The sequence below is a fragment of the Pseudophryne corroboree genome, chromosome 6 (assembly GCF_028390025.1).
Source record: "Pseudophryne corroboree isolate aPseCor3 chromosome 6, aPseCor3.hap2, whole genome shotgun sequence".
NCBI classification, from domain to species: Eukaryota; Metazoa; Chordata; class Amphibia; order Anura; family Myobatrachidae; genus Pseudophryne; species Pseudophryne corroboree.
The window spans coordinates 433194717-433483074 of record NC_086449.1 but is presented as its reverse complement, the minus strand read 5'-3'; the positions used below and the strand labels follow the sequence as shown (position 1 = coordinate 433483074).

General features: G+C 47.3%; 1 protein-coding gene across 4 annotated transcripts; it reads right to left on the bottom strand.

The window, feature by feature from the left end:
- Window positions 1–48994: 48994 nt before the first annotated feature.
- BCAP29 (B cell receptor associated protein 29) lies at window positions 48995–283658 on the bottom strand. 4 transcript variants are annotated; one of them, XM_063927068.1, is made up of 9 exons: window positions 283557–283658; window positions 239052–239159; window positions 197873–197973; window positions 108265–108415; window positions 93123–93258; window positions 89533–89635; window positions 70210–70310; window positions 51736–51790; window positions 48995–49565 (listed from the first exon to the last, which is right to left on the bottom strand). In XM_063927068.1, exons 2-8 carry the CDS (start codon window positions 239141–239143, stop codon window positions 51755–51757), a joined length of 720 nt encoding a protein of 239 aa, XP_063783138.1. In that variant the 5' UTR covers window positions 239144–239159; window positions 283557–283658; the 3' UTR covers window positions 48995–49565; window positions 51736–51754. The 4 variants fall into 4 exon arrangements, with proteins under 4 accessions (XP_063783138.1, XP_063783136.1, XP_063783137.1 ...); XM_063927066.1 differs by having other exon boundaries at window positions 48995–51790; XM_063927067.1 differs by lacking the exon at window positions 283557–283658 and adding an exon at window positions 283456–283548 and having other exon boundaries at window positions 48995–51790.
- Window positions 283659–288358: the final 4700 nt, after the last annotated feature.

The window sequence follows — 288358 nt, the reverse complement described above, 5'->3', positions numbered from 1 at the left end:
TGTTATTAAGTTGTAGCTCATTGCAACAAGTAGATATGATTAAATGTATGAAAGCTAAAGTCACTCTTATTAGAACAATGGATATTCCAAGCATGTGAGGGACAGGAAACTCAGGCCAGCCCTTTTGATGTCTTCAAGCCTGAACCATGTTTGCATATGAACCGATCAGTGACTCATCATGAATGAGAAAGTTCCCTCCCCTAGACTAGATGTGTGCACTCCCCCAAAACTACATAGTGTACTGCTGAAGAGACACACAAAAGTCTCTGCCCTTTTTCCCCTGGGTCCTGAGCGAGATGGAGTGTTGGTAATATTTTGCTTCTGTTAGCTGGAGTTGAGACACAGATAAAGATGGAGGAATTGGAGCGTAGAAAGCATTGAGCATAATATGGTAATTGTATTGCTGGCCATGTATGTATTTGATTTAGTTTGTATTAACTGCTTACTCAGGCCAGCCCTTTTGATGTCTTCAAGCCTGAACCATGTTTGCATATGAACCGATCAGTGACTCATCATGAATGAGAAAGTTCTCTCCCCTAGACTAGATGTGTGCACTCCCCCAAAACTACATAGTGTACTGCTGAAGAGACACACAAAAGTCTCTGCCCTTTTTCCCCTGGGTCCTGAGCGAGATGGAGTGTTGGTAATATTTTGCTTCTGTTAGCTGGAGTTGAGACACAGATAAAGATGGAGGAATTGGAGCGTAGAAAGCATTGAGCATAATATGGTAATTGTATTGCTGGCCATGTATGTATTTGATTTAGTTTGTATTAACTGCTTACTGTATAAATTGTAACCATGTAACTATATATATATATACTGTACATTGTGATATATTGAATGCATATCCTTTTAATAACAAATATATACATGAATGAGCTTTGGAACTCAGACAATGTATGCGTGTATTGTTTCCTCTTAAGGGATGTTGTATTTTTGCGATGTACAGCGCACTTTTATCGTATATGGTAATAAGATGCGCCTGGCATCCACAGTATATATTAGAGCGGGCATTTTAAATATTTGTTAGAAAGCAATTTGGCATTTACAGTTACTGATCAGTTAATTTACCAAGTCTAGGTTACTTTACAGAACAAGCAAGTAGAAATGATGGGACCAAGCAAATGGTTTCTTTAAAGAAAATCATGTTGACATGTCTGTCTTTTGTTGCAGAGGACTAATTTGCATTATTTAGGAATTAGAGTTTCAATTATCTTTAAAATACCATGGCAGAGTTCTGGTTCTGGTGCTCATAAGAGAAGTTGCTTAGTACCGAAGCTCCGCTGCTGCAAGTGCTGATACCCTGCTTACCACCAGATCCCAGGGGTCCAGACACTAGTAAGTGACCTCCTGCACATGGTGCACAGCTCCCACCTCATATGGAGAGACTCAGAAGCCCCACACTGGCAAGAATCTAAAACCCAATATGGCCATTGCAACTGAAACACAGACAGCCCCAGTAGATGCTGACCTCCAGTTGTCCATCCTGCCAAACCTGACTCAGGCTCCATCTTACTCTGAAGCCCCATCACATATTCTATACTGGTGCAGGCAGTAGAAGACACTATGGCGTCATTATTGTAGGAGCAAGCTGCTCACTTTGCCAAGACTATACGTGAGGTCAAAAACCAGGTAAATCAGCTGGAATAATGCTTAGAGTGCCTTGATAACAGAATGGGGATTAATTTTCAAGATATTAGGAAAGTTCAAATCCTCTTATCTCGCCTCCAGAAGAACATGTATCAAATTTGGAATATACTTGATGAACTCAAGAATAGATCGAGGAGCAATAATCACTGGGTGAGGGGTCTCCGATTCTGTCAATGTTTCAACACTATCAATTTTTGAAAACCACGCTACCTGATCTCCTGAGCATTGGTGACATACAGTATATTCAGATCTAGACGGAGAACAAGTGCATCACACTGTACAGCTACATCACAACAATAAAACTCACCTCACCCCACTTGAAACTGTTAAACGCAATATGCTCAAAAGGGTTGTATTGGGTTCAGCCTGTTTTAATTTAAAAGCTAGGTGGGGTAGTCAATCTTTAAAAGAAACACCTACCGCACACAGGGGGTAATTCAGATCTGATTGCTAGGCAGTGATTTTTGCAGCCCTGCGTTCAGATAGTCGTCGCCTACATGGGGAGTGTGTTTTTGCAGTGCAAGTGTACGAACGCATGTGTAGCAGAGCTGCACAAACTGATTCTGTGCAGTCTCTGCGCAGCCCAGGACTTACTCAGCCGATGCGATCACATCAGCCTGCTCGGGACCGGATTTGATGTCAGACACCCTCCCTTCAAAAGCTCGGACACGCCTGCGTTTTTCCAGACACTCCCTGAAAATGGTCAGTTGACACCCACAAATGCCCTCTTCTTGACAATCTTCTTGCGAACTCCCATATGAATGGTTCCTTCGCACAAACCCGTTGGTGAGCGGCGATCCCCATTGCAGCCTTGCAACGCGCTGGCACAGTGCAGTGCATATGCAGTTCGGATCTGATTGCCCACTGTGCGAAAACGCACAGCAGCGATCAGATCTGAATTACCCCCACAGTACACTCCTAAATCTCCAACCCGGAAGGGTGTTCTGTTATTATAGATGTTACTATCCAACATGAATATTATGTGAAATGTCCATTATGTGATATGCCATGAGTATGGTCTTAATGTGTATCCTAAATTGATTTTTCAACAATTACCAGTGAATTTGTCTTCTCCACCATTATATCTACTAATTGTGAGAGATGATTTTAATTTAATTTCTTCCCCTACTATCGACAGGCAGAATACCAGTAGGTGTAAATAAGTTGCAAACTCCCCCCTCCCCTCCCACCTTTGTAGTGCTTTTTCTGCGCATCAACTAAACCTTTATGACCTTTGGAGAATGCATTATCCTTTGGATCGCGGGTCTACATGTTTGTCAGCTGTGCATGGTCCTCTATCTTAAATAGATTATTTATAAATCTGCATACATTTGCGCACTCATGTATCTACATCTGTCATAGAGCCGATTTGTATCTCGGATCACGTTCTGGTGTGGTTTACTATTTCAAGCACTGTAGATAGAGGCCTGTGTCACCAGTGGCGATTCCCCACCCATTTAGCTATTTCTTTGAAATCCTGGAGTATGTTGGAGTTGACTTGGCATGTGCATCATGCGCAGAAGAATCGACTTTTGTTTCGGCAAGCCTCTTTAGCAGTGATTTGTGGGGAAATAATCTCTTATATCAAGCAACACACTAAAAACATATTGTCCTTATATACTGATGCACAGAAAGCTTTGACTGTTGCCTTTCAGACCTATAAGGCCTCACCCACATGTCACCCTCTTAAGAAATTAGAATTTTCACCTTATAAAGATATTAGAATTTGACACTGTTATATCTCAGATGGGTAAATTACTTATCAGAGGAATTATCGCTTCCATAAGTATGGAAATAGGGGATGTTTACTCACTCATTTACTGAAAGGCACTAACTCTCCCACAATTAGCCAATCCTTGGGAACTGAAGACAGCTCTCGTGTTCACTCTGGGAAGGAGACTATTGAAAAATTAAAAATACAGTGCTCTGAATTATACTGAGTGTCAATCATATCAGATAATGGTGAGGTGTATGCGGGGTGGATCCAGAACAAAATGATAGGGGGTTCTCCTTCAGCGCGCATGCGTCTGGAAAAGTGGGTGTGGCCTCAAAGAGAATCAATATACACAAGCCACACCTTGTTTTCTTCACACTTCCTCACCCACTCCCATTACGCTAGCCTCCTCACCCACTCCCCAGCTCATGCCAATCTTTGCCTCCTTAGTCTTCACGCACTTCTATCAGAAGTCGCATTCAGACTCCTCTGGCTTCCAACAGCCCTTGATGAAGTAGCTCCTGCCACATATCACACTCCAACGTAGGCTTAGATGTCAACCGCGGCATTCTACATTAACAAGACACCTTGAAAAACTCTCAATACTAGCCATTAGACCCAAGCAACTTTTTAATACATTTAAATCACTTCTTGTCTGTCCCTCACCCAACCCAACAGCCACTTGCTTCCTACTTCAAGGACAAGATTGATAGGATCCACAATGAAATGGTATAACTTTTCCTTAACCACTGACCTGCTCAATTCTCTATCTGGATGCATTTTAGTATGAGCCTTTATCATGAGGCCTTACTGTAGATAAATCACATGTCCCTATGTGGACACTGCCATTATGTAGTGTTAGGACTGCTGATATCGGAGAAGCCTTGACACGGCCAGCAGCTAAATATGTCTTTACAAACGCATTGTCAGGTGCCGCGGTCCGCGGCGCCGCTCAGTCTGCTTCCGAGCGACGCTCGGACGCTCACGGCCGCCGCACCTTCCTCCCTGCCCGCCCGGCTCCTAGCATTGTGCTACTGTAGCCGCCGGGTCCCTGGCAATGCTAGGACACCGGGCGTCCTCAGCTGCTGGGTCCATAGCAACGGGGACGCCTTTGGCGGACCGCGTTCCCCGTTGCCAGATAGGATTGATTAGTTGCTCGTGCAGCAGGGCAGCTGCATGGCAACTAGTAATTAGGGTCTGGGGGCTGGTTTTGCTGGCCCTCTTGTCATTGGCCAGCAGGGTCTTTTTATGGGAGCCAGCACACTGCAGCCTCGCCGGTGATAGCTTCCTGTATGCTGTTCCTGCCTTGCAAACGTCTGTTCCTGGTCAGCTGTATCTGGTCGATCCTGCTCCCTGTGCTCCGGAGTTCTGAAGCCGGTCCTGGGAATCCTTCCTGTCCAAATGAACCTGTTGCAGTCATCTGGGGGTTCTCGCTTGTTGGGGTTCTCTCCCGGTTTCGTGAGTAGCGGCTTCTGCCGCGTGTTGCGGCCTAGGCCGCTTAGTCCTTGTGTTAATTTTGTATTGGTGGTTTTTGCGGAGGTTTCCGCTTTTCACTGTCCTCCCCGGAACTCGGCGGTACCGTGTGGGGGAGTGGACAGTGGTATATTTTGTTGTTCTTTTCCTTTGGTGGCGTGCCGCACATATATTTAGTTTTAGGGTAGTTAGTAGCCCCTAGCTTTCTGTTTGCTTTAGTTAGAGGTCCCCTTGTTATTTTCCTGTCTCGGTTCACGTCTTGTCTCACTCTAAGACCTGGAGGCATCGGAGTTGGGCAGACCTAATCCGCCCTTCAAACGCGGCTGCCGTGGGCCCAAGAAACCATAGTCACTCAGGCGTGAACTGACCACACGGGTAAAACAGGTAGGGTGCTAGGGGCTATTCCCGTACCACCCCTTATTTCAGCGTCACGTCCTGGTGCTCTGGACTCACTACGCAACATCTCTCTAGTTCTGAGCATCAGGAACGTAACATTATCACGGCCCAAAAACAAAGAAGAAAATAAGAATTTACTTACCGATAATTCTATTTCTCGTAGTCCGTAGTGGATGATGGGAACTCCGTAAGGACCATGGGGAATAGCGGCTCCGCAGGAGACTGGGCACAAAAGTAAAAGCTTTAGGACTACCTGGTGTGCACTGGCTCCTCCCCCCATGACCCTCCCCCAAGCCTCAGTTAGGATACTGTGCCCGGACGAGCGTACACAATAAGGAAGGATTTTGAATCCCGGGTAAGACTCATACCAGCCACACCAATCACACCGTACAACCTGTGATCTGAACCCAGTTAACAGCATGATAACAGAGGAGCCTCTGAAAAGATGGCTCACAACAATAATAACCCGATTTTTGTAACAATAACTATGTACAAGTATTGCAGACAATCCGCACTTGGGATGGGCGCCCAGCATCCACTACGGACTACGAGAAATAGAATTATCGGTAAGTAAATTCTTATTTTCTCTGACGTCCTAGTGGATGCTGGGAACTCCGTAAGGACCATGGGGATTATACCAAAGCTCCCAAACGGGCGGGAGAGTGCGGATGACTCTGCAGCACCGAATGAGAGAACTCCAGGTCCTCCTCAGCCAGGGTATCAAATTTGTAGAATTTAGCAAACGTGTTTGCCCCTGACCAAGTAGCTGCTCGGCAAAGTTGTAAAGCCGAGACCCCTCGGGCAGCCGCCCAAGATGAGCCCACCTTCCTTGTGGAATGGGCTTTTACAGATTTTGGCTGTGGCAGGCCTGCCACAGAATGTGCAAGCTGAATTGTACTACAAATCCAACGAGCAATAGTCTGCTTAGAAGCAGGAGCACCCAGCTTGTTGGGTGCATACAGGATAAACAGCGAGTCAGATTTTCTGACTCCAGCCGTCCTGGAAACATATATTTCCAGGGCCCTGACTACGTCCAGCAACTTGGAGTCCTCCAAGTCCCTAGTAGCCGCAGGTACCACAATAGGCTGGTTCAAGTGAAACGCTGAAACCACCTTAGGGAGAAATTGAGGACGAGTCCTCAATTCTGCCCTGTCCGTATGAAAAATTAGGTAAGGGCTTTTATAGGATAAAGCCGCCAATTCTGAGACACGCCTGGCTGAAGCCAGGGCCAACAGCATTACCACTTTCCATGTGAGATATTTTAAGTCCACAGTGGTGAGTGGTTCAAACCAATGTGATTTTAGGAACCCCAAAACTACATTGAGATCCCAAGGTGCCACTGGAGGCACAAAAGGAGGCTGTATATGCAGTACCCCCTTGACAAACGTCTGAACTTCAGGAACTGAAGCCAGTTCTTTCTGGAAGAAAATCGACAGGGACGAAATTTGAACCTTAATTGACCCTAATTTTAGGCCCATAGACAGTCCTGTTTGCAGGAAATGCAGGAAACGACCCAGTTGAAATTCCTCTGTAGGGGCCTTCCTGGCCTCGCACCACGCAACATATTTACGCCAAATACGGTGATAATGCTGTACGGTTACATCCTTCCTGGCTTTGATCAGGGTAGGGATGACTTCATCCGGAATGCCTTTTTCCTTCAGGATCCGGCGTTCAACCGCCATGCCGTCAAACGCAGCCGCGGTAAGTCTTGGAACAGACAGGGTCCCTGCTGGAGCAGGTCCCTTCTTAGAGGTAGAGGCCACGGGTCCTCTGTGAGCATCTCTTGAAGTTCCGGGTACCAAGTCCTTCTTGGCCAATCCGGAGCCACGAGTATAGTCCTTACTCCTCTCCTTCTTATGATTCTCAGTACCTTGGGTATGAGAGGCAGAGGAGGGAACACATACACTGACTGGTACACCCACGGTGTTACCAGAGCGTCCACAGCTATTGCCTGAGGGTCCCTTGACCTGGCGCAATACCTGTCTAGTTTTTTGTTGAGGCGGGACGCCATCATGTCCACCTTTGGTTTTTCCCAACGGTTCACAATCATGTGGAAGACTTCTGGGTGAAGTCCCCACTCTCCCGGGTGGAGGTCGTGTCTGCCGAGGAAGTCTGCTTCCCAGTTGTCCACTCCCGGAATGAACACTGCTGACAGTGCTATCACATGATTTTCCGCCCAGCGAAGAATCCTTGCAACTTCTGCCATTGCCCTCCTGCTTCTTGTGCCGCCCTGTCTGCTTACGTGGGCGACTGCCGTGATGTTGTCTGACTGGATCAGCACCGGCTGACCTTGAAGCAGAGGTCTTGCTAGGCTTAGAGCATTGTAGATGGCCCTTAGCTCCAGGATATTTATGTGAAGTGATGTCTCCAGGCTTGACCACAAGCCCTGGAAATTTCTTCCCTGTGTGACTGCTCCCCAGCCTCTCAGGCTGGCATCCGTGGTCACCAGGACCCAGTCCTGAATGCCGAATCTGCGGCCCTCTAGAAGATGAGCACTCTGCAACCACCACAGGAGAGACACCCTTGTCCTTGGTGACAAGATTATCCGCTGATGCATCTGAAGATGCGACCCGGACCATTTGTCTAGCAGATCCCACTGGAAGGTTCTTGCGTGGAATCTGCCGAATGGGATTGCTTCGTAAGAAGCCACCATCTTTCCCAGGACCCTTGTGCATTGATGCACTGAGACTTGGCCTGGTTTTAGGAGATTTCTGACTAGTTCGGATAACTCCCTGGCTTTCTCCTCCGGGAGACACACCTTTTTCTGGACTGTGTCCAGGATCATCCCTAGGAATAGAAGTCGTGTCGTCGGGATCAGCTGCGATTTTGGAATATTGAGAATCCAACCGTGCTGGCGCAGCACTATCTGAGATAGTGCTACTCCGACTTCCAACTGTTCCCTGGATCTTGCCCTTATCAGGAGATCGTCCAAGTAAGGGATAACTAAAACTCCCTTCCTTCGAAGGAGTATCATCATTTCGGCCATTACCTTGGTAAAGACCCGGGGTGCCGTGGACAATCCAAACGGCAGCGTCTGAAACTGATAGTGACAGTTCTGTACCACAAACCTTGGTGAGAAGGGTAAATTGGGACATGTAGGTAAGCATCTTTGATGTCCAGAGACACCATATAGTCCCCTTCTTCCAGGTTTGCAATCACTGCTCTGAGTGACTCCATCTTGAATTTGAACCTTTGTATGTAAGTGTTCAAGGATTTTAGGTTTAAAATTGGTCTCACCGAGCCGTCCGGCTTCGGTACCACAAAAAGTGTGGAATAGTACCCCTTTTCCTGTTGTAGGAGGGGTACCTTGATTATCACCTGCTGGGAATATAGCTTGTGAATGGCTTCCAATACTGCCTCCCTGTCTGAGGGAGACGTCGGTAAAGCAGACTTTAGAAAACGGCGAGGGGGAGACGTCTCGAATTCCAATTTGTACCCCTGAGATACCACCTGAAGGATCCAGGGGTCCACTTGCGAGTGGGCCCACTGCGCACTGAACTTTTTGAGACGGGCCCCCACCGTGCCTGAGTCCGCTTGTAAAGCCCCAGCGTCATGCTGAGGACTTTGCGGAGGCAGGAGAGGGCTTTTGTTCCTGGGAACTGGCTGTTTGTTGCAGCCTTTTTCCTCTCCCTCTGCCACGGGGCAGAAATGAGGCGCCTTTTGCCCGCTTGCCCTTATGGGGCCGAAAGGACTGCGCCTGATAATACGGCGTCTTCTTAGGTTGAGAAGCTACCTGGGGTAAAAATGTGGATTTTCCAGCAGTTGCCGTGGCTACCAGGTCTGATAGACCTACCCCAAATAACTCCTCCCCCTTATAAGGCAATACTTCCATGTGCCTTTTAGAATCCGCATCACCTGACCACTGCCGCGTCCATAAACCTCTTCTTGCAGAAATGGACAGCGCGCTAACTCTTGATGCCAGTCGGCAAATATCCCTCTGTGCATCACGCATATATAGAAATGCATCCTTCAAATGCTCTATAGTCAGTAATATACTGTCCCTATCTAGGGTATCAATATTTTCAGTCAGGGAATCCGACCACGCCAGGCCCGCACTGCACATCCAGGCTGAGGCGATTGCTGGTCGCAGTATAACACCCGTGTGAGTGTATATACATTTTAGGATATTCTCCAGCTTTCTATCGGCAGGTTCCTTTAGGGCGGCCGTATCAGGAGAGGGTAGTGCTACCTGTTTAGACAAGCGTGTGAGCGCTTTATCCACCCTAGGGGGTGTTTCCCAACGTGCCCTATCCTCTGGCGGGAAAGGGTACGATGCCAATAACCTTTTAGGAATTATCAGTTTTTTATCGGGGGAAACCCACGCCTCATCACACACTTCATTTAATTCCTCGGATACAGGAAAAACTACAGGCAGTTTTTTCTCACCAAACATAATACCCTTTTTAGTGGTACTTGTATTATCAGAGATATGCAATACATTTTTCATTGCTTCAATCATGTAACGTGTGGCCCTAGTGGAAGTCACGTTTGTCTCCTCATCATCGACACTGGAGTCAGTATCCGTGTCTGTGTCTGCCATTTGAGGTAACGGGCGTTTTAAAGCCCCTGATGGCGTTTGAGACCCCTGGACAGGCACAAGCTGAGTAGCCGGCTGTCTCATGTCGTCAACTGTCTGTCGTAAAGAGCTGACACTGTCACGCAATTCCTTCCATAAGCTCATCCACTCAGGTGTCGACTCCCTAGGGGGTGACAACTCTATAATAGGCAATTGCTCCGCCTCCATCTCATTTTCCTCCTCAAACATGTCGACACAATCGTACCGACACACCGCACACACACAGGGAATGCTCTGATAGAGGACAGGACCCCACTAGCCCTTTGGGGAGACAGAGGGAGAGTATGCCAGCACACACCAGAGCGCTATATATAGACAGGAATACCACTATAAAATGTGCTTTTCCCTTTATAGCTGCTGTTAGTATTAAAACTGCGCCAAATTAGTGCCCCCCTCTCTTTTTTACCCTTTTCTGTAGTGCAGGACTGCAGGGAAGAGTCAGGGAGACGTCCATCCAGCGGAGCTGTGATGGAAAATGGCGCCCGTGTGCTGAGGAGATAGGCTCCGCCCCCTTCTCGACGGCCTTTTCTCCCGCTTTTTGGTGAGTTCTGGCAGGGGTTAAAATACATCCATATAGCCCTGGGGGTTATATGTGGTGTATTTATGCCAGCCAAGGTGTTTACATTGCTGCTCAGGGCGCCCCCCCCTAGCGCCCTGCACCCTCAGTGACCGAAGTGTGAAGTGTGCCTGAGTAACAATGGCGCACAGCTGCAGTGCTGTGCGCTACCTTGTTGAAGACTGATGTCTTCTGCCGCCGATTTTTCCGGACCTCTTCTTGCTTCTGGCTCTGTAAGGGGGCCGGCGGCGCGGCTCTGGGACCGAGCTCCGAGGCTGGGCCTGTGTTCGGTCCCTCTGGAGCTAATGGTGTCCAGTAGCCTAAGAAGCCCAAGCTGGCTGCAAGCAGGCAGGTTCGCTTCTTCTCCCCTTAGTCCCTCGATGCAGTGAGCCTGTTGCCAGCAGGTCTCACTGAAAATAAAAAACCTAAAACTAAACTTTCACTAAGAAGCTCAGGAGAGCCCCTAGTGTGCACCCTTCTCGGCCGGGCACAAAAATCTAACTGAGGCTTGGGGGAGGGTCATGGGGGGAGGAGCCAGTGCACACCAGGTAGTCCTAAAGCTTTACTTTTGTGCCCAGTCTCCTGCGGAGCTGCTATTCCCCATGGTCCTTACGGAGTTCCCAGCATCCACTAGGACGTCAGAGAAAAAAAAAATATAAAGAGTTATTTGTTTTTTGGTGGGCCTTGAAATTCGGCCTCATGAATCCGGCAGTATTAGGACCGAATCCCAGCCAGCTTTTGGCCAACCAGATTCAGGAACTAACTCAGATGGTTCAGGATCTTACTCTTCGGGTGAGATCGCAGGAAGATCTTTTGCGAGCCTCCCCGAGTATGATTCCAGAACCAAAGATGCACCTTCCTGACCATTTTTCAGGTAACCGAAAGGATTTTTTTAATTTCAAGGAAGCTTGTAAGCTTTATTTTCGTTTAAGGCCCCGATCCTCTGGTACTGAGTCTCAACGGGTCGGGATTGTGATGTCTTTACTACAAGGCGATCATCGGGCTAAAAGCCGATGATGTTGCCTTGCTTTCTGTAGATGCCTTTTTTAAGTCTCTAGGCCTTCTGTACGATGACCCTGATAGAGAAGCGTCGGCTGAGAGCCACCTGCGTGCACTTAAGCAAGGGAAAAATCCAGCAGAGGCGTATTGTACCGAGTTTCGCCGTTGGTCGAACGACTGTGGCTGGAATGACCCGGCCCTGCGCAGTCAGTTTCGCCTCGGTTTGTCTGAAGTTATTAAAGACAGTCTCCTTCAGTACCCCGCTCCAGAGACTTTAGACAAACTCATGGAGCTTGCTATTAAAATTAATCGTCGTCCCGGGAGCGGAGGGCTGAAAGAGGAGCTAGTTTCAGGCCTAGTCCATGTGTGTATACTTTCCCTGAGGACGTTGAGGAGCCCATGCAAATGGGTCTCTCCCGGCTGTCCCCAGAGGAAAGAACCAGAAGGCTAAACTCTGGTTTTTGCTTGTATTGTGGTGGCAAGGGACATATCGCACGTAATTGCCCGAATAAGCAGGGAAACGCTCTGACCAAGTGAATTGTGAGGGGGTTCACTTGGGTCTGCAATTGATCTCCTCTACTGATTCCTTATTAGTTCCTGTAAAAATTTCCTTTGGTAGTCTCAGTTCGTTGGTGTCGGCCTTCGTCGACAGTGGAGCTGTGGGAAATTTCATGGATCTTGGTTGGGCTCAGGCTTTGGGCGTTCCACAGATACCTTTGGATAAACGTATCACCATGCACAGCTTGGATGGTGGTCCGCTTTCTAATGGGGTAATCACTCACCGCACACCTCCAGTACAACTGACAGTGGGGGCCCTACATTTGGAGAAAATCGAATTTTACCTTACCCATTGTCCGGCTGTCCCCGTAGTTTTGGGTCACCCCTGGCTTGCCTTTCATAATCCTACCATAGATTGGCGGTCTGGGGAGATTTCCCGATGGGGTCCCTTTTGTGTTAAGGAATGTATTTCCCGTCCAGTCCGGGTTGCGGCAGTCACCCCAGAACTTATTCCTTTGGAATATCAGGACTTTGCCGATGTTTTCTCCAAGGGTAATGCGGATATTCTGCCTCCTCATCGGTCCTATGACTGCGCTATTGACTTAGTTCCCGGTGCCTCTTTGCCTAAAGGGAGACTATATGCCCTGTCTGGGCCGGAAACTACGGCAATGAATGATTATGTACAGGAGAGCCTAAAAAAAGTCTTCATTAGGCCCCCCGAAATCTCCATTGAGTGCAGGGTTCGTTTTTGTTGAGAAAAAAGATGGGTCGCTCAGACCATGTATTGATTATCGGGCTCTGAATACAATTTCTGTTAAAAACACCTACCCCTTGCCACTGATTTTAGTACTATTTGATCAGCTCCGGACTGCCGTTATCTTTTCCAAGATCGATCTTAGAGGGGCTTACAATCTCATCCGAATAAAATCTGGGGATGAGTGGAAGACGGCTTTCAGCACACAGTCGGGACATTATTATGAATACTTGGTGATGCCTGCTGTATTTCAAGATCTCATTAACGACGTCCTTCGTGACTTTCTAGGAAAGTTCGTAGTCGTTTATTTAGACGACATTTTGATTTACTCTGAGTCTTTTGAACGACATATTACCCATGTGCGATTGGTCCTACAGAAGTTATGGGAAATCATTTATACGCCAAACTGGAGAAATGTGATTTCCACATCACAGAAGTGTCCTTCCTGGGGTACATTATTTCTCCTAAGGGGTTTTTCATGGAACCAAAAAAACTCCAGGCCATCCTAAATTGGGCACAACCCACGAACTTAAAAGCAATTCAGCGCTTTTTAGGGTTTGCAAATTACTATAGGCGTTTTATTCATACCTTCTCAGATTTGGTTGCTCCTATTGTGGCATTGACTAAAAAAGGAGCGGACCCTTCCAATTGGTCGCCTGAAGCCAAGTCTGCCTTCCTGGCCTTAAAGCAGGCCTTTGTCTCAGCTCCAGTACTCAGACACCCTAACCCGGATCTCCCCTTTATTGTCGAGGTAGATGCCTCAGAGGTTGGAGTGGGGGCTATCCTTTCTCAGGAAGACCCGGAGTCTCAGGAATTACACCCATGTGCCTTCATGTCCAGGAAATTCTCCTCCGCAGAATCCAACTATGATGTTGGTAATCGAGAATTGTTGGCAGTTAAATGGGCTTTCGAGGAGTGGAGGCACTGGCTGGAAGGAGCAAGGCATACCATTACGGTGTTTACTGACCACAAGAACCTGCAGTATATTGAGTCAGCTAAACGGCTTAATGCTCGACAGGCACGTTGGGCGCTGTTTTTTACTCGTTTCAGGTTTATTATCACCTTCAGGCCCGGTTCCAAGAATACAAAAGCCGATGCCCTGTCACGTTGTTTTCTTCCGGTTTACAATAACCACCCGGCTACTACCCCCATAGTCCCATCGTCTGTCATCCGGGCTGGCCTCACACAGGATTTATTTACACAGCTAGTCCAGCTTCAGCAGCAGGCTCCCAAATTCACTCCTGCAGATCGTCTCTTCATCCCTGAATTTCTGAGAGGCTCTGTTCTAGCTGAGTTTCATGATAATAAGGTGTCTGGTCATCCGGGTATCACTAAGACCTTGGAGTTAATCTCTCGCTCAGTGTGGTGGCCTAATCTTTCTAAAGATGTAAGGGAATTTGTCCGTTCCTGTCAGGTTTGTGCTCAGTACAAGGTATCTCGATCGTTGCCGGTCGGGCAACTCATGCCTCTAGCCGTTCCTCTCAGGCCATGGTCACATATATCCATGGATTTTGTGGTGGACCTTCCTCTTTCAGCTGGATTTCGAGTCATTTGGGTGGTAGTAGACCGTTTTAGTAAGATGGCCCACTTCATTGCTCTCCCCCGATTACCCTCTGCTCAAGGGTTGGCAGTTTTGTTTCTCCGCCATGTGTTCAGGCTCCATGGTTTACCCAGGGATATTGTCTCTGATCGGGGACCGCAATTCATCGCCCGTTTCTGGAAACGTTTTTGTGCCTCATTAAATATGAAACTCTCTTTAACATCTGGGTACCATTCACAGTCTAATGGACAAACTGAACGTGTTAATCAGTCGTTAAAACAGTATTTACGGCTATATTCGGCCAAACTTCAGAATGATTGGTCTGAATTTCTTCCTTTGGCCGAGTTTGCCTATAATAACTCTTGTCATTCTTCCACCAAGGAGTCCCCATTCTTTTCGGTCTTGGGCTTTCATCCTAGAGCCAATTCTTTTTACCCTCATTTTCCGGTCTCCTCGTTGACCTTAACTTCCCGTCTCAGAATGATTTGGTAAAAGGTGCCCCTTGCCCTTAAGAAGGCTGCCTTCCGAGAAAAAAAAAATTCTGATAGGTTCCGACGCCCATGCACTTTTAAGGTGGGAGCTAAGGTGTGGTTGTCAACCCGCAACATCAAGCTTCGACAACCCTCGGCTAGATTGGGACCCAAATTTATTGGACCGTTCCTTATCGTTAAGAAGGTCAACCCAGTTGCTTTTCGGCTACGCTTGCCTAAATCACTCAAAATTGGCAATACTTTTCACTGTTCCCTTCTGAAGCAGTATTTTTCTTCCAGGAGATTCCCTCGGAAGACTTCCCAGGGTAGACCTCCGGTGGATGTTCAGGGGCAACAAGAGTTCTTGGTGGAGAAGGTTTTAGATTCCAAAGTTTCTCGGGGCCGGCTTTATTTTTTGGTTCACTGGAAAGGCTATGGCCCGGAAGAAAGGTCTTGGGTCCTGGATAACAATTTACATGCCCCTAAACTTAAGAGATTATTCTTTCAGGAATTTCCTCAGAAACCCGGCTTTAGGGGTTCTTTAACCCCTCCTCAAGGGGGGGGTACTGTTAGGTGCCGCGGTCCGCGGCGCCGCTCGGTCTGCTTCCGAGCGACGCTCACGGCCGCTGCACCTTCCTCCCTGCCCGCCCGGCGCCTAGCAACGCCAGGACGCCGTGCGTACTGTAGCCGCCGGGTCCCTGGCAATGCTAGGATGCCGGGCTTCCTCAGCCGCTGGGTCCATAGCAACGGGGACGCCTTTGGCGGACCGCGTTCCCCGTTGCCAGATAGGATTGATTAGTTGCTCATGCAGCAGGGCAGCTGCACGGCAACTAGTAATTAGGGTCTGGGGGCTGGTTTTGCTGGCCCTCCTGTCATTGGCCAGCAGGGTCTTTTTATGGGAGCCAGCACACTGCATCCTCGCCGGTGATAGCTTCCTGTATGCTGTTCCTGCCTTGCAAACGTCTGTTTCTGGTCAGCTGTATCTGGTCGATCCTGCTCCCTGTGCTCCGGAGTTCTGAAGCCGGTCCTGGGAATCCTTCCTGTCCAAGTGAACCTGTTGCAGTCATCTGGGGGTTCTCGCTTGTTGGGGTTCTCTCCCGGTTTCGTGAGTAGCGGCTTCTGCCGCGTGTTGCGGCCTAGGCCGCTTAGTCCTTGTGTTAATTTTGTATTGGTGGTTTTTGCGGAGGTTTCCGCTTTTCACTGTCCTCCCCGGAACTCGGCGGTACCGTGTGGGGGAGTGGACAGTGGTATATTTTGTTGTTCTTTTCCTTTGGTGGCGTGCCGCACATATATTTAGTTTTAGGGTAGTTAGTAGCCCCTAGCTTTCTGTTTGCTTTAGTTAGAGGTCCCCTTGTTATTTTCCTGTCTCGGTTCACGCCTTGTCTCACTCTAAGACCTGGGGGCATCGGAGTTGGGCAGACCTAATCCGCCCTTCAAACGCGGCTGCCGTGGGCCCAAGAAACCATAGTCACTCAGGCGTGAACTGACCACACGGGTAAAACAATGGAGGTAGGGTGCTAGGGGCTATTCCCGTACCACCCCTTATTTCAGCGTCACGTCCTGGTGCTCTGGATTCACTACGCAACATCTCTCTAGTTCTGAGCATCAGGAACGTAACACGCATGTGACCAATTTCTCTGAAATTCTATTACCACATAAGTTCAGATATTGTTACAGGTCATTTTTAGTGTGCTGGGGGGATATCAGGAGGGGCGGGGGGGGGGGGGGAGCACCCCCCCTCTCTGTCTGCTGCTCAATTCTCTACCAGAACCCTCTGGCACCTTCTCTTCATTTGATCCCATACATGAAGATGAAGTATCAACACTCTTCTCATCCTCATAAATAATTAAAGCTCTGTCTCCTGTGCTCATCCCAACTTTAACTACAATTTGTAATCTCTCTCTCTCTACTGGTATCTTTCCATCATTGTTTAAGCATGCAGTGATTACTCCCATTTTGAAAAAACACAATTCTGACCCTAACTCTCTCTGTCCCATCTCTCAGCTCCTATGCCCCTCCAAGCTCCTTGAGAGAATTGCTTTCACCCGCCTCACATACTTTCGTAACACGCACAACTTATTGGACCCACTTCAGTCAGGCTTTTCGTTCCAAACACTCCACAGAGACAGCACTGAATAAAGTAGTGAATGATCTGGCCACTGCTAAGTCTAAAGTCCATTACTCAATTCTTACTTCTAGATCTCACTAATGCTTTTGACACTGTTGACCACTCTCTTCTCATAAACACACACTACAATCCATAGGTCTTCAGGACACAGCCCTTACTTGGTTCTCATCCTATCTATTCGTTCTTTCAGTGTTTGCTTCTCTGATTCCATCTCCTCTTCAGTACCTCTATCAGTTGGAGTACCGCAAGGCTTAGTCTTGGGCTCTCTGCTTTTCTCAATCTATACCTCATCTCTTGGTAAACTAATCAGCTCCGTTGGATTTCAGTATCATTTGTAATTATTTTCCCACAAGCCAAGAGTACTTACCAACCTGATATCTCCATTACTGTTGACAATGCGACTATCCACCCTATCCCACAAGCTCGCTGCCTAGGTGTCATCCTTGACACTGAACTGTCCTTTGTTGCACACATTCAATCATGTTACATGCACCTAAAAAACATATCCAAAATACATTGTTATCTTACAAAAGACACTGCAAAAACTCTTATCCATGCACTCATCATCTCCGACATTGATTATTCCAATAGTCTCCTTACTGGTCTTCCCAAACATAGGCTCCCACCACTACAATCAATTTTAAATGCAGCTGCGAGGCTAATCTTCTTCGCTAGATGTTCATCGTCTGATGATCCGCTCTGTCAGTCCCTCCATTGGTTACCGGTATTTTACTGTGTTAAATATAAAATACTTTTACTTACATACAAGGCTATTAACCAAACTGTACCATCATACATCTCTATACTCATCTCAAAATATCTCCCTACCAGACCTCTCCGCTCTGCACAAGAGCTGCGTGCGTCTCTCATCCACACACATTACTTGTTCTCACTCAAAATTACTCAAAATTAACTCAAAAGTGGTAGGTGGACGTGTTACTTTACATGACAATTTTTGTAGGTGTCTTGTTGATTTAGAGTGCCACGGTTGGCATCTAAGCCTACGCAGAGTATGATGGGTAGCTGGAGCCACTTCACCAACGGCACGCTCTAGAGTCTGGTGCAGATGGGATACAGCAGTCTCAGGTGTGGTAAATGTAGAAATTGGTGAGAGCAGTTGTTGCAGAGAAGTGGAAAGTTGAAAATGTATATTGTTAGTATTTCTGCGGGTTAGAGGAGGCTTGGTTTTAGTGTCAGAGTTTAGAGTAATGGAAGAGATTGATAAGGTGATCAGGTTGTGATCAGAGAGAGGGAAAGGAGTGTTAATGAATTCAGAAACTGAGCAGAGCCTGAATACAAGATCAAGGTAGTGGCCCTCCTAATGAGCAGAGTAGTCAGACCATTTAGTGAGGCCAAGAGATGAGGTTAGAGAGAAGAGTTTGGAGGCATGAACAGATTGTGGACTGTCAAGAGTTATATTGAAATCTCCCATAATGATGGTGGACATGTCAGAGGATAAGAAGTGTGGGAGCCAGGCAGAAAAATCTTCTAGAAATCGTTGTTTGGGTTGCCCAGGAGTGCGGTAGATAGCTGCAACACGCAGAGAGAAGGGGGTGAAAATCCTGATAGAGTGTACTTCAAATTATGTGAATGTGAGTGATGGAACCTGAGGTAGAACTGTGTATGTGAAAAATTGGGACAGTAATATTCCAACCCCACCACCTTTACTATTATCAGGCCTGCAGGTGTGTGTGAAGTGGAGACAACCATGTGATAGTGCTGCAGAGGAGGCTGTGTCTAATTGTGTGAGCCATGTTTCTGATATAGCCAGCAGGTTGAAGTTGTTAGATATGAAGAGGTCATGGATGGATGTTCATTTGTTACAAACAGAGCGTGCATTCAATAAGGCACATTTCAGTGACTTGAAGGGGGATGGGAGACGTGATGTTTATAAGGTTAGATGGATTTCTATGTTGTTTTGAAACAGCTGAGTGTGAGTGGGACAGGTGGTTGGGGCCTGGATTTGGTGATATGTCACCAACTAATAAAAGCAGAAGAGTGATATAAATATTGGTGGATGTTTGTTTTTATTATGGTGGCCGATTGTGGTTGTGAAAGTACTTGTAGAGAAGTAAGTGTAAAGCTCATGGGTGTTTAGAAGAGGGGAGTGGATAATCAGAGCTATGATATGCACAGAAGGGTGAGTTGTAGGGTGAGTGTAGAATGTGTTATTTTTGGTGAGATTTCCATGAATTGAAATAAGAAACTGTAGTTTGGTGAACATGCCGTGGTAGTTTGTGAGTTAATTTTGGGTTAAGTGGTGTAGGAATAAGTTGTTTAAATGTAAAGTAGGATAGGAAACAGACAGTTGTAGTTAATGGAGTGCAATCTATGGAGGGAAATGTTACCAGTGGAGTACCCCAGGGATCTGTACTTGGTCCAGTTCTCTTTAATATCTTTGTTGGTGACATTGCAGATGGTATTGAAGGGAAGGTATGCCTTTTTGCAGATGATACAAAGATATGCAACAGGGTAGACACACCGGGAGGGGTAAAACAAATGATTGATGACCTAGGTAGGCTTGAGAAATGGTCAAGAACGTGGCAACTACAGTTTAATGCTAAAAAATGCAAAATCATGCACTTGGGTCTCAAAAACTCAAAGGCTAAATATAGTATCAAGGGTACTATAATGAAAAAGGGATTTAGGAGTCACTATTTCAAGTGACTTGAAGGCAGGAAAGCAATGCAACAAAGCAATGAGAAAGGCAAGTCAGATGCTTGGTTGCATAGGGAGAGGAATCAGTAGTAGGAAAAAAGAAGTGATAATGCCACTGTATAGGTCTTTGGTGCGGCCCCATCTGGAATACTGTGTCCAGTTCTGGAGACCATATCTCCAGAAGGATATAAATACATTAGAGTGTACAAAGAAGGGCAACTAAAATGGTGCATGGCCTACATCACAAAACGTACCCGGAAAGGCTAAAAGATCTTAACATGTATAGTTTGGAGGAGAGAAGGGAAAGGGGGGACATGATAGAAACGTTCAAATATATCAAGGGTCTTAACAAAGTTCAGGAGGGAAACATTCTTCAAAGGAAGAGAAATACTCGAGGACATACACTGAAACTGGAGGGGGGAGGTTCAGGGGAAATTTAAGGAAAAATTACTTCACAGAAAGGGTAGTGGATAAGTGGAATAGTCTCCCATCAGAGGTGGTAGAGGCTAAGACTGTAGAGCAATTTAAACATGCTTGGGGTAGGCATATGAATATCCTTACAAAGAATTAAGGTTCAAAAAGGGTTGAGATTACCTAAAGGATAAAAAAAAAGTGGCAGACTAGATGGGCCAAGTGGTTCTTATCTGCCGTCAAATTCTATGTTTCTATGTTTAAAGTTACCTTTCCTTGATGTTGCTCAATGTTTGTTCAACTGTTTTTTTTAACTGTTCAGATAGCACACTTTGTTAATTCCACGCTAGCTGAACCCCCATGCTAGCTGCCTGCTTGACTGAATCTAAAGAAATACTGTGTCTGATTAAAATACAGGCCTACCTCAAAACATTTGGTCACCTGATTGAAATGCTAATTGATGAAAGAACATAGGGGCAGATGTATTAACCTGTAGAAGGCATAAGGAAGTGATAAACCAGTGTTAAGTGCAAGGTGATAATGCACCAGCCAATCAGCTCCTGTTAATTTACATATGGGAGCTGATTGGCTGGTGTGTTTATCACCTTGTATTTATCACTGGTTTATCACTTCCTTATGCCTTCTCCAGGTTAATACATCTGCCCCAAAGATTGTACTGGGTGGGTAAACAGGCAATAGCCTACTCTAAACTAATCCACAATAAATTCCATCATATACATAGGTAATGACAAGAAACACATTATATCACAGACATTCAAACAGATGAGAAGCATAATGCGCCCTACACATTAGGCGATGTGCCGCCGAGGTGCCCGACGGCCGATACGGCCGACCCGGAGGCGGGGGGGGCAGTGACGGGGGGAGTGAAGTTTCTTCACTCCCCCCGTCACCCGGCTCCATAGACGTGCAGGCAAATATGGACGATCTCGTCCATATTGGCCTGCATGCACAGCCGACATGTCACCAGCGATGAACGAGCGCGGGGCCGCGCATCGTTCATCGCTGGTGACTCCACACTGCACGATATGAACGTTATCTCGTTCATTAATGAATGAGATCGTTCATATCGTGCAGTAATATCGGCATGTGTGTAGGGCCCATAAGACTGATGTAGTTTGCAAGCAGCATGTGGGTTAATCTGAGACTTTTAGTGCAATAGAAATTATTTCACATACATTCAAATATAGTGGAAGACTTGGATAAAGAGTTTTACACTATGGGGTATATGCAATTGCGGTCGAATTGCCGCAAATGTCGAAAAACGGGGCATTTTCGACACAAAAAAAAAAAATCGACAATGCAATACAGTACTTTTCGACAAAAAAACGGCCGTTTCAGATTCGACCTTTTGAAATTCGACAGTTGTCAAATTCGACATGTCTGCAATGGTAAAAATGCAGCTTTTCGACAAAAGTATATTCAATTGAAGAATGTCGATTCGACAACAGTGCTTTTCGACAGTCATTTTTCGTCAATTTCAGTCCGCCTCATTTTGGTGGCGGAATCTAATAAAAAAATTTAAAAACATGTTTTTTTGTGTTTTTTTTTGTTGCTAATAGCATATCTATTTATATTAGAAGGGATTATCTACTTGGTTTGTCTATTGGGAGCCACATGTATTATTTATATATTTTTTAAAAGAATATTTTTTTTTTACTGACTAAAATAATATGGAGAGATCAGAGCATGTTTTTCAGTGGGAAGAGGTGGGAATGGGTTAAAAATCAAGAAAAAAAATGCGTGGGGTCCCCCCTCCTAAGCATAACCAGCCTCGGGCTCTTTGAGCCGGTCCTGGTTGTAAAAATCCGGGGGGAAAATTGACAGGGGATCCCCCGTATTTTTACAACCAGCACCGGGCTCTGCGTACGGTCCTGGTGCAAAAAATACGGGGGACAAAAGACGTAGGGGTTCCCCGTATTTTTAACACCAGCACCGGGCTCCACTAGCTGGAGAGATAATGCCACAGCCGGGGGACACTTTTATACCGGTCCATGCGGCCGTGGCATTAAATCCTCAATTAGTCACCCCTGGCCGGGGTACCCTGGAGGAGTGGGGACCACTTAAATCAAGGGTTCCCCCCCTCCAGCCACCAAAGGCCAGGGGTGAAGCCCGAGGCTGCCCCCCCCCCATCCAAGGGCTGCGGATGGGGGGCTGATAGCCTTCTGTCAAATAAAATAATATTGTCATATCACCGCCGCGACCGCCGGGCTTGTCCCTCCGAGGCTGCTGGCTGCCCGGGCGGTCGTCCCCGCTGGCGGCCTCTGCCTTCCGGCGCTCCGTCCGGCGCCCGTAGCGAGGACATCGCGGGTGCGCCCGACGCTCACTGGGGACGGGTGACGTCATCAGCGCCTCTCCAATCGGGTGCTGGCGGGAAGTACAAATTCAGACGCCGGGCAGAGCTCCGGCGCCTGAGTATCATCGCTACTACTGCTGTACCTGTGATCTCCAGCACCTCCGTGCCTCAGCATTTCCGTGCCTCAGCATTTCCGTGCCTCAGCACCTCCGTGCCTCAGCACCTCCGTGTCTCAGTATCTCTGTGCCTCCAGCACCTCCGTGCCTCAGCACCTCCGTGCCTCCAGCACCTCCGTGCCTCAGCACCTCTGTGCCTCCAAGCACCTCTGTGCCTCCAAGCACCTCAGCGTCTCTAAGCGCCTCAGCGCCTTCAAAACACCACAGTACCTCTTGCATTTCAGTGCCTCTAGCACCTCAGTGCCTCTAGCACCACAACACCGATCACAGCAAGCTTTTGGTACTCTCCACCAATTCATCAGCACCTTTACAAGTCTTGTCTTTCAGGAGTCCTTCAAGTGCCCACCCGTACCTTTTGCCTACCGTCCGAATCCTGCATGAGGAAGACCTACATCCGGCCTTCTCTTTTGCGACCCAGTAGTGGTTCCTCTTCCCGGTCACCGGAAGAAACCCCGAGTCCACAACACTTCCAAACCAGGTCAGTGATAGTATACTCAGGCCCCATGGACCCGGGGGATCGGAACACAGAGTCGAGCGCCATCCAAAGTTTGGCTTCCCGAGTTCAGACTCAAGAGGCGACACAGGGCCAGGTGATGCAATATCTCCAGGAATTGTCGGGCCGATTGGATCAAATTCAAGCATCCCTAGCTTCTGTAATTCCGGTTCCAGTTCCCGTAACTGCTCCAGTTGCTGTTTCCAGTAATGCTCAATCTCCGGCTGGTACCAGGTCTCGTCATCAGCTGCCTACTCCTTCCCGCTATAATGGAAACCCAAGGAATTGCCGTGGTTTTATAAATCAGTGCGAGGTGCACTTCGAGCTTCTCTCTCACAATTTCCCTACGGATCGCTCTAAAGTAGCGTATATCATTTCCCTGCTTGAAGGATCAGCGTTGGATTGGGTGTCTCCGTTATGGGAACGATCTGATCCCGTGGTTTCCAACTACACCAACTTCATCACGTCCTTTCGAAGAATCTTTGACGAGCCTGGCAGGATGACTACTGCTTCTTCCGACTTGCTCCGTGTTCGTCAGGGCTCCCGCCCCGTGGGTCAGTACGTGGTTCATTTCCAGACCATTGCCTCTGAACTTCGCTGGAATAATGACGCTCTGAGGGCTGTCTTCTGGAACGGTCTTTCCGACCGTCTGAAAGATGAGTTGGTTACTAGGGATCTGCCTGATCCGTTAGAAGAGTTGATCTCTCTTTGCGTCAAGGTGGATCTTCGGATGCAGGAGCGTGGAAGAGAACGTAGCCGTTCAGATCGTCCCAGGTTCCGGCATTCTACTCCTAGACCGGCGGCTGTGCCCAGCTCGGACGAACCCATGCAAGTTAACCGATCCCGACTGTCTCCGGAGGAACGACAGCGTCGTCGTGAGGGTAAACTCTGCCTTTACTGTGGAGCCGCAGATCATTTCCTCAAGTTTTTTAAATCCCGTCCGGGAAACGGCAGGCCTAGCTTGTTCCGGAGGAGTCAAGTTGGGGGTCATGACTAAATCTTCTCCTATTTTGGATTGTTTGCTTCCTGTGTCTTTAATCACCAATTCAGTTTCCAAGTCTTGCGAGGCCCTGTTGGATTCCGGAGCTGCGGGGAATTTCGTTTCTTCCTCCTGTGTCCAAAGCATGGATTTAAAGGTACGGCCTATCGAGCTGCCTATTTCGTTGACAGCTATCAACGGTACTAGAATTTCCAAGGGTCTCATAACGTGGCGCACAGAGCCAGTTAAGCTGCAGGTCGGGGCTCTACATCAAGAATGTCTGAAACTCTTGGTGATTCCGGAAATGCATCACGATCTGGTCCTTGGAATGCCTTGGCTCAAAATTCATAATCCCCACATTGACTGGAAGTCTTCTCAAATTCTGTCTTGGAGTCCTTTTTGTCATGCTAACTGTCTCACTCCCGTTTGTCCGCTCCGTGTCTCTTCTAAGTCGGATGAAGAGCATATTCCGAAGGCATATCAAGGGTTCAAGGATGTGTTTTCGGAACAGGCGGCTGATCAGTTACCACCTCATAGGCCTTGGGACTGCCCTATTGACCTTATCCCAGGGAAGATGCCGCCCCGTGGCTGCACATATCCTTTGTCACTTCCCGAGACTCAAGCTATGTCGGACTATATTAAGTCCAATCTGCTCAAGGGATTCATTCGCCCCTCTTCCTCCCCTGCTGGAGCGGGCTTCTTTTTCGTGAAGAAGAAGGACGGGGGGTTGAGACCATGTATCGACTACCGCGGTTTAAACGATATCACCATCAAGAATAAATACCACTTGCCACTAATCACAGAATTATTTGATAGGGTTCGTGGCGCCCGCGTTTTCTCCAAACTCGACTTGAGGGGAGCTTATAATCTTATACGCATCGGAGAAGGGGATGAATGGAAGACCGCCTTCAATACCCGGGATGGGCATTACGAATACCTGGTGATGCCGTTTGGCCTTAGTAATGCTCCTGCTGTCTTCCAGGGATTCGTCAACGAAATCTTCCGAGACATGTTATATCAAAGTGTTGTGGTATATTTAGACGACATACTGATTTTTCCAAAGATCTTGTTGAACACAGGACTCAAGTCAAAGAAGTGCTCCACCGTTTACGAGAGAATCATCTCTATGCTAAGTTCTCCAAATGTACCTTTGAAGTAACATCAATTCCGTTCCTCGGTTATATCATCTCGGGGACGGAGCTTCGCATGGATCCAGAGAAGCTCTCTGCCATTCGTGACTGGACTCAGCCTCTCTCTTTAAAAGCAATACAAAGATTCCTGGGCTTTGCGAATTACTACAGGAAATTCGTTAGGGGTTTCTCCACCATTGCTGCGCCCATTACTGCCTTGACGAGAAAGGGCTCTAATCCAAGTTTGTGGCCTTCCGAAGCCATTGAGGCTTTTTCCCACTTGAAGTCAGCTTTCATGTCTGCTCCAGTTCTCCAACAACCAAATTTCGATGAACCTTTCTTCCTAGAAGTTGACGCATCTTCGGTCGGAGTTGGGGCCGTTCTCTCTCAGTACTTCTCAGATAAGAAATTACATCCGTGTGGCTTCCACTCTCGTAAATTCTCTCCGGCCGAACGAAATTACACTATTGGAGACCAGGAACTTTTGGCAATTAAATCTGCCTTGGAAGAGTGGAGATATCTCTTAGAAGGGGCCAAACATGTGATTACCATTTACACGGATCACAAAAATTTGTTGTATATCAAATCTGCACAATGCTGAATCCTCGCCAAGCGAGATGGGCACTTTTCTTTACTCGATTTTCTTTTGTTATTAAGTACCGGGCCGGGACTCTCAATATTTAAGCGGATGCGCTGTCCCGTTCACAAATTTCCACAGACGAGGATGATTCCTTCGAGCGGAGTTTAATTCTAAATCCAATTTCTGTCTCTGCTGCTTCAACTACTCCAGCTCCTTCTCCTGGAAGAATGTCCGTACCAGCTAGATTCCAGTCGAGAATACTACAGTGGGCCCATATCTCCAAGTTTTCCGGTCATTCCGGCGCCCAGAAGATGTACAAATTTCTGCAAAGATCTTACTGGTGGGACACCATGAGGAAGGATGTACAGGATTACGTTAATTCTTGTCCACAGTGTACACAACATAAATCTCTTCGTCTGCCTCCAGCTGGGTTGCTTCGTCCTCTGCCCATTCCTATGAAACCCTGGACTCACATTTCCATGGACTTCATCACTGACTTGCCCTGTTCCAAAGGTTGCAACAACGTCTGGGTGATCGTCGACCGTTTCTCGAAGATGGCGCACTTCGTTCCATTGACTGGTCTGCCGACAGCTCCTAAACTAGCTCTACTATTCATCCACGAACATTTCCGGTTACATGGGTTACCTCAGGTAATAGTCTCTGATCGAGGGGTACAGTTCACAGCAAGGTTTTGGAAAGCCCTCTGCTCGGCCTTACAGATTAAACTTAAGTTTTCATCCGCTTATCATCCCCAAACGAATGGACAAACGGAACGAGTCAATCAAGATCTAGAGACTTTCCTTCGCCTTTATCTCTCCCCTTCACAGGACAACTGGGTGGAGTTGTTACCTTGGGCGGAGTTTGCCCATAACCATTAATTTCATTCTTCCACTGGTGAGTCTCCGTTCTTCGTCAACTATGGGTTCCATCCACGAGTTCCGGAGTTACCAAGTCTTCCGACAGAAGAGGTTCCAGCTGTAACGTCCACTCTACTACACTTCAGACAAATTTGGTGTAGGATTCATGCTAGTCTTCAAAAGGTTTCTGTCCGATACAAGTTCTTCGCTGATAAGAAACGACGAGCCGCTCCTCAATACAAGGTTGGTGATAGGGTATGGCTGTCCACACGTAATCTCCGGTTGAAGGTACCCACTATGAAGTTTGCTCCAAGATTCATCGGTCCTTACCCTGTGCTACAAGTCCTGAATCCTGTGGTCTGTAAGTTGGGTTTACCTTCTCACCTACGTATTCCAAATGCTTTCCATGTTTCTCTTCTTCGTCCTCTCGTCCTTAATCGTTTTCATTCAAAGTCCTCTAGCCCCACCTCAGTGGAAGCTGAAACAGGAACAGACTTTGAGATCAAAACAATTCTAGACTCTCGTTACCTTCACAAGAATCTGCAATATCTGGTGGAATGGAAAGGGTACGGTCCTGAGGAGAGAAGTTGGATAAAGGCTTCTGAGGTTTCGGTTCCTCGACTAATCCGGATTTTCCATTCTAGACATCCTACGAAACCAGGAAAGTGTCCAGGGGCCACTCCTAGAGGAGGGGGTACTGTCATATCACCGCCGCGGCCGCCGGGCTTGTCCCTCCGAGGCTGCTGGCTGCCCGGGCGGTCGTCCCCGCTGGCAACCTCTGCCTTCCGGCGCTCCGTCCGGCGCCCGTAGCGAGGACGTCGCGGGTGCGCCCCGACGCTCACTGGGGACGGGTGACGTCATCAGCGCCTCTCCAATCGGGTGCTGGCGGGAAGTACAAATTCAGACGCCGGGCAGAGCTCCGGCGCCTGAGTATCATCGCTACTACTGCTGTACCTGTGATCTCCAGCACCTCCGTGCCTCAGCATTTCCGTGCTTCAGCATCTCCGTGCCTCAGCACCTCCGTGCCTCAGCATCTCCATGCCTCAGCACCTCCGTGCCTCAGTATCTCCGTGCCTCCAGCACCTCCATGCCTCAGTATCTCTGTGCCTCCAGCACCTCCGTGCCTCAGCATCTCCGTGCCTCAGCATCTCCGTGCCTCCAGCACCTCCAGCACCTCCGTGCCTCAGCACCTCTGTGCCTCCAAGCACCTCAGCGTCTCTAAGCGCCTCAGCGCCTTCAAAACACCTCAGTACCTCTTGCATTTCAGTCCCTTTAGCACCTCAGTGCCTCTAGCACCACAACACCGCTCACAGCAAGCTTTTGGTACTCTCCACCAATTCATCAGCACCTTTACAAGTCTTGTCTTTCAGGAGTCCTTCAAGTGCCCACCCATACCTTCTGCCTACCGTCCGAATCCTGCATGAGGAAGACCTACATCCGGACTTCTCTTCTGCGACCCAGTAGTGGTACCTCTTCCTGGTCACCGGAAGAAACCCCGAGTCCACAACACTTCCAAACCAGGTCAGTGATAAATATTGTTTTTTGTAGCAGAACTACAAGTACCAGCATGCGGGGGGGGGAAACAGGTTCGCTGGTACCTGTAGTTCTACTGCAAAAAAAATACCCAAATAAAAACAGTACACGCAAACCGTGAAAGTAAAACTTTATTACATACATGCACGCCGACACACACATACTTACCTATGTTCACACGCCGACTCTGTCCACTTCTCCATGTAGAATCCATGGGGTACCTGAAAATAAAATTATACTCACAAAAATCCTGTGTAGCATCTGTCCTCTTCTCCTTGTAATCCACGTACTTGGCAAAAAGAGGATTTTGGTACTTACCGATAAATCCATTTCTCTGAATCCTCTAGGGGACACTGGAGCATCCTTATACAGTAGGGGTGTGAAGCTTGCAACCGGAGGTGTGGCACAATCTAAAATTAGCATTGTCTGCACAGCCGGCTCCTCCCCCTTCACATCCCTCCTCCCTCAGTTTGGAAAATTTGACTGAGAGAACAGGACATGATACTATAGCACCTGGCGAGGAACCGAACCGTACATCAGAGCAAACAGCCCCCAAGAAACTCTTACCGAAACAAACTAATGCTGTTTGCACGAACCGTTTGAACAAGAACTTTGAACACCGCAGGGTGACAGCACTGAGGCGGGCGTCCAGTGTCCCCTAGAGGATTCAGAAAAATGGATTTATCGGTAAGTACCAAAATCCTCTTTTCTCTTTCATCCACTAGGGGACACTGGAGCATCCTTATACAGTAGGGGACGTCCCAAAGTTATCCCCCAGGGAGGGAGTGCTGTCGGTGGCCTGCAAAAGTAAACGTCCGAACTTAAGAGTTTCCGGACGCAAAGTTATCAAACATGCAATATTGTGAACGTGTGGGCTGAAGACCACGCCGCCACTCTGCAAAGCTGAGTAGTGGAAACACCACGGGTAGCCGTTCATGAGGCACCCACTGATCGGGTGGTATGAGCACCCGCCTGAACCGGAACCTGTGTGCTACAGGAAATAGAAGCTTGCCGAATGGCAAGTCTAAACCGTGTAGACAAAGACCGTAGAGATGTTGGTCAACTCTTCTTTGGCCCATCATAAAGAACAAAACAAATGGTCCGACTTTCTGAAAGGACGATGTAACCTGCACGTATACCTCTAAAAGCTCGGACAACATCAAAGGACACGTCCCCATCTGCGAGACCCTAGGAAGATGGGACCACGATTGGCTGGTTTACGTGAACCCCTGAAACAACCTTAGGAAGGAAATCCGCTCCTATACGGAATCCCGCCCTAACCTAATGAAAAAGGAAAAGGGGACTTATACACGATAAGGCTCCCAAATCAGAAACCCGCCTGGCCGAAGCCAAGGCCAGCAATAATGTGACCTTCCAAGAGAGATATATCAGGTCCATTCTTGTTAACGGCTGAAAATTTGGAGATCTCAAAAATTCCAACACCAAATTTAAGTCCCATGGCGCAACGAGAGGATGAAAAAGGGGAGTTGTATCCTCAGAACCCCCAGTAAAAAGGTTTGAACCTCCGGCAAGAAAGCCAACCGCCGTTGAAATATGGAGAGAGCCGAATTTGAACCGTCAGAACGCCCAGTCTCAGTCCTACGTCTAGACTAGCCTGAAGGAAAGGTAGAAGTCTGACTAAGTGGAAGTTCGTCGAATTCCACCCACGTTCTTGACTCCAAATTATGTAGCAGTGCAAGGCTGTGACCGGCTTCCCAATGACAAGCCTCTTAGGAATGGCCGTTCTTGGTATACTTCCGTGGCTTAAAATTCGGAGTTCAATAGCCACGCCGCTAAACGCAGCCTGTGCAGGTCTGGTGTTGGAACGGTCCCTGAGATAACTGGTTCTCTTTCTGAGGTAACCGCCGGGGATCGTTTGTAGTAACCCTTGCAGGTCTGGGTAACACCTCCTGCGGGGCCAATCTGGTGCGATTAGAATCGCCCACACACGTTCCCGTTTCACGCCTTGCAGAAATCTGGGTATGAGTGGGAAAGGTGGTAAAATGTGTCTTGTAACACCAAGAAAGTGTTAATGCGTCCACTCCTTCTGCTGCTGGATCTCTTGTCCTGGACACCTATCTGGGCAGCTGATGGTTTTGCCGAGGCACCAGCAGGTCGACTTGAGGTAGACCCCATCTCCTCACCACCATGTCGAAAATCCGTGGATGTAGGCACCACTCTCCCGGATGCATGTCCAGATGATTTAGACAATCTGCTTCCCAGTTTTCCACACCAGGAATGAACACTGCCGAAAGGATGATGCTTCGTTCGTCTGCCCACAACAAGATCTTTGTGGCTTCCTGTAACGCCATCCTGCTCTTTGATCCTCCTTGATGGATTATGTAAGCTGACGTCGTGACATTGTCCGACTGTATCGTTAAGTGTTGACCCATGTCTAGGTCTTCGGTTAAGAGAAGCGCGTTGTAAACCGCTCTCAGCTCGAGAATGTTCATGGCGTCCACCTGAAACTGATGTCCCTCCAGGACAGCCCCCCCGTTTCTGAGACTGGCAGCCATTGTTAGGATTCTCCAATCCCAAATGCCGAATCCCTTGTCTGATGCGAGATACCTGCGCGACGACGACCAATTTAAGGAGGGTCCTATGCGCGGTGAAAGTCAAAATACTTCGATGTAAAAGCCAGTGTGACCCTGCTCCCTGAGCCCTGAGGTTCATCTGGAATGGTCGGGAATGAAGTCTGCCGTACTGGAGAGTTTCGAAGGACGCCACCATCCTCACGAGAAGGTGCCCCCAGAAGTGTACAGAAACAGTTTGTGACCTCAGCACCTGAGCCACCAATCTCTGTAGGTCCTTGACCTTATTCTCTTGTAGGAATACTCAATTGTGCCGTGCCCACAATGAAACCAAGGAATTGAATCCATTGAATTGACCTGAGGTTGGATTTCTGGAAATTCACAATCCACCATTGTGAAATGTGAAATACATGAGATGTCTTAACATTCTCGATCAACTGTTCCCGAGAGGATGCTCAGATTAGTAGATCATCTATCTCAATTCTGCAACCCTGGTTGCCATGATCTTCGTAAAGATTAGTGGTCGATGATTGGCCGAACGACAAGGCCGTGAAGTGGCATTGATCCTTCACCTGTGCGAACCTTAAGGAAGCCTGGTGAGGCGCCCAGATCGGGATATGTAGATATGCATTCTGTTCATGTATATCACGAATACGCCTTGTTCTAAGCCTGCAATGACCGACTGGATTGATTCCAACTGGAAGCTATAGACCCTTAGCAACCGGTCTAAAACCTTTAAATTGAGTATCGTCCTGCCTGTCCCATCTGGCTTTGTCACGACTAAAAGATCGGAATAGAAACCCATTCCTCTGAGAGGTGGGAACCGGAATAATGACCTCTGACTGTAGCAATTTTATTTTATTTTTTTCATTGCTGTCAGCAGTGCTTTTTCCTGAGGGCACTGCACCCCTGGGAGATTAAGTAGTTTATCCAAAGCTTTGGTGAAGCTTTGGCCCAGATGTTTTGAAAACTTTCCAGACGTGCGCCCACCAAGGGAGACCCCAGGAGGACTGGGGGGCCGTCACGCCACGGTTTTGTCAGCAGTCTGATCCTGCTCTCTGCCCCCACGTACCTGTGTACTGAAAACTCTTCTTCGGGCTCGAAAAGACTGATCTAAATGAATCACACGCTGGTCCCGAATAACCTCTCCTAACCTGTGGAGCGGCTCCGTATAAGGAGTAGGTAGAAGGGTGGACTTCCCTGCTGTATCGAAATCCACTTGTCCAACTCTGAACCAAAAAGCATCTCACCCCCAAAGGGGCTGGATTCTACCGCCTGCTTGGTGTCAGAGTCTCCGTGCCATTCTCTGAGCCATAAAATCCGTCTAGCCAATATGGCCGATGCGGAGATGCGCAAAGTTATTTTTCTAAGATCCTTTGAGGTTTGACATAAGTATGAAGCAAATTCTCGAATGCTCCTCCCCATGTTCCGCCAGTTGGATAATCTCTTCCAAGCTATTTTCTCAATAGTCTGTATAATACGCCCAGACCAAGTTCCCATGGCCTTGTTGATCCAAGCACAGACGATCGCAGGTCTCTGTGCTGCACCTGTTGCTACGAAAATTTACTTTAAAGGATGCCTCAGATTTAAAGTCGTTACATTAGGAATTGGTAAAATTGTCCTCTCCGACAACCGTCCTAGGAACGAATCCACTACAGGTGGAGTCTCCCACTTATCCATTACACCCTTAGGTAGGGGATAAGTTACTTGAAACCCCTTTCGGAAATTGAAAGCATGTGTCAGATTGTTTCCAAGCCTCCTCCATTTGAGATTTGAGGGATGTAGGAATGAGAAAACTGCAGAATGCGGCTTTTGGGATTCAAACAATTCGAATTCTACTGGCTCCTTTACTTTTTCTACTTTAAAGTTTAGGATCTTCGTTACCGCTTCAATTAAAGAATCAAGACCCGAGACTGCCGTGTCTTCTCTGGAAAATCGGCGTCTAGGTCAGATTCAATGAACTCACCTAATAGGAAGAGATCTTTTAACTGCCCTGCGCACATTTGTTTCTGCTTGTGCGGGCGGCGTTAACCTGATGAGAAAACTTCCATCGTCTTTGAGAATCCCGCAGCCTATTTGCTGCTTGCGTGATTCCGCCATCTCCTTGGAGATTCTATTTGTAAGGTTGTGATCTTAGCCACAGCATTGCTCCCAGGTGGAGCGTCCTTGTCTTAGCAGGAGTCGCCCACCCCGTAGCTGCCAACCCGCGTGCCTTTCCTGTTACTTTTCGTACAGACAGAACAGGCCTTGGAGGCTTGGTTGGTGCTTTAGACATGCTGTCTAAACGCCTTACTAGGTAAATACGCAGCGCTTTCCCCCTTTAAACTAGGAAGAGAAAGACTGTGAGAAATAACGGAAGCAACGGTTCCATTACACCTTTAGGTTTCGGATTTGGCTGGAATTACCGTATGTATATATATATATACCTGTATTATATAAAAGGATCAGGACAAAATAAATAAATAAAGTTTTAATAAAGAACTAAATAAATTGAAACACCAGCCGTCTTGCCCCACTCGCACACCCAACTGTAATTCAGTTGTTATGTTGGGGTTGACGTTCAATCGCTTCCTCATATATTTCTTCAGGATCCTTGTCATGGAAGTCCTTTGAAAATATAAATATAAAAAGTGAATGATGAAAATACAGGAGATCCCTTTTAGCATCTCCCTATATAATGTTCAACAGCAGAGGGAGCCTGAATTAATGTAAGGTCCCACCCCCTGAGCTAATTGGCTGCCTTCTTTAGGGAGGGAGTAACTCCCCCCTGTAACTAACCTTACGCCAAAACTGAATTTCTAAAATGGCCGCCATTCAAATTATGAGGTAACATCCATATGTGTACCCAGTACCTTATAGATATTAGGGGGCCGCTATTAAATAAACCCTTTATTGCTGCTCTGCTGTCAGCCTCCTCCATTTTAACAAAGTCGGTTGTTTGTGAGGCGCTGCGTGTAGTGGATCCGCCCCCGCAGCGCGTGTAACCTAGAAGCGCCCGACACTCGCTGCCCCCGTCTACGCGTAGCGGTGCTTTCCCCGCCGTCCTCCGGAGCGCAGCTCTATGTGTAAATGAGCTGTGCGCTCCGGCTGGCCTGCCCTCTGTTCTGAAATGGCTCCGGGCAGCGCATCTGCTAGTTAAACGGGAGCTATGTGCGGCGCTTCTGATCTCCCCACAGTTTAACAGGGGAGGCCAGTGTTCACTGTCAGGGCACCTTTACTAACACTTAAGGAGGGTTTTTAGGCTGAGGGATCGTGAGGTTAAGGGATCTCATATACGACCAGTACTTACAGATGCTGATCTCCTGTAGAGAGATGCAAGGGATCTTGTCTCACACAATCATCTTGGCTTTGTCCCCTATTTCATTAGTGGACGCAGCACTAATCTTAAACCTGAACTTTGTCCCCCTTTTATTAGGGGGACGCAGCTTTTTCATCTGGTAAAGCCTGCACCCCCTTTCATCTAGGTGGGATCGGGCATTTACCATCTTTTCCTCTAGAAACCTGCACCCTCCCTTTAGTTAGGAGGGATTGGGCCAGTCATAAATGACTAAATAAAATAAAATAAGATTTTACTCACCGGTAAATCTATTTCTCGTAGTCCGTAGTGGATGCTGGGACTCCGTAAGGACCATGGGGATTAGCGGCTCCGCAGGAGACTGGGCACAACTAAAGAAAGCTTTAGGACTACCTGGTGTGCACTGGCTCCTCCCACTAAGACCCTCCTCCAGACCTCAGTTAGGATACTGTGCCCGGAAGAGCTGACACAAATAGGAAGGATTTTGAATCCCGGGTAAGACTCATACCAGCCACACCAATCACACCGTATAACTCGTGATACTATACCCAGTTAACAGTATGAAATATAACTGAGCCTCTCAACAGATGGCTCAACAATAACCCTTTAGTTAGGCAATAACCATAAACAAGTATTGCAGACAATCCGCACTTGGGATGGGCGCCCAGCATCCACTACGGACTACGAGAAATAGATTTACCGGTGAGTAAAATCTTATTTTCTCTGACGTCCTAAGTGGATGCTGGGACTCCGTAAGGACCATGGGGATTATACCAAAGCTCCCAAACGGGCGGTAGAGTGCGGATGACTCTGCAGCACCGAATGAGCAAACTCTAGGTCCTCCTCAGCCAGGGTATCAAACTTGTAGACTGTTGCAAAAATGTTTGAACCCGACCAAGTAACAGCTCGGCAAAGTTGTAAAGCCGAGACCCCTCGGGCAGCCGCCCAAGAAGAGCCCACTTTCCTTGTGGAATGGGCTTTTACAGATTTAGGGTGCGGCAGTCCAGCCGCAGCAAGTGCAAGTTGAATCGTGCTACAGATCCAGCGAGCAATAGTCTGCTTAGAAGCAGGAGCACCCAGCTTGTTGGGTGCATACAGGATAAATAGCGAGTCAGTTTTCCTGACTCCAGCCGTCCTGGAAACATATACTTTTCAGGGCCCTGACTACGTCCAGTAACTTGGAATCCTCCAAGTCCCAAGTAGCCGCAGGCACCACAATAGGTTGGTTCACATGAAAAACTGATACCACCTTAGGAAGGAATTGGGAGCGAGTCCTCAATTCCGCCTTATCCATATAAAATACAGATAAGGGCTTTTGTATGACAAAGCCGCCAATTCTGAAACACGCCTGGCCGACGCCACGGCCCACAGCATGACCACTTTCCACGTGAGGTATTGTAGCTCCACGGATTTAAGTGGCTCAACCCAATGCGACTTCAGGAAATCCAACACCACGTTGAGATCCCACGGTGCCACTTGAGGCACAAACGGGGGCTGACTATGCAGCACTCCCTTAACAAAAGTCCGAACTTCAGGCAGTGAAGCCAGTTCTATTTTGGAAGAAAATCGATAGAGCCGAAATCTGGACCTTCATGGAACCCAATTTTAGGCCCATAGTCACCTCTGACTGTAGGCAGTGCAGAAATCGACCTAGCTGAAATTTCTCCTTTGGGGCCTTCCTGGCCTCACAGCACGCAACATATTTCCACCATATGCGGTGATAATGGTTTGCGTTCACTTCTTTCTTAGCTTTAAATAGCGTAGGGATAACTTATTTATTTATTATTTATTTATTAACAGTTTCTTATATAGCGCAGCATATTCCGTTGCGCTTTACAATTAGAACAACAGTAATAGAACAAAACTGGGTAAAAACAGACAGACAGAGGTAGGAAGGCCCTGCTCGCAAGCTTACAATCTATAGGGAAATAGGCATAGATACACAAGGATAGATGCTACCTATTGCATAATGGTCCACCAGATTTCTAGGTTCTTAATGGGTTGTATGATGATACCCCACAAAGTTATCCAAGTGTCAGGAGGGTGTGAGACTAAAGAAAGACAAGATATGTGATGTTATGAATATTCTACAGAGGATGTAATTAGATAGGGAAGCACTGAAGGTTATGTGGGTGGGTCTGGAATTTGATAGGCTTGTCTGAAGAGGTGAGTGAGTCTTACTGTGCGTGGGAGGGCATTCCACAGAGTGGGTGAAGCCCGGATAAAGTCCTGTAATTTTGAGTGTGAACAAGTAATGCGTGTGGATGAGAGACGTAGATCTTGTGCAGAGCGGAGAGGGCGGGTAGGGAGATATTTTGAGATGAGTGAAGAGATGTATGTTGGTGCAGTTTGGTTAATAGCCTTGTATGTGAGTAAAAGTATTTTATATTTAATACGGTAGAATACCGGTAACCAATGGAGGGACTGACAGAGCGGATCTGCAGACGATGAACGTCTGGCAAGGAAGATTAGCCTTGCAGCTGCATTCAAGATGGATTGTAGTGGTGAGAGCCTATGTTTGGGAAGACCGGTCAGGAGACTATTACAATAATCAATGCGGGAGATAATGAGAGCATGGATTAGAGTTTTTGCTGTGTCTTGTGTAAGATAAGGGCGTATTTTGGATATGTTTCTTAGATGTATGTAACATGATCTTGAGACAGATTGAATGTGGGTAACAAAGGACAGTTCAGAGTCAAGAATGACACCTAGGCAGCGAGCTTGTGGGGTAGGGGTGATTGCAGAGTTCTCAACAGTGATAGAGATATCAGGTTGGAAACTACTATTGGCCGGTGGAAATATAATTAATTCTGTTTTGGAAATATTAAGTTTGAGGTGGCGTGATGTCATCCAAGATGAAATGGCAGAAAGGCATTCAGTGACACGGCCCAATACAGATAGTGACAAATCAGGGGAGGATAGGTAGATTTGAGTATCATCCGCATACAGATGGTACTGAAATCCGAAAGAGTTGATTAGTTTGCCAAGAGATGTGGTATAGATAGAGAAAAGCAGAGGACCTAGGACTGAGCCTTGCGGTACTCCAACTGAGAGAGGTAGCGAAGGAGAGGTGGAATCAGAGAAACGAACACTGAAGGAGCGATTAGATAGGTAGGATGAGAACCAAGAAAGGGCTGTGTCCTGAATACCTAGGGATTGTAGTGTTTGTATGAGAAGAGAGTGGTCAACAGTGTCAAAAGCAGCAGAGAGATCATGGAGAATAAGTAGAGAGTAATGTCCTTTAGATTTAGCAGTGACCAAATCATTCACTACCTTAGTCAGTGCCGTCTCTGTGGAGTGTTGGGCACGAAATCCTGACTGAAGTGGGTCCAGTAGGCTGTGTGAGTTAAGAAAGTGTGTGAGGCGAGTGTAGGCAAGTCTCTCCAGTAGCTTGGAGGGGCATGGGAGCTGAGAGATGGGACGGTAGTTAGAGAGAGAGTTCGGGTCAGAGTTTTGTTTTTTCAGAATGGGAGTAATCACTGCATGCTTGTATAGAGAAGGAAAGATACCAGTAGACAGGGAGAGATTACAGATTTTCGTTAAGGTTGGGATGAGCACAGTAGACAGGGCTTTACTAATTTGTGAGGGTATAGAGTCAAGGGGAGAGGTATTAAGAGTAGGCAGATGAAAAGAGTGCAGATACTTCATCTTCATTTGTAGGATCAAAGGAAGAGAAGGTGTTAGAGGGTTCAGGCAGGGAATTGAGCAGGTCACTTGCTGTGGAAGAGCATACCATTTCATTTCGGATCTTGTCAATCTTGTCCTTGAAATAGGAAGCAAGATCTTGCGCACTGACAGTGGCTGGTGGGTTAGGTGAGGGAGGGACAAGAAGTGATTTAAATGTATTAAAAAGTCGCTTGGGATTAGAGGCTTGAGCAGAGATGAGAGATTGAAAATATGTCTGTTTGGCAGTGTCCAGAGCAGTAAGAGTGGTAGGTGGTCTTATATGTGAGAAAGTCACTTAAACTTCTCACATATAACTTCCTCCGGAATGCCCTTTTCCTTCAGGATCCGGCGTTCAACCGCCATGCCGTCAAACGCAGCCGCGGTACGTCTTGGAACAGACAGGCCCCCTGCTGCAGCAGGTCCTGTCTGAGCGGCAGAGGCCATGGGTCCTCTGAGATCATTTCTTGGAGTTCTGGTTACCAAGCTCTTCTTGGCCAACCCGGAACAATGAGTATAGTTCTTACTCCTCTCCTTCTTATTATTCTTATTACCCTGGGTAAGAGAGGCAGAGAAGGGAACACATACACCGACTGGTACACCCACGGTGTTACCAGAGCGTCCACAGCTATCGCCTGAGGGTCCCTTGACCTGGCGCAATATCTTTGTAGCTTTTTGTTGAGGCGGGACGCCATCATGTCCACCTGTGGCCTTTCCCAATGGTGTACAATCATTTGGAAAACTTCTGGATGAAGTCCCCACTCTCCCGGGTGGAGGTCGTGTCTTCTGAGAAAGTCTGCTTCTCAGTTGTCCACTCCGGGAATGAACACTGCTGACAGTGCTAACACATGATTTTCCGCCCATCGGAGAATCCTTGTGGCTTCTGCCATCGCCATCCTGCTTCTTGTGCCGCCCTGTCGGTTTACATGAGCGACCGCCGTGATGTTGTCTGACTGGATCAGCACCGGCCGGTGTTGAAGCAGGGGTCTAGCCTGACTTAGGGCATTGTAAATGGCCCTTAGTTCCAGAATATTTATGTGTAGGGAAGTCTCCTGACTTTTCCATAGCCTTGGAAGTTTCTTCCCTGTGTGACTGCCCCCCAGCCTCGAAGGCTGGCATCCGTGGTCACCAGGACCCAGTGCTGTATGCCGAATCTGCGGCCCCCTAGAAGATGAGCACTCTGCAGCCACCACAACAGCGACACCCTGGCCCTTGGAGACAAGGTTATCCGCCGATGCATCTGAAGATGCGACCCGGACCACTTGTCCAACAGATCCCACTGGAAAATCCTTGCATGGGACCTGGCGAATGGAATTTCTTCGTAAGAAGCTACCATCCTTCCCAGGGCTCGCGTGCATTGATGCACCGACACCTGTATACGTATTAGGAGGTCTCTGTCTAGAGACGACAACTCCTTGGACTTCTCCTCCGGGAGAAACCCTTTTTATCCTGTTCTGTGTCCAGAACCATACCCAGGAACAGTAGACGCGTCGTAGGAACCAGCTGCGACTTTGGAATATTCAGAATCCAGCCGTGCTGTTGTAGCACTTCCCGAGATAGTGCTACTCCGCCGAACAACTGCTCCCTGGACCTCGCCTTTATAAGGAGATCGTCCAAGTACGGGATAATTATTTCGGCCATTACCTTGGTAAATACCTCGGTGCCGGGGACAGACCAACGGCAACGTCTGGAATTGGTAATGACAATCCTGTACCACAATTTTGAGGTACTCCTGGTGAAGAGGGTAAATAGGGACATGCAGGTAAGCATCCTTGATGTCCAGTGATACCATGAAATTCTCCAGGCTTGCAATAATCGCCCTGAGCGATTCCATTTTGAACTTGAACCTTCGTATATACCTGTTCAAGGCTTTCAATTTTAGAATGGATCTCACCGAACCATCTGGTTTCGGTACCACAACATTTTGGAATAGTAACCCCGGCCTTGTTGAAGGAGGGGTGCCTTGATTTCACCTGCTGGAAGTACAGCTTGTGAATTGCCGCCAGTACTACCTTTCTCCGAGGGCAGCAGGCAAGGCTGATGTGAGGTAACGGCGAGGGGGTGTCGCCTCGAACTCCAGCCTGTATCCCTGTGATACTATTTGCAGAACCTAGGGATCCACCTGTGGGCAAGCCCACTGGTCCCTGAGGTTCCCGAGACGCGCCCCTACCGCACCTGTCTCCACCTGTGGAGCCCCAACGTCATGCGGTGGACTCAGAGGAAGTGGGGGAAGATTTTTGATCCTGGGAACTGACTGCTGGTGCAGCTTTTTCCTTCTTCCCTTGTCTCTGTGCAGAAAGGAAGCGCCTTTGACCCGCTTGCTTTTCTGAAGCCGAAAGGGCTGTACCTGAAAATACAGTGCTTTCTTAGGCTGTGGGGAAACCTGAGGTAAAAAATTTTCTTCCCAGCTGTTGCTGTGGATACGAGGTCCCAGAGACCATCCCCAAACAATTCCTCACCCTTATAAGGCAGAATCTCCATGTGCCTTTTATAGGCAGCATCACCTGTCCACTGCCAGGTTTCTAATACCCTCCTGGCAGAATGGACATTGCATTAATTCTGGATGCCAGCCGGCAAATATCCCTCTGTGCATCCTTTATATCTAAGACGACGTCTTTAATATGCTCTATGTTAGCAAACTATTATCCCTGTCTGAGAGTATTAATATTATCTGACTGGGTATCAAACCACGCTGCAGCAGCACTATTTATGCTGAGGCAATTGCAGGTCTCAGTATATAACCTGAGTGTGTATATACAGACTTCAGGATAGCCTCCTGCTTTTTATCAGCAGGCTCCTTCAAGGTGGCCGTATCCTAAGACGGCAGTGCCACCTTTTTTGACAAACGTGTGAGCGCCTTATCCACCCTAAGGGATATCTCCCAACGTGACCTATCCTCTGGCGGGAAAGGGTACGCCATCAGTAACTTTTTAGAAATTACCAGTTTCTTATCGGGGGAACCCACGCTACTTTACACACTTCATTCATTCATCTGATGGGGGAACAAAACACTGGCTGCTTTTTCTCCCCAAAAATAATACCCCTTTTATGTGGTACTTGGGTTCATGTCAGAAATGCGTAACACATTTATCATTGCCGAGATCATGTAACGGATGTTCCTAGTGGATTGTGTATATGTCTCAACCTCAACGACACTGGAGTCAGACTCCGTGTCGACATCTGTGTCTGCCATCTGAGGTAACAGGCGCTTTTTTGAGCCCCTGATAGCCTATGAGACGCCTGGGCAGGCGTGGGCTGAGAAGCCGGCTGTCCCACAGCTGTTTTACGTCATCCAGCCTTCTATGTAAGAAGTTGACATTGTCGGTTAATACCTTCCACCTATCCATCCACTCTGGTGTCGGCCCCACAGTGGGCGACATCCCATTTATCGGCCTCTGCTCCACCTCCACGTAACCTTCCTCATCCCACATGTCGACACAGCCGTACCGACACACAGCACACACACACAGGGAATGCTCTGACTGAGGACAGGACCCCACAAAGTCCTTTGGGGAGACAGAGAGAGAGTATGCAGCACACACCAGAGCGCTATATAATGCAGGGATTAACACTATAACTGAGTGATTTTTCCCCCAATAGCTGCTTGTATAAACAATATTGCGCCTTAATTTAGTGCCCCCCCTCTCTTTTTAACCCTTTGAGCCTGAAAACTACAGGGGAGAGCCTGGGGAGCTGTCTTCCAGCTGCACTGTGAAGAGAAAATGGCGCCAGTGTGCTGAGGGAGATAGCTCCGCCCCTTTTTCGCAGACTTTTCTCCCGCTTTTTTTATGGATTCTGGCAGGGGTATTTATCACATATATAGCCTCTGGGGCTATATATTGTGATGATTTTGCCAGGCAAGGTGTTTATATTGCTGCTCAGGGCGCCCCCCCCCCCAGCGCCCTGCACCCATCAGTGACTGGAGTGTGAGGTGTGCATGAGGAGCAATGGCGCACAGCTGCAGTGCTGTGCGCTACCTTGGTGAAGACTGAAGTCTTCTGCCGCCGATTTTCCGGAACACTTCTTGCTTCTGGCTCTGTAAGATGGCCGGCGGCGCGGCTCCGGGACCGAACATCAATGGCCGGTTCCATGCGGTCGATCCCTCTGGAGCTAATGGTGTCCAGTAGCCTAAGAAGCCCAAGCTACCACCAGTTAGGTAGGTTCGCTTCTTCTCCCCTTAGTCCCTCGCTGCAGTGAGTCTGTTGCCAGCAGATCTCACTGTAAAATAAAAAACCTAAAATATACTTTCTTTCTAGGAGCTCAGGAGAGCCCCTAGTGTGCATCCAGCTCAGCCGGGCACAAGAATCTAACTGAGGTCTGGAGGAGGGTCTTAGTGGGAGGAGCCAGTGCACACCAGGTAGTCCTAAAGCTTTCTTTAGTTGTGCCCAGTCTCCTGCGGAGCCGCTAATCCCCATGGTCCTTACGGAGTCCCAGCATCCACTTAGGACGTCAGAGAAATAAATAATTAAATACATAAATAAATCTTTATGGAGCAGGTGCTCCCTTCTGTGCTTGTACCTCCTTGGCACAATTTTCCAAACTGAGGGAGGAGGGATGTGAAGGGGGAGGAGCCGGCTGTGCAGACAATGCTAATTTTAGATTGTGCCACACCTCCGGTTGCAAGCTTCACACCCCTACTGTATAAGGATGCTCCAGTGTCCCCTAGTGGATGAAAGAGAAATAATAAATCGCAATAACCGGACCACGCACTGAAAGGGGTCCCATGTTTACACATGGGACCCCTTTCCCCGAATGTCGGGACCCCACGTGACTCCTGTCACAGAGGGCCCTTCAGCCAATCAGGGAGCGCCACGTCGTGGCACTCTCCTGATTGGCTGTGCGCGTCTGAACCGTCAGACGGCGCATAGCACTATGCCGCTCCATTATCTTCAATGGTGGGAACTTTGCGGTCAGCGGTGAGGTTACTCGCGGTCAGCGGCTGACCGCGAGTAACCTCACCGCTCACCGCAAAGTTCCCACCATTGAAGATAATGGAGCGGCATGTGCCGTCTGACAGTTCAGACGCGCACAGCCAATCGGGAGAGTGCCACAACGTGGCGCTCCCTGATTGGCTGAAGGGACCCTCTGTGACAGGAGTCATGTGGGGTCCCGACATTCGGGGAAAGGGGTCCCATGTGTAAACATGGGACCCCTTTCAGTGCGTGGTCCGGTTTTTGCATTTTATTATTTTGCCAAGTACGTGGATTACAAGGAGAAGAGGACAGATGCTACACAGGGCCGTTTCCCCCCGCATGCTGGTACTTGTGGTTCTCCAAGTACCAGCTTGCGGGGAGGCTTGCTGGGACTTGTAGTTCTGCTACAAAAAACAATATTCTTTTGTTTGACACAAGGCTATCAGCCCCCCATCCGCAACCCTTGGATGGGGGGGGGCAGCCTCGGGCTTCACCCCTGGACCTTGGGTGGCTGGAGGGGGGGACCCCTTGATTTAAGTGGTCCCCACTCCTCCAGGGTACCCCGGCCAGGGTTGACTAGTTAGTGATTTAATGCCAGGGCCGCAGGGACCGATATAAAAGTGTCCCCCGGCTGTGGCATTATCTCTCTGACTAGTGGAGCCCGGTGCTGGTGTTAAAAATACGGGGGACCCCTGCGCTTTTTGTCCCCCGTATTTTTTGCACCAGGACCGGCTCAAAGAGCCAGAGGCTGGTTATGCTTAGGAGGGGGGACCCCACGCAATTTATTTCTGGGTTTTTTAAACACTTTTGTGCCGTCCAAAAAGTCGAATCCAGGACGCACACTATCCGTCAATTGGTCCGTTTTTTGACAGCGGGACTGTCGAATCCGTTTTTTATTGAATATGTCGAATTTGGGTCCCGGCGGCAGGGTGTCTGACTGTCGAATTGTGTCGAATTAAAAAACGGTTGAATTCCGGAATTGCATATACCCCTATATTTCTTGGATATATAAAATAATTAACTTTTTTATCCTTATAATATGCACTCACAATCCTATATAAGACCCATCCCAAAAAAAAATTCTCACTACACAAATTTAAGGGATATAAAAGACACATATATTTTTGCACAATTGCATTACACATTATTATAATGAACACAGTATATTTATTACTATAACCTCATATGGTATATATACCTATTTCACATAGGTGATACATAGTCATAAATATATATACAGGTTGAGTATCCCTTATCCAAAATGCTTGGGACCAGACGTATTTTGGTTATCGGATTTTTCCGTATTTTGGAATAATCGCATACCATAATGAGAAATCATAGTGATGGGACATAAATCTAAGCACAGAATGCATTTATGTTACATATACACCTTATATACACAGCCTGAAGGCAATTTTAGCCAATATTTTTTATAACTTTGTGCATTAAACAAAGTGTGTGTACATACACACAATTCATTTATGTGTCATATACACCTTATACACACAGCCTGAAGGTCATTTAATACATTTAATACAATATTTTTAATAATTTTGTGTATTAAACAAAGTTTGTGTACACTGAGCCATCAAAAAACAAAGTTTTCACTATCTCACTCTCATTCAAAAAAGTCCGTATTTCGAAATATTTGGATATGGGATACTCAACCTGTATAGGATATAGACACTTTCTTCCACTTTATTTTACAAGGGAAGGAAATATGGGGCTTACACTTTTTTCATTTAAAACACACTTATCTCTATTTCTCCCTAATAATAGTGTAATATACATGTATCATCTACAAATGCCCCCTGAAAATAATCTTCTTTGAAAATTGTGTACATTGGTCTACATTACAATTAAGAGCTGTACTGCAATGTTTGTATTCAGTTTTTGTATGTGTGGATGTTTATGTTATTTTAAAACAATAAAAATTACTCCATTAAAGAAAAGGAGAGGCAGTGTATGATGCCAGGCAGAGACAGAGGAAGAAGGTGACAGGTGAGGCAGTAAATGACCAGGAGAGGGTGACAGGAAGAGCCAGTGGGTGACACCAGGGAGAGGCAGCGGGTGATGCCAGGGAGAGGGTGACAGGCAGTGGGGGTGAGAGGGAGAGAGTGAAAGGGAGAGGCAGTGAGGGACACCAGGGAGAGGCAGCGGGTGATGCCAGGGAGAGGGTGACAGGCAGTGGGGGTGAGAGGGAGAGAGTGAAAGGGAGAGGCAGTGAGGGACACCAGGGAGAGGCAGCGGGTGATGCCAGGGAGAAGGTGACAGGCAGTGGGGGTGAGAGGGAGAGAGTGAAAGGGAGAGGCAGTGAGTGACACCAGTGATGCCTGGATATTAATAAAAGCAGCACATTTTTGTTTTTAATGTTTTTGTTAAAAAATAAATCAAGACAGAGTCAATTTTAGCATGTGTGTTTGCAAAAAAAAAAAGTCCACCCTCTCCAGCACAATTTTCCAACTTACAAATCAAAATAAGTTTGACACCATATGTACTGCTATCTACAGTATATAACTACATGTGATGTGACAAACCAGTTTGTGTATCTATAGAGGTGTTTAACAGTACCTAGATGGAAGAATTTAGATTTGCATTGTCCAAAGGGGAGTGTAACTACTTATAAAGCATCGTGATAGATGTAGGCTCAGCGGTGCTAGTATGACTACTATTCACACTGTGAAATGTGAAAAGTGTATGACCCCCTCTCCTCCCTAAATACCTTCAGGATCCTGCAAGAGCTTGGGGCACAGTTGGGGCTGTGGCGCTCTTCACATGCCTGGAGATTTTAAGTGTAGGGGCAGCAGTGGGCATTGTTGCATTGGAGGGTGTTGCTTCATTATAATAAAAAATATTCTAAATGACAGGAGGGGTAAGTGTCCCCCACCCCCGTGAATCTGCCACTGCAAGTATGTATCAAATATCGCATACAGGGACAGAGCTTGCTAGAAAGCTCTGTTCTTGCGAATCCTTTCCTCACGCTTCTTGGGGGAGGGGTTTGCAAAAAATACCCTAAGAGTATGACCACGCATGTGCACCAGCAAACTCCCCCCGCCTCCCATGCTAAAGCTAACACTCATCTCATGCTGCTACAGCCATGGATTGGCTCCTTCTCTGTGTGTCCCCAGTCAGCTGATGCTGTGAAACACCCAGCCGGCATTAGTACTGTAAAGTGAGATCCCAGTCGAGCTGACTGCAGACACACATAGGAGGTAGACAGACAATGATCCGGGGCTACAGCAGCATGCTGGTGAGTTTTATTTTATTATTTCCTTTAACTTTTTTTTCTTCAGTGATCACCCTGTGGCCTATTTAGAAACACGTGGCTGATCACAGGTGCCGTCTGAGCTCAGGTTTCACTGCCAGTAGGTAGAGAATGCTAAGTTGGAGTAGGCGAAACGGGGGAAGCCCTAATAATGCCACCTGAAGATCCACAATACAATGGCATCTGGGCCATGCTGGATCTACCAGTATGATCGTGCCGCCATTTTCCATGGAGGAGGGACAAAATGTGCACATAATATACAATGTAAAGTGTGGCAAATTCAACCCAACAAACACCATTTTTTAAGGGTTATTGAAAGAAAAGGCAAAGCAATAACTCAGACAGTGAAGAGATGTGAAAACATGCAGCAGCACTAGCATAAGTCGCATACAATGCAGAGTAATCAATTTAGCTGCAAAAACCACTGATATCAACTACCCTTCTCTGTGGAATAGACTGGTAGGATGCAGCGGTTTGTACAACCTGCTATGTGAGATTCAGTCCACCGCTCCTGGAGACCTGCAGAGCTCAGAGATGGCTGCCCAGCGTCTCTATGTAGAGTAGGAGAAGGGAGGAGCAGCCCAGAGCGGGAAGACTGCTGTGGAATGGTGCCCTGGGCTGGAGGGGCCTCTGGGGATTCGCTGACCTCCTGTGTGCTGAAAGTCACCACCAGTTCTACTGGCCTGCACTTATCCCAAGTGCCAGTATACATTATAGCCCTAGTGGTTAAGTCCTGCCGCAGGAACACTCAATGGTCCAGGAGCACCTGAGCGCCGCTGACCCTCTCCCTAGACCAGCAGTAAATGGACTGCGCTATACGTGGTTCCCGCAAACGGGAACCTGCCTTACAAGTCCCCCGTGCTTTTACCGTTCCAGTCCTGAGTGCCCCTGTGTCTCTGCTAGTGAAGGTGATTGCCAGGTTACCGGCTGAAATCACACACTCAATCGTGGTGTTGCAGCCTGGTGGGGGTGTCCTGTGGGACTGCCAGGCACTGATTGCTCAAAGAAAAAAGTCTAAATCATCAAAAAATTTAAAAGCTTGGGCTGCAGTGTGTTCAGTGTGACCAGCTCCTGCTGGCACTGAAATAAAACTTAAGTGGCTGAGCACGGAGGCGGGGTATGTGGGGAGAGGAGCCCAGTGCATCCTGGGAGGCTCACAAAGCATTATTGTGCGGTGCCAGTCCTGGTCTCCATCAGCTATACCCAAAGTTAACCCTGTGGAGACCATGGAGCCTGAAGAAGAAACACAGTTTTCACATTTTAGTAAAAATAATAGTGCTAAATATGCACGTATGGGTGGTACCCAGTTGAAAGCTTCCATATAAATTTAATATCTATGTCTGCGCTGTGCTGAATTAAATGCACATGTGAAACTACCCTTTCTAGCTTTTTATGATAAACCATAAGTATGTCTGCCACAAGTTTAGTGATCTGTGTTTCTATAAACTGCCCTTTATTGTTGATTCTGATTATTGAATTAGTACTTCCTTTTTGAGATCATAGATCCATTTAACTTATATGTGCATGTATGTAAGTGTTGCTTTCCCCTTATGGGGGTTGCGCTATTAACACGATTTATTTTACAATAGAAGTTTGATTACTTGATTATTTTGCAACCATTACTGATTAGTCTATGATATATTATTTCATGTAAATTGCATTTGGTCTTAATAAGGGATTTCTAAATATAACTTTTACAGTTGTTTATACACTACGGTTATGGCTCTATATCCAGCAGAGAGCATGATGCCAAAGCAACTCTGAGCTGCTAACCGCAAGCAGCACAAAAGAAAACACCTTCTCCAGAATCAGAAGAGGTTAGGAGGTTCAGTTAAGATAAACGGTGACATAGGGGTATATTCAACTAGGGTTGAAAACTGCCGTCTGTCGAAAAGACGGCAGTTTTCGACTTTTTACGGTCGAATAGTGATTCGACCTATTCAATCACATCAGTTTTTATTCGACAAGTCGTGGAATTCGACTTGTCGAATAGTACGTGAATCGGCGGTATAGCTGCCGATTCACGTGCTTTCACGTACTGAGTCAAACAGGGCCAAATTCTACAGGATTTAGCCCCGTTTCTGACCATCTCAGTCCGACATAAAAAAATGTCGGACTGAGATGTGGGACCTAGAGGAGCAGAGTGGGGGGAAAGCCGCGGACAGCAGCGGCCATACAGGGGAGAGCAGCGCTACAGCACAGCGCTGCAGCAGGATGTCTCACAGCCGCGCCGCTCACAGGCAGCGTCCACCCGGCTCCAGCAAGTGAGGTCGCGCTTGCTGGTGCTGGGTGGACAATGCCGTGAGATCTGGCGTCTGTGAGACAACCTCCTGCAGCACTACTGTAGCGCTGCTCTCCTCCGTCTGCCCGCGGCTGTCCCTGCTGGTCTGCCCACGGCTCCCCCCCTCTCCTCCTCTGGGTCCCTCATCTCAGTTCGACTTTTTAAAGGTCGAATTGAGATGGGATTGAATAGGGGTTGTCGAAATGCATGTCGGAATGGATCCAACCCTAATTGAATATACCCCTTAATCATGGTTGCCAGCAGCTGACTGTCTCCAGAATTCTACAATTACTACTTTGTCTTTCATGTCTCCATCTCCAACAGTCTCCTTCCATGCGCACTACACCATAAGTAGCTGCAACAGAAATTCCTGTTGTCATAGCATGCTATATGCTATTGTTGGCTGATAATGCTGCCTTACAGTGGTCAGATGCATTTTCCCCACCAGCAGCTATAGTTGTTATACCTTATGTATGTAGCGTTCCTCACACCTCTTACAGTAGCTCTTACATTTTTGGGCAGGACTATCTTCACCTTCTACTTCAAGTAATTGTATGGGGTTTTTTTCCCATTTGTATTATGTTCCCTCAATATATAGCACTGTATGATGTTGATAAAGGATAATCATTTTTGGACAAAGATTTTCCTTAACTTGCACTAATACGTTATAAACACACCACACTAACATGTTTTGACCATGATATAATTTGTGGTTTGCTTCTACTTAGATGGCTTGTTTAGTATTTTCAATACAAATACTTGTACTGTTTACTAACTGTTCTACTGCTTTGACTTGTGTTCATTTTTGTCACTGTGGTACAGACCCTTGACCAGTCTTCTTCTTGGTACTTCACTTATGGTATGATGGGTTTTAACAGGGTTGTTGACCAAGAGACTTTATTTCTTGACAAAGATCCTATATTGGGACAAAAACTGAAAATCTATGTATAAATGTGTGCACATGTGTTCCCAATTAGTACTTTATTTGTATAATTTATGGACTATTACTGTGTTAAACAAGCCTTTTAAAAAAAGGTATTCAGGATGGAATGCGTGTTGACCACATGGAGAGAATGTCATCACACTTGCACCATAGCAAAATAAGGTTTATTAGAATTTTGATATTTATTAAAAAAAAAATACATTCTTTTGGCAAGTGCATAAGCAAACAGAACTTTAATCAGTGAAACATTGTAAATGAGAAGCTTTGTGTATTTTATTACATACATTAACTCATACATATGCTAAATACACACTTTTGTAAACGTCTTCAATGAAACAAGTACTGAAAACCCTCTTTATTGGACAGTCACAATTACTTTTGTATAATGCTAAACAGGTAAAAATGGCACAATTCCCTTCCCCCCTTATATGAACCATTACAAAAAAATATTTTTACCCAAAAGCAAACTACATTTGTAATTATTTTATGTACAAGTCTTTACTAAAAGTTTTTGCAGTTCATATGGGTAATTATGTATTGTACATCACAGCCCACATTTGCTAAACTGAAATGTGTAAAATAAACTGCAATTATTTCCATCATGTTCATGTCTCAAGCAAACTACAAGTCAGTTAATTGAACCAATGCACCTGAAAGAATTCCTCCACACAGCTCTCTCCATACCATATATATCTTGGCACCGATGTGACCCCAAAAATAATATAATGGTGTAATCTATCCATTCATGCATCTGGTCTGCTTTTAATGTATCCATAATCTCCAATATATCTGAAATTCAATTTAAAGCACACAGCATAAGTCAGAAATTCACACCAATCTATGGATTTTGCTAACAAAAAAATTCTTTATATATCAAAGGACTGGTAGATTCTTTATCAGTTTTGTGTTACAGAAAGGAACATTTATTACAAGATTCAGTAGCAGTATTTTTGTACAATATTTTTTGGTACCAAGCATTTCCCCATTTAATGTTCTAAAATGTATAGAACAATTAAAAAGATCAATTACATAAATTAGTGTTTATTAGATAATAACAATAAAATAGAAGGTTTCTGTTACACAAACACTGCTACGTTATATGAACGGTGCCAGCAGCATTCATAGATCGGATTAGCACTAGCGTAAGAGAATTTCACTGTTTAAATGAACTGCAGTTTTACTGGAGATAGAAGCAGACCTAACCTTTGTCACGTGGATAATATCATGAGCATGCAAATTAGAGATGTGCGGGTTCGGATTTACCCGGTTTTCAAAATGGCATTTTATTGGCTCTCGGATGTCACGTGTTTTGGTTAGCCAATAAGAAAAATCCGGATAATCCGAACTAGTGTTAATTCTGGCGTTAAGAACCAAGTAAATCCGGACCTGCACATCTCTAATGCAAATACCATAACATAGGAGGAAGTGGAAACCTGAAGTTAGTTGGTCAGATACTGTATTTCATCATCAAATGCAGTTGTTTTACGCCAAACTGTGCCACAATTGCAATGTGTGCACAAACTGGAAGAGGCTGGATGGAAAATACAGACACAAATGGCTGAATGAAATCATGTTCAAGAAGAAAACCTTGTGCCCTTATGGTCTATTTATCCTACAGTTTTGCCAAATGGTGGGGTCACTTTTATACTGTTTAGTAGATAGAATTATTTATTAGAACAGGTAGGAGAGAAGTTATAGATTATTATTATTATATGCTGGTATTGTAGTTACCCTTATTTTTAAAGGGAGCTACTTCAATGAACTGAACATAAGTATTGCTATATTTTTATTAAACAGAGATATGCTGGAAAAAATAAAATAACTTTTGTCATGAGAACACCAATTCAACTTAAACATGCAAACCCTCATTTTGAAAACCTAAGTATATTGGTAAACCACATAAATATATTTTCACAGTATATATAGTTATGTATTTTGAATATAGAGGAGACAGTTTTAACAAAGTTGTCACAGGACATGTATTCAATAGTACCTAAGTAATGTCAGTTTATTTTGATGAAGACAAAAGTGGGACTAATTCCACTCAAAAGTAAAAACAAGGCTCTGGGTGAAATTAGCCAGTCCAAAATAAAATGGCAAATCTTACTTATACCCCTTTCACACCGCCAATGCCAGATCCCACCCGGGAATTGGAAACGAGTACTTCCCGGGTGGGATCCAGCATTGGATGCTGCTGCTGGCTTCCCCGACCCGGCAATATGCCGGGCGGGTTGCCATAGCAGCGGGGGGCGGAGCCGGCAGCGGGGGCGGCACTGGGAGATGAGATCATCTCCGCACCGCCTCTCCCTGTTGTAGTAAACGGGTCCCGGGTCGACCCGGTATTCAACCCGGGTATAACGCTGCTTTATTCCCAGGTTGAATTTCCGGGTCAGGCGACCCAGGATTTCAGACATGGTGCTTTCATACCGCACGCTTACCAGTGTCGACCCAGCAATATGTGCGGTGTGAAAGGGGTATAACAGGTCCTCTTCAGATGGGCGTTTCTATTAGTCAAGACTCTCTCTCATAAGGTTTGCATTCACACAAATTGGGACGGTAACGTAGGAATAGGCTTTGACAAACCAAACAAGGCCCGACCGTGCATGAATGACAACTTGCTGCTTAGGCTAAAGGGAGTATAAGCGGAACATCTCGGTTGTCGTTTACAGGTAACAATTACAACTACATTTTTAGATTTTGGCAAATTTAGCCTATGTGATGTTTATTCAGATCCCCAACGTATATGACTAACTTATTCAATAGTCAGTGAATATGGTGTATGAAAACCTGATCTATATTTTCAGTGCTAAAATATTATATATTAACATGAGACAGCAATCACACAGTTTACAATGCATACAGACCACTGCAGAGAAAAAATACTATAACACACTGTTTTCAGCAAACTTCCCTTAGCAAAATTAAAGCAAAATTGTAGAACAACAATTCACAACCTTACAGTCACATGGGTAGATCATTTACTGGTCTTTATCATGTTGTCCTTCTGCGATGTTCTATATAAACAAAGAACAGAATGGGAGTTAGTAAAATAACTGATATACAAAGACCAAACAAAAAAACTAAAATAAAATGGCACAAAATGTTTCTGTTAGAAGTAACAAAAGCACAACCCAATTTTAATTCAATTAACAGATCAGCAAAAAGTAGCGTGACACAAATTTGCACAGTATTTTTTTATGAGCAATCTGCCATTTGTTTGTCCTACCCAGTTGCACATTTCGAAACTACAGTATATTCTGTCCTGCACATATTACACATATCATGGATGTAATTAGTTCGGTAATATCATGGATGTAATTAGTTCGGCAATTTCGGAGCTATCGAATTTACCCCCCTGAGTATTCAATTGCGGGCCGTTTTCGCCCATTTTGAAGGCATTTTCGCCAATGCCTTTTCACTTCTTTTTTTTTTAGTGACAGGCATTGGCGAAAAATGCCTCAAAATCATTGAAAATGGGCCGCGTTTTTGCCAGCGCAGGTCCACGTTTTTCCCTTCTGCCGAATGTTTCGACTAGGCGGAAAAAAACCCAGACCCTGCTACTGCACAAGGCGAATCCCCATTCGCCCTAAAAAAATAGCTAAAAGTGCAGTTTTTTTTCTTAGGCACTAATTGAATACCCCTCCCCCCCCCTTAATGTTTTATGCTTGTTCTGCAGCTGCTGTTCCTCACTTTCCCAAGCGATCAGTGTGTTTAGATTATAACATACATCACCGCATACGCCACTGCACCAGGAAACCGCCCAGAGGCCAGGAGTGAATCATGTAAAGCTGGATCCAGAGTAAGAAATATTTATCCGCAGTGTGTCATATGTCCTTAACCCCTAGCATGGTGTGGTTGGATTTTGTAATGAATAATGTAGTGGATAGTATTTTTATTTCAATGGACAAGGCAGCAAAGAATGCATTAGAACTGCAACAAAAAGGGCTTGAATGCCAGTGATGAGCGCTGAAGTAAATGGCTCAGGAGGTACTGGCTAGCACCAGAGCCAGATATATACACGCAATATATGAGCCAAAGGGTACATCTGGGCATTATACACAGGTGCAGCAGTATAAACTCCTGGAAGTTTGGTGAATTTTGATCAGAGATGTGCGGAAATGATAGGCAGGTGAGGCACTGCCTCACCTGCCATAGACTTTTTTTACTCCAGAGTTTTGGCTATAAAAAATATTAGAATAATACAAAGAAGATATTTCAAACTAATTCTTTGTATTTTTCATATACTTTATACAGTCAAAACTCTGACACTAACGTTAGTACAGAGGTTCTCAAACTCGGTCCTCGGGAGCCCACACAGTGCATGTTTTCCAGGTAACCCAGCAGGTGCACAGGTGTATTAATTACTTACTGACACATTTTAAAAGGTCCACAGGTGGAGCTAATTATTTCACTTGCGAATTCTGTGAGGAGACCTGCAAAACATGCACTGTGTGGGCCCCCGAGGACCGAGTTTGAGAACCTCTGCGTTAGTATGACAGAAAAGGCTCTGCCTCACCTCACCACATGTCACTTGAATGCATGGCAAATAAACTGAATTTTAAACAAAGAGTATAGAGGGACCTGACATAAAGCAAACCACTGTTGGTTTAAAGTATAAAGAGTATAGGAAATGTCATACAAAGGGATATATTCAAAGCATCTGATAATCAGGAATAATATACAAAAAAGTAACTAAACGACAGAGTGAAAGATATAAATCCTCACAGCTACATAAGGTGCGAAAAAAAGAATCTCACTCAATGGACAGTCAAGAAATCTACAATGATGTATTCGGACTTAAATTAAGGAGTATGAAAGCAGAAGATCACTAAGTAATGTAGATGACCCCTGAAGTTGAGGGATTTAAAAATTGAACTGCATGGTTTTAATTATTACATCAAATGAGTATTTGAAGTTACTGTGGAAATTACTTTATTAAAAAAAATAAGATTTTACTTACCAGTAAATCTATTTCTCGTAGTCCGTAGTGGATGCTGGGGACTCCGTAAGGACCATGGGGAAAAGACGGGCTCCGCAGGAGACATGGGCACTTTAAGAAAGAATTTAGATTCTGGTGTGCTCTGGCTCCTCCCTCTATGTCCCTCCTCCAGACCTCAGTTAGAGAAACTGTGCCCGGAAGAGCTGACAGTACAAGGAAAGGATTTTGGTAATCCAGGGCAAGACACATACCAGCCACACCAATCACACCGTATAACTTGTGACAAACTTACCCAGTCAACAGTATGAACAACAACAGAGCATCAGTTCAACCCTGATGCAACTATAACATAACCCTTATTGCAGCAATAACTATATACAAGTATTGCAGAAGAAGTCCGCACTTGGGACGGGCGCCCAGCATCCACTACGGACTACGAGAAATAGATTTACCGGTAAGTAAAATCTTATTTTCTCTAACGTCCTAGTGGATGCTGGGGACTCCGTAAGGACCATGGGGATTATACCAAAGCTCCCAAACGGGCGGGAGAGTGCGGATGACTCTGCAGCACCGACTGAGCAAACACAAGGTCCTCCTCAGCCAGGGTATCAAACTTATAGAACTTTGCAAAAGTGTTTGAACCTGACCAAGTAGCCGCTCGGCACAGCTGTAATGCCGAGACCCCTCGGGCAGCCGCCCAAAAAGAGCCCACCTTCCTAGTGGAATGGGCCTGAACTGATTTTGGCAGCGGCAATCCAGCCGCAGAATAAGCCTGCTGAATCGTGTTACAGATCCAGCGAGCAATAGTTTGCTTTGAAGCAGGAGCACCAAGCTTGTTGGAAGCATACAGGATAAACAAAGACTCTGTTTTCCTGACCCTAGCCGTTCTGGCTACATAAACCTTCAAAGCCCTGACCACATCAAGCAACTCGGAATCCTCCAAGTCCGTAGTAGCCACAGGCACCACAATAGGTTGGTTTATATGAAAAGATGAAACCACTTTCGGCAGGAATTGTGGACGGGTCCTCAATTCTACTCTATCCACATGGAAAACCAGATAGGGGCTTTTATGTGACAAAGCCGCCAATTCTGACACACGCCTAGCCGAAGCCAAGGCTAGTAGCATGACCACCTTCCACGTGAGATATTTCAATTCCACCGTTCTGAGTGGTTCAAACCAGTGGGATTTCAGGAAACTCAACACCACGTTAAGATCCCAAGGTGCCACTGGAGGCACAAAAGGGGGCTGAATATGCAGCACTCCCTTTACAAACATCTGAACTTCAGGTAGAGAAGCCAGCTCTTTTTGAAAGAAAATAGATAGGGCCGAAATCTGGACCTTAATGGAACCCAATTTTAGGCCCAAAGTCACTCCTGACTGTAGGAAGTGAAGGAAACGGCCCAGTTGGAATTCCTCCGTAGGGGCATTCCTGGCCTCACACCAAGCAACATATTTTCACCATATATACGGTGATAATGTTGAGCTGTCACGTCCTTCCTAGCCATTATCAGCGTAGGAATGACCTCATCCGGAATGCCTTTCTCTGCTAGGATCCGGCGTTCAACCGCCATGCCGTCAAACGCAGCCGCGGTAAGTCTTGGAACAGACAGGGCCCCTGTTGCAACAAGTCCTGTCTTAGAGGCAGAGGCCACGGGTCCTCTGTGAGCATTTCTTGCAGATCTGGATACCAAGTTCTTCTTGGCCAATCCGGAACAATGAGAATTGTTCTCACTCCTCTTTTTCTTATGATTCTCAGCACCTTGGGTATGAGAGGAAGAGGAGGAAATACATAGACCGACTGGAACACCCACGGTGTCACCAGTGCATCCACAGCTATCGCCTGAGGGTCTCTTGACCTGGCGCAATACCTCTGTCCATTGCCACCCTGCTCCTTGTGCCGCCTTGTCGGTTTACATGAGCCACAGCGGTGATGTTGTCTGACTGAATCAGAACCGGTTGGTCGTGAAGCAGGGTCTCCGCTTGACGTAGGGCATTGTATATGGCCCTTAGTTCCAGGATGTTGATGTGAAGGCAAGTCTCCTGACTTGACCACAGACCTTGGAAATTTCTTCCCTGTGTGACTGCTCCCCACCCTCGGAGGCTTGCATCCGTGGTCACCAGGACCCAGCCCTGAATGCCGAATCTGCGGCCCTCGAGAAGGTGAGCACTCTGCAGCCACCACAGGAGAGACACCCTGGCCCTGGGGGATAGGGTGATTAATCGATGCATCTGAAGATGTGATCCGGACCATTTGTCCAGTAAGTCCCATTGAAAGGTCCTCGCATGGAACCTGCCGAAAGGAATGGCCTCGTATGATGCCACCATCTTTCCCAGTACTCGAGTGCAGTGATGCACCGACACCTGTTTTGGTTTTAATAGGTTTCTGACCAGTGTCATGAGTTCCTGAGCTTTCTCTATCGGGAGATAAACTCTTTTCTGGTCTGTGTCCAGAATCATGCCCAGGAAAGGCAGACGAGTCGTAGGAATCAACTGCGACTTTGGAATATTTAGAATCCAGCCGTGTTGCCGTAACACTTCCAGAGAACGTGCTACGCTGATCAGCAACTTCTCTCTTGACCTCGCTTTTATGAGGAGATCATCCAAGTATGGGATAATTGTGACCCCTTGCTTCCGCAGGAGTACCATCATTTCCGCCATTACCTTGGTAAATATTCTCGGAGCCGTGGAGAGACCAAACGGCAACGTCTGAAATTGGTAATGACAATCCTGTACTACAAATCTGAGGTACGCCTGATGAGGTGGATAAATGGGGACATGAAGGTATGCATCCTTTATGTCCAGAGACACCATAAAATCCCCCCCCTTCCAGGCTTGCGATTACCGCTCTCAGCGATTCCATCTTGAACCGAAACCTTTTCAGGTACATGTTCAGGGATTTTAAATTCAATATGGGTCTGACCGAACCGTCCGGTTTCGGTACTACAAACATGGTCGAATAATAACCCTTTCCTTGTTGAAGGAGGGGAACCTTGACCAACACCTGTTGAAGATACAATTTGTGAATTGCAGTTAACACTATTTCCCTCTCGAGGGTGGAAACTGGCAGGGCCAATTTTAGGTATCGGTGAGGGGGCATCTCTTCGAATTCCAGCTTGTATCCCTGAGACACAATATCTATTGCCCAGGGATCCAACTGGGAGTGAACCCACTTGTGGCTGAAATTTCGGAGACGCGCCCCCACAGGGCCTAGCTCCGCCTGTGGAGCCCCAGCGTCATGCGGTGGATTTTTTGGAAGCCGGGGAGGACTTCTGTTCCTGGGAACTAGCTGTGTTGTGCAGCTTCTTTCCTCTGCCCCTGGCAAGAAAGGACGCACCTCGGACTTTCTTGCTTTTCTGTGATCGAAAGGACTGCATTTGGTAATACGGTGCTTTCTTAGGCTGTGAGGAAACATATGGCAAAAAATTTGACTTTCCAGCAGTAGCTGTGGAGACCAGGTCCGAGAGACCCTCCCCAAACAATTCCTCACCCTTGTAAGGTAAAACCTCCATGCGCCTTTTTGAGTCGGCATCACCTGTCCATTGCCGAGTCCACAGGACCCTTCTGGCAGAAATCGACATAGCATTTATTCTAGAACCCAGTAGACTAATGTCTCTTTGAGCATCTCTCATATATAGGACAGCGTCTTTTATATGCCCCAGGGTCATTAATATAGTATCCTTGTCTAAGGTATCAAGTTCCTTAGACAAGGTGTCCGTCCATGCTGCTACAGCACTACACACCCAGGCCGACGCGATCGCTGGCCTTAGTAAGGTACCTGAATGTGTATAAATGGACTTCAGGGTACCCTCCTGCTTTCTATCCGCAGCATCTTTGAGGGTAGCCGTAACCTGTGACGGCAGGGCTACCTTCTTGGATAAGCGTGTTAAAGCTTTGTCCACCCTAGGGGAGGATTCCCAGCGTAGCCTGTCCGTTGGCGGGAAAGGATACGCCATAAGAATCCGTTTGGAAATCTGCAGATTTTTATCTGGAGATTCCCAAGCCTTTTCACATAACTCATTTAGCTCGTGTGAAGGGGGAAAGGTCACCACCTGCCTCTTTTCCTCATACATATGAACCCTCTTGTCAGGGACTGGGGTTTCCTCTGTGATGTGCAACACATCCTTAATTGCTATAATCATATAACGGATGGATTTAGCCAATTTTGGCTGTAACTTTGCATCATCGTAATCGACACTTGAATCAGAATCCATGTCGGTATCTGTGTCAACAATTTGGGATAGTGGGCGCTTCTGAGACCCTGACGGCCTCTGCGACATAGAATCAGGCACGGGCTGAGACCCTGACTGTCCTGAGGCTTCAGCTTTTTCCAACCTTTTATGCAAGGAATTAACATTATCATTTAAAACCTTCCACATATCCATCCAATCAGGTGTCGACGCAGTCGGCGGAGACACCACATTCATTTGCTCCCGCTCTGCTTCCACATAGCCTTCCTCGTCAAACATGTCGACACAAGCGTACCGACACACCACACACACAGGGAATGCCCTTTTTGAAGACAGTTCCCCCACAAGGCCCTTTGGAGAGACAGAGAGAGAGTATGCCAGCACACACCCCAGCGCTATAAACCCAGGAATAACACAGTAACTTAATGTTAACCCAGTAGCTGCTGTTATATTGATTTTCGCGCCTAATTATGTGCCCCCCCTCTCTTTTTACCCTCTTCTACCGTATATCTGCAGGGGAGAGCCTGGGGAGCTTCCTCTCAGCAGAGCTGTGGAGAAAAAATGGCGCTGGTGAGTGCTGAGGAAGAAGCCCCGCCCCCTCGACGGCGGGCTTCTGTCCCTCTTAAATATGTATTTTCTTGGCGGGGGCTCATACATATATACAGTGTCCAACTGTATATATGTTCACTTTTGCCAAAAAGAGGATCCAAATGCTGCCCAGGGCGCCCCCCCCCCCTGCGCCCTGTACCCTTACAGTGACCGGAGTATGTGAGGTGTGTGGGAGCAATGGCGCACAGCTGCAGTGCTGTGCGTTACCTCAGTGAAGACCGGAGTCTTCTGCCGCCGATTTTGAAGTCTTCTTGCTTCTCATACTCACCCGGCTTCTGTCTTCCGGCTCTGCGAGGGGGACGGCGGCGCGGCTCTGTGATCGGACGACGAGGGTGAGATCCTGTGTACGATCCCTCTGGAGCTAATGGTGTCCAGTAGCCTAAGAAGCAGGACCTAGCTTCAGAGAGTAGGGCTGCTTCTCTCCCCTCTGTCCCACGATGCAGGTAGTCTGTTGCCAGCAGAGCTCCCTGAAAATAAAAAACCTAACAAAATACTTTCTCACAGCAAGCTCAGGAGAGCTCACTGAAAAGCACCCAGCTCGTCCGGGCACAGATTCAAACTGAGGTCTGGAGGAGGGACATAGAGGGAGGAGCCAGATCACACCAGAATCTAAATTCTTTCTTAAAGTGCCCATGTCTCCTGCGGAGCCCGTCTATTCCCCATGGTCCTTACGAAGTCCCCAGCATCCACTAGGACGTTAGAGAAAAAGGTCTTTCTAGAGAAAATTAAAGTTGATGTGAAATTCAAAGAGAAAACACAGAAATTACATTGAAATGTATTACAAAATGGCGGACCAGGACTGCTTAACCGTGAAAGTCTACAGAAAAGCCAAGATGACTAGCAATCTACTAAACACAACTTTGGCCCAGAAGTACCATGAAAAAAATTATTTTACTCTAAGGCGCCGAGATTTAAAAAAGTTTGGGAACCACTGGGCTGCACTAATTGATCCAGAAATTAACAAAGGTTGGACACTTTATAAAAACCAAAAACAATTAATAATCCAGCGATGCACACTGTACAATATCTGCTCATACTGTATACGGAGGATATCTTTGCAGATCTGTTGGAGGAGACCGCTTTACAAAATTACATTTAAAAAAGCTTCTTTGTAAATGGGGATTGAAGATACATCAAAGAAATACTATACAACAAACACACATACAAATGTCTATTTCAGTATAACCAGCTTGTCTTTGGGACAGCTTTATCTCAGCATCTCTAACAATTTGGCAAAGGGTCATGGATCATGTGTTAATGTTACAGGGAACACCTGCGACTCAATATTATTATTGCAGGAAAAGATGATGAGACTTATTTAAACAATTTTGAATATGGATGGGAGCCAACTAAGCTAAATGTGGGTTGTTTAATGAACACAATTCGTACTGGGGACACAAAATTGACAAAAAGGTCCTCACAGATCCAATGATAAAACTGAAGCAGTAGTCAAGCCAACAATCCGTGCCCTGCTGAGATTTTATCCAGGCTTAGTGAATTATTACCAGATATGTCTGCCTCAAATATCATTGGTGTTAACACTCATTGGATGCACTCTTACATTTATGGAAATGGTCTACAAAATGTGCAAAAAAAATTCAAAAGACAATAAAGCTGATCACAACCCATATGTCCCATCTCTACCTATTTAAGGTGAGGCATGACCTTAAATAATAGAGGTAGTCTTCCACATACTATGCCAGAATGCACTCGGAGACCAATTGCATCCATAACCACTTACCTGAAGATATTTCCCCCACAAAACCGCTCAGAAATTGGCGGGTCTTTTTTATCACGGAATAAAGTTTTAAAGGTATTTTGAATAAATTGATTTAAATATTTTATTACATACATATATACACACACATTTTATATATATATATATATATATATACACAGGTTGAGTATCCCATATCCAAATATTCCGAAATACGGAATATTCCGAAATACGGACTTTTTTGCGTGAGAGTGAGATAGTGAAACCTTTGTTTTCTGATGGCTCAATGTACACAAACTTTGTTTAATACACACAGTTATTAAAAATATTGTATTAAATGACCTTCAGGCTGTGTATATAAGGTGTATATGAAACATAAATGAATTGTGTGAATGTAGACACACTTTGTTTAATGCACAAAGTTCTAAAAAATATTGGCTAAAATTACCATCAGGCTGTGTGTATAAGGTGTATATGTAACATAAATGCATTCTGTGCTTAGATTAAGGTCCCATCACCATGATAACTCATTATGGTATGCAATTATTCCAAAATACGGAAAAATCCGATATCCAAAATACCTCTGGTCCCAAGCATTGTGGATAAGGGATACTCAACCTGTATATATAATAAGAATTTACTTACCGATAATTCTATTTCTCGTAGTCCGTAGTGGATGCTGGGAACTCCGTAAGGACCATGGGGAATAGAGGCTCCGCAGGAGACTGGGCACAAAAGTAAAAGCTTTAGGACTACCTGGTGTGCACTGGCTCCTCCCCCTATGACCCTCCTCCAAGCCTCAGTTAGGATACTGTGCCCGGACGAGCGTACACAATAAGGAAGGATATTGAATCCCGGGTAAGACTCATACCAGCCACACCAATCACACCGTACAACCTGTGATCTGAACCCAGTTAACAGCATGATAACAGAGGAGCCTCTGAAAAGATGGCTCACAACAATAATAACCCGATTTTTGTAACAATAACTATGTACAAGTATTGCAGACAATCCGCACTTGGGATGGGCGCCCAGCATCCACTACGGACTACGAGAAATAGAATTATCGGTAAGTAAATTCTTATTTTCTCTGACGTCCTAGTGGATGCTGGGAACTCCGTAAGGACCATGGGGATTATACCAAAGCTCCCAAACGGGCGGGAGAGTGCGGATGACTCTGCAGCACCGAATGAGAGAACTCCAGGTCCTCCTCAGCCAGGGTATCAAATTTGTAGAATTTAGCAAACGTGTTTGCCCCTGACCAAGTAGCTGCTCGGCAAAGTTGTAAAGCCGAGACCCCTCGGGCAGCCGCCCAAGATGAGCCCACTTTCCTTGTGGAATGGGCTTTTACAGATTTTGGCTGTGGCAGGCCTGCCACAGAATGTGCAAGCTGAATTGTACTACAAATCCAACGAGCAATAGTCTGCTTAGAAGCAGGAGCACCCAGCTTGTTGGGTGCATACAGGATAAACAGCGAGTCAGATTTTCTGACTCCAGCCGTCCTGGAAACATATATTTTCAGGGCCCTGACTACGTCCAGCAACTTGGAGTCCTCCAAGTCCCTAGTAGCCGCAGGCACCACAATAGGCTGGTTCAAGTGAAATGCTGAAACCACCTTAGGGAGAAATTGAGGACGAGTCCTCAATTCTGCCCTGTCCGTATGAAAAATTAGGTAAGGGCTTTTATAGGATAAAGCCGCCAATTCTGAGACACGCCTGGCTGAAGCCAGGGCTAACAGCATTACCACCTTCCATGTGAGATATTTTAAGTCCACAGTGGAAAGTGGTTCAAACCAATGTGATTTTAGGAATCCCAAAACTACATTGAGATCCCAAGGTGCCACTGGAGGCACAAAAGGAGGTTGTATATGCAGTACCCCCTTGACAAACGTCTGTACTTCAGGAACTGAAGCCAGTTCTTTTTGGAAGAAAATCGACAGGGCCGAAATTTGAACCTTAATGGACCCTAATTTTAGGCCCATAGACAGTCCTGTTTGCAGGAAATGCAGGAAACGACCCAGTTGAAATTCCTCTGTAGGGGCCTTCCTGGCCTCGCACCACGCAACATATTTACGCCAAATACGGTGATAATGTTGTACGGTTACATCCTTCCTGGCTTTGATCAGGGTAGGGATGACTTCATCCGGAATGCCTTTTTCCTTCAGGATCCGGCGTTCAACCGCCATGCCGTCAAACGCAGCCGCGGTAAGTCTTGGAACAGACAGGGTCCCTGCTGGAGCAGGTCCTTTCTTAGAGGTAGAGGCCACGGGTCCTCTGTGAGCATCTCTTGAAGTTCCGGGTACCAAGTCCTTCTTGGCCAATCCGGAGCCACGAGTATAGTCCTTACTCCTCTCCTTCTTATGATCCTCAGTACCTTGGGTATGAGAGGCAGAGGAGGGAACACATACACTGACTGGTACACCCATGGTGTTACCAGAGCGTCCACAGCTATTGCCTGAGGGTCCCTCGACCTGGCGCAATACCTGTCTAGTTTTTTGTTGAGGCGGGACGCCATCATGTCCACCTTTGGTTTTTCCCAACGGTTCACAATCATGTGGAAGACTTCTGGGTGAAGTCCCCACTCCCCCGGGTGGAGGTCGTGTCTGCTGAGGAAGTCTGCTTCCCAGTTGTCCACTCCCGGAATGAACACTGCTGACAGTGCTATCACATGATTTTCTGCCCAGCGAAGAATCCTTGCAACTTCTGTCATTGCCCTCCTGCTTCTTGTGCCGCCCTGTCTGTTTACGTGGGCGACTGCCGTGATGTTGTCCGACTGGATCAGCACCGGCTGACCTTGAAGCAGAGGTCTTGCTAGGCTCAGAGCATAGTAGATGGCTCTTAGCTCCAGGATATTTATGTGAAGTGATGTCTCCAGGCTTGACCACAAGCCCTGGAAATTTCTTCCCTGTGTGACTGCTCCCCAGCCTCTCAGGCTGGCATCCGTGGTCACCAGGACCCAGTCCTGAATGCCGAATCTGCGGCCCTCTAGAAGATGAGCACTCTGCAACCACCACAGGAGAGACACTCTTGTCCTTGGAGACAAGATTATCCGCTGATGCATCTGAAGATGCGACCCGGACCATTTGTCTAGCAGATCCCACTGGAAGGTTCTTGCGTGGAATCTGCCGAATGGGATTGCTTCGTAAGAAGCCACCATTTTTCCCAGAACCCTTGTGCATTGATGCACTGAGACTTGGCCTGGTTTTAGGAGCTTTCTGACTAGTTCGGATAACTCCCTGGCTTTCTCCTCCGGGAGAAACACCTTTTTCTGGACTGTGTCCAGGATCATCTCTAGGAATAGAAGTCGTGTCGTCGGGATCAGCTGCGATTTTGGAATATTGAGAATCCAACCGTGCTGGCGCAGCACTATCTGAGATAGTGCTACCCCGACTTCCAACTGTTCCCTGGATCTTGCCCTTATCAGTAGATCGTCCAAGTAAGGGATAACTAAAACTCCCTTCCTTCGAAGGAGTATCATCATTTCGGCCATTACCTTGGTAAAGACCAGGGGTGCCGTGGACAATCCAAACGGCAGCGTCTGAAACTGATAGTGACAGTTCTGTACCACAAACCTGAGGTACCCTTGGTGAGAAGGGTAAATTGGGACGTGTAGGTAAGCATCTTTGATGTCCAGAGACACCATATAGTCCCCTTCTTCCAGGTTTGCAATCACTGCTCTGAGTGACTCCATCTTGAATTTGAACCTTTGTATGTAAGTGTTCAAGGATTTCAGGTTTAAAATTGGTCTCACCGAGCCGTCCGGCTTTGGTACCACAAATAGTGTGGAATAGTACCCCTTTCCCTGTTGTAGGAGGGGTACCTTGATTATCACCTGCTGGGAATACAGCTTGTGAATGGCTTCCAATACTGCCTCCCTGTCTGAGGGAGACGTCGGTAAAGCAGACTTTAGAAAACGGCGAGGGGGAGACGTCTCGAATTCCAATTTGTACCCCTGAGATACCACCTGAAGGATCCAGGGGTCCACTTGCGAGTGGGCCCACTGCGCACTGAACTTCTTGAGACGGGCCCCCACCGTGCCTGAGTCCGCTTGTAAAGCCCCAGCGTCATGCTGAGGACTTTGCAGAGGCGGGAGAGGGCTTTTGTTCCTGGGAACTGGCTGTTTGTTGCAGCCTTTTTCCTCTCCCTCTGCCACGGGGCAGAAATGAGGCGCCTTTTGCCCGCTTGCCCTTATGGGGCCGAAAGGACTGCGCCTGATAGTATGGCGTCTTCTTAGGTTGAGAAGCTACCTGGGGTAAAAATGTGGATTTTCCAGCAGTTGCCGTGGCTACCAGGTCTGATAGACCTACCCCAAATAACTCCTCCCCCTTATAAGGCAATACTTCCATGTGCCTTTTAGAATCCGCATCACCTGACCACTGCCGCGTCCATAAACCTCTTCTTGCAGAAATGGACAGCGCGCTAACTCTTGATGCCAGTCGGCAAATATCCCTCTGTGCATCACGCATATATAGAAATGCATCCTTCAAATGCTCTATAGTCAATAATATACTGTCCCTATCAAGGGTATCAATATTTTCAGTCAGGGAATCCGACCACGCCAGGCCCGCACTGCACATCCAGGCTGAGGCTATTGCTGGTCGCAGTATAACACCCGTGTGAGAGTATATACATTTTAGGATATTCTCCAGCTTTCTATCGGCAGGTTCCTTTAGGGCGGCCGTATCAGGAGAGGGTATCGCTACCTGTTTAGACAAGCGTGTGAGCGCTTTATCCACCCTTGGGGGTGTTTCCCAACGTGCCCTATCCTCTGGCGGGAAAGGGTACGATGCCAATAACCTTTTAGGAATTATCAGTTTTTTATCGGGGGAAACCCACGCCTCATCACACACTTCATTTAATTCCTCGGATACAGGAAAAACTACAGGCAGTTTTTTCTCACCAAACATAATACCCTTCTTAGTGGTACAGGTTGAGTATCCCTTATCCAAAATGCTTGGGACCAGAGGTATTTTGGATATCGGATTTTTCCGTATTTTGGAATAATTGCATACCATAATGAGTTATCATGGTGATGGGACCTTAATCTAAGCACAGAATGCATTTATGTTACATATACACCTTATACACACAGCCTGATGGTAATTTTAGCCAATATTTTTTAGAACTTTGTGCATTAAACAAAGTGTGTCTACATTCACACAATTCATTTATGTTTCATATACACCTAATGCACACAGCCTGAAGGTCATTTAATACAATATTTTTAATAACTTTGTGTATTAAACAAAGTTTGTGTACATTGAGCCATCAAAAAACAAAGGTTCCACTATCTCACTCAAAAAAGTCCGTATTTCGGAATATTCCGTATTTCGGAATATTTGGATATGGGATACTCAACCTGTACTTGTATTATCAGATATATGCAATACATTTTTTATTGCTTCAATCATGTAACGTGTGGCCCTAGTGGAAGTCACGTTTGTCTCCTCATCATCGACACTGGAGTCAGTATCCGTGTCTGTGTCTGCCATTTGAGGTAACGGGCGTTTTAAAGCCCCTGATGGCGTTTGAGACCCCTGGACAGGCACAAGCTGATTAGCCGGCTGTCTCATGTCGTCAACTGTCTGTCGTAAGGAGCTGACACTGTCACGCAGTTCCTTCCACAAGCTCATCCACTCAGGTGTCGACTCCCTAGGGGGTGACAACTGTATAATAGGCAATTGCTCCGCTTCCATCTCATTTTCCTCCTCAAACATGTCGACACAATCGTACCGACACACCGCACACACACAGGGAATGCTCTGATAGAGGACAGGACCCCACTAGCCCTTTGGGGAGACAGAGGGAGAGTTTGCCAGCACACACCAGAGCGCTATATATATACAGGAATACCACTATCAAGTGTGCTTTTCCTTTATAGCTGCTGTTAATATAAAACTGCGCCAAATTAGTGCCCCCCCCTCTCTTTTTTACCCTTTTCTGTAGTGCAGGACTGCAGGGGAGACTCAGGGAGACGTCCTTCCAGCGGAGCCGAGATGGAAAATGGCGCCCGTGTGCTGAGGAGATAGGCTCCGCCCCCTTCTCTGCGGCCTTTTCTCCCGCTTTTTTGGTAATTCTGGCAGGGGTTAAAATACACCCATATAGCCCTGGGGGTTATATGTGGTGTATTTATGCCAGCCAAGGTGTTTTACATTGCTGCTCAGGGCGCCCCCCCCCCTAGCGCCCTGCACCCTCAGTGACCGGAGTGTGAAGTGTGCCTGAGTAACAATGGCGCACAGCTGCAGTGCTGTGCGCTACCTTGTTGAAGACTGATGTCTTCTGCCGCCGATTTTTCCGGACCTTTTCTTGCTTCTGGCTCTGTAAGGGGGCCGGCGGCGCGGCTCCGGGACCGAGCTCCGAGGCTGGGCCTGTGTTCGGTCCCTCTGGAGCTAATGGTGTCCAGTAGCCTAAGAAGCCCAATCCACTCTGCACGCAGGTGAGTTCGCTTCTTCTCCCCTTAGTCCCTCGATGCAGTGAGCCTGTTACCAGCAGGTCTCACTGAAAATAAAAAATCTAAAACTAAACTTTTCACTAAGAAGCTCAGGAGAGCCCCTAGTATGCACCCTTCTCGGCCGGGCACAAAAATCTAACTGAGGCTTGGAGGAGGGTCATAGGGGGAGGAGCCAGTGCACACCAGGTAGTCCTAAAGCTTTTACTTTTGTGCCCAGTCTCCTGCGGAGCCGCTATTCCCCATGGTCCTTACGGAGTTCCCAGCATCCACTAGGACGTCAGAGAAATATATATATATATATATATATATATATAGTATTCCAAATCAGCCGGCACTCTCAATACAGCTGGTCCCGGTGCCTGGTATTCCTCCAAAACAGCACGGCACTCACAGACGTGTCCCTGTGAGTGCCATGCTATTTTGGAGGAATATATACATACATATATATACACATATATATATATATATATATACACACACACACACACACACTCGCACACATACAGTAGTGGGCAAAATTGGGGAAACCTTTTTGAAACTGCATTTTTTAAGTTGAGCATCTGATAGCACTAATGAATTTTAGAATTATACTAAAAAGCATACATCATTACAACAGAAATGTAATTTAGAACATAATACAATGAACTTTGCAACACAATTCTACATTTTGAAAACAGTTAAACGTACTGAACTGTGGGAAAGTACATTTCTTTGTTTCGCACAATATTCATTAGTACTTTGTTGGGAAGCCTTTTGCTGCAATTACATACCTCCCAATATTGGTGGCCAGTGGGTCGGGACCTTTGGCGTGCCAAAAGCGTGCCCAAGTCAGAAAAGGTATGGAGCCTAGGGATAAGCCTCATGTCACTCATAAGTTTCATATCACTCCCGTTTCCGGCACTGTGGGGGCATGCCCAGCACTCTCAGAGATGCTGAGCTGCCCCCAGGCTCTTTTTGCACTGAGTATAAATGCTGTGCGCATGCACACATTGTCTATTCACCCACTGCTCTGCATAATTTGTGCTCCCACCAACTGCCCCGCGCTCCACACTGCGGGACACTGATGTATTTACTGCTATTTAAAGTGCCATTGATCACACAAATTTGTTGCACACCTTTTGCTGTCATACTGTATATCCCCACAGCAGAACCAAATGTTTCAAAGTAGTGTGCACTAAGGTAGCAAATCTCCAATTCTTCTGCGGACATATTCCATTCCTTCACTACCAAATATGGATATTCTGGTTTCGTCACTCCAGATGACACTGTTCCATTGTTCTTCTGATTCACTAATTTGCTTTTAAGCCCATTCTAATCTTTTCTGTCTTTGTTTGAGATATAAAAGTGACTTCTTACTTGGAATGCTGGCATTTAAAATGAAATATTGAAGTCTGCGTCGAACAGTCCTGGCACTGATGTTTACACCACATTCACGTAAATTATTTTGAATTGCCTCAGACGATTTTTTTCTCTCTCTCAAGCACAGCTTTTTCATTATCAGCATTGTGTTGTGGATCTTTTCTTACCTTTACCAGTTTGGTTTTGAATGGACTGAGGGCCTAATATAGTCGCCACCCAGGGGGAGAGAAAATTCGCCCCGTGCAAGTGTGCGAAAGCATCTGTACGCTGGGCGAAAATTCCTCTCAGTCAGTGGACAGCTGCAAAACCGTTCCCATTCTGTGCAGCTGTGCGTAGCTCAATACTTACTCCCTCCAGTGCAAAGAAATCAGGCTGATCAGGGCCGGAGCTGATGTCACACACCCGCCCTGAAAACGCTTAGGAACACCTGCGTTTTTCCAGATACGCCCAGAAAATGGACAGTTGCCACCTACAAACGTCCTCTTCCTGTCAATAACCTTGCGAACGCCCGTGCGATCAAAATTTTTGCACCATCCTGTCGGTTTGGCGACGCACCTGCGCATTATGGTGCATACGCATGCGCAGTAGTTCGATAATCGCCCGCTGTGCGAAAACACACAGCAGCGATCAGATCTGATTTTGGTCATTAGTCTGTTGATACTTATTCCACAGTTTCGAAGTTCCTCCTTTAGTTATGTTGCCATCTACTTTACTTATAATTTTGTTGTAAGTAACCTTCTTCATGTGAAATAATTATTTTGTATGTCCTTTCTAGGTGACCAGTCAGCTCTTTTTACTTTGCTTGTCATCCTAAATAAGTTACACAGCTTACTGCAGGAAATGACAGTAAAAAAAAAAAAAAAAAAAATCATAAAAATCAGTGACCAACTTAGTGATAATCAAACAACTAAACAAATTGTTTTAACGTCAATTCTGGTAGCAACAAATGTGAGCTTACTCATGCTAGCACCTTATTAGATCCATTTTGTGGCATCGCAACACCTGATTGGCTCTCAGAACAAACACTCCTATTGGTCAGTTTTGAGTTGAAGAAATCCACTCTCTTTACATAACAAAGTCTCCTTACCTTTATTTGGCTATAACTTTTTACGTAATAAAGATAATTCATTGCAGTGAACTGCATTATATTGTGTATAAAATTATCTTTCCAGTGTACATACCTTCATATGATCATTAAAAATAATGCATTTATATGAAATGAAACCCTAAAAACAGACATTTTCCAAAAGGTAGCCACAATTTTCGCCACTACTGTATATCTCTAGGGGGTGTTTCACACCCCTATCCCCTTGTGTCCATAGGCTCCTATTATAAAATAACTTCCCACCCCCATTGGTCTTATATTCTAATAGTACCCCCCAGTTACCCTTAGTAGTAAAAAAAAGTTCCCACTGCTGCAGCTGGTCTCTGTACACTCGAAGATCAGCTAAATTGTTCAGGGAGAAGAACGAAGTTGGCTGGAAGTTAGTGCAAAGAGTCTGCGTTACCAAACGCACAGCTGCAGTCACAGTGGCCACAGTCAGGAGAAACTGCACCTGCCATAGGGCTGTTGCAAGGGTCGATGGTGCTAGTGACGGTCCATTGATGGTGGCATGTACAGAATCACTGGCGGTATTACAGCGTGCAGAGATGCAGAAAGTAGGCGTCTCAGACCTTGCACATTGAGAAGCAGGCTACTACACCAGGGGAAGGCGGATACTAGCATTAACATATTATCGCAACCTCAACTCCAGCCACAGATACAAGAGAGTACACAGCAGCATCCACTTCTGAATTAGGCCCAGAGAGAGATATACATATAGATATGAAGATCACCTCATACAAGTACATTGACAGGAATCATTTTCAAAGACAGCTTGTGTACAGTATGTGGAAGGGGTGTACTATGACTGTCCGGCTTTCAGGATCCCAGCGCCCAGCAAATGCCGGCAGCGGGGCGAGCGCAAAAGAGCCCCTTGCAGGATCGCTACGCACGCCACGCTATTTATTCTCCCTCTAGGGTTGTCGTGGACACATCAAGAGGGAGAATAGTTGTCTGTATCCCGGCGCCGGTATGCTGAGCGCCGGGATCCCGACAGCCGGTATATCGAATGCCACCCATGTGGAAGACTTATGCAACCTAAAACATGGGGAAAAAGTAAGGTACATACCTGTAGTTGCTCATGTTCCTTTAGAAGGCGATCATATTCTCTTGTAAGACCTTCACTCTGCTTCTTCAGAGCAATGACTTCTGCTTGGGATTTGGAAAGTGCTGGAATATAAGCAACAGCAATCAAAGTTTAAAGTACAATAAAATAAAGGTCTTGCAAACTCTGCCCAGACAAAATATAACCTTCCCCATACTATGGGCCTAATTCAGATCTGATTGCAGCAGCAAATTTGTTAGCAAATGGGCAAAACCACGTGCACTGCAGGGGGGGCAGATATAACATGTGCAGAGAGAGTTAGATGCGGGTGGGGTGTGTTCAAACTGAAATCTAAATTGCAGTGTAAAAATAAAGCAGCCAGTATTTACCCTGCACAGAAACATTATAACCCACCCAAATCTAACTCTCTCTGCACATGTTATATCTGCCTCCCCTGCAGTGCACATGGTTTTGCCCATTAGTTAACAAATTTGCTGCTGCGATCAGATCTGAATTAGGCCCTATATCCTTAACACCAATGTTCCTCGCAGTCAAACCCAAGTCAGAGAAAGGGATACTGTAGGAAGAGCATGCAAGCAATTATGTTACTACCCCACAAGAGACAATTTCTCTATTTTACAAGCTGGTCTTCCCTTTGTTGGACATTGTGCATATATACTGTACAAGGAGAAAACTCAACTAGTTTCTAGATCCTTCTCCAGATATCTTAAAACACATTTAATAACAGAATGAAAATGGTACAAATAGTGCAATAATTTAATTAAAAAAGGAAATTAATACCTAAATGAGAAAGTAAGCAATTAATATGGTACACATTATAGGCAAGCACCAGAGGATATTTAACAGCAGCAATAGATTGCGTACTAGCAGCAATGGTAATTCGTTGAAAGATAATAGGTTGTTGCAATGTTTTAGGACACTTCCCAGGTGAATCCAAAACAGTGAGGTCCCCCCCTCCAAGGATTAATTGTCCAGAGAAAATGTGAAAAAAATCACAGTGAGTGGGCAATCGCAAATTAACAATTGACAGTTCGCTGTCACACTACTTGTGGATAATACTCCAATATGTGTGCAGTGATGTAGCAGTCCATAACCACTAAAATCACTGCAAGAATCGTGCCCCAGAAAGCCATGCAAGGAGTGGAACTTATTCCTCCTCACCCCAGCACTATTTGACTTATCTCTGTAAGTGACACATGATCCGCTGGGGCTGGGAAGTAACATCCCTGGGGTGGGGATAGGAGGCAATGCTCCATTAAAATAATTTGACTCAAGGGTTGAGGGAACAGTGAAAACAAGGGTATTGGGGGTTAAGTCAATGGTCTATATTGCCAACAGGGGGGAGTAGTAGGAGGTTTACAGTGGGGAACTATGGAAATGATGGAGTACGAGACACCCTCAGGCATATTTTTTTCCAAAAATATTTCAATTTTTTTTATTTATTTACCTTCATTAAATTAATTAAAAAAAAAAAAAAAAAAAAATCGACAATTTTTTCAGGTCACATCAGTTAAAAAGCATATTGTCAGTTAAGTAGCATTTCAAATATGGCGATAACTCATCACAGGCTTTCTCCTGTCTACATAGTCAATGTATATCAATCATATTTATTGCGGATTGTGACGTGCGGTGGGGTGAGGCAGAGCCTTTCCTGTCATACTTACGTTTGTACCAGAGTTTTGACTATATAAAGTATATGAAAAATACAAAGAACATGTTTGAAATATCTTCTTTGCATTATTCGAATCATTTTTATAGACAAAACTCTGGAGTAAAAAGTCTATGGCAGGTGAGGCAGTGCCTCACCTGTGTATCTTTCCGCACATCTCTGATCAAAACTCACCAAATTTCCAGGAGTTTATACTGCTGCACCTGTGTATAATGCCCACATGTACCCTTTGGCTCATATTTTGTGTGTAAATCTGGCTCTGGTGCTAGCTAGTGCCTATTTAGCCTTTTAGCTCACCGCATGTCCATTTGTGTATGCACAAAGCAAATCATGCATTACTAGGTAAACATTTATAAATAAGAGGGTGCTTGGTAACATTTACAAAACATAAGTGAGGTAGTGGACAAGGTTAGGAAAAGTTGAGGACCACTTTAAAAGTTTCATTGTTGATCATTAAGGATGTATGATTGAAATTTTAAAGATCACTTATGAGATTTGAACATGCCAAGTAAAATGAATCTCTCATTATTAGGACATAAATTAAGTAAATATTTATATATTAAATATATTTTTTTATCATACTTTACATAATAAAACTGGATTTAAAAATAAAAAAAGTATGTTACGGATTGTGTCACTCATTTCAAGGTTAACTTAAAAACCTTGCATAATACAGTACATTCTGACAGACTCTTTAGCTTGTGTACCAGACTTTTAACCTTAACTTTTTTCTATTCATATATTGATGCACACTCCATGTCCTTAAAAACATGATATTGATTGTAACCATGGTTGGGATAAAACTAGGTTAAAATAAAAATAAAAAAATTAGTTCTTGTTTAACCACTTTTTTTTTTTTTTTTTGCTTTAATGTTTTAATGAAAATATACTGCTATATATTAGAAACCTTGATCAACCATTTTAATGCTATCTAACATTAATAATCCAGAGTAATTAGGCTTTTTTATTTATTTTACATCTTTCAATAAAACCATTTTTTTTCCAGAACGTTCCAAAATGCGTCGGCGCCAGCACTTCTTGGGACACAGAAGGCAGTCCGCCTACCAAGACAGTACTTAAGATCTGGGAGCTTTGTGTAGGCTAAGTCCGGACTACTCTGCATCTAATCGTGACCTGCAGCTCCCCTACGAACCTTCCGGTGGGACTCATTCATGTACATTTTCTACTTTGTATTGTCCTATACATCCCCTTGTCGGGACGATATTCACATGCTGTTACCTTGTCCATACAGTTTTGTTACATATGGTATTTTATGACATGCATTTTATTTGTTTATATACAACTATTAATTAAAATTCCTTTTTTTATTTTACTGTGCATACCTCCTTCTGTTAGCAACTGGGTAGCGCCATTCTTTTTACCAATAGACCACATTTGCTTGACAAGTCTTGACTTATTTGCAGTCATATTTATTAGTCCTCATACACATGGTTGTTATTTTGAAGTGGTTAATGCATATTCTTAAAGCCAATTTCATATTGATAGTCAAAAAAATAATGGAAGCGAATAGACCTGTACACAAACATACACTGTTATAGGTGTGTTAGCTCTCAATGTTATTTGCAGTGTTCTATAGCATTATTGCTGAATGGAGTACTTGGGAAATGTATAATATACACGCTGAAGGAAACTTTGATATGAGCAATGAATGCTGTGAAAAAAGGTGAACAAATTACAAGATTTGTTTAATACATTTAACTGGTGCGGTTTACCAATGCCCATGAGATCACGGTGCTTTGATAATGCAATATTTGAAGGACCATTAATCCAGAAAAGAAATCCTAAACTACAAAGAGTAAGTGGATCCACATATTACAAATGACATATTTCTCACTACAAAACTACGAAAAACACAATGTAAAATGTCATTCAATGTTTTAGTTATAAACTCTTTGTTCACAACATGCAATATGAGCCAAAAGTAACTACTGCCTTGTTTTACAAGACAGCGTACATACTGCCTCTGTTTGGACTAAAAACACCAGTATCTCTAATCAAGACGACATGATATCTAGAAGTCTACAAAACAAAAGCACTCCACATTGTTCCAATGTTTTGGCTATATACTCACACCTCATCTAATATCTTTCAAAGGAAAGACTTTTAGCTGAAATAAAACAGTATGATTTCGTCAGTGTATCACAATAAATGTATTGCGTACTAATTATATAAAAGAACAATTTGATTATTTGTCTATTAATTTTCAAATGAGAAGATTAAAAGGCCAATAATAAAACTAAAATAATAAGGCTTAATGTTTGTACATAATATAGTTACAACCAACAGCTAAATACTCTTTTAAAGTGACGGACAGCAGTCTCAGCAGGGTGTGGAGCGGCAGAAAGAGGGGGCGGAGCTGTGGGACGCGACCATGCCAGGGAAAGCCCAGCCGACTGTGAGCACAACTCATACAATCACGCCAGTTAACTGGATGATGAACGCTTACAAGGACTTCCGGTTTCCCCTTAAACCTGGCAGCTCTCTGTGGATAAGGAATGTCGCCAGAGTGTGAACATGCGCAGAAGTCATGTGGGATATTTCAATTACTCACTACCAGACTATCTCTGTATGGTAATAGATTGGCGCTTGAGTAGCCAGTCCATCCTTGGCTTGCAGCAGGAGAATACGGCATAGCCAGTAAAGTAGGAACAGATAACAGCTGCATGGAGCAGGGAAAAAATGAACCAATACTTGCCTACCTATAAACAGGAAAAGACACCACTATATACCATCAAAGGGTTTTATCAACTACTTAAACCTACTGTATCTAGAATGGATTTATACCTATTGTATTGGCTGCCATAGAGTACTGTAGGATAACCTCACTTGAAGCAACGTGATATTTTTCTTTCAGAATAATGTGATCAAGTGTTACAAAAAAATAAGAAAAAATAAAAGATGAGAATCAGACACATGTCAAGACAGGCAAATGGTTACCTGAAATAAAATAATTACTGATGCCAGATAAATGCTATATTTTCTTGTTCCCTGAAATTCTATGTACTGTACGAACAATGTCACAGATGAGACATTGCAATAATGTATTTGTTGCCAAAACTAATTTGCTATTCGAGGTGAGGTATCCATTCAGTCTATTGCCAAAATATTCCCAGAATGAAGCATCACATATTACTAGTAACAGAGATTCAGGCAATGCAAATAATTATGTGTCTCATTTCATTGCAGGTTCAAAAGAGGTAACCTGGGCACTTAAATAACATTAAATGGGCATTCTAAATAGCCTTCTAATCATACAAACAATATCTATCTATTTTTATTAATACTCATGTGGTGACAGATCTTTTTGTAAGCATACATAAAAATAATAATAAAATGCATGGCAATATCTGGTTCTGCTGCGGGATGTTCTGTTCTTAAATAATATCAACATCTCATAAAAGAAGAGTAAAAGCATAAATAAAATGGTAAATAAATTGCAAACTCGTAGTCTTGCATAAAGGGACAGAAGTTCATTAACATGGGAAACACCAGGATAGGGAGCTAACCCATGTCTTCCTCGTAATACATTGTAGTGCATGAACAGAAAATTCCCTAAGAAGTAGCTTTAGATTAATTTCACCTGGAATACAAGAATCTCCTGGGTTCCATGATGCAAACCTGTGCTGTCAAACTGATTAACAAAAGTGATATAAAAATAAAAGTTCTTGATCAAATAAAATAAAAAAAAATAAAAACACACATAGTGGTTTGATCATAATCCAAGCAACAATTTGAACTTTACCACTAAATCAAGCTCCATAACTTTCATTGATTTTGTCTCCTTAAACACTAAAAAAGGTAATAATTCTTTATATGGGTGATTGCAGTTTGTGGAAATGTTTTTATTTATAAAATGTTGTACAGGTCTCTTGATAAACCTCTTAGTGTACAGTTGCCTCCTGTAATTAGTAAATGTGTATGGACCCACTCATGTAATATTTGCCCTGGACGCCAAAATATATAAAGTTGCCTTGAAAAAGCTTGAAAACTGTAAAAAAAACAAAAACAAAATAAAAAATAAAAAAAGAGCGGACTATGAAGGACATACACCCCAAACTGATGGATCTAAAAAGTATGGAAGAGAATTTCAAGGACAGGAAACTGAGCTCCTTTCAACGGGTTAATGGGAAAAACCACAGCAGGTTTTCTAATATAGTATGTTGTTGGCTTTCTTTTTAGAAAGTCTACTCTAAGAGAAATACAACACATTTACAAGCGCAAATGATTAACATATTAGCCAGAAGCAAAATTACTATAGTTCTCAATGTATGAAAGCTTTTGAAATAAAATGGATTGGTTTTCTCTCCCTGATGTTGCTCATGGTCTGCCTTGGCTCCCTGCTCCCTCATCCACTGCTGAGTCCCATCCTTTCCTGGTGGTACCATTTGTGAACTCAACCGATTCTTTCACCTGCACTGTCCTCCGTGACGCCACTAATTGGGAGCATTCCCTTCCCTCCATGGCTCTCTCCCCTTCATTCCGGCTATGGTGTCAGCAAGGGATTACGTAGATCAGCCATCTGATGGACTCCTCTGAAGTCATGAGTTTTGCATCCATTTAAGTCAAATGGGATCTACCAGATAGGGAAGTATGGAAAAATCTCTAGCTAAGCATTTCCTATCGAGTCTGGCCCCTGAGACGCAATCTTACGCCTTTCGAAACCATGTGCCTATGATCCTCCACAACCCATCTTCCATTTATAAATTGCTTATTGACAACCTTTTCTGAACTCGGCTAACATTTACAAGTGACTGAGAGGCAGATTTAAAGGCATTAGTTGAGGCAGATGACTGGCCAGAAATGTATTAAGCAAAACGCTCACTATAAAGTTATAACCGGCTGGTACAGATGCCCAGGGCTCTTGGCATAAATGTATCCGGGGGTCCCCAACACCTCCTGGAAGTGCAATACAACCCTCATCACACCGTTACATACAGTATATAGTGGGGCTGCACTGCCTGTGCCCATTTTGGAATAAGGTGACAGAAACTGCCAGCATTGGGGGTCATTCCGAGTTGATCGCTAGCTGCCGTTGTTCGCAGAGCAGCGATCAGGCTAAAAATCAGCATTTCTGCGCATGCACCGCAATGCGCACGCACAATGTAGGGGTACAAAGTCCTTTGTGGTTTTGCACAGGTTCTAGCGACATTTTCATTCGCACTGGCGGCCACAAGAATATTTACAGGAGAGGGGCGTTTCTGGGTGTCAACTGACTGTTTTCAGGGCGTGCTTAGAAAAATGCAGGTGTGCCAGGGAAAACGCAGGCATGGCTGGGCGATCGCTGGGTGGGTGACGTCAAAAGCCAACCCTCCACCGTTATAATCAACGCACACGAAGAGTAAGTTCAGGGCTGGTCTTGTTTTGCACAAAATGTTTTTGCAGGCGCTCAGCTGCACAGGCGTTCGCACTTCTGCAAAGCAAAAATACACTCCCCAGTGGGAGGTGACAATGCGTTTGCACTGCTGCTAAAAACTGCTGGCGAGCGATCAACTCGGAATGACCACCCTTATCCTATAAGAAGATCTAACATCTTGCCCTTGTTTGTGGCTATGTAACCTTTTACATAGACCCCATGCGATCTATAAGAAATCCCTGCATTGACACATTCTTAGTGGTTAAGTGATGTATGCGACTTGATCAATATATGTCCATGGACAACCTCATCCTGCCATTGAAGAGTGAGCACCAAGATTTTACAATCATTTGGTCCCCATGGCTCCTATTTAAGCAGTTGCTCGCATTTAGGGGGCGGTAAGGGAGTTGTCCATCAGTGTTCACCTACTGTGGGCTTCCGACTACCTATAGCTGTTAGGTACATACTCCTCTGCAAATGTGTTTCCTCCCCTTTTCCCCCTTCCTATCCATCCACTCCCTGTCTGTCTTTGTCCGATGGCGTTTGTTCTACGTGCTGTTTGGTTGAAAACTAAGAAGACCTCTCATTACATAAATTTCTTTAACTCATACATACTGTATATGTATAATCAATATATGTATAATCAATAATATGGCCTAAGTACAGATTATTTTTCTACATCGTTCCCATACTTGTCTAAGCATTTGTTCAATAGTACACCAAGGAATCTATCCTGGTACAAAATAAATCAGTGACAAGCGCCTGAAGCCAGGACATGATGGCTTGCTGAACTTCACCACTGGTGAAGAATCGCCTTCCACACAGGTGCTTCTTCAGTGGTCTAAAGAGATGGAAATCAGTCGATGCAAAGTCAGGGCTGTAGGGGGGGGGATGGTCCAGTACCTCCTAAAAGTAGCACTATAAAAACCCATGCGTGCGGTTGGCTGAGTGCGGCCTGGTGTTACAGTGCAGCAATACGACACCTGCTCGCAGCAAACCAGGTTGTTTTTGACTAATTGCTCTCGGCAACTAGCTCATTGGGTCACAATAGCGGCCAGCATTCACAGTTTCTCCCTTGGTGAGGAAATCAACAAGAAGCACGACCTTGTGGTCCCAAAACACGTTTACCATGACCTTCTTGCGGATGTTGTTTTGAATATCAGTGAAGGTGGGGACAATGAGTATTTCCATGTCATGGGCACTTATTTCATCTCTGGTGTCACATGATGCACCCACGATTCATCGCCTGTAACAATACGCTGCGGGAACTGCACTTCCTCCTCATGGTGCCACGTCAAGTGCCTGAGAGACAATCTCATCCTATTGGTTTTGTGAACTTCTGTGAAATGCTTCGGTAACCAGAGTAAACACATTTTTCTGTACCCCAGTTGCTCATAAACGATATTGTGCACAGTACCCAGTGAGATGTTCAGTTCGGCAGCAATATTACTAACTCAAAAGCATCTGTCCTCCTGAATCAGATCTTCAATGTGGCACAGATTGTAAGTTTGCGAGCAGGGCCTTCCTACCTCTATGACGGTCTGTTATTACCCAGTCTTGCTTTTTCCCTGTTATTTGCAACTGTATTGTTTTATGTTATCACTGTTTACAATTGAAAAGCGCAACGGCATTTGCTGCGCTATATAAGACACTGTTAAGCACATACAGCGGACACGTCAGAGACCTGAGGTTTAGCGAGTTGTCATAGACATCAGACAGCAAGTAAAAGATCTTCGGCAGGATGTAATGGAGTCTGAGATCGCCGGAGGTGCGGGATGCCGGACAATCTCGGACATTTTTTTAAAGGGGCAAACACTTACAAGTCAAAACTGTGCCTGCTAAGTGATTGCCCCTTTAAAAAAAACGCCAGAGACTGGCCGGCATCCAGCACCTCCGGCAATCTCGGACTCCATTACATCCCACCGAAGATCTTTTACTTGTTGTGTGATGTCTATGACAACTCACAGACCCTCAGGTGTGCTTCTTCAGAAGTCATTCATGATGCCAAAGACCACAGCGACATCAATGCAGCTAGAACTGCAATATACTGGATAATGATAGTAACACCTGTAAGCCCACCTCTAACGCGTTTTAGCCCCTAGGCGGAGCCTTTCTCAAATAGTAGGGGAATGCAAGATTATTAAATATTCGTTCAATTAAACTAAATATTTTATATGTAACAAAAGTCATTAGAAGTGCTTATAAAAATATCATGACTACAAACTCTAAAGTCATCAACAATGAGTATATAATGGGGTATACAGAGCTACTAAACTTTCCTTTTACAATACTAATGCTGCTTGCCAAACTCATATTGAATATCAAAGTTAGTATGCCAGCCAATCACTCTGCGCTGACATTTCTAAAATGGTAAAAGACTTAAGTTCACTGATGTAAAACAAGCAGGCGCTAAAAGAGTCTGCGTCAAGGCTGGTATTTTTCCTGCCGATGGGTAACACTCTGCACAAAATAATTTACATAATGTCAGAAGTTTAATCACTTGATTAGAGCAGAATCAAATAAGAGCTTCCTAATTATATGTAGCACTTATTTGCGTCAGCTGTTTTCCTGAAGCCTGCATAGTTAAAACCTGTCTGAGCATGAAATCTGCATGTGTAACACAATTTAGGCAAGACCCTAACACAACAGAAATAATTAGTGTGCGATGACATGCTCCTGGTTCATTCCTATCCCGGAACTACCAGTACCACTATCTCTACCAGTGAACAAGTCCAATAAGAGGTGAAACGGTCCGTTTGGTCAGTTTGGGTGTAGGGTATTGTGCAGCCCACACCCACTGAGGGGGAACCCGGGTCCAGTAAGCGCCCACTTGGGCTCTATATTAAGTTATACTGTGCCCATTTTGTATAGCTACCTTGAATGCAGGAAATTGTTATACTGTTAATACTTTGTTAACTGGCTTATATTCAACTCAACCTGAGGCCAGCACTTCTTGCTCAAATTGAGTTAATTCATTTATACTCTATCCTATTTTGAACCCTGAAAAGGGACTATCTATGTGTAAACAAATCGTTCTTGTAATTTGGTGTTACTGCATAGGAGGACTGCATTAAGGCATTTTTTATCACTGCTTCTCTGATAGGTAGTCATTTTCTGTTTAATTGCAATTGGCTACTGGGTACTTCTGCATAGCATTTGATACTCTTATGTAATAATCTTTTCAAATAACTATAATTACATTGTCTGCTACTACAGTATTATCAAACATATGTAATAATCATACCCTAGTGAAAACAGGTCAAGAACCTTCAGTGCATATCTCTGCTGGTTATAAGACATAACAGCAAATTTGACTGATTTGTCAACTTATTTCTGCAGACTCTTCTGCACGTTCACGAATCTTTATATTCTATACTTATGCTTAAACTTTTCTCTCATCTATTAATGTGCTCTCTCATCCAGATCAAGTTCCATAGGAACTAGAGGCATAAAGACAATTGTCTCTCCTGGACAGCAGAAGCACATTTTCTTGTTTCTTGATATCAGTACTCTCTTATTCAGCAGATTACTGCCACACTCCATAGGATACGCCCAGTCTCATCTGATCTTGGAAGCAATTCAATGGTAGGCCTGGTTAGTAATTGTTTGGGAGACCATCAATAAATACTAGGTGCAGTAAACATACTAGCTGAACAGTAGAAGGAAGTTATCCTTTTATTAATCACTTTTTATTTATTTATTTATACATTCTTTAGTTCCTTCTTAATCTTATACTATTTATAATCTATTCCTGTGGTCTGGCCAAAATTTAGTCAATACCCAGGCCAGTTAACTAAGGACATAGCATTAAATTAGCTGGATTAAAAGAATATCAGACAGCTGTGATTTCTGCCCCTTTCTTATGCCTCAACTATCAGATGGAGTAAACGCCTTATGGTAACACTATTGCCTGACATTAGAGCAGAGGGTGTTCAAACCTATATAGGCAACAATTCATCACATTCTGTACATTTCTCTGCTATTTTCCTGCTCAAACATAGACACTAAATATGATATGCAGTGTAAAGGACCTTTAATAGGGCACCCCCCGGGTGGATTATTAACCACTCTGACGATACACATATGATAGACAGGCTCCCACCCAGTATACTGAATTATTGATTATATTTTCACCAAGGCTTCAAGCAGTCTAATTTTGTATGCACTACAACAAACTTATGTGTGCATTTCTATAACTAAGTATAGTTATTTTATTGTTCCTTAAGTCACATTAATTACAATGATTTGATTAAAAGTTAAGTTTTATCGTCTACTCATTTTTAAGAGAAGAGTGCCCCAGCACAGTCTTTCTTCTTTTCTCCTTTTACAAATGTATACCCTACTGACTCTGGGAGCACCACCGACAGAATAACAACACACAGTGTTAATTATAATCATTGTCGGTACACAGACTAAATTCCTCATCGAGGCGCAGTCTGATATATTTACCTGATGCGGAACAAACCATTTTTTGCATAAATTCTATCCCAGAACTAACAAGCAGTGTTCACATGCAAAGAGCAATTCATAACCAATGAGGACAAACTCTAATAATGTGCAATAACATCAAGAAGATATCTAAAGCATTTATTTCTACATCAGTCTACCTTTTCTATCATATAAGTAAAAGTACAACAAATAATGCAGAGGGTCAATTTGATCAATTTATTTTTGCTTTTAAAAAAGGGTTGTTGTTCGGCTCCCTGTCATTCAGATACATACAGATGTGTCCTCATACAGCTAGCCTAGATACACCATGTGGCGCAAGTAAGCTGCAAGGTCCTGTGTCACTCTGCTAGTGTTGAACTCTTTTAATCAATTTTTTCCCCATGAAAATGTGTCGTAGTCACAATGCGATGTGACTAGGAAGCACCAGGAGACTGTGCTGCTTAATTTGATATGTGACACTTCAGTGGCGCACCCAGGGGGGGTTTCCGAGCACCCAGAAACCCCCCTCCACTTAAAAAAAAAAAAAAAAAAATTTTTTTTTTTTTAAGCTGCATGAGTATTATTAATGGCTGTCTAGCGTCCTCTGCAGCCTGCTGTCTTCCTGATGGCACTTGTAAGGGCAATAAAAGTTTATTTTAATTATAGTACATTTATATATTTCCCTCATGTGCTTATCCATTCTTACTTTAATAATCTTCAACTGCATCAACTCCAGCAGTCTTCGGCCACCTGATACTTATTCCAGTGTCATCTGCTGATGTAACTATGTGTATTTACCCTGTACTTGTCCTATACTGTCATCAACTGTAAGTTGCTGTTTTCCTGTTTGATTATTCATGTACTCTGTAATTGGGCGCTGCGGAACCCTTGTGGCGCCATATAAATAAAGGATAATAATAATAATAATAATAATAATAATAATATATCCATGTGCATACATATATACACATGTATATACATACATACATACATATAAACACACACACACACACACACATATGATATATATATATATACACACGTGTGTGTGTGTGTGTATATATATATATATATATATATATATATATATATATATATATATATATATATATATATATATATATACACTGTATGTGTGTACACACACACATATATATATATATATATATATATATATGCATGTTTAATATGCTATGTATATGTGTATATGTATGTGTGTCTGCATGTATGTATGTATGTGTGTATATATATATATATATATATATATATGTGTGTGTAGATATGTGTGTGTGTGTGTGTATATATATATATATATATATATATATATATATATATATATATATATATATACATACACACACAGGTTGAGTATCCCATATCCAAATATTCCGAAATATGGAATATTCCGAAATACTGGCTTTTTTGAGTGAGATAGTGAAACCTTTGTTTTTTGATGGCTCAATGTACACAAACTTTGTTTAATACACAAGGTTATTAAAAATATTGTATTAAATTACCTTCAGGCTGTGTGTATAAGGTGTATATGAAACATAAATGAATTGTGTGAATGTACACACACTTTGTTTAATGCACAAAGTTATAAAAAGTATTGGCTAAAATTACCTTCAGGCTGGGTGTATAAGGTGTATATGTGACATAAATGCATTCTGTGCTTAGATTTAGGTCCCATCACCATAATATCTCATTATGGTATGCAATTATTCCAAAATACGGAAAAATCCGATATCCAAAATTCCTCTGGTCCCAAGCATTTTGGATAAGGGATACTCAACCTGTATATATATACACACACACACACACACACTAGTTTTACGGACCCAGCATATGCTGGGTCACCTCAGTCCCCACCCCCGTGATTGGCTCCGCCCAGTTCTGGAAACCCCCCCATGCAAATCCTGCGTTTGCCACTGCACTTGTATATCTGTGTGCAACTGAGTCTGTATATAAAGCACAACGGAACTTGGTGTGAAAGTAAGCACTTTGTATACAGATTCAGACTCATTCACACACAGATATACAAGTGACACATATCAAAGTAAGCACCACAGTCTCCTGGTGGTTCCTGAGTTGTGTCACGTTGTGATTAAAAATACATTTTCAGGGGGAAAAGATTGGAAAAAGACAGCTAGCGCTAGCAGAGTCCCAAGGAACACGGCGCACCGAGAGGGGCTGTTTGGTGAGATTGCACATATACGCACAATCTCCCTCTGTCCTTAATACACATTCAATTCATATACAGATTAGCCAACAGGAGATAGCAAAGTTCACGTTTATCTTTAATCTCTCTACTGTAACTTGTTACAGGATTTTTAAACTCAAGTAGGCTATGTAAAAATGTTACTGTAATGTCTTTATGAAAATGTAACAGTCTCTTCGAGGAAGAGGTGTGAACTTCTCAAAGTCAAAAGTTACATTACACAATACACTTGCTTAATGTTACACACCCAGTGACATCCAATGTGGCATCTCAAACAGGCCCAGTCTGCTTTTATCTTACAGTGTTGATTCTTCAGCATTTTAGGCAAGAAGCAACAAATAAGAAGGTCAAGAAAAACAGGTACTAACAACTTCTGAATTTAGACACTATTTCTTACTGTTGTTTCATATTTTACTTTTAAACCTAAGTCTATTTCATTCTATTTAATGGGTTCATACTGATGCTACTGAGATACTGAGTGTCCTACAAAAGTTATCCATAACAGCTCCATATATTTCATTCTATGCTGACCCCACGTAACTAGAATGACCCATTTTAAGTATGGGAGTTAAGGAGAATTGCAAGAACAGGCCTTTGTAATTAACACCAAACAAATACATACTGTACACCCTCTCTTTTAATGCCTGCCATTTTATTTTCAAGCATATACAACATTCAGATAATCACAAAATAAATATACTGGGCCCCACAGAAATAATCAGCAGTATGGTATCTAACAATAGTTAACGATGTAGGGGTAATACAGACACAAAAGGGAGAGGGTACACATAGATTAACTATGTTACTCAGACATTTACACATGCACTATAGACAGCCACAAAGTCTACCCAGAGAAACTCATTCAAAATTGCATGTCCTCACTGAAGGTGCATCAGATACTCTCCATGGACTTAATCCAACTGATCATACAGATAAGATTTGAGGTATGACTTCAGTATTGTACACCAAAAAGCTGGCCATAGGGACCTAAGGGAAGAGGTATCAAATCTTCTATAGATAAAGTGGAGAAGTTGCCTATAGCAACCAATTAGCTTTTACTGTAGCTATCATTTATCTAGCACAGTCTATAAAATGACAGGAGCTAAATGGTTGCTATGGGCAACTTGTCCACGTTATCTCTCTCGAAGATGGATATCTCCCTCATTAATTTAACCCCTTCAGTGGTCACTTTATTTTTACCATGTCACACCTCCCAGGGTGGGTTTTTAAATGAATTACCTGCTCGTTGCCAGAGATTTCATATGCTGGGTGACATGCTCGTTGCCAAGGGTTTCATGTGCTGGGTGTCATGCTCGTTGCCAGGGGTAACACGCGCTGAGTGCCAAGCTTTGTTGCCATGGGTGTCATGCTCTAGGATCCATGCTCTTTCCAAGGGGAATTGGGGTGTATATTGGGGTGTATATTTGCTGGCAGGTGCTAGACCGCAAGCACTGAAAGCCCTCTCCCTCCTCGTACTCCACTCAGGGGGTTGGGGGGGGGGAGGAGTTTTGCGGAATGACGCAGTTGTTCCCCCCGAGAGGAGATTTGAGGGAGGAGGGGGAACAGTGCTGAGCATGTCCTGGAAATCTTCCAGGATAGTCAGTCTCTCCAGTGGACCTGGCCCCGGAGATTTTCTGGCCATGCCACTTAAGGGGTTACAAGTGGCCAATATGTAATAAAATATTGATTAAAGAGATCTGAACTCTATACTAATGAGAATTTGGAAGACTGTAGGCTTAATCCAGGTTTCAAAGATCACTGAGAATGTATCAGATACCATGTACCAGAATGGCATAGCCCACAAGCAAGGTCATCAAAAAAACCTGCAAATTTCAAAGAAGCCTCTTCAGATTGTTAGCTTGCGAGCAGGGCCTTCCTACCTATATGTTTGCTGTTACTACCCAGTTTGTTTTATCACTGTTATTTCCAATTCTACAGTGCAACAGTATATGTTCCACTAAATCGCTATAGGATAAAAAAAAAAAAAAAAAACCCACAAAATCACACACCGTTGGGTACCTACAGGTGTGGGACCTCTTCAAGGTCCCAGTCCCTGCTGATCTGCAGCATCTGTCACCCTTACAGCCATATTCCCAAAGTCCGCTGCCAGCTGCTGTCATTTGGTGGTGTGAAATTTGTTGCCATGATCCTGCCTCCAGGAAGAATAATGGGTAATTCAACACTGGCACACAGCCCCAACCTCTCAGTTCAGTATCCTTGCACCAGGACAGACCATGTAGCAATGTAAGTGGTGCAAATGCTTGCAGGGTAAATGTGTCTGCTTTTGCATGTAGCCCACAAATGCTGGCCAGCTGTATTTTACACTGCAATTTAGATTTGAGTTCAAACACATTCCTCTCAAATCTCTCTGGCCCTCCTTCAGTTCACCATGGTTGTGCCAAGGTGCACAGTTTTATGTGCTTTGCTCCCAACTCTAAATCAGCCCTAAAATGGGCAATCTGAAGGTACTGTTCCCACAGTACATTAGCAAATAGAGGGAAACTACGTGTTTTGAGCTATAACAAATTAAGCATCACAATTAGCAAATCCGGAGATGTGGAAAACTTCTTGACTGCAGCCTTTACAGACCCATTCAGGTACTGGGCATTGCGATAAGGACCTTGGAATGGTTTGTATGAAGTGCCATTGAGACATTAGAAAGTGAGAATCCGGTACAACGGTGTGCCAGGAAAGGGAGTCAACAAGGAACTGGGACCCTGAATTGGCAGAGTCACTTGAATCAAGGTCAGTATGGAGGAGAGAGAATGGTCTCTGGTGTACCCCCAAAAATCATTTATTGCATTTCCCTGGATATACCAGCTTTTTAGGGGACAAGCATAATTTTGTTCATTCATATTTCTAAGAGACAACAGAAGGATCTGTAAATACAGTGATTCATTTTCCTGCTGACTCCCACTTAAGGGTGTGTTATATTTTGATGACCCGTATAGAATGTCGATATGTACAGAAAGTCCATATTCACAATGCTGACACTGACATAACGTTGACATTGGCATCATTTTAGTCTGAGCGTAACCCTAAAATCAGGAGTCGATATTCTGACAATGTCAACATTGTAACTATCTACATTCTGTACATGTGAACATTCTGAATGTTGACTGATTACATACCCTTGAGAAACAGCATTTCAATGTATTTGTTTCCCTACAGCACAAAAGAAATCTAACACAATCATTTCTACTTTCCATGCAGTCATATTGGAGGAGCCCATGCAATTATGATGTGGGAATGCCCGTTGGTATTCTCCTTTTGGGAACAAATATGGAGGGATGTAGGGTCTACAACTCCATCATTACCTGAACTAGACCCGCGTATTTGTATACTAGGTCTGGGTTCAGAACGAACATTTACACATAAGGGGCACAGTTATATAATCAGCCTTACCACGGTGGCCAAAGTTATTATTGCTTGTGAATGGATGTCAAGCAATTGTCCGGAAGTAGTTAAGTGGAGGGCATTGGTAAATGATATGATAGGACACGAAAGAGTTATGTATGCCTCTCGAAATGCCATGGGTAAATTCCATGAGAAATGGGACTGCTGGAGAAACTTGAGGCTGGGAGTAATGCTGGATAACAATATGGGTCTGACTGAAACTTGATTTGGAGAAGTCAAGTATAGATAAATGGTCAATAACATTGGTTTCGGGGGATCGTTGGCGGGGCGGGGGGGATTTTATTTACTTTGATAATTTATTTATTTATTTATTTTCTCGGCTTCTGCTTGATTCCTTCCCCTAATCCATATCTTAGGAGGACATATCACAGTAGAACAGATATAGTGATATACAGGTATAGTGGTGGTATACAGTATGAAATATAAAATATCTTCCTTTATAACTTCCGGTATTATAGTTTTAGCACGGTTTAATGTAATAATTACAGATCACAAAGAGTAATTGTGGTTATAGAGTAACACAAAATATGAAAATGATTTTAGGCAAATGTTTCTAAATGAGTATTAGCTAGTATACACAGGACTTGAACACTGGTTTATATTTATGAAATTATTAAGTTAGTTAGGTGGTATGCACATACGGTATGAGAAGTGCACTAAGGTAACAGTTATCAACATTGTAATGAAGTATATTTCTGAACTAGTATATTATTTCTGTATAAGAAATTAACTAGGGGGGTGGGGAGGAAGTTCTGTGTCTTATATGTTGGGAATAGGAGCGGTAATTGAAGGGAACTGTCTTGATTGGAATCATGATTACAAAAAAAATATTGATTGATTATGTGTGTGTAAAATGTATGTATTGAATAAAAATAAAACATGTAATAAAGACAGACTTAATAATACAATCATTATGTGTGTAGTGCTAAACATATTCACTCTAAACCAAGATTATCAAGATATATATTTTGTCCTCATTTCACATATCGCTAAGTGTGTGGGCTGTTTGATTAATCACAATGAAGCACTGTAAATACTGCATATGATTAAAGCCTAAAGTCTATATTTGCATTATTGTCTTTGTGTACAAATAGGTCAATGATCAGATAGTTTATAAATTAGATTGTTTGATTAAAACAGTTGCATGTTTTGCAGAGCATCTATGATCTGCCCATGTTTGTGTGGGTTTCCTCCCACACTCCAAAAATATTCTGATAGGTTAATTGGCTTCTACAAAAAAATAGAAACCTAGTGTAATATAATACGTTTTAGGGGTGTATTCAATGCAGTATTCAATTCGTGGATTTGGCCGTTCCCAACAATGCCAATCCGACTTTTTCTTAAAGTCAGATTGACATTGTCGGAAACGGGGCTAAAACCTGTTGGATTTGGCCGCGAATCTGACAAAACAGGAGCCGCCGATCCACGTGCTTTCCGACAAGTCGGATTTTCTGACTTGTCGGATAAAGGAGTGTATGATTGAATAGGTCGAATCTGGATTCGACCTTAAACTCCTGTTAATCCGACTTGAATTGAAGAGCAGTGATTCTCAATGATTGTTTGCTTGGGTAACCCCTTGCAGTCCATTTGCATTATTATTAGCCCCAACATTTGCAATGCAATACATTTGGAATTAATAGAATTGATAGATAAAATGTTTATCTCTCCCTGACACAGGTAGTGCAAAATACAAAGGTGCCTGAAACCTCTGGATGATTAACATCAGTTGAGACAAGTTCTTAACATTCATAGATACTTTCACCCAGACTGGCACTTAAACTATAAAAGTGATAACTAATCTTTTTCTCTGCCTCCACATTGATCACTAGTGCTTATTTACTAAGAGGTAAAACAATTAATGCTTTATACTGTATATAGGATTTAGTAATGTACTAATTTTTTACAATACAAAATAAAAGTTATATTTTAAAATTAAATTGTTACACAAGTGTGCCCCCAAAAAAGAGGTTTACTTCTTGCCTTCTCCTGCTTTTTTATAAGGAGAAGGATTCTCTGTTAACACTGTATTTTTAAACCCAGTGGAGCACCACCAAAAATACATTATTGCTAAAGGGAATTACCCATACACAGATATTATATGTTGGTTTTCATGATAAGTGAAGTCATTACTGCCACCATACTATTCTCTGGTGCAGGAACCACACTCCTTCTTTTGGCAACATCATTTATGTAAGTGGTAGTGCAGACAATGTAACTCACCTTCTGACATTCTCTTTAATTCTTCTCTCTCCTTTTCAATGTCCCTTTTCAACTTTGCATTCTCTGTTTTGATTTCATGATTGTCTTTACTTGAATTCAAGACCTGTAAGATGATAGATAGCACATGTACATACAGTATAAGGGGATATCCAATTAGCTACAGTAATTTACCAGGAGATGCGATACAGAAGGTAGACATTATAAAGATAGACAGTCATTAGGTCTACAAAACCATAGGGTCAACAGTCAAAAGGTCGACAGGGTCAAAAGGCAGACACAAAGAGAAATTGTGTTATTTTGTGTTTTTAAACATTTTTAACCAAATTTGTTTAAATGTATCCCCTCGCCACGCTTCGGGCTCGGTTACTAAAGGTAATAGTTTGTCACATGGATGGCAAATGAGGCAAAAGTTGTAAAAGCATGATAAGAACCCTAAAAAACATGTGTCGACCCTGTTGACCTTTTGAACCCGTCTATCTTTTGACTGTCGACCCTATGGTGTCGACTTATTGAAAAGGAGTTAAATTTTAACCAATTCCATTCCAATTTTGATTCATATTGGAAAGAGACAGAATGCCTTACTTAGGGATTTGGCTATTTATGAAAGTTTTCTTCAATCTCAATAACATTTGGAAGGATGGTTTCTGTACAACATCTCATGGAAAGGTAAAGTTTCTGCATATACAAATTTGTCCACACACATTTTAACTGCAGTTACGCCAAATGGCCCCTCTTTTGGTAGATTGCGTAAGAATCTTCTAGCGTTTGGCATCTCTTTTGCCGAAAATGCATCTTAATCGCAATGTGACTAGGATGCACAAGGAGACTGTGCTGATTCGTTTCATATATGACACTGGTATGTCAGTGTGCGAATGAAGACATCTGGATGTAGAGCTCACTCACCTGAGTGAACGCCCTGGCAGCCTTGGAAGTCCGTTCTCCAATTCTGCACTCCAGGAATGACGACCGCTGTCAGAGCCAGAAGGTGACACTCTGTCCAGTAGATAATGTGGCTATCTCTTACATGATGCCACAACTGTGAGGGCCGTGGTAGATTATAAAGGCGATGCTGCTGCATTATGCGACTGAACCTTGACCAGACAACCCTGGAGGTAAGGCTGCGTTAAGCAAAGCACTCTGTACACTGCTCTGAGCTCCAGGGCACTGATGTATAGACAGCTGTTCACCAACCCCCGAACAACTGATGACAAGACACTGCCCCCCACCCCCGAAGACTTGTGACGGTGGTAAGACCCAGTCCTGAATCCAAAAAGGATGGCCCCTGTCCCAGTAGGACCAATGTAGCCACCAGCAGAGGGAGTGAAACTGCTTCAGAGAGAATGATCGTCTGGGCCCTAAGGTGTAGATGGGACTTGTTCCAGCTGGTTAGAATCTCAAGCTGAAAAGGGACTGAAGCTGGGCATACTCCACCATATCATAGGTGGAGACCAGAGAACCCAGGATCTACATGCTGGAGTGGACAGACACCTGACTGTGACTAAAGAGTACATGAATCCTGAAGTGAAGGGTCTGAATCTTATGTGCAGTAAAGATTCCCCATTGAACCTAAAGCTCATAAGTGGTACATATTCTGAAAAGGCGTCAATGTGGAAATGAAGGAATCAATGTCATTCAATATTCATTGGCCAGTTTGGGTGGCTGGAGAGGGGGCATATGTGGAATCCGCAATGGGCCGTGGTTGGAACTGAACCCATGGGCTCACTGCTGTAAAGCAGTAATGCTAAGCATTAAACCACCCGAACTGCCCCTTATGACACTTGACTATGCACCTGTGTAACTTTAGAAGATCTACCATCAGACGGTTGGGGTCCCTCAGGATATCCAGAAACTGGTCTAGAAGAAGGTCATCCTGATAAGGCAGGAAACAGACACATCTGTTGAATGCATGCTGCCCTGTTCTCCATGACCCTCCTGAAGACATGAGAAGCTGGGGACAGCTGACATGGCAATGCCCCAGGCTATAAGCAATGCTCCCAAACTGCAAATCAGAGGAAGTGCTGACTGACTCGGATAGGAATTTGTAAATAGGCATCTTAGATGTGTAGGTATGCCATAAAGTCCCCTGGATCCAGAGCCAGAATGATTGTGAAGAGACTCCATGCTGAACCTGGTAATCCCCCAGTTCCTGTTTAGCTCTTTAGAAGAGGCTGGAATGAGCCGTCCGGTTTCTGACCCAGGAAGAGGCTGGCATAGAAACCTATCTGAGATGAGGGATCCGGAATGATAATCCCTGAGGCTTAAAAAAAGAGAGCGAATGGACTCCCTGAGTGTTCTTGTATATCTTTCCAGAAAACAGAAACCAAACCGTCATGTGGCAGGCATTTCAGCTGTCTGGTGGACCAATTCTGCCACGGTGGGACCTAGAGCCTAGGATGAGAACAGTCTTGTACTGGTATCTAGTCTTACATGGAGTTATCTAGAAAACAGAACAAAGTGGACATTCTGTACTCTCTGGGTTGTACTAGGAAGGAAAGTCATATTGGGCGCTTCTTCAACTCCAGACCAAAGGGGACCTAAAGGAAGCGACTCCAAAGTCTTCTTAGAACTCGTGTCAGCCTGCCAGGAACACAGCCCGAAGACATTACTGGTCACCACAGCTGACGCCGACATCCAAAACTCCAAGACACCTGAATCAATAGCCACCTCTCCGTTTAGGTAGAGACCCAACTTAATGTGCCACCTTAGAGCCAATAACTTCTTTCTGTTGTACCAGAACTGAGGCCTTCCTCTACTGCATCTACCCAGCCGCCATTAGTCTTAGCCAACCAAGCAGATGTGAGGTTTGGGCGTGCAATCGAGCTCGTATTAGCACAGACTGTCTTGGGGAAACTATCCAGCTGTATATTAGCTGGATTCCTAAGGGAAGCAGTATACAGAATAGGGAGGATAGAAGACCTAACGAGATGGGCACTATGAGCAGCAACCATGAGGGAAATCCCACCTGGCCTGATCCGCATTAGGTAGCAGATAAAATTATTGCTTAACCGGGGGTTCTGAGCATGGGGTCTACTCGGAAAGCTTGCTAAAAAGTGCAGATTTACCTGCCTTTAGCAGTGCAAGTGCTTCTACATTCAATGCAATAGGGATTTCTCTACACAGAGAGCCCAACATCTGAGGGAACTGAAAAACTAGCTTTCTGTTCTGAGGAATAAGCCTCAACCCAACCGGACAAGGCATACCGCTGTATCGCCTGAGTCTAGTTGCACAATCTGTGTCAAGCATCTGCAGGAAGGAGCAGACAGCTGCACCAATGCTGACAAAATGAAAGATTGCATCCACAGTGGCATGGATGCCCAGGGCTTAAGGAGGAAGTATGATGGTAACAAAAATAATGGCAATTTCCTCTGAAAAGAGCATAGCAAGTTTGGAATTGCATTGCAAGTGCAATTCTCAGTCCCAGTTCGCTGTGAGAACAGCTTGAAGGACTCAACTCGCACTTCATTGGATTGACCCCTTAGTGACATGTTGTTTAAACTATTCACAGGTATAGAGCTGATGAATGATATTATTATATTTCTGTCCTTTTCTGTAAGGATAAATTGGTGAAAGTCTGTAAGAGTAAAAAATACCTTTTTTAGTTGTTCATTGCCCTCCATATACTTTTTGGCAGCTTCATTTGCACTTTCTACTTGTGTTTTCATAGTATCATAGGATTCCATCTCTGATGCCAGCTGCATTATCAGATATATAACACGCTGCAGAACACTGTGAACCATATGAAGATAACATCATTATTTCAAAAGTATGTCTAACTAATGACTTGGCAAGAGGATTTTTTTGGTATACATATTTGTCCTAAAGTAATTTGATTAGTTTTTATCTTTAAACAAATTCTTTCAGAAATGTAATCTTGTCTAGTCAATGTCATCACATTTCTTTCGGAAATTTCCACATTTGATCCATACACTTATAATAAGCATATCAAGCACTCATTATTACATTCTTTTTATTTTGCTTGACTGCCATTGGCCGGGTTGCTACTTCAGGGCCGATCAATTTCAAAAGACACAGAGCAGTCAAAACCCATATTTTTAGTTTACCTCCTTTTTTTGAGAAACATACTTTTTAAGTTCCAATAATCAGGAATATTTAAAAAAACATGTCTGGTCATATGAATAAGCAGAAATAATTATGTTTTATTAACTCCCTAATGAATCCTACACTGAAATACCTCCTGTTTGTTTCATTCCCTTTGAGAAACGAATGCCTTTCCTCTGTGCTACTCCAAATCCATGTATATAATTTGTGTGAAGGAGTGTTTTGCACAGTCCTTGTAAATTGGTAAATTGCGCATCTGGTGAGGAATAATTAGAATTTACTTACCGATAATTCTATTTCTCGTAGTCCGTAGTGGATGCTGGGAACTCCGTAAGGACCATGGGGAATAGCGGATCCGCAGGAGACTGGGCACAAAAAGTAAAAGCTTTAGACTAGCTGGTGTGCACTGGCTCCTCCCCCTATGACCCTCCTCCAAGCCTCAGTTAAGATACTGTGCCCGGACGAGCGTACATAATAAGGAAGGATCTTGAATCCCGGGTAAGACTCATACCAGCCACACCAATCACACCGTACAACTCGTGATCTGAACCCAGTTAACAGTATGATAACCGTAGGAGCCTCTGAAAAGATGGCTTCCAACAATTAACAACCCGATTTGTTTGTAACAATAACTATATACAAGTATTGCAGACAATCCGCACTTGGGATGGGCGCCCAGCATCCACTACGGACTACGAGAAATAGAATTATCGGTAAGTAAATTCTTATTTTCTCTGACGTCCTAGTGGTTGCTGGGAACTCCGTAAGGACCATGGGGATTATACCAAAGCTCCCAAATGGGCGGGAGAGTGCGGATGACTCTGCAGCACCGAATGAGAGAACTCCAGGTCCTCCTCAGCCAGGGTATCAAATTTGTAGAATTTTACAAACGTGTTTGCCCCTGACCAAGTAGCTGCTCGGCAAAGTTGTAAAGCCGAGACCCCTCGGGCAGCCGCCCAAGATGAGCCCACCTTCCTTGTGGAATGGGCTTTAACAGATTTTGGCTGTGGCAGGCCTGCCACAGAATGTGCAAGTTGAATTGTACTACAAATCCAATGAGCAATCGTCTGCTTAGAAGCAGGAGCACCCAGCTTGTTGGGTGCATACAGTATAAACAGCGAGTCAGATTTTCTGACTCCAGCCGTCCTGGAAACATATATTTTCAGGGCCCTGACTACGTCCAGCAACTTGGAGTCCTCCAAGTCCCTAGTAGCCACAGGTACCACAATAGCTTGATTCATGTGAAACGCTGAAACCACCTTAGGGAGAAATTGAGGACGAGTCCTCAATTCCGCCCTATCCGAATGAAATATCAGGTAAGGGCTTTTATAGGATAAAGCCGCCAATTCTGATACGCGCCTGGCTGAAGCCAGGGCCAACAGCATTACCACTTTCCATGTGAGATATTTCAAATCCACTGTGGCAAGTGGTTCAAACCAATGTGATTTTAGGAACCCTAAAACTACATTGAGATCCCAAGGTGCCACTGGAGGCACAAAAGGAGGCTGTATATGCAGTACCCCTTTAACAAACGTCTGAACTTCAGGCACTGAAGCCAGTTCTTTTTGGAAGAAGATCGACAGGGCCGAAATTTGAACCTTAATGGATCCTAATTTTAGGCCCATAGACAATCCTGCTTGCAGGAAATGTAGGAAACGACCCAGTTGAAATTCCTCCGTAGGGGCCTTCTTGGCCTCACACCACGCAACATATTTTCGCCAAATGCGATGATAATGTTTTGCAGTTACATCCTTCCTGGCCTTGATCAGGTTAGGGATGACTTCATCTGGAATGCCTTTTTCCTTCAGGATCCGGCGTTCAACCGCCATGCCGTCAAACGCAGCCGCGGTAAGTCTTGGAACAGACAAGGTCCCTGCTGGAGCAGGTCCTTCCTTAGAGGTAGAGGCCACGGGTCCTCCGTGAGCATTTCTTGCAGCTCCGGGTACCAAGTTCTTCTTGGCCAATCCGGAGCCACGAGTATCGTTCTTACTCCTCTCCTTCTTATGATTCTCAGTACTTTTGGTATGAGAGGAAGAGGAGGGAACACATATACCGACTGGAAAACCCACGGAGTTACCAGAGCGTCCACCGCTATTGCCTGAGGGTCCCTTGACCTGGCGCAATATCTGTCCAGTTTCTTGTTGAGACGGGACGCCCTCATGTCCACCTTTGGTTTTTCCCAACGGTTTACAATCACTTGGAAGACTTCTGGATGAAGTCCCCACTCCCCCGGGTGGAGGTCGTGTCTGCTGAGGAAGTCTGCTTCCCAGTTGTCCACTCCCGGAATGAACACTGCTGACAGTGCTATCACATGATTTTCCGCCCAGCGGAGAATCCTTGCAGCTTCTGCCATTGCCCTCCTGCTTCTTGTGCCGCCCTGTCTGTTTACGTGGGCGACAGCCGTGATGTTGTCCGACTGGATCAATACCGGTTGACCCTGAAGCAGAGGCCTTGCTTGACTTAGGGCATTGTAAATGGCCCTTAGCTCTAGGATATTTCTTGCATGGAATCTTCCGAATGGAATCGCTTCGTAAGAAGCCACCATTTTTCCCAGGACTCTCGTGCACTGATGCACTGACACTTGTCCTGGTTTTAGGAGGTTCCTGACTAGCTCGGATAACTCCCTGGCCTTCTCCTCCGGGAGAAACACCTTTTTCTGGACTGTGTCCAGAATCATCCCTAGGAACAGTAGACGTGTTGTTGGAATCAGCTGTGATTTTGGGATATTTAGAATCCACCCGTGCTGACGTAGCACTACCTGAGATAGTGCTACTCCGACCTCTAACTGTTCCCTGGACCTTGCCCTTATCAGGAGATCGTCCAAGTAAGGGATAATTAATACGCCTTTTCTTCGAAGAAGAATCATCATTTCGGCCATTACCTTGGTAAAGACCCGTGGTGCCGTGGACAATCCAAACGGCAGCGTCTGAAACTGATAATGACAGTTTTGTATCACAAACCTGAGGTACCCTTGGTGAGAAGGGTAGATTGGGACATGGAGATAAGCATCCTTGATGTCTAGAGATACCATATAGTCCCCTTCTTCCAGGTTCGCTATCACTGCTCTGAGTGACTCCATCTTGAATTTGAACCTTTTTATGTAAGTGTTCAAAGATTTTAGATTTAAAATTGGTCTCACCGAGCCGTCCGGCTTCGGTACCACAAACAGCGTGGAATAATACCCCTTTCCCTGTTGTAGGAGGGGTACCTTGATTATCACCTGCTGGGAATACAGCTTGTGAATAGCTTCCAATACTGCCTCCCTGTCGGAGGGAGACGTTGGTAGAGCAGACTTCAGGAACCGGCGAGGGGGAGACGTCTCAAATTCCAATTTGTACCCCTGTGATACTACCTGCAGGATCCAGGGGTCCACTTGCGAGTGAGCCCACTGCGCGCTGAAATTCTTGAGACGGCCCCCCACCGTGCCCGAGTCTGCTTGCAGAGCCCCAGCGTCATGCTGAGGACTTGGCAGAAGCGGGGGAGGGCTTCTGCTCCTGGGAAGAGGCTGCATGGTGCAGTCTTTTTCCCCTTCCTCTGCCCCGGGGCAGGAATGAGCAGCCTTTTTCCCTCTTGCCCTTATAGGGACGAAAGGACTGGGTTTGAAAAGACGGTGTCTTTTTCTGCTGAGAGGTGACCTGGGGTAAAAAGGTGGATTTTCCAGCCGTTGCCGTGGCCACCAGGTCCGATAGACCGACCCCAAATAACTCCTCCCCTTTATACGGCAATACTTCCATATGTCGTTTGGAATCCGCATCACCTGACCACTGTCGCGTCCATAACGTTCTTCTGGCAGAAATGGACATTGCACTTACTCTAGATGCCAGGGTGCAAATATCCCTCTGTGCATCTCGCATATATAGTAATGCATCCTTTAAATGCTCTATAGTTAATAATATACTGTCCCTATCCAGGGTATCAATATTTTCAGTCAGGGAATACGACCAAGCCACTCCAGCGCTGCACATCCAGGCTGAGGCGATCGCTGGTCGCAGTATAACACCGGTATGTGTGTATATACCTTTTAAGATATTTTCCAGCCTTCTATCAGCTGGTTCCTTGAGAGCGGCCGTATCAGGAGACGGTAACGCCACTTGTTTTGATAAGCGTGTGAGCGCCTTATCTACCCTAGGGGGTGTTTCCCAACGTGCCCTAACCTCTGGCGGGAAAGGGTATAGTGCCAATAATTTATTAGAAATCAGCAGTTTTTTATCGGGGGAAACCCACGCTTTATCACACACCTCATTTAATTCATCTGACTCAGGAAAAACTACTGGTAGTTTTTTCACACCCCACATAATACCCTTTTTTGTGGTACTTGTAGTGTCAGAAATGTTCAATGCCTCCTTCATTGCCGTGATCATGTAACGTGTGGCCCTACTGGACATTACGTTTGTCTCGTCACCGTCGACACTGGATTCAGTATCCGTGTCAGGGTCTGTGTCGACCATCTGAGGTAACGGGCGTTTTAGCGCCCCTGACGGTGTCTGAGACGCCTGAACAGGCACTAATTGATTTGTCGGCTGTCTCATGTCGTCAACAGTTTTTTCCAAAGTGCTGACATTGTCACGTAATTCTTTAATTACTACCATCCAGTCAGGTGTCGACTCCCTAGGGGGTGACATCACTAACACAGGCAATTGCTCTGCTTCCACAATATTTTCCTCCTCATACATGTCGACACAATCGTACCGACACCCAGCACACACACAGGGAATGCTCTGATAGAGGACAGGACCCCACTAGCCCTTTGGGGAGACAGAGGGAGAGTTTGCCAGCACACACCAGAGCGCTATATATATACAGGGATAACCTTATATAAGTGTTGTCACGAACCTCGGGCAGCGGCGACCGCGCTTGTCCCTGCGGGTGGCCTGGTCTGCCCGGCGCCTCTCTTCCCCTGTCAGTCTCCGGCTTCAGCGGCGGGTCGGCGCTGCTCTCCGGCGGCTTCCCGGAAGCAAGGGCGCCGCCATCACAAGCAAGGGCAAGGAGGCGGAGCAGGTCTGACGTCACCTGCCTGCTCCGCCAATCAGGCTAGGGCGGGGAATTTAAAATCAGATACCAGGCAGAGATCCGATGCCTGAGTATCTTCGTTTCTCCTGTGGAAGCTATGATCCAGAGCTCCCTCGTCCCTGCAAGCATCCTGTGCTTCCAAGCATCCTGTCCCTGCAAGCATCCTGTGCTTCCAAGCATCCTGTCCCTGCAAGCATCCTGTGCTTCCAAGCATCCTGTCCCTGCAAGCATCCTGTGCTTCCAAGCATCCTGTCCCTGCAAGCATCCTGTGCTTCCAAGCATCCTGTCCCTGCAAGCATCCTGTGCTTCCAAGCATCCTGTGCCTACAAGCAACCTGTGCTTCCAAGCATCCTGTGCCTACAAGCAACCTGTGCTTCCAAGCATCCTGTGCCTACAAGCACCTCCGTGCCTCCAGTTACCTCCGTGCCTCCAAGCACCTCGTGCCTCCAAGCACCTCCGTGCCTCCAAGCACCTCCGTGCCTCCAAGCACCTCGTGCCTCCAAGCACCTCGTGCCTCCAAGCACCTCCGCGCCTCAAGCACCTCCGTGCCTCCAGTTACCTCCGTGCCTCCAGTTACCTCCGTGCCTCCAGTTACCTCCGTGCCTCCAAGCACCTCCGTGCCTCCAAGCACCTCGTGCCTCCAAGCACCCCGTGCCTCCAAGCACCTCCGCGCCTCAAAGCACCTCCGTGCCTCCAGTTACCTCCGTGTCTCCAAGCACCTCGTGCCTCCAAGCACCTCGTCCCTCCAAACACCTCGGTGTCTCCAAACACCTCCGTGCCTCCAAGCACCTCCGTGCCTCCAAACACCTCCGTGCCTCCAAGGGTCTCCCAGCACTCCCTGTACTCCCAGTACCTCAGTGCCTTCAATACCACAGTGTCTCCAATATCTCAGTACCCCAGCCTTCATTATTTCTACAAGTCTTGTCTTACAGGAGACCTACAAGAATTCCTCTGGGCCTCCCGCCTGCCGTCTTAGTTCTGCATGAGGAAGACCTACATCCGGCCATCTCTACTACGACCCAGTGGCGGTTCCTCTTCCCGGTCATCGGAAGAAGCCCCGAGTCCACAACACTCCCAAACCAGGTCAGTGATAGTATACTCAGGCCTCATGGACTCGGGGGATCGGAACACGGACTCTAGTGCCATCCAGAACCTGGCTTCTCGAGTGCAAAGTCAGGAAGCAGCACAAGGTCAGGTGATGCAGTACCTCCAGCAGTTGTCCGGGCGTCTGGATCAGATTCAGGCGTCTCTGGCCTCAGTAATTCCGGCTCCTGTTCCAGCAGTCGCACCAGTTGCCGTTGCCAGCAATGTTCAACCATCGGCCGGTGTCACTCCACGCCTTCAGTTGCCTACTCCGTCCCGCTATAATGGGAATCCCAAAAATTGTCGTGGTTTCTTGAACCAGTGCGAGGTACATTTCGAGCTACTTGCACACAACTTTCCTACAGACCGGTCCAAGGTAGCATATATTATTTCTCTGTTGGAAGGTTCTGCTTTGGATTGGGTGTCTCCATTATGGGAACGATCTGATCCCATGGTTTCCAACTACACCAACTTCATCTCGTCCTTTCGAAGGATTTTCGACGAGCCCGGCAGAATGACCACTGCTTCTTCCGATTTGCTCCGTGTTCGGCAGGGCGCCCGTTCCGTGGGCCAGTACGTGGTTCATTTCCAGACCATTGCTTCCGAACTACGCTGGAATAATGATGCCCTGAGAGCTGCCTTCTGGAACGGTCTTTCCGACCGGCTGAAAGACGAGCTGGTTACTAGAGATCTGCCGGATCCATTAGAAGATTTGATTTCCCTTTGCGTCAAGGTGGATCTTCGGATGCAGGAGCGTGGAAGAGAACGTAACCGTTCGGATCGTTCCAGGTTCCGGAATCCTACTCCTAGGCCGGTGGCCTCACCTAGCTCAGATGAGCCCATGCAAATTAACCGCTCCCGACTGTCTCCGGAAGAACGACAGCGTCGTCGTGAGGGTAAACTCTGCCTTTACTGTGGAGCCGCAGATCATTTTCTTAAATCTTGTAAAGTCCGTCCGGGAAACGGGCAGACCTAGCTTGTTCCGGAGGAGTCAAGCTGGGAGTTACGACAAAAGCTTCTCCAACTTCGGACTGCTTGCTTCCAGTAACTCTAGTCTCCAATTCAGTCTCCAGGTCTTGTGAAGCCCTATTGGATTCCGGAGCTGCAGGGAACTTCGTTTCTTCCTTCTGTGCCCAAAGTTTGGGTTTAAAGTTACGGCCTATCGAGCGGCCAATTTCACTGACGGCTATCAACGGGACTAGAATTTCCAAAGGTCTCATAATGTGGCGCACGGGGCCAGTTAAGCTGCGGGTCGGGGCTCTACATCAGGAAGATTTGGAACTCTTGGTAATCCCAGAAATGCCCCATGATCTGGTTCTTGGAATGCCTTGGCTGAAAAGTCATAACCCCCACATCGATTGGAAGTCGTCACAAATTCTGTCCTGGAGTTCCTTTTGTCACACTAATTGTCTTACTCCTGTTTGTCCGCTCCGTGTTACCTCCAAAACGGATGAAGAGCACATTCCGGAGGCATATCAAGGGTACAAGGACGTATTTTCGGAACAAGCTGCTGACCTGTTACCACCTCACAGGCCTTGGGACTGCCCTATTGACCTTGTCCCAGGGAAGACGCCACCTCGTGGTCGCACATATCCTCTGTCTCTTCCCGAGACTCAAGCCATGTCGGAGTATATTAAGTCCAATATGCTCAAGGGATTCATTCGCCCCTCTTCCTCCCCTGCTGGTGCAGGCTTCTTTTTCGTGAAGAAAAAGGACGGGGGGTTGAGACCATGCATCGACTACCGCGGCCTAAACGACATTACTATTAAGAATAAATACCCCTTGCCACTAATCACAGAGTTATTTGATAGGGTTCGTGGTGCCCGCATTTTTTCAAAACTCGACTTGAGAGGAGCTTATAATCTTATACGCATCCGAGAGGGGGATGAATGGAAGACTGCCTTTAATACCCGAGATGGGCATTACGAATACTTGGTGATGCCGTTTGGTCTTAGTAATGCTCCCGCGGTTTTCCAGGGATTCGTCAACGAAATCTTTCGTGATATGCTGTATCAGAGCGTTGTGGTATATCTGGACGACATACTGATTTTTTCCAAGAATCTTGTCGAACACAGGACTCAAGTCAAAGAGGTGCTACACCGTTTACAAGAGAATCATCTCTACGCCAAGCTTTCCAAATGTACCTTTGAAGTAACATCTATTCCGTTCCTCGGTTATGTCATCTCGGGGACGGAGCTTCGCATGGATCCGGAAAAGTTGTCGGCCATTCGTGATTGGACTCAGCCTCTTTCCCTGAAAGCAATACAAAGGTTCCTGGGCTTTGCGAACTACTACAGGAAATTCATTAAAGGTTTCTCCACCATTGTTGCACCCATTACTGCCCTGACGAGAAAGGGTTCTAATCCTAGTTTGTGGCCTCCGGAAGCCATTGTAGCTTTTTCTCGCTTAAAGTTAGCTTTCACGACGGCTCCAGTTCTCCAACAACCAAATTTCGAGGAACCCTTCTTCTTAGAAGTTGATGCATCTTCAGTCGGGGTGGGGGCTGTCCTCTCCCAGCATTCCTCTGATAAGAAATTACATCCGTGTGGCTTCCACTCTCGTAAATTCTCTCCAGCCGAACGAAATTACTCTATTGGAGACCAGGAACTCTTGGCAATCAAATCTGCCTTGGAAGAATGGAGATATCTTCTAGAAGGGGCTAAACATGTGTTTACCATCTACACGGATCACAAGAATTTACTGTACATCAAATCCGCACAATGTTTGAATCCTCGCCAGGCGAGATGGGCACTTTTCTTTTCCCGATTCTCGTTCATTATCAAGTACCGTGCCGGGACTCTCAATATTAAAGCAGATGCGCTTTCCCGTTCACAGGTTCCCACAGACGAGGATGAACCTCCGGAGCGGGGTTTAATTCTGAATCCAGTTTCTGTCTCTGCTGCTTTAACTACTCCAGCTCCTCCTCCTGGAAGAATGTCCGTACCAGCTAGATTCCGCCCAGGAATACTACGGTGGGTCCATAACTCCAAGTTTTCCGGTCATCCCGGCGCTCAGAAGATGTACAAGTTTCTGCAAAGGTCTTACTGGTGGAACACCATGAGGAAGGATGTACAAGATTGCGTTAATTCATGTCCCCAATGTACACAACATAAATCTCCTCGTCTGCCTCCTGCAGGGTTACTTCGTCCTCTGCCTATCCCTGTGAGACCCTGGACTCACATTTCCATGGACTTCATCACTGACTTGCCCTGTTCCAAGGGTTGCAACACCGTTTGGGTTATCGTTGACCGTTTTTCGAAGATGGCACACTTTGTGCCCTTGACTGGTCTTCCGACAGCACCGAAACTGGCTCTATTGTTTATCCGAGAACATTTTCGTTTGCATGGGTTGCCACAAGAGATTGTTTCTGACCGTGGAGTACAGTTCACCGCCAGGTTTTGGAAAGCCCTTTGTTCAACTCTACACATTAAACTTAAGTTTTCGTCGGCTTATCATCCCCAAACAAATGGACAAACGGAACGAGTCAATCAAGATCTAGAGACTTTTCTTCGGTTGTATCTCTCTCCTTCACAGGACAACTGGGTGGAGTTGTTGCCTTGGGCGGAGTTTGCCCATAACCATTTGTTTCATTCTTCCACTGGGGAATCACCATTTTTCGTCAACTACGGGTTCCATCCCCGTGTTCCGGAATTTCCAAGCCTTCCGATAATAGAGGTTCCTGCTGTAGCGTCCACTCTACGACACTTTGGACAAATTTGGAGAAAGGTTCATGCTAATCTTAAGCAGGTTTCTGTTCGGTACAAGTTCTTTGCAGATAAGAAACGGCAAGCCGCACCTCAATATAAAGTTGGGGACAGGGTATGGCTGTCCACACGGAATCTCCGGTTGAAGGTGCCCACCATGAAATTCGCTCCAAGGTTCATCGGTCCTTACCCTGTGCTACAAGTCTTAAATCCTGTGGTCTGTAAACTGGGTTTGCCTGCCCATCTTCGCATACCTAACGCCTTCCATGTTTCTCTACTCCGTCCCCTCATACTGAATCGATTCCACTCAGCACTCCCAAGGCCAACGTCCGTAGTGGCAGAAGCTGGAGCGGAGTTTGAAATCAAAGCTATTCTGGACTCTCGTTATCTTCATAAAAAATTACAGTACTTGGTGGACTGGAAGGGTTATGGACCTGAGGAGAGAAGTTGGATTGGGGCTACTGAAGTAACGGCTCCTCGTCTGATTCGGATCTTCCACTCCAGACATCCGACTAAGCCCGGGAAGTGTCCAGGGGCCACTCCTGGAGGAGGGGGTACTGTCACGAACCTCGGGCAGCGGCGACCGCGCTTGTCCCTGCGGGTGGCCTGGTCTGCCCGGCGCCTCTCTTCCCCTGTCAGTCTCCGGCTTCAGCGGCGGGTCGGCGCTGCTCTCCGGCGGCTTCCCGGAAGCAAGGGCGCCGCCATCACAAGCAAGGGCAAGGAGGCGGAGCAGGTCTGACGTCACCTGCCTGCTCCGCCAATCAGGCTAGGGCGGGGAATTTAAAATCAGATACCAGGCAGAGATCCGATGCCTGAGTATCTTCGTTTCTCCTGTGGAAGCTATGATCCAGAGCTCCCTCGTCCCTGCAAGCATCCTGTGCTTCCAAGCATCCTGTCCCTGCAAGCATCCTGTGCTTCCAAGCATCCTGTCCCTGCAAGCATCCTGTGCTTCCAAGCATCCTGTCCCTGCAAGCATCCTGTGCTTCCAAGCATCCTGTCCCTGCAAGCATCCTGTGCTTCCAAGCATCCTGTCCCTGCAAGCATCCTGTGCTTCCAAGCATCCTGTGCCTACAAGCAACCTGTGCTTCCAAGCATCCTGTGCCTACAAGCAACCTGTGCTTCCAAGCATCCTGTGCCTACAAGCACCTCCGTGCCTCCAGTTACCTCCGTGCCTCCAAGCACCTCGTGCCTCCAAGCACCTCCGTGCCTCCAAGCACCTCCGTGCCTCCAAGCACCTCGTGCCTCCAAGCACCTCGTGCCTCCAAGCACCTCCGCGCCTCAAGCACCTCCGTGCCTCCAGTTACCTCCGTGCCTCCAGTTACCTCCGTGCCTCCAGTTACCTCCGTGCCTCCAAGCACCTCCGTGCCTCCAAGCACCTCGTGCCTCCAAGCACCCCGTGCCTCCAAGCACCTCCGCGCCTCAAAGCACCTCCGTGCCTCCAGTTACCTCCGTGTCTCCAAGCACCTCGTGCCTCCAAGCACCTCGTCCCTCCAAACACCTCGGTGTCTCCAAACACCTCCGTGCCTCCAAGCACCTCCGTGCCTCCAAACACCTCCGTGCCTCCAAGGGTCTCCCAGCACTCCCTGTACTCCCAGTACCTCAGTGCCTTCAATACCACAGTGTCTCCAATATCTCAGTACCCCAGCCTTCATTATTTCTACAAGTCTTGTCTTACAGGAGACCTACAAGAATTCCTCTGGGCCTCCCGCCTGCCGTCTTAGTTCTGCATGAGGAAGACCTACATCCGGCCATCTCTACTACGACCCAGTGGCGGTTCCTCTTCCCGGTCATCGGAAGAAGCCCCGAGTCCACAACACTCCCAAACCAGGTCAGTGATAAGTGTTACTCCCTTTATAGCTGCTGTATTATATATTAGCTGCCAATAGTGCCCCCCCTCTCTTGTTTTACCCTGTTTCTGTAGTGTAGTCTGCAGGGGAGAGTCAGGGAGCCGTCCTTCCAGCGGAGCTGTGAAAGAAAATGGCGCTTGTGTGCTGAGGAGAAAGGCTCCGCCCCCTTCACGGCGGCCTTTTCTCCCGCTTTTTTCAGGAAACTGGCAGGGGATAAATGCATCCATATAGCCCAGGAGCTATATGTGATGCATTTTTTTTAGCCATATAAGGTTTTTATATCGTTTTTATTGCGTCTCAGGGCGCTCCCCCCCAGCGCCCTGCACCCTCAGTGACCGGAGTGTGAAGTGTGCTGAGAGCAATGGCGCACAGCTGCAGTGCTGTGCGCTACCTTATTGGAAGACAGGAACGTCTTCTGCCGCCGCTTTCTCCGGACCTCTTCGCTCTTCTGGCTCTGTAAGGGGGCCGGCGGCGCGGCTCCGGGACCCATCCAGGCTGAACCTGTGATCGTCCCTCTGGAGCTAATGTCCAGTAGCCAAGAAGCCCAATCCACTCTGCAGTCAGGTGAGTTCGCTTCTTCTCCCCTTAGTCCCACGATGCAGTGAGCCTGTTGCCAGCAGGACTCACTGAAAATAAAAAACCTATTTAAACTTTTACTTCTAAGCAGCTCAGGAGAGCCACCTAGCTTGCACCCTTCTCGTTCGGGCACAAAAATCTAACTGAGGCTTGGAGGAGGGTCATAGGGGGAGGAGCCAGTGCACACCAGCTAGTCTAAAGCTTTTACTTTTTGTGCCCAGTCTCCTGCGGAGCCGCTATTCCCCATGGTCCTTACGGAGTTCCCAGCATCCACTAGGACGTCAGAGAAAAAATAATACACTTGGACTTAAGACATGCGCTTGTCCAACAGACCTGGTCCAATATGGTAGCACTTGGTAATGGCAGTGCATTTAAAGCAAGAAAAAAAATCCAGCCACTTTCAGGATTGGAATGGAAAATAAACGTTTTTGCCATTTTTCGGTTCAATAGAAGCCTCTTTACATACATTTTATGTATACATTAATTACAAATAGGTGAGCAGTTACAAAATATGAACAGAAATGTCCTCAAATAGTTTTTCAAAATAATTTCACATTGCATGTCAGCACTCTAACACAGGTACTTTAAATTTTGTAAACCATGCCCAAAAGTATAATCACAATATTGCTGTGGTGGAATTTTGTTGAAGCCTTCAATTACTATTCACCTAATATAATCATTAATATGCATGGTGCCTAAAATTTTCCTGCCATCAAATAACTTTTTTATATACATTTTCTATGGACAAATTTTACGAAATTGCGGTTTTGCTGGGGGTTTGAAATCAGCAGCAGTTTTGTCATAAAAATAAAAAAATTCCCCATAAGAGAATTATTATTTTATAGAAACATAGAATTTGACAGCAGAAAAGAACCACTTGGCCCATCTAGTTTGCCCCTTTTGCAACCATATTGTTTCCTCAAACCCTAATTGATACGTATTTCTTTGTAAGATATCCTTAAGTCTATCCCAAGCATGTTTAATTTGCTCTACTGTCTTAGCATCTACCACCTCCGCTAGGAGGCTATTCCACTTGTCCACTACCCTTTCTGTGAAGTAATTTTCCCTCAAATTTCCCCTGAACCTACCTCTTTCCAGTTTCAGTGCATGTCCTCGTGTTCTAATGCTTCTCTTCCTTTGAAGAATGCTTCCCTCCTGTACCTTGTTTTTAAAACCCTTGGTATATCTGAAAGTTTCTATCATGTCCCCATTTTTCCCTTCACTGCTCCAAACTTTACGTATTAAGATCTTTTAGTCTATCTGTGTAAGTTTTGTGAGGTAGGCCATGCACCATATTATCTTCCTCTTTATTCAATCCATAGTGGTTGTCCTCAAAATTAAGTGAAGTACAGTATGGAGGCTATAGTGGTCAGCACTGCTGCCTCACAGCACTGAGGTTCTGGGTTCAATTCCCACCACGACCCTAACTGTGTGGAGTTTGTATATTCACCCCGTGCTTTCATGGGTTCCACTGGGTGCTCCAATTTCCTCCCAAAATCCTCAAACATACTGATAAGGAGGATTCTGAAAAAAAGATGAACTCCAGTGTATACGTGGGTGTACATGTTGGAGGGATCATAGATGGCTGCACTGTGGCAGAGACAAATGTGAATGACTAAATAGTTTCTGTAAAGCACTATATAAATATGTATGCACTATATCATATGTGTGCACTATATAAATAACGTAATAAATAATAATCGGATTCCTCATCTTCTGATGGACCAGCTAGATCAAACAGTATGATTTTGTGAGCAATGTCATCTGTCACCGCCACCTCATTCTTTATAGCGGATTTGGCAGGTTTGCAAAACAGATGCTTAATAAATTTCTATTTGTTTGTTTCCTTAAAATGAAAAACAAAACAAAAAAACCTGTGACAGCAATGTGTTTAGTGGCTTAGCAAATTTGGTAAACCAAAAACTAGCAGTATTGTAACACCGATGCTTAGTAAATTTAGCCCTAGGCCACAAATTTGATCAACTCCATAGTTCTGTAAAAGAACAAGCTGGTTCCTATTACATTTTGCATGGGTGGTCTTCAGTATGCCGAATGTCGTGATCCCGGCGCACAGTATAACGGCGCCGGAATCCCAACATTCGGCATACCGACAGCTATTCTCCCTCGTGGGGGTCCACGACCCCCCTGGAGGGAGAATAAATAGTATGGCGCGCGTAACGCGCCACCGTGCCTGCAGCGTGGCGAGCGCAGCAAGCCCGCAAGGGGCACCTTTGCGCTCGCCACGCTGTCGGTATGCCGGCGGTTGGTCTCCCGGTGCCGGTATGCTGGTCGCCGGGAGCCCGAGCGCCGGCATACCGTACTACACCCATTTTGCATGACTCCGAATTTTTTTTTGTAACTTTGTCCATCCCTTATGTATTAGACTAAGAAAAACAAACAGATAATACTGCAATTATGAAAAATAAGGACAACTATTTAAGATAGACACTTACAGCCACAGAAATAGGGAGAATCCAGAGATATAAAGATTCCGTTGAGATCTAAAAAGTTTCATTTGGATGTGATCATAAGAACTAGGGTGAAGGTTTGCAGATTTATCAATTCCCTGATTTGCAGAATACTTTCTCACTTCCCTTATAGCATCTGTAAAATAAAGAGATACATACTGTAGATGGTATTTGCATCTGAAAAAAGCTGATCATTACACATTCAATGTTTCCAATAAACTCAACCATGAGTGTTTATATTTATGTAAATAGATTTAAAAAGCAGCCCTGCATTAAAGAATAATGGGGCAGATGTATTAACCTGGAGAAGGCATAAGGAAGTGATAAACCAGTGATATGTTCAAGGTGATAAACGCACCAACCAATCAGCTCCAATATGCAAATTGACAGTTAGGAGCTGATTGGCTGGTGCGTTTATCACCTTGTACTTTTCACTGGTTTATCACTTCCTTATGCCTCCCCCAGGTTAATACATCTGCCCCATTGATTGGTGTCAATGTCTAGTGCAGATATAGGCAACATATCATCAATTCAGTGGCTACACAAGCCAAGAAAGACCTGTCAAGCTGGTAAGAGGACATAACCTGCTGAATGCGTAAAAATGCATAGTACAAAACACCAAAACATACTGTATGTTACATACAGTAGAATCAAAAGCATAGGTTTGGGAGGACCACACTTGAGGGTAGAGCTTTTAAGATGAAGGAACACTAAGAATAGTATTTGAGATGAAGGGATTCTGCACACAGATAGAAATACAAATAATGAAACTACAGGAGAAAAACACAGATTAATTAGACTGGAATTAGATGCATAAAGATGCATAATAAATTACCTTTGCTAAATATATTAATCCATGCTTGTGATATCAGTTGGTTCTATTTAAAATCTATTACCCTAGTGTAGCGCTCCATTTTAGATCCCACCCTTGAGATCCCCATTGTTACCTAATAGCAAGAGCATTTAAGGATTTGTCTGAATAACGACTTCAAGTGCATTATTAAATTATGTGCTGAATGCAACACCTGACTGGAGAGATTAACAACAAAAGGAAGAAGAAAGGGTTCGAAATGCCCTATAGTGGTGCACACAATTTTGTATTAAAATATAACTTTTATTATGATGTATAATAAAACCAGCGAATATTAAGAAAAAAATAGAATAGTGTAAATAGAAAGAAAAAAAGATTTATGAAGACAACTGAGTTTGTATTAAAGTCTAATTAAAATGTATTTTGGAAAATTATTGGGTAAATTTACTAAGACTCAGATCTCACCTGTGTTTGACCGAGAGCAAACAAGGGTGATATCGATCAAACACGGGTGCTTTTCTAAAACTAAACTGTGGGAATTTACTATGTTCCTGTGTTTTAGTTAATCATGTTTGCCGACGTGTATGTGGTCGTGCTTGACTGCCATGTTTTCTGGCAGGCGAACACTCCCGTTCATGAAGCCTGCACAAATCAGTGAAACCTGTGCAGTGTTCAAATGGTTAAAAGATAGAGAGAAAAAAATTGTGCAGTCCCCTCCCTTCCCCACCCCTAAGCATAACAAGCCCCCGGCTCTTTGAGTCGGTCCCGGTTCTATAAATACAGGGGGAAAAATACAGAGTTCCCCTGTTTTTAAAGGTCCAGCACTGGGCACTTAGACCAGTCCTGGTTCCAAAAATAGAGGGGGGAAAAAGACATTGGGGTCCCATGTATTATTGAAACCAGCACTGGGCTCCACTAGCCAAGGAGGTAATGCCACATCCGGGGGGACTCGTTTATATTGGTCCCTGCGGCTGTAGCATTATCCCCCCTCCTCCCAACTAGTCAGCCCTGGCCGGGGAACCCTGGGGGCCCATTAAAGCCCCGCATGCTGGTACTTGTGGTTCTACAAGCAACAGTATGCGGGGAAGGCTTGCTGGGACCTGTAGTTCCTCCTGTATAGGACAATATTAAATCTGATTTTTCACTTTAAAGCTATGAACTCAACACTCACAGCCCAGGGGTGCCGAGCATAGCCCCGGGCTTCATCCTTGGCCTTGGGTGCCCTGGAGGGGGTGACCCCTTTAGGGAAGACTAGTTTGGGAGGGGGGGGGGGGGAGGGTTTAATGCTATGGCTGAAGGGACCAATATAAACATGTCCCCTGGCTGTGGCATTATCGCCTTGGCTAATAGAGCCCAATACTGGTCTCAAAAATACGGGGGACCCCTATGTCTCCCCCCCCCCCCTCTATTTTTGGAACAAGGAACAGTCCAAGAGCCCAGGTGCTGGTTCTTTAAATACAGGGGAACCCTACTCACTTATTTTGTAGAACCATGACCAGTTCATAGAGCCCAGGGCTGGTTATGCTTAGGGGGGGAAACCGCATTCCCATTTTTTTTCTATTTTTGTTTACAATTTGAACACATTTTAACACAGAAGCACTGCATAGATCTAACTGATCTGTGCAGGCTTCTCTACCTGGGCTGCTGGGGAGGAATAAAGGAGACTGACCCAGGCATTAAAACAGGGACAAAAACCAAACCTAGCTAGAATTTCCCAGAGATATCCCCATTCAATGGAGTTAAAGACTTTGGCGGAATCAAGAGAAACATCCAAATGAGACAATAGCATATGATAAAACAGAGGCCGAAGATTTTGAGTACTGAACTTTGATCGGGAAGGATGACAGTACAATCATGGAATTAAGGCGGATAGCTAACATGTTAGCCAAAATCTTTATTCCAGTAGTAAATAGGGAAATAGGTCTATAGGATTCTGTGTAAAGGGGGTCGGTTCCAGGTTTAGCACACCAGCATCTAAGAGATAATAGGATTTTGGTTACCTACCAATAAATCCTTTTCTCGTAGTCCGTAGAGGATGCTGGGGTCCATATTAGTACCATGGGGTATAGACGGGTCCACCAGGAGCCATTGGCACTTTAAGAGTTTAATAGTGTGGGCTGGCTCCTCCCTCTATGCCCCTCCTACCAGACTCAGTCTAGAAACTGTGCCCGAGGAGACGACATACTTCGAGAGAAGGAATTACACAGATAGTGGCGAGATTCATACCAGCTCACACAACAAGAGAATCCGGCCAACATGCCGGAACAACTTCAGCAACAGCTGAAACAGTAAATAACGAAGAACTTACCTAGGAACCAGGTAACACTGAACCATAAAACCAATGCAGAGAAAAGGATTTACCGGTAGGTAACCAAAATCCTATTTTCTCTTACGTCCTAGAGGATGCTGGGGTCCATATTAGTACCATGGGGATGTACCAAAGCTCCCAGTACGGGAAGGAGAGCGCGGAGGCTCCTGCAACACTGCTTGACCAAACTTGAGGTCATCAGAGGCCAAAGTATCGAACTTGTAAAACTTGGCAAACGTGTTCGACCCAGACCAAGTAGCTGCTCGGCAGAGTTGTACCGCCGAGACACCCCGGGCAGCCACCCAGGAAGAGCCCACTTTACGAGTAGAGTGGGCCTTTACAGATTTCGGACACGGCAATCCTGCCGTGGAATAAGCATGCTGGATAGTGAACCTGACCCGACGGGAAAATGACTGCTTAGAAGCAGGACATCCAATTTTCTTTGGATCACAGAGGACAAACAGAGAGTCACTTTTCCTATGACGAGCCGTCCTCTTCCCGTAAATCTTCAAAGCCCTCACTACATCCAAGGCCTTTGACGTAATTGAGGAGTCAGTAGCCACTGGCACCACAATAGGTAGGTTGATGTGGAAAGCCGACACAACCTTAGGTAGGAACTGTGGACGAGTCTTAAGTTCCACCCTGTCTTCATGGAAGATCAGATAGGGGCTTTTACAAGATAAAGCCCCCAATTCCGACACATGTCGTGCAGAAGCCAAGGCCAACAAAGTGACCGCCTTCCACGTGAGAAACTTGAGATCAGCCTCCTGTAAAGGCTCAAACTAAGCAGATTGTAGGAACTGCAACACCACATCAAGATCCCATGGAGCCGTAGGCGCCACAAAGGGAGGCTGGATGTGCAGAACCCCTTTCAAAAACGTCTGAACCTCAGGAAGAACAGCCAATTGTTTTTGGAAGAAGATGGACAAAGCAGAGATCTGGACCTTGATGGAGCCCAGTCTCAGTCCCATATCCACCCCTGCTTGCAGGAAAAGGAGAAAACGGCAAGTTGAAACTCCACCGCCGGAAACTTCTTGGCCTCACACCAAGAAACATATTTCTTCCAAATGCGATGGTAATGCTTAGACGTTACCCCCTTCCTGGCCTGTATCAGGGTAGGAATGACCTCACTCGGGATACCCTTCCGAGCTAAGATCTGGCGTTCAACCGCCATGCCGTCAAACGAAGCCGCGGTAAGTCTTGATAAGCAACCGGCCCCTGCAGAAGCAGATCCTCCCGAAGAGGTAACAGCCGTGTATCTTCCAACAGAAGATCCAGCAGATCCACGTACCAAGCCCTCCTTTGCCAGTCCGGAGCAATGAGGATTGCCAGAACCTTTGTTCTTCTCACGAGTTGAAGAAACTTTGGTATCAGAGGAAGTGGAGGGAACACATACACCGACTTGAACACCCAAGGTGTTACCAGTGCGTCCACCGCCACTGCCTGTGGGTCTCTTGACCTGGAACAGTACCTCTGTAGCTTCTTGTTGAGGCGGGAGGCCATCATGTCTATATGAGGAACCCCCACCAACCGGTTACCTCCTCGAACACCTCCGGATGGAGGCCCCACTCCCCTGGATGGAGATTGTGTCTGCTGAGGAAGTCTGTTTCCCAGTTGTTTACGCCCAGAATGAAGATTGCCGACATCGCCACCGTGTGCCTTTCTTCCCAGATGAGGATTTTTGACACCTCCGCCATGGCAGCTCTGCTCTTCGTTCCGCCTTGTCGGTTTATGTAGGCCACTGTGGTCACGTTGTCCGACTGCACCTGAACAGCCAGATCCTGTAGAAGGTGTGCTGCTTGCAGAAGGGCGTTGTAAACGGCCCTGAGTTTCAGGATGTTTATTGGGAGAAGTGACTCTTGATCTTCATCTTCCTTGAAAGGTTTCCCCCAGAGCGACCGCTCCCCAACCTCTTAGACTTGCATCTGTGGTCAACAGGATCCAGTCTTGAATTACGAAACTTCTCCCTTCCAGAAGGTGTGGAAGTTGCAGCCACCAGAGGAGTGAAATCCTGGCTTTTGGAGACAGGCGTATCCTCTTGTGCATGTGTAGGTGAGATCCCGACCACTGGTCCAAGAGGTCCAGTTGAAGAGGTCGAGCATGAAACCTGCCGTACTGCAGAGCCTCATAGGCGGCAACCATCTTCCCCAGAAGGTGTATGCATTGATGAACCGATACCCGGGTAGGTCGTAGGACATCCCGGACCATTGTTTGAATCACCAACGCTTTCTCCGCCAGGAGAAATACCCTCTGCACCTCCGTGTCGAGGATCATTCCCAGGAAAGACAGCCGCCTTGTCAGCTCCAGATGAGACTTCGGAAGGTTCAGGATCCAACCGTGCTTCCTGAGCAGCTGTGTCGTGAGCGCGATGGACTGCAACAACCTCTCCCTGGATGACGCCTTGATCAGGAGATCGTCCAGATATGGAAATATGTTCACCCCCTGTTTGTGGAGGAGAACCATCATCTCCGCCATCACCTTGGTGAAGATCCTTGGTCTGTGGAGAGGCCAAACAGCAGCGCCTGGAACGGATAATGATCATCCATCAGCGCAAACCTGAGACAAGCTTGATGCGGCACCCAAATGGGAATGTGAAGGTAAGCATCCTTGATGTCCAGGGACACCAGGAACTCCCCCTCCGACAGCCCTGAAATGACAGCTCTCAGAGATTCCATCTTGAATTTGAACTCCTTGAGATAAGGGTTCAAAGACTTTAAATTTAGAATAGGCCGTACCGAACCATCCAGTTTCGGTACCACAAAAAGGTTCGAATAATAACCCTTGTTCCTTTGCTGAAGAGGTACCTGAACAATGACCTCTGACACCACCAATTTCCTGATGGCCTCCAGAAGAATTGTCCTGTCCGCCAGCAGCGCTGGTAAGCCTGACTTGAAGAAACGGTGAGGCGGGGAATCTTGAAACTCCAGTCTGTACTTCCTGAACACTATATCCAGGATCCAGGGATCCAGACCCGACGACACCCAGACATGGCTGAACTGCCAGAGTCTCGCCCCCACCTGACCTTCTTCCAGGCCTAGCTGTCCACCGTCATGCGGAGAACTTAAGAGTATCAGAAGCGGGCTTCTGGGTCTGGGAACCTGTGGGAGCGGGCTTCTTTCCTTTGGCACGACCACCTCTGAAGAAGGTGTTCGAAGGCTTATTCTTTCTAGGCCTCGCTGCCCGAAAGGACTGTGACGTGTTAGATGAAAAGGGCTTCTTCGTAGCCGGTGCAGCTGAGGGGCGAAAAGGAGACTTAACCACAGTAGCCGTGGCAATCAACGCATCCAGCGCCTCCCCAAAGAGAGCCTGACCTTTGTACGGAAGGCCTTCCACACACTTCCTGGATTCCGCGTCCGCAGACCAGTTGCGCAGCCAGAGACCTCTGCGAGCCGAGACTGACATGGAGGAGTTCCCCGCAGCTATGGAACCCAGGCACACACACTCAAACACCCCACAAATACACAGGGTATTATGAGGACAGAGTTTCCCCTCCCAAGAATGGCAGAGAGACACAGAGATTGGAGCCAACCCACACACAGCGCTTTTCAGGTAAAGGGAGTCCCTTCCCAGCGCTGACTGTGTCCCTTAATAGGTGACACAGCCTTTAAGCAGCCTCCCCTCCCTTCTACAGCCCCCTGGTACCGTACAGACTGCTGAAGAAAGCTCTGGAGGGACCTGGATCCAGTGAACCGTGACTGCAGGCAGGAAAAATGGCGCTGAGCGCTGCTGGGTCCGCTCTGAGGAGAAGCTCTGTCCCCTTCAATGGCGCTGTCTTCCCGCTCACATGAAGATTATACTGGCCCGGAGGAATTTGCTGACCTGGGTCCGCAGACCCCGACATGCTGAAAAAAACCAGTGTAGGGTCCGGCGCTGGCCCAGGGCGCTCCCTCCCAGCGCCGCACCAAGGTACCGCTGAGCCTTCCAGGAGCACGGGAACAACCGCGCTCCTGACCCTGTAGCCACCCTCTTCACACTGGCCCCCGCTTGCAAGGGGGGACAGTGACTGACTCGCCACACTTCAGCTTCTGAGGGGGTGACGGCTTGCTGCCGGGGCGAGCGTTACCCTGCGGCGGGGCGTGATCATACCCCTCTGGAGCCAACGTCCAGTCAGCGGGAGCAGTGGCTCAAGACCCCGCGGGGCAGACACTGCTCCCCACTCCCCAGTCCCACGCTGCAGAGAGGCTGTCGCCAACAGCCTCCCTGTAAAAAAACCTGAAAAGAAAGAAAAAATTACTCTTTACCAAGAGAACTCTGTAGAGCTCCCCTAGCTGTGACCGGCTCCTCCGGGCACATTTTCTAAACTGAGTCTGGTCGGAGGGGCATAGAGGGAGGAGCCAGCCCCCACTATTAAACTCTTAAAGTGCCAATGGCTCCTGGTGGACCAGTCTATACCCCATGGTACTAATATGGACCACAGCATCCTCTAGGATGTAAGAGAAAAAGAAATGTTTACATTTTTTATACATCTCCACAGGAACCCCATCAACCCCAAGAACATTACAATGTGGAATGGAGGAGATGGCAATATCCATCTCCTCTTCCATAAATGGGGGTATTTAAGAATTATGCAGCCTCATCCGCTAAACAGATTCCAAATAATTACAAAGTTGGGAGATAGAATAAGACACTCCGGTGGAATTAAAGGAGTAGCAATACTGCAGAAAAAATAAGATTTTACTTACCGATAAATCTATTTCTCGGAGTCCGTAGTGGATGCTGGGGTTCCTGAAAGGACCATGGGGAATAGCGGCTCCGCAGGAGACAGGGCACAAAAAGTAAAGCTTTTCCAGATCAGGTGGTGTGCACTGGCTCCTCCCCCTATGACCCTCCTCCAGACTCCAGTTAGGTACTGTGCCCGGACGAGCGTACACAATAAGGGAGGATTTTGAATCCCGGGTAAGACTCATACCAGCCACACCAATCACACCGTACAACTTGTGATCTAAACCCAGTTAACAGTATGATAACAGCGGAGCCTCTGAAAGATGGCTTCCTTCAACAATAACCCGAATTAGTTAACAATAACTATGTACAATTATTGCAGATAATCCGCACTTGGGATGGGCGCCCAGCATCCACTACGGACTCCGAGAAATAGATTTATCGGTAAGTAAAATCTTATTTTCTCTATCGTCCTAGTGGATGCTGGGGTTCCTGAAAGGACCATGGGGATTATACCAAAGCTCCCAAACGGGCGGGAGAGTGCGGATGACTCTGCAGCACCGAATGAGAGAACTCCAGGTCCTCCTTAGCCAGAGTATCAAATTTGTAAAATTTTACAAACGTGTTCTCCCCTGACCACGTAGCTGCTCGGCAAAGTTGTAATGCCGAGACCCCTCGGGCAGCCGCCCAAGATGAGCCCACCTTCCTTGTGGAGTGGGCCTTTACAGATTTAGGCTGTGGCAGGCCTGCCACAGAATGTGCAAGTTGGATTGTGCTACAGATCCAACGAGCAATCGTCTGCTTAGACGCAGGAGCACCCATCTTGTTGGGTGCATACAATATAAACAACGAGTCAGATTTTCTGACTCCAGCTGTCCTTGCAATATATATTTTTAATGCTCTGACAACGTCCAGTAACTTGGAGTCCTCCAAGTCACTTGTAGCCGCAGGCACTACAATAGGCTGGTTCAGATGAAATGCTGACACCACCTTAGGGAGAAAATGCGGACGAGTCCGCAGTTCTGCCCTGTCCGAATGGAAAATCAGATATGGGCTTTTGTAAGATAAAGCTGCCAGTTCTGACACTCTCCTGGCCGAAGCCAGGGCTAGAAGCATGGTCACTTTCCATGTGAGATATTTCAAATCCACCTTCTTTAGTGGTTCAAACCAATGAGATTTTAGAAAGTCCAAAACCACATTGAGATCCCACGGTGCCACTGGAGGCACCACAGGAGGCTGTATATGTAGCACTCCCTTAACAAAGGTCTGGACTTCAGGGACTGAAGCCAATTCTTTTTGAAAGAAAATCGACAGGGCCGAAATTTGAACCTTAATAGATCCCAATTTGAGACCCATAGACAATCCTGATTGCAGGAAATGTAGGAATCGACCCAGTTGAAATTCCTCCGTCGGAGCACTCCGATCTTCGCACCACGCAACATATTTTCGCCAAATTCGGTGATAATGTTGCACGGTTACTTCCTTCCTTGCTTTAATCAAAGTAGGAATGACTTCTTCCGGCATGCCTTTTTCCTTTAGGATCCGGCGTTCAACCGCCATGCCGTCAAACGCAGCCGCGGTAAGTCTTGAAACAGACAGGGACCCTGCTGAAGCAAGTCCCTCCTTAGAGGTAGAGGCCACGGATCTTCCGTGATCATCTCTTGAAGTTCCGGGTACCAAGTCCTTCTTGGCCAATCCGGAACCACTAGTATCGTCCTTACGCCTCTTTGCCGTATAATTCTCAATACTTTTGGTATGAGAGGCAGAGGAGGAAACACATACACCGACTGGTACACCCAAGGCGTTACCAGCGCGTCCACAGCTATTGCCTGCGGATCTCTTGACCTGGCGCAATACCTGTCCAGTTTTTTGTTGAGGCGAGACGCCATCATGTCCACCATTGGTCTTTCCCAACGGGTTACCAGCAAGTGGAAGACTTCTGGATGAAGTCCCCACTCTCCCGGGTGAAGATCGTGTCTGCTGAGGAAGTCTGCTTCCCAGTTGTCCACTCCCGGGATGAACACTGCTGACAGTGCTATCACATGATTCTCTGCCCAGCGAAGAATCCTTGCAGCTTCTGCCATTGCACTCCTGCTTCTTGTGCCGCCCTGTCTGTTCACATGGGCGACTGCCATGATGTTGTCCGACTGGATCAACACCGGTTTTCCCTGAAGCAGAGGTTCTGCCTGGCTTAAAGCATTGTATATTGCTCTTAGTTCCAGAATGTTTATGTGAAGAGACGTTTCCAGGCTCGTCCATACTCCCTGGAAGTTTCTTCCTTGTGTGACTGCTCCCCAGCCTCTCAGGCTGGCGTCCGTGGTCACCAGGATCCAATCCTGTATGCCGAATCTGCGGCCCTCCAATAGATGAGCACTCTGCAACCACCACAGAAGAGACACCCTTGTCCTTGGAGACAGGGTTATCCGCAGGTGCATCTGAAGATGCGACCCTGACCATTTGTCCAACAGATCCCTTTGGAAAATCCTTGCGTGGAATCTGCCGAATGGAATTGCTTCGTAAGAAGCCACCATTTTTCCCAGGACTCTTGTGCATTGATGTACAGACACCTTTCCTGGTTTTAGGAGGTTCCTGACAAGCTCGGATAACTCCTTGGCTTTTTCCTCCGGGAGAAAAACCTTTTTCTGAACCGTGTCCAGAATCATCCCTAGGAACAGCAGACGAGTTGTCGGCATTAACTGGGATTTTGGAATATTCAGAATCCACCCGTGCTGTTTTAGCACTTCTTGCGACAGTGCTAATCCCATCTCTAGCTGTTCTCTGGACCTTGCCCTTATTAGGAGATCGTCCAAGTATGGGATAATTAATATGCCTTTTCTTCGAAGAAGAATCATCATCTCGGCCATTACCTTTGTAAAGACCCGAGGTGCCGTGGACAATCCGAACGGCAGCGTCTGAAACTGATAGTGACAGTTTTGTACAACGAACCTGAGGTACCCCTGGTGTGAGGGGTAAATTGGAACGTGGAGATACGCATCGTTGATGTCCAAGGATACCATAAAGTCCCCCTCTTCCAGGTTCGCTATCACTGCTCTGAGTGACTCCATCTTGAACTTGAACTTCTTTATGTACAGGTTCAAGGACTTCAGATTTAGAATAGGCCTTACCGAGCCATCCGGCTTCGGTACCACAAAAAGAGTGGAATAATACCCCTTCCCTTGTTGTAGAAGAGGTACCTTGACTATCACCTGCTGAGAGTACAGCTTGTGAATGGCTTCCAAAACCGTCTCCCTTTCGGAGGGGGACGTTGGTAAAGCAGACTTCAGGAAACGGCGAGGTGGATCTGTCTCTAATTCCAACCTGTACCCCTGAGATATTATCTGCAGGATCCAGGGATCTACCTGCGAGTGAGCCCACTGCGCGCTGTAATTTTTGAGACGACCACCCACCGTCCCCGAGTCCGCTTGAGAAGCCCCAGCGTCATGCTGAGGCTTTTGTAGAAGCCGGGGAAGGCTTCTGTTCCTGGGAAGGAGCTGCCTGTTGCTGTATCTTCCCTCGACCTCTGCCTCGTGGCAGATATGAATAGCCCTTTGCTCTCTTATTTTTAAAGGAACGAAAGGGCTGCGGTTGAAAAGTCGGTGCCTTTTTCTGTTGGGGAGTGACTTGAGGTAGAAAGGTGGATTTCCCGGCTGTAGCCGTGGCCACCAAATCTGATAGACCGACTCCAAATAACTCCTCCCCTTTATACGGCAAAACTTCCATATGTCGTTTTGAATCCGCATCGCCTGTCCACTGTCGCGTCCATAAAGCTCTTCTGGCCGAAATGGACATAGCACTTACCCGTGATGCCAGTGTGCAGATATCCCTCTGTGCATCACGCATATAAAGAAATGCATCCTTTATTTGTTCTAACGACAGTAAAATATTGTCCCTGTCCAGGGTATCAATATTTTCAATCAGGGACTCTGACCAAACTACCCCAGCACTGCACATCCAGGCAGTCGCTATAGCTGGTCGTAGTATAACACCTGCATGTGTGTATATACTTTTTTGGATATTTTCCATCCTCCTATCTGATGGATCTTTAAGTGCGGCCGTCTCAGGAGAGGGTAACGCCACTTGTTTAGATAAGCGTGTTAGCGCCTTGTCCACCCTAGGAGGTGTTTCCCAGCGCTCCCTAACCTCTGGCGGGAAAGGGTATAATGCCAATAATTTCTTTGAAATTATCAGCTTTTTATCAGGGGCAACCCACGCTTCATTACACACGTCATTTAATTCTTCTGATTCAGGAAAAACTATAGGTAGTTTTTTCACACCCCACATAATACCCTGTTTAGTGGTACCTGTAGTATCAGCTAAATGTAACGCCTCCTTCATTGCCAAAATCATATAACGTGTGGCCCTACTGGAAAATACGGTTGATTCGTCACCGTCACCACTGGAGTCAGTGCCTGTGTCTGGGTCTGTGTCGACCGACTGAGGCAAAGGGCGTTTCACAGCCCCTGACGGTGTTTGAGTCGCCTGGACAGGCACTAATTGATTGTCCGGCCGTCTCATGTCGTCAAACGACTGCTTTAGCGTGTTGACACTATCCCGTAGTTCCATAAATAAAGGCATCCATTCTGGTGTCGACTCCCTAGGGGGTGACATCCTCATATTTGGCAATTGCTCCGCCTCCACACCAATATCGTCCTCATACATGTCGACACACACGTACCGACACACAGCAGACACACAGGGAATGCTCCTAACGAAGACAGGACCCACTAGCCCTTTGGGGAGACAGAGGGAGAGTTTGCCAGCACACACCAAAAGCGCTATATATAACAGGGATAGCCTTATAATAAGTGCTCCCTTATAGCTGCTTTATATATATCAAAATATCGCCATAAATTTGCCCCCCCTCTCTGTTTTACCCTGTTTCTGCAGTGCAGTGCAGGGGAGAGACCTGGGAGCCGTCCTGACCAGCGGAGCTGTGAGAGGAAATGGCGCCGTGTGCTGAGGAGATAGGCCCCGCCCCTTTTCCGGCGGGCTCGTCTCCCGCTATTTAGTGAATCCAGGCAGGGGTTAAATATCTCCATATAGCCTCTGGGGGCTATATGTGAGGTATTTTTAGCCTTTATATAGGTTACATTTGCCTCCCAGGGCGCCCCCCCCCAGCGCCCTGCACCCTCAGTGACTGCGTGTGAAGTGTGCTGAGAGGAAAATGGCGCACAGCTGCAGTGCTGTGCGCTACCTTTAGAAGACTGCAAGAGTCTTCAGCCGCCGATTCTGGACCTCTTCTGACTTCAGCATCTGCAAGGGGGCCGGCGGCGCGGCTCCGGTGACCATCCAGGCTGTACCTGTGATCGTCCCTCTGGAGCTGATGTCCAGTAGCCAAGAAGCCAATCCATCCTGCACGCAGGTGAGTTCACTTCTTCTCCCCTCAGTCCCTCGTTGCAGTGATCCTGTTGCCAGCAGGACTCACTGTAAAATAAAAAACCTAAGCTAAACTTTTTCTAAGCAGCTCTTTAGGAGAGCCACCTAGATTGCACCCTTCTCGGCCGGGCACAAAAATCTAACTGGAGTCTGGAGGAGGGTCATAGGGGGAGGAGCCAGTGCACACCACCTGATCTGGAAAAGCTTTACTTTTTGTGCCCTGTCTCCTGCGGAGCCGCTATTCCCCATGGTCCTTTCAGGAACCCCAGCATCCACTAGGACGATAGAGAAACATTAGCAATATTTCACGTGGAGCAGTACAAAGCCTTAAAGTCCAATATAGCCAAGACCCCTCTAGAACCACCATCCTTTCATGATAGAAAAGTCAAGTAACTCCCCACAACATCTGCCGGAGAAGAATATGTATTTGAAAGGAAAATAACAGTCTACGTTTTGATTTATCAAACAGGTGATACAACCATTCCCGCTAGGCACAAAGCATCATTTCCCAATCCAAAACATCCCTGGAGGCAAGGTATTGAGGCTAAGCATCCCTATCGGAGCATTTGAGGGTAACACGCTTTTTCTTGTTATACAATTTAATATGCGCAACACGTTTACTAAAGGTGCCCCGAAGGAAAGCCTTAAATAAGTGCCACAAAATAAAAACATCAACACAGTATTATCAAAATCAGAAAAGTAGTCTCCAATACAGATACTGTACTCGTAAGGTAAAACCAAAAGGGATTGGGCTTCAAAAAATGTGCACCTTCTCACAGGGAAGAGCCAACAGTTACACAAAACGGAGAGTAGTTGGATACATTTCTAGGAAAGTAATTAATTGCAGAACTTTAAGGGCCATGGGCCTAACATCAGACCTGACGGCAGCAGAAAAATTGTTCTCTCTAACAGGCAAAACCATGTGCACTGCAGAGGAGGCAGATATAACATGTGCAGAGAGAGTTATATTTGGGTGGGGTGTGTATAAACTGAAATCCAAACTGCAGTGTAAAAATAAAGCAGCCAGTATTTACCCTGCACAGAAACAAAATAACCCACCCAAATCTAAATCTCCATGGGAAAATGTGCGAGGAGTGGAAGACTAGCAGAAGACTAAAGGACAACGGACCTGCCAGACATCCGGTCTGCCCAACTCATTTATCAATTTAAAAATTGTAGGGGGGAGTGGAGGGAATGGACTTACCCCAATAATGTGGGTTTGTGTTTAAAATAAGTCACAGTATTCATTTTCTCCTTGACTGAAAACCACATAAGCTAGTGTTACTTTAAAGTCTATTTAGGGCAGGGTGCCAACCACTAAAAAGGGTACCAGAAAAAGGGGTCATAGCTCCTCTGGCCTTGTGAAATGTCTCTTTTGCATTACTAAAGGGGGTATGCCCTTCACTCACAGAGATTCTGGGTTGCCTCCAAGCTCTCCCGGCATTGAGAACAGATGCTCTGTGCATGGCATCTATTCACTAAGTGGTAAGAGTGTTCGTCCTGCATACAGCAGCAGCACAGCGGTAGGAGGAGCACAGTGGTCCCACCGAGGTCAGTGTGTGATCAGCATTGTGTCTCTCCATAAGGGCAGGGCCTAGCGGGAATGCTATAATTAACCACAAAACCATAATACTATAAAATAAAGCATTTTAACCCTGGCCATGCACAATACAATATTGTTGACTATGTAGTACAAGAATGACCTTGAAGCCCAATTACTATGTGATACTACTGAAATTAAAATTGAGCATGTAGTTTTGGTTGAAAACTGAAAAATTAGAGATCATTAACCACACTAAGGTTATTATGCTATTATATTATCTTCAAGACTCCAACTCCAAACATTTGTTTATTAAATTTTAACTGAATGGATTAAATTGCTCTTAAAAAACAATGCCGTTAAAATATATCCCATAAGATTTTCAATTGATTTCTCAGTGTTTAATAAGCCTTATGGATACGCGAGTGGTAGCTTCAATACTTGTTACACACTGGAGGTAAAATAAAATACAGACACAGGCTCCGACATACCACTGTGGCCAGTTGACACACATCATAAAGACTATATAAAAAAAAAAAAAAAATTTCAAGTACAAATATAATTTTTTTTAAAATGCATCTTTATTTCACTTTTATTTAAAACAATTAACTTCAGTTCATATTACTGAATATACAGGTTGAGTATCCCTTATCCAAAATGCTTGGGACCAGAAGTATTTTGGATATTGGATTTTTCCGTATTTTGGAATAATTGCATACCATAATGAGATGTCATGGCGAAGGGACCCAAGTCTAAGCACAGAATGCATTTATTTTTCATATACACCTTATACACACAGCCTGAAGGTAATTTTAGCCAATATTTTTAATAACTTTGTGCATTAAACAAAGTGTGTGTACATTCACACAATTTAGCTATGTTTCATATACACCTTATACACACAGCCTGAAGGTCATTTAATACAATATTTTTTATAACTTAGTGTATTAAACAAAGTTTGTGTACATTGAGCCATCATAAAACAAAGGTTTCACTATCTTACTCTCACTCAAAAAATTCCGTATTTCGGAATATTACGTATTTCGGAATATTTGGATATGGGATACTCAACCTGTATAACATTTAAGTCAACATTATCAATTTGGTATAAAAGAATACAAATCTAACAGTATTTATTATTGTTATTGATCTTTAAGGAACAACAGTGCTACACAGTACCTTGTTGTTGGAAAAATAGGGCATACATTAAACAGGGACTTACAAGGTTGACACAATAAATGTAGACATGAAACAAAGAGCAGGGAGAAATTGAAAAATTGTGTAGTTATGGGTTTAAATAACAAAAGTAATACCATTGTTCTACAAAGTCTCACAGTAAAGCTGGCCATACAACTAAAGATTCATTGTCCAATCTGGCTGTTAGGAACGAAAATCTGGTGAATGACAATTTGCTCCCAAACACTAGAAAACAGATAAAAATGGTCAATCAGACAAATTGGTTAAATCCATTTGATTTAACCAATTTGTCTGAACGATCGTTTTTGTCAGTTTTCCAGCATTTCAGAGCAAGTGGTCATTTGTCATTTGCAATAAATCTTTAGGAGTATGAGCAGCTTAATTGAGGTTCTTACATTGAGAATGGAACATTTTCAAGTTACATATAGCTGCACATGAGTTTATCATGTCAAAGAACATTAGAGTGACACGCATACCTACAAAAAAAAAAAAAGATGTGTTGCCATAATATAGAGGAACTAGTTACAAAGTTTATGAAGGAGAGTTCCCTATGTGCATCTCAATGACACGAAAGAGGTGTGGCAGTTCCAGAAAACCAGCTTCTCTATTATTTTGTAAACAGAAATGTTGCATGTAATGTCAAATAATATCAATATCATGTATCCATTTCCCCAAAGGAGCCACTAAGTAATTACCACTCTGCATCTACACAGATTATTTTCCAAGTTTTAAGATACTGTATAATTTATTATAGACACTAGTACATACAAATTATATGTTAAAACTGCAGAGATCTTTTGAGTTTAACAATACTACTCCAATGTTAATCTTAAGTAATTTCATGTAATAGCCAACATATTCTAACAATCAAAACAATGTGTCCACTGGGGGGCATTATTTAAATATTAGCAGGGGTTCTTAACTTCAACCCTCAAGTTTTCCTAACAGGTCATGGTTTACGGATTTCTGTCTGTGGGAGCAGGTGGGGTAATTTCTGACCCAGAAAAATAGATCAACTCACCTAAGCATGATAAAGAAATCCAGAAAACATGACTTGTTTTTGGTACTTGAGGACTGGGTTGAGCACTGAGGTCATGGGTTCGATTCCCGCCATGGACCTGTGTAGTGTTTGTATACTCTCCCCATGCTTGTAAGATTGGTGCAGAGACTGATGTGAATGGCCAAAATATTATCTGTAAAGCGGGTATGTGTGTGCTATATAAATAACTGATAATAATAATAATAATAATAATAATATAGCATGAGAAACAGGAATCGCGGAACATTATTTTACAAAGCTGCTTACCATGCAGCAATGAAACATAAATCTTGGATGGTAATATCTTTGAACCTACTCACTAAAAAACTGCCATTTTAATTGCTCATGTGACAGATATAAATTGTTGCTTATTGCAGAGATAACATTGTATCAGGTGTGTTTCATCCGATAATCCTTTTCACACCCCCTCCTGCAGCAAAACAATGTCTGGGGATCAGTACGAACAACAACGTTGATAACTTCCCCTTAAAATAACGGTCATATACTATAGATGACACATGAATGAGTAATAAAGCAATTAGGGAGTGTTCAGACCCAGTCAATACTATATGTGTTCAAATACACAGAGACCTCTTTAGGAGTTTAAAAGTACATTTACACTTCTATCTGATACAGATGTAGCCAGGCTCATCATTGCTGCGATGCTTAAGCATGCGTATACACATCGCGGCAACGACTAGCTGTACCTATTCGCACCCGCAACTAGGCAATGCAATGCGTATGCATCGTGGGTGCGAATATGCGCACGCAGATGTGTGCGCGCATCACGGCAACCTAGTCACAACTACGACCAGGCATGTCAAATACAAAATACTTCGTACCTTTTATAACAAACAATCACCATGTACACGATACTCAACCTGTATAACTAATTAGACACGCCCTCAGGATCCAATTTCCTGCTGACATCATCATCCCTAGACTAGCATTCCCATCACCATGGACACCATAAACAATTCATGTTACAAAGAACATCTATAAAACAAGGAATGGAGCAATCATCGTAAAAAGAAGTTCTATTCTAACACATACAGGTGTAGCAATTAAAATGGAAACAATGTTCACATAATATAAATGTAGTTATACAGATCTTCTACAATATATGCAATATTCCAAAACAACCTGTCTATAGGCTTAAGAGAACCCCATATTCAAGATACAGAGCTAAAAAGATAATTAAAAATAACAGCTGAGAGACAAGGTTTCATTTAACCCATAAGGGGTTACCGTATTGAGACGGTTAATCCAGAAGGCTTCTTTCTGCAGCAAGCATTTATTCCTATCACCTCCTCTTTTGTTCTTTGCTATGTGGTCAATCATTTTGTATCGCAGACTTGCCAAACTATGATTGTGTAACTTAAAGAGCTTAGACACAGGATGATCAATTGATCTACCTTCTATGGCTTGCTTAATTGCATTTCTGTGCTGAGCCATTCTTTCTCTGAACAAACATGAAGTCTTCCCTACATGATACAGCCCACAAAGGGCAGCTTTTGTAGTAGACTACAAACCGAGTGGTACAAGTAAGGACGTGCCTGATTTTAAACTTTTGTCCAGACTGTGGGTGCACTACCGTGTCTTCTGTTTCAAGGTAGATACACGTAGTGCATCCCAAACACTTGTAATTACCGGGACGTTTAGTAAGGAAATGTTCACTAGGGTTTTTAGCGAAACCTGAGATCTCTGTGTGAACTACATAATCCCTTATATTACGACCTTATATTAGAATCTTCGTTTTAGACAAGGATTTTAAATCTGGATCATTCTGTATAACTGGCCAGATTCTTTTAGCCTTCTCAACCATATATGCCTGCTACCCGTGGTAAACGAATTCACAAAAGTAAGAGATTGAGTAGCATCCCTAGTCTGTCCTATCATTTTAATTTTAGGCTCCAAAAGTGCTTTGTTCCTAGCCTCAGTTAACAGCTTATTAGAGTAACCTCTTTGTAAAAACTTTTCAGTCATTTTCTGCATCTGCAAAGTCTCATCTGCACCATTACTACATATACGGTGCACTCTAAGGTACTGAGAAAAAGGTAAGCCTCTTTTTAACGGCTCTGGATGGTAACTAGAAGAGAACAACAAATTATTACAATCAGTGGGCTTTTGGTACAACGATGTTTGAATTCCTTTGACTGGGTGTGAACTGGCTCCTCCCTCTATGCCCCTCCCCCAGACCTCAGTTATAGGAACTGTGCCCAGGAGAGACGGACATTTCGAGGAAAGGATTTTTGGTAAACTAAGGGCGAAAAAGATACCAGCCCACAAACATACCGTAAAACTGGAGTAGCATGAAACCAGATAACAGTATGAACTAACAACAGCAACAAGCTGAACATAACTGATACACAAACCACGTGTAACCGAAAATAACCAGTAACAACTCAACTGCAAGGAACAGTCCGCACTGGGATGAGCGCCCAGAATCCTCTACGGACTAGGAGAAAAGGATTTACCGGTAGGTATTAAAATCCTATTTTCTCTTACGTCCTAGAGGATGCTGGGGACTCCAAAAGGACCATGGGGTCTATACCAAAGCTCCAGAGCGGGCGAGAGAGTGCGGTCGACTCTGCAGCACCGACTGAGAAAACATGAGGTCCTCATCAGCCAGGGTATCAAACTTGTAGAACTTAGCAAAAGTGTTTGAACCAGACCACGTAGCTGCTCGGCAAAGTTGAAGTGCCGAGACCCCTCGGGCAGCCGCCCAAGATGAGCCCACTTTCCTGGTAGAATGGGACTTTACCGACTTCGGCAATGGTAGCCCAGCCGAAGAATGAGCTTGCTGAATCGTATTACAAATCCAGCGTGCAATAGTTTGCTTAGAAGCAGGATTTCCAATCTTGTTGGAAGCATACAGGACAAACAGAGCCTCTGTCTTCCTAGTAAGAGCCGTTCTGGCAACGTAAATTTTCAAAGCTCTTACAACATCAAGAAATTTTGGGACCGCCACAGCATCCGTAGCCACCGGCACCACAATAGGTTGGTTAATGTGAAACGAAGAAACCACCTTCAGCAGAAATTGTTGACGAGTCCTCAATTCCGCTGTATCCGAATGGAAGATCAAATATGGGCTCTTGTGAGACAAGGCCGTCAACTCGGACACTCGCCTGGCAGACGCCAGAGCCAAAAGCATGACCACTTTCCAAGTGAGAAACTTTAACTCAACCTTACGCAAAGGTTCAAACCAGTGAGACATAAGAAACTGTAACACCACTTCAAGATCCCACGGCGCCACGGGCGGCACAAATGGAAGATGGATATGCAGCACTCCCTTCACGAAAGTCTGAACCTAAGGAAAGACGGCCAATTCCTTTTGAAAGAAAATAGATAAGGCCGAAATCTGCACTTTGATGGAACCCAATTTCAGGCCTGCATCCACGCCTGCCTGCAAAAAATTGAGGAAACGACCCAAGTGAAACTCGTCCGCAGGAGCTGCTTTGGTTTCACACCACAACACATATTTTCTCCAAATACGGTGATAACGTTTCGCCGTGACCTCCTTCCTAGCCTTGAGGAGAGTGGGGATGACTTCCCCGGGAATACCCTTCCGAGCTAAAATCTGGCGTTCAACTTCCACGCCGTCAAATGCAGCCTCGGTAAGTCCGGAAACAGGCAGGGCCCCTGCAGTAACAGGTCCTCTCTTAGAGGAAGCGGCCAGGGATCTTCCACTAGTAATTCCTGAAGATCTGGATACCAGGACCTCCGTGGCCAATCTGGAACGACGAGTAATGCCTGAACCCTTGTTCGTCTTATGATCCTCAACACCTTTGGAATGAGAGGAAGCGGAGGGAACACATGCACCGACTGAAACACCCACGGAGTTACCAGGGCGTCCACTGCACAGGCTTGGGGGTCCCTCAACCTGGAACAATACTTCGGAAGCTTCTTGTTGAGGCGAGACGCCATCATGTCTATCTGAGGAATTCCCCAACGCCTTGTCACTTCTGCGAATACCTCTTGATGAAGAGCCCACTCTCCTAGATGGAGATCGTGTCTGCTGAGGAAGTCTGCTTCCCAGTTGTCCACGCCCGGGAGGAAGACTGCTGACCGAGCGCTCACGTGCTGTTCCGCCCAGCGGAGAATTCTTGTGGCTTCCGCCATTGCCGCCCTGCTCCTTGTTCCGCCTTGGCGGTTTACGTACGCCACCGCTGGGATGTTGTCCGACTGGATCAGGACAGGGAGACCCTGAAGAAAACTCTTTGCTTGCAGGAGGTCGTTGTAAATGGCTCTTAACTCGAGAACATTTATGTGGAGAGAAGATTCCTGGCTTGACCATTTTCCCTGGAAACTTCTTCCCTGCGCGACTGCGCCCCAGCCTCGGAGACTTGCATCTGTGGTCAGCAGGACCCAGTCCTGGATTCCGAAACGGCGTCCCTCTAGAAGGTGAGAGCCTTGCAGCCACCACAGGAGAGAGATCCTGGCCCTGGAAGATAGACTTATTTTCCGGTGCATGTGTAGGTGAGACCCGGACCATTTGTCCAGCAGGTCCCACTGAAACACCCTGGCATGAAACCTGCCAAACGGAATGGCCTCGTAAGCCGCCACCATCTTCCCTAGCACTCGAGTGCATTGATGAATCGACACTCTTGTCGGTCTCAAAAGCTCCTTGACCATGGTCTGTATTTCTAGAGCTTTGTCCTCTGGGAGAAATAAATACTCTCTAAAGCTTTGTGTCCAGGATCATGCCCAGGAAGGGCAGCCGAGTTGTCGGAATCAACTGAGACTTTGGCAAATTTAAAATCCAACCGTGATGTTGCAGAACCGTCAGGGAGAGTTCCACATTCTTTGACAATTGTTCCTTTGACCTCGACTTTATCAGGAGATCGTCCAAGTACGGGATAATTGTGACCCCTCGCTTGCGAAGAAGTACCATCATTTCTGCCATAACCTTGATGAAAACCCTTGGGGCCGTGGAAAGCCCAAACGGCAACGTCTGAAATTGGTAATGACAATCCTGCACCGCAAATCTCAGGAAGGCCTGATGCGGAGGATATATCGGGACGTGTAAGTAGGCATTCTTTATGTCGACTGACGCCATAAAATCCCCCCCTTCTAGGCTGGAGATCACAGCTCGAAGAGATTCCATCTTGAACTTGAAAGTTTTCAAGTATGGATTGAGGGATTTTAGGTTCAGAATCGGTCTGACCGAACCGTCCGGCTTCGGTACGACAAAGAGGCTCGAATAGAACCCTTCCCCCCACTGGGACGGGGGAACGGGGACAATGACCCTCTGTTGACACAACTTTTGTATCGCAGCAATTACTACTTCTCTTTCTGGAAGAGAAACTGGCAAGGCAGATTTGAAAAAGCGGCGGAAGGGGGGGGGGCATCTCCTGAAACTCCAGCTTGTACCCTTGGGACACTATGTCTAAGACCCAAGGATCCAGGGCTGATTGAAACCAGACCTGACTGAAGATTCGGAGACGGCCCCCCGCCGGCACGGACTCCCGCAGGGGAGCCCCAGCGTCATGCGGTGGACTTGGTAGAGGCGGGGGAGGACTTTTGGTCCTGGGTGCTTGACCCTGTAGGCGACTTCTTTCCCCTTCCTCTACCCTTTGAAGCGAGGAAGGACGAGCCCTTATCTCGCTTGTATTTATTAGGTCGAAAGGACTGCTTCTGCTGATGGGGCCCCATCAGCTCTCTGTTGAGTGGGAACATAAGGAAGAAAAGATGACTTACCCGCAGTAGCGGTAGACACCAGATCAGCCAGGCCGTCACCAAACAAGACACTACCTTTGAAGGGGAGAGCTTCCATATTTTTCTTGGAGTCGGCATCAGCATTCCATTGATGGATCCACAGCGCCCTCCTGGCCGAGACCACCATGGCATTGGCTCTTGATCCCAAGAGGCCAACATCCCTCGCCACATCCTTTAGGTAATCTGCAGCGTCCTTGATATAACCAAGAGTCAAAAGAACATTATCTTTAATCAAGGGTATCCATATCAGAAGCTAAATTATCAGCCCATTTAGCAATAGCACTACTCACCCATACCGACGCCACAGCAGGTCTGAGCAATGCACCAGTATTAACAAAAATGGCCTTCAAAGACGTCTCCAGCTTGCGATCCGCCGGATCCTTGAGAGCAGCCGTGTCAGGGGACGGAAGCGCCACCTTCTTGGACAAACGGGATAAAGCCTTGTCGACATTCGGAGACGACTCCCATTTTTCTCTGTGATCAGAGGGGAAAGGATACGCCATAAAAATTCTCTTGGGAATCTGCCACCTCTTGTCCGGCGACTCCCAAGCTTTTCCACAAAGAGCATTCATTTCATGAGAGGGGGGAAACTTCACCTCAGGTTTTTTCCCTTTAAATAGGCAAATCCTTGTTTCCTGAACAGCAGGTTCGTCTGAGATACGTAAAACATCTTTAATAGCCACAATCATGTACTGAATACTCTTAACTACCCTTGGGTGTAAAGTAGCTTCATTAAAATCGACATCAGAATCAGAGTCCGTGTCGGCATCTGTATCTACCATCTGGGTAAATTAACGCTTTTGTGACCCTGAGGGGGTCTGCACCTGAGCCAAAGCATCCTCCATGGATTTTCTCCATGTTTGCGTCTGAGAATCAGATTTATCAAGCTTCTTAGACAACAAAGCCACATTAGCATTATGTGTACTTAACACAGCAACCCAATCAGCAGTCGGCTGTGCCGACAGAGCCATTTCCAGCTCCTTTTCTGTGCCCCCAGCAACTTCCTCCGGGGAGGAACACTCAGCCTCAGACATGCCGACATGAAGTACCGACACCCCCACACTCACACTGGCCAAATAAAGGGGACAGCCTACAGGGAAGCCTGGAGAGAGAAACAAGAATCAGGGCTAGGAAGCACAATATGCACTTGGGTCAAAAACTGGTTAGATAATAGGGAGCAGCGCGTTGTGGTTAATGGATCTTTTTCAACTTGGACTGAATTGCTAAGTGGTGTGCTGCAAGGCTCAGTATTAGGACCGCTATTGTTCAATATTTTCATTAACGACCTAACAGAAGGTCGAGAGAGCATGGTGTCAATTTTTGCAGATGATACCAAATTGTGTAAAGTTATAAATGCGGAGGGGGATGCTGAGTCGCTTCAGAATGACTTAGTTAAATTAGAAGCTTGGGCAGCGAAATGGAGAATGCGCTTCAATACAGACAAGTGTAAGGTAATGCACTGTGGTAACAAGAACAAAAATAACAGCTACCTACTAAATGGGGTAAAATTAGGGGATTCTGTACTGGAAAAGGACTTAGGTGTCCTCATAGATAGCAAACTAAGCAGTAGTACCCAAAGTAGGACTGCAGCAAAGAAGGCTAATAAGATATTAGCATGCATAAAACGGGGAATTGATGCTAGGGACGAGAGTATTATACTCCCGTTATATAAATCACTTGTGAGGCCACACCTTGAATACTGTGTACAATTCTGGGCACCTTACCACAAAAAGGATATCCTGGAGCTAGAAAAGGTTCAAAGGCGGGCTACCAAACTAATTAAGGGCTGGAATACGAGGAAAGGCTTGCAAGACTAGGCATGTTTACACTGGAAAAGAGGAGATTAAGAGGGGACATGATCAACATTTACAAATATATAAGGGGACAATATACAGATCTTGTGCAGGACCTGTTTTTGGTTAGATCAACACAGAGAACTCGTGGACACTCGCTCAGGTTAGAGGAGAGGAGATTCCACACAATACGGCGTAAAGGCTTTATTACGGTAAGGACGATACGTGTTTGGAATTCCCTGCCTGATGGAGTTGTAATGGCCAACTCAGTCAACACCTTTAAGAATGGGTTAGATAAATTCCTAATGGATAAGGATATCCAGGGTTACGGGGCATAGTCATGCACTGTGGTTATTATAAAAAAGAGGGGTTAATCGGAACGGCAGTCAGTAACTTCAGTCAAAATTTTATACAAAATAATCGTGCATAGGAGACCACAAATAGGTTGAACCCGATGGACAATTGTCTTTTTTCAACCTTAGATACTATGTTACTAAGTTACTATGTTACTAGAGGGAGTACGCCAGCTCACACCCCAGCGCCCATATTCTACACCACTATAATATATGTCAGTAGCGCTGTAATAATAGGAAAAAACACCAAATTATCTGTGCCCCCCCACCCCCGTTTTGCTCCCTTTTACTTGTGAGGAGCTTGGAGGTCCGGGTCAGCGTTCTCTGCAGCGGCTGTGGAGAGAAGAAAATAAGATTTTAAACCTACCGGTAAATCTTTTTCTCGTAGTCCGTAGAGGATGCTGGGGACTCCGTAAGGACCATGGGGATAGACGGGCTCCGCAGGAGACATGGGCACTTTCAGAAAGTCTTTAGACCTGGGTGTGCACTGGCTCCTCCCTCTATGTCCCTCCTCCAGACCTCAGTTAGAGAAACTGTGCCCAGAGGAGACGGACAGTACGAGGAAAGGATTTTGTTAATCCAAGGGCAAGATTCATACCAGCCACACCGTATAACTTGTGATAAACTACCCAGTTTACAGTATGAAACAACATAGCATCAGTTCAGGGCCGATGCAACTATAACATAACCCTTATTGAAGCAATAACTATATACAAGTATTGCAGAAGTAGTCCGCACTTGGGACGGGCGCCCAGCATCCTCTACGGACTACGAGAAAAAGATTTACCGGTAGGTTTAAAATCTTATTTTCTCTAACGTCCTAGAGGATGCTGGGGACTCCGTAAGGACCATGGGGATTATACCAAAGCTCCCAAACGGGTGGGAGAGTGCGGATGACTCTGCAGCACCGATTGAGCAAACATGAGGTCCTCCTCAGCCAGGGTATCAAACTTATAGAATTTTGCAAAGGTGTTTGAACCCGACCAAGTAGCAGCTCGGCACAACTGTAATGCCGAGACCCCTCGGGCAGCCGCCCAAAAAGAGCCCACCTTCCTAGTGAAATGGGACCTAACCGATTTAGGCAACGGCAATCCAGCCGTAGAATGAGCCTGCTGAATGGTGTTACAAATCCAGCGAGCAATAGTCTGCTTTGAAGCAGGAGCGCCAAGCTTGTTGGCTGCATACAGGTCAAACAGTGATTCTGTTTTTCTGACTCTAGCCGTTCTGGCTACGTAAATTTTCAAAGCCCTGACCACATCCAGGGACTTTGAGACCTCCAAGTCACGCGTAGCCACAGGCACCACAATAGGCTGGTTCATATGAAAGGATGATACCACCTTAGGCAGGAATTGAGGACGTGTCCGCAACTCTGCTCTATCGACATGGAAAACCAGATAGGGGCTTTTATGAGACAAAGCCGCCAATTCCGACACTTGCCTAGCCGAAGCCAAGGCTAATAACATGACCACCTTCCAAGTGAGATATTTTAACTCTACCGTTTTAGGTGGTTCAAACCAGTGTGACTTAAGGAAACTTGATCTTCTGTAAGCATTTCCTGCAGATCCGGATACCAGATCCTTCGTGGCCAATCTGGAACAATGAGGATTGTTCTCACTCCTCCTTTTTCTTATTATTCTCAACCCTTGGATATGAGAGGAAGAGGAGGAAATACATAGACTGACTGGAACACCCACGGTGTCACTAGGGCGTCTACCGCTACTGCCTGAGGGTCTCTTGACCAGGTGCAATAACTCTGCAGCTCTTTGTTGAGGCGGGACGCCATCATGTCTATCTGTGGCAGTCCCCACCGAACTGCAATCTGTGCGAAGACTTCCTGATGAAGTCTCCACTCTCCAGGACGAATGTCTGGTGAGGAAGTCTGCTTCCCAGTTGTTCACTTCCGGAATGAACACTGTTGACAGTGCTCTTACATGATTCTCCGCCCAGCGCAGAATTCTGGTGGCTTCCGCCATCGCCACTCTGCTCCTTGTGCCGCCTTGGCGGTTTACATGAGCTACTGCGGTGGCGTTGTCTGACTGGATCAGAAATGGTTGGTCGCGAAGAAAGGTCTCCGCTTGACGTAGGGCGTTGTATATGGCCCTTAGTTCCAATATGTTGATGTGTAGACAAGTCTCTTGACTTGACCAAAAGACCTTGGAAATTTCTTCCCTGTGTGACTGCTCCCCAGCCTCGGAGGCTCGCGTCCGTGGTCACCAGGATCCAGTCCTGAATGCCGAATCTGTGGCCCTCTAGAAGGTGAGCACTCTGCAGCCACCACAGGAGAGATACCCTGGCCCTGGGGGATAGGGTGATCAACTGATGAATCTGTAGATGTGACCCGGACCACTTGTCCAGTAGGTCCCATTTGAAGTCCTCGCATGGAACCTGCCTAAGGGAATGTTTTTTCCAGGACTCGAGTGCAGTGATGCACTGACACCTGTCTTGGTTTCAATAGGTCCCTGACTAGAGTCATGAGTTCCTGGGCCTTCTCTATCTGAAGGTAAACCCATTTCTGGTCTGTATCCAGAATCATACCCAAGAAGGGCAGACGAGTTATAGGAACCAACTGTGACCTCGGGAAATTGAGAATCCAGCCGTGTTGCTGTGACACCTTCAGCGAAAGTGACACGCTGTTGAACAACTGCTCTTTTGATCTCGCCCTTATTAGGAGATCGTCCAAGTATGGGATAACTGTGACTCCTTGCTTGCGTAGGAGCACCATTATTTCTGCCAATTACCCTGAAATTGGTAATGACAATCCTGTACCGCAATTGTCAGGTACGCCTGATGGGGTGGATAAATGGGAACATGAAGGTATGCAGCCTTTATGTCTAGATACACCATCAAATCCCCCCCTTCCAGGCTGGCGATGATCGCTCTGGGCGATTCCACTTTAAATTTGAACCTTTTCCCGTATAGGTTCAGAGATTTTAATTTTAAAATAGGTCTGACCAAACCGTACGGTTTCGGGACTACAGCCAAGGTTGAGCCATATCGCCTTCCTTGTTGCAGGAGGGGAACCTTGAGCACCACCTGTTGGAGATACAATGTGTGAATTGTATTTAATATTATCTCCCTTTCTGGGGGAGAAGCCGGTAGGTCCGATAAGGAAAAACCGGCGAGGAGGCACCTTTCGAATTCCAGCTTGTAACCCTGAGAAACTATTTTTATTGCCCCGGGATCCACCTGTGAGTGAACTCAGATGTGGCTGAAGAGTCAAAGACGTGCTCCCACTGGGACGGACTCCCATAGCGGAGCTCCAGCGTCATGCGGTGGATGTAGTAGAAGCCGGGGAGGACTTCTGTTCCTGGGAACTAGCTGTGCCCTGTGCCCTTACCTCTGGTAAGAAAGGACGCTCCTCGTACTTTCTTGTTATTCTGCGACCGAAAGGACTGCATTTGATAATGTCGTGCTTTCTTAGGCTGTGAGGGAATATAAGGCAAAAGATCAGAATTACCAGCTACAGCTGTGGAGACCAGGTCCAAGAGCCCTTCTCCACACAATTCCTCAGCCTTGTAAGGTAAACCTTCCATATGCCTCTTTTAGTCGGCATCACCTGTCCATTGCATGTTCCCCAGGACACGTCTAGCAGAAATCGACATAGCGTTGACTCTAGAACCCAGTAGACTAATGTCTCTTTGGGCATGTTTTATAATAAGAATTTACTTACCGATAATTCTATTTCTCGTAGTCCGTAGTGGATGCTGGGGACTCCGTCAGGACCATGGGGATTAGCGGCTCCGCAGGAGACAGGGCACAAAAGTAAAAGCTTTAGGATCAGGTGGTGTGCACTGGCTCCTCCCCCTATGACCCTCCTCCAAGCCTCAGTTAGGATACTGTGCCCGGACGAGCGTACACAATAAGGAAGGATTTTGAATCCCGGGTAAGACTCATACCAGCCACACCAATCACACTGTACAACCTGTGATCTGAACCCAGTTAACAGCATGATAACAGCGGAGCATCTGAAAAGATGGCTCACAACAATAATAACCCGATTTTTGTAACAATAACTATGTACAAGTATTGCAGACAATCCGCACTTGGGATGGGCGCCCAGCATCCACTACGGACTACGAGAAATAGAATTATCGGTAAGTAAATTCTTATTTTCTCTGACGTCCTAAGTGGATGCTGGGGACTCCGTCAGGACCATGGGGATTATACCAAAGCTCCCAAACGGGCGGGAGAGTGCGGATGACTCTGCAGCACCGAATGAGAGAACTCCAGGTCCTCCTCAGTCAGGGTGTGCCCCTGACCAAGTATCAGCTCGGCAAAGTTGTAAAGCCGAGACCCCTCGGGCAGCCGCCCAAGATGAGCCCACCTTCCTTGTGGAATGGGCATTTACATATTTTGGCTGTGGCAGGCCTGCCACAGAATGTGCAAGCTGAATTGTACTACACATCCAACTAGCAATCGTCTGCTTAGAAGCAAGAGCACCCAGTTTTTTGGGTGCATACAGGATAACAGCAAGTCAGTTTTCCTGACTCCAGCCGTCCTGGAAACTATATTTTCAGGGCCCTGACAACATCTAGCAACTTGGAGTCCTCCAAGTCCCTAGTAGCCGCAGGTACCACAATAAGCTGGTTCGGGTGAAACACTGACACCACCTTAGGGAGAAACTGGGGATGAGTCCGCAGCTCTGCCCTGTCCGAATGGACAATCAGATATGGGCTTTTTTGAGACAAACGCCGCCAATTCTGACACTCGCCTGGCCGAGGCCAGGGCCAACAGCATGGTCACTTTCCCTGTGAGATATTTCAAATCCACAGATTTGAGCGGTTTAAACCAATGTGATTTTAGGAATCCCAGAACTACGTTGAGATCCCACAGTGCCACTGGAGGCACAAAAGGGGGTTGTATATGCAGTACTCCCTTGACAAACTTCTGGACTTCAGGAACTGAAGCCAATTCTTTCTGGAAGAAAATCGACAGGGCCGAAATTTGAACCTTAATGGACCCCAATTTGAGGCCCATAGACACTCCTGTTTGCAGGAAATGCAGGAAACGACCGAGTTGAAATTTCTTCATGGGGCCTTCCTGGCCTCACACCACGCAACATATTTTCGCCACATGTGGTGATAATGTTGTGCGGTCACCTCCTTCCTGGCTTTGACCAGGGTAGGAATGACCTCTTCCGGAATGCCTTTTTCCCTTAGGATCCGGCGTTCAACCGCCATGCCGTCAAACGCAGCCGCGGTAAGTCTTGGAACAGACATGGTACTTGCTGAAGCAAGTCCCTTCTTAGCGGCAGAGGCCATGAGTCCTCTGTGAGCATCTCTTGAAGTTCCGGGTACCAAGTCCTTCTTGGCCAATCCGGAGCCACGAGTATAGTTCTTACTCCTCTACGTCTTATAATTCTCAATACCTTGGGTATGAGAAGCAGAGGAGGGAAGACATACACCGACTGGTACACCCACGGTGTTACCAGAACGTCCACAGCTATTGCCTGAGGGTCTTTTGACCTGGCGCAATACTTGTCCAGTTTTTTGTTCAGGCGGGACGCCATCATGTCCACCTTTGGTCTTTTCCAACGGTTCACAATCATGTGGAAGACTTCCCGATGAAGTCCCCACTCTCCCGGGTGGAGGTTGTGCCTGCTGAGGAAGTCTGCTTCCCAGTTGTCCACTCCCGGAATGAACACTGCTGACAGTGCTATCACATGATTTTCCGCCCAGCGAAAAATCCTTGCAGTTTCTGCCATTGCCCTCCTGCTTCTTGTGCCGCCCTGTCTGTTTACGTGGGCGACTGCCGTGATGTTGTCCCACTGGATCAATACCGGCTGACCTTGAAGCAGAGGTCTTGCTAAGCTTAGAGCATTGTAAATTGCCCTTAGCTCCAGTATATTTATGTGGAGAAAAATCTCCAGACTTGATCACACTCCCTGGAAATTTTTTCCCTGTGTGACTGCTCCCCAGCCTCTCAGGCTGGCCTCCGTGGTCACCAGCATCCAATCCTGAATGCCGAATCTGCGGCCCTCTAGAAGATGAGCACTCTGTAACCACCACAGGAGAGACACCCTTGTCCTTGGAGATAGGGTTATCCGCTGATGCATCTGAAAATGCGATCCGGACCATTTGTCCAGCAGATCCCACTGAAAAGTTCTTGCGTGGAATCTGACGAATGGAATCGCTTCGTAATAAGCAACCATTTTTCCCAGGACTCTTGTGCAATGATGCACTGACACTTTTCCTGGTTTTAGGAGGTTCCTGACTAGCTCGGATAACTCCCTGGCTTTCTCCTCCGGGAGAAACACCTTTTTCTGGACTGTGTCCAGAACCATCCCTAGGAACAGCAGACGTGTCGTCGGAAACGACTGCGATTTTGGATATTTAGAATCCACCCGTGCTGTCGTTGAACTACTTGAGATAGTGCTACTCCGACTTCCAACTGTTCTCTGGACCTTGCCCTTATCAGGAGATCGTCCAAGTAAGGGATAATTAAGACGCCTTTTCTTTGAAGAAGAATCATCATTTCGGCCATTACTTTGGTAAAGACCCGGGGTGCCGTGGACAATCCAAACGGCAGCGTCTGAAACTGATAGTGACAGTTCCGTACCACGAACCTGAGGTACCCTTGGTGAGAAGGGCAATTTGGGACATGGAGGTAAGCATCCTTGATGTCCAGGGACACCATATAGTCCCCTTCTTCCTGGTTCGCTATCACTGCTCTGAGTGACTCCATCTTGATTTGAACCTTTGTATGTAAGTGTTCAAAGATTTCCCATTTAGAATAGGTCTCACCGAGCCGTCTGGCTTCAGTACCACAATATAGTGTGGAATAATACCCCTTTCCTTGTTGTAGGAGGGGTACTTTGATTATCACCTGCTGGGAATACAGCTTGTGAATTGTTTCCAATACTGCCTCCCTGTCGGAGGAAGACGTTGGTAAAGCAGACATCAGGAGCCTGCGAGGGGGAGACGTCTCGAATCTCCAGTCTGTACCCCTGGGATACTACTTGTAGGATCCAGGGGTCCACTTGCGAGTGAGCCCACTACGCGCTGAAACTCTTGAGACGACCCCCCACCGCACTTGAGTCCGCTTGTACGGCCCCAGCGTCATGCTGAGGACTTGGCAGAAGCTGTGGAGGACTTCTGTTCCTGAGAATGGGCTGCCTGCTGCAGTCTTCTTCCCTTTCCTCTATCCCTGGGCAGATATGACTGGCCTTTTGCCCGCTTGCCCTTATGGGGACGAAAGGACTGAGGCTGAAAAGACGGTGTCTTTTTCTGCTGAGATGTGATTTGGGGTAAAAAAAGGTGGATTTTCCAGCTGTTGCCGAGGCCACCAGGTCCGATGGACCGACCCCAAATAACTCCTCTGCCGTTTGGAATCTGCATCACCTGACCACTGTCGTGTCCATAAACATCTTCTGGCAGATATGGACATCGCACTTACTCTTGATGCCAGAGTGCAAATATCCCTCTGTGCATCTCGCATATATAGAAATGCATCCTTTAAATGCTCTATAGTCAATAAAATACTGTCCCTGTCAAGGGTATCAATATTTTCAGTCAGGGAATCCGACCAAGCCACCCCAGCGCTGCACATCCAGGCTGAGGCGATCGCTGGTCGCAGTATAACACCAGTATGTGTGTATATACCTTTTTAGGATATTTTCCAGCCTCTCAGCTGGCTCCTTGAGGGCGGCCCTATCTGGAGACGGTACCGCCACTTGTTTTGATAAGCGTGTGAGCGCCTTATCCACCCTAAAGGGTGTTTCCCAACGCGCCCTAACTTCTGGCGGGAAAGGGTATACCGCCAATAATTTTCTATCGGGGGAAACCAACGCATCATCACACACTTCATTTAATTTATCTGATTCAGGAAAAACTACAGGTAGTTTTTTCACACCCCACATAATACCCTTGTGGTACTTGTAGTATCAGAAATATGTAACACCTCCTTCATTGCCCTTAACATGTAACGTGTGGCCCTAAAGGAAAATACGTTTGTTTCTTCACCGTCGACACTGGAGTCCGTGTCTGTGTCTGTGTCGACCGACTGAGGTAAATGAGCGTTTTACAGCCCCTGACGGTGTTTGAGACGCCTGGACAGGTACTAATTTGTTTGCCGGCCGTCTCATGTCGTCAACCGACCTTGCAGCGTGTTGACATTATCACGTAATTCCTTAAATAAGCCATCCATTCCGGTGTCGACTCCCTAGAGAGTGACATCACCATTTCAGGCAATTGCTCCGCCTCCTCACCAACATCGTCCTCATACATGTCGACACACACGTACCGACACACAGCACACACACAGGGAATGCTCTGATAGAGGACAGGACCCCACTAGCCCTTTGGGGAGACAGAGGGAGAGTTTGCCAGCACACACCAAAAACGCTATAATTATACAGGGACAACCTTTATATAAGTGTTTTTCCCTTATAGCATTTTAATATATATATACATATCGCCAAATAAGTGCCCCCCCCTCTCTGTTTTAACCCTGTTTCTGTAGTGCAGTGCAGGGGAGAGCCTGGGAGCCTTCCCACCAGCATTTCTGTGAGGGAAAATGGCGCTGTGTGCAGAGGAGAATAGGCCCCGCCCCCTTTTCGGCGGGCTTCTTCTCCCGTTTTTCTGAGACCTGGCAGGGGTTAAATACATCCATATAGCCCCCAGGGGCTATATGTGATGTATTTTTAGCCAGAATAAGGTACTATCATTGCTGCCCAGGGCGCCCCCCCCCAGCGCCCTGCACCCTCAGTGACCGCTGCTATGAAGTGTGCTGACAACAATGGCGCACAGCTGCAGTGCTGTGCGCTACCTTATGAAGACTGAAGAGTCTTCTGCCGCCGTTTCTGGACCTTCACTTTTCGGCATCTGCAAGGGGGGTCGGCGGCGCGGCTCCGGGACGAACCCCAGGGTGAGACCTGTGTTCCGACTCCCTCTGGAGCTAATGGTGTCCAGTAGCCTAAGAAGCCAATCCATCCTGCACGCAGGTGAGTTCACTTCTCTCCCCTAAGTCCCTCGTAGCAGTGAGCCTGTTGCCAGCAGGACTCACTGAAAATAAAAAACCTAACAAACTTTTACTCTAAGCAGCTCTTTAGGAGAGCCACCTAGATTGCACCCTTCTCGGCCGGGCACAAAAATCTAACTGAGGCTTGGAGGAGGGTCATAGGGGGAGGAGCCAGTGCACACCACCTGATCCTAAAGCTTTTACTTTTGTGCCCTGTCTCCTGCGGAGCCGCTAATCCCCATGGTCCTGACGGAGTCCCCAGCATCCACTTAGGACGTCAGAGAAATATATATATATATATATATAAGACAGCATCTTATATATATATATATATATATATATATATATACTAGGGTCAATAACATGGTATCCTTATCTAGGGTTTCAATCTCCGCTGATAAAGTATCTGTCCATGCTGCTACAGCGCTATAAACCCATGCCGACACAATCGCCGGTCTGAGTAGTGTACGCGAATGTGTGTAAATGGACTTCAAAGTACTTTTACTGCATGCTATCTGCAGGATTCCTGAGGATAGCTGTTAAGTCAGCACTACCTTTTGGGTAAACGTGACAAAGCTTTGTCCACCCTAGGGGAAGATTCCCATCGTATCCTGGCCCTAGTAGGGAAAGGATACTCCCTGAGAATTCTTTGTGGGAATCTACAGTCTCTTGTCTGGAGATTCCCGCTCTTTTTCTTCATGAGAGGAGGGAAATTTACCTCAGCTTTCTTCCCCTTAAACATGTGTACCCTCGTGTCATGGACAGACGGGTCATCAGTGATATGCAAAACATCTTTTATTACAATAATCATATATTGAATACTTTGCATTATCGTAGTCGACACTGGAGTCAGACTCTGTCGATATCAGTGTCTATTATTTTGGATAGTGAGCGTTTTGAGACTCTGAAGGTCTCTGCAACACAGGGACAGATATGTGTAGATTCACTTTCTGTTCTCTAATCTTTTGTGCAATAAATTTACCTTAGCACTTAATTTCACATATCCAATCAGGTGTCGGCGTTGTTGACGGAGACACCACTCACACACACATTTGCCCCATCTCCTCCTTAGGAGAGCCTTTTACCTCAGACATGTCGACACACACATACCGACACACCACACACTCAGGGAATGCTCATCTGAAGATAATTCCCCCACAAGGCCCTTTGGAGAGACAGAGAGAGAGTATGCCAGCACACACCCCAGCGCTATATGACCCAGGAATAAATAAGATTTTACTCACCGGTAAATCTATTTCTCGTAGTCCGTAGTGGATGCTGGGGACTCCGTAAGGACCATGGGGGAATAGACGGGCTCCGCAGGAGACTGGGCACTCTAAAGAAAGATTAAGTACTACCTGGTGTGCACTGGCTCCTCCCTCTATGCCCCTCCTCCAGACCTCAGTTAAGGAAACTGTGCCTGGAAGAGCTGACATTACAAGGAAAGGATTTTGGAATCCAGGGTAAGACTCATACCAGCCACACCAATCACACCGTATAACTCGTGATAAACTTACCCAGTTAACAGTATGAACAACAACAGAGCATCAAACAGCAGATGCCAACATAACATAACCCTTTTATTAAGCAATAACTATATACACGTATTGCAGAAAGTCCGCACTTGGGACGGGCGCCCAGCATCCACTACGGACTACGAGAAATAGATTTACCGGTGAGTAAAATCTTATTTTCTCTAACGTCCTAGTGGATGCTGGGGACTCCGTAAGGACCATGGGGATTATACCAAAGCTCCCAAACGGGCGGGAGAGTGCGGATGACTCTGCAGCACCGAATGGGCAAACACAAGGTCCTCCTCAGCCAGGGTATCAAACTTATAGAACTTTGCAAAGGTGTTTGAACCCGACCAAGTAGCTGCTCGGCAAAGTTGTAATGCCGAGACCCCTCGGGCAGCCGCCCAAGAAGAGCCCACTTTCCTTGTGGAATGGGCTTTCACTGATTTAGGATGCGGCAAACCAGCCGCAGAATGAGACTGCTGAATCGTGTTACAGATCCAGCGAGCAATAGTCTGCTTTGAAGCAGGAGCACCCAGCTTGTTGGATGCATACAGGATAAACAGCGAGTCAGTTTTCCTGACTCCAGCCGTCCTGGCTACATAAATCTTCAAAGTCCTGACTACATCCAGCAACTTGGCACAAAAGGGGGCTGAATATGCAGCACTCCCTTTACAAACGTCTGAACTTCAGGAAGCGAAGCCAGTTCCTTTTGAAAGAAAATGGATAGGGCCGAAATCTGGACCTTTATGGATCCTAATTTTAAGCCCATAGTCACTCCTGACTGTAGGAAGTGCAGGAACCAGCCCAGCTGGAATTACTCTGTAGGAGCCTTCCTGGCCTCACACCAAGCAACATATTTTCGCCATATACGGTGATAATGCTTTGCTGTCACGTCCTTCCTAGCCTTTATCAGCGTAGGAATAACTTCATCCGGAATGCCTTTTTCCGCTATGATCCGGCGTTCAACCGCCATGCCGTCAAACGCAGCCGCGGTAAGTCTTGGAACAGACAGGGCCCTTGTTGCAACAGGTCCTGTCTGAGAGGCAGAGGCCATGGGTCCTCTGTGAGCATTTCTTGCAATTCCGGGTACCAAGTCCTTCTTGGCCAATCCGGAACAAAGAGTATTGTTCTCACTCCTCTTTTTCTCACAATTCTCAGCACCTTTGGTATAAGAGGAAGAGGAGGAAACACATAGACCGACTGAAACACCCACAGTGTTACAAGTGCGTCCACAGCTATCGCCTGAGGGTCTTCTTGACCTGGCGCAATACCTTTTTAGCTTTTTGTTGAGACGGGACGACAACATGTCCACCTGTGGCAGTTCCCATCGATTTGCAATCTGCGTGAAGACTTCTTGATGAAGTCCCCACTCTCCCGGGTGGAGGTCGTGCCTGCTGAGGAAGTCTGCTTCCCAGTTGTCCACTCCCGGAATGAACACTGCTGACAGTGCTAGTACGTGATTCTCCGCCCAACGAAGAATCCTGGTGGCTTCTGCCATTGCCACCCTACTTCTTGTGCCGCCCTGGCGGTTTACATGGGCCACTGCAGTGATGTTGTCTGACTGAATCAGCACTGGTTGGTTTCGAAGCAGAGGCTCCGCTTGACTCAGGGCATCGTATGACGCCACCATCTTTCCCAGGACTCGCGTGCAGTGATGCACCAATACCTGTTTTGGTTTTAGGAGGTCTCTGACCAGAGTCACGAGCTCCTGAGCCTTTTCCTCCGGGAGAAACACCTTTTTCTGGCTTGTGTCCAGAATCATGCCCAGGAAGGGCAGACGCGTCGTAGGAATCAGCTGCGACTTTGGAATATTCAGAATCCAGCCGTGCTGTCGCAACACTTCCTGAGAGTGTGCTACGCTGATCAGCAACCGCTCCCTGGACCTCGCCTTTATGAGGAGATCGTCCAAGTATGGGATAATTGTAACCCCTTGCTTCCGAAGGAGCACCATCATTTCCGCCATCACCTTGGTAAATATTCTCGGTGCCGTGGACAGGCCAAACGGCAACATCTGGAATTGGTAATGACAGTCCTGTACCACAAACCTGAGGTACTCCTGATGAGGTGGATAAATGGGGACATGCAAGTACGCATCCTTGATGTCCAGAGACACCATAAATTCCCCTTCCTCCAGGCTTGCAATGACCGCTCTGAGCGATTCCATCTTGAACTTGAATTTCTTCAGATAAATGTTCAGGGATTTTAAATTCAAAATGGGTCTGACCGAACCGTCCGGTTTCGGTACCACAAACATAGTGGAATAGTAACCCCTTCCCTGTTGAAGGAGGGGAACCTTCACTACCACCTGCTGGAGATATAGCTTGTGAATTGCTGCCAACACTACCTCCCTTTCCATGGGGGAAGCTGGCAAGGCCGATTTTAGGTAACGGTGAGGGGGCGTCACCTCGAATTCCAGCTTGTATCCCTGAGACACAATTTGTATAGCCCAAGGATCCACCCGTGAGCGAACCCACTGGTGGCTGAAATTTCAGAGACGCGCCCCCACCGCTCCTGGCTCCGGCTGTGGAGCCCCAGCGTCATGCGGTGGATTTAGTGGAAGCCGGGGAGGACTTTTGTTCCTGGGAACTAGCTGCATGGTGCAGTTTTTTTCCTCTACCCCTGCCTCTGGCAAGAAAGGATGCACCTCTGACTTTCTTGCTTTTTTGTGAACGAAAGGACTGAATTTGGTAATACTGTGCTTTCTTTGGCTGTGAGGGAATATATGGCAAGAAATTTGACTTCCCAGCCGTAGCTGTGGAAACTAGGTCCGAGAGACCGTCCCCAAACAATTCCTCACCCTTATAAGGTAACACCTCCATGTGTTTTTTAGAGTCGGCATCACCTGTCCATTGCCGAGTCCATAGGACCCTTCTGGCAGAAATCGACATTGCGTTTATTCTAGAGCCCAGCAGGCAAATGTCCCTCTGGGCATCCCGCATATATAGGACAGCGTCTTTGATATGCCCTAGGGTCAGTAAAATAGTCTCCCTGTCCAGGGTATCTATCTCCTCAGACAGAGTAACTGTCCATGCTGCTACAGCACTACACATCCAGGCCGAAGCAATTGCTGGCCTCAGAAGAGTACCAGAATGTGTATAAACAGACTTCAGGATACCTTCCTGCTTCCTATCCGCAGGATCCTATAGGGCGGCCGTATCCTGTGACGGCAGGGCCACCTTCTTAGATAAACGTGTCAACGCTTTGTCTACTCTAGGGGAGGATTCCCAGCGTAACCTATCCGTTGGCGGGAAAGGATACGCCATAAGTAATCTTTTGGAAACCAGTACTTTCCTATCAGGGGAATCCCACGCTTTTTCACATAACTCATTTAATTCATGTGAAGGGGGAAAAGTCACTTCTTGCTTTTTCTCCCCAAACATATAAACCCTCTTGTCAGGGACAGGGTTTTCCTCCGATATGTGCAATACATCCTTCATTGCTATAATCATGTATCGGATGGCTTTAGTCATTTTAGGCTGCAACTTTGCATCATCGTCATCGACACTGGAGTCAGAATCCGTGTCGACATCTGTGTCAACCAACTGGGATAGTGGGCGCTTTTGAGACCCTGACGGCCCCTGAGCTGTAGAATCAGACATGGGTTGAGACCCTGACTGATTATCCAACCTTTTATGCAAGGAGCTTACGTTATCATTTAACACCTTCCACATATCCATCCAATCAGGTGTCGGCGGCGACACGACATTCACTTGCACTTGTTCTGCCTCCACGTAACCGTCCTCATCAAACATGTCGACACAAACGTACCGACATACCGCACACACACAGGGAATGCTCTAATTGAGGACAGGACCCCACAAGGCCTTTTGGGGAGACAGAGAGAGAGTATGCCAGCACACACCCCAGCGCTATATAACCCAGGGATTACACAGTAACTTAGTGTTTACCCAGTAGCTGCTGTTTATGATAATTTGCGCCTAAATTTATGTGCCCCCCCTCTCTTTTACCCTTTTTCTACCTTGATACTGCAGGGGAGAGCCTGGGGAGCTTCCTCTCAGCGGAGCTGTGGAGAGAAAATGGCGCCGGTTAGTGCTGAGGAAGAAGGCCCCGCCCCCTCAGCGGCAGGCTTCTGTCCTGGGTCTGTGTAAATAAAATGGCGGGGGCTCGTACATATATACAGTGCCCAGCTGTATATATGTGTCTTTTTGCCAAGAGGTATCCTAATTGCTGCCCAGGGCGCCCCCCCCCCCCCCTGCGCCCTACAGTGACCGGAGTGTGTGGGTAGTGTGGGCGCAATGGCGCACAGCTGCAGTGCTGTGCGCTACCTCATGTGAAGACAGGAGTCTTCTGCCGCCGATTTCGATGTCTTCTTGCTTCCGCCGGCTTCTGTCTTCTGGCTCTGCGAGGGGGATGGCGGCGCGGCTCCGGGAACGGACGACCAAGGTTAAGATCCTGTGTTCGAACCCTCTGGAGCTAATGGTGTCCAGTAGCCTAAGAAGCGCAACCTAGCCGCAGTTAGTAGGTTTGCTTCTCTCCCCTCAGTCCCTCGTAGCAGAGAGTCTGTTGCCAGCAGAAGCTCTCTGAAAATAAAAAACCTAACTAAAATACTTTCTTATTAGCAAGCTCAGGAGAGCTCACTAAAAGCACCCAGCTCTGGCCGGGCACAGATTCTAACTGAGGTCTGGAGGAGGGGCATAGAGGGAGGAGCCAGTGCACACCAGGTAGTACTAAATCTTTCTTTAGAGTGCCCAGTCTCCTGCGGAGCCCGTCTATTCCCCCATAGTCCTTACGGAGTCCCCAGCATCCACTAGGACGTTAGAGAAAACACGCAATTTAATGTTTACCCAGTAGCGCTGTTCTTATCTGCACCGAATTATGTGCCCCCCTCTTCTTTAAAACCCTCTCTTCTACCGTGGTATAAGCAGGGAGAGTCCGGGGAGCTTCCTCTCAGCGGTGCTGTGGAGAAAAACATGGCGCTGGTGAGTGCTGAGGGAGAAGCCCCGCCCCCTCGACGGCGGGCTTCTGTCCCGTTAAAGTGTAAAATTGGCGGGGGCTCTTGCATATATACAGTGTCCAGCTGTATATATGCTCCTTTTGCCAAATAAGAGGTTTATATTGCTGCCCAGGGCATTACCCCCCCCCCCTGCGCCCTGCACCCTTACAGTGACCGGAGTATGTGAGGTGTGTGGGAGCAATGGCACACAGCTGCAGTGCTGTGCGTTACCTCAGTGAAGATCATGAAGTCTTCTGCCGCCTTTGAAGTCTTCTTTTCTTCTCATACTCACCCGGCTTCTGTCTTCCGGCTCTGCGAGGGGGACGGCGGCGCGGCTCTGGGATGGACGGCGAGGGTGAGATCCTGCGTACCAATCCCTCTGGAGCTAATGGTGTCCAGTAGCCTAAGAAGCAGGATCTAGCTTCAGAGAGTAGGGCTGCTTCTCTCCCCTCAGCCCACGATGCAGGGAGTCTGTTGCCAGCAGAGCTCCCTGAAAATAAAAAACCTAACAAAATACTTTCTGTCAGAAAGCTCAGGAGAGCTCACTGAAAAGCACCCAGCGCCTCTGGGCACAGTATCAAAACTGAGGTCTGGAGGAGGGGCATAGAGGGAGGATCCAGTGCACACCCAGGTCTAAATTCTTTCTTAAAGTGCCCATGTCTCCTGCGGAGCCCGTCTATCCCCATGGTCCTTACGGAGTCCCCAGCATCCTCTAGGACATTAGAGAAAATAGCGCTGGTGAGCTGTGCGGCTAAGCCCCGCCACTTCCCGGCGCGCTTCAGTCACGCTCAAATTTGAATTATTTATACTGGCGGGGGTATTATATACGGTGCCCGGGCACCGAATATGCCTTTAGCCAATCCCAATGACCTCAGTAACTGCTGCCCAGGGCGCTCCCCCCCCCCAGCGCCCTGCACCCTGTAAGTGTCGTTGGTGATGTGTGTGGGAGCATGGAGTGCAGCGCTACAGCTGCGCTGTACCTCCATTACTGAAGTCTTCTGCCGTCTGAAGTCTTCGGTTCTTCTAATACTCATCCGGCTTCTGTCTTCTGGCTTCTGTGAGGGGGGTGACGGCGCGGCTCCGGGTACAAGCAGCTAGGCGAACCAAGTGATCGAACCCTCTGGTGTCCAGTAGCCTAAGAAGCAGAGCCTTTAACTAAGAAGAAGTAGGTCTGACTTCTCTCCCCTCAGTCCCTCGATGCAGGGAGCCTGTAGCCAGCAGGTCTCCCTGAAAATAAAAAACCTAACAAAAGTCTTTCTAGAGAAACTCAGTAGAGCTCCCCTAGTGTGTGTCCAGTCACTCCTGGGCACAAAGTGTAACTGAGGTCTGGGGGAGGGGCATAGAGGGAGGAGCCAGTTCACACCCAGTCAAAGTCTTTTTAGTGTGCCCAAGCTCCTGCGGATCCCGTCTATACCCCATGGTCCTTTTGGAGTCCCCAGCATCCTCAAGGACGTAAGAGAAATATATATATATTATATATATATATACACAGTATATATATATATATATATATCCCCATATATCCACTGCACTCGCCATTCCCAGGAGAGGGGTGCAGTCACGTACTCCCCACCCCTAGGTTGGGATGTGATGGGCTGTGACCACCTTACTCAAATATACATATACAGAGAACCCTGCACTCTCCTTAGCAGCTTCATTCAGCTTAATGCTTTAGTTTACATCTGAATAAACAATGGGGTTTTGGTTTATGAATTGTACAATGGATGTAAGCTTGCGTCCCAATCCATGGGACCCCATTTCACTGCAAGTCCTACTCTATCACATAAACTTTCACATAGATTTTTTAGGGACCTGGCTACTGCTGTCTCATAGGGGAAACTGTGCTTACCTTTTTTAAAGCTCACCTGCCAACTGACGTCTGGCTTTCAAAGTGAGATAGTCAACAACACAGGTAGCAGCTGACCCAGCTTGAAAGTAAATGAGCTTAGGGGTGCATGAGAGAGAGATATGATCACAAACGGGCCAATTAAAAATGAACCCTATTATACACATACGGGGATCCGCTGCACTCAACATTCCCAGGAGAGGGGTGCACTCACCTACTCCCCACCACTAGGTAATTGTGTTGGTGACTATCTGAGTTTTCTTTCAGGAGGACCAGCCCTTATTTAACGCAGCATTGCAGTGCGAGGAAATAAGCCCCCGGCGGATGGGAAAGCATACAGGAGGAGCCAGAGCCATGCAACGGCCGGAGCTGTGCGAGAAACACTTACCGAAGCCGAGCACCCATGGAGTGGAGAAACGTCACCGGGAAGCCAAGAGACTTGAGTGTGCAGCGTCGGGTGGACTGCAGCCGGAGGAGCCAGGAGATACAGACATTGGGAGCAGCGCAGGAATAGCTAGCACAGCACTGGAGTGAAGGACCCCTGCGAGAAAGACAGCCGCCCGTGTCACTACCTGACTGCCCAGAAGCAGCGGAGGAGCAGCAACGGTCGGTGATAGGCACGCCGACACCATGGAGGACGACCCCGGCTGAGTAGACCTTGGCAAGGACCCCTGGTTGGCTGTGAGAAGACGGCGCAGACCTGAGCCTGCAGCACGGATCAAAGACCCACCAGGGCAGAGAGGAAGACACCACAGCTGGAGCAAGAAGGCGTCAGGACAGCAGATCCCTGTACAAGTGTGCAGCCCGGTGTGGTGCATAGCATCCCGGCGGCGACGAAGACTGCAAGCCGGTCGAAGGTGGCAGAAGCGCCACAGCTTGGATGAGATACCTTTTAACCCTTATGCTGCATCACTCTGCCCCTGCTTAACCCCTTCCACTGCGTGACTCTGCTAACGGGGGAACAATGACATAAGGGGGTAGGCTCTCCTTTTTACTCTGTTCCCCTTGCTTAACCCCTTCCGCTGCTAAAACTCTGCTTATTGGGACAAGGACATAAGGGGGTAGTTTCCTCTTACTCTCTGCCATCCCTAGTGTACGAATTTAATAAGTGGGTTGGCTCCTCACTTCTGTAGTACCCCGGCAGGACAAATTAGAAAAGGAGTAACTGTCCATTGTTGTCCCTCCTTTTCCGTTGCCTCAGGGAACAGTTTAGAGTAAGGAGGTATCCCTGTTCGTGTGCCTGTTAACCCCTTCTGCTGCAAGACTACCTTACTGAAAAAGAATTAAGGGGGTAGGCTCCCCTTTTTGGCTTCCTTGGTAATAAGAATCACTCCAGGGGTAGGCACCACGCTACCAGTCTCGCCCAGACGTGTTGAGTGGCAGGGATAGGGTCCCTTGTGCTTCCTCTCTTCCCCTTTAAGTAGCCCTGCATTCCCTTATGGTGATTTGAAATGCTAAATATGTTATACAAATGTATTCTGTGCTATGCAGTTATGCTAAAGTGAAGCTCCTGTTGTTGTCAGGTCATTCATAGAGGTGTGCGCCCCAATGCTAAAGTGTGATAATGCCGATGTTGGTATTTCATGCTAATTTGGTTATGCTAAAATGAATCTCATGCTGATTGGTTACTGATAGAGATGTGCTTCTAAATTCTAAAGTGTATTGATGTAAATGTATGTTATTCAAATGCTAATGTCTTTATAGTGAATGCTTTAAAATGCAGATAGGTTAATGCAAAGGTGTGCTCATAAGTGTGATTAAGCAGACATATCCTCTAAAATATATCTAAAATGCAGGACTTTGTGATATTGCTTGTGCTTTCTCAAAGCTAGACTCTATGGGGGAGATTCAAATGTTTGAAAAGTCAGTTGGGAGTTTGTTTTTCCTATCTAATAGACCGGAAAACCAGACACCCAACCGACTTTTCACACATTTGAATCTCCCCCTATGTGCTAAGAGCCAAACTTGCAGGACTTTATGCGCATGTTTTTGTTTCATAAATGTTGGACTTTATATGCTAGGAACTAATCTTGCAAAGACTTTATGCCAGGGGTGGGCAATTATTTCAGCTGAGGGGCCACTTAACACTTTCCAATGAGTATTCGAGGGCCGCCATAGGCACGCGCCAAAAATATAGGGGTGTGGCTTCATGGGAAAGGGGCGTGACCACAAAATAATACAGATTCATATTAGGCTGCACAATAGTCTCTATTATTCAAATTACCCTGCATAGTAGCGGCACTTACACACATTACGCCAGCTAGAGCCCCTATCACACATTTTGCCAGGTAGAGCCCTCTTTTGCACAGTACGGCAGGTAGAGCTCCCTTTTACACTTTACGGTAGACAGAGCCCCCTTTTACACATTACGGCAGGCAGAGCCCCCCTTTTACACACAACTTTGAGGGGAGGGGGGGAATCAGGCATTACAGACACGGCTCTTTGTCAGCTTTGGTGGGGGGTGGGATGCTCTGTGTAACCTGAGAGGGTGGTGTCTGGGCTTTGGTGGCAGAGGGGGTGGGATCAGGCATTCTCTATCCCCCCTCCCCTGGACCCATATAGCAGCTTTTAAACAACAGACTCCCTCCCTGGACACAGGTTTCTGCTTCCTCCCCCTGCTCTGCACCCCAGCCCCCCTAAACAGGCAGCGCAAGCTATCCCTTTACCAACCTTGGGTGTTTTCTTCTTTTTTTTTTTTTTTTAACAACGACAGATCAGCTCCCGCTGGCCGCTGGAGAGATCCACATTCTTCTGGATGTGTCTCCGCCCCCTGCGCCGTCCAGCGCCTGAGACATCGGAAAGAAAATCCCGGTCAGCAGCCCCTGTGACATAACCGGGATTTCCTCAGCGGCGCCGCATCTCTCGGAGCTGCTGTAGTGCAATGACAAGCGGCTCAGCCAGTCGGGCCACTTGTCATTGCGCACTGGTGGGGGAAAGCAGGCTAGACAGGATCGGTTCGCGGGCCGCATGTTGCCCACCCCTGCTCCATGCTAATGCTTATGCCCTTTAAATGTTGGACTCTGCATGCTAAGAGCTAACCTTGCAAAGACTTATGCTAATGCTTATGCTCTATAAATGCTCATTTTCAGTTTCCCTAAACACTGAACTGTACTTGTGAACTGTTTAAGTCGCAGGGAACGGTATGCAAAATTGTATTTTCCATATTCAAGTATATACTAGTTAGTTAAACTCTGAGTTAGGTCATTTAAACTGTTTCAGCGTTACCGTTGCTTAATTGAAGTCTCTTGTGGTAAGAAGTAAAGTTACTACTTTGTCTGTTTTACGTATCAATAAAATGGAGTTGGATCCAGTTATTGTGTGTGGTCATTGTGTTTGAGGGGTAAAGTCAGGTCTGCCTCTCTGATCTTAAACAAGCCTTAAAACTAAGTGTGGGTATTTTATACCCACACTTAGTTTTAAGTTTCGGCACCAATTTGTGGGTGTTACATCCATGTGCCTATCTGCTGTACTTCATCAGGAGGGTAACAAGCATGATGCCCAGCAAAGGTATTATTTATATATATATATATATATATATATATATATATATATATATATATATATAAAAATATCTTAGATAATTAGTAAAACAAGGGGGAGGGTGTGAAGCGCTAGGTTTAGGCTGCGGAAAGGTGTGTTTTGTTCAGGAGCCCTCGGTGAGTGTTAAGGTTAGGCTGTGCGGGAGGGAGGGTTAGGTTTAGACTGCGGGTAGGGAGGGTTAAGGGGCTATTATGGGAAGGTAAGTATACTTACCCTCCCCTGTCAGGATGCAGACTATCGGGATGCCACAGACGGTATTATGAATGTCGGAATATTCTACCCAACCCTCACAATGAGTACATTTAAAAAAATAAGATTTTACTTACCGGTAAATCTATTTCTCGTAGTCCGTAGTGGATGCTGGGGACTCCGTAAGGACCATGGGGAATAGACGGGCTCCGCAGGAGACAGGGCACTCCAAGAAAGAATTAGGAATACTGGTGTGCACTGGCTCCTCCCTCTATGTCTCTCCTCCAGACCTCAGCTAAGGAAACTGTGCCCGGAAGAGTTGACAGTACAAGGAAAGGATTTTGGAATCCAGGGTAAGACTCATACCAGCCACACCAATCACACCGTATAACTCGTGATAAACTTACCCAGTTAACAGTATGAACAACAGAGCATCAGACCAACCTGATGCAACTATAACATAACCCTTATGTAAGCAATAACTATATACAAGCATTGCAGAAGAAGTCCGCACTTGGGACGGGCGCCCAGCATCCACTACGGACTACGAGAAATAGATTTACCGGTAAGTAAAATCTTATTTTCTCTAACGTCCTAGTGGATGCTGGGGACTCCGTAAGGACCATGGGGATTATACCAAAGCTCCCAAACGGGCGGGAGAGTGCGGATGACTCTGCAGCACCGAATGAGCAAACACAAGGTCCTCCTCAGCCAGGGTATCAAACTTGTAGAATTTTGCAAAAGTGTTTGAACCCGACCAAGTAGCTGCTCGGCAAAGCTGTAATGCCGAGACCCCTCGGGCAGCCGCCCAAGAAGAGCCCACCTTCCTTGTGGAATGGGCTTTTACTGATTTTAGAGGCGGCCATCCAGCCGCAGAATGAGCCTGCTGAATCGTGTTACAGATCCAGCGAGCAATAGTCTGCTTTGAAGCAGGAGCACCCAGCTTGTTGGATGCATACAGGATAAACAGAGAGTCAGTTTTCCTGACTCCAGCCGTTCTGGCTACATAAATCTTCAAAGCCCTGACTACATCTAGTAACTTGGAATCCTTCAAGTCACGAGTAGCCGCAGGCACCACAATAGGTTGGTTCAAATGAAAAGATGACACCACCTTCGGCAGAAATTGCGGACGAGTCCGTAATTCTGCCCAGTCCATATGGAAAACCAGATAGGGGCTTTTACATGACAAAGCCGCCAATTCTGACACACGCCTAGCCGAAGCTAAGGCCAATAGCATGACCACCTTCCACGTGAGATATTTTAACTCCACGGTCGTAAGTGGCTCAAACCAGTGAGATTTCAAGAAACTCAACACCACGTTAAGATCCCAAGGTGCCACTGGTGGCACAAAAGGGGGCTGAATATGCAGCACTCCCTTTACAAACGTCTGAACTTCAGGAAGAGAAGCCAGTTCCTTTTGAAAGAAAATGGATAGGGCCGAAATCTGGACCTTAATGGACCCTAATTTTAAGCCCATAGTCACTCCCGACTGTAGGAAGTGAAGGAAACGGCCCAGCTGGAATTCCTCTGTAGGGGCCTTCCTGGCCTCACACCAAGCAACATATTTTCGCCATATACGGTGATAATGTTTTGCTGTCACGTCCTTCCTAGCCTTTATCAGCGTAGGAATAACCACATCCGGAATGCCTTTCTCCGCTAGGATCCGGCGTTCAACCGCCATGCCGTCAAACGCAGCCGCGGTAAGTCTTGGAACAGACAGGGTCCCTGTTGCAACAGATCCTGTCTGAGAGGCAGAGGCCATGGGTCCTCTCTGAGCATTTCTTGCAGTTCCGGATACCAAGTCCTTCTTGGCCAATCCGGAACAATGAGTATTGTTCTCACTCCTCTTTTTCTTACGATTCTCAGCACCTTGGGAATGAGAGGAAGAGGAGGAAACACATAAACCGACTGGAACACCCACGGTGTCACTAGTGTGTCCACAGCTATTGCCTGAGGGTCTCTTGACCTGGCGCAATACCTTTGTAGCTTTTTGTTGAGGCGGGATGCCATCATGTCCACCTGTGGCAGTTCCCATCGATTTGTAATCTGTGTGAAGACTTCTTGATGAAGTCCCCACTCTCCCGGGTGGAGGTCGTGCCTGCTGAGGAAGTCTGCTTCCCAGTTGTCCACTCCCGGAATGAACACTGCTGCCAGTGCTTGCACGTGATTCTCCGCCCAGCGAAGAATTCTGGTGGCTTCTGCCATCGCCACCCTGCTTCTTGTGCCGCCCTGGCGGTTTACATGAGCCACTGTGGTGATGTTGTCTGACTGAATCAGCACCGGTTGGTTGCGAAGCAGAGGCCCTGCTTGACTCAGGGCGTTGTATATGGCCCTTAGTTCCAGGATATTGATGTGCAGACAAGTCTCCTGACTTGACCAAAGCCCCTGGAAATTTCTTCCCTGAGTGACTGCCCCCCTCGGAGGTGTCACGATCCGGGTATCTGGACGCCATTACTTACCCTTCAGATGCCTCCTAAGGCTGGCTCAGCGTTCCAGGACCGGATCCTGCTGTTCCTGAGTTTCCACATGCAGAATGTCAGAGTGGTGATTTCATCAGCCGCGGTCTCCGCTGTGCCCGCGTGGTTAAATGTGCGCTTGTCAGTCTGGCGTCTCCTGTCTCCTGTGGCCGGCGTCGCCATTACTGTTTCAATTCTCACATGGATTACAAACCAAACTTCCCTCCAAGTGTCTGCATGGGCGCAGCCATCTTGGATTTTGTCATCTGATCATTTCCACCAATCTGCTGTCTGTATTGTTGATTTGCATAATTGCCTAGCCAACCCCTTCCTTGCTGCAGATATAAGTAAGCTGTGCCTGAGCAAGGAAGGCGTCAGTGCTTTGGTTGTCTAACCTAGTTCCAGTTTGTCTCTCTCCTGTGGTTGTCTTCCAGGTTCCAGCTCCTGTCTCCAGACTTCTGCTACAGAGACCCGCACCAGCATTCCATCTGCGGTGTAGCCTGACTCTCCGATCCATTCTGGACTCACCTGTTTCCAGCTACAACAATCACCTGCTTCCAGCCCAGCTTCCAGCAGTGTACAGCTTCTCTTAAAGGGCCGGTGTCCTTTTCTGCAGTTTACCACTCTCCACCGGTATTATTATTTCACCACTCTCAAACAATCACCTGCTTCCAGCCCAGCTTCCAGCAGTGTACAGCTTCTCTTAAAGGGCCGGTGTCCTTTTCTGCAGTTTACCACTCTCCACCGGTATTATTATTTCACCGCTCTCAAACTCCAAACTTCATTATTATTTCATCGCTCTCAAGTTCGTTTATTATTTAACTGGTCCCAGCCAGTATCCACTCCGTATCAACAACAGTCTGGTTCCAGCCAGTATCCACAGCAGCCGTTTTATCTTCAGCAGCCCAGCCTTTCCTGGAACACCGGCTGGTACGATCCTGGGTTCTCTCCATTGCTACAGTCAGGCCTGGTAAGGACTTTCCAACTAGAAGATTATAAGAACTGTCTCACACTACCAGTGCCTGTGGCCCTTGCCACCCTGTAGTACCCAGGAATTGTATTTATCCTCTGTTGACTTTTATGTTTCCTTTTACTGCTGCTGTGTTACGGAGTTTGTCATAATAAACATCATTGACTTTTATCCTGGTTGTCGTGGTCACGCCTTCGGGCAGTTATTCTACATGTTACTTACATGTCTAGGGGTCTGATACAACCTCCCAGGTTCCGTTACATCTCAGCCCCTACAACTGAGGCTGCCTCCCGTCAGCTCAGGCCCTCAGTTGTGACAGTAAGCACTGACCTAATGAATCCAGCCGGAGACCAGGATCAAGCGGCCAGGCCGATGCAAGAACTGGCAGCCCGACTTGAACATCAGGAGGCTGCACAGGGCCACATCATCCGCTGTCTCCAGGATCTCTCTACACGGCTGGATGGGATTCAAACGACCCTCCGTGGACCTGGCACGTCCGGTGCGTCCACTACAGTGACACCAGCTGTAACCCCACCCACCTTACCCATTTCCAGTCCACATCTTCATCTTCCAACGCCAGCAAAATTTGATGGATCTCCAAGGTTCTGCAGGGGATTTCTCAATCAATGTGAAATCCACTTTGAGCTTCTACCTGGCAATTTCTTCAGTGACCGTACCAAAATTGCCTATGTCATCTCCCTTCTCAGTGGCTCAGCCCTTGACTGGGCATCACCTTTATGGGAGAAGTCTGATCCCCTGCTATCCTCCTATACTGACTTTGTAGCTACATTCAGGCGCATCTTCGACGAGCCAGGCCGGATAACATCTGCTTCATCTGAGATTCTTCGTTTACGCCAGGGAACACGTACTGTGGGACAGTATCTTATACAGTTTAAAATCCTGGCATCCGAACTGGCATGGAATGACGAGGCCCTGTATGCTGCATTCTGGCATGGCTTATCAGAACGCATCAAGGATGAGTTAGCTACCAGAGACTTGCCCTCTAAGTTGGATGAGCTAATTTCTCTTTGCACGAAGGTTGATCTACGTTTCAGAGAGAGAGCAACCGAGCGAGGAAGATCATCTACTCCTAAATCTTCTGCTCCTCCTCCTCGTCAACCATCTCCATCCAAGGATGAGCCTATGCAAATTAGTCATTCCCATCTATCTCCCGCTGAGCGCCGAAGACGTCTCTCTGAGTCTCTCTGTCTCTACTGTGCAGCTCCGTCGCACACTATCAATGCCTGTCCCAAACGTCCGGGAAACTCCAGATCCTAGCTCGCCAAGGAGAGGGCCGGCTAGGAGTAATGATCTCCTCTCCATCTCCTCATGACTGTAACCTCCCAGTGTCGCTCCAAATTGCTCAACGTTACAGGAACGTCATTGCCCTCCTTGATTCCGGAGCAGCTGGGAATTTCATAACCGAAGCTTATGTTAAACGGTGGTCCCTACCCACCGAGAGACTGTCCTCGTCCATCTCTTTGACTGCCGTGGATGGCAGCAAGATTTTTGACGCAGTCATTTCCTTAAGGACTCTTCCTAAGAACCTCTGGACCCCTTTGAGGCTTAAGGGTATAGGCCAATTCTGGATTGCTTGGAGTTTCTCAGGATCCATCTCTAGTCCGGAACCGGACACAATGTAACCTAGAAACGGAATGGTTTTAACTTCAAACACACACTTCTCCAATTTACAATAGAGGTGATTGACACGGAGACGGGAAAGAACCTCTTTTACCCAGAAACGATGATCTTCGAGATTATTAGCAAAGATGAGGATGTCGTCTAGATAAACCACGACATGGCGGTACAAGATGTCCCTGAAGATCTCATTCACGAAGTGCTGGAAGACTGCTGGAGCGTTGCTCAATCAGAAGGGCATGACGAGGTACTCATAATGTCCGTCACGGGTGTTAAAGGCGGTCTTCCACTCGTCATCCTCACGGATTCGGATGAGATTGTAGGCACCCCTCAAGTCCAGCTTTGTGAAAATGGTTGCACCACTAACTCTATCAAAGAGCTCGGTAATCAGGGGTAAAGGGTATTGGTTCTTGACGGTAATGTCGTTCAGACCTCTGTAGTCGATGCACGGACGCAGACCACCGTCTTTCTTCTTAACGAAGAAGAAGCCTGCGCCGGCTGGAGAAGAAGATGGTCGGATGAAACCCTTCGCCAGGTTCTCTTTGATGTACTCTTCCATGGAGTGTGTCTCGGGCAGAGACAACGGAAAAGTTCGGCCTCGCGGTGGAACCTTCCCTGGAATGAGGTCGATTGGGCAGTCCCATTCTCTATGAGGAGGAAGGATATCAGCAGAGGCTTTACTGAACACATCCGTGAAGTCTTGATATGGAGGAGGCGGAACATCAGTTGACCTGGGGAAGGAAGAACAAACAGGAAGAACTTTAGCTAAACAAGTCTCAGCACAGGAGGGACCCCATGCCAGTATTTGCGTAGTCGTCCAGTCAATTGATGGGTTGTGGAGACGGAGCCATGGAAGGCCTAAAACCACTGGATGTGTGGCTCTTGGAATCACTAAAAAAGAGATATACTCAGAATGAAGAACTCCCACTCTCAGACGAACTGGAAGCGTCCTTAAGGAAATGACTGCGTCAAAAATCTTGCTGCCATCCACGGCAGTCAAAGAGATGGACGAGGACAGTCTCTCGGTGGGTAGGGACCACCGTTTAACATAAGCTTCGGTTATGAAATTCCCAGCTGCTCCGGAATCAAGGAGGGCAATGACGTTCCTGTAACGTTGAGCAATTTGGAGCGACACTGGGAGGTTACAGTCATGAGGAGATGGAGAGGAGATCATTACTCCTAGCCGGCCCTCTCCTTGGCGAGCTAGGATCTGGAGTTTCCCGGACGTTTGGGACAGGCATTGATAGTGTGCGACGGAGCTGCACAGTAGAGACAGAGAGACGTCTTCGGCGCTCAGCGGGAGATAGATGGGAATGACTAATTTGCATAGGCTCATCCTTGGATGGAGATGGTTGACGAGGAGGAGGAGCAGAAGATTTAGGAGTAGATGATCTTCCTCGCTCGGTTGCTCTCTCTCTGAAACGTAGATCAACCTTCGTGCAAAGAGAAATTAGCTCATCCAACTTAGAGGGCAAGTCTCTGGTAGCTAACTCATCCTTGATGCGTTCTGATAAGCCATGCCAGAATGCAGCATACAGGGCCTCGTCATTCCATGCCAGTTCGGATGCCAGGATTTTAAACTGTATAAGATACTGTCCCACAGTACGTGTTCCCTGGCGTAAACGAAGAATCTCAGATGAAGCAGATGTTATCCGGCCTGGCTCGTCGAAGATGCACCTGAATGTAGCTACAAAGTCAGTATAGGAGGATAGCAGGGGATCAGACTTCTCCCATAAAGGTGATGCCCAGTCAAGGGCTGAGCCACTGAGAAGGGAGATGACATAGGCAATTTTGGTACGGTCACTGAAGAAATTGCCAGGTAGAAGCTCAAAGTGGATTTCACATTGATTGAGAAATCCCCTGCAGAACCTTGGAGATCCATCAAATTTTGCTGGCGTTGGAAGATGAAGATGTGGACTGGAAATGGGTAAGGTGGGTGGGGTTACAGCTGGTGTCACTGTAGTGGACGCAACGGACGTGCCAGGTCCACGGAGGGTCGTTTGAATCCCATCCAGCCGTGTAGAGAGATCCTGGAGACAGCGGATGATGTGGCCCTGTGCAGCCTCCTGATGTTCAAGTCGGGCTGCCAGTTCTTGCATCGGCCTGGCCGCTTGATCCTGGTCTCCGGCTGGATTCATTAGGTCAGTGCTTACTGTCACAACTGAGGGCCTGAGCTGACGGGAGGCAGCCTCAGTTGTAGGGGCTGAGATTAACGGAACCTGGGAGGTTGTATCAGACCCCTAGACATGTAAGTAACATGTAGAATAACTGCCCGAAGGCGTGACCACGACAGTTGTGACAGGAGGCTTGCATCCGTGGTCACCAGGACCCAGTCCTGTATGCCGAATCTGCGGCCCCCTAGAAGATGAGCACTCTGCAGCCACCACAGAAGAGACACCCTGGCCCTGGGGGATAGGGTGATCAGCCGATGCATCTAAAAATGCTATCCGGACCACTTGTCCAACAGATCCCACTGAAAAGTCCTCGCATGGAACCTGCCGAAGGGAATGGCTACGTATGACGCCACCATCTTTCCCAGGACTCGCGTGCATTGATGCACCGACACCTGTTTTGGTTTTAAGAGGTCTCTGACCAGAGTCACGAGCTCCTGGGCCTTCTCCGCTGGGAGAAACACCTTCTTCTAGTCTGTGTCCAGAATCATGCCCAGGAAGGGCAGACGCGTCGTAGGAATCAGCTGCGACTTTGGAATATTCAGAATCCAGCCGTGCTGTTGCAACACCTCCCGAGAGTGTGCTACACTGATCAGCAACTGCTCTCTGGACCTCGCCTTTATGAGGAGATCGTCCAAGTATGGGATAATTGTAACACCTTGCTTTCGCAGAAGCACCATCATTTCTGCCATTACCTTGGTAAATATTCTCGGTGCCGTGGACAGACCAAACGGCAACGTCTGGAATTGGTAATGACAGTCCTGTACCACAAATCTGAGGTACTCCTGATGAGGTGGATAAATGGGGACATGCAGGTAAGCATCCTTTATGTCCAGAGACACCATAAAATCCCCCTCTTCCAGGCTTGCAATGACCGCCCTGAGCGATTCCATCTTGAACTTGAACCTTTTCAGGTAAATGTTCAGGGATTTTAAATTCAATATGGGTCTGACCGAACCATCCGGTTTCGGTACCACAAACATTGTGGAATAGTAACCCCTTCCCTGTTGAGGGAGGGGAACCTTTACCACCACCTGCTGGAGATATAATTTGTGAATTGCCGCTAACACTACTTCCCTTTCTATGGGGGAAGCTGGCAGGGCCGATTTGAGGTAATGGTGAGGGGGCATCACTTCGAATTCCAGCTTGTATCCCTGAGACACAATCTGTATAGCCCAGGGATGCACCCGTGAGCGAACCCACTGGTGGCTGAAATTTCGGAGAAGCGCCCCCACTGCTCCTGGCTCCACCTGTGGAGCCCTAGCGTCATGCGGTGGATTTAGTGGAAGCCGGGGAGGACTTCTGTTCCTGGGAACTAGCTGTATTGTGCAGCTTCTTTCCTCTACCCCTGCCTCTGGCAAGAAAAGACGCACCTCGGACTTTCTTGCCTCTTTGTGATCGAAAGGACTGCATTTGGTAATACGGTGCTTTCTTAGGTTGTGAGGGAATATATGGCAAAAAATTTGACTTCCCCGCCGTAGCCGTGGAAACTAGGTCCGAGAGACCGTCCCCAAACAATTCCTCACCCTTATAAGGTAACACCTCCATGTGCTTTTTTGAGTCGGCATCACCTGTCCATTGCCGAGTCCACAGGACCCTTCTAGCAGAAATTGACATTGCATTTATTCTAGAGCCCAGTAGGCAAATGTCTCTCTGGGCATCCCTCATATATAGGACAGCGTCTTTTATATGCCCCAGGGTCAGTAATATAGTATCCTTGTCCAAGGTATCAAGTTTCTCAGACAGAGTATCTGTCCATGCTGCTACAGCACTACACATCCAGGCCGACGCAATTGCCGGCCTTAGTAGTGTACCTGAATGTGTATATACGGACTTCAGGATACCTTCCTGCTTTCTATCCGCAGGATCTTTTAGGGTGGCCGTATCCTGTGACGGCAGGGCTACCTTCTTAGATAAGCGTGTCAAAGCTTTATCTACCCTAGGGGATGACTCCCAGCGTAACCTGTCCGTTGGCGGGAAAAGATACGCCATAAGTAACCGTTTGGGAATCTACATTTTCCTATCAGGAGAATCCCAAGCTTTTTCACATAACTCATTTAACTCATGTGAAGGGGGAAAAGTCACCTCTTGCCTTTTTTCCCCAAACATATAAACCCTCTTGTCAGGGACAGGGTTTTCCTCTGAGATGTGCAATACATCCTTCATTGCTATAATCATGTAGCGGATGGCTTTTGCCATTTTAGGCTGCAACTTTGCATCATCGCCATCGACACTGGAGTCAGAATCCGTGTCGATATCTGTGTCAACAATTTTGGATAGTGGCCGCTTCTGAGACCCTGACGGCCTCTGCGCTGTAGGATCAGGCATGGGTTGAGACCCTGACTGCCCCAAGGCTTCAGCTTTATCCAACCTTTTATGCAAGGAGTTTACATTATCATTTAACACCTTCCACATATCCATCCAATCAGGTGTCGGCGGAGACACCACATTCAACTGCACCTGCTCTGCTTCCACATAGCCTTCTTCGTCAAACATGTCGACACAAGCGTACCGACACACCACACACACAGGGGATGCTCTATTTGAGGACAGAACCCCCACAAGGCCCTTTGGAGAGACAGAGAGAGAGTATGCCAGCACACACCCCAGCGCTATATGACCCAGGAATTACACAGTAACTTAGCGTTTACCCAGTAGCTGCTGTATACACTGATTTTGCGCTAAATTTATGCACCCCCCTCTCTTTTTACCCTCTTTCTACCATGATTCTGCAGGGGAGAGCCTGGGGAGCTTCCTCTCAGCGGAGCTGTGGAGAGAAAATGGCGCTGGTGAGTGCTGAGGAAGAAGCCCCGCCCCCTCAGCGGCGGGCTTCTGTCCCGCGATTTTGTGTAAAATAATGGCGGGGGCTCATGCATATATACAGTGCCCAACTGTATATATGCTCTTTTATGCCAAGAGGTACTTAAATTGCTGCCCAGGGCGCCCCCCCCCCCCCTGCGCCCTGCACCCTACAGTGACCGGAGTGTGCGGGTTTAATGTGGGAGCAATGGCGCACAGCTGCAGTGCTGTGCGCTATCTCATATGAAGACTGGAGTCTTCTGCCGCCGCTTTCGAAGTCTTCTTGCTTCTCACGCCGGCTTCTGGCTCTGCGAGGGGGACGGCGGCGCGGCTCCGGGATCGGACGACCAAGGGTGCGTTCCTGTGTTCGATCCCTCTGGAGCTAATGGTGTCCAGTAGCCTAAGAAGCATGACCTATCCACAGTGAGTAGGTCTGCTTCTCTCCCCTCAGTCCCACGTAGCAGAGAGTCTGTTGCCAGCAGATCTCTCTGAAAATAAAAAATCCTAACAAAATACTTTATTAGCAAGCTCAGGAGAGCTCACTAAAGTGCACCCAGCTTGTCCAGGCACAGATTCTAACTGAGGTCTGGAGGAGGGACAAAGAGGGAGGAGCCAGTGCACACCAGTATTCCTAATTCTTTCTTGGAGTGCCCTGTCTCCTGCGGAGCCCGTCTATTCCCCATGGTCCTTACGGAGTCCCCAGCATAAACTAGGACGTTAGAGTAAAAACTTTTGCAATAGTTTACCCACAGACCCTTTTGATTTAGAGAGTTCTGTTTTGCTAAAATGTCCTTAAAATTTATGGCTTTCTTAAAGATTATCCAGTAATTCAGCATTTAAAATAGAATCCATTTGTAGGATATTCCAATGTCTATTTAAAACCCTTTTTCATGATTGTTAAAAGGTGTAATAAAAACAGGATTTTAATACCTACCGGTAAATCCTTTTCTCCCAGTCCGTAGAGGATGCTGGGGTCCATTTCATGACCATGGGGTATAGACGGTTCCACAGGAGCCATGGGCACTTTAAGACTTTTCAAGGGTGTGAACTGGCTCCTCCCTCTATGCCCCTCCTCCAGACCTCAGTTATAGGAACTGTGCCCAGGGAGACGGACATTTCGAGGAAAGGATTTACATTTATACTAACGGTGAGAATCATACCAGCTCACACCTCAACCATGCCGCACAACATGGCATTCAACATAACACACGCCAACAGGCATGAACCATTTACAGCAACACGCTGAAAACAAATGTAACACAACTTATATTACTAACTGAACAAAACTGCAGGTAAAGTAAGCACTGGGTCGGGCGCCCAGCATCCTCTACGGCAGGGGTGGGGAACCTTTTTTCTACCAAGAGCCATTTGGATATTTATAAAATCCTTTGGGGGCCATACAAAAATTATCACCTTAAAAATTAGCCTGCCCCCAATCAGTAGTTATGCCCCCAGTCACTAGACATGCCCCCAGTCACTTGTTATGCCCGATTAGATTTGCCCCCAGTCACTTGTTATGCCCCATTAGATATGCCCTGTCAGTTATTTTGGCCCAGTAGATATGCCCTGTCAGTTGCTATGCCCCATTAAACATGCCCCATTAGATATGCCCCCTGTAGTTATGCCCCATTAAATATGCCCCCTAGTAGTGCCGCTTACACACACACACACACACACACACACACACACACACATTAAAAAGAAAAAAAAAACACAATGCTCACCAGCCCTGCTCCTGCTTCCAGACCGCTGCCCTACCTCTCTTTGAAACTATGGGAGAGATGTCATGACGTCTCTCCCATAGTGCCACACAGCCACACATGTACAATGCCTGAGCCAGAAGCTGGAGCTCAGGAGTGAGCGCCTGTCACCGGCTGCTGCTGAGGAGCCGGGCACCCGCTGGTGGTAAAATCTCAGAGGACACTCTGCATCTCCTCTCGTTTAGGTGAGCCTTGCCGGGCCGGATCAAGTGGCTTTGAGGGCCTTATACGGCCCTCGGGCCTGAGGTTCCCCACCCATGCTCTACGGACTAGGAGAAAAGGATTTACCGGTAGGAATTAAAATCCTGTTTTCTCATACGTCCTAGAGGATGCTGGGGTCCATTTCATGACCATGGGGTTTATACCAAAGCTCCAGTACGGGCGGGAGAGTGCGGATGACCCTGCAGCACCGATTAACCAAACTTGAGGTCCTCATCTGCCAAAGTGTCAAACTTATAAAATTTAGCAAAAGTGTTTGACCCTGACCAAGTAGCTGCTCGGCAAAGTTGTAATGCCGAGACCCCCCGGGCAGCCACCCAGGACAAGCCCACCTTCATAGTAGAATGGGCCTTCACCGACTTCGGCAACGGCAAACCAGCCGAAGAATGAGCGTGCTGAATCATACCTCTGATCCAGCGCGCAATGGTCTGCTTGGAAGCAGGACATCCAATCTTGTTGGGAGCATACAGGACAAACAGAGCCTCTGTTTTCCGTATCCGAGCTGTTCTAGCGACATAAATCTTCAAAGCCCTAACCACATCTAGAGACTTTGACTCAGTGAACGTGTCAGTAGCCACTGGCACCACAATAGGTTGGTTTATGTGGAAAGATGAAACCACCTTCAGAAGAAAATTTTGGCGAGTTCTCAGCTCTGCCCTATCTTCATGGAAGATCAGGTAAGTGCTCTTGTGAGACAAGGCCCCCAACTCAGACACCTGCCTTGCGGATGCCAAGGCTAAAAGCATCACCACTTTCCAAGTGAGAAACTTCAACTCTATCTCCTGTAGAGGTTCAAACCAACTCGATTGAAGGAACTGCAACATCACATTAAGGTCCCATGGTGCTACTGGAGGCACAAATGGAGGCTGGATGTGCAAAACCCCTTTCACGAAGGTCTGAACTTCTGAAAGAGAAGCCAATTGTTTTTGAAAGAAAACTGATAAGGCCGAAATCTGGACCTTGATTGAACCCAATCTAAGGCCCGCATCCACACCAGCCTGCAGAAAATGGAGAAAAGTCCCAACTCAAACTCTTCCGTGGGAGCCTTCTTGGATTCACACCAAGACACATATTTTCTCCAAATACGGTGGTAATGTTTAGACGTTACTCCTTTCTTGGCCTGAATAAGAGTGGGGATGACTTCCTTGGGAATACCCTTTCAGGCTAGGATCCGACTCTCAACAGTCATGCCGTCAAACGTAGCCACGGTAAGTCTTGATATACACACGGCCCCTGCTGTAGTAGGTCCTCTCGAGGAGGAAGAGGCCGAGGATCTTCTATGAGCAACTCCTGAAGATCTGGATACCAAGCCCTCCTTGGCCAGTATGGGGCAATGACGATTGCTCAAACTCTTGTTCTTCTTATTATTTTGAGAACTTTTGGAATCAGTGGAAGTGGAGGGAAAACATATACCGACCGAAACACACACTGGGTCACCAGTGCATCCACTGCTATTGCTTGAGGGTCTCTCGACCTGGAACAATATCTCTGAAGCTTCTTGTTTAGATGAGATGCCATCATGTCTACTTGAGGAACTCCCCAAAGACTTGTCACCTCTGCGAAGCCTTCTTGGTGGAGGCCCCACTCTCCTGGATGGAGATCGTGTCTGCTGAGGAAGTCTGCTTCCAGTTGTCCACTCCCGGAATGAAAATTGCTGACAGAGCTCTAACATGTCTTTCTGCCCAGAGGAGAATCCTCGTCACCTCTGCCATTGCCGCTCTGCTTTTAGTTCCGCCTTGCCTGTTTATGTACGCGACTGCAGTTACATTGTCCAACTGGATCTGCACGGGATGATCTTGAAGAAGATGTACCGCTTGTAGAAGGCCGTTGTAAATGGCTCTCAATTCCAGAACGTTTATGTGAAGGCAGGTTTCCTGACTTGACCATTTTCCTTGGAAGCTTTCCCCCTATGTGACAGCTCCCCAGCCTCGGAGACTTGCATCCGTGGTTATTAGGACCCAGTCGTGAATCCCAAACCTGCGTCCCTCTAGTAGGTGAGAACTGTGTAGCCACCACAGGAGCGAAATCCTGGCTTTGGGGGACAGGATTATTTTCCGGTGCATGTGTAGGTGGGATCCAGACCACTTATCCAACAGGTCCCACTGGAATACTCTGGCATGAAATCGGCTAAACTGTATGGCCTTGTAGGCCGCTACCATTTTCCCCAACAACCGAATGCATTGATGGATCGACACGCTTGTTGGTTTCAATATTTGTTTGACCATTTTCTGGATTTCCAGAGCCTTTTCCACTGGAAGAAATACTCTCCGTACTTCTGTGTCCAGAATCATCCCTAAAAAGGACAATCTTGTCGTCGGTTCCAACTGCGACTTTGGAAAATTCATGATCCAACCGTGTTGTTGGGAGTATTGACAGGGAGAGTGCGATGTTCTGCACCAACTGTTCCCTGGATCTCGCTTTTATCAGGAGATCGTCCAGATAAGGAATTATATTGACTCCTATTTGACGAAGGAGGACCATCATCTCCGCCATCACCTTGGTGAATACCCTCGGTGCCGTGGAGAGTCCGAACGGCAACGTCTGGAACTGGTAATGGCAATCCTGTACAGCGAATCTCAGATAAGCTTGGTGAGGAGGATAAATGGAAACATGCAAGTAAGCATCCTTTATGTCTACTGACACAATGAAGTCCCCCTCCTCCAGACTGGAAATCACTACCCGCAGGGATTCCATCTTAAACTTGAACCTTTTCAGGTAGAGATTCAGATTCTTCAGGTTTAAATCGGTCTGACTGAGCCGTCCGGCTTCAGAACTACGAAGAGGCTTGAATAAAAACCTTCTCCTTGCTGTGACAAGGGTACCAGGACAATGACCTGATCCTGACATAATTTTTGAATTGCCGTTGTTAATGCCTCTCTTCCTGGAAGAGAAGCTGGCAAGGTCGATTTGAAAAATCGGCATGGGGGGGATGTCTTGAAACTCTAGTTTGTACCCATGGGACACTATTTGTAAGACCCATGGGTCCAGGCCAGATTGAATCCAGATTTGGCTGAAAAGTTTCAGACGTTCTCCCTCCCGAGCGGACTCTCGCAAGGGAGCCCCAGAGTCATGCTGCAGATTTGGCAGGAGCAGGGGTTGACTTCTGTTCCTGATGATCTTGGAGACGCTGCGGACTTCCTTCCTTTTCCCCTTCCCCTACCTGCAAAGAAGGGGGAACCTTTGGCCTTTTTGTATTTGTTGGGCTGAAAGGACTGCATGTGAGAGTGATGTGTCTTTTTTGCTGGTGCAGGAGCAGAAGGCAAGAATGTCGACTTACCTGCGGTAGCCGCCGAGACTAACGCATCCAGCCCATCACCAAACAAGGCCTCACCTTTATATGGGAGAGCCTCCATATTTCTTTTGGAATCTGCATCAGCATTCCACTGGCGAATCCACAACGCCCTCCGAGCCGATACTGCCATGGTAGCGGTTCTTGATCCCAAGAGACCAATATATTTCATGGTTTCTAGTACGTACGCAGCAGCGTCTTTGATATGACCTAACGTTAGGAGTATCTCGTCTCCATCTATTGTGTCAATGTCTATTGACAAGTTTTCTGACCACTTTTCAATAGCACTACTCACCCACGCACAGACAATGGTAGACCTGAGTAGTGTCCCATTGGCCACATCAATAGATCACCTCACTCACTTGCGGTCTGTCGGCTCCTTAAGTGAAGCCATTCCTGGCGTAGGGAGAAACACCTTTTCTCTTTTATGACAGGGCCCTGTCTAAAATGCAGGGTGACTCCCACCTTTTGGAAAAAGGTAAGCTGCCTGAATTCCTTTTGGGAATCTGAAATTTCTTTTCAGGTTAAATCAGACTCCCTCCAAGAGACTGTTCAACTCCTGAGATGGAGGGAAAATTACATTACTTCTTTACTAAAGTAAACCCTCTCCTTGTGATAAAAGAGGGGGCTTCGTAACTTCTAACACCTCCTTTATAGCTGAAACATGTTTTGAATGTTTTTTGCTAACTTAGGACCTATTCCCCTGGAATCACTAGTGTCGACACAGGAATCAGAGTCCGTGTCGGTATCGGTTTGTAATACTTGTGCAAATTTGTATGTGATCCAGAGGGGTCCCTGTGGATGAAAGGCAGAACTATTAAGAATCACATCTTCAACAGATTATATTCCGTTTTCTGTATGAGATTCAGTCCAACCTCTTGCTGATATGATTTACACTATCATGTAACCTTACACCCAGTCAGGCTCTTGGGGTCATATTACACCTCTGTGTCTCTAACATGTCTCCCACAGAGGAAGCGATTCCCTGCCACAGACATGTCACACACGTGCACAACCACACCACAGACCCTCCGGGACTTATAGGGGACAGACCCACAGTAAAATCTGTCAGAGGGACACAGATAGGATTTGCCAGTTCACAAACCAGGGCCAGTAACACAATGTCTGTGAACACAAAATGCCCGCTGACATGCAGCGCTTTTATAATGCTAATCACACAATTATATAGCACCAAATTCACTGTGGCCCCCCCTGTTTTGCACCCTGATACATGTATTCAGTAGTGGAGGAGGACCAGCGTTGTCTCTGCAGCCTAAGGAGAGAGAGAAAATGTCGCTGAGCAGTGTGCTGGCTGACAGAGGAGGAAGCTCCACTCTTCAATGGCGTGTTTTTCCTCAGCTTTTATGGAGGTAATTTTTTATACTGGCGGGGGTAGGACTGTGCCTCAGCAACTTATGCCCCTTATTTATGCCAGTTTCCATAGGTTTCATGCTGCCCAGGGCGCCCCCCCCCCCCCGCGCCCTGCACCCTGCAGTGCCTGTGTATGTGTGGGCAACATGGCGGGCTGCGCTCCCGCCAGCCGCGTGGTACCTTTAGCCGTCACGTTCTTGATTGAAGATCTGTATTCTAACACTCACCTGTCTTCTGACTTCTGGCTCTGTGAGGGGGGTAACGGCGCGCTGTGGGAGTGAGCATCTAGGCACGGCTAACGTTCAGTTCCCTTCAGGAGCTAATGGTGTCCTGTCAGCCAGAAGCAGAGCCATGAAACTTTTTAGGAAGTTGGTTCCTACTTCTGCCCCCTCAGTCCCACGAAGCAGAGAGACTGTTGCCAGCAGTTCTCCCTGAAAATAAAAAACCTAACATAAGTCTTTTCAGAGAAACTCAGTAGAGCTCCTCTGGAGTGCGACCAGTCTGCCTGGGCACATTTCTAAAACTGAGGTCTGGAGGAGAGGCATAGAGGGAGTAGCCAGTTCACACCCTTGAAAAGTCTTAAAGTGGCTCCTGCGGAACAGTCTATACCCCATGGTCATGAAATGGACCCCAGCATCCTCTAGGACGTATGAGAAATTAATAAATTTCTCTTATTTCTGGTGACTTTTGCATTCAGTGTCCAATGTATTAGTACTGTAACTGCTTGTTCTATTATAGTATTCGAATAATGTCTCTCGATGAACCTGTATTCCACGTGTTCTTTTTGACAGTGTTCAGCTTTACTGCAATGTTTAATCAACAAAACTGAGACCATGGAATATTTGTCTTCCAATTTAGCACGTGACCACTCTTGAAGTGGACAATAGTTAGTGACCACATATTTGATACAACTATAGGGGTAAGTCAGACCTGATCGCTGCTGTGTGTTTTTGCACAGCGAGCGATCAGGTCTCTACTGCGCATGCACCGCAATGCGCCGGCGCGTCAGACAACTGCACCTGGCATCGGAGCATAGCGACGGGATGGTGCGAAAAAAGCGATCGCACGGGCGATCGCAAGGTGACTGATAGGAAGAGGCCGTTTGTGGGTGGCAACTGACCGTTTAGTAGGAGTGTCCAGGAAAAAGCAGGAGAGACCAGGCATTTGGAGGGAAGGTTTCTGCCGTCAGCTATGGCCCTGATTATCGCACTAGCAGAGTAAGTACTGGACTGAGCAGAGACTGCACAAACTCATGTTTGTGCAGCTCTCCGACAAATACGATCGCACACCTGCCCACAGCAAATACCCTCCTCCTGTAGGCGGCGACTACCTGATCGCAGGGATGCAAAAAACGCACCTTATCGATCAGGTCTGAATTACCCCCTAAGTATTAATCATACTACATCCACTATATATAGCAAACAGCGGCAGCATTCACTGGGTGTCCAGTGGTATATATGCAAGTATGTTTGTGATTTTCTTTTGTACCCTGACAATAGTGATTATGCACTGAAACGTTGATCACCTGATGCCTGTGTGCTGTCTTATTGGGCTGAGTGCTGCACCACTGCAAGTATATTTATCCTTTTGGATTGTAAGGGCACCTGCTAAAAGTTATTTTCATTATTATTGGAGTGCCGGACTGGCTGAAAATATATATATTATATATACACATACACATCGCAATTGTTTGTACAATTCGGGAGCCAGAGCCAGATCATCATGTGGTCTGGAATATTAGATTTGCACCATTGGTCTGGAATATAAACTGGATAAATGTTGACACCAGGCGGTAAATTTACTAAGGTGGGAGATTTTTAGAACTGGTGATGTTGCCCATGGCAACCAATCAGATTCTACTTACCATTTATCTAGCTGCTTCTAGCAGATAATAGATATAATCTGATTGGTTGCTATTGGCAACATCACCAGTTCTAAAAATCTCCCACCTTAGTAAATTTAGTCCCAGGTTTAACATTGGATGAGACTTGGGGTTATATTCAATTGTAGTTGAAACAGGCATCCTGTAGGAAAGACTGCAGTTTCCGACTGATTTACTGTAGGTTGGAAGGGGTTCCGACCTATTCAATAGGGGCTGTTTTTTTCAGACAAGTCGGGAATTCCCAACTTGTCAGAAAACACGTGGATCAGCGGAGTGGCCACGGATACATGTGTTTTTGACGGAAACGTGGCCAAATCCGACAAGTATCCGACAATCTCAATCCGTCTTTAAAATAAGTTGGATTGAGGAGATGAGACAGGGGGCAGGGCCATGTTTTGAGGGGTGTAGGGACGGGGAAGGATGGAAGAGACGGGCTATAGGGGAAGCAGGGCACATGGCTGGTACCTTAGGCGGGCATCCCCCTGGCCAGGCTCCTTTCTCCTGGCAGAGATGTGCAGCGCTCACCGGTCGGCACTGGGCTGTGTGGCTGAGTGCGGGGATCTGAGGCTCCCTCCAGCCCCGCCCTGTGATCTCACACACGGGGACAGCTGAGGAGAGCTGAGAGGAGGAGCGGGTCAGCAGCAGCACGGACGGGACACCGGCAGCTGCAGCAGTACGGACGGGTCGCACAGACGGGACCCCGGACAGCACGGAGCATGAGTGGCCGGGCATGTGTCAGGAACGGCCATATCCGACAGTCGAATTTGGCCGTTCATTGAATAGTGCTTTGACGGATACTTTCCAACAATGCTTGTCGAAAAAGATCCGACTTGAATACCCCTAGGTCACGGGAAGTGTCCTCAGGAGCAGACTGGTTCAACAAGGGAGCACAGCTACAATGAATGCCTACACACACAGCAGTGTGCTTTATGGAATTGGCAACCTATGCCCTGGAAAGCAAGAAGCTTTATACACCTGGGTTGCTCTGGATTGGCTGAAAGGGTCAGCTGAGCACCAGGAAGCGGAGCACTATGGAGTATCACGCTAGAATGATACATGGAATACTGAAAGTGCTGTACAGAGGCAGCATGTATAGACTTCACTGACAGCTAAGCACAATGGGGGTCATTCCGAGATGATCGCTCTCTAGCTAGTTTTAGCAGCCGTGCAAACGCTATGCCGGCACCCACTGGTGAGTGTATTTTAGCTTAGCAGAAGTGCGAACGCATGTGCAGCCGAGCTCTGCAAAAACAGTTTGTGCAGTGTCTGATAGCTCTGAACCTACTCAGGGCTTGCAATCACTTCAGCCTATTCGTGTCCAGATTTGACGTCATACACCCGCCCAGCGAACGCCCAGCCACGCCTGCTTTTTTTCAGACACGCCTGTGTTTTTGCAAACACTCCCTGAAAACCCAGAAACGTCCCCTTCCTGTCAATCTTCTTGCGGCCGTCGGAGCAACTGAAAACTTCGCTAGAACCTGTGCACAACCACAACGGGCTTTGTACCCGTACGTGGCCCGTGTGCACTGCGGTGCATACGCATGCGCATAAATGCTGATTTTTAGTCTGATCTCTGCACTGTGAACAACGGCAGCTAGCGATCAACTCGGAATGATCCCCACTGAGCAGAGAGACCAGCTGCTGAACATACAGTAGGTGAGTAATCAGGAGTTTTCAGCAGTGAGTTATGGTGTGTACACAGGGTAAGATATTTTCTTACGATATAGTCAAAATCGTAAGAAAAGTTAGTGCAGTGACTTTCACCTTGCGATCCCAATTCGATGCAGAGTCAAGTCAATTTTGCCTATCTCTATAGAAAGAGATAGTCAAAATTGACACTTAGCCAAAATCGCACATAGTCTGTCGACCTAGCCCCTGTCGCAAAGTAAGAATCGGGCATAGCCCGAATCTCACCATGTGTATGGGCCTTAATAGAGACTGCAGCTTGTATGCTGAACTGCAGGAGTGATGGCAGAGGTAAGACAAAATAAGATTTTACTTACCGGTAAATCTATTTCTCGTAGTCTGTAGAGCAGGGGTGGGCAATTACTTCAGCTGAGGGGCCACTTGACATTTCCTGTCAGTATCCGAGGGCCACATACAAAATAGCAGCTCCCCCCACTTGCCAAAAATATAGGGACGTGCTTCATGTGGAAGGGGTGTGGGCAAAAAATAATAGATTCATATTAGGCTGCACAATAGTCTCCATTATTCAAATTGCGCCACACAGCGCCACTTACACACATTACACCAGATAGAGCCCCTTTTACACAGTATGGAAGGTAGAGCCCCTTTTTACACATTACAGCAGGTAGAGCCCCCTTTTACACATTAACATTTTATTTAGGATAATCATTGTGCAGCAAGCAAATTATCCAGTGTCTTATGGCCCCTGGGGAAAGGTGTGACACAGTGACAGAACACGGGGCGGGGGGGTGACAGTGACAGAACACGGGGGGGTTATACGTGACAGAACACGGGGGTGACATGGTGACAGAGCACGGGAGGGGTTGGTACAGCGAGAGCTAAAAGATCTCTCCCCCAAACCTAAAAACGGTCCGACGCCACTGCCCGCACACACAAATATACGCACACTATCACACACACACACACACACACACACACACTTTCTTTCACTTTTCCCATTAACTTACTGATCTGGCTGGCAGTGGCAGGAAGGATGGATCTGTAGCAGTCTGGCTCTTGTCCAGTGTAGCTCCGCCCCCTGAGGTCCCATGTAGCCCCCCCCCCTCATCGGCACGTAGCCCCGCCCCCTTTTCGGACGTTGTCACTGGGGACTCTGGAGGAGGCTGCTACAACGCAGGAGCAGCAGGGGAGAGAGGCGCCGCTGGCAGCTTGGAGGTACTGCAGTGCAGAGCAATGACAAGCAGCTCAGCCGGTCGGGCCGCTTGTCATTGCTCGCTGGTGGGAGGCAGTGGGCCGGACAGGATCGGTTTGCGGGCCGCATCCGGCCCGCGGGCCGTATTTTGCCCACCCCTACTGTAGAGGATGCTGGGGACTCCGTAAGGACCATGGGGAATAGACGGGCTCCGCAGGAGATAGCGCACTTTAAGAAAGCTTTGGATTCTGGGTGTGCACTGGCTCCTCCCTCTAAATCCCTCCTCCAGACCTCAGTTAGAGAAACTGTGCCCAGAGGAGATGAACAGTACGAGGAAAGGATTTTTGTAAATCTAAGGGCAAGATTCATACCAGCCACACCAATCACACCGTATAACATGTGATAAACTACCCAGTTAACAGTATGAACAATAACATAGCCTCGGTTCAAACCCGATCAACTATAACATAACCCTTATGCAAGCAATAACTATATACAAGTCTTGCAGAAGAAGTCCGAACTTGGGACGGGCGCCCAGCATCCTCTACGGAGTACGAAAAATAGATTTACAGGTAAGTAAAATCTTATTTTCTTTAACGTCCTAGAGGATGCTGGGGACTCCGTAAGGTCCATGGGGATTATACCAAAGCTCCCAAACGGGCGGGAGAGTGCGGATGACTCTGCAGCACCGACTGAGCAAACAGGAGGTCCTCCTCAGCCAGGGTATCAAACTTATAGAACTTTGCAAATGTGTTTGACCCCGACCAAGTAGCTGCTCGGCACAGTTGTAGTGCCGAGACCCCTCGGGCAGCCGCCCAAGAAGAGCCCACCTTCCTAGTGGAATGGGCCTTAACCGATTTAGGCAATGGCAATCCTGCCGAAGAATGTGCTTGCTGAATTGTGTTACAGATCCAGCGAGCAATAGTCTGCTTTGAAGCAAGAGCGCCAACCTTGTTGGCCGCATATTTATTTATTTATTTATTTATTTATTAGCAGTTTCTTATATAGTGCAGCATATTCCGTTGCGCTTTACAATTAGAACAACAATTATAGAACAAAACTGGGCAAAGACAGACAGACAGAGGTAGGAAGGCCATGCTCGCAAGCTTACAATCTATACAGAACAAACAGAGCTTCGGTCTTCCTGATCCTAGCTGTTCTGGTCACAAATCTTCAAAGCCCTGACCACATCCATGGACTCGGAATCCCCCAAGTCCCGTGTAGCCACAGGCACGACAATAGGTTGGTTCATATGAAAAGATGAGACCACCTTGGGCAGAAATTGAGGACGAGTCCTCAACTCTGCCCTATCCACGTGAAAAATCAGGTATGGGCTTTTATATGATAAAGCCGGCAATTCCGAAACCCGCCTTGCAGAAGCTAAGGCCAACAACATGACCACTTTCCAAGTGAGGTATTTCAACTCTACTGTTTTGAGTGGTTCAAACCAAGGTGACTTGAGGAAACTTAATACCACGTTAAGGTCCCAAGGCGCCACCGGAGGTACAAAAGGTCCCAAGGCGCCACCGGAGGTACAAAGGGAGGCTGAATATGCAGCACGCCCTTCACAAAAGTCTGTACTTCAGGAAGAGAAGCCAATTCTCTTTGAAAGAAAATGGATAAGGCCAAAATTTTAACCTTTATGGACCCTAATTTTAGGCCCAAATTCACTCCCGTTTGAAGGAAGTGTAGCAGACGGCCCAACTGGAACTCCTCCGTAGGAGCAGTTCTGGCCTCACACCAAGAAACATATTTTCGCCATATACGGTGATAATGTTTCGACGTCACGTCCTTCCTAGCCTTGATCAGGGTAGGAATGACTTCCACCGGAATCCCTTTTTCCGCTAGGATCCGGGGTTCAACCGCCATGCCGTCAAACGCAGCCGCGGTAAGTCTTGGAACAGACAGGGCCCCTGCTGCAGCAGGTCATGCCTTAGAGGAAGAGGCCATGGATCTTCTGTGAGCAACTCTTGCAGATCCGGATACCAAGTACTCCTTGGCCAATCTGGAACAATGAGGATTGTTCTGACCCTTCTTATTCTTATTATCCTCAACACCTTGGGTATGAGAGGTAGAGGAGGAAACACATAGACCGATCTGAACACCCAAGGTGTCACCAGAGCGTCTACCGCAACCGCCTGAGGGTCTCTTGACCTGGCGCAATACCTCTTTAGCTTTTTGTTGAGGCGGGACGCCATCATGTCTATCTGAGGCAGTCCCCACCGATCCGTGATCTGTGTGAAGACTTCTTGATGAAGTCCCCACTCTCCCGGATGCAGGTCGTGCCTGCTGAGAAAGTCCGCCTCCCAGTTGTCCACCCCCGGGATGAACACTGCTGATAGTGCACTTACATGGCCTTCCGCCCAGCGTAGAATCCTGGTCGCCTCTGCCATGGCCACTCTGCTCCTTGTGCCGCCTTGGCGGTTTACATAAGCCACTGCCGTGACATTGTCTGACTGAGTCAGAACCGGTTTGTTCCGAAGCCATTCCTCCGCTTGGCGTAGGGCGTTGTATATGGCCCTCAACTCCAGGACATTGATGTGGAGACCAGTCTCTAGGCTTGACCAGAGACCCTGGAAATTTCCTCCTAGTGCGACAGCTCCCAAACCTCGGAGGCTCGCGTCCGTGGTCACCAGGACCCAGTCCTGAATGCCGAACCTGCGACCCTCCAGGAGGTGAGCACTGCGCAGCCACCACAGGAGAGACACCCTGCCCTGGGAGACAGGGTGATCCGTTTTTGCATGTGTAGATGGGACCCGGACCATTTGTCCAATAGGTCCCATTGAAAGGTCCTTGCATGGAACCTGCCGAAGGGGATGGCCTCGTATGAAGCCACCATCTTCCCCAGAACCCTCGTGCAATGATGCACTGAAACCTTTTTTGGTTTCAATAGGTTCCTGACCAGAGCTACGAGCTCCTGAGCCTTCTCCACTGGAAGAAAAACTCTTTTTTGGTCTGTGTCTAGAATCAGGCCCAAAAAGGGCAGAAGCGTTGCAGGGACTAGCTGGGATTTCGGTAAATTGAGAATCCAGCCGTGCCTCTGCAACGTCTTCACGGACAAAGACACGCTGTCCAGCAACTTCTCCCGAGATCTCGCCTTTATGAGGAGATCGTCCAAGTACGGGATAATTGTGACGCCCTGCCTGCGCAGGAGCACCATCATTTCCGCCATTACCTTGGTGAAAATTCTCGGGGGCCGTAGAAAGACCAAACGGCAACGTCTGAAATTGGTAGTGACAGTCCTGTACTGCAAATCTCAGGAACGCCTGGTGAGGAGGGAAAATCGGAACATGAAAGTACGCATCCTTTATGTCCAGGGACACCATCCAATCCCCTCCCTCCAGGCTGGCGATGACCGCTCTGAGCGACTCCATTTTGAACTTGAACCTCTTCAAGTACAGGTTCAGGGATTTCAGATTTAAAATGGGTCTGACCGAACCGTCCGGTTTCGGTACCACAAACAGGGATGAATAATAACCCTCTCCTTGCTGGAGATGAGGAACTTTGACTATCACCTGTTGAATGTACAATTTGTGAATTGCAGCTAACACCAGCTCCCTCTCCGACGGGGAAGCCGGCAGAGCCTATTTGAAAAACCGTCAAGGAGGCATGTCTTCGAATTCCAGTCTGTATCCCTGGGAAACAATCTCTATTGCCCAGGGATCCACCTGTGAGAGAACCCAGACGTGGCTGAACAGACGAAGACGTGCCCCCACTTGATCTGACCCCCCCCCCCCCCCCCCCCGCCCGGAAAGCCCCAGCGTCATGCGATGGACTTTGCGAAAGTAGGGGACGACTTCTGCTAGCCGAGGGAACTAGCCGAGTGCAGCTTTTTTCCCTTGCCTTTACCTCTGGCAACAAAGGACGATCCTCGTACCTTCTTGCTTTTATTGGAACGAAAGGACTGCATTTGATAATGCGGTACCTTTTTAGCATGCTGCGGGGGAACATAAGGTAAAAAATTCGACTTCCCGGCCGTAGCAGTAGAGACAAGGTCCGAGAGGCCTTCTCCAAACAACTCCTCCCCCTTGTAAGGCAATGACTCCATATGCCGCTTTGAGTCGGCGTCTCCCGTCCACGGTCGGGTCCACAAGAGTCGCCTAGCAGAAATAGACATAGCGTTTATTCTGGAGCTTAGTAAACAAATGTCTCTCTGAGCATCCCTCATATACAAGGCAGCATCTCTGATATGCTCAATGGTCATTAGAATGGTATCCCTATCTAAGGTGTCTCCGTAGATAAGAAGTCTGCCCATGCCACGACAGCACTACAAACCCAGGCCGACGCCATGTCCGGTCTAACGATAGTTCCTGAATGTGTGTAAATGTGCTTCATGGTAATTTCCTGCTTGCGATCAGCAGGATCCTTGAGGGAAGCAGTATCCGGAGAAGGCAGTGCCACCTTCTTGGATAAGCGTGTCAGTGCATTGTCTACTTTAGGCGAAGATTCCCATCGTATCCTGTCCTTCTGTGGAAAAGAATACGCCATAAGAATCCTTTTGGGAACATGTAGTCTCCTATCCGGAGACTCCCAAGCCTTTTCGCACAATTCGCTTAGCTCAAATGAGGACGGAAACGTGACCTCAGGCTTTTTCCCTTTATACATGTGAACCCTCGTGTCAGGGACAGGGGGGTTCCTCAGTGATATGCAAAACCTCTTTTATGGCAATAATCATGTATCGAATACGCTTTGCCACCTTCGGCTGTAATTTTGCATCCTCATAGGTCGACACTAGAGTCAGTATCTGTGTCGGTATCTGTGTCAGCGACCTGGGATATGGGGAGCTTTTGAGACCCTGAAGGTCCTGGCGCCACAGGGACAGGCACGGTCTGGCTACCTGACTGATCCCTAGCCTCAGCCTTGTCTAACCTTTTATGCAGGAGATTCACATTTGCATTTAAGACATTCAGCATATCCACCCAGTCCGGTGTCGGCGTTGCCAACGGCGACCTGACATTCAAACACTCCCCCTCCACATTAAGCGAGCCTTCCTCGTCAAACATGTCAACACACACGTACAGACACACTTCATACACACAGGGAAACTCTTTTCTGAAGACAGTATCCCCTTTAAGGCCCTTTGGAGAGACAGAGAGAGAGTATGCCAGCACACACCCCAGCGCAATGACCCTGACCAACACAAAAATAAGAATTTACTTACCGATAATTCTATTTCTCGGAGTCCGTAGTGGATGCTGGGGTTCCTGAAAGGACCATGGGGAATAGCGGCTCCGCAGGAGACAGGGCACAAAAAGTAAAGCTTTAGGATCAGGTGGTGTGCACTGGCTCCTCCCCCTATGACCCTCCTCCAAGCCTCAGTTAGGTACTGTGCCCGGACGAGCGTACACAATAAGGAAGGATTTATGAATCCCGGGTAAGACTCATACCAGCCACACCAATCACACTGTACAACCTGTGATCTGAACCCAGTTAACAGTATGATAACAGCGGAGCCTCTGAAAAGATGGCTCACAACAATAATAACCCGATTTTTGTAACTATGTACAAGTAATGCAGATAATCCGCACTTGGGATGGGCGCCCAGCATCCACTACGGACTCCGAGAAATAGAATTATCGGTAAGTAAATTCTTATTTTCTCTATCGTCCTAGTGGATGCTGGGGTTCCTGAAAGGACCATGGGGATTATACCAAAGCTCCCAAACGGGCGGGAGAGTGCGGATGACTCTGCAGCACCGAATGAGAGAACTCCAGGTCCTCCTTAGCCAGGGTATCAAATTTGTAGGATTTTACAAACGTGTTTGCCCCTGACTAAATAGCCGCTCGGCAAAGTTGTAAAGCCGAGACCCCTCGGGCAGCCGCCCAAGATGAGCCCACCTTCCTTGTGGAATGGGCATTTACATATTTTGGCTGTGGCAGGCCTGCCACAGAATGTGCAAGCTGAATTGTATTACACATCCAACTAGCAAAAGTCTGCTTAAAAGCAAGAGCACCCAGTTTGTTGGGTGCATACAGGATAACAGCAAGTCAGTTCTCCTGACTTCAGCCGTCCTGGAACCTATATTTTCAGGGCCCTGACCACATCTAGCAACTTGGAGTCCTCCAAGTCCCTAGTAGGCGCAAGACACCACAATAAGCTGGTTCAGGTGAAACACTGACACCACCTTAGGGAGAGAACTGGGGACGAGTCCGCAGCTCTGCCCTGTCCGAATGGACAAACAGATATGGGCTTTTTTGAGAAAAAAACCACCAATTTGACACTCGCCTGATCCAGGCCAGGTCCAAGAGCATGTTCACTTTTCATGTGAGATGCTTCAAATCCACAGATTTGACTGGTTTTAAACCAATGTGTTTTGAGGAATCCCAGAACTACGTTGAGATCCCACAGTGCCACTGGAGGCACAAAAGGGGGTTGTATATGCAATACTCCCTTGACAAACTTCTGGACTTCAGGAAACTGAAGCCAATTCTTTCTGGAAGAAAAATCGACAGGGCCGAAATTTGAACCTTAATGGACCCCAATTTGAGGCCCATAGACACTCCTGTTTGCAAGAAATGCAGGAATCGACCGAGTTGAGATTTCTTCGTGGGGCCTTCCTGGCCTCACACCACGCAACATATTTTCGCCACATGTGGTGATAATGTTGTGCGGTCACCTCCTTTCTGGCTTTGACCAGGGTAGGAATGACCTCTTCCTGAATGCCTTTTCCCTTAGGATCCGGCGTTCCACCGCCATGCCGTCAAACGCAGCTGCGGTAAGTCTTGGAACAGACATGGTACTTGCTGAAACAAGTCCCTTCTTAGCGGCAGAGGCCATAAGTCCTCTGTGAGCATCTCTTGAAGTTCCGGGTACCAAGTCCTTCTTGGCCAATCCGGAGCCATGAGTATAGTTCTTACTCCTCTACGTCTTATAATTCTCAGTACCTTAGGTATGAAAAGCAGAGGATGGAACACATACACCGACTGGTACACCCACGGTGTTACCAGAAACGTCCACAGCTATTGCCTGAGGGTCTCTTAACCTGGCGCAATACCTGTCCCGTTTTTTGTTCAGACGGGACGCCATCATGTCCACCTTTGGGAATTCCCAACGGTTTACAATTATGTGGAAAACTTCCCCATGAAGTTCCCACTCTGCCGGGTGGAGGTCGTGCCTACTGAGGAAGTCTGCTTCCCAGTTTCCATTCCCGGAATGAAACACTGCTGACAGTGCTATCACATGATTTTCCGCCCAGCGAAAAGTCCTTGCAGTTTTTGCCACTGCCCTCCTGCTTCTTGTGCCGCCCTGTCTATTTACGTGGGCGACTGCCGTGATGTTTTATCCCACTGGATCAATACCGGCTGACCTTGAAGCAGAGGTCTTGCTAAGCTTAGAGCATTATAAATTTACCCTTAGCTATATTTATGTGGAGAAAAATCTCCAGACTTGATCACACTCCCTGGAAATTTTTTCCTTGTGTGACTGCTCCCCAGCCTCTCGGGCTGGCCTCCGTGGTCACCAACATCCAAAACTGAATGCAGAATCTGCGGCCCTCTAGAAGATGAGCACTCTGTAACCACCACAGGAGAGACACCCTTGTCCTTGGATATAGGGTTATCCGCTGATGCATCTGAAGATGCGATCCGGACCATTTGTCCAGCAGATCCCACTGAAAAGTTCTTGCATGAAATCTGCCGACTGGAATTGCTTCGAAGGAAGTCACCATTTTTTTTACCATGGCCCTTGTGCAATGATGCACTGATTTTAGGAGGTTCCTGACTAGCTCGGATAACTCCCTGGCTTTCTCTTCCGGGAGAAACACCTTTTTCTGGATTGTGTCCAGACTCATCCCTAAGCACAGGAGACTTGTTGTCGGGATCAGCTGCGATTTTGGAATCTTTAGAATCCACCCCTGCTGTTGTAACAGTATCCGAGATAGTGCTACTCCGACCTCCAACTGTTCCCTGGACTTTGCCCTTATCAGGAGATCGTCCAAGTAAGGGATAATTAAGACGCCTTTTCTTCGAAGAAGAACCATCATTTCGGCCATTACCTTGGTAAAGACCCGGGGTGCCGTAGACAATCCAAACGGCAGCGTCTGAAACTGATAGTAACAGTTTTATACCACGAACCTGAGGTACCCTTAGTGATAAGGGCAAATTTGGGACATGGAGGTAAGCATCCCTGATGTCTCGGGACACCAGATAGTCCCCTTCTTCCCGGTTCGTTATCACTGCTCTGAGTGACTCCATCTTGATTTGAACCTTTGTAAGTGTTCAAATTTTTTTAGATTTAGAATAGGTCTCACCTAGCCTTCTGGCTTCAGTACCACAATATAGTGTGGAATAATACCCCTTTTCTTGTTGTAGGAGGGGTAATTTTAATTATCACCTGCTGGGAATACAGCTCGTGAATTTTTTCCCATACTGCCTCCTTGTCGGAGGGAGACCTTGGTAAAGCAGCCTTCAGGAGCCTGCGCAGGGGAAACGTCTCGACATTCCAAACTGTACCCCTGGGATACTACTTGTAGGATCCAGGGGTCCTGTACGGTCTCAGCGTCATGCTGAGAGCTTGTCAGAAGCGGTGGAACGCTTCTGTTCCTGGGAATGGGCTGCCTGCTGCAGTCTTCTTCCCTTTCCTCTATCCCTGGGCAGATATGACTCTTATAGGGACGAAAGGACTGAAGCTGAAAAGACAGTGTCTTTTTCTGCAGAGATGTGACTTAGGGTAAAAACGGTGGATTTTCCAGCAGTTGCTGTGGCCACCAGGTCCGATGGACCGACCCCAAATAACTCCTCTTCCTTTATACGGCAATACACCTTTGTGCCGTTTGGAATCTGCATCACCTGACCACTGTCGTGTCCATAAACATCTTCTGGCAGATATGGACATCGCACTTACTCTTGATGCCAGAGTGCAAATATCCCTCTGTGCATCTCGCATATATAGAAATACATCCTTTAAATGCTCTATAGTCAATAAAATACTGTCCCTGTCAAGGGTATCAATATTTTTAGTCAGGGAATCCGACCAAGCCACCCCAGCTCTGCACATCCAGGCTGAGGCGATCGCTGGTCGCAGTATAACACCAGTATGTGTGTATATACTTTTTATGATATTTTTCCAGCCTCCTGTCAGCTGGCTCCTTGAGGACGGCCCTATCTATAGACGGTACCGCCACTTGTTCTGATAAGCGTGTGAGCGCCTTATCCACCCTAAGGGGTGTTTCCCAACGCGCCCTAACTTCTGGCGGGAAAGGGTATACCGCCCATATTTTCTATCGGGGGGAACCCACGCATCATCACACACTTCATTTAATTTTTCTGATTCAGGAAAAACTACGGTAGTTTTTTCACATCCCACATAATACCCTCTTTTGTGGTACTTGTAGTATCAGAAATATGTAACACCTCCTTCATTGCCCTTAACGTGTGGCCCTAATAAGGAATACGTTTGTTTATTCACCGTCGACACTGGATTCAGTGTCCCTGTCTGTGTCTGTGTCGACCGACTAAAGTAAACGGGCGTTTTAAAACCCCTGACGGTGTTTTTGAGACGTCTGGACCGGTACTAATTGTTTGTCGGCCGTCTCATGTCGTCAACCGACCTTGGCACGTGTTGACATTATCACGTAATTCCCTAAATAAGCCATCCATTCTGGTGTCGACTCCCTAGAGAGTGACATCACCATTACAGGCAATTGCTCCGCCTCCTCACCAACATCGTCCTCATACATGTCGACACACACGTCCTGATACACAGCACACACACAGGGAATGCTCTGATAGAGGACAGGACCTACTAGCCCTTTGGAGAGACAGAGGGAGAGTTTGCCAGCACACACCAAAAACGCTATAATTATATAGGGACAACCTTATATAAGTGTTTTCCCTTATAGCATCTTTTTTATATATTTCTAACGCCAAATTAGTGCCCCCCCTCTCTGTTTTAACCCTGTTTCTGTAGTGCAGTGCAGGGGAGAGCCTGGGAGCCTTCCCTCCAGCCTTTCTGTGAGGGAAAATGGCGCTGTGTGCTGAGGAGATAGGCCCCACCCCTTTTTCGGCGGCCTCGTCTCCCGCTCTTAACGGATTCTGGCAGGGGTTAAATATCTCCATATAGCCCCCGGAGGCTATATGTGAGGTATTTTTAGCCAAAAAAGGTTTTCATTTGCCTCCCAGGGCGCCCCCCTCCCAGCGCCCTGCACCCTCAGTGACTGCCGTGTGAAGTGTGCTGAGAGGAAAATGGCGCACAGCTGCAGTGCTGTGCGCTACCTTAAGAAGACTGAGGAGTCTTCTGCCGCCGATTCTGGACCTCTTCTCGTTTCAGCATCTGCAAGGGGGCCGGCGGCGAGGCTCCGGTGACCATCCAGGCTGTACCTGTGATCGTCCCTCTGGAGCTAATGTCCAGTAGCCAAGAAGCCAATCCATCCTGCACGCAGGTGAGTTCACTTCTTCTCCCCTAAGTCCCTCGTTGCAGTGATCCTGTTGCCAGCAGGACTCACTGTAAAATAAAAAACCTAAGCTAAACTTTTCTAAGCAGCTCTTTAGGAGAGCCACCTAGATTGCACCCTTCTCGGCCGGGCACAAAAATCTAACTGAGGCTTGGAGGAGGGTCATAGGGGGAGGAGCCAGTGCACACCACCTGATCCTAAAGCTTTACTTTTTGTGCCCTGTCTCCTGCGGAGCCGCTATTCCCCATGGTCCTTTCAAGAACCCCAGCATCCACTAGGACGATAGAGAAATGTTTTTCCCCAGCAGCGCTGTATAATAGCTTATCCGCCAATTATGTGCCCCCCCCCTCTCTTTTAAACACCCCTTCACCGTGTGTAAGCAGGGGAGAGTCCAGGGAGCTTCCTCTCAGCGTTCTGTGGAGAGAAAAATGGCGCAGGTGAGTGCTGAGGGAGAAGCCCTGCCCCTTCGGCGGCGGGCTTCGGTCCCGCTCAAATTTGTGTAAAAATGGCGGGGGCTCTTTTATATACATGTACAGTGCCCAGCTGTACATGTATATATCTTTTTGCCATGTTTTGAGGTGTTATTATTGCTGCCCATGGCGCCCCCCCTGCACCCTGCACACATACAGTGACCGGAGTGTGTGAGGTGTGTGGAGCAATGACGCACAGCTGCGGTGCTGTGCGTTACCTCAGTGAAGCCGCTAAAGGCTTCTGCCGCCTGAGACGTCTTCTTGCTTCTGTTCTTCTGGCTCTGAGGAGAACGGCGGCGTGGCTCAGGGGGTGGACGCCCAGGACGAACCTGTGTTCACCCCCTCTGGAGCTAATGGTGTCCAGTAGCCGAGGAAGCAGATCCTATAATTTAAGTAAGTCTGCTCCTCTCTCCCCAGTCCCTCGATGCAGGGAGCCTGTTGCCAGCAGTACTCCCTGTAAAAATAGAAAAATCCAAACAAAAATGCTTTCTTATGCAAAGAACTCAGGAGAGCTCCCTGCAGTGCGCCCATCTTCCTCTGGGCACAGTGTAAAACTGAGGTCTGGAGGAGGGACATAGAGGGAGGAGCCAGGGCACACCCAGAATCCAAAGCTTTCTTAAAGTGCCCTATCTCCTGCGGAGCCCGTCTATTCCCCATGGTCCTTACGGAGTCCCCAGCATCCTCTAGGACGTTTGAGAAAATAGGATTTTAATTACCTACCGGTAAATCCTATTCTCGTAGTCCGTAGAGGATGCTGGGGTCCACATTAGTACCATGGGGTATAGACGGGTCCCTTGGGAGCCATGGGCACTTTAAGAGTTTAATAGTGTGGGCTGGCTCCTCCCTCTATGCCCCTCCTACCAGACCCAGTCTAGAAACTGTGCCCGAGGAGACGGACATACTTCGAGAGAAGGAAATACACAGATCGTGGCGAGATTCACACCAGCTCACACAGAACAAGGCAAACCAAGCTAACCAGCTTGAACAAGTCAGCAACAGCTGAACAACATTACTTAACCAAGTAACAATGCAGTACTGAACCAAGTAACAAGGCAGTACTGAACCAAGTAACAAGGCAGTACTGAACCAAGTAACAAGGCAGTACTGAACCAAGTAACAACTGCAGGAAAATGAAGAGCTGGGCGGGCGCCCAGCATCCTCTACGGACTACGAGAAAAGGATTTACCGGTAGGTAATTAAAATCCTATTTTCTCTTACGTCCTAGAGGATGCTGGGGTCCACAGTACCATGGGGATGTACCATAGCTCCCAGTATGGGAGGGAGAGCGCGGAGGCTCCTGCAGAACTGATTGACCAAACTTAAGGTCCTCAGAGGCCAAAGTATCGAACCTGTAGAACTTAGCAAATGTGTTCGACCCTGATCAAGTAGCTGCTCGGCAAAGCTGTAAAGCCAAGACACCCCGGGCAGCCGCGCAGGAAGAACCCACTTTATGAGTAGAGTGAGCCTTAACAGATTTTGGACACGGCAATCCTGCCGTAGAATAAGCATGCTGGATAGTGAACCTGATCCAGCGAGAAATCGTCTGCTTAGAAGCAGGATACCCAATTTTGATGGGATCATAAGGGACAAACAGAGAGTCCGACTTTCTGTGAAGAGTTCTCTTCACATAAATCTTCAAAGCCCTCACAACATCCAAGGACTTTGAGGTAATTGAGGAGTCAGTAGCCACTGGCACCACAATAGGTTGGTTGATATGAAAAGCCGACACAACCTTCGGAAGAAACTGCTGACGCGTCCTGAGCTCAGCTCTATCTTCATGAAAAATGTAGTAGGGGCTCTTGCAGGACAATGCCCCCAGTCATGACACACGTCTAGCAGAAGCTAATACCAACAGTGTGACCGCCTTCCAAGTAAGAAACTTGACCTCAACCTCCTGTAAAGGCTCAAACCAATCCGATTGCAGGAACTGCAACACCACCTTAATATCGGCACAAAGGTAGGTTGGATGTGCAGAACCCCTTTCAAGAAAGTCTGAAACTCAGGGAGGGCAGCCAATTGTTTCTGGAAGAAAATGGACAAGGCCGAAATCTGGACTTTGATGGAGCCCAGGCGCAGGCCCACATCCACCCATGCTTGCAGGAAGAGGAGAAACCGTCCACGTTGTAAATCCACAGTAGGAAACTTCTTGGATTAACACCAAGACACATACTTTTTCCAAATCCGATGGTAATGTTTTGACGTTACTCCTTTCCTAGCCTGTATCCAGAATGTTTATCGGAAGGATGAATTCCAGACTTGACCACCTTCCTTGGAAGTTTTCCCCCTGGGTGACTGCTCCCCAACCTCTGAGACTTGCATCCTTGGTTAGGAGGATCCAATTCTGAATCCCGAACCTGCGGCCCTCTAGTAGGTGAGAAGTTTGCAGCCACCAAGGGAGCGATATTCTGGCTTTCGGTGACAGACGTATCCTCCTTGTCGGCTCCAGATGCAACTTTTGAAGATTCAGGATCCAACCATGATCCTGGTGTAGATGAGTGAGCAATGCTCTGCAACAGCTTTTCCCTGGAAGACGTTTTTATCAGCAGATCGTCCAGGTAAGGAATTATGTTCACACCCTTCTTGCGAAGGAGTAGCATCATCTCCGCCATTACCTTGGTGAACACTCTTGGTGCCACGGAGAGGCCAAACGGCAGCGCCTGGAACTGATAACGACAGTCCAGCAGCGCAAATCTGAGCTAAGCCTGGCAAGGCAGCCAGATCGGAATATTAAAGGTACGCATCCTTGATATCCAGGGATACCAAGAATTCCCCTTCCTCCAGACCTGAGATCACCGCTCTCAGAGACTCCATCTTGAATTTGAATTCTCTTAAGTAGGTGTTCAAAGACTTCAGGTTTAATATCGGTCTTACAGAACCGTCCGGTTTCGGTACCACAAACAGGTTTGAATAATAACCTTTGTGATGTAGGTGAGGTGGAACTGGAACAATTACGTTTGACCTTAGTAATTTTTGAATGGCTTCCTGTAGGATAGCACTTTCTGTCAGCGAAGCTGGCAAGCCTGATTTGAAGAATCTGTGAGGTGGGAGTTCTTGAAACGCCAGTCGGTACCCCTGGGTAACAATATCTTGTACCCAGGGGTCTAGGCATGATGACGCCCAGACATGACTGAAATTTCTGAGTCTTGCTCCCACCTGCCCAATCTCCAGGCTGGGATGTCCACCGTCATGCCGAGGATTTTGAGGAAACAGAACCAGGTTTCTGTTCCTGGGAACCTGCAGGTGCAGGTTTTCGGGATTTCCCCCGACCACCTCTAAAGAAAGTGGAGGGGGATTTGGACTTTTTAACTTTGGCGGTCCGAAAGGACTGCATTGCAGACGTAGGATATGATTTCCTAGTCTGTGGTGTAGCAGAGGGAAGAAAAGTTGATTTACCCGCAGTTGTCATGGAGATACACGCATCTAGCACTTCCCCAAACAGAGCCTGACCTGTGAAGGGTAGGTTCTCCACACTTTTCTTGGATTCCGCATCCGCAGACAAACTGGCGCAGCCAGAGCCCCCTGCGTGCCGAGACAGCCATGGAAGAAGCCCTCGCATTCAGATGTCCAAGGTCTTTCGAGGCCTCCAACATGAAACCTGCAGAATCCTTTATGTGACGTAAAAACAATTCAATGTCATTTCTATCCATAGAATCTAATTTCTCCAGTAAAGTGCCTGACCACTTTACTATGGCTTTAGAAATCCATGCACAAGCAATAGTGGGTCTTAAAGCTACGCCATTTGTTGTGTATAAAGATTTGAGAGTAGTCTCAATCTTGCGGTCAGCCAGCTCCTTTAAAGCAGTGGACCCAGGGACAGGTAAAACCACTTTCTTAGACAGTCTAGAAACAGAAGCGTCTAATACCGGCGGGTTTAACCACTTTTTCCTATCCTCTTCAGGGAAAGGAAAAGCAACGAGAACCCTTTTAGGGATTTGGAATTTTTTCTCTGGGTTTTCCCAGGATTTTTCAAATAATGCATTTAGGGCCTAATTCTGAGTTGATCGCAGCATCAAATTTGTTAGCAGTTGGGCAAAACCATGTGTACTGCAGGGGGGGCAGATGTAACATGTGCAGAGAGAGTTAGATTTGGGTGTGGCGTGTTCAAACTGAAATCTAAATTGCAGTGTCAAAATAAATCAGCCATTATTTACCCTGCACAGAAACAAAATAACCCACCCAAATCTAACTCTCTCTGCAAATGTTATATCTGCCCCCCCTGCAGTGCACATGGGTTTGCCCAATTGCTAACAAACTTGCTGCTGTGATCAACTCAGAATTAGCCCCTTAATTCCTTAGATGTAGGGAATGTAAGGGAGGATTTCTTAGTGTCACTAAAGTAAGCCTCCTCTACCTGCTCAGGTACCTTATCAGTAATGTGTAAAATGTCCCTAATAGTATCAATCATGAGTTGCACCCCTTTAGCAAGGGATGCCTCGCCCCCCAGAATATCTCCCTCACCGTCTCCTGTATCAGAGTCGGTATTCGTGTCGACCTGCATTATTTGGGCAAGTGCACGTTTTTTAGGACAAATATCAGGGGTCTTGGAAGAGGTAGTGGGAGCAGAATATGACAAAACCTCAACAGGTCTTTTCAAAACCTGAGTTTCAGTCTCATTATGAGTTATCCTAGATGAAATATGGGATATCATTCCCTTAATATACGCTACCCATGGGTGTTCGGATTCAGAAGGCTGAGACAGTACATTGCATTCCTGTGTACAAGGAATAGACTTCTCTGGAGTAGATACACACTCTGCAGCACATGGTAATGTGAGATATATAAGTACTAGTGGAGAATTATCATTGAGATAAAAGTTAATTAATAAATCTATTATAATAAGAAATCTGCAAGCGCTGTCTGTATTTCTTTTGTTTTTAGTTTTCTTTTTCATTTGAAGGGGGTTGGGAAGTCCCTCTGTGTATAGTGAGCTGCATGCAGATTTGGGACATATATTGCTAATTGAATAAATCTAATTGTATTGGCGCCAGGGGAGCTACTTTAGTGTAGGTGTTTTTCTATTGTTGAGATATATAAGCACACACACAGGAAAATGTCAGACACAGTTTCCCCCCCAAGTACCTTCAGAGAGACACAGAGTATAAGGAGCCAGCACACACAGCGCCCCAGTAGGCAGTTATATAATAAAAACCTGGCGCTGACACAGTACACAGTACTATAATGTACTATAATGTGAATAAACACTCTCCCCCCCTTTCTATAACCCCCTGGTACCGCACAGGATAGCTTGAGTTATGTGGAGGGTCAGCGCTCCCTGTCAGCGTCTCTGATCTGTGATCTGCAGGGAGAAAATTGCACTGGTGAGCTGCTGGATCCGCTCTGAGGAGAAGCTACGCCCCCTGTAATGGCGCATCTTCCCGCACTTCTGGAGATTACACTGGCCTGAGGTAATGGTGGCTAGCAGCAGTACAGAGCCCCTGATAGCAATAGTGACCAGTGTTTAGGGTATTGCGCTGGCCCAGGGCGCCCCTCACAGCGCCGCACACTGTACCTGAGCCCTCCGGAGCGCAGTCTTATAGCACTGCGCTCTCACCCTTGTGCCGCCATTCTCGCCGGTGACACGCTTATCGGGGTGGCGGCAGTGCTGCGGGAGTGAGCGGTCGCCTCGGGGCTAGCAATCATCACTCTCAGGAGCTCAGTCCTGTCAGCGGAGATAGGGACCATTAACCTCAGAGGGTTGGATCCTACTCCCCCCCCTAAGTCCCACGAAGCAGGGAGGCTGTTGCCAGCAGCCTCCCTTTACTTAACTCTTTAAAAAAAAAAAAAAACTAAAAGAACACCTAGGAGCTCCCCTAGCTGTGACCGGCTCCACTGGGCACATTTTCTAAACTGAGTCTGGTAGGAGTGGCATGGAGGGAGGAGCCAGCCCACACTATTTAACTCTTAAAGTGCCCATGGCTCGCAAGGGACCCGTCTATACCCCATGGTACTAATGTGGACCCCAGCATCCTCTAGGACGTAAGAGAAAACATGATTAGTCAGGATTGTGACACATCACATTGGCCCCAACCAACATCTAACACATATTGTATAGACCACCACATGTCTCTCCCTAATATACCATCAGACCACCACACAATACCTGTAAGACCCCACCACATGCCGTTCCCTGCCCACTAATTCATAATATGCCACACAATGGTACCCCCATATTTGAATCTCTCCCATAGCATGTCACAAATTAGTGCCCTCCAATTCAGTTATGCCAAAGATGTAGTGTGTCCAATTAAGATAATTATAGGGGGATGACATTAAAATGAAGCCAAATAGGGGAGCGTGGATTGATTGCCAAATGTGCTGAATCCAATGTTGGAGCACTCCATTCTATACATGTTGCTGGTTAAACGCAAAATTTGGGCATAGAATTACAACCACCAGTTCATAGCCTGCACCAGCAGCCAATGCCACCCGGGAAGGACCCGTTTCCAATTCCCAGGTGGGATCCGGAATTGGCGGTGTGAAAGGGGTATGATTAGGCTCAAGAAATGCTCCCCCCATCCCTCGCACAATATCCTCCATGCTTCTACAATTCTCTTATGGCTTCCAACTACCAAGGCATCCACAGTGAGACATTACACCACCTTCTTACTCTTAGTGAGTTTACTGCTAGCATCAGGCATTTTTTATAATGCTGAAGATACAAAGCTATGTGATTAGGACGCACCAGGAGACTGTGATCATTTTGATACGCAACACTTGTAGCAGCTGATTTAAATTTTTTCCAAAACAAGTTCCATTGTGCTTCGTATATAGACCCAGTCCTACACAATATACAAGTGTCACATATCAAATGTCTCCTGGTGCGTCCTAATTACACTGTGTTGCATGTAAGATGCATTACAGTCAAATAGGACACCCAATGCAGTCAGAGTCTCACGGGACCTGGCAGGTGGCCTCCACCAGCCATCTTGGAGCCCTGTAGCACCTTACAATCAATGAAATAATAATAAAAGTGCACGTTTTCTACATTCAACTAGAAAAAGAAGTCACTGGAGTTGTGTAGATAGTGTTGTTGTTGTTATTATTATAATTATATATTGACCTTATATTGGTTTCCAAATTAATGATGACCTCACAATAATTACAGATGTGTCCTCTTACAACTTTGCTCCATGCGCTACAAGTCGCGTTACACATAACGCGTGAGTGCCATGTGACTCGGTAGTGATGAGCGTCTTTTTTGCATCTTTTGCCGGAAAATGTGTCTTAGACGCAATGTAATCCAATAGGAAGCACATGCAACTTCTGCTGAGGAAAATTATATGCAGCATGCCTATATTCTGTGTGCAATTGCACCTCTTTCTGCATACAATATGCTATGTGACGTTGTTTTCCATGAAAAACACTGTAGCATAGTATTTTGTACCAAATACAGTCGCAGTCACACACAGAATACGGGCATGCTACATATCACTTTAATCAGCAGAAGCTGCTTGTGCGTCGTATTGCATTACATTGCATCTAAGACGCATTTTCCCGGCAAAAGACACCAAAAAAAGATCGGCGCTACGAGTCACGCGGCACTCCCACGTTGTGTGTAACACGACTTGTAACACACCGAGCAAAGATGTAGGAGGACATATCTGTACATAGACACAGCACATACTGTACATGCGTGAGTGAGAGGTATGCAATTAGCCTTATTTCATAGCATTGAAAATTAGACACAAAGATTAGCTTTAAGAGTTGCAGGTTTCTTGTAAATGATACACATCTCTGATGATTACTGCATCTTAATGTTGAGTGGTACTAAGGAAGCTGCTTCTTCACTGTGATATCAACAAACGCACTAATATATCCTCCCCAGGGTCTCTCCTATACCCCTCGGCTTACTTACCCGGGGAAGACGTAGTGACTGTAACTGCCTTGGGTGCCGGGTCCCATCCGCTTAATTTTGGCACATGCTTTGGGATTGACCTGTGTTAAATCTAAGGGGTATATGCAATTCACGGCTAATCGCGGCAAATTATCGCCGTTTTTAAATTCGACACAATTCGACAGGTGAATTCCGGCAGGTGGCTGCCGGAATTCACCATATTCAATGCAAAACGGATTCGACAGTCCCGCGGGCGAAAATCGGCCGATTTGGCGGATTTTGCCGCGATTTTAAAAAACGGGGAAAAACGGGAAAAATCCGGAAAAAAAAATGGCGTGGGGTCCCCCCTCCAAAGCATAACCAGCCTCGGGCTCTTCGAGCTGGTCCTGGTTCTAAAAATGCGGGGAAAAATTGGGCAGGGATCCCCCGTATTTTTAAAACCAGCACCGGGCTCTGCGCCTGGTGCTGGTGCCAAAAATACGGGGGACAAAAAGAGTAGGGGTCCCCCGTATTTTTAACACCAGCATCGGGCTCCACTAGCTGGACAGATAATGCCACAGCCGGGGGTCACTTTTATGCCGTGCCCTGCGGCCGTGGCATTAACTACCCAACTAGTCACCCCTGGCCGGGGTACCCTGGGGGAGTGGGGACCCCTTCAATCAAGGGGTCCCCCCCCCCAGCCACCCAAGGGCCAGGGGTGAAGCCCGAGGCTGTCCCCCCCCCATCCAATGGGCTGCGGATGGGGGGGCTGATAGCCTTTTGTGATAATAAAAAGATATTGTTTTTTCCAGTAGTACTACAAGTCTCAGCAAGCCTCCCCCGCAAGCTGGTACTTGGAGAACCACAAGTACCAGCATGCGGGAGAAAAACGGGCCCGCTGGTACCTGTAGTACTACTGGAAAAAAAATACCCAAATAAAAACAGTACACAGACACCTTGATAGTAAAACTTTATTACACACTACCGACACACATACTTACCTATGTTGACACGCCGACTGCCACGGTCTCCGACGATCCGAGGGTACCTGTGAAAAAATTATACTCACCTTCCAGCGTCCAGAGGTACATCCACGTCCAGATATAAATCCACGTACTTGTTAAAAAAACAAAACGAACACCCGCTCCATGCCGTACTGAAAGGGGTCCCATGCTTTCACATCAGACCCCTTTCTCCCGAATGCCGGGACATCACGTGACTCCTGTCACTGAAGTCCCGTCAGCCAATCAGGAAGCGCTACTTCCGTGGGGCTCACCTGATTGGCTGTGCGCTGTCTGTGCTGTGACAGCGCATCGCAAAGCCGCTCCATTAGTTTCAATGGTGGGAACTTAGCGGCTAGCGGTGGGGTTACCCGCGGTCAGCCGCTGTCCGGGGGGTGACCCCACCGCTAGCCGCTAAGTTCCCACCATTGAATATAATGGACGGGGCTGTGCGATGCGCTGTCTGAGTTCAGACAGCGCACAGCCAATCAGGTGAGCGCAACGAAGTTGCGCTTCCTGATTGGCTTTAGAGACCTTTGTGTGACAGCTGTCACTGACAGGTCTCATTCGTGGAAAGGGGTCTCATGTGTCAGCATGGGACCCCTTTCAGTCCGGTGGCCCGTGTGTTCGTTTTCTTTTTTCGCCAAGTACGTGGATGTATCTCTGGACCATGGCTGAGGTGAGTATATTGATCTTTTATTTTCAGGTATGCGTGGATTATACATGAAGAAGAGGACCGATGTCGGCGTGTGAACTTAGGTAAGTATGTGTGTGTCGACGTATGAAATAAAGTTTTACTGTCACGGTGTGCGTGTCCTGTTTTTATTTGGGTATTTTTTTTCCAGTAGTACTACAGGTACCAGCGGGCCCGTTTTTCTCCCGCATGCTGGTACTTGTGGTTCTCCAAGTACCAGCTTGCGGGGGAGGCTTGCTGGGACTTGTAGTACTGCTGGAAAAAACAATATTCTTTTCATTATCACAAAAGGCTATCAGCCCCCCCATCCGCAGCCCATTGGATGGGGGGGGGGGCAGCCTCGGGCTTCACCCCTGGCCCTTGGGTGGCTGGGGGGGGGGGGACCCCTTGATTGAAGGGGTCCCCACTCCCCCAGGGTACCCCGGCCAGGGGTGACTAGTTGGATATTTAATGCCACGGCCGCAGGGCACGGCATAAAAGTGACCCCCGGCTGTGGCATTATCTGTCCAGCTAGTGGAGCCCGATGCTGGTGTGAAAAATACGGGGGACCCCTGCTCATTTTGTCCCCCGTATTTTTTGCACCAGCACCAGGCGCAGAGCCCGGTGCTGGTTTTAAAAATACGGGGGATCCCCTGTCAATTTTCCCCCCGCATTTTTAGAACCAGGACCAGCTCGAAGAGCCCGAGGCTGGTTATGCTTTGGAGGGGGGACCCCACGCCATTTTTTTAAAGGATTTTACCATTCCAGCAATAAAAAAAAAATAAAAAAAAATAATATTTTAAAAAATATATAAATAATATTTGTGCCTCCAAAAAAAAAAAAAAAAAAGTACCTAATCCCTTCTAATATAAATAGATATGCTATTCCTAAAAAAAAAAAACACCAAAAAAAACATGTTTAAATTTTTTTTTATTGTTTTCACCCTCCAAAGTGTGGCGGATTGAAAATGACGAATTTGCTGTCTAAAAGCACTGCTGTCGAATTTCCAAACTTGAATTGAATATGCTTTGGTCGAATTGCAGCACTTGTATCATTGCAGAAAAGTCGAATTTGCAAAAATTCGAATTTCAAAAAGTCGAATTTTGAAAGTCCGTTTTTTGGTCGGAAAGCACTGAATTGCATTGGCGAATTTTTTTTTTTGGGCGAAAATGACCCGAAATTCGACAATTTCGGGAATTCGACCGCAATTGCATATACCCCTAAATGTTAAATCTAAATGGAATGGAGTACTGGAATTGTGTTCAAACAACTGTGATAGCGGCTCCTCCTTCAGTCCCGATTTGTCTTTTTGGGGTCATCTAAATAAATATTTAATTACAAATGTACTCTTTCTTTGTTGGCCAAAGTTATTGTGGCTTGAAAGCCAATGGCAACCAAGACCATTTAATACTTGCCTGGAAGGCAATTGTTAAGGACACTCTGCAACATGAGAGTTTTATATACACAGGCTATACGGGAGGCCTTTGATATGCTGGCTGTTGGGATCCCGGGGCTCAGCATACCGGCGCCGGGATCCCGACAGCTGACATACCGACAACTATTCTCCCTCTTGAGGGGTCCACGACACCCCTGGAGGGAGAATAAATAGCGTGGTGAGTGCAGCAAGCCCGCAAGGGGCTCTTTTGCGCTCGCCCTGCTGCCGGAGGTCGGGATCCCGGCGCCGGTATGCTGGGCGCAGAGACTGCGACAGCCGACACACCGTAGTAGACCCCTATATACAAGTTTCATCAAATATGGCATCCTTGGCATAGTTCTAGCTTTGCAGTATGTATCCAGATACATGTAAGAAGATGGATAGTGTTTGCACAGCTACTATGCAGAACGTGACTTTTGCCACATTGTTATGCACTAATGTTTGCACATAAGACTATGTATTACAGATCAGCATGTTTTGTTTGTCTCTTAGTAGTTGATTTCTTTAAAAAAAAGTTGTCGTTTTAGCATTCTAAATACACATATTATATTATTGGGCATTGATAGTAACAAAAACATTATTTCACTTGGATGGCAATATAAATAAAATCACTTACCAAAAAAAAGGACAACCAACACAACTATGATTGATAGAAATGCTTTGTCCCAATACGGAGATATTTTACTCCATAACTGAAATCTGAATATTTTCCTCCACCTAAAATGACATAATTAAAATTGTGAGCCAAAAAAATAAGATTTTACTCACCGGTAAATCTATTTCTCGTAGTCCGTAGTGGATGCTGGGAACTCCGTAAGGACCATGGGGAATAGACGGCTCCGCAGGAGACTGGGCACATCTAAAGAAAGATTTAGGACGATCTGGTGTGCACTGGCTCCTCCCCCTATGACCTTCCTTCAAGCCTCAGTTAGGACACTGTGCCCGGAAGAGCTGACACAATAAGGAAGGATTTTGAATCCCGGGTAAGACTCATACCAGCCACACCAATCACACCGTACAACTCGTGATATGAACCCCGGTTAACAGTATGATAACAATGGAGCCTCTGAACAGATGGCTCGCCATAACAACCCGATTTGTGTAACAATAACTATTTACAAGTATTGCAGACAATCCGCACTTGGGATGGGCGCCCAGCATCCACTACGGACTACGAGAAATAGATTTACCGGTGAGTAAAATCTTATTTTCTCTGACGTCCTAGTGGATGCTGGGAACTCCGTAAGGACCATGGGGATTATACCAAAGCTCCCAAACGGGCGGGAGAGTGCGGATGACTCTGCAGCACCGAATGAGAGAACTCAAGGTCCTCCTTAGCCAGGGTATCAAATTTGTAGAATTTTGCAGACGTGTTTGCCCCTGACCAAGTAGTAGCTCGGCCCAGTTGTAAAGCCGAGACCCCTCGGGCAGCCGCCCAAGATGAGCCCACCTTCCTTGTGGAATGGGCTTTTACAGATTTAGGCTGCGGTAGTCCCACCGCAGAATGCGCAAGCTGAATAGTGTTACAAATCCAGCGCGCAATAGTCTGCTTAGAAGCAGGAGCACCCAGCTTGTTGGGTGCATACAGGATAAACAGCGAGTCAGTTTTCCTGACTCCAGCCGTCCTGGAAACATAAATTTTCAGGGCGCTGACTACGTCCAGTAACTTGGAATCCTCCAAGTCCCTAGTAGCCGCAGGAACCACAATAGGTTGGTTCAAGTGAAAAGCTGATACCACCTTCGGGAGAAAGTGAGGACGAGTCCTCAACTCTGCCCTATCCATATGGAAAGTCAGGTAAGGGCTTTTACATGACAAAGCCGCCAATTCTGACACACGCCTGGCCGAAGCCAGAGCCAACAACATGACCACTCTCCCTGTGAGATATTTCAAATCCACGGTTTTAAGTGGCTCAAACCAATGTGATTTCAGGAACTCCAAAACACATTGAGATCCCAAGGTGCCCCTGGGGACACAAAAGAGGGGCTGAATATGCAGCACTCCCTTTACAAACATCTGATTTTCAGGCTGAGATCCTTCCTGGCTTTGATCAGGGTAGGAATGACTTCCTCCGGAATGCCTTTTTCACTCAGGATCCGGTGTTCAACCGCCATGCCGTCAACGCAGCCGCGGTAAGTCTTGGAACAGACAGGGCCCCTGCTGCAGCAGGTCCTGTCTGAGTGGCAGAGGCCATGGGTCCTCTGAGATCATTTCTTGAAGTTCCGGGTACCAAGCCCCTCTTGGCCAATCCGGAAAAATGAGTATATGTTCTTACTCCTCTTTTCCTTATTATCCTCAGTACCTTGGGTATGAGAGAAAGAGGAGGTAACACATAAACCGACTGGTACACCCACGGTGTCACTAGAGCGTCCACAGCGATCGCCTGAGGGTCCCTTGACCTGGCGCAATATCTTTTTAGCTTTTTGTTGAGGCGGGACGCCATCATGTCCACCTGTGGTCTTTCCCAACGGTTTACCAGCATTTGGAAGACTTCTGGATGAAGTCCCCATTCTCCCGGGTGGAGGTCGTGCCTGCTGAGGAAGTCTGCTTCCCAGTTGTCCACTCCCGGAATGAACACTGCTGTCAGTGCTAACACATGATTTTCCGCCCAACGATGAATCCTTGTGGCTTCTGCCATTACCCTCCTGCTTCTTGTGCCGCCCTGCCTGTTTACATGGGCGACCGCTGTGATGTTGTCTGATTGGATCAGTACCGGCTGGTTCTGAAGCAGGGGCCTTGCTTGGCTTAGGGCATTGTAAATGGCCCTTAGCTCCAGAATATTTATGTGAAGAGAAATCTCCTGATTTGACCACAGTCCTTGGAAATTTCTTCCCTGTGTGACTGCACCCCAGCCCCGAAGGCTGGCATTCGTTGTCACCAGGACCCAGTCCTGTATTCCGAATCTGCGGCCCTCTAGAAGATGAGCCCTCTGCAGCCACCACAGCAGCGACACCCTGGTCCTTGCCGATAGGGTTATCCGCTGCTGCATCTGGAGATGGGACCCGGACCATTTGTCCAACAGGTCCCACTGGAAAGTCCTTGCGTGGAACCTTCCGAATGGAATTGCTTCGTACGAAGCTACCATTTTTCCCAGGAATCGTGTGCATTGATGTACCGACACCTGTCCTGGTTTTAGGAGGTTTCTGACTAGAGATGACAACTCCTCGGCTTTTTCCATTGGAAGAAACACTTTTTTCTGGTCTGTGTCCAGAATCATTCCCAGGAACAGAAGACGTGTCGTCGGGACCAGCTGTGACTTCGGAATATTGAGAATCCAGCCGTGCTGTTGCAGCACTTCCCGAGAAAGTGCTACCCCCACTACCAACTGCCTTGGACCTCGCCTTTATGAGGAGATCGTCCAAGTACGGGATAATTAAAAACTCCCTTCTTGCGAAGGAGTATCATCATGTTGGCCATTACCTTGGTAAAGACCCTCGGTGCCGTGGATAACCCAAACGGCAGCGTCTGGAACTGATAGTGACAGTCCTGTACCACAAACCTGAGGTACTCCTGGTGAGGAGTGTAAATGGGGACATGCAGGTAAGCATCCTTGATGACCAGAGAGACCCTGTAATCCCCCTCGTCCAGGTTCGCAATAACCGCCCTGAGCGATTCCATCTTGAACTTGAATCTTTTGATATATGTGTTCAAGGATTTTAAATTTAATATGGGTCTCACCGAACCTTCCGGTTTCGGTACCACAAACATTGTGGAATAGTAACCCTTTCCTTGTTGAAGGAGGGGTACCTTGACAATCACTTGCAGTGAATACAGTTTTTAGATAACCACCACACTGCCTCCCTGGCAGAGGGAGTTGCCGGTAAGGCAGATTTTAGGAAACGGCGGGGGGGAGACGTCTCGAATTCCAGCCTGTACCCCTGAGATACTGTTTGAAGAACCCAGGGATCCGCCTGTGAGAGAGCCCACTGTGCGCTGAAATTTTTGAGACGGGCCCCCACCGTACCCGGGTCCGCCTGAGCAGTCCCAGCGTCATGCTGTGGACTTACCGGACGCAGGGGAGGACTTCTGCTCTTGGGAACTAGCTGTGTGCTGCAGCTTTTTCCCTCTACCTTTTCCTCTTGGCAGAAAAGATGAGCCTCCAGCCCTCTTACTTTTCTGGGGCCGAAAGGACTGTACCTAATACAGTGCTTTCTTTTGCTGTGGGGTAGCTTGTGGCAACCAGTTTGATTTCCCAGCAGTAGCTGTGGAAACGAGGTCTGAAAGACCATCCCCAAACTGTTCCACCCCCTTATAGGGCAAAACTTCCATGTGCCGTTTTGAATCGGCATCGCTTTTACATAGCGCTTATTTGTGATGCCAGCCGGCAAATATCCCTCTGTGCATCACGCATGTATAAGACAGCGTCTTTTATATGCTCTATTGTCAGCAAAATATTGTCCCTATCCATAGTATCAATATTATCCGACAGGGAATCTGACCACGCAGCTGCCGCACTGCATCTCCATGCCGAGGCAATAGCTGGTCTCAATATAATGCCCGTGTGTGTGTATATAGCTTTAAGGGTAGTTTCCTGCTTTCTATCAGCAGGTTCCTTTAGGGCGGCCGTATCCGGAGATGGTAGTGCCACCTTTTTTAATAAGCGTGTCAGCGCTTTATCTACCCTAGGGGGTATTTCCCAACGTGACCTATCCTCTGGCGGAAAAGGGTACGCTGCTTAGAAATTATCAATTTCTTATCGGGGGAAGTCCACGCTTCCTCACACACCTCATATTAATTTCTCAGATGCAGGAAAAACTACAGGTAGTTTTTTTCTCACCAAACATAATACCCTTTTTTGTGGTACCTGGGGTATTATCAGAAATGTGTAATACATTTTTCATTGCCTCAATCATGTAACGGGTGGACCTATTGGAGGGTACACTAGTCTCATCGTCGTCGACACTGGAGTCGGTATCCGTGTCGACATCTGTGTCTGTCACCTGAGGTAGCGGGCGTTTTAAAGCCCCTGATGACATTTGAGATGCTGGAACAGGCACAAGCTGAGTAGCCGGCTGTCCTATGTCGTCAAACCTTTTGTGTAAGGAGTTGACACCTTCCATAAGTCCATCCACACAGGTGTCGACCCCGCAGGGGGTGACATCACATTCACAAGCATTTGCTCCGCCTCCACATAATTTTCCTCATCATACATGTCGACACAGCAGTACCGACACACAGCACACACACAGGGAATGCTCTGACAGAGGACAGGACCCCACAAAGCCCTTTGGGGAGACAGAGGGAGAGTATGCCAGCACACACCAGAGCGCTATATATCACAGGGATATCACCTATAGAGTGTTTTCCCTTATAGCTGCATTATTATAATATACTGCGCCTAATTTTTGTGCCCCCTTCTCTTTTTAACCCTTTCTGTAGTGCAGAACTGCAGGGGAGAGCCAGGGAGTGATCCTTCCAGCTGAGCTGTGAGGGAAAATGGCGCCAGTGTGCTGAGGGAGATGGCTCCGCCCCTTTTTCGGCTGGCTTTCTCCCGCTATTTTAATAATTCTGGCAGGGGTTAATAAACACCTATATAGCCCCTGGGGCTATATATGGTGTCAGTTTGCCAGCCAAGGTGCTATTTATTGCCCCCCCCAGCACCCTGCACCCATCAGTGACCGCAGTGTGTGGTGTGCATGAGGAGCAATGGCGCACAGCTGCAGTGCTGTGCGCTACCTTGGAGAAGACAGAAGTCTTCAACCGCCGATTTTCCGGACCTTCTTGCTTCTGGCTCTGTAAGGGGGCCGGCGGCGCGGCTCCGGGAACGGACGACGAGGTCGGGTCCTGTGTTCGATCCCTCTGGAGCTAATGGTGTCCAGTAGCCTAAGAAGCCCAAGCTACCACCACTTAGGTAGGTTCGCTTCTTCTCCCCTTAGTCCCTCGGTGCAGTGAGCCTGTTGCCAGCAGGTCTCACTGTAAAATAAAAAACCTAAACTATACTTTCTTTCTAGGAGCTCAGGAGAGCCCCTAGTGTGCATCCAGCTCGGCCGGGCACAGAAATCTAACTGAGGCTTGGAGGAGGGTCATAGGGGGAGGAGCCAGTGCACACCAGATAGTCCTAAATCTTTCTTTAGATGTGCCTAGTCTCCTGCGGAGGCGTCTATTCCCCATGGTCCTTACGGAGTTCCCAGCATCAGAGAAAGGCTGGTGCCAAAAGGACTTTCCCTGTATGTAGCTTGCAGATATGGAGCATCCCAACAAAGGTACAAGGTCACGGGGCCTGAATTACATGTGGAAAGAGCGTCGTCCTGCACCCTAAAGTACTGACAGTTGGTACTTTGCGCATGCGCAGGACCCGTTCTGCACTTGCGTGAATGAGTTCTGTGCTTGCAAGAACGGGTCCTGCGACACAGGATGGCAGCAGACTGTCAGTGATTGACAGTCTGTTACCGTTTGGGGGGCAGGAAGAGGGCTGCGTCCGCCTTCGTTATTCAAAACGGAGGTGCGTCGCCGCTTTTGCGGGGGAGGGACAAGGACAGGATCTCCATCAGAGAATGGAGGTTTCTGGGTCTCTTGGTAGCTCCTCCTGCGGCTGGCTTGCGCACCTCATGCGACGCCTCGTACTGCATTACCATATTAGTGCTATCGCTGCTGCTTCTATGTAGCGATAGCAATTCCAGCCACATCTGAATCCGGACCGTTATGCAGAATAAAGGTGTTTTCTCAGATGCTGACAGTGCAAGTGAATAGAAACCTCATTGAGCTTAAAACATTCAGATGTCCATCACATACTGGAAAAAAAATCCAATATTGGTAAACAAAAAAACTATATATTCAGGATCCAATATTTAGATATAAAACATCCTGGGGAAGTCTCTCTCACAATCATGGATATAAAAAAAATATATCACTTCATAGAATCACCAAAAAATAAAATAGCATGGGTACAGGATGCAAGAGCAACCAATAAAACAAAAACGAGATTTATGGTAAGAACTTACCGTTGTTAAATCTCTTTCTGCGAGGTACACTGGGTTCCACAGGGAATAACATCGGGGTGTAGAGTAGGATCTTGATCCGAGGCACCAACAGTCTAAAAGCTTTGACTGTTCCAAGAATGCATAGCGCCGCCTCCTCTATAACCCCACCTAAGTGCACAGGAGCTCAGTTTTGTTAAACAGCCCAATGCAGTAGCAGGTAAAAAGAGCCGACAACCGTTAGTAGCCACATACATCACATTCTCACGACAGGAGAAGGTGTCAGCGGCTAATGCCATACAAACCCAAAGAAGCTAAGTGCGTCAGGGTGGCTGCCCTGTGGAACCCAGTGTACCTCGCAGAAAGAGATTTAACAACGGTAAGTTCTTACCATAAATCTAGTTTTTCTGCAGCGGGGTACACTGGGTTCCACAGGGAATAACATCGGGGATATCCTAAAGCAGTTCTTCATGGGAGGGGACGCACTGTAGCGCGCACAAGAACCCGGCATCCAAAGGAAGCATCCTGGGAGGCGGATGTATCAAAGGCATAGAACCTTATGAACCTGTTCACTGAGGACCACGTAGCCGCCTTGCACAATTGTTCAAGGGTCGCACCACGACGGGCCACCCAAGAAGGTCCAACATACCGAGTAGAATGGACTTTGATGGTAGCAGGAGCTGGAAGGCCAGCCTGTACATAAGCATGTTCAATCACCATTCTAATCCATCTGGCCAAGGTCTGCTTGTTAGCAGGCCAGCCACGTTTGTGAAAACCAAACAGTGCAAAGAGAGAATCAGACTTCCTGATGGGAGCTGTCCTCTTTACATAGATACGTAGAGCCCGTACCACATCCAAAGACCGCTCTTTGGAAGACAATTCAGGAGAGACAAAGGCCGGAACCACAACCTCCTGATTAAGGTGGAAAGAAGACACCACCTTAGGTAGGTACCTGGGACGTGTCCTAAGAACCGCTCGGTCACGGTGAAAAATCAGATAGGGGGAACTACAGGACAAGGCACCCAAATCCGACACCCGTCTAGCAGAGGCAATAGCCAGTAGAAACATACCTCAAGGGAAAGCCATTTAAGGTCTGCAGATTCAAGAGGCTCAAACAGAAACTCCTGTAATGCCTCTAGAACCACCGACAGATCCCAAGGAGCCACAGGCGGGATGTAAGGAGGTTGAATTCGTAACACACCCTGAGCGAATGTAAGAACATCAGGCAGAGTGGCAATTTTTCTCTGAAACCAAACAGACAAGGCAGAAATATGAACCTTGATGGAGGCAAGACGAAGGCCCAAGTCCAGGCCCTGTTGTAGAAAGGCCAAAAGTTTTGCCGTACTAAACTTGTAAGTGTCATGATTGTTAGATGTGCACCAAGCAAAGTAAAAATCCAGACCCTATGGTAAATCCGAGCAGAAGCCGGTTTACGGGCTTTCAACATAGTCTGAATGACTGCCTCAGAAAAACTCTTGGCTTCAAGAGCCATGCCGTCAAAGCCAGCCGGGCCAAATCCTGGTAAACACAAGGGCCCGGAACGAGGAGGTCTGATCGCTGTGGAAGCAGAATAGGACGCTCTAACGAGAGACCCTGAAGGTCTGAGAACCAATGCCGTCTGGGCCATGCTGGAGGGATCAGAAGTAGGATTCCTTCTTCTTGCTTGAACTTCCTTATTACTCTGGGCAGAAGTGACACTGGAGGGAACACATGGCAGCCAAAGGTTCCATGGAATTGCCAGAGCATCCACGAAAGCTGCTTGAGGATCCCTTGTCCTTGCTCCGAAGACTGGAACCTTGTGATTGTGTCGAGACGCCATCATGTCCACATCTGGGAGGCCCCACTTGTCCACTAGGAGTTAAAATACTTCTGGATGGAGGCTCCACTCTCCGGCGTGTACGTCCTGATGACTGAGGAAGTCCGCTTCCCAGTTTAGGACTCCCGGAATGAACACTGCCAATATGGCTGGCAGATGGCGTTCTGCCCACTGAAGAATTCTGGATACTTCCCTCATTGCCATGCGGCTTCGAGTGCCGCCTTGATGATTTATGTACGCCACCGTGGTTGTCCGACTGTACTTGAACAGGTCTGTTCTGTATTAAATGCTGGGCCAAGATCAGAGCTTTGAACACCGCCCGCAGTTCCAGAATGTTTATCAGGAGAGACTCCTCCTTGGTCCACCGACCCTGAAGGGAGTGTTGCTCCAACACCACGCCCCAACCTCTCAGACTGGCATCTGTCGTCAGAAGGATCCAGATCCAGAAGAGACGACCCCTGTTCAATCGTTGATCCTGAAGCCACCAGCTCAGTGACAGATGGACCTCCGGAGACAAGGAGATCATATGAGACCCTATCCGGTGAGGCAGGCCGTCCCACTTGGCAAGAATCAATTTCTGTAAAGGGCGGGAATGGAATTGAGCGTACGTCACCATGTCGAAAGCCGACACCATGAGACCTAGCACTTGCATCGCCGAATTTATCAACACTTGCGGACGAGATAGGAAGCATCAAATCGTGTCCTGAAGTTTTAGGACCTTCTCCTGAGACAAGAACAACCGCTGGTTGTGAGATTTTAACAACGCCCCCAGATGCACCATGCTCTGAGCAGGGACCAGGGAAGATTTCTTCCAGTTGATGAGCCACCCGTGGGCTTGCAGAAACTGGAGCGTCAGATCCAGATAGCGTAGGAGAATTTCTGGGGAATTCGCCAGGATCAACAAGTCGTCCAGATACGGGAGGATCCTGACCCCTTGACGGCGGAGTACAGCCGTCATTACCGCCATGACCTTGGTGAAGACTCGAGGGGCCATGGTCAAGCCAAAAGGTAACGCCCGAAATTGGTAATGGAGGTTGCAAACAGCAAACCTCAGGTATTGCTGATGCGACATTGCAATAGGAATATGCAGGTAAGCATCCTGTATGTCCAGGGAGACCATATAATCCCCGGGTTCCAAAGCCAGAACAATAGAGCGAAGAGTTTCCATTCAAAACTTGGAGACTCTCACAAATTTGTTCACGAACTTGAGGTTGAGAATGGGCCGAGAGGACCCATTCGGTTTCGGGACTAGGAATAGCGGTGAATAGTACCCCTTGCCTCTCTGAGCCAGAGTCACCTGTACTACCACTCCTGTGTCCAGGAGGGACTGTACCACCGAATGAAGAGTTTTTGCCTTCACCTGATCCGAAGGGACGTCTGTCAGGCAAAATCGATGAGGGGGACGATTTTTGAAGGATACGGCGTAACCTCGAGTGACAACTTCCCGTACCCAGGCATCGGAAGTGGTCTTCAACCATTCCTGGGTAAACCCTAGAAGTCGGCCCCCCACCCTGGGATCCCCCAGAGGGAGGCCCGCCCCGTCATGCAGCAGGCTTGTCAGTTTTGGAAGCAGGCTGATGGGCAGCCCAGGCCCGTTTAGGTTTGGGCTTAGCGGTTTTGGAAGTGCAAGCCTGTTTCAGGTATGCCTGACCTATTGCTTTACCTGAAGGACGAAAGGAGCAAAAGGAAGTACTCTTAGCCTTCGGTACCGAAGGAGCAGTACTTGGTAGACACGCTGGTTTAGCAGAAGCTAAGTCAGCCACTATCTTGTTGAGGTCCTCTCCAAAAATAATTTCTCCCTTAAAGGGAGCACCTCCAGGATTTTCTTAGAGTCCAGATCCACAGACCAGGACCGTAACCAGAGACTCCGGCGAGCCAAAATGGACGTAGTAGAAGCCTTGGCCACCAGAATACCGGCATCAGAAGCCGCCTCCTTAATGTAATGAGATGTTATATATATTTTTAATATCCATAATTGTGAGAAAGACTTCTCCAGGATGTTTTATATCTAAAGATTGGATCCTAAACATATTGCATTGTTGTATATACCAAATGATTGTATTACCATTACTGTATGGACATACAAATATGTTAAGCTTATTTAAGAAATAAATCAATAAATAATTGGTCCACTGGCTGCAAACATTAAAAGTTTTGACCTCAAACAAATTTGAGGTTTTACTTTTATTCACTGTCAGCGGTGGAAAAAAACCCTCTTTTCTACATAATTAAAATTGTACAGGTAGCATTTAAAGGAAAAGTATAACGTGATATTCAATACCGCGGCTAATTGACCACCCCCGGGATATTTAATGGTCTCCGATGCCAACAGTTATAGGGGATTTTTTTTCGTATGCTTGATTCAGGTGAAAAAATACCAGCCCTATCAGACCCTTTTTTTTTTTAAAAATAAGATTTTACTCACCGGTAAATCTATTTCTCGTAGTCCGTAGTGGATGCTGGGACTCCGTAAGGACCATGGGGAATAGCGGCTCCGCAGGAGACTGGGCACAACTAAAGAAAGCTTTAGGACTACCTGGTGTGCACTGGCTCCTCCCACTATGACCCTCCTCCAGACCTCAGTTAGGATACTGTGCCCGGAAGAGCTGACACAATAAGGAAGGATTTTGAATCCCGGGTAAGACTCATACCAGCCACACCAATCACACCGTATAACTCGTGATACTATACCCAGTTAACAGTATGAAATATAACTGAGCCTCTCAACAGATGGCTCAACAATAACCCTTTAGTTAGGCAATAACTATATACAAGTATTGCAGACAATCCGCACTTGGGATGGGCGCCCAGCATCCACTACGGACTACGAGAAATAGATTTACCAGTGAGTAAAATCTTATTTTCTCTGACGTCCTAAGTGGATGCTGGGACTCCGTAAGGACCATGGGGATTATACCAAAGCTCCCAAACGGGCGGGAGAGTGCAGATGACTCTGCAGCACCGAATGAGCAAACTCTAGGTCCTCCTCAGCCAGGGTATCAAACTTGTAGACTCTTGCAAAAGTGTTTGAACCCGACCAAGTAACAGCTCGGCAAAATTGTGAAGCCGAGACCCCTCGGGCAGCCGCCCAAGATGAGCCCCTTTCCTCGTGGAATGGGCTTTTACAGATTTAGGGTGCGGCAGTCCAGCCGCAGCAATGTGCAAGTTGAATCGTGCTACAGATCCAGCGAGCAGTAGCCTGCTTAGAAGCAGGAGCACCCGGCTTGTTGGGTGCATACAGGATAAATAGCGAGTCAGTTTTCCTGACTCCAGCCGTCCTGTAAACATATTTTCAGGGCCCTGACTACGTCCAGTAACTTGGAATCCTCCAAGTCCCAAGTAGCCGCAGGCACCACAATAGGTTGGTTCACATGAAACACTGATACCAGTGTTAGGAAGGAATTGGGAACGAGTCCTCAATTCTGCCCTATCCATATAAAAAAAATCAGATAACGGCTTTTGCACGATAAAGCCGCCAATTCTGATACACGCCTGGCCGACGCCAAGGCCAACAGCATGACCACTTTCCACGTGAGGTATTTTAGCTCCACAGATTTAAGTGGCTCAACCCAATGCGACTTCAGGAAATCCAACACCACGTTGAGATCCCACGGTGCCACTGGAGGCACAAACGGGGGCTGACTATGCAGCACTCCCTTAACAAAAGTCTGAACTTCAGGCAGTGAAGCCAGTTCTATTTTGGAAGAAAATCGATAGAGCCGAAATCTGGACCTTAATGGAACCCAATTTTAGGCCCATAGTCAACGCAGACTGTAGGAAGTGCAGAAATCGACCTAGCTGAAATTCCTCCGTTGGGGCCTTCCTGGCCTCACAGCACGCAACATATTTCCGCCATATGCGGTGATAATGGTTTGCGCTCACTTCTTTCCTAGCTTTAATTAGCGTAGGGATAACTTCCTCCGGAAAGCCCTTTTCCTTCAGGATCCGGCGTTCAACCGCCATGCCGTCAAACGCAGCCGCGGTACGTCTTGGAACAGACAGGCCCCCTGCTGCAGCAGGTCCTGTCTGAGCGGCAGAGGCCATGGGTCCTCTGAGATCATTTTTTGGAGTTCTGGGTACCAAGCTCTTCTTGGCCAATCCGGAACAATGAGTATAGTTCTTACTCCTCTCCTTCCATTATTCTCATTACCCTGGGTATGAGAGGCAGAGAAGGGAACACATACACCGACTGGTACACCCACGGTGTTACCAGAGCGTCCACAGCTATCGCCTGAGGGTCCCTTGACCTGGCGCAATATCTTTTTAGCTTTTTGTTGAGGCGGGACACCATCATGTCCACCTGTGGCCTTTCCCAACGGTGTACAATCATTTGGAAGACTTCTGGATGAAGTCCCCACTCTCCCGGGTGGAGGTCGTGTCCGCTGAGAAAGTCTGCTTCCCAGTTGTCCACTCCGGGAATGAACACTGCTGACAGTGCTAACACATGATTTTCCGCCCATCGGAGAATCCTTGTGGCTTCTGCCATCGCCATCCTGCTTCTTGTGCCGCCCTGTCGGTTTACATGAGCGACCGCCGTGATGTTGTCTCACTGGATCAGCACCGGCCGGTGTTGAAGCAGGGGTCTAGCCTGACTTAGGGCATTGTAAATGGCCCTTAGTTCCTGAATATTTATGTGTAGGGAAGTCTCCTGACTTGTCCATAGTCCTTGGAAGTTTCTTCCCTGTGTGACTGCCCCCCAGCCTCGAAGGCTGGCATCCGTGGTCACCAGGACCCAGTCCTGTATGCCGAATCTGCGGCCCTCTAGAAGATGAGCACTCTGCAGCCACCACAACAGCGACACCCTGGCCCTTGGAGACAGGGTTATCCGCCGATGCATCTGAAGATGCGACCCGGACCACTTGTCCAACAGATCCCACTGGAAGATCCTTGCATGGAACCTGCCGAATGGATTTTCTTCGTAAGAAGCTACCATCTTTCCCAGGGCTCGCGTGCATTGATGCACCGACACCTGTATTTGTATTAGGAGGTCTCTGTCTAGAGACGACAACTCCTTGGACTTCTCCTCCGGGAGAAACCCTTTTTTCTTGTTCTGTGTCCAGAACCATACCCAGGAACAGTAGACGCGTTGTAGGAACCAGCTGCGACTTTGGAATATTCAGATTCCAGCCTTGCTGTTGTAGCACTTCCCGAGATAGTGCTATTCCGACGAACAACTGCTCCATGGACCTCTCCTTTATAAGGAGATCGTCCAAGTACGGGATAATTATTTCGGCCATTACCTTGGTAAATACCCTCGGTGCCGGGGACAGACCAACGGCAACGTCTGGAATTGGTAATGATAAACCTGTACCACAATTTTGAGGTACTCCTGGTGAGGAGGGTAAATAGGGACATGCAGGTAAGCATCCTTGATGTCCAGTGATACCATGAAATTCTCCAGGCTTGCAATAATCGCCCTGAGCGATTCCATTTTGAACTTGAACCTTCGTATATAAGTGTTCAAGGATTTCAATTTTAGAATGGGTCTCACCGAACCGTCTGGTTTCGGTACCACAAACATTTTGGAATAGTAACCCCGGCCTTGTTGAAGGAGGGGTACCTTGATTTCACCTGCTGGAAGTACAGCTTGTGAATTGCCGCCAGTACTACCTCCCTTTCTCCGAGGGCAGCAGGCAAGGCTGATGTGAGGTAACGGCGAGGGGGAGTCGCCTCGAACTCCAGCTTGTATCCCTGTGATACTACTTGCAGAACCTAGGGATCCACTTGTGGGCAAGCTCACTGGTCCCTGAAGTTCCCGAGACGCGCCCCCACCGCACCTGTCTCCACCTGTGGAGCCCCAGCGTCATGCGGTGAACTCAGAGGAAGCGGGGGAAGATTTTTGATCCTGGGAACTGGCTGTCTGGTGCAGCTTTTTCCTTCTTCCCTTGTCTCTGTGCAGAAAGGAAGCGCCTTTGACCCGCTTGCTTTTCTGAAGCCGAAAGGACTGTACCTGAAAATACTGTGCTTTCTTAGGCTGTGAGGAATCTGAGGTAAAAAAAATTCTTCCCAGCTGTTGCTGTGGATACGAGGTCCCAGAGACCATCTCCAAACAATTCCTCACCCTTATAAGGCAGAATCTCCATGTGCCTTTTAAAGTCAGCATCACCTGTCCACTGCCGGGTCTCTAATACCCTCCTGGCAGAATGGACATTGCCTTAATTCTGGATGCCAGCCGGCAAATATCCCTCTGTGCATCCCTCATATATAAGACGACGTCTTTAAAATGCTCTATGTTAGCAAAATATTATCTCTGTCTAGGGTATTAATATTGACAGGGTAGCAGACCACGCTGCAGCAGCACTATTCATGCTGAGGCAATTGCAGGTCTCAGTATAGTACCTGAGTGTGTATATACAGACTTCAGGATAGCCTCCTGCTTTTTATCAGCAGGCTCCTTCAAAGTGGCCGTATCCTAAGACGGCAGTGCCACCTTTTTTGACAAACGTGTGAGCGCCTTATCCACCCTAGGGGATATCTCCCAACGTGACCTGTCCCCTGGCGGGAAAGGGTACGCCATCAGAAACTTTTTAGAAATTACCAGTTTCTTATCGGGGGAACCCACGCTTCTTTACACACTTCATTCACTCATCTGATGGGGGAACAAAACACTGGCTGCTTTTTCTCCCCAACATAAAACCCCTTTTATGTGGTACTTGGGTTCATGTCAGAAATGTGTAACACATTTTTCATTGCCGAGATCATGCAACAGATGTTCCTAGTGGATTGTGTATATGTCTCAATCTCGTCGACACTGGAGTCAGACTCCGTGTCGATATCTGTGTCTGCCATCTGAGGTAACGGGCGTATTTTTGAGCCCCTGATGGCCTTTGAGACGCCTGGGCAGGCGCGGGCTGAGAAGCCGGCTGTCCCACAGCTGTTACGTCATCCAGCCTTTTATGTAAGGAGTTGACATTGTCGGTTAATACCTTCCACCTATCCATCCACTCTGATGTCGGCCCCACAGGGGGCGACATCCCATTTATCGGCCTCTGCTCCGCCTCCACGTAACCTTCCTCATCCAACATGTCGACACAGCCGTACCGACACACCGCACACACACAGGGAATGCTCTTACTGAGGACAGGACCCCACAAAGTCCTTTGGGGAGACAGAGAGTATGCCAGCACACACCAGAGCGCTATATAATGCAGGGATTAACACTATACTGAGTGATTTTTCCCCCAATAGCTGCTTGTATACACATATTGCACCTAAATTTAGTGCCCCCCCTCTCTTTTTAACCCTTTGAGCCTGAAAACTACAGGGGAGAGCCTGGGGAGCTGTCTTCCAGCTGCACTGTGAAGAAAAAATGGCGCCAGTGTGCTGAGGGAGATGGCCCCGCCCCTTTTCCGGCGGACTTCTCCCGCTTTTTCTGGAATTCTGGCAGGAGTATTTTTACACCTATATAGCCTTTCTGACTATATATGGTGTAGATTTGCCAGCCAAGGTGTCTTATATTGCCCTCAGGGCGCCCCCCCCCCCAGCGCCCTGCACCCATCAGTGACCGGAGTGTGAGGTGTGCATGAGGAGCAATGGCGCACAGCTGCAGTGCTGTGCGCTACCTTGTTGAAGAAAGAAGTCTTCTGCCGCCGATTTTCAGGAACACTTCTTGCTTCTGGCTCTGTAAGGGGGCCGGCGGCGCGGCTCCGGGACCGAACATCGAGGTCGTGTCCTGTGGTCGATCCCTCTGGAGCTAATGGTGTCCAGTAGCCTAAGAAGCCCAAGCTACCACCAGTTAGGTAGGTTCGCTTCTTCTCCCCTTAGTCCCTCGCTGCAGTGAGTCTGTTGCCAGCAGATCTCACTGTAAAATAAAAAACCTAAAATATACTTCTTTCTAGGAGCTCAGGAGAGCCCCTAGTGTGCATCCAGCTCAGCCGGGCACAAGATTCTAACTGAGGTCTGGAGGAGGGTCATAGTGGGAGGAGCCAGTGCACACCAGGTAGTCCTAAAGCTTTCCTTAGTTGTGCCCAGTCTCCTGCGGAGCCGCTATTCCCCATGGTCCTTACGGAGTCCCAGCATCCACTTAGGACGTCAGAGAAATAGGATTTTAATTACCTACCGGTAAAGCCTTTTCTCGTAGTCCGTAGAGGATACTGGGGTTCCATGGGGTATAAACGGGTCCACTTGGAGCCATGGGCACTTCAAGAATTTGATAGTGTGGGCTGGCTCCTCCCTTTACGCCCCTCCTACCAGACTCAGTCTAAGAAACTGTGCCCGAGGAGACGGACATACTTTGAGAGAAGGATAGATAAAGATAGTGGTGAGATTCCGAACCAGCACACACAAACAGAGGAAAGCTATGCTAACCCAACTTTAAACAGGAACAGCAACAGCTGAACCAACAAAACTTAACCAAGTAACAGTGCAGGAAGAACGAAGCACCGGGCGGGCGCCCAGTATCCTCTACGGACTACGAGGAAAGGACTTTAGGTAAGTAAAATCTTATTTTCTCTTACATCCTAGAGGATACTGGGGATCCATTTTGTACCATGGGGATGTACCAAAGCTCCCAAACAGGGTGGGAAAGTTCCTCAGAGGCCAAAGTATTGAACTTGTAGAACTTAGCAAACGTATTTGAACCAGACCAATTAGCCGCTTGGCAGAGCTGTAAAGCTGAGACACCCCGGGCAGCCGCTCAGGAAGAACCCAATGACCTAGTACAGTGGGCCTAAACAGATTTTGGAACCGGCAAACCTGCCGTGGAATAAGCATGCTGGATAGTGAACCTGATCCAGCATGCAATTGTCTGCTTTGAAGCAGGACACCCAATTTTATTGGGAACATACAGAACGAACAGCGAGTCGGATTTCCTGTTACGAGCTGTCCTCTTTACGTATACCTTCAAAGCCCTCACAACATCCAAAGACTTTGAAGTAGCAGAGGTGTCGGTGATAACTGGAACCACAATAGGCTGGTTGATGTGAAATGCAGACACCACTTTAGGAAGAAATTGCTGACGAGCTCTGAGTTCAGCTCTGTCCTCATGGAAAATTAAATAGGGGATCTTGTCAGACAAAGCCCCCAGCTCCAACACACTGAAGCCAAGGCCAACAGTGTGATGGTCTTCCACGTAAGATATTTTACATCCACTTCCTGTAATGGTTCAAACCAGTACGATTGGAAGAACTGCAGCACCAAATTGAGAGGCTGGATGAGCAGAACCCCTTTCAAAAACGTCTGGACCTCAGGCAGAGAAGCCAATTGTTTCTGAAAGAAAATGGACAAGGCCGAAATCTGGACTCTTATGGAGCCCAGACTTAGGCCCACATCCACACCTGCCTGCAGAAAAAGCAAGAAACATCCCAGGTGAAATTCCACCGCAGAATAAGTTCTGCTCTCGCACCAAGAGATGTATTGCTTCCAAATACGGTGGTAATGTTTAGACATTACCCCCTTCCTGGCTTGGATTATAGTCGGGATAACTTTGTTAGGGATCCCTCTTCTGGCTAGAATCAGCCGTTCAACTTCCATGCCATCAAACATAGTCGCGGTAAGTCCTGATAGACGAACGGGCCCTGTTGCAGAAGAGGTAGAGGCCACGGATCTTCGAGGAGCATCTCCAGAAGGACCGCGTACCAGGACCTTCTTGGCCAGTCCGGAGCAATGAGTATTGCTTGAACCTATTCCCTTTTTATTCTATTGAGAATTCTTGGGATCAGAGAAAGAGGAGAAAACACGTACACCATCTGATAGACCCATGGAGTCATCAGAGCGTCTACCGCCACTGCCTGTGGGTCTCTCAACCTGGAACAATACCGCTTGAGCTTTTGTTGAGGCGAGAGGCCATCATGTCGATTTGTGGATATCCCCGACGTGTCAAGCACCTGTACACTTCCGGGTGAAGACCCCACTCCCCCAGGTGCAGGTCGTGTCTGCTGAGGAAGTCTGCTTCCCAGTTGTCTACTCCCAGAATGAAGACCGCTGACTACGCCACAGCGTTTTTTTCTGCCCAGAGAATTCTTGACACCTCTGACATTGCTGCTCTGCTTTTGGTTCCGCCCTGTCGGTTTATGTACATCACTGCCGTCACATTGTCAGACTGGACCTGAATGGACCGATCATGAAGAAGATAAGAGGCCTGCAGAAGGGCGTTGTATATGGCCCTGAGTTCCAGAATGTTGATTGGAAGGGTGACTTCCTGACTTGACTATCTTCCTTGAAACTGCACCCCCTGGGTGACTGCTCCCCAACCTCTGAGGCTTGCGTTCGTGGTTAACAGGATCAAGTCCTGAATTCCGAACCTCCGACCCTCAACGAGAAGAGAAATCTGTAAACACCACAGAAGGGAGATCCTGGCTTTTGGCGACAGACGGATCCTCTGGTGCAAGTGAAGATGCGATCCCAACTATTTGTCCAACGGATCGAGCTGGAAGGGTCTTGCGTGAAACCTTCTGTATTGAAGCGCCTCGTAAGAGGCCACCATTTTCCCCAGAAGGTGAATGCATAGATGCACCGATATCCAGGTTGGCTTCAGGACATCCCGAACCATTAACTGGTTTACCAATGTCTTCTCTAACGGAAGGAACACTTTCTGCGACTCCGTGTCCAGTATCATATCCAGGAATGGGAGCCTTCGTTTTGGCTCTAGGTGAGATTTCGGAAGAGTCAGAATCCACCCATGATCCTGGAGAAGTGTTGTTGAGAGGCCAATGCTGTCCAGCAACCTCTCCTTGAACGGCACCTTTATCAGAAGATTATTCAGGTACGGAATTATGTTCACTCCCTGCTTGCGAAGGAGAAACATTATCCCTGCCATAACTTTGGTGAACACCCTCGGTGCCGTGGAGAGACCAAATGGTAGGGCCTGGAACTGGTAGTGACAGTCATGCAGTGCAAACCATAGATAAGCCTGATGAGGCGGCCAGATTGGAATGTGAAGGTATGCATCCTTGATATCCAGAGACACAAGGTATTCCTCTTCCTCCAGACCAGAGATCACCGCTATCAGAGACTCCATCTTCAACTTGAACACTCTTAAGAACGGATTCAAGGACTTGAGGTTAAGAATTGGTCATACCGAACTGTCCGGTTTCGGTACTACAAACAAGCTGGAATAGTATCCCTTGTTGTGCAGATGAGGTGGATCTGGAACAATGACTTGAGTCTGTGCCAGTTTTTGGATCGCCTGCTGTAAAGTTATACTTGTCTCTTGTGAAGCTGGTAAGGCTGATTTGAAGAATCTGTGAGGTGGGAGCTCTTGGAACTCAAGTCTGTAGGCCTATGGCCCAGGGATCCCGGCATGAACTTGACCATATGTGACTGAAGAATATTAGTCGGGCTCCCACCTGACAGCCTTCCAAGCATCACGGTCCACCGTCATGCTGAATGTTAGGCGCGGCGGTCTTCGGCCGTGCCCTGACGGAGCAGCGGTCACGGCCGCCGCGCCTCTCTCCTTCCCTGTCCCCCGCACGGCGCCTAGCAACGCCAGGACGCCGTGCGCACGATAGCCGCCGAGTCCCTGGCAACGCAGGACGCCGTGCGTGCAGGGCCGCCGGGTGCATAGCAACGGGGACGCCACAGGTGGACCGCGTTCCCCGTTGCTAAGAATAGTTAATTAGGTTGCTCGTGCAGCAGGACAGCTGCACGGCAACTAGTAATTAGGGTCTGGGGGCTGGTCCTGCTGGCCCTCCTGTTATTGGCCAGCAGGGCCTTTTTATGTGAGCCAGCACACTGCAGCCCCGCCGGTGATAGCTTCTTGTATGCTGTTCCTGCCTTGCAGAACCCTGTTCCTGTCAGCCGTGTTTGGTGGATCTTGCTCCCTGCCCTTTGGTACTTTGGAGGTCCGAAGCCGGTCCTGGGAATCCTTCTAGTCCTTGCGAACCTGTTTGTCATCAGGGGTTCTCGCCTGGTTTCGTGAGTAGCGGCTTCTGCCGCGTGTTGCGGCCTATGCCGCTTAGTGTTTACTTTACTGTGAATTTGGTGCATTTGCGGAGGTTTCCGCTTTCACTGTCCTCCCCGGAACTCGGCGGTGCCGTGTAGGGGAGTGGACAGTGGTTTCTTTGTAGTTCTTTTCCTTTGGCGGCGTGCCGCACATACGTTTAGTTTTTAGGTAGTTTATAGCCCCTAGCGTGGTTGTTTCAGTTAGAGGTCCCCTTGTTATTACCCTGTCTCAGTTCACGCCTTGTCTCTCTTTAAGACCTGAGGGGGCATCGAAGTTGGGCAGACCTAATCCGCCCTTCAAACCCGGCTGCCATGGGCCCAAGAAACCATAGTCGTTCAGGCGTGAATTGATAACACGGGTAAGACAACGGAGGTAGGGTGCTAGGGGCTATTTCCTTCCCATTTCCCAATCCCAGCATTCCGTCTTGGTGCTCAGGACTCACTACATAAGATCTCCCCTGTCCTGAGCATCAGGATCGTAACACTGAAGGCTTTGAGGAAACAGAGCCTGAGCTCTGTTACCTGCACCTACATTTGCTGTTTTGCGTGGTTTACCTCTTGCACATGGCCGTCCGAAAGGACTGTAAATTTGAAGCTGAATAAGCTTTCCTGGCTGGGGGTGCTGCAGAAGGAAGATACATAGACTTACCCGCAGTAGCTTTGTAGATCCATTTGTCTAGTTCGTCTCCAAACAAGGCCTCTCCTGTGAATGGCAGGCCTTCCACGCCTTTCATGGAGTCTGCATCAGCAGTCCACTGGCGTAGCCACAAGCCCCTGCGTGTTGACACTGTCATAGCGGTGGTGCATGCATTAAGCAAACCAATCTCTTTTATGGCCTCCACCATAAAGTTTGCAGAGTCCTGTATATGCAGCAGGAGTAAAACAACATCCCCCCTAGACAAGCAATCTAACCCCTCAATTAGGTTACCTGACCATTTAGCAATGGCTTTTGTGATCCACACACATGCAATAGTGGGTCTTTTGGTCACCCCAGCAGCTGTGTACAATGATTTGAGTTTAGTCTCAATTTTACGATCAGCCGTATCTTTTAGGGAGGCTGCACCAGAGACAGGCAATACAATTTTAGGTGACAGCCTAGAGACTGATGCATCCACTATCGGTGGATTTTCCCATTTTTTCCTATCCTCCAGAGGAAAAGGAAAAGATAAGAGCAACCTTTTAGGGATTTGAAATGTCTTATCAGGATTAACCCACGGTTCTTCAAACAGTGTATTCAATTCCTTTGATGCAGGAAAAGTGACTGAGGACTTCTTTTTTACATTAAAATAAGATTCCTCACACTCCTTTGACACCTTATCAGGAATTTGCAGAACATCTCTGATAACCTCTATAAGAGACTATTTCCTGTGACAGAGTAGCATCCCCCCCGACTCCAAATCCTCCTCACCCTCCTCCATGTCTGACCCGTCAGAGTCAGACTGCAGGATATGGGCCAGAGATCGTTTTTGCGGACAAATGGGAGGGGATTGAGACGCTGGTTTGGGGACTGAGTCTCTATTCATAAACTCAGCCACAGTCTGTCTTAAGTATTGCGTCTCTTTCTCATTGCAGGATAGCTTTGTAGAAATATTTGAGATCATTCCCTTAAAGGAATTAACCCATTCCGGTTCAGCCCTGCTATTCTGGGAAGGTGCACTGCCCTGAGTACCCAGTAGTGAGCCCCCTGGTGAGGAGGAACACTCCGCTGTACAAGAAACACACTCTTTGCCTGACATAATGTAAATGTGACAGCACACACACACACACACACAAGAAAAGGTTAAGCACAATTAACCCACAAAGAGCTCTTCAGGGAGACACAGAGTTATTTGGAGCCAGCTCCCACTGCGCCCTTATCGCTAATGCCAAGCATAGCCGGGTCGCAGACTAAGTACCCTGATAGGGGACTTAGTACACTAAAAATCGCTCCCCCCTGCTATGACCCCCTGGTACCGCTGAGGTAATCTGGAGTCTCTCCGGAGGAGCTGTGCGTCCCTGTCAGTCAGCGTCTGTGTCCACTGCAGAGGGAAAATGGCGCTGGTGAGCTGCTGGATCCGCTCATAGTGAAGGCCCTGCCCCTTCAATGGCGCACGGTCTTCCCGCTTTTTTTATACTGGCTGAGGTAATCTGGTGCTTAAAATGGAGAGAAAACCATTTTAAGGCTGGTTTGCCAGTGTGGGTACTGTGTACAGTGTACTGAGACGCAGCTGTGTACTGTGTCTGGAGACGCATTCCGCCCCGGTTAGAAGCCGTGTGTCTCTGTACCTTCATGCCGCCATAATGGTCGGTGACCCACTAGTTGGGACGCCTGCTTAGTACTCACCACCCTTCTTTCTCCTGGCTCTGTTAGGGGTGGCGGAGTGCTGCTGGAATGTACGCTCACAGTGGTGGGGCTTGCGAATAGTTCCCTCAGGAGCTCAGTGTCCTGTCAGCGGGGAACGGGACCATTAATTCTTCAAGTGGTTGGGCCGTTTTCCCCCCTAAGTCCCACAAAGCAGGCAGGCTGGTGCCAACCAGCCCTGCCTGAAAATAACAAACATATAAAATAAATGCAGAAAACTCTTCAGGAGCTTCCATTAGCGTGACCGGCTCCTCCGGGCACATTTTCTAAACGGAGTCTAGTAGGAGGGGCATAGAGGGGGGAGCCAGCCCACACTATCAAATTCTTAAAGTGCCAATGGCTCCTAGTGGACCCATCTATACCCCATGGAATCTCAGTATCCTCTAGGACGTAAGAGAAAAAAACAAAAACACATAGGTCTGGGTGCTTATCGGAGATCCTACTGTATGTGTTTTTGCCTGAAAAATGTAAAATTGTTCGGGAGAAAAAATAAGATTTTACTCACCGGTAAATCTATTTCTCGTAGTCCGTAGTGGATGCTGGGGACTCCGTAAGGACCATGGGGAATAGCGGCTCCGCAGGAGACTGGGCACAGCTAAGAAAGATTTAGGACTACCTGGTGTGCACTGGCTCCTCCCACTATGACCCTCCTCCAGACTTCAGTAAGGATACTGTGCCCGGAAGAGCTGACACAATAAGGAAGGATTTTGAAGACTCATACCAGCCACACCAATCACACCGTATAACTCGTGTTAATATACCCAGTTAACAGTATGAACACAACAGAGCCTCTCAAAAGATGGCTCAACGATAACCCTTGTAGTTAACAATAACTATATACAAGTATTGCAGACAGTCCGCACTTGGGATGGGCGCCCAGCATCCACTACGGACTACGAGAAATAGATTTACCGGTGAGTAAAATCTTATTTTCTCTGACGTCCTAGTGGATGCTGGGGACTCCGTAAGGACCATGGGGATTATACCAAAGCTCCCAAACGGGCGGGAGAGTGCGGATGACTCTGCAGCACCGAATGAGAGAACACAAGGTCCTCCTCAGCCAGGGTATCAAATTTGTAGAATTTTGCAAACGTGTTTGCCCCTGACCAAGTAGCAGCTCGGCAAAGTTGTAAAGCCGAGACCCCTCGGGCAGCCGCCCAAGAAGAGCCCACTTTCCTCGTGGAATGGGCTTTTACAGATTTAGGCTGCGGCAGGCCAGCCACAGAATGCGCAAGCTGAATTGTGCTACAAATCCAGCGAGCAATAGTCTGCTTTGAAGCAGGAGCACCCATCTTGTTTGGTGCATACAGGATAAATAGCGAGTCAGTCTTCCTGACTCCAGCCGTCCTGGAAACATACATTTTCAAGGCCCTGACTACGTCCAGCAACTTGGAGTCCTCCAAGTCCCTAGTAGCCGCAGGCACCACGATGGTTCAAGTGAAAAGCCGATACCACCTTAGGAAGAAACTGGGGACGAGTCCTCAATTCTGCCCTATCCATATGGAAAATCAAATAGGGGCTTTTACATGACAAAGCCGCCAATTCTGACACACGCCTTGCCGAAGCCAAGGCCAAAAGCATGACCACTTTCCACGTGAGATATTTTAAATCCACGGTTTTGAGTGGCTCAAACCAATGTGACTTTAGGAAACCCAACACCACGTTGAGGTCCCACGGTGCCACTGGAGGCACAAAAGGAGGCTGAATATGCAGCACTCCCTTGACAAATGTCTGAACTTCAGGCAGTGAAGCCAGTTCTTTTTGGAAGAAAATCGACAGAGCCGAAATCTGGACCTTAATGGAACCCAATTTTAGGCCCATAGTCACCCCTGACTGTAGGAAGTGCAGAAATTGACCTAGCTGGAATTCCTCCGTTGGGGCCTTCCTGGCCTCACACCACGCAACATATTTTTGCCATATGCGGTGATAATGTTGTACGGTTACATCTTTTCTAGCTTTAATAAGCGTAGGAATGACTTCCTCCGGAAAGCCCTTTTCTTTTAGGATCCGGTGTTCAACCGCCATGCCGTTAAACGCAGCCGCGGTAAGTCTTGGAACAGACAGGGCCCCTGCAGCAGCAGGTCCTGTCTGAGCGGCAGAGGCCATGGGTCCTCTGAGATTAATTCTTGAAGTTCCGGGTACCAAGACCTTCTTGGCCAATCTGGAACAATGAGAATAGTTCTTACTCCTCTTTTCTTTATTATCCTCAGTACCTTGGGTATGAGAGGAAGAAGAGGGAACACATAAACCGACCGGTACACCCACGGTGTCACTAGAGCGTCCACAGCTATCGCCTGAGGGTCTCTTGACCTGGCGCAATATTTTTCTAGCTTTTTGTTTAAGCGGGACGCCATCATGTCCACCTGTGGCTTTTCCCAACGGTTTACAATCAGTTGGAAGACTTCTGGATGAAGTCCCCACTCTCCCGGGTGGAGGTCGTGCCTGCTGAGGAAGTCTGCTTCCCAGTTGTCCACTCCCGGAATGAACACTGCTGACAGTGCTAACACGTGATTTTCCGCCCATCGGAGAATCCTTGTGGCTTCTGCCATCGCCGTCCTGCTTCTTGTGCCGCCCTGTCGATTTACATGGGCGACTGCCGTGATGTTGTCTGACTGGATCAGAACCGGCTGGTTTTGAAGCAGGGGCTTTGCTTGACTTAGGGCATTGTAAATGGCCCTCCGTTCCAGAACATTTATGTGTAGGGAAGTCTCCTGACTTGACCAAAGTCCTTGGAAGTTTCTTCCCCGTGTGACTGCACCCCAGCCTCGAAGGCTGGCATCCGTGGTCACCAGGACCCAGTCCTGTATGCCGAATCTGCGGCCCTCTCTGAGATGAGCACTCTGCAGCCACCACAGCAGAGACACCCTGGTCCTTGGAGACAGGGTTATCAACCGATGCATTTGAAGATGCGATCCGGACCATTGGTCCAACAGGTCCCACTGAAAGGTTCTGGCATGGAACCTGCCGAATGGAATCGCTTCGTAGGAAGCTACCATCTTTCCCAGGACTCGCGTGCAATGATGCACCGACACCTGTTCTGGTTTCAGGAGGCCTCTGACTAGAGATGACAGCTCCTTGGCTTTCTCCTCTGGGAGAAACACTTTTTTCTGGACTGTGTCCAGAATCATCCCCAGGAACAGTAGACGTGTCGCCGGAACCAGCTGAGACTTTGGAATATTCAGAATCCAACCGTGCTGGTGTAGCACCTCCTGATATAATGCTACGCCGACCAACAACTGCTCTCTGGACCTCGCCCTTATCAGGAGATCGTCCAAGTATGGGATAATTAAAACTCCCTTTTTCCGAAGGAGTATCATCATTTCGGCCATTACCTTGGTAAATACCCTCGGTGCCGTGGACAGGCCGAACGGCAACGTCTGGAATTGGTAAGGACAATCCTGTACCACAAATCTGAGGTACTCCTGGTGAGGATGGTAAATGGGGACATGCAGGTAAGCATCCTTGATGTCCAGAGATACCATGTAATCTCCCTCTTCCAGGCTTGCAATAACCGCCCTGAGCGATTCCATCTTGAACTTGAATTTTCTTAAATATGTGTTCAAGGATTTCAAATTTAAAATGGGTCTCACCGAACCGTCCGGTTTCGGTACCACAAACATTGTGGAATAGTAACCCTGTCCTTGTTGAAGTAGGGGCACCTTGACTATCACCTGCTGGGAATACAGCTTGTGAATTGCCTCTAACACAGCCTCCCTTTCTGAAGGAGTCGTTGGTAAGGCAGATTTGAGGAAACGGCGGGGGGGGGGAATTCCAGCCTGTACCCCTGAGATACCACTTGAAGGATCCAGGGATCTACCTGTGAGCGAGCCCACTGATTGCTGAAGTTTTTGAGACGGCCCCCCACCGTACCTGGCTCCGCCTGTTGAGCCCCAGCGTCATGCGGCGGACTTAGCAGAAGAAGCGGGGGAGGACTTTTGTTCCTGGGAAGTGGCTGTATGCTGCAGCTTTTTCCCCCTACCTCTGCCTCTGGGCAGAAAGGACGCGCCTCTACCCCGTCTGCTCTTTTGGAGGCGAAAGGACTGCACCTGATAATACGGTGCTCTCTTTGGTTGTGAGGGGACATGTGGCAAAAATGCTGACTTCCCAGCTGTTGCTGTGGACACTAAGTCCGAAAGACCATCCCGAACAACTCCTCACCCTTATAAGGCAAAACTTCCATGTGCCTTTTAGAATCTGCATCACCTGTCCACTGCCGGGTCCATAACCCTCTCCTGGCAGAAAATAAGAATTTACTTACCGATAATTCTATTTCTCGGAGTCCGTAGTGGATGCTGGGGTTCCTGAAAGGACCATGGGGAATAGCGGCTCCGCAGGAGACAGGGCACAAAAGTAAAGCTTTCCGATCAGGTGGTGTGCACTGGCTCCTCCCCCTATGACCCTCCTCCAAGCCAGTTAGGTACTGTGCCCGGACGAGCGTACACAATAAGGGAGGAATTTTGAATCCCGGGTAAGACTCATACCAGCCACACCAATCACACCGTACAACTTGTGATCTAAACCCAGTTAACAGTATGATAACAGCGGAGCCTCTGAAAAGATGGCTCACAACAATAATAACCCGATTTTTGTAACTATGTACAAGTATTGCAGATAATCCGCACTTGGGATGGGCGCCCAGCATCCACTACGGACTCCGAGAAATAGAATTATCGGTAAGTAAATTCTTATTTTCTCTATCGTCCTAGTGGATGCTGGGGTTCCTGAAAGGACCATGGGGATTATACCAAAGCTCCCAAACGGGCGGGAGAGTGCGGATGACTCTGCAGCACCGAATGAGAGAACTCCAGGTCCTCCTTAGCCAGGGTATCAAATTTGTAGAATTTAGCAAACGTGTTTGCCCCTGACCAAGTAGCTGCTCGGCAAAGTTGTAAAGCCGAGACCCCTCGGGCAGCCGCCCAAGATGAGCCCACCTTCCTTGTGGAATGGGCATTTACATATTTTGGCTGTGGCAGGCCTGCCACAGAATGTGCAAGCTGAATTGTATTACACATCCAACTAGCAATAGTCTGCTTAGAAGCAAGAGCACCCAGTTTGTTGGGTGCATACAGGATAACAGCAAGTCAGTTTTCCTGACTCCAGCCGTCCTGGAACATATTTTCAGGGCCCTGACAACATCTAGCAACTTGGAGTCCTCCAAGTCCCTAGTAGGTGCAAGGCACCACAATAAGCTGGTTCAGGTGAAACACTGACACCACCTTAGGGAGAGAACTGGGGACGCGTCCGCAGCTCTGCCCTGTCCGAATGGACAAACAGATATGGGCTTTTTTGAGAAAAAAACACCAATTTGACACTCGCCTGGTCCAGGCCAGGGCCAAGAGCATGGTCACTTTTCATGTGAGATGCTTCAAATCCACAGATTTGACTGGTTTTAAACCAATGTGATTTGAGGAATCCCAGAACTACGTTGAGATCCCACAGTGCCACTGGAGGCACAAAAAGGGGGTTGTATATGCAATACTCCCTTGACAAACTTCTGGACTTCAGGAACTGAAGCCAATTCTTTCTGGAAGAAAATCGACAGGGCCGAAATTTGAACCTTAATGGACCCCAATTTGAGGCCCATAGACACTCCTGTTTGCAGGAAATGCAGGAAACGACCGAGTTGAAATTTCTTTGTGGGGCCTTCCTGGCCTCACACCACGCAACATATTTTCGCCACATGTGGTGATAATGTTGTGCGGTCACCTCCTTTCTGGCTTTGACCAGGGTAGGAATGACCTCTTCCGGAATGCCTTTTTCCCTTAGGATCCGGCTTTCCACCGCCATGCCGACAAACGCAGCTGCGGTAAGTCTTGGAACAGACATGGTACTTGCTGAAGCAAGTCCCTTCTTAGCGGCAGAGGCCATAAGACCTCTGTAAGCATCTCTTGAAGTTCCGGGTACCAAGTCCTTCTTGGCCAATCCGGAGCCATGAGTATAGTTCTTACTCCTCTACGTCTTATAATTCTCAGCACCTTAGGTATGAGAAGCAGAGGAGGGAACACATACACCGACTGGTACACCCACGGTGTTACCAGAACGTCCACAGCTATTGCCTGAGGGTCTCTTGACCTGGCGCAATACCTGTCCCGTTTTTTGTTCAGACGGGACGCCATCATGTCCACCTTTGGTATTTCCCAACGGTTTACAATCATGTGGAAAAAACTTCCCGATGAAGTTTCCACTCTCCCGGGTGGAGGTCGTGCCTGCTGAGGAAGTCTGCTTCCCAGTTTCCATTCCCGGGATGAAACACTGCTGACAGTGCTATCACATGATTTTCCGCCCAGCGAAAAGTCCTTGCAGTTTTTGCCATTGCCCTCCTGCTTCTTGTGTCGCCCTGTCTGTTTACGTGGGCGACTGCCGTGATGTTTTTCCCACTGGATCAATACCGGCTGACCTTGAAGCAGAGGTCTTGCTAAGCTTAGAGCATTATAAATTTACCCTTAGCTCCAGAATATTTATGTGGAGAAAAATCTCCAGACTTGATCACACTCCCTGGAAATTTTTTCCTTGTGTGACTGCTCCCCAGCCTCTCGGGCTGGGCTCCGTGGTCACCAGCATCCAATCCTGAATGCCGAATCTGCGGCCCTCTAGAAGATGAGCACTCTGTAACCACCACAGGAGAGACACCCTTGTCCTTGGATATAGGGTTATCCGCTGATGCATCTGAAGATGCGATCCGGATCATTTGTCCAGCAGATCCCACTGAAAAGTTCTTGCGTGAAATCTGCCGAATGGAATTGCTTCGTAGGAAGCCACCATTTTTACCAGGACCCTTGTGCAATGATGCACTGTTTTTAGGAGGTTCCTGACTAGCTCGGATAACTCCCTGGCTTTCTCTTCCGGGAGAAACACCTTTTTCTGGACTGTGTCCAGAATCATCCCTAGGCACAGCAGACGTGTCGTCGGGATCAGCAGCGATTTTGGAATATTTAGAATCCACCCGTGCTGTTGTAGCAGTATCCTAGATAGTGCTACTCCGACCTCCAACTGTTCCCTGGACTATGCCCTTATCAGGAGATCGTCCAAGTAAGGGATAATTAAGACGCCTTTTCTTCGAAGAAGAATCATCATTTCGGCCATTACCTTGGTAAAGACCCGGGGTGCCGTGGACAATCCAAACGGCAGCGTCTGAAACCGATAGTGACAGTTCTGCACCACGAACCTGAGGTACCCTTAGTGAGAAGGGCAAATTTGGGACATAGAGGTAAGCATCCCTGATGTCCCGGGACACTATATAGTCCCCTTCTTCCTGGTTCGTTATCACTGCTCTGAGTGACTCCATCTTGATTTGAACCTTTGTAAGTGTTCAAAATTTTTTTTTTTTTTAGAATAAGTCTCACCTAGCCTTCTGGCTTCAGTACCACAATATAGTGTGGAATAATACCCCTTTTCTTGTAGTAGGAGGGGTAATTTAATTATCACCTGCTGGGAATACAGCTTGTGAATTTTTTCCCATACTGCCTCCTTGTCGGAGGGAGACCTTGGTAAAGCAGACTTCAGGAGCCTGCGAAGGGGAAACGTCTCGACATTCCAATTTGTACCCCTGGGATACTACTTGTAGGATCCAGGGGTCCTGTACGGTCTCAGCGCCATGCTGAGAACTTGTCAGAAGCGGTGGAACGCTTCTGTTCCTGGGAATGGGCTGCCTGCTGCAGTCTTCTTCCCTTTCCTCTATCCCTGGGACAGATATGATCTTATAGGGACGAAAGGACTGAGGCTGAAAAGACGATGTCTTTTTCTGCAGAGATGTGACCTAGGGTAAAAACGGTGGATTTTCCAGCAGTTGCCGTGGCCACCAGGTCCGATGGACCGACCCCAAATAACTCCTCTTCCTTTATACGGCAATACAACTTTGTGCCGTTTGGAATCTGCATCACCTGACCACTGTCGTGTCCATAACATCTTCTGGCAGTTATGGACATCGCATTTACTCTTGATGCCAGAGTGCAAATATCCCTCTGTGCATCTCGCATATATAGAAATGCATCCTTTAAATGCTCTATAGTCAATAAAATACTGTCCCTGTCAAGGGTATCAATATTTTTAGTCAGGGAATCCGACCAAGCCACCCCAGCTCTGCACATCCAGGCTGAGGCGATCGCTGGTCGCAGTATAACACCAGTATGTGTGTATATACTTTTTATGATATTTTCCAGCCTCCTGTCAGCTGGTCCTTGAGGACGGCCCTATCTATAGACGGTACCGCCACTTGTTTTGATAAGCGTGTGAGCGCCTTATCCACCCTAAGGGGTGTTTCCCAACTCGCCCTAACTTCTGGCGGGAAAGGGTATACCGCCCATAATTTTCTATCGGGGGGAACCCACGCATCATCACACACTTTATTTAATTTATCTGATTCAGGAAAAACTATGGTAGTTTTTTCACATCCCACATAATACCCTCTTTTGTGGTACTTGTAGTATCAGAAATATGTAACACCTCCTTCATTGCCTTTAACGTGTGGCCCTAATAAGGAATACGTTTGTTTATTCACCGTCGACACTGGACTCAGTGTCTCTGTCTGTGTCTGTGTCGACCGACTAAAGTAAACGGGCGTTTTAAAAACCCCTGACGGTGTTTTTGAGACGTCTGGACCGGTACTATTGTTTGTCGGCCGTCTCATGTCGTCAACCGACCTTGCAGCGTGTTGACATTATCACGTAATTCCCTAAATAAGCCATCCATTCCGGTGTCGACTCCCTAGAGAGTGACATCACCATTACAGGCAATTGCTCCGCCTCCTCACCAACATCGTCCTCCTACATGTCGACACACACGTACCGACACACAGCACACACACAGGGAATGCTCTGATAGAGGACAGGACCCACTAGCCCTTTGGAGAGACAGAGGGAGAGTTTGCCAGCACACACCAAAAACGCTATAATTATATAGGGACAACCTTATATAAGTGTTTTCCCTTATAGCATCTTTTTTATATATTTCTAACGCCAAATTAGTGCCCCCCCCTCTCTGTTTTAACCCTGTTTCTGTAGTGCAGTGCAGGGGAGAGTCTGGGAGCCTTCCCTCCAGCCTTTCTGTGAGGGAAAATGGCGCTGTGTGCTGAGGAGATAGGCCCCGCCCCTTTTTCGGCGGCCTCGTCTCCCGCTCTTAACGGATTCTGGCAGGGGTTAAATATCTCCATATAGCCTCCGGAGGCTATATGTGAGGTATTTTTAGCCAAAATAGGTATTCATTTGCCTCCCAGGGCGCCCCCCTCCCAGCGCCCTGCACCCTCAGTGACTGCCGTGTGAAGTGTGCTGAGAGGAAAATGGCGCACAGCTGCAGTGCTATGCGCTACCTTTAGAAGACTGAGGAGTCTTCTGCCGCCGATTCTGGACCTCTTCTTACTTCAGCATCTGCAAGGGGGCCGGCGGCAAGGCTCCGGTGACCATCCAGGCTGTACCTGTGATCGTCCCTCTGGAGCTGATGTCCAGTAGCCAAGAAGCCAATCCATCCTGCACGCAGGTGAGTTCACTTCTTCTCCCCTAAGTCCCTCGTTGCAGTGATCCTGTTGCCAGCAGGACTCACTGTAAAATAAAAAATAAGAATTTACTTACCGATAATTCTATTTCTCGGAGTCCGTAGTGGATGCTGGGGTTCCTGAAAGGACCATGGGGAATAGCGGCTCCGCAGGAGACAGGGCACAAAAAGTAAAGCTTTCCGATCAGGTGGTGTGCACTGGCTCCTCCCCCTATGACCCTCCTCCAGACTCCAGTTAGGTACTGTGCCCGGACGAGCGTACACAATAAGGGAGGAATTTTGAATCCCGGGTAAGACTCATACCAGCCACACCAATCACACTGTACAACCTGTGATCTGAACCCAGTTAACAGTATGATAACAGCGGAGCCTCTGAAAAGATGGCTCACAACAACAATAACCCGATTTAGTTAGCAATAACTATGTACAAGTATTGCAGATAATCCGCACTTGGGATGGGCGCCCAGCATCCACTACGGACTCCGAGAAATAGAATTATCGGTAAGTAAATTCTTATTTTCTCTATCGTCCTTGTGGATGCTGGGGTTCCTGAAAGGACCATGGGGATTATACCAAAGCTCCCAAACGGGCGGGAGAGTGCGGATGACTCTGCAGCACCGAATGAGAGAACTCCAGGTCCTCTTTTGCCAGGGTATCAAATTTGTAGAATTTTACAAACGTGTTCTCCCCCGACCACGTAGCTGCTCGGCAAAGTTGTAATGCCGAGACCCCTCGGGCAGCCGCCCAAGATGAGCCCACCTTCCTTGTGGAATGGGCCTTAACAGATTTAGACTGTGGCAGGCCTGCCACAGAATGTGCAAGTTGAATTGTGCTACCAATCCCACGAGCAATCGACTGCTTAGAAGCAGAAGCACCCAGCATTGTTGGGTGCATACAGGATAAACAGCAAGTCAGATTTCCTGACTCCAGCCAACCTGGAAACTATATTTTCAGGGCCCTGATAACATCCAGCAACTTGGAGTCCTCCAAGTCCCTAGTAGCCGCAGGTACCACAATAAGCTGGTTCAGGTGAAACGCTGACACCACCTTAAGGAGAAACTGGGGACGAGTCCGCAGCTTTGCTCTGTCCGAATGGACAATCAGATATGGCTTTGTGAGATAAAGCCGCCAATTCTGACACTCGCCTGGCCGAGGCCAGGACCAACAGCATGGTCATTTTCCATGTGAGATATATCAAATCCACAGATTTGAGTTGTTTAAACCAATGTGATTTTTTAGGAATCCCAAAACTACGTTGAGATCGCCCAGTGCCACTGGAGACATCAAAGGGGCTGTATATGCAGTACTCCCTTAACAACTTCTGGACTTCAGGAACTGAAGCCAATTTCTTTCTGGAAGAAAATCAACAGGCCGAAATTTGAACCTTAATGGACCCAATTTGAGACCCATAGACACTCCTGTTTGCAGGAAATGTAGAAATTAACCTAGTTGAAATTCTTCCGTGGAGCCTTCCTGGACTCACACCCTGGCACATATTTTCACCTAAGTGGTGATAATGTTGTGCGGTCACCTCCTTCCTGGCTCTGACCAGGGTAGGGATGACCTCTTCCGGAATGCCTCTTTCCCTTAGGATCCGGCGTTCACCCGCCTTGGCGTCAATGCAGCTGCGGTAAGTCCCGGAACAGACACGGTTCTTGCCGAATCAAGACCCTTCTTAGTATCTCTTGAAGTTCCGGGAACCAAGTCCTTCTTGGCCAAACCGGAGCCACGAGTATAGTTCTTACTCCTCTCCTTCCTATCATTTTCAATACATTGGGTATGAAAAGCAGAGGATGGAACACATACACCGACTGGTACACCGACGGTGTTACCAGAGCGTCCCAGCTATTGCCTGAGTGTCTCTTGACCTGGCGCTTCAGGTGGGACGCCATCATAACCACCCTTGGTCTTTCCCAACGGTTTACAATCATGTGGAAACTTCCAGATTAAGTTTCCACTTTTCCGGGTGGAATTCATTTATGCTGAGGAAATCTTCCCAGTTGCCCACTCCCGGAATGAACACTGCTGACAGTGTTATCACATGATTTTCCGCCCAGCGAAGAATCCTTGCTGTCATTGCCCTCCTGCTTCTTGTGTCGCCCCGTCTGATAACGTGGGCGACCGCCATGATGATGTCCTACTGGATCAGCACCGGTTGACTTTGAAGCAGGAGTCTTCCTAGGCTCAGAGCATTGTAAATTGCCCTTAGCTCCAGTATATTCATGTGGAGAGAAGTCTCCAGACTTGACCACACTTCCTTGGAAATTTTTTCCCTGTGTGACTACTCCCCAGCCTCTCAGGCTGGTATCCGTGGTCCCCAGAACACAGTCCTGAATGCTGAGTGTGCTGCCCTCTAAAAGATGAGCACTCTGCAGCCCCCACAGAAGAGACACCCTTGTCCTTGGAGACAGGATTATCCGCTGATGCATCTGAAAATGCGATCCGGACCATTCGTCCAGCAAATCCCCTGAGATCTGCCGAATGGAATCGCTTCGTAAGAAGCCACCATTTTTCCCAGGACTCCTGTGCATTGATGCACTGATACTTGGCCTGGTTTTAGGAGGTTTCTGACTAGGTCGAATAACTCCTTGGCTTTTTCCTCCCGGAGGAACACCTTTTTCTGGACTATGCCCAGAATCATTCCTAGGAACAGCAGACGTATCGTCGGAAAACAGCTGCGATTCTTGGAATATTTAGAATCCAGTCGTGCTGTCGTAGAACTACTTTAGATAGTGCTCTTTCGACCTCCAACTGTTCTCTGGAACTTGCCCTTTTCAGGATATCGTCCAAGTAAGGGATAATTTAGATGCCTTTTTTCTTTGAAGAAACATCTTTTCGGCCATTACCTTGGTAAAAGGCCCGGGGTGCCGTGGATAATTCAAACGGCATCGTCTGAAACTGATATTGACAGTTCTGTACCACGAACCAGAGGTACCCTTGTTGAGAAGGGCAAATTTGGACATGGAGGTAATCCTTGATGTCCAGGGACACCATATAGTCCCCTTTTTTCCGGTTCGCTATCACTGCTCTGAGTGACTCCATCTCGATTTGAACCTTTTATGTAAGTGTTCAAAGATTTCAGTTTAGACTATGTCTCACCAAGCCGTCTGGCGTCAGTACCACAATATAGTGTGGAAAAATAATACCCTTTTCCTTGTTGTAGGAGGGGTACTTTGATTATCACCTGCTGGATATACAGCTTGTGAATTGTTTCCAATGCTGCCTCCCTGTCGGAGGGAGCCGTTGGTAAAGCAGACTTCAGAAACCTGCGAGGAGAAGATGTCTCGACTCTCCAATCTGTACCCCTGGGATAATACTTGTACTATCTAGGGGTCAACCTGCGAGTGATCCCACTGCGCGCTGAGACTCTTGAGACTACCCCCCCACCTTGAGTCCGCTTGCATGGCCCCAGCGTCATGCTGAGGACTTGGCAGACGCGGTGGAGGGCTTCTTTTCCTGGGAAGGGGCTGCCTGCTGCAGTCTACTTCCCTTACCTCTATGTCTGGGCAGATATGACTGGCCTTTTGCCTGCATGCCCTCATGGGAAAGGAAGGATTGAGGCTGAAAAGACGGTGTCTTTTTCAGCTGAGATGTAACTTGGGGTAAAAAGGTTGGATTTCCCAGCTGTTGCCGTGGTCCCCAGGTCCGATGGACCGACCCCAACTAACTCCTTCCCTTTATACGGCAATACTTCCATGTGCCGTATGGGATCTGTATCACCTGACCACTGTCGTGTCCATGACATCTTCTGGGTGATATGGACAACGTACTTATCTTGATGCCAGAGAGCAAATATCCCTCTGTGCATCTCACGTACATATATATAGAATGCATCCTATTAAATGCTCTATATGAATAAAATATTTTCAGTCAGGGAATCCGACCAAGCCAACCCAGCACTGCATCTCCAGGCTGATGGCGATCGCTGGTCGCAGTATAACCACCGTATGTGTGTATATACTTTTTAGGATATCTTTCCAGCTTCCTATCAGCTGGCTCCTTGAGGGCGGCCGTATCTGGAGACGGTAACGCCACTTGATAAGCGTGTGAGCGCCTTATCACCCTAAAGGGTGTTTCCCAACGCGCCCTAATTTCTGGCGGGAAAGGGTATAACGCCAATATTTGCTATCGGGGTAACCCCACGCATCATCACACACTTCATTTTATTTTATCTGATTCAGGAAAAACTACAGGTAGTTTTTTCACTCCCACATAATACCCTTTTTTTTTTTTTTTTTTTTTTTGTGGTACTTGTAGTATCAGAAATATGCAACACCTCCTTCATTGCCCTTAACGTGTGGCCCTAATGAGAAATACGTTTGTTTATTCACCGTCGACACTGGATTCAGTGTCCGTGTCTGTGTCGACCGACTGAGGTAAATGGGCGTTTTTAACGCCCCTGACGGTGTTTCTGAGACGCCTGGACCGGTACTAATAGTTTGTCGGCCGTCTCACGTCGTCAACCGACCTTGCAGCGTGTTGACATTCTCACGTAATTCCCTAAATAAGCCATCCATTCCGGTGTCGACTCCCTAGAGAGTGACATCACCATTACAGGCAATTTCTCCGCCTCCTCACCAACATCGTCCTCATACATGTCGACACACACGTACCGACACACAGCACACACACCGGGAATGCTCTGACAGAGGACAGGACCCACACTAGCCCTTTGGGGAGACAGAGGGAGAGTTTGCCAGCACACACCAAAACGCTATAATTATATAGGGACAACCTTATATAAGTGTTTTCCCTTATAGCATCTTTATATATATCTCAATATCGCCAAAATCAGTGCCCCCCCTCTCTGTTTTAACCCTGTTTCTGTAGTGCAGTGCAGGGGAGAGCCTGGGAGCCTTCTCTCCAGGCTTTCTGTGAGAGAAAATGGCGCTGTGTGCTGAGGAGATAGGCCCCGCCCCTTTTTCGGCGGGCTCGTCTCCCGCTATTTAGTGAATCTTGGCAGGGGTTAAATATCTCCATATAGCCTCTGGGGGCTATATGTGAGGTATTTTTCGCCAAAAAAGGTTTTCATTTGCCTCCCAGGGCGCCCCCCTCCCAGCGCTCTGCACCCTCAGTGACTGCCGTGTGAAGTGTGCTGAGAGGAAAATGGCGCACAGCTGCAGTGCTGTGCGCTACCTTTAGAAGACTGCAGGAGTCTTCAGCCGCCGATTCTGGACCTCTTCTTACTTCAGCATCTGCAAGGGGGCCGGCGGCGCGGCTCCGGTGACCATCCAGGCTGTACCTGTGATCGTCCCTCTGGAGCTGATGTCCAGTAGCCAAGAAGCCAATCCATCCTGCACGCAGGTGAGTTCACTCCTTCTCCCCTAAGTCCCTCGTTGCAGTGATCCTGTTGCCAGCAGGACTCACTGTAAAATAAAAAACCTAAGCTAAACTTTCTCTAAGCAGCTCTTTAGGAGAGCCACCTAGATTGCACCCTTCTCGGCCGGGCACAAAAATCTAACTGGAGTCTGGAGGAGGGTCATAGGGGGAGGAGCCAGTGCACACCACCTGATCGGAAAGCTTTACTTTTTGTGCCCTGTCTCCTGCGGAGCCGCTATTCCCCATGGTCCTTTCAGGAACCCCAGCATCCACAAGGACGATAGAGAAAACCTAAGCTAAACTTTTCTAAGCAGCTCTTTAGGAGAGCCACCTAGATTGCACCCTTCTCGGCCGGGCACAAAAATCTAACTGGCTTGGAGGAGGGTCATAGGGGGAGGAGCCAGTGCACACCACCTGATCGGAAAGCTTTACTTTTGTGCCCTGTCTCCTGCGGAGCCGCTATTCCCCATGGTCCTTTCAGGAACCCCAGCATCCACTAGGACGATAGAGAAATGGACAGTGCACTTATTTTTGATGCCAGCCGGCAAATATCCCTCTGTGCATCTCTTATGTAGAAGACAGCGTCTTTAATATGCTCTACGTTTAGCAATATAGTGTCCCTGTCTAGGGTGTCAATGTTTTCTGACAGGGAGTCTGACCATGCAGCTGCAGCACTGCACATCCATGCTGAGGCAATAGCTGGTCTCAGTATAATACCAGTGTGTGTATATATAGCTTTCTGGAGAGCCTCCTGCTTTCTGTCAGCAGGTTCCTTTAGGGCGGCCGTATCCTGGGACGGCAGTGCCACCTTTTTTGATAAGCGCGTAAGTGCTTTATCCACCCTAGGGGGTGTTTCCCAACGTGACCTATCCTCTGGCGGGAAAGGGTACGCCATTAGTAATTTTTTTGAAATTACCAATTTTTTATCGGGGGAAGCCCACGCTAGTTCACACACTTCATTCAATTCTTCAGAAGGGGGAAAAACTACTGGTAGTTTTTTCTCCCCAAACATAATACCCTTTTTTGTGGTACCTGGGGTCACCTCAGAAATGTGTAAAACATTTTTCATTGCCTCAATCATATAACAAGTGGCCCTATTGGACATTACATTCGTCTCTTCGTCGTCGACACTGGTATCAGTATCCGTGTCGACATCTGTGTCTGCCATCTGAGGTAGCGGGCGTTTTAGAGCCCCTGATGACTTTTGAGACGTCTGGACAGGCACGGGCTGAGAAGCCGGCTGCCCCGCATTTGGCATGTCGTCAAATTTTTTATGTAAGGAGTCGACACTTTCGCGTAATTCCTTCCACAAGTCCATCCACTCCGGTGTCTGCCCCGCAGGGGGTGACAACACATTTATAGGCACCTGCTCCTCCTCCACATAAGTCTCCTCATCAAACATGTCGACACAGCCGTACCGACACACCGCACACACACAGGGAATGCTCTGACAGAAGACAGGACCCCACAAAGCCCTTTGGGGAGACAGAGAGAGAGTATGCCAGCACACACCAGAGCGCTATATAAATCAGGGATTAACTAAATCATATCCCCTTATAGCTGCTATATGTATATTGCGCCTAAATTTAGTGCCCCCCCTCTCCTTTTTACCCTTTTCTGTAGTGTAGACTGCAGGGGAGAGCCAGGGAGCTTCCTTCCAGCGGAGCTGTGAGGGAGAAATGGCGCCAGTGTGCTGAGGGAGATAGCTCCGCCCCTTTTTCGGCTGACTTTTCTCTCGCTTTATTATGGATTCTGGCAGGCGTATTTATCACATATATAGCCTCTGGGGCTATATATTGTGATATATTTGCCAGCCAAGGTGTTTTTATTGCTTCTCAGGGCGCCCCCCCCAGCGCCCTGCACCCTCAGTGACCGGAGTGTGAAGTGTGTATGAGGAGCAATGGCGCACAGCTGCAGTGCTGTGCGCTACCTTGGTGAAGACTGATGTCTTCTGCCGCCGATTTTCCGGATTCTTCTTGCTTCTGGCTCTGTAAGGGGGCCGGCGGCGCGGCTCCGGGACCGAACATCAATGGCCGGTTCCATGCGGTCGATCCCTCTGGAGCTAATGGTGTCCAGTAGCCTAAGAAGCCCAAGCTACCACCAGTTAGGTAGGTTCGCTTCTTCTCCCCTTAGTCCCTCGCTGCAGTGAGTCTGTTGCCAACAGATCTCACTGTAAAATAAAAAACCTAAAATATACTTTCTCTCTAGGAGCTCAGGAGAGCCCCTAGTGTGCATCCAGCTCAGCCGGGCACAGGATTCTAACTGAAGTCTGGAGGAGGGTCATAGTGGGAGGAGCCAGTGCACACCAGGTAGTCCTAAATCTTTCTTAGCTGTGCCCAGTCTCCTGCGGAGCCGCTATTCCCCATGGTCCTTACGGAGTCCCCAGCATCCACTAGGACGTCAGAGAAACCAGGTATTAATTGAATTGCCTGGAGCTAAACACTGGGCAAAAAATTATCAGAACCAATTGAAAATCCCACATTTCCAGAAAGATGAAATCTGTAGCCGTTACATTAAGCTGTTTAAAATACCACACGTGCAAGTAAAAAGAAGCAATCCAGCTGCCATTATTCAAAATTAAAACCGGCATTACTGTAAGTTTTGCAATCAAGTAATTTAAATATTGTTGCACTACATCAGGGGTGCAAAGTCTACTCACCTGGGTACCTAGAATTAGGGTTTAATCACATTTCTATTTGCAGCTAATTTTGTTTTTATCACAAAACACAGTGAAAACACAGAAACAGTTCTATTTTTTGGGAAACTCAGCAGAACACTACATGTGCAATAACTATGATTGCTATGATATCTCTTTAACCAGGGACATATACAGTATGAATTATACCCCTTTTACACCTAAATCATGGGTCTGACTCGAGATTTGGAACACAGTTCACACCGCGGCTCCAACCAGTGTTATTCCCAGGTCAGATCTGTTTACACTGCACACGGTTAAGGAAGTGCCAGAAGTCCTTTCTGCAGCAGCATTAGCTCCAGCAGATTCCTGCTCAGCTCCCTTACGTCACTAGCCCCACCACCAGTTCAGTGACAGCGCCCTGGGTGCAGGTTTGCCTATCTCCCCATGTTGTAAACAGGAGCTGGGTCTCATGACCTGGGATAACCATTCACACTACCCCTTAACCCGGGTCCTTCCTGGTACCAACCCTGCAAGGTACCTGGGCTGGACTCCCAGGTCACTGGAACCAAGTTAACCCTTTTCCACTGAGCTGCAACACGAGTTATCATGGGAATTATCAGGGTTTAAGCGGCAGTGGAAATGGGGAACTTCACATGTTCTGTGATGGACTGATTTCAAGTATGCACTTTACCTGATTTTAATCAGCCACATAACCTGTATAGTTCATATGTGTCCTGATTAAACGGTTATTATAGCAAAACACACCCAAACTTCTATACAAATGTACCTTCATCTTTAATTAGTAAACTTAGGGGTCTATGTATTAAGCCTTGGAGAGATAAAATGGGCAGAGATACAGTACCAACAAACCAGCTCCTTTCATTTTTCAAACAGCCTGTAACATGGCAGTTAGGAGCTGATTGGCTGGTACTTTATCTCCTTCCAAGGCTTAGTACACAGACCCCACAATTACACAATTTACTTTCAATTAAATCACAGGTAAAATATATGAAAAACTGTAGAATGATGGTAGGAACTATTACATTACATGTTGCCAGCCTCAATTAGCTTCCAAGTGGCTCCAAAAATATCTTAGGCAGCTGGTGATCATATTGCCTCATTTGCTTCCTTCAAGATACTTTTACACAACAAGATTAACTGAAGCTGTTTAACACATTTTTAGAGACAGAAATCAGATTATTATTAGATATACATGGTGTAATATGGATTTTAAAGGGAAAATTCTATATGTTTAATAACTGTAACTGACTTAAACATTTTACTCCAAGCAAAATATTTTTTTTTGTAAAAGAAAGCTCTTATTTTGGTGTAAATTACCATACATTAAGAAGCAAAACAAACCTGGTTTTCAAGACCATGATTTAATACTGATCTAGTACCTTAATGGAGAAACAAAGGGAATGCAAAGAATTAAAAGAACTGTTATTTCCCCATACAGGAACGTTGCCACTGCTGTCCACTGAAAAGTCATTTTGAAACCTTTATATCTAGAATAAAAAATAAATACAATTTAGCACTGGTTAATGTCAACATCATCTATAACTTATACCGCTTTTAGATGGCACACCCAGGTCGGACCCAGCTTTTGAACCCAGGTCCGACCCATGTCCGAGCAGGCTCACACCCTTTCACATTGCAGTTCCGACCCGGGTTATTCCCGGGTTGGTGCCTTTCAGACTGAACCCGGGTCACCCACGTTAAACACTGATTTAAAATTAATATTTTGGCTTACACTGATGAGGTTTCAAAGGAAATAAAAGGAGGGGCTGGGGACTGCTCTGAGCAGACACATAAACAGCCAATCAGTACCTTTTTCTGAGACCCGGGCTGAATAACCCGAGTCAGAGGCTTTCACACTGCACAGCGACCCGGGTCCGACCCGAATTGAAATGCTGGGTTGCTCGACCCGGGTTATTCACTTTGGCGCTTTCACACTGCACCTCGTCATGGCAATAACCTGGGCTATTTTTGCTATGTGAAAGGGGTATCAGTGGCATATTTATCAAGTGTTTTTCATAAAATTATGCAGTTTCTACATAGTGGTGGTCATTCCGAGTTGATCGCTCACTGCCGATTTTCGCAGTGCAGTGATTAAGTAGAAAAATGGCAAAAATGCGCATGCGCATGGTACGCAGCGCACATGCGCTAAGTACTTTCACACAAAACTTTGTAGATTTACACAAGCTCAAGCAACGTTTTTTCATCGCTCGAGTGATCGTAGTGTAATTGACAGGAAGTGGGTGTTTCTGGGCGGAAACTGGCCGTTTTCAAGGAGTGTGCTAAAAAACGCAGGCGTGCCAGGTAAAAACGCAGGAGTGGCTGGAGAAACGGGGGAGTGGCTGGCCGGACGCAGGGCGTGTTTGTGACGTCAAACCAGGAACTAAACGGACTAAGGTGATCGCAGTCTAGGAGTAGGTCTGGAGCTACTCAGAAACTGCAGGGAATTATTTAGTAGCAGTTCTGCTAATCTTTCGTTCGCTATTCTGCTAAGCTAAGAAACTCCAAGAGGGTGGTTTAGCGTTTGCAATGCTGCTAAAAGCAGCTAGCGAGCGAACAACTCGGAATGAGGGCCAATGTTATGTATTGTTGTTATGTACTAATAGCCTTATGCAGGAGATTCCACAGAAATCTCCTGCAGGAGGCTACACAGAACTGCAGATCGCAGTCCCCATTATCATCATTGAGAAATATGATATGGCTCCAATGAGGACTATAATATGACTCCTGTGAGGATTATGATATGACAGTTACTTCTGTCCCTGCAATTACACTTAGTACATAGCAAAAATTACTTTCATTAAAATGAAAATATATACGTTATGGTAAGAACTTACCGTTGATACGTTATGGTAAGAACTTACCGTTGATAACGGTATTTCTCCTAAGTCCACAGGATCCACAGGATAACATTGGGATGTGATGAAGCGACAGCAAACTTGCACCAATCGGTCAAAGCTTTTCGGCCTCCCAGCATGCAACGGTCCTGACCATACATCCCTGCCTCCTGGCTCAGACAAATCAGTTGTTTTCCCAAAGCTTAAGGCAGGAGCATCATAGATAGCCCTAATCAGGTGAGAGAGGACACACATGCACACCCTTCCGTACAAGAAAGAAGAGGTAAGTAAGTAAAAGGATCCTCAAATCAGGTGCGTCAGGGTGGGATCCCTGTGGACTTAGGTGAAATACCGTTATCAACGGTAAGTTCTTATCATAACGTATATTTCTCTGGCAGGGTCCACAGGATAACTTTGGGATTTTCCAAAGCAATTTAGTGGTGGGGACGCTCCTGACTGGACAGAAGAATCCTTCGCCCGAATTCAGTGTCCTGTGAGGCAAAAGTATCCACGGCATAATGTCTAATGAATGTGTGAATGGAAGACCATAGGGCTGCCTTACATATCTGTTCTGCTGAAGCACCACGTTGTGCTGCCCATGATGGACCTACCTTACGAGAAGAGTTAGCAGTGACATTAGCCAGGACAGGGAGATCAGCGTGAGAATATGCTTCTGAACTAGTCATCCGAAGCCACCTCACCAGTGTCTGCTTATCAGCAGGCCATCCTCTCTTGTGAAATCCATAGAGAATGAAGAGAGAATCTGTCTTTCTGATGGCACTGGTATGATCCACGTAGATCCTTAAGGCACGGACCATGTCCAGCGATGCATCTCCCGCAGAAAGGCCCAGTTCCTGGAAAGCCGGGACTACAATTTCTTCGTTAAGGTGAAATTTAGACACCACCTTGGGAAGATACCCAGATTTAGTTCTGAGAACTTCTCTATCTGGATAAAAGATCAGAAATGAAGGACGACATAACAATGCCCCTAAATCTGACACTCTTCTAGCTGACACCATGGCCAGTACAAAGAGAACTTTAGCTGTCAACCACTTAAGATCCACTTTATTAAGTGGTTCAAATTGGGCAACTTGAAGGTCCTTTAGGACTAAACTTAAGTCCCAAGGCACTGTAGGAGGAACAAAAGGAGGTTGAATGCGCAGCATTCCCTGGAAAAAACGTATGCACATACTGTAAGTTGACAATTTTTTTTTGGAACCATACAGTCAATGCTGACACTTGCACTCTCAAGGAAGCCACCTTCAAACCTTTATCCATTCCTGATTCAAGGAATGCTAAGACCCTGGAAACTCTGAAAGACCTAGGGTCCATTTTCCGTTCACTGCACCAATGAATATAGGGTTTGCCATATTCGGTGATAAATTCGAGCTGAGGAAGGTTTCCTCGCTCTGGGCATTGTTTGAATTACCTGTTGTGAGAATCCTCTTGACTTCAGGATAGAGGTCTCGAGAGCAACATCGTCAAAGACAGTCGATCCAGATGTCTGTGACAATAAGGACCCTGCATCAGTAGATCTGGACGTTGAGGGAGCAGGATTGGAGCATCTATTGACATTCTCTGCAGATCTGGGCCAAGCCGAAGCTATTACTATCATGGCACCCTTTCGTTGCTTTATCTTTCTCACTACCATGGGTAATAAGGTGATTGGAGGAAAGACATAGGCCAGATGAAAATCCCATCTCACTGACAGGGCATCCACAAAGATTGCTCTGGCATCCTTTGATCTTGACCCATATGCGAGAACTTTGTTGTTCTGACGGGACGCCATGAGATCTATCTCTGGAAACCCCCACTTGTTGACTAAAGTCTGGAAGACCTCCGGGTGTAGAGCCCATTCGCTTGCCTGACTGGCGTGTCGACTGAGAAAATCCGCTACCCAGTTTAGGACTCCCGGAACGAACAGTGCAGACAAGGCTGGATGATGAAGTTCTGCCCACTTTAGAGTGCAACTTACCTCCTTCACGGCTTTTTGGCTGCGAGTTCCTCCCTGACGGTTGAGGTACGCTACTGCCGTCACATTGTCTGAGTGGATCTGAACTAGTTTTCCCCGAAGGATGTTCTTTGTCTAAATCAGTGCCATGTATATGGCCCGAAGTTCCAATATATTTATTAGCAGGCAACCTTCTTCCTTGGTCCATTGCCCCTGGAAACAAAACCTTCCTGACACTGCTCCCCAGCCTTGGAGACTGGCATCTGTTGTCCGAATTTCCCAATCTGATATCCCAAAGGGTCTCCCTTTGTCCAGATGGGATGTCTGTAGCCACCAGGATAACGACCTCCTTACTTCCACCGTAAGGACCATAGTCTGCGTTTTTATCATCTGATGAAACCCATTTCATTTGATAAGGATCAGATACTGCAGAGGCCTCGAGTGGAACTGAGCATACTCCACCATGTCGAATGTTGACACCATCAATCCCATCACACGCATTGCTGCGTGAGTGGATACCCTTTGACTGTGTAGCAGCTCCTGAATCCTTGACTGAACTTTGGATATCTTGTTCAGAGGTAAAAATACTCTGAAGACTTGAATCCAGTAGAGGCCCCAAGTGAGTCATTCGCTGTGACGGAACCAAAGACGATTTCGCCCAATTTATGAGCCACTCGTGCTTCTGCAGACACGTTATTGTCTGTTGCAGATGACACAGGAGCAATTCCTGAGACTGTGCCAGGATTAAAAAACCGTCTAGGTATGGAAAAATTCTTATGCCCTGCTGGTGGAGATAAGTTGCCATTACCACCATAATTTCTGTAAATACTCTGGGGGCTGTGACTAACCCAAAAGGTAGGGCCTGGAACTAAAAATGCTGTTGGAGGATGGCGAACCTGAGATAGTACTGATGGGACAGTGCTATAGGAACATGTAGGTAAGCATCCTGGCATACCATATAATCCCCTGGCTCAATGGCCAAATTGATGGAACGTAAAGTCTCCATATGAAACCGAGGTACCCAAATGTACTTGTTCAGCACTTTGAGATTGAGTATGGGCCGGAATGACCCATTTGGCTTCTGAACTAGAAACAGGTTGGAGTAAAAATCCTGTCCTCGTTGTGCAGGAGGAACTGGAATGATTACCCCTGACAAACAATTTCTGAACTGTCTCTTGCAAAGCCGTGGCCTTTGTCTGGAACGAAAAAACCTTCGAGGAGGGTGTTTCTTGAAGGCAAATGTATAACCGAGAAATACTGCTTCCTGCACCCAGGCATCTGTTGTAGACTGCTACCAGATCTGAGAAAACTGAAGTCAGCCCCCCATCCTGGAATCCCCCAGGTGGAGGCCCGCGCCATCAGGCTGATGGCTTATTTTCTGTTTTACCAACCGGTCCTCTGGTAGCAAAATGCTTTTTAGTCTTACCAGACTTGATGTATTGGGGCTGTTTGCTATCACTTTTCCCTTTAGCGTTTCCTTGAGACCAAACAGGCTGAAAAGCTGGAACTTTAGGTTTGAATTTGTATGTGGAAGGAAGCTTTACTTTCTTGGAGTCTGCTTCTGACTCCAAAATATCTGTAAATTCTTTACCAAAAAAAATATCTCCAGAGAAAGTTCCAAAACCTTTTTAGATTCTGAATCAGCTTTCCATGTACGTAGCCAAACTGCTCTGTGAGCGGCTACTGTTGAAGCTGATGCCCTGCAGGCAATTGTACCCATATCCAAAGCTGCTTTTTCCAAGAACATCGCAGCCTGTTTTATATGTGCCATATGGGATTTTTGCTCTCTAGATGCCATTGAAAGATCTCCTTCCAATGCATCAGCCCAAGCAGCCACTGCTTTTGCCATCCAAGCTGAAGCCATCGCTGGTCTTATGACTACCCCAGACAGGGAAAAAATGTTTTTTAAAAAACCATCCACTCTCCTATCCGTAACATCATTTAATGATGTTGAAGGCAGAGGTCAGTGATCGCGCTGAGCCCAAAAAAAAGTGGGTCCCACGGACCCCTCGCTTTTAAAAATTGGGGTCCTATCTGTTCTTTTCTGGGTCCCATTGGAAAGAAGGTTCATATTAATCTTATTAATTATTCAAATATAAAAACAGACTTGACTTGGACACTACAAAAGTGCTGCAAGAGGGAGGGAGGGGGTGACAGTGCTGCTGGGCTGTGTAGCAAACAGGACACTGCCCCAGAGCTGTAAGTAGACATTTTCTCCTCCTCCCATAATTTAAATCAAGGACAGTGCGCATTAGGTGCGTGGCTTCATGGGGAAAGAGCATGGCAACATAAATGTACCAATTCACATTACACCACAGAGGTAGAGCACGTTATACACATTTCGCCAGGTAGAGCACGTTACACGCATTGCACCAGGTAGAGCACGTTACACGCATTGCGCCAGTTAGAACACCATATACACATTGCACCAGCTAGAGCACATTATACAGATTGCGCCAGTTAGAACACCCTATACACACTGCACCAGGTAGAGCACGATATACACACTGGACCAGGTAGAGCAAGTAGGGACAGAGAGAGGCACCAGGGAGTAAGGACAGAGAGTGGCACCAGGGAGTAGGAACAGCGAGTGGCACCAGGGAGTAGGGACAGAGTTAGCAGGGACAGAGAGAGGCACCAGGGAGTAGGGACAGAGAGGCACCACTGAGTAGGGACAGAGTCAGCAGGGACAGAGAGAGGCACCAGGGAGTAGGGACAGAGAGAGGCACCAGGGAGTAGGGACAGAGTGTGGCACCAGGGTGTAGGGATAGAGAGAGGCACCAGGGAGTAGGGACAGAGAGAGGCACCAGGGAGTAGGGACAGAGAGAGGCACCAGGGAGTAGGAACAGAGAGAGGCACCAGGGAGTAGGGACAGAGAGAGGCACCAGGGTGTAGGGACAGAGCGTGGCACCAGGGTGTAGGGACAGAGCGTGGCACCAGGGTGTAGGGACAGAGCGTGGCACCAAGGTGTAGGGACAGAGCGTGGCACCAGGGTGTAGGGAGAGCGTGGCACCAGGGTGTAGGGACAGAGCGTGGCACCAGGGAGTAGGGACAGAGCGTGGCACCAGGGAGTAGGGACAGAGTGTGGCACCAGGGAGTAGGGACAGAGTTAGCAGGGACAGAGAGAGGCACCAGGGAGTAAGGACAGAGTGTGGCACCAGGGAGTAGGGATAGAGTGGTAGGAGAGAGTGCAGCCTGGAACTCCCATTGGGGAGCACCACCATACCAACACCCTCTAGGGACAAGGCCTCCACCGCATACTTGTAAAAAACACTCTGGGCTCCTCCATGGACACTGCCAGCAGCAGCAGCGGAGTCACGCTGGGGGATATCCCTCACCTTCCCTGGCCAGCTCGTATCTCTCCATCCCGGAGCTCTCCCTCCTCGGCCCCGCAGGACTCAGGCCACGCCGCAGCACACAGGACAGTCCGGGGATCGGCATGAGGCCTACACCGGAGTCAGAGGATGCGGCCAGTGGGGAGCTGAAAACACGGAGGGGGCGGCCGCCTGGGTGGTGAGAAGAGGGGAATCAGCACGGGGAGCGGCAGCAGCGGACTCAGCCGGGCGGGTGTCCAGTGGGCTGCCAGTGAGCAGCGGTTAAATCACGGCCACACTACTTGCGGAGGGGGGGGGCACCTGCAGACGTTATTCGTGTGGAGGAGGGGGGGGGGGGAGCATGCGGAGCAGAGGATGAGGGGAGGGCGGAGATTATCACACTCTTCATGGTCTCCGCCTCTTCCAAGTTCCTCCCTCTGTTGCTGTGGAGACCTGCCTGACTGACCGCACAGGACAGCGCTGTGTGTGAGCGCGCGTCCTGAGGGACCCAGCGTTTTTTTATGTTTGTGTCCCCATCATTAATTTTGGGGTAAAATACGCGCTATAGCGCGTTTTTGCAATCACTGAGAGGTAATGTAGATTTTCGCACTAATCGAATAACATGCGTATCAACTTTGGGGGCCACCTCCCTCTTTAAACAATTCCCAACTGGAAGAGGATAATTGGAATTCAATTTCCTAGGAATTCTAAACTTCTTACTGGGCGTAGCCCAAGCCTCTTCCATGATTTCCGCCAGCTGATCTGACCCAGGAAACTCAGTCTTAACTGTTTTGGAATGTTTAAACATAGGTGCCTTGGATTTTAACACAGGCTCTGCTGATTCTTCTAAGGATAGAATGGCTTTCATTGCCTGAAATAACTCAGTTATGTCCACTGATCTGAGGCCTACCTCCTCCTCTTCGTATGCAGAACCAGAGCTTAATGAGCCTTCATCCTCCGATGAATTCTCATCTGAAACATGTGTAGACTATGAAGATGTAGATTTACTTACCACTGGCTTTTCAGCCTGTTTCTTTTGAGAGGCTGCTGCTGGAAGTGATAAACCGCAGGTGGGAAGCTGCATGTAAGGGCTAATCGTGTAAGCTATTCCTGGTACAGAAGTTGGAATTACCCGCTCAGCTATACTGGATGTTTGTGCAAACATAGCCCAAGGGGGATCAACTTGCACCTGTAACTGCCTTGTACTATTCAAGAGACCTTGGTGAAACTAAAACAATTTGCACACAAACCATCCTGAACCAGATCCTGAAAGGTTAAACCAGCTTTGCAAGACAAACATGATATGAGTGTTGGTGTTGCTGTGTTTCTTCCTCACCTTTGCAGCTCTTAGACATGATAAATAATCAACACTTACACAGTGTACTACACAATTTGTGACTGTAATCACTTTAAGATTCGTTAAAGTGACATACAATCTGACCCTACCCTGCTATACACTAGCATTGAGGATCAGAATAGATAGAATTATAGTAAAGTCAGCAATCACACTAGCAGTCAGTCACATTAAACATTAGTATAATAAGCAATATGAGCACATAATCAACTACACATACATTTCAAGTATGTAGGAGAAACATATTACTGCATTACATTTGTCGAAGTCGAAAATATTATACCCACACGCATCAAGTGCAAACACCACACAGAGTGGCCTCGGTGAGTGCGCTTGTTCTGGCGAGCGAGCACATACCTGCAGGTTGCATATATTGGCTCACGAAGTCCTGCGTATGAGTAAATACGGTAGCAATAGCATTCGCATGGAAAAGCCACAAAGACATATCTGATATTTAATCCACATAGTGCATAATATACACATAGCCTACACGCACCACACCAGCAAGTTACATTTGCTTCAGAGGTATAACAACAGAGGGATTCAACTTTACAGGATATGAGGGGACAGAATTAGGTTAGGAGGTGGTGTTTGGTGTCCAGTTGTACAGTATTTCAAGGGCAATATTCCGATGGCAGTTTGCAGAAAGTAGCATGCTCCTGCGCATAGATATGCGCAGGAATATATTATTAATATCACACTGTATTTACTGTACTCTTGATATTCGGTGGGAACCCAGTGGAGGACACCTGCAAGTGCACCTGGACCAGGCATTCCCCACCTATTCAAACCGACCTATGACCCCTCATGTACTGTAAATGACCAGCCCTTTGACCTATGAAAGAAGAGATTACAGTTTCCTTTGTTTCATGCTCTGGACTATTGTAGTAAAACCAAGCCTCCTGGCCGGCCTCAGTCTATTCTCTGAAGGTCATCTTTCCAGACTGACTGAGGACCGGATCCGGGTGGCGCAGGTGAACAAACGTATGTATCCATTGGTTGTAGCCTTTTCTCTTGTATTGTTGTATTTCTCTGTGAACCCCCTTTTAAGTAAATATTTGTTGCTGCGTTGGACCACAACATAACATACACAATTGGTGTCGCATTCCGTGCCTGTTAGGGGTCTTAAAGTGTATTCAGCTGCACGTGTAGCTTACAGCGTGCTTACGCAACGTGTACGCATTTCATAGAGGTTTATCACACACACGCTTAGTGGTCGCAGCGGCCTGAACATTTCTGTATTAAAGGTAGTGCTTTTTCCTGTAAGTTAAACGAACTTAACACTTTATAAAAGTTTTAACCGTATTCAGATGAATAGCGAAAGAAACCACAGTAATATTATCAGACTCATATGCATTATGCACTTATCCAACTATTCGTCCTCAAAAGGTAAATAGAGACTTAGTGCTGTATAACCCATACTCTATAGAGTGGGATACAGGGAGACTTACCCCGCTTCCAGGATTGATCAATACATCTGCAAATGCTGAGTGGATCCAGACGCTATTAGTGAACACCGCCGCTCCGTGAACCTATAGTGAACACAGATGCCCAAGTGAACACTGACGCACCAGTCACATAGCCGCCTATGCAGCGACTGGGTCGGTTAGTACACAGCATCTCAGACGGAAGCGGGACAACAGTTCATGTCGGGAGACTCAGAGGAAACTGGTCATGAACCAGAGGAGGGGCGACCAGTAGAGCGTCTGACTCCCCACTGCTGACATCAACAATAGGGATCGCGGCCTCATACTACCCCTGGAGCCTATGATCCCTAAGGGCTAGCGCTGGTGCACCTGAGATGGCAGCCGCATCAGCGATTATTTGGTAGTCTCCTCCCAAAGCTGTGTGGCTGTGTCCGTATTCCCCCTCTAAGTGGAACCGATGCCTTACCTTCTCCCCGTGCTCCAGCCACAGCCTGGTAACGTCTGCTGGATCAGCTAGTATATCCGACAGACGCCCACCGAAACAGCACTGTACTCGTGGGTAAGCGTTGTCGCGGCCTGGGGTGAGAGTTGTTGGAGCAACTCTTTCTAAGGTACGTATAAGACGCTTTTTAGAAAGATCACTTAAAAAAATATTAAGACTATAAAAACAAAATAAGAAAGCTTATGGTTGCTAAAAACCAGCAGCCCATTGACCATGGTCCGGCTCCTGTCGCACAAAACAAAAAACTGATTTGTCTGGCCCAGGAGGCGGGGATATATGGACGGGCCCATTGCGTGCTGGGAGGCCGAAAAGATTTGACCGATTGGTGCAAATCCGCTGTCGCTTCATCATATCCCAATGTTATCCTGTGGACCCTGCTGGAAAAATCTGCACAACAATAAATCGAATATTACTGCGATTAGTAATACATAGGACCCTTAGCATCCATACATTATCTGCAGATGACTTGGGGAATTACATTAGGCACCACATTTGGACATAAAACAGTCTGAATATCCTGGGGAATGGGGTTTTAATTAACTGCAATAAATTACCGCAGCTAATTGAATATCCCCCTATATGTTGCTCTTTATAGTGAGAAACAAGTTTTGTTCACTCACTCAAGGGGAATATCTTTCTCCCACCTCTATTCAGAATCAATGTCAAACAAAGTTTTTGATTATTAAAGGACTCATATTTATCCCAATTATACAGTAAAACACATATCTCTTACAAAAAAAAAGGATTTTAATTAACTACCGGTAAATCCTTTTCTCGTAGTCCGTAGAGGATGCTGGGGTCCACATTAGTACCATGGGGTATAGACGGGTCCCTTGGGAGCCATGGGCACTTTAAGAATTTAATAGTGTAGCCTGGCTCCTCCCTCTATGCCCCTCCTACCAGACTTCTAGAGAAGGAAATACATAGATAGTGGTGAGATTCACACCAGCTCACACATAACAAAAAAGGAAAGCCAAGCTAACCAGCTTGAAACAATTCAGCAATGGCTGAACAACATTACTTAACCAAGTAACAAAGCAGTACTGAACCAAGTAACAACTGCAGGAAGACTAAGCGCTGGGCGGGCGCCCAGCATCCTCTACGGACTATAAGAAAAGGATTTACCCGTAGGTAATTAAAATCCTATTTTCTCTTACGTCCTAGAGGATGCTGGGGTTCACATTAGTACCATGGGGATGTACCAAAGCTCCCAGTATGGGAGGGAGAGTGCAGAGGCTCCTGCAGAACCGTTTGACCAAACTTTAGGTCCTCAGAGGCCAAAGTATCAAACTTCTAGAACTTAGCAAACGTGTTCGACCCTGACCAAGTAGCCGCTCGGCAAAGTCGTAAAGCCGAGACACCCCGGGCAGCCGCCTAGGAAGAACCCACTTTTCGAGTAGAGTGGGACTTAACAGATTTAGGAAACGGCAATCCTGCCGTAGAATAAGCATGCTGGATAGTAAACCTGATCCAGCGAAAAATCGTCTGCTTAGAAGCAGGCTACCCAACTTTGTGGGGATCATAAAGGACAAACAGAGCGTCTGAGTTTCTGTGATGAGAAATTCTCTTCACATAAATCTTCAAAGAAATTGCTGACTCGTCCTGAGCTCAGCTCTATCTTCATGGAAAATCAAGTAGGAGCCCAATTCCGACACGTCTAGCAGATGCGAATACCAACAGTGTGACCGCCTTCCAAGTAAGGAACTTGACATCAAACTCCTGTAAAGGTTCGAACCAATCCGACTGCAGGAACTGCAGCAACACATTAGGATCCCAAGGTGTCGTAGGAGGCAAAAAGGGAGGCTGGATGTGCAGAACCCCTTTCAAGAAAGTCTGAACCTCAGGGAGGGCAGCCAATTGTATCTGGAAGAAAATGGACAAGGCCGAAATCTGGACTTTTATGGAGCCCAACCTCAGGCCCACAGCCACACCTGCTTGCAGAAAGAGGAGAAATCGCCCTAGTTGAAACTCCACCGTAGGAAACTTCTTGGATTCACACCAAGACACATACTTTTTCCAAATGCGACGGTAATGTTTAGACGTTATTCCTTTCCTAGCCTGTATCAGGGTAGAAATAACATTGCTTGGAATGCCCTTCCGAGCTAAGATCTGGCTATCACTGACCTCCAAGCACTTCAGCGCCTCCCAGCACCTCAGTGCCTCCAAGCACCTCAGCGCCTCCAAGCACCTCAGCGCCCCCAAGCACCTCAGCGCCCCCAAGCACCTCAGCGCCCCCAAGCACCTCAGCGCCCCCAAGCACCTCAGCGCCCCCAAGCACTTCAGCGCCTACAAGCACGTCAGTGCCTCCAAGCACCCAGTGCACTCAAGCGCAGTTTGTGCCTCCAGCATCCGGTACTCTTCACTGATTCATCAGCGCCTTTTCAAGTTCTGTCTTTCAGGAGACCTCCAGCGTCCACACGTGCCTCCTGTCTGCCGACCTAATCCTGCATGAGGAAAACCTACATTCGGCCATCTCTGCTGCAGCCCAGTTGCGGTTCCTCTTCCCGGTCACCGGAAGAAACCCTGAGTCCACAACACTCCCAAACCAGGTCAGTGATAGTATACTCAGGCCACATGGACTCGGGGGATCGGAACACGGACTCAAGTGCCATCCAGAATTTGGCTTCCCGCGTGCAAAGTCAGGAAGCAGCACAGGGCCAAGTGATGCAGTACCTCCAGGAGTTGTCCGGTCGTTTGGATCAGATTCAAGCATCCTTAGCTTCTGTAATTCCGGCCCCAGTTCCCGTAGCCGCACCAGTTGCCGCTCCCAGCAATGTTCAACCATCGGCTGGTATCAGTCCGTGTCTTCAACTCCCTACTCCTTCACGTTATAATGGGAATCCAAAAAATTGTCGAGGTTTCTTAAACCAATGCGAAGTTCATTTTGAGCTACTCGCACATAATTTTCCCACAGACCGGTCCAAGGTGGCATATATTATTTCTTTGCTTGAGGGATCTGCATTGGATTGGGTGTCTCCATTATGGGAACGATCTGATTAATTGGTTTCCAATTACACTGAATTCATCACGTCTTTCTGAAGAATTTTCGACGAGCCCGGCAGGATGACCACGGCCTCTTCTGACTTACTACGCATCCGTCAGGGCTCCCGATCCGTGGGCCAGTACGTGGTTCATTTTCAGACCATTGCTTCTGAACTTCACTGGAATAATGACGCCCTGAGAGCTGCTTTCTGGAACGGTCTCTCTGATCGCCTGAAGGACGAGTTGGTCACTAGGGAACTCCCGGATTCATTAGAGGAACTGACTTCTCTCTGCGTCAAGGTGGATCTCCGGATGCAGGAACGTGGAGGTGAACGTAGTCGATCGGAGCGTTCCAGGTTCCGGCTTCCTCCCTCTAGGCAAGCAGTGGTACCAAGTCCGGATGAACCCATGCAGATTAACCGGTCCCGATTGTCTCCGGAAGAACGACAGCGTCGTCGTGAGGGCAAGCTCTGTCTGTACTGCAGGGCCGCAGACCACTTTATCAAATTCTGCTAATCCCGTCCGAGAAACGGGCAGGCCTAGCTTGTTCCGGAGGAGTCAAGTTGGGGGTCACGACTGAATCTTCTCCGACTTTGGATTGTTTGCTTCCTGAGTCTTTAATCACCAAGTCAGTCTCCAAGTCTTGTGAGGCCCTGTTGGATTCCGGAGCTGCGGGGAACTTCGTTTCTTCTTCCTGTGTCCAAAGCATGGATTTAAAGGTACGGCCTATCGAGCGGCCTATTTCGTTGACGGCTATCAATGGTACTAGAATATCCAAGGGTCTCCTAACGTGGCGCACGGAGCCAGTTAGGCTGCAGGTCGGAGCTCTACATCAAGAATGTCTGGAATTCTTGGCGATTCCGGAAATGCATCATGATCTGGTCCTCGGAATGCCTTGGCTCAAAATTCATAATCCCCACATTGATTGTAAGTCTTCTCAAATTCTGTCTTGGAGTTCTTTTTGTCACGCTAACTGTCTCACTCCCGTCTGTCCGCTCCGTGTCTCTTCTAAGTCGGATGAAGAGCATATTCCGGAGGCGTATCAAGGGTTCAAGGATGTGTTTTCGGAACAGGCGGCTGACCAGTTACCACCCCATAGGCCTTGGGACTGCCCCATTGACCTTATCCCAGGGAAGATGCCGCCCCGTGGCTGCACATATCCTCTGTCACTTCCTGAGACTCAAGCTATGTCAGATTATATTAAGTCCAATCTGCTCAAGGGATTCATATCTCCCCGGCTGGAGCGGGCTTCTTTTTCGTGAAGAAGAAGGACGGGGGGTTGAGACCATGTATCGACTACCGCGGCTTAAACGATATCACCATCAAGAATAAATACCCCTTGCCACTAATCACAGAGTTATTTGATAGGGTTCGTGGCGCCCGCGTTTTCTCCAAGCTCGATTTGAGGGGGGCCTATAATCTTATACGCATCCGAGAAGGGGATGAATGGAAGACCGCCTTCAATACCAGGGATGGGCATTATGAATATCTGGTGATGCCGTTTGGCCTTAGTAATGCCGCTGCCGTCTTCCAGGGATTCGTCAACGAAATCTTCCGAGACATGTTATATCGAAGTGTTGTGGTATATTTAGACGACATACTGATTTTTTCCAAAGATCTTGCTGAACACAGGACACAGGTCAAAGAGGTGCTCCACCGTTTACGAAAGAATCATCTCTATGCTAAGATCTCCAAATGTACCTTCGAAGTAACATCAATTCCGTTCCTCGGTTATATCATCTCGGGGACGGAGCTTCGCATGGACCCGGAGAAACTCTCTGCCATTCGTGACTGGACTCAGCCCCTCTCTTTGAAAGCAATACAAAGATTCCTGGACTTTGCGAATTATTACAGGAAATTCATTAGGGGTTTCTCTACTATAGTTGCACCCATTACCGCCTTGACCAGAAAGGGCTCCAACCCGGGTTTGTGGTCTCCCGAAGCCATGGAAGCTTTCACCTACTTGAAATCAGCTTTTATGTCAGCCCCGGTACTTCAACAACCAAATTTCGAAGAGCCTTTTTTCCTGGAAGTTGATGCATCCTCGGTCGGAGTCGGAGCCGTTCTCTCCCAGTACTCCTCGGATAAGAAATTGCATCCGTGTGGCTTCCACTCTCGAAAGTTCTCCCCGGCCGAACGGAATTATACTATTGGTGATCAAGAGCTCTTAGCAATAAAATCCGCTTTGGAGGAGTGGAGGTATCTTTTAGAAGGGGCCAAACATGTGATTACTGTTTACACCGATCACAAAAATTTGTTGTACATTAAAACCGCACAGTGTTTGAATTCTCGTCAAGCTAGATGGGCGCTTTTCTTCACTCGATTTTCTTTTGTTATCAAGTACCGGGCCGGGACTTTCAATACTAAAGCTGATGCACTCTCTCGTTCACAAACTCCCACAGATGAAGAGGATTCTTCTGAACGGAATTTAATTCTGAATCCAATTTCTGTTTCCGCTGCTTCCACTACTCCAGTTCCTCCCCCTGGGAGAATGTCTGTACCAACTAAATTCCGTCCGAAAATACTGCAGTGGGCCCATATCTCCAAGTTCTATGGTCATCCCGGCGTCCAGAAGATGCTCAAGTTTCTGCAAAGATCTTACTGGTGGGACACCATTAGGAAGGATGTACAGGATTACGTTAATTCTTGTCCACAGTGTACGCAGCATAAATCTCATCTACCTCCTGCCGGGTTGCTTCGCCCTCTTTCCATTCCTATGAAACCCTGGACTCATATTTCCATGGACTTCATTACCGAATTGCCCTGTTCCAAGGGTTACAATACCATCTGGGTGATTGTTAACCGCTTTTCAAAGATGGCGCACTTCGTTCCATTGACAGGTCTGCCGACAGCTCCCAAATTGGCTTTATTATTCATCCAGGAACACTTTCGGTTGCATGGTTTACCTTAAGAAATAGTCTCTGATCGAGGGGTACAGTTCACCGCAAGGTTTTGGAGAGCCCTCTGCTCAGCCTTACAAATTACACTTAAATTTTCATCTGCCTATCATCCCCAAACGAATGGACAAACGGAACAAGTCAATCAAGATCTAGTGACTTTCCTCCGCCTTTATCTCTCCCCTTCACAGGACAACTGGGTGGAGTTGTTACCTTGGGCGGAGTTTGCCCATAACCATTCATTTCATTCTTCCACTGGCGAGTATCCGTTCTTCATCAACTATGGGTTCCACCCACGAGTTCCGGAATTACCAATTCTTCCGACAGAAGAGGTACCAGCTGTGACTTCCACTCTACTACACTTCAGACAAATTTGGAGTAAGATTCATGCTAGTCTTAAAAAGGTTTCTGTCCGATACAAGTTCTTCGCGGATAAGAAACGGCGAGCCTCTCCTCAATACAAGGTTGGTGATAGGGTATGGCTTTCCACACGCAATCTCCGGTTAAAGGTGCCCACTATGAAGTTTGCTCCAAGATTCATCGGTCCTTATCCTGTGCTACAAGTCCTGAATCCTGTGGTCTGCAAGTTGGGTTTACCTTCTCACCTACGTATACCAAATGCCTTCCATGTTTCTCTTCTTCGTCCTCTCGTCCTTAATCGTTTTCATTCAAAGTCTTCTAGCCCCACCTCAGTAGAAACTGAAACCGGAACAGACTTCGAGATCAAAACTATTCTGGACTCTCGCTACCATCACAAGAATCTGCAATATCTGGTGGAATGGAAAGGTTATGGTCCTGAGGAGAGAAGTTGGATAAAAGCTTCTGAGGTCTCAGCTCCTCGACTAATCTGGATTTTCCATTCTAGACATCCTACGAAACCAGGAAAGTGTCCAGAGGCCACTCCTAGAGGAGGGGGTACTATCATGCAGCCGCCGCGGCCGCCGTACTTACCTCTCCGGGGGCGCTGGACCTCCGGGCGGCCGTCCTCGCTGGCGGTCTCCAGCTCCCGGCGCTCCGTCCAGCGCTCATAGTGTGGACGTCGCGGGTGCGGGTGACGTCATCAAGCGCTTCCCCAATCAGACGCTGGCGGGAAGTTCAAATTCAGGCGCCGGGCAGAGCTCCGGCGCCTGAGTATCATCTATTCTGCTACAGAGGTTGTGATCTCCAGAGCTCCCGTATTCCTGTGGTTTCCAGCCTTCCCAGATGGACTTCAGCGCCTCCAAGCACCTCAGCGCCTCCAAGCACCTCAGCGCCTCCAAGCACTTCAGCGCCTCCCAGCACCTCGGCGCTTGGAGGCGCTGAAGTGCTTGGGGGCGCTGAAGTGCCCTGGAGGCGCTGAAGTGCTTGGAGGCGCTGAGGTGCTTGGAGGCGCTGAGGTGCTTGGAGGCGCTGAGGTGCTGGGAGGCGCTGAAGTGCTTGGAGGCGCTGAAGTGCTTGGAGGCACTGAGGTGCTTGGAGGCACTGAGGTGCTTGGAGGCACTGAGGTGCTTGGAGGCGCTGAAGTGCTTGGAGGCACTAAGGTGCTTGGAGGCACTGAGGTGCTTGGAGGCGCTGAAGTCCGTCTGCGAAGGCTGGAAACCACAGGAATACGGGAGCTCTGGAGATCACAACTTCTGTAGCAGAATAGATGATACTCAGGCGCCGGAGCTCTGCCCGGCGTCTGAATTTGAACTTCCCGCCAGCGTCTGATTGGGGAAGCGCTTGATGACGTCACCCGCACCCGCGACGTCCATACTATAAGCGCTGGACGGAGCGCCGGGAGCCGGAGACCGCCAGCGAGGACGGCCGCCCGGAGATCCAGCGCCCCCGGAGAGGTAAGAACGGCGGCTGCATGACACTGGCATTCAACCTCCATGCCGTCAAACGTAGCCGTGGTAAGTCTTGATAAGCGAACAGCCCCTTTTGCAGAAGGTCCTCTCGAAGAGGAAGAGGCCTCGGATCTTCCAACAGTAACTCCAGAAGATCCCCATACCAAGCCTGTTTAGGCCAGTCCGCAGCAATGAGGATCGCCTGAACTCTTGTTCTTTTTATTAGTTTGAGAATCCTTGGGATGAGTTGAAGTGGAGGGAACACATACACTGACTTAAACACCCACAGAGTTACATGGGCATCTATCGCCACTACCTGTGGGTCCCTCGACCTTGAACAGTACCTCTGAAGCTTCTTGTTGAGGTGGGAGGCCATCATCTCTATTTGAGGCACGCCCCAAAGACTTTTCACCTCTGCGAACACCTCTGGATGGAGGCCCCACTCTCCCAGATGGAGATCGTGTCTGCTGAGGAAGTCCGCTTCCCAGTTGTCCACTCCCGGAATGAAGATGGCTGACAGTGCCACCACGTGCTTTTCTGCCCAGAGGATAATTTTTGTTACCTCTGACATTGCAGCTCTGCTCTTCGTTCCGCCTTATCGGTTAATGTAGGCCACTGTCGTTACATTGTCCGACTGAACTTGAATGGCCTGATCTTTCAGAAGATGTGCCGCTTGCAGAAGACCATTGTACATATCCGTTAGTTCCAGAATGTTTCTCAGAAGGATGGATTCCAGACTTGACCACCTTCCTTGGAAGTTTTCCCCTTGGGTGACTGCTCCCCAACCCCTGAGACTTGCATCCTTGGTTAGGAGGATCCAATTCTGAATCCCGAACCTGCGGCCCTCTAGTAGGTGAGAAGTTTGCAGCCACCAAGGGAGCGATATTCTGGCTTTCGGTGACAGACGTATCCTCTGGTGCATGTGAAGATGAGACCATTTGTCCAGGAGATCCAGTTAGAAAGACTGTGCGTGAAATATGCCGTACTGTAGAGCATCGTAGGGGGCAACCATCTTTCCCAGAAGGCGAATGCACTGATGAACCGCTATCTGGGCTGGCTTCAGGACATCCCGGACCATTGCCTGTATCACCAACGTTTTCTCCTCCGGCAGAAACACCCTCTGTACTTCCGTGTCGAGGATCATCCCCAGGAAGGACTGTCTCCTTGTTGGCTCCAAATGCGACTTTGGAAGATTTAGGATTCACCCGGGAAAACGCTTTTATCAGTAGATCGTCCAGATAAGGAGTTATGTTCAACCCTGCTTGCGGAGGAGTAGCATCATCTCCGCCATGACCTTGGTGAACACCCTCGGTGCCGTGGAGAGGACAAACGGCAGTGCCTGGAACGGATAGTGACAGTCCAGCAGCGCAAATCTTAGATAAGCCTGGTGAGGCAGCCAGATCGGAATGTGAAGGTACGCATCATTGATGTCCAGGGATACTAGAAATTCCCCCTCCTCCAGACCTGAGATCACACTCTCAGAGACTCCATCTTGAATTTGAATTCCCTCAAATAAGGGTTCAATGACTTTAGATTCAATATTGGCCTGACCGAACCGTCCGGTTTCGGTACCACAAGCAGGTAGGAGTAATAACTCTTGTTTGTTAAGTGAGGTGGAACTGGAACAATAACATTTGACCTTAGCGATTTTTGAATGGCTTCCTGTAGGACAGCACTTTCTGTCAGCAAAGCTGGTAAGCCTGATTTGAAGAATCTGTGAGGTGGGAGTGTCTTGTACCCAGGGGTCTAGGCCTGATGACGCCCAGACATGACTGACATTTCTTAATCTTGCTCCCACCTGTCCGATCCCCAGGCTGGGAGGTCCACCGTCATGCCGAGGATTTTGTGGAAGCAGAACCGGGTTTCTGTTCCTGTGAACCTGTTGGTGCAGGTTTTCTGGATTTCCCCCGACCTCCTCTAAAAAAAGTGGAAGGGGTTTTGGACTTCTTAGCTGTCGCAATCCGAAAGGACTGCATGGTAGACGTAGGATAAGATTTCCAGGAAGGTGGTGTAGCTGAGGGAAGGAATGTGGACTTACCCACAGTTGCTGTGGAGATCCACGCATCTAATGCTTCACCAAACAGAGCCTGACCTGTGAAGGGTAGGTTCTCCACATTCTTCTTGGATTCCGCATCTGCAGACTATTTGCCCAGCCAGAGTCCCCTGCGTGCTGAGTCAGCCATGGAAGAAGCATTGAGATGGCCAAGGTCTTTCATGCCTCCACCATGAAACGTACAGAGTCCTGTATGTGACGTAAGAACAATTCAATGTCACTTCTATCCATATAATCTAATTCCTCTAGTAACGTGCCTGACCACTTTACTATAGCTTTAGAAATCCATGCACAAGCAATAATAGGCCTTTAAGCTACTCCAGTAGCTGTGTATAAAGATTTGAGCGTAGACTCAATCTTACGGTCAGCCGGCTCTTTTAAAGCAGTGGACCCTGGGACAGGTAAAACCACTTTTTTAGACAGAAGCATCTACTAGAGGCGGGATTTCCCTTTTTTCCTGTGCTCCTCAGGAAAGGAAAAGCAATGAGAACCCTTTTTGGGATCTGGAATTTTTTCTCAGAGTTTTCCCAGGATTTTTCAAATAATGCGTTTAATTCCTTTGACGCAGGGAATGTAACAGAGGATTTCTTAGTATCAGTAAAGTAAGTCTCCTCTGCAGGCTCAGGTACCTTATCAGTAATGTGTAAAATGTCCCTAATAGCCTCAATCATAAATTGCACCCCTTTAGCAGGGGATGCATCTCCCCTCTGCATATCCCCATCACCATCCCATGTATCAGAGTCGGTATCCGTGTCAACTTGCATTATCTGGGCAAGAGTACACTTCTTAGGGTAATTAATTGGGGTCTTTGCAGAGGTAGTGGGAGCTGAATACGACAAAACCTCAACAGACTTTTTCAAAACCTGTGTTTCAGTCTCATTATGAGCTATCCGAGATGAAATCTGGGATATCATACCCCTAAGAGAATCCACCCATGGGGGTTCGGATTCAGAAGCCTGAGTACAAGGAATAGACTCTTCTGGAGAAGATACACACTCTGCAGCACAGGACACAGCGTTCTTAGACATGTTTATGTGAGCTATACAAACACACACACACGAAAATATCAGACACAGTTTCCCCCAGAGTACCTTCAGATAGACAGAGTATAAGGAGCCAGCCACACAGCGCCACAGTAGGCAGGTTATGTTGTAAACAGCCGGCACTGACTGAATAACCTTAATAGATTAAACAGTTAATATCTCACTGCCCCCCTGTCTATCACACCCTGGTACTGCAGAGGTATGCTGGAGTTATGTGGAGGGCAGCGCTCCCTGTCAGTGTCTCTTCAGTGTGATCTGCAGGGAGAAAATGGCACTGGTGAGTGCTGGATCCGCTCTGAGGAAGACGTCCTGCCCCCTGTAATGGCGCGTCTTCCTGCACTTAGAGATTATACTGGCCTGAGGTAAATCTGCAGCAAACAGTGGGTTAGACCTTGTTAGCTATATGTGACCAGTAGTGCAGGGTATTGCGCTGGCCCAGGGCACTCCTCACAGTGCCGCACCACAGTACCGCTGAGCCTTCCGGAGCGCAGCCTGTCAGAGCTGCACTCCTACCCTTGTGCTGCCATGTCCCGCCGGTGACCCGCTTAGCGGGGCACCGGCGTCATACTCACCATTCCATCTTCTGGCTCTGTTAGGGGGTGGCTGCCGTGCTGCGGGAGTGAGCGGTCGCCTTGTGGGCTTGCGATCATCACCCTCAGGAGCTAAGTGTCCTGTCAGCGGAGATAGGAGCCATTAACCTCTAGGGTTGGATCCTACTCCCCCCTGAAGTGCCACGAAGTAGGGAGGTCCCTGTACCTAACTCATTTAAAAAATAATAAAACTAGAAAAAACTCCTAGGAGCTCTCCTAGCTGTGACCGTCTCCACCGGGCACATTTTCTAAACGGAGTCTGGTAGGAGGGGCATAGAGGGAGGAGCCAGCCCACACTATTAAACTCTTAAAGTGTCCATGGCACCCAAGAAACCCGTCTATACCCCATGGTACTAATGTGGACCCCAGCATCCTCTAGGACGTAAGAGAAATCCCCCTTCTGTCTAGCTACTATAACCAAACTCAGGGAACACCACCAGCGCCATTTAGAATTTAAAAATCTGTCAAATATTAAGAAATGCTGGTTTAAACACTATTAGTACGATATCCTAATCCTATGTAATAAATGGCTAACGCTGCTGCTCACCTCTATGGAGGAACTGAAGTGTTTTACACCGGCCGCCACTAGATGGTACCCGATGCAGCAATTCAAGTGTTGCTCTGTTAGGGCATGCACAGCCGCCGGCGCAGACATTACTGTTATGTTATTCCGTCATTTTGACGGGGCTAAATAGTTTCTTTTGCTTTTGTAACATAATAAAGGTACAGGATTACAGTAGGTATATCAAACCACTTCATGCAACCACATCAACATGACAGTACAGTAAGTATGGGCGGTAAAGTATTCATTACACTCCAGCATCGATTAAGAAGTTTAGTAAATATACCCCCTGTAGTACAGTAAGCATTCACTATACAGCTCATGAGCAGGGCCCTCTTCCTTGACATATACCACCATTTCCTCCCACTACCAAGAACAGCACCAAACCATTGGGCTCAGTTATTTGTGTATAATGGGCCTAATTCAGGTTGGATCATAGTGTGCGATCCAACCACAAATATTGAGAAAAAGATGCAGGTGCACGCGCAGCGCCTGTCCTGCACCCGCATTTTCTGTGGGGGGGGGGGGTCGCAGAAAATGCAATCGCCTCTGCCTGTCAATCAGGCAGAGGCGGACGCGGGGCGGGCAACGCTCCGTTTCCAGCGAGGAGACAGGGTTGCAGAGGCGTCCAAACGAGGGGGAGGTGCAGCGTGAACCTGGGCATGTCGGGGGCGTGATTGTGGCAGCTGCGTGATGTCACACTCAGCTGCCGCGATCAGGAACATGGTGGCTGGCCTCCTGTGGGCACAGCTAGTCTGCACCTGCAGGAGGCATCCTCTATGTCTGCTAACTAGCAGAAATTGCAATGCGTTCGCAATTTCTGTTTGTTAAAGGGGGGAGGCGGCAGTCAGCATCCTGGGCAGCCTTGCCCTGCGATGGGCGGCCCCAAGCATGTTAACAATAAGAATTTACTTACCGATAATTCTATTTCTCGTAGTCCGTAGTGGATGCTGGGAACTCCGTAAGGACCATGGGGAATAGCGGCTCCGCAGGAGTCTGGGCACATCTAAAGAAAGCTTTAGGATCACCTGGTGTGCACTGGCTCCTCCCCCTATGACCCTCCTCCAAGCCTCAGTTAGGATACTGTGCCCGGACGAGCGTACACAATAAGGAAGGATTTTGAATCCCAGGTAAGACTCATACCAGCCACACCAATCACACTGTACAACTTGTGATCTGAACCCAGTTAACAGCATGATAATAGAGGAGCCTCTAGAAAAGATGGCTCACTACAGCAATAACCCGAATTTTTTTGGTAACAATAATTATGTACCAGTATTGCAGACAATCCGCACTTGGGATGGGCGCCCAGCATCCACTACGGACTACGAGAAAATAAGAATTTACTTACCGATAATTCTATTTCTCGGAGTCCGTAGTGGATGCTGGGGTTCCTGAAAGGACCATGGGGAATAGCGGCTCCGCAGGAGACAGGGCACAAAAAGTAAAGCTTTAGGATCAGGTGGTGTGCACTGGCTCCTCCCCCTATGACCCTCCTCCAAGCCTCAGTTAGGATACTGTGCCCGGACGAGCGTACACAATAAGGAAGGATTTTGAATCCCGGGTAAGACTCATACCAGCCACACCAATCACACTGTACAACCTGTGATCTGAACCCAGTTAACAGTATGATAACAGCGGAGCCTCTGAAAAGATGGCTCACGACAATAATAACCCGATTTTTGTAACTATGTACAAGTATTGCAGATAATCCGCACTTGGGATGGGCGCCCAGCATCCACTACGGACTCCGAGAAATAGAATTATCGGTAAGTAAATTCTTATTTTCTCTATCGTCCTAGTGGATGCTGGGGTTCCTGAAAGGACCATGGGGATAATACCAAAGCTCCCAAACGGGCGGGAGAGTGCGGATGACTCTGCAGCACCGAATGAGAGAACTCCAGGTCCTCCTTAGCCAGGGTATCAAATTTGTAGGATTTTACCAACGTGTTTGCCCCTGACTAAATAGCCGCTCGGCAAAGTTGTAAAGCCGAGACCCCTCGGGCAGCCGCCCAAGATAAGCCCACCTTCCTTGTGGAATGGGCATTTACATATTTTGGCTGTGGCAGGCCTGCCACAGAATGTGCAAGCTGAATTGTATTACACATCCAACTAGCAATAGTCTGCTTAGAAGCAAGAGCACCCAGTTTGTTGGGTGCATACAGGATAACAGCAAGTCAGTTTTCCTGACTCCAGCCGTCCTGGAACCTATATTTACAGGGCCCTGACAACATCTAGCAACCTGGAGTCCTCCAAGTCCCTAGTAGGCGCAAGGCACCAAAATAAGCTGGTTCAGGTGAAACACTGACACCACCTTAGGGAGAGAACTGGGGACGAGTCCGCAGCTCTGCCCTGTCCAAATGGACAACCAGATATGGGCTTTTTTGAGAAAAAAAAAACCACCAATTTGACACTCGCCTGGTCCAGGCCAGGGCCAAGAGCATGGTCACTTTTCATGTGAGATGCTTCAAATCCACAGATTTGACTGGTTTTAAACCAATGTGATTTGAGGAATCCCAGAACTACGTTGAGATCCCACAGTGCCACTGGAGGCACAAAAGGGGGTTGTATATGCAATACTCCCTTGACAAACTTCTGGACTTCAGGAACTGAAGCCACTTCTTTCTGGAAGAAAATCGACAGGGCCGAAATTTGAACCTTAATGGACCCCAATTTGAGGCCCATAGACACTCCTGTTTGCAGGAAATGCAGGAATCGACCGAGTTGAAATTTCTTCGTGGGGCCTTTCTGGCCTCACACCACGCAACATATTTTTGCCACATGTGGTGATAATGTTGTGCGGTCACCTCCTTTCTGGCTTTGACCAGGGTAGGAATGACCTCTTCCGGAATGCCTTTTTCCCTTAGGATCCGGCGTTCCACCGCCATGCCGTCAAACGCAGCTGCGGTAAGTCTTGGAACAGACATGGGCCCTCATTCCGAGTTGATCGGTCGCAAGGCGAATTTAGCAGAGTTACACACGCTAAGCCGCCGCCTACTGGGAGTGAATCTTAGCTTCTTAAAATTGCGACCGATGTATTTGCAATATTGCGATTACTAACTACTTAGCAGTTTCAGAGTAGCTCCAGACTTACTCTGCCTGTGCGATCAGTTCAGTGCTTGTCGTTCCTGGTTGACGTCACAAACACACCCAGCGTTCGCCCAGGCACTCCCACCGTTTCCCCGGCCACTCCTGCGTTTTTTCCGGAAACGGTAGCGTTTTCAGCCACACGCCCCTGAAACGCCGTGTTTCCGCCCAGTAACACCCATTTCCTGTCAATCACATTACGATCGCCGGAGCGAAGAAAAAGCCGTGAGTAAAAATACTATCTTCATAGTAAAGTTACTTGGCGCAGTCGCAGTGCGAACATTGCGCATGCGTACTAAGCGGATTTTCACTGCGATGCGATGAAAAATACCGAGCGAACAACTCGGAATGAGGGCCATGGTACTTGCTGAAACAAGTCCCTTCTTAGCGGCAGAGGCCATAAGTCCTCTGTGAGCATCTCTTTGTCACGATCCGGGTATCTGGACGCCATTACTTACCCTTCAGATGCCTCCTAAGGCGGGCTCAGCGTTCCAGGACCGGATTCCGCTGTTCCTGAGTTTCCACATACAGAGTGGTCTTTTCATCAGCCGCGGCCTCCGCTGTGCCCGCGTGGTTAAATGTGCATCTATCAGCCTGGCGTCTCCTGTCTCCGGTGGCCGGCGCCGCCATTACTGTTTCCCAGACCACATGGATTACAAACCAAACTTCCCTCCAAGTGTCTGCATGGGCGCAGCCATCTTGGATTCTGTCATCTGATCATTTCCACCAATCTGCTGTCTGTGTTGTTGATTTGCATAATTGCCTAGCCAACCCCTTCCTTGCTGCAGGTATAAGTAAGCTGTACCTGAGCAAGGAAGACGTCAGTGCTTTGGTTGTCAAACCTAGTTCCTGTTTGTCTCTCTTCTATGATTGTCTTCCAGGTTCCAGCTCCTGTCTCAAGACTTCCACCATAGAGACCCGCACCAGCATTCCACCTGCGGTGTAGCCTGACTCTCCAATCCATTGTGGATTCATCTGTTTCCAGCTACAACACTACCTGCTTCCAGCCTCAGCTTCCAGCAGAGTACAGCTTCCCTTAAAGGGCCGGTGTCCTTTCTACACTTTACCACTCTCCACCGGAATTATTATTTCTCCGCTCTCAAGTTCTACATTTCAGTTCACATTTCATCGCTCCCAAAGTTCATTTATTATTTAACTGGTTCCAGCCAGTATCCACTCCGTGCTAACAACAGTTTGGTTCCAGCCAGTATCCACAGCAGCTGTTTTACCTTCAGCAACCCAGCTCTTCCTGGAACACCAGCTGGTATAATCCTGGGTTATCTCCATTGCTACAGCCGGGCCTGGTAAGGACTTTCCATCTAGAAGATCATAAGAACTATCTCACACTACCAGTGCCCTGTGGCTCCTGCCATGCTGTAGTACTCAGGAACTGTATTTATTCTTTGCTGACTTTTACGTTTTCTCTTATTGCTGCTGTGATGCGGAGTTGTCATAATAAACATCATTGACTTTTATCTAAGTTGTCGTGGTCACGCCTTCGGGCAGTTATTATTCATGTTACTTACATGTCCAGGGGTCTGATACAACCTCCCAGGTTCCGGTACATCTCAGCCCCTACAACTGAGGCTGCCTCCCGTCAGCTCAGGCCCTCAGTTGTGACAGTAAGCACTGACCTAATGAATCCAGCCGGAGACCAGGATCAAGCGGCCAGGCCGATGCAAGAACTGGCAGCCCGACTAGAACATCAGGAGGCTGCACAGGGCCACATCATCCGCTGTCTCCAGGATCTCTCTACTCGGCTGGATGGGATTCAGACAACTCTCCGTGGATCAGGCGCGTCTGGTGCGTCAACCACAGTGACTCCAGCTATAACCCCACCCACCTTACCCATTTCTGCTCCACGTCTTCATCTTCCAACGCCAGCAAAATTTGACGGATCTCCAAGATTCTGCAGGGGATTTCTCAACCAGTGTGAGATTCAGTTTGAGCTACAACCTGGCAATTTTCCCAGTGACCGTACAAAAATTGCTTACATTATTTCTCTTCTCAGTGGCTCAGCCCTTGATTGGGCATCACCGTTATGGGAGAGGTCCGACACCCTGCTATCTTCTTACACTGCATTTGTGTCAACATTCAGGCGCATCTTCGACGAGCCAGGCCGGGTAACTTCAGCTTCGTCTGAGATTCTCCGTTTACGCCAGGAATCACGTACTGTAGGACAATATCTTATACAGTTCCAGATCCTGGCATCCGAACTGGCATGGAACGACGAGGCCCTGTATGCTGCATTCTGGCATGGTTTATCCGAGCGTATTAAAGATGAGTTAGCTACCAGAGACTTACCCTCCAAGTTAGATGAGCTAATCTCACTTTGTACGAAAGTTGACTTGCGTTTCAGAGAGAGAGCAACTGAGCGTGGAAGATCATCTGCTCCAAAATCTTCTACTCCTCCTCCTCGCCAACTGTCACCAACTACAGATGAACCCATGCAAATTGGCCGTTCCCGTTTAACTCCTGCTGAGCGCCGAAGACGTCTCTCCGAGTTTCTCTGTCTGTATTGTGCAGCTCCGTCTCACACCATTAATGCTTGTCCCAAACGTCCGGGAAACTCCAAATCCTAGCTCGCCAAGGAGAGGGCCGGCTAGGAGTAATGATCTCCTCTCCATCTCCTCAAGATTGTAACCTCCCAGTCTCGCTTCAAGTTGCTCAACGTTATCAGAACGTCATTGCCCTCCTGGATTCCGGAGCAGCTGGGAACTTTATTACTGAAGCCTATGTTAAACGGTGGTCCCTACCCACCGAGAGACTTCCTTCGTCCTTTTCCTTAACTGCTGTGGATGGCAGTAAAATTTTTGATACAGTTATTTCTCTAAGGACTCTACCAGTTCGTCTGAGAGTGGGAGTTCTTCATTCCGAACTTATTTCATTTTTAGTGATTCCAAGAGCCACACATCCTGTGGTCCTGGGCCTTCCATGGCTCCGTCTTCACAATCCTACAATTGATTGGACGACTACGCAAATCCTGGCATGGGGTTCCTCCTGTACTAAGACATGTTTGTTTAAAGTGTTGCCTGTCTGTTCTTCCTCCCCCAGGTCGTCTGATGTTCCACCTCCTCCATATCAAGATTTCACGGATGTGTTCAGTAAAGCTTCTGCTGATATCCTTCCTCCTCATAGAGAATGGGACTGCCCGATTGATCTCGTTCCAGGGAAGGTTCCACCTCGAGGCCGAACTTATCCGTTGTCTCTCCCCGAGACACATTCTATGGAGGAATACATTAAAAAGAGAACCTAGCAAAGGGGTTCATTCGACCTTCTTCTTCTCCAGCCGGCGCAGGCTTCTTTTTTGTAAAGAAGAAAGATGGTGGTCTGCGGCCGTGCATCGACTACAGAGGTTTGAACGACATTACCATCAAGAACCGCTATCCTTTACCCCTGATTACTGAGCTCTTTGACAGAGTTAGCGGAGCTACCATCTTTACAAAGCTGGACCTGAGAGGTGCATACAATCTCATCCGGATCCGTGAGGGTGACGAGTGGAAGACCGCATTTAACACCCGTGACGGACATTATGAGTACCTCGTCATGCCCTTCGGATTGAGCAATGCTCCAGCTGTCTTCCAGCATTTCGTCAATGAGATCTTCAGAGACATTCTATACCGTCATGTCGTGGTCTATCTAGATGATATCCTCATTTTTGCCAACGATTTAGAGGAACATCGTTTCTGGGTAAAGGAGGTTCTGTCCCGTCTCCGTGTCAATCATCTCTACTGCAAATTAGAGAAATGCGTCTTTGAAGTCAAGTCCATTCCGTTTCTAGGGTACATTGTGTCCGGTTCCGGACTAGAGATGGATCCTGAGAAACTACAAGCAATCCAGAATTGGCCGGTACCCTTAACCCTCAAAGGGGTCCAGAGGTTCTTAGGGTTCGCCAATTATTACCGAAAGTTTATACGAGACTTTTCCACCATTGTGGCGCCTATTACTGCTTTCACCAAGAAGGGTGCTAACCCGTCCAAGTGGTCTGAAGAAGCCATGCAAGCTTTTCATCTTTTAAAACAGAGGTTCATCTCTGCACCTGTCCTGAAACAGCCTGACATCGACTCTCCTTTCATCTTAGAGGTGGATGCCTCCTCCGTTGGAGTAGGAGCGGTGTTATCTCAGAGGGCTAAAGATGGTCATTTACATCCTTGCAGTTTCTTCTCACGGAAGTTCTCCCCAGCGGAGCGCAACTATGCCATTGGCGACCAGGAGTTGCTAGCCATCAAGCTCGCTCTAGAGGAGTGGAGATATTTGTTGGAGGGAGCTTCTCATTCAATCACCATCCTTACAGACCACAAGAACCTTCTATATCTAAAAGGCGCACAATGTCTCAACCCTCGTCAGGCCAGATGGGCACTTTTCTTTTCCAGGTTCGACTTTAAACTCCAGTTCTGTCCGGGCTCTCAGAATCGCAAGGCCGATGCCCTTTCCCGCTCATGGGAGCAAGAAAATGAGTCAGAGTCTTCAGACAAGCATCCTATTATAAATCCGTTGGCATTCTCCACGGTAGGGATGGACTCTACGCCCCCATCAGGGAAAAGTTTTGTGAAGCCGACACTAAGGAAGAAGCTCATGCATTGGGCCCATGCTTCCCGTTTTGCCGGACATACAGGTATCCAAAAAACCCTGGAGTTTATCTCTAGGTCCTATTGGTGGCCAACTCTGAAAAAGGACGTTTTGGAGTTTATTGCATCTTGCCCAAAGTGTGCTCAACATAAAGTATCCCGCCAGTCGCCTGCGGGGCAACTGGTTCCACTATCTGTTCCCCGTCGACCATGGACCCATTTGTCGATGGATTTTATTACAGATTTGCCCATGTGCAACAAGTTCAATACCATCTGGGTGGTAGTTGACCGGTTCACCAAGATGGCACACTTCATTCCTCTCACCGGTCTTCCGTCAGCTTCCAAGTTGGCTCAAGTATTCATACAAGAGATCTTCCGACTCCACGGTCTTCCAGAAGAAATTATCTCAGATCGAGGAGTTCAATTCACAGCCAAATTCTGGCGAAGTTTATGTCAAGTCCTCCAAGTCAAGTTAAAGTTTTCCACGGCTTACCATCCTCAGACCAATGGTCAAACTGAGAGGGTGAATCAGGACTTGGAGGCCTTCCTCCGCATCTATGTGTCCTCCTCTCAAGATGACTGGGTTCAATTACTTCCCTGGGCCGAGTTCTGTCATAACAACCAGTATCATTCTTCATCTTCTTCAACACCATTCTTCACCAACTTTGGATTCCACCCTAAAGTCCCTGAGTTCAAACCGCTTCCAGCAACTTCTGTTCCCGCAGTGGATATCACCTTGCATCAGTTTGCCAATATCTGGAAGAGCGTACGATCAGCTCTGCTCAAGGCATCGTTCAGGTACAAGAAGTTTGCGGATAAGAAGCGTCGAGCAGTTCCTGCTCTCAAGGTGGGTGATCGGGTATGGTTATCCACGAAGAATTTGAGGTTAAGAGTTCCCAGTATGAAGTTTGCACCTCGCTACATCGGTCCTTTCAAAATTGATCAAGTCATCAATCCTGTTGCTTACAGACTCCAGTTACCTCCCTTCTTAAAAATACCCAGGACATTCCATGTTTCCCTGTTGAAACCGCTAATCTTGAATCGGTTTCATTCCTCACTTCCACCAACTCCGAAAGTCCAAACTCAACGAGGCGTTGAGTATGAAGTGGCCAAGATCCTGGACTCACGTCACCGTTACGGTCAACTTCAGTATCTCATTGACTGGAAGGGCTATGGTCCTGAAGAACGCTCTTGGACCAATGCCTCTGACGTCCATGCTCCTGCCTTGGTCCGAAATTTCCACGCAAAGTTTCCTTTAAAGCCTAAGAAGTGTCCTGGGGCCACTCCTAAAGGGGGGGGTGCTGTCACGATCCGGGTATCTGGACGCCATTACTTACCCTTCAGATGCCTCCTAAGGCGGGCTCAGCGTTCCAGGACCGGATTCCGCTGTTCCTGAGTTTCCACATACAGAGTGGTCTTTTCATCAGCCGCGGCCTCCGCTGTGCCCGCGTGGTTAAATGTGCATCTATCAGCCTGGCGTCTCCTGTCTCCGGTGGCCGGCGCCGCCATTACTGTTTCCCAGACCACATGGATTACAAACCAAACTTCCCTCCAAGTGTCTGCATGGGCGCAGCCATCTTGGATTCTGTCATCTGATCATTTCCACCAATCTGCTGTCTGTGTTGTTGATTTGCATAATTGCCTAGCCAACCCCTTCCTTGCTGCAGGTATAAGTAAGCTGTACCTGAGCAAGGAAGACGTCAGTGCTTTGGTTGTCAAACCTAGTTCCTGTTTGTCTCTCTTCTATGATTGTCTTCCAGGTTCCAGCTCCTGTCTCAAGACTTCCACCATAGAGACCCGCACCAGCATTCCACCTGCGGTGTAGCCTGACTCTCCAATCCATTGTGGATTCATCTGTTTCCAGCTACAACACTACCTGCTTCCAGCCTCAGCTTCCAGCAGAGTACAGCTTCCCTTAAAGGGCCGGTGTCCTTTCTACACTTTACCACTCTCCACCGGAATTATTATTTCTCCGCTCTCAAGTTCTACATTTCAGTTCACATTTCATCGCTCCCAAAGTTCATTTATTATTTAACTGGTTCCAGCCAGTATCCACTCCGTGCTAACAACAGTTTGGTTCCAGCCAGTATCCACAGCAGCTGTTTTACCTTCAGCAACCCAGCTCTTCCTGGAACACCAGCTGGTATAATCCTGGGTTATCTCCATTGCTACAGCCGGGCCTGGTAAGGACTTTCCATCTAGAAGATCATAAGAACTATCTCACACTACCAGTGCCCTGTGGCTCCTGCCATGCTGTAGTACTCAGGAACTGTATTTATTCTTTGCTGACTTTTACGTTTTCTCTTATTGCTGCTGTGATGCGGAGTTGTCATAATAAACATCATTGACTTTTATCTAAGTTGTCGTGGTCACGCCTTCGGGCAGTTATTATTCATGTTACTTACATGTCCAGGGGTCTGATACAACCTCCCAGGTTCCGGTACATCTCAGCCCCTACAACTGAGGCTGCCTCCCGTCAGCTCAGGCCCTCAGTTGTGACACTCTTGAAGTTCCGGGTACCAAGTCCTTCTTGGCCAATCCGGAGCCATGAGTATAGTTCTTACTCCTCTACGTCTTATAAGTCTCAGTACCTTAGGTATGAGAAGCAGAGGATGGAACACATACACCGACTGGTACATCCATGGTGTTACCAGAACGTCCACAGCTATTGCCTGAGGGTCTCTTAACCTGGCGCAATACCTGTCCCGTTTTTTGTTCAGACGGGACGCCATCATGTCCACCTTTGGTATTTCCCAACGGTTTACAATCATGTGGAAAACTTCCCGATGAAGTTTCCACTCTGCCGGGTGGAGGTCGTGCCTGCTGAGGAAGTCTGCTTCCCAGTTTCCATTCCCGGAATGAAACACTGCTGACAGTGCTATCACATGATTTTCCGCCCAGCGAAAAGTCCTTGCAGTTTTTGCCATTGCCCTCCTGCTTCTTGTGTCGCCCTGTCTATTTACGTGGGCGACTGCCGTGATGTTTTTCCCACTGGATCAATACCGGCTGACCTTGAAGCAGAGGTCTTGCTAAGCTTAGAGTATTATAAATTTACCCTTAGCTCCAGTATATTTATGTGGAGAAAAGTCTCCAGACTTGATCACACTCCCTGGAAATTTTTTCCTTGTGTGACTGCTCCCCAGCCTCTCGGGCTGGCCTCCGTGGTCACCAGCATCCAATCCTGAATGCCGAATCTGCGGCCCTCTAGAAGATGAGCACTCTGTAACCACCACAGGAGAGACACCCTTGTCCTTGGATATAGGGTTATCCGCTGATGCATCTGAAGATGCGATCCGGACCATTTGTCCAGCAGATCCCACTGAAAAATTCTTGCGTGAAATCTGCCGAATGGAATTGCTTCGTAGGAAGTCACCATCTTTACCAGGACCCTTGTGCAATGATGCACTGATTTTAGGAGGTTCCTGACTAGCTCGGATAACTCCCTGGCTTTCACTTCCGGGAGAAACACCTTTTTCTGGACTGTGTCCAGAATCATCCCTAGGCACAGCAGACTTGTCGTCGGGATCAGCTGCGATTTTGGAGTATTTAGAATCCACCCGTGCTGTTGTAGCAGTATCCGAGATAGTGCTACTCCGACCTCCAACTGTTCCCTGGACTTTGCCCTTATCAGGAGATCGTCCAAGTAAGGGATAATTAAGACGCCTTTTCTTCGAAGAAGAATCATCATTTCGGCCATTACCCTGGTAAAGACCCGGGGTGCCGTGGACAATCCAAACGGCAGCGTCTGAAACTGATAGTGACAGTTCTGTACCACGAACCTGAGGTACCCTTAGTGAGAAGGGCAAATTTTGGACATGGAGGTAAGCATCCCTGATGTCTCGGGACACTATATAGTCCCCTTCTTCCTGGTTCGTTATCACTGCTCTGAGTGACTCCATCTTGATTTGAACCTTTGTAAGTGTTCAAATTTTTTTAGATTTAGAATAGGTCTCACCTAGCCTTCTGGCTTCAGTACCACAATATAATGTGGAATAATACCCCTTTTCTTGTTGTAGGAGGGGTAATTTGATTATCACCTGCTGGGAATACAGCTTGTGAATTGTTTCCCATACTGCCTCCTTGTCGGAGGGAGACCTTGGTAAACCAGACTTCAGGAGCCTGCGAAGGGGAAACGTCTCGACATTCCAATCTGTACCCCTGGGATACTACATGTAGGATCCAGGGGTCCTGTACGGTCCCAGCGTCATGCTGAGAGCTTGGCAGAAGCGGTGGAACGCTTCTGTTCCTGGGAATGGGCTGCCTGCTGCAGTCTTCTTCCCTTTCCTCTATCCCTGGGCAGATATGACTCTTATAGGGACGAAAGGACTGAGGCTGAAAAGACGGTGTCTTTTTCTGCAGAGATGTGACTTAGGGTAAAAACGGTGGATTTTCCAGCAGTTGCCGTGGCCACCAGGTCCGATGGACCGACCCCAAATAACTCCTCTTCCTTTATACGGCAATACACCTTTGTGCCGTTTGGAATCTGCATCACCTGACCACTGTCGTGTCCATAAACATCTTCTGGCAGATATGGACATCGCACTTACTCTTGATGCCAGAGTGCAAATATCCCTCTGTGCATCTCGCATATATAGAAAATGCATCTTTAAATGCTCTATAGTCAATAAAATACTGTCCCTGTCAAGGGTATCAATATTTTTAGTCAGGGAATCCGACCAAGCCACCCCAGCTCTGCACATCCAGGCTGAGGCGATCGCTGGTCGCAGTATAACACCAGTATGTGTGTATATACTTTTTTTGATATTTTCCAGCCTCCTGTCAGCTGGCTCCTTGAGGACGGCCCTATCTATAGACGGTACCGCCACTTGTTTTGATAAGCGTGTGAGCGCCTTATCCACCCTAAGGGGTGTTTCCCAACGCGCCCTAACTTCTGGCGGGAAAGGGTATACCGCCCATAATTTTCTATCGGGGGGAACCCACGCATCATCACACACTTCATTTAATTTATCTGATTCAGGAAAAACTACGGTAGTTTTTTCACATCCCACATAATACCCTCTTTTGTGGTACTTGTAGTATCAGAAATATGTAACACCTCCTTCATTGCCCTTAACGTGTGGCCCTAATAAGGAATACGTTTGTTTATTCACCGTCGACACTGGATTCAGTGTCCGTGTCTGTGTCGACCGACTAAAGTAAACGGGCGTTTTAAAACCCCTGACGGTGTTTCTGAGACGTCTGGACCGGTACTAATTGTTTGTCGGCCGTCTCATGTCGTCAACCGACCTTGCAGCGTGTTGACATTATCACGTAATTCCCTAAATAAGCCATCCATTCCGGTGTCGACTCCCTAGAGAGTGACATCACCATTACAGGCAATTGCTCCGCCTCCTCACCAACATCGTCCTCATACATGTCGACACACACGTACCGACACACAGCACACACACAGGGAATGCTCTGATAGAGGACAGGACCCACTAGCCCTTTGGAGAGACAGAGGGAGAGTTTGCCAGCACACACCAAACACGCTATAATTATATAGGGACAACCTTATATAAGTGTTTTCCCTTATAGCATCTTTTATATATTTCTAACGCCAAATTAGTGCCCCCCCTCTCTGTTTTAACCCTGTTTCTGTAGTGCAGTGCAGGGGAGAGCCTGGGAGCCTTCCCTCCAGCCTTTCTGTGAGGGAAAATGGCGCTGTGTGCTGAGGAGATAGGCCCCGCCCCTTTTTCGGCGGGCTCGTCTCCCGCTCTTTAATGGATTCTGGCAGGGGTTAAATATCTCCATATAGCCCCCGGAGGCTATATGTGAGATATTTTTAGCCAAAAAAGGTTTTCATTTGCCTCCCAGGGCGCCCCCCTCCCAGCGCCCTGCACTGCACCCTCAGTGACTGCCGTGTGAAGTGTGCTGAGAGGAAATGGCGCACAGCTGCAGTGCTGTGCGCTACCTTAAGAAGACTGAGGAGTCTTCTGCCGCCGATTCTGGACCTCTTCTCGTTTCAGCATCTGCAAGGGGGCCGGCGGCGAGGCTCCGGTGACCATCCAGGCTGTACCTGTGATCGTCCCTCTGGAGCTAATGTCCAGCAGCCAAAGAAGCCAATCCATCCTGCACGCAGGTGAGTTCACTTCTTCTCCCCTAAGTCCCTCGTTGCAGTGATCCTGTTGCCAGCAGGACTCACTGTAAAATAAAAAACCTAAGCTAAACTTTTCTAAGCAGCTCTTTAGGAGAGCCACCTAGATTGCACCCTTCTCGTTCGGGCACAAAAATCTAACTGAGGCTTGGAGGAGGGTCATAGGGGGAGGAGCCAGTGCACACCACCTGATCCTAAAGCTTTACTTTTTGTGCCCTGTCTCCTGCGGAGCCGCTATTCCCCATGGTCCTTTCAGGAACCCCAGCATCCACTAGGACGATAGAGAAATAGAATTATCGGTAAGTAAATTCTTATTTTCTCTGACGTCCTAGTGGATGCTGGGAACTCCGTAAGGACCATGGGGATTATACCAAAGCTCCCAAACGGGCGGGAGAGTGCGGATGACTCTGCAGCACCCAATGAGAGAACTCCCGGTCCTCCTCAGCCAGGGTATCAAATTTGTAGAATTTTACAAACGTATTTGCTCCTGACCAAGTAATTGCTCGGCAAAGTTGTAAAGCCGAGACCCCTCGGGCAGCTGCCCAAGATGAGCCCACCTTCCTTGTGGAGTGGGCATTTACAGATTTTTGGCTGTGGCAGGCCTGCCACAGAATGTGCAAGCTGAATTGTACTACAAATCCAACGAGCAATCGTCTGCTTAGAAGCAGGAGCACCCAGCTAGTTAGGTGCATACAGGATAAACAGCGAGTCAGATTTCCTGACTCCAGCCGTCCTGGAAACATATATTTTCCGGGTCCTGACAACGTCTAGCAACTTGGAGTCCTCCAAGTCCCTAGTAGCCGCAGGCACCACAATAGGTTTGGTTCAGGTGAACGCTGAAACCACCTTAGGGAGAAACTGAGGACGAGTCCTCAATTCCGCCCTGTCCGAATGGAAAATCAGATAAGGGCTTTTACAGGATAAAGCCACCAATTCTGACACGCGCCTGGCCCAGGCCAGAGCCAACAGCATGACCACTTTTTCTGTGAGATATTTTAACTCCACAGATTTAAGTGGGTCAAACCAATGTGACTTTTGGAACCCAAAAACCACCTGGAGATCCCAAAGTGCCACTGAAGGCACAAAAGGAGGCTGTATATGCAGTACCCCTTTAACAAATGTCTGAACTTCAGGGACTGAAGATAGTTCTTTTTTGGAAGAAAATTGACAGAGCCGAAATTTGAACCTTAATGGACCCCAATTTCAGGCCCATAGATACTCCTGTTTGCAGGAAATGTAGGAATCGACCCAGTTGAATTTCCTCCGTCGAGCCTTACTGGCCTCGCACCACGCAACATATTTTCGCCAAATGCGGTGATAATGTTTTGCGGTTACATCCTTCCTGGCTTTTATCAGGATAGGGATGACTTCATCCGGAATGCCTTTTTCCTTCAGGATCCGGCGTTCAACCGCCATGCCGTCAACGCAGCCGCGGTAAGTCTTGGAACAGACAAGGTCCTTGCTGGAGCAGGTCCCTTCTTAGAGGTAGAGGCCACGGATCCTCCGTGAGCATCTCTTGAAGTTCCGGTAACCAAGTCCTTCTTGGCCAATCCGGAGCCACTAATATAGTGCTTACTCCTCTCCATCTTATCAATCTCAGTACCTTAGGTATGAGAGGCAGAGGAGGGAACCCATACACTGATTGGTACACCCACGGTGTTACCAGAGCATCTACAGCTATTGCCTGAGGGTCCCTTGACCTGGCGCAATACCTGTCGAGTTTTTCCCAACGGTTTATAATCATGTGGAAGACTTCTGGGTGAAGTCCCTACTCTCCCGGGTGGAGGTCGTGCTGAGGAAATCTGCTTCCCAGTTGTCCACTCCCGGAATGAAAACTGCTGACAGTGCTATCACATGGTTTTTCGCCCAGCGAAGAATCCTTGCAGCTTCTGCCATTGCCCTCCTGCTTCTTGTGGCACCCTGTCTGTTTACGTGGGTGACTGCCGTAACGTTGTCCGACTGGATCAACACCGGCTGACCTTGAAGCAGAGGTCTTGCTAAGCTTAGAGCATTGTAAATGGCCCTTAGCTTCAGGATATTTATGTGAAGTGATGTCTCCAGGCTTGACCATAAGCCCTGGATATTTCTTCCCTGTGTGACTGCTCCCCAGCCTCGCAGGCTGGCATCCGTGGTCACCAGGACCCAGTCCCGAATGCCGAATCTGCGGCCCTCTAGAAGATGAGCACTCTGCAACCACCACAGGAGGGATACCCTTGTCCCTGGTGACAGGGTTATCCGCTGATGCATCTGAAGATGCGACCCGGACCATTTGTCCAGTAGGTTCCACTGGAAAGTCTTGCGTGGAATCTGCCGAATGGGATTGCTTCGTAGGAAGCCACCATTTTTACCCAGAACCCTTGTGCATTGATGCACTGAGACTTGGTTCGGTTTTTGGAGGTTCCTGACTAGCTCGGATAACTCCCTGGCTTTCTCCTCCGGGAGAAACACCTTTTTCTGGACTGTGTCCAGGATCATCCCTAGGAACAGAAGACAAGTCGTCGGAACCAGCTGCGATTTTGGAATATTGAGAATCCAATCGTGCTGCCGCAACACTACCTGAGATAGTGCTACACCGATCTCCAACTGTTCCCTGGATCTTACCCTTATCAGGGAATCGTCCAAGTAAAGGATAACTAAAATTCCCTTCCTTCGAAGGAATATCATCATTTCGGTCATTACCTCAGTAAAGACCCGGGGTGCCGTGGACCATCCCTACGGCAGCGTCTGAACTGATAGTGACAGTTCTGTACCATAACCTGAGATACCCTTGGTGAGAAGGGTAAATTTAGACATGAAGGTAAGCATCCTTGATGTCCCGAGACATCATGTAGTCCCCTTCTTCCAGGTTTGCAATCACTGCTCTGAGTGACTCAATTTTGAATTTGAACCTCTGTATGTAAGTGTTCAAAGATTTTAGATTTAGAATCGGTCTCACCGAGCCGTCTGGCTTCGTTACCACAATAGTGTGGAATAATACCCCGTTCCCTGTTGCAGGAGGGGTACCTTAATTATCACCTGCTGGGAATACAGCTTGTGACTGGCTTCCAAAACTGCCTCCCTGTCAGTGGGAGACGTCGGTAAAACAGACTTTTGGAAACGGCGAGGGGAATACGTCTCGAATTCCAATTTGTACCCCTGAAATATTACCTGAAGGATCCAGGGGTCTACTTGCGAGTGAGCCCACTGCGCACTGAAATTCATTGAGAACGGGCCCCCACCGTGCCTGAACTTGTAAAGCCCTAGCGTCATACTGAGGGCTTGGCAGAGGCGGAAAAGGGTTTCTGTTCCTGGGAACTGGCTGATCTCTGCAGCCATTTTCCTCTCCCTCTGTCACGAGCAGAAAAGAGGAACCCTTTTGTCCGCTTGCCAACCAGGACTGCGCCTGATAATACGGCGTCTTATTTTGAGAGGCGACCTAGGGTACATCCCCTATTTTAAGGCAATACTTCCAAATGCCGTTTGGAATCCCTGACCACTTTACTGGTAGAATACAACGCACTTATACTTGATGCCAGTCGGCAAATATTCCGCTGTGCATCATGCATATATAGAAATGCATCTTTTAATTGCTCTATAGGCAATAATATACTGTCCTTATCTAGGATATCAATATTTCCAGTCAGGGAATCCGACCACGCCAACCCAGCACTGCACATCCAGGCTGAGGCGATTGCTGGTCGCAGTATAACACCAGTATGTGTGTAAATACATTTTAGGATACCCTCCTGCTTTTTATTAGCAGGATCCTTAAGGGCGGCCATCTCAAGAGAGGGTAGAGCCCTTGTTCTTACAAGCGTGTGAGCGCCTTATCCCCCGTAGGGGGTGTTTCCCAACGCACCCTAACCTCTGGCGGGAAAAGGTATACTGCCAATAACTTTTTAGAAATTATCAATTGTTATCGGGGGGAAACCCACGCATCATCACACACCTCATTTTATTTTTCAGATTCAGGAAAACTACAGGAAGTTTTTCCTCACCAAACATAATACCCCTTTTTTGGTGGTATTCATATTATCAGAAAAGTGTAAACATTTTCCATTACCTCAATCATGCAATGTGTGGCCCTATTGGAAATCACGGTTGTCTCTTCACCGTCGACACTGGAGTCAGTATCCGTGTCGGCGTCTGTATCTGAGGTAACGGGCGCTTTAGAGCCCCTGTATGAGACGTCTGGACATGCACAAGCTGGGTAGCCGGCTGTCTCATGTCAACCACTGTCTTTTATACAAAGCTGACACTGTCACGCAATTTCAACAGTACATCCACTCAGGTGTCGACCCCCTAGGGGGTGACAACACTATTACAGACACTCTACTCCATCTCCACATCATTTTTCTCCTCATACATGTCGACACAAACGTACCGACACACAGCACACACACAGGGAATGCTCTGATAGAGGACAGGACCCACTAGCCCTTTGGGGAGACAGAGGGAGAGTTTGCCAGCACACACCAGAGCGCTATATATATACAGGGATAACCTTATATAAGTGTTTTTCCCTTTATAGCTGCTGTATTGTTTATACTGCGCCTAGTTTGTGCCCCCCTCTCTTTTTTAACCCCTTTCTGTAGTGTAGTGACTGCAGGGGAGAGCCAGGGAGCTTCCCTCCAACTGAGCTGTGAGGGAAAATGGCGCCAGTGTGCTGAGGAGATAGGCTCCGCCCCTTTCTCGGCGTCCTTATCATCCGTTTTTCTGTATGTTTTGGCAGGGGTTAAATGCATCCATATAGCCCAGGAGTTATATGTGATGCATTTATTTTAGCCATATAAGGTTTTTATCGATTTATTGCGTCTCAGGGCGCTGCCCCCCCAGCGCCCTGCACCCTCAGTGACCGGAGTGTGAAGTGTGCTGAGAGCAATGGCGCACAGCTGCGGTGCTGTGCGCTACCTTATCTGAAGACAGGATCGTCTTCTGCCGCCGATTTTCCGGACCTCTTCGCTCTTCTGGCTCTGTAAGGGGGCCGGCGGCGCGGCTCCGGGACCCATCCAGGCTGAACCTGTGATCGTCCCTCTGGAGCTAATGTCCAGTAGCCAAGAAGCCCAATCCACTCTGCACGCAGGTGAGTTCGCTTCTTCTCCCCTTAGTCCCTCGATGCAGTGAGCCTGTTGCCAGCAGGTCTCACTGAAAATAATAAACCTAAACTAAAACTTTCACAAAGAGCTCAGGAGAGCCCCTAGTGTGCACCCTTCTCGTCGGGCACAGAAATCTAACTGAGGCTTGGAGGAGGGTCATAGGGGGAGGAGCCAGTGCACACCAGGTGATCCTAAAGCTTTCTTTAGATGTGCCCAGACTCCTGCGGAGCCGCTATTCCCCATGGTCCTTACGGAGTTCCCAGCATCCACTAGGACGTCAGAGAAAAAAGGATTGCAAATTCTGCTAATTAGCAGAATTTGCAATCCTTACTAAATTAGGCGCTATGACTGCTGATACGGCAATGTTTATAAACCTTGCGGTTCTGCAATGTTTTGTACTGTAAGTCTCTTTTTTCGTACTGTTTCTGTACTTTGTAAGGTGGTTTAGAACCCTTTTGGCGTCATGTAAATTCACTATACTCCTGCGGTACAGTATGTATGCATTAACCTCCTGCAGTACAGTATGCACTATATTCCTGCAGTACAGTATGCACTAAAGCAGGGGTGGGAACCTTTGGCTCTCCATCTGTTGTTGAACTACACATACCAGAATGTCTTTCTAGTTTTGCTATTTGGCCATGCTAAAACTGTTGCAGGGCATGCTGGGATGTGTAGTTCAACAACAGCTGGAGGGCCGAAGGTTCACCATCCCTGCACTAAAGAGTGCACTATGGGGGTCATTCCGAGTTGATCGCACACTGCCGATTTTCGCAGCTCAGCAATCAGGTTACTACTGCGCATGCACCGCAATGCGCATGCGCATCGTACAGGTACAAACAGCATCGTTGCTGTGCATTGCTTCTAGCGACTAATCCATTCGCACAACCGATCGCAAGGAGACTGACAGAAAGAGGGCGTTTATGGGTGTCAACTGACCGTTTTCTGGGAGTGGTAGGGAAAATGCAGGCGTGTCCAGACGTTTGCAGGGCGCGCCTCTGACGTCAATTCCGGGACCGGACAGGCTGATGTGATCGCAAGGGCTGAGTGAGTTCAGACCCACTCAGAAACTGCAAAAAAACGTTTTCGGCCCGCTCGGCTGCAAATGCGATCGCACACTTGTTAAGCGAAAATACACTCCCCCGTGGGCGGCGACTATACGTTTGCACGGCTGCAAAAAGTAGCTAGCGAGCAATCAACTCGGAATGAGGGCCTATATGCAGTACAGCATGCACTATACTCCTGCAGTACAGAATGCACTAGGGGGGTAATTCAAAGTTGATCGCAGCAGCAAATTTGTTAGCAGTTGGGCAAAACCATGTGCGTTGCAGGGGGGGCAGATATAACATTTGCAGAGCGTAAAGGCCCGTACACACGGTGAGATTTGGGCTATGCCCGATTCTCTCTACGCGACAGGGGCTAGGTCGGCACATAGGCCCTCATTCCGAGTTGATCACTCGCTAGCTGCTTTTAGCAGCAGTGCAAACGCTGAGCCGCCACCCTCTGGGAGTGTATCTTTGCTTAGCAGAAGTGCTAACGAAAGGATCGCAGCGCTGCTACTAAAAAAAAATTGTGCAGTTTCAGAGTAGCTGCAGACCTACTCCTACCTTGCGATGACTTCAGACTATATAGTTCCTGTTTTGACGTCACAAACACGCCCTGCGTTCGGCCAGCCACTCCCCCGTTTCCCCAGCCACTCCTGCGTTTTTATCTGGCACGCCTGCGTTTTTTCACACACTCCCCGAAAACGGTCAGTTACCACCCAGAAACACCCACTTCCTGTCAATAACTCAACGATCAGCAGTGCGAATGAAAAACGTCGCTAGACCTTGTGTGAAACTGCATCGGCTTTTGTGAAATTACGTCGTGCGTGCGCAGTGCGCACCATACGCATGCGCAGAAGTGCCGATTTTTAGCCTGATCGCTGCGCTGCTAACAACGGCAGTTAGCGATCAACTCGGAATGACCCCCTTAGTCAGTATCGCAAGCACATGAGTGTGCTTGCGATACTGACTATGGGGGTAATTCTGAGTTGATCGCAGCAGGATTTGTTAGCAGTTGGGCAAAACCATGTGCACTGCAGGGGAGGCAGCTATAACATGTGCAGAGAGAGTTAGATTTGGGTGGGTTATTTTGTTTATGTGCAGGGTAAATACTGGCTGCTTTATTTTTACACTGCAATTTACATTGCAGATTGAACACAATCCCGCGGTGGGGGGGGGCGCAGTTGGGAGGCTCCTGTCACTGCCGCTCTGCTTAGAGAGCAACGGTGAATAGACACTGTGCGCACGCGCACAGTGGTTCCGGTATGAATGGTCGACCATGTTATGGTCGACAGTCATTAGGTCGACCACTATTGGTCGACATTGACATGGTCGACATGGACACATGGTCGACACATGAAAATGGTCGACACATGAAAATGGTCGACATGGGTTTTTTTTTTTACTTTTTTTTGGTGTCGTTTTTTGCATAAAGTGACTGGGAACCCCAATTAGTGCACCGCTTCGCTCACCATGCTTCGGGCATGGTGCCTTCGCTCCGCTACCACTTCGCTCGGCACACTTTACCGTTCCAATCGTAGTCCATGTGGATCGTAAAGTATGGAAAAGTTCCCCAAAAGAAAAAAAAGTTAAAAAACTCATGTCGACCTTTTCATGTGTCGACCTTTCATGTCGACCATGTGTCCATGTCGACCATGTCAATGTCGACCAATAGTGGTCGACCTTATGACTGTCGACCATAACATGTTCGACCATGTGAACGGATACCGTGCACAGTATCTATTCACAGGTGACAGAGGGGGCATGCCAGCTGCTCAGAGAGTGCTGGGCATGCCCCCTCAGTGAATGGTGCAAGGGGGCGTGACCCACAATCGCAGCTCTGCCACTAAACCACACTCCTTTTATATAGGTCACACCTCCTTTTCGGGCGCACATGCGCGTGGCGCGCCCCAAGGTCCTTCTTTGTACTTTTAATAAGTTGGGAGGTATGCAGTGAACTGCCTAGCAATCTCCGCCTCACCCCTAATCCTTAATGCTCTCTGTTCTCTCCTGTGTAGCAGGGCTCAGGCTACTGACATCATCAAGGCACACAAAGAACAGCCAATCAGCACTTTTACATGAATGCAGGGTTGAATAATCCGCTGCTAACACTGCTTTTATGCCGGGTTGAAGTGCAGGGTTACTCGACCCGGGATATTCAAAAGTGCTGCTTTTAGACTGCACCTCGACCCGGCAATATCCCGGGATATATTTGCAGTGTGAAATGGGTATAAGTGTAGTACAGTAAGTATGAACTATACTATGACAGTACAGAATATACATACTATATGTAGTACAGTAAGTATGCACTATACTCATGCAGTACAGTATGCACACTATACGCATTACTCCTGCAGTACAGTAAGCAGGGACTATACTCATGGAGAACAGTAAGTGCACACTATACTCCTGCAGTACAATAAGTGCGCACTAAACTCCTGCAGTACAGTAAGTATGCACTATACTCCTGCAGTACAGTAAGTGCGCACTATACTCCTGCAGCACAATAAGTATACACTAGACTTCTGCAGCAACATAAACACTAGGATAACCAGTTAATGACCTGATGGAAATAAAGTAAGCTTGGGTGAACACGTACAGTATATAAATAAAGTAATCCGATCTGTAAGGTGTACTACAGGGTGAGTGCAGTGCAGCGCAGCGCTGTCAGTTCCTGCTTCCTGCGTACTTGATACTTACCGACTCGGACTGCCTCACAGAACTCTAGAAAAGCCGCAGCAGGCAGGAAAAGGAAAGCGCTCGCCCTGACGTCTGCGTGATGGCAAAGAATTCGAGCTCCTCTGCGGCCATATTTGTTGAGGTAAATGCAAAAATATTCGGCAAGCTAGGCTATTATTGGTTGCTGGGTACTTATTTGTTAGTCAGGTGTGTGTGTGTAAAGGACTCCTAGCTAGCGAAATGAAGAATGAATGAATGAATAAATAAATAAATATGTGTGAAACTGGAGGGTTGGTCTGACTTGAATGAAAATGGTTCGATAAGTGAGGCATCTAACATGAATATATGAATTTGGGAGACTGTTTAGATTGTTTGGGATATGTACACCTACCTCCCAACATGACCCTCTCCAGGAGGGACACAATGCTCTGCTTCTGGACTTTTCTCTTAATTTATGATTGCCAGCACCTGTTTTGAACAGGTTAATGGATAAGAAAGGTGTTTCACCACAGGTGATGGCAATCCTAAATTAAGAGGGAAGTCCAGAAGCAGATCATTCTGTCTCTCCTGGATAGAGTCATGTTGGGAGGTATGTGCACAAATATGAACACAAATCCTGATCGTCATTTGCTCCCATACATTACCACATTTTCACTCCAACCAACCAACTAGTTGGATTAAACTTGATAAAGTCAGGGTACTGCCAGCTAAAGTTATGCCAAATCAAACTGGATGCATAAAAAGCTCATCACTTTGAGTTTCCTAACAGTATAACCAGCCCATACACTTTTTCCTGATACAATGAAACCTCGGCCTGCGTTGGGGTTCCGACATTGGCAAGTGCATACACACTTAAGGGCCCCATACACTTATCCGATCGCATGTCGGAGGCGATCGCAGGCGATCACCCCAGCAGCCTCCCGGGGGGCAGGATCGGCCAAGATACATCGTATGCTGCCCTTTTGCATCCGATGTATTCTGGGCGATCCCAGCCATGCCCCCAGGTCGTACCTGATTGAATGTGCAGCACATTCAATCTGGAGGATCCGATCCGACGCTCACAGGAACGCGCATCGGATCGGACCGGAGACACCTAAAAAATGCCTAATTTCACCCAATATATCGGGCCGAATGCCCGAATTGGACTGAAATGGGGCATAATAGCTGTAGTGTATGGGGTCCTTTATCGATGTTGGCTGCCACGGGGTTAGGAGCAGGAGCCGAATGCAGTATGGCCCTTGTAAGCAATTTCGCACGTCGGACCTGCATGATTGCAGGTCCGACGTGCGATGCTGGATACGTCCTGTGAGAGCGCACATTGTATCCTGTATCGTGCATACACACTATACAATATTGCAGTGAACCGGCTGATATCAGCTGGATCGTATGCAATATTGCATAGTGTGTACGCAGTTACGCACCCTAAGGGGGAAATTTACTAAGCAGTGAAAAGAGTGGAGAAGTGAGCCAGTGGAGAAGTAGCCCATGGAAACCAATCAGCATTGAAATTACATTTATAATTTGCATACTATAAAATTATACAAAGCAGCTGATTGGTTGCCATGGGCAACTTCTCCACTGGCTCACTTATCCATTCTTTTCACTGCTTAGTACATATCCCTCTTAGTCCTGCGCAGATCCTGGTAAATTATGTGCAGGTGCTTACCCAAGCCATACAATACTTCTCCTGGACAGTTACAGCCCAGGAACATGCCAGATAGGTTTGCTAGTGGCCGCAACCTGTTTCATGACTTCAGATAGATTTGTACACTATTTCAGGCGTAAACCACATTTGTCCGATACTAAAGAACAGCATTTTATTTTTTAATTATCTTGTTACTTCAGGGTTATTCTCGGACCTGCAGTTTCAGATTGATTCCAGGAAGTCCAGTACTTTTTATGGTCAATACCTTTTTTGCAGCTGATGGATTTTTTTGTATGACTGCTTGGATAGTGATAGCATCAGCAGAGTTTCACCTACAGGACTTTTGCTAAGGGCCCAAGGCCGAAGTTCAGACTGGGCCTTTCTGAACAGATCAATGATTTTCTAGTGCAGTGGTCTCCAACCTTAATTGGGGTGTGAGCTACTCGAGAAAAATGAAACTTCCTGAAGAGCTACTTAATTTAAAAAAAAAAAAAAAAATGCTTTACTTGAATAGGTGCTGGGGCTCTCTCAGTGTTGAGACAGGACTCGTTGGCAGTGGCGTAGCTGTAAATGTTGCTCCCCCCTGCAAAAAGAATTCTGGCACCCCATCCCATTGACATATGAAAAGTATGGCTTGTGTGCTCCAAAGGTGTGTGACCTCACTGCAAGGGGCGTGGCATTGCAGGAAATTACTACCTTTTACCTCAGTTTTGCAACATTGGCCACAACAGGAAAAAAAAAATCCTGATCCATGTCCCTTACATTACTTGTCCTTTTTCTTCCTTATAGTAATGCCCCCTATACATTATACCCCACACCGTAATGTCCATGACATATTATGCCACATACCCTAATGCTCATGACACATTATGCCACACACCATAATGCTTGTGACACATTATGCCCCACACCGTAATGCCCTATCACACACCGCAATGCCTCTTACACAATCTGCCACACACTGTAATGCCCGTTGCAAAATATGCCACACACCATAATGCCCATTACACATTATGCCACACACTGCAATGTCTGTGACACATTATACCACACACCGTAATGCCTCTTACACAATATGTCACACCGTAATGCCCGTTACACATTATGCCGCACTATGCAATGCCCCTGAGGCATTATTACACATACCATAATGCCCATGACACATTATGCCACACAGTGCAATTATCCTGACACATTGGGCCTAATTCTGAGTTGATCGCAGCAGCAATTTTGTTAGCAGTTGGGCAAAACCATGGGGGTAATTCCAAGTTGATCGCAGCAGGAAATTTTTTAGCAGTTGGGCAAAACCATGTGCACTGCAGGTGTGGCAGATATAACATTTGCAGAGAGAGTTAGATTTGGGTGGGTTATTTTATTTCTGTGCAGGGTAAATACTGACTGCTTTATTTTTACACTGCAAATTAGATTGCAGATTGAACACACCACACCTAAATCTAACTCTCTCTGCAGATGTTATATCTGCCTCCCCTGCAGTGCACATGGGCCCTCATTCCGAGTTGTTCGCTCGCTAGCTGCTTTTAGCAGCTTTGCACACGCTAAGCCGCCGCCTACTGGGAGTGAATCTTAGCTTTGGAGAATTGAGAACGAAAGATTTGCATAATTGCGAATAGAAATTTCTTTGCAGTTTCTGAGTAGCTCGGGACTTACTCTGCCACTGCGATCAGTTCAGTCAGTTTCGTTCCTGGTTTGACGTCACAAACACACCCAGCGTTCGCCCAGACATTCCCCCGTTTCTCCAGCCACTCTCGCGTTTTCCCCAGAAACGGCAGCGTTTTTCCGCACACACCCATAAAACGGCCAGTTTCCGCCCAGAAACACCCACTTCCTGTCAATCACACTCTGATCACCAGAACGAAGAAATTTCTTCGTTAAGCTGTGAGTAAAATACCTAACTTTTTGGCAAATTTACTTGGCGCAGACGCACTGCGAACATTGCGCATACGCAGTTTGCGACAAATCGCTCCATTGCGAAAACCACTAACGAGCGAACAACTTTGAATGAGGGCCATGGTTTTGCCCAGTTGCTAACAGAATTCCTGCTGCGATCAACTTGGAATTACCCCCTATGTGCACTGCAGGAGGGGCAGATATAACATGTGCAGAGAGAGTTAGATTTGGGTGGAGTGTGTTCAAACTGAAATCTAAATTGCAGTTTAAAAATAAAGCAGCCAGTATTTACCCTGCACAGAAACAAAATAACCCACCCAAATCTAACTCTCTCTGCAAATGTTATATCTGCCACACATGCAATGCACATGGTTTTGCTCAATTGCTAACAAACTTGCTGCTGCGATCAACTCAGAATTACCCCCATTATTCCACACCATAATACCCCAGACCCATTATTGCACACACCGTAATACCCCTGTCACATTATTCCACACACCGTAATGCCCGTGATACGTTATGCCACACACCGTAATGCCCCTGACACATTATGCCCCACAGTAAGGCTTCTAATTACTTTTAAATTACCTGCTCATTGTGAGGGTTCCATTTCATTGCCAGTGGTTTCATGAACATTGCCAGGGGTTCCTAGTACTTGCCAGGGGTGTCATGCTCATTGCCAGAGGTTTCATGCTTGTTGCCAGGAGGTCCATGCTCATTGCCAGGGGTTTCATGATCGTTACCAGGGGTTCTTAGTTTCTTGCCAGGGGTTTCATGTTCGTTGCCAGGGGTTTCATGCTCTGGGTTCCATGCTCGTTGCCAGGGGTTTCATGCTCTGGGTTCCATGCTCGTTGCCAGGGGTGTAATAATTCTTGCCAGGGCTTTCATGCTTGTTGACAGGGGTTTCATGCTCTAGGTTCGATGCTCGTTGCCAGGTGTTTCATGCTTTGGGTTCCATGCTCGTTGCCAGGGGTGTAATGATTGTTGCCAGGGGTTTCATGCTCATTGTCAGGGGTTCCATGCTTGTTGACAGAGGTTTCATGATCATTGACAGGGGTTCCTAGTTCATTGCCATGGGTTTCATGCTCGTTGACAGGTGTTTCATGCTCTGGGTTCCATGCTCGTTGCCAGGGGTTTCATGCTTGTTTCCAGGGGTGTAATGATTGTTGCCAGGGGTTTCATGCTCTTTGCCAGGGGTGTCATGGAAGAAGATGCAGCTTAGTAAAAATCTGCATCCTCTCCGGTTGGTGCCAGTGCTCTGCGTTCCCGG

Excerpts from the sequence above, each read along its gene's own strand:
- BCAP29 (XM_063927066.1), bottom strand. The coding sequence starts at position 239,143 with ATGACTTTTCAGTGGACAGCAGTGGCAACGTTCCTGTATGGGGAAATA. Across the intron at positions 93,259-108,264 it reads TTCTCCCTATTTCTGTGGCT|TGTTCTGCAGCGTGTTATAT; the intron begins GTAAGTGTCTAT and ends TATGGTTCACAG. Across the intron at positions 70,311-89,532 it reads ATTAAAGAGAATGTCAGAAG|CACTTTCCAAATCCCAAGCA; the intron begins GTGAGTTACATT and ends CTTATATTCCAG.